Below are 288,358 nucleotides of genomic sequence, written 5' to 3'. Positions count from 1 at the left end.
ACTAGCTTTTTAATATATTTTTGTATGCAATTTGCTAAAATTTTGTTGAGAATTTTAGCGTCGATGTTCATTAAAGATATTGGTCTGAAATTTTCTTTCCTCGACGTGTCTCTGTCTGGTTTAGGTATCAGGGTGATATTGGCTTCATAGAATGAGTTTGGGAGGGTTCTCTCCTCTTCTATTTCATGGAATACTTTGAGGAGTATTGGAATGAGCTCTTCTTTAAAGGTTTTGTAGAAGTCAGCTGAGAATCCATCTGGTCCTGGACTTTTTCTTTGTTGGTAGGCTTTTGATGACCTCTTCTATTTCATTGCTTGAAATTGATTTATTTAAGTTGTGTATGTCCTCCTCGTTCACTTTAGGTAATTCATATGTCTCTAGAAACTTGTTGATGTCTTCAAGGTTTTCTATTTTGTTGGAGTATAGGTTTTCAAAATAGCTTCTAATTATGTTTTGTATTTCACTTGTGTCTGTTGTGTTATTTCCTTGTTCATTCCGAATTTTAGTATTTTGAGTTTTCTCCCTCTTTCTCTTTGTTAGTGTGACTAAGGGTTTATCAATTTTGTTTATTTTTTCAAATAACCAACTATTTATTTTGTTAATTTTTCTGATTTTTTTTTTTTTTTTGTTTCAATTTTGTTGATTTCGGCTCTGAGTTTAACTATTTCCTGTCTTCTACTACTTTTGGTGTTGGTCTGCTCTTCTTTTTCTAGGGCTTTGAGCTGTAGTGTTAAGTCATTTATTTGTTGATTTCTACTTCTTTTGTTGAATGCGCCCCATGAAATAAATCTTCCTCTAAGTACTGCTTTCATAGTGTCCCAGAGATTTTGATATGATATGTCTTTGTTCTCGTTTACTTCTAAGAATTTTTTTATTTCCCTCCTGATGTCTTCTGTTATCCATCATCATATAATAGTGTATTATTTAATCTCCAGGTATTGGAGAAGTTTGTTTTTTATTCTGTCATTTATTTCTACTTTCAATCCATTATGATCTGATAGAATACAAGGTAGTATCTCTATCTTCTTGTATTTGCTAACAGTAGCTTTGTGGCATAAAATATGGTCTATTTCAGAGAAGGATCCATGTGCTGCTGAGAAGAAAGTGTATTCGTTCTTTGTTGGATGGTATATTCTATATAAGTCGGTTAAGTCTAAATTGTTGATTGTGTTATGGAGATCTACGGTTTCTTTATTCAATTTTTGCTTGGACGATCTATCCAGCGGTGAGAGAGGTGTGTTAAAATCGCGTAGTATTATTGTGTTGTGGTCTATTTGATTTCTGGAATTGAGAAGGATTTGTTTGACGTACATGGATGAGCCATTGTTCGGGGCATAGATATTTATGATTGTTATGTCTTGCTGATTTATGCTTCCCTTAAGCAGTATGTAATGTCCTTCTTTATCCCTTCTGACTAGTTTTGGCTTGAAGTCCACATTATCTGAAATGAGGATGGATACTCCAGCTTTTTTGCTGTGTCCGTGTGCATGGTATGTTTTTTCCCATCCTTTCACCTTTAGTCTATGGGTATCTCTTTCTATGAGATGAGTCTCTTGTAGGCAGCATATTGTTGGACCTTTCTTTTTAATCGAATCTACCAGTCTATGTCTTTTGATTGATGAGTTCAGGCCATTAACATTCAGGGTTATTATTGTGATATGATTTGTATTCCCAGTCATTTGACTCATTTTTGTTTTTTGACATGATATGGTTTCCTCTTTATTTGGCTATTCCTTTAGGCTAGTTCCTCCCGTTGCTGATTTGCATCGTTGTTTTTCATCTCTTTCTCATGGAATATTTTGCTGAGAATGTTCTGTAATGCTGGCTTTCTTTTTGTAAATTCCTTTAGCTTTTGTTTATCATGGAAGGATCTTATTTCGTCGTCATATCTGAAAGTAAGTTTTGCTGGGTATAAGATTCTTGGTTGGCATCCATTTTCTTTCAGGGCTTGGTAAATGTTGTTCCAGGCCCTTCTAGCTTTTAGGGTCTGGATTGAAAAAATCTGCTGATATTCTTATTGGTTTCCCCCTGAATGTAATTTGATTCTTTTCTCTCATGGCCTTTAAAATTCTGTCTTTATTTTGCATGTTAGGTATTTTCATAATAATGTGCCTTGGTGTGGGTCTGTTGTAATTTTGTATATTTGGAGTCCTGTAAGCCTCTTGTACTTGGTTTTCCATTTCATTCTTCATATTTGGGAAATTTCTGATATTATTTCATTGAATAGATTGTTCATTCTTTTGGTTTGTTTCTCTAAGCCTTCCTCAATCCCAATAATTCTTAAATTTGGCCTTGAAAATATGGAATGCTTCACGAATTTGCGTGTCATCCTTGCGCAGGGGCCATGCAAATCTTCTCTGTATCGTTCCAATTTTAGTATATGTGCTGCCGAAGCGAGCACTCTCATTCTGCTTTGAACGTTGCACCACATTGCAAACGAATGCTTGCTCAGCGCACAAAGATGCCCGTACAATTTAACAAAAGCTCAAGATTATTTTCTTGTGTAAAGCGTCTCCCACTCAGTCAGAATTTTGTACTCATACCCCTGGGCTCTGCTGGGTCCTGACTCTGAAGTGAATGGGGGGTGGAAGGGTAGAGCAGAAGAAGGGGCATCGTGTTGCAAGGTGATTACTACAGGTGCAATCACCTCGAGTCTCTAAGCTTGACAGATTTATCTGGCAAACGGGAGAAGTTACATTAGCTAGAATGGAACGCTCAGTGGGGCTTGGGGTTCAGGAACTCAGAGTCTTCAAAATTCACTTAAATGTCCATATTCACAGTCTCCCACTGTTTCCTAACGAATGTTTTAGTTGCCACATAAAAGATTAAGTGAATATATGAATTTGAGTTCTCTTTCAGTGAACTGTTGCTTCTGATTCTTAGTTATATCTGCCCTGCAGGTGCAAGAGGTAAGGCATTCATTTAGGGCAGTGGTTCTCAAAGAGTTGTCCCTGGACCAGCAGAATTAACATCACCTTAAAATTGTTTGGAAATGTGTCTCTTCAGGTTCTACTGAAAACCTACTGAATCAGCAACTCTGAGGTCTGGAGACCCAGCCATTTGTACTTCAGCAAGCCCTTCAGGGGATTCTTATGCATTTCAGAGTCTGAGAATTATTATTTTTGGTTAATTAAGAAAGTTCTCTGGGCCTCTGTGCACTGAGCTAATAATTAAAAATGTGGAGCTTGCTATTTTCTTTTTTAAAAACTCTCCAATATGGTTAGAATTACCAACTCACTCTATATTTCCTTTATTTCCTATTTCCATTATAGGGGATATGCAGCAGCCAGCTGGTCTTCTAAAGCCTTCCATATGGTAGATACTTCAATTCAGGCAAGCAGAGGTCATTATCTGTTGCTAATGAGAGTATCACTGTGTTCAAACCCACTTAGGTGAGATAACCAATCCCAGAGGTCCCATTTTCTTGATCTCTATCACATGCAACCATTCTTAATACTAATTATCTAATTTACTAATTTAGAATTCTGCTGAGGAGAACAAATTTCACTTTAGTAAGCAATTAACTTATAATTAGAAGAGAAGGGTCTAGCTGTTGGGGGCATTAATTTAATATAAAATTTGGGAGTTGTTGGAAAAAGGATACAACATTACATATGCAAAATTAGGTATTAAATTCAAATTTATTGATGATAAAATAAATTATGACAAATTTCAAATTCTAAAAAGCTGACATGTACCCAAACATCATAAAATCTAGACAAGTAGCAGAGTATTTTTTATCAATCAAATGCTTGATGCATCTTTACAGTATTTCCCAACATTTTTGCCTTATACCCTCTTTGATCACCTTTGATAATGACTTTGTAATATCACTTTTTTGTGATTGACTGAAATTTCTTTATTATCGATAGTTTAGAAAATTTATTTCATCTTCATGACTTATTATTGAGAATGCCATAAAAAACTTTCAGAATTATTGCCTCAATTGGGAAAACCATGTCAACCTCCTTTTTAGAAAAGAAGTATGAGATTTGGAATAGTTTTCTATTTGTTAGCTCTGCTGCCGTCAAGGTTAAGGCTGTTCATCCACTACTCATTCTCCTGGTGCAATCTGATCTCCAGCTCTGTCCCAGGTCATGAAGCTGGCTGATTCCACACAGCGGGCACTTGGAGCAACTGCAAACACCAAATTGTTCATTAATCCAAACATATGTCCACTCATTTTTTCCTTAACTGTTTCCCCAAAATGCCTGAAGCTACTCCATCAACACTGGGAAAAAGTGAGGGTAAATGAGGGGAAGTTCTAGCAACTTTTGTGATTTTTATTATAATATATGACCAGGCATGAGTCTGTGCAATGAGGGTCTCTAATGTCTTAAGTTTGAGTAGCTTCATAGTAAACTCACCTCTAACTATGGAGTATTAAATGTCATCATTAGGAGGATGAAAATATAGACTCTCAATTGAACTTTCAAGAATGACTTCTGAAGCTACACTCCAGAATGGGCCTTGGAGGCCATCTCTCCCCTGAGCAGGAAGCTGTCACTCTCAGAGACCATTGCATCCTTAGGAAGCTCTGGCTCCTCTTGCCAGTTCCAGGCTCAGTGATTCACAATGATGAAATGGATACGCCATGCTTACCTCTCAGACCCTGCAGAATGAGTGGACTTTAGGACTTCTACCATCACTGAACAGAAAAATCTAGCGCCATGCTTATCAACAGCAACAGCAGAAATGGCAGCTGTGCAGTGGTTATCTTATGTGAAAACCTTTCATGATCGTCTTCGATTGACCACACATAAATCACATATGGATCTCTTACCATAAGGAAGTCAGATAAATATGATTTTTCAGTTTTTAGATGCTGATGTACAGAAGGCACATAAGATGTGTGAAATAGATACTGCTCATCAATTACTAAATGCAAAACAAGATGTAATAACAGCCAACATGATTGAATAGTTACAATGCTCTCATCCAAAAAAAAAAAAAAAAAAAAAAGAAATGAAAAACTCCTGTCAAAAAGGAGAAAACAAATAAACTGGGTAATTAAATAACTTTTTTTTTTTCATATAATGAAATACTCTTCTGTTAAAATTAATGAACCAGAGTTATCAATAGGAATATATCTGAGAAGCATAATGTTGCAGAAGCAAGTTGCTGAAAGATTCATAAGGAATGAGACTGTTCATGCAAGTTCAAAATAGGAAATCTATATTAAATAGATGTAGAGTAGAAGTAGAGAAATTGGGTTGGGAATAATAAACATCAAATTTAGGATGGTAGCACCTGAATTATATAAAAAAGTGTTTCCTGCAGTTCTTTGCATCCAAGTTGCAGGCTAGGAGTTCAATCCCAGGGGGCACCATTTCCATAGAATATATCGTGGGGTGGGGGAATCCTTCACTCTCTAGAAGAGCAGGGCCTTGTGTCTGCCGTTGTTCAACACGGCAACCCTGAGTGTACTCTTAATGCTCTATTTTTTAAGCTGGGTAGGATGAGCATGCTTAGTGTTCATTATAATGTGCGATAAATGATTCAGGTTCTAACGAAAAGTTAAAAAATATTGACTCCTGAGATGTTTACTAAACATTTTGAGGTCTTAGATATTTACTGGTATTACCTTTAGAACTCAGGATTTTAGTAGTTGAACAATAATTTTTAGTTCATTCTTTTTGTACCTTGATCTGAAATACAACGATAACAATTCCTAACATTTATTGAGTACTTACTATGTGCTGGGCACTGTTCTAAGTGCTTAATATTATACATCATTCATTTTAAACTTACAACAATTTTAGGAGGTAGATACTATTTTTGTCACCATTTTGTAGATGAGGAAATTGAGTAATGGAAGTAATAAAGAATATGTCCTAGGTAACACAATCAAGCAGATGATAGGACTGAATCCAGGGGTAGGTGACCCCAAAGCTTGTTTTAAATAAATGTTCTGTTTCTAAGACACATTCTTAAATCCTTGCAGCTAACGCTTCACTCAGATTCTGCAGTAGAGTTTTCTCTCCTTTCTTCCTCTTGCCTTCACCTTAAATGTTGACTACTTCAGGAGATGTAATTTCCATAGAAGAAAGTCATTCCAGAATATCAACTTGAAAATTAGTCAGTAGATGGAGAGAGGGAATTCTAATGTTATTCTGGAATTCGGTAAAATTTATACACACCCACACCCACACATATATTTACATTCTTTCTAAAATGAGAATTTCTAAGTATTAATTTCATATCATTTGCAGAGTCCAGTGAATGTAGCCTTTTAAAAATTCCAAATCTATTGCTCATCCTGTTTTGTGGTTTGTAGAACTGACGGGCAACTCCTGAAATTATTCCCCAAAGCAACATTAAGAAGCCCACCTCAAACATAACCATCTAGGCATTTGTCAGAGATAAAAAGAAAACTTCTGGCAAACAGCAAGTGCACTCATGGAAATATTATGTTTTCAAAAAACAAACAAATACAAACAGTGAGACCTTGTGTCTTGGGTCAAAGATTTGGGGTATTTTGTGCATCATTTTCGTGGGTGGAGGTCAAAGCCTGTCTGTGTTGATAGCTCATCATAGAGAGATTAAGACCAATTTCTGTGAATGCTGACAGAGAAGGAAAACTCACAGGGGCTCTTTATATTCAACCTTGGCCAAGCCGCAGCAGCCAGTGGGTCAGAGGTTGCTGTAGCAATGACCTGTATTGCATAATGCCTCCCATCTGTCTGCAGATGTGTGGGTTTGCTTAAAGGTTTTATCAGAAGTTTATTATAATTTCATGAAGCCCCAACCCATCTGTGCTTGCCAGCCTGTTTGCAATTTCTAAATACCTAATCCATTAGCTATTCAATATATGCAGATATGTATTGAGATATGTTCTCTGCCTAAGTCTCTGCTGTCATTTGGGTGATACTAACACATGCTGTATATGCGGCCATAAGGGATAGATTGGTAAAGTTGGCATTGCAAGTGTCCCGCTGCTGCTCATGATGGTGGTGGGGATGTTGGTGATGGTGATGATAATGGTGGTGATCATAGTGGTGGTGGTGGTGGTGATGGTGGTGGTGGTGATGATAATAGTGATGGTGGTCATGGTCATTGTGGTTTTGAAGATGACAATGGCGGTGGTAATGTCTCTCTGGATCAGCTAGGTGTCAAAGCTATAAATGAGAATTAGCATTCTGTGGTTTGCAACATTTACACGACTCTAGTTCATGCACAATTCGATCTGCAAGAACAGAAGACAGAGGAGAATAACAATAGCAACAAAGCCAAAACAGTTTACACGAATTCCATGCCATTTTTTTTAACTGTTCAAAGTGATCGAAGCATTTTTCTTTCTTTTGATAGCTCATCAATAGTGTGGCCTTGAGAGAATTAGATCTAAGAATTTTGTCACTTGAGCATCAATAATGATGGTACCTTTTTCAACCTGAGCTGTCACTATCACTTGTAATTTGGTGAGCCCAGTATGAAAGTGAAACCCTTTTTACCCTCCATGAGAAGAGCACCATGCCAATCGTGCTCACTTTGCAGCTCCTGGCATGGCGCAGAACATGTGTACGTCCTCAATACACATGGACTGAATAGATGGCTAATTAGGTATAGGTTTGTACTGGGTGTGTCTTCTCTAGCGAGTTCCCAGTTACTGAATGTTTGCGGACTGAACAGATTGTGAGTCTGCCGTCAACTTTGTTTCTCATGGTAGAATTTCAGTTTGCCATAATCATCATTTGTCATGAGAAATTCAATCTTGGAACCCCCCCTGAGAACTTCAGAAAATGTTCTATTGCATATTAGAGATCCCTTGCTGGATAAAAATGACTTTCTGAAGCTGAATTATTCAAATGGTTTGTTGGAAAGGTCTACTAAAGCTCAATGATTTTCATCCTTTGATTTAGGGGTAGGACTTAGAGGAGACTAATTTTATTTTTTTAATTTAAGCTGAGAAAAATTTTGGATTTTTCGTATCCATTTTTGGAAGCCCCCTGTCAATGGATGGAATTTCTCTTCTTTCTCAGTCTCGCAGGCAACAGATTCATTCAGATGCCATTTGTGAACCTAACACATTTTCAAGTTGTTTACTCTAGTACAAAATGTGTTTCACATATATGGGAAGGTCAAGGAATAATGTCCTCTCTTTTATATTTTAGTCGTGCAAAATTCATTGTGGTGTTATCATGTGGTTCATTATTTCATTTTTATTTCAAAGGAAAACAACATCGAAGACATCCTGAAATAGCATTCATTTGGCAGGTAGAACCCTGGTGTTCTGCTTCTGATTCCAGGCTTAGCTGTGCCAAGTTCAGATGGAAGCCAAATCCAGTCAGAAGAGGAGAAATGGTTTGCAGGTGTCATGGAATTCCAGTGTTTCATTGCATTGGGTGACCCTAGGAAGGAGAGTTTCCATGTATGAAGCCAATGTTGATTTGTCCAAAGAAAGCATCCTTGAGTCCCAGGCTGAAAAGAAGATATTTGGTGGTGTGAGAAGATGAGCCCAGTGGTTGGTAACCCAGCAGGAGGTTTTTTTTTTTTTTTTTCCCTGAGAAATTGTGATTATTTTCACATGTAAGGGAAAGGACAAATGAGGATCATGTCCAAACCTAAACTGAACTAAACTCACCAAACAGAAATGCATCTACCTACATCATTTTCAAAGAAATCCAATGGGGCTCTGACAGCTGTGAGTTATTTCCATTGACCTTATTTCACTGGGTGTTTCTCACACTTATTTGCTCTCTATTTTCATGTTTATAAAATGTGTTCCCAAGCCCTTTAGGATAAAAACAACAATAGTGCCCAGGACTCCAGCAAAAGATTCCCAGTGGGAGGGTCTGAGCCTTTTGTTCCGGAGGATCTGATAGAGTGCGAAACTGACACAGAAATGGGGGGACCATTCAGCTAAAATTAAAGTCTTTGTTCCTTCATTAGTTGAACTTGAACTTCACATTTCTGAAGTTCTGCTAGGTTACTTTTTGTAAAGTTCTGATTTAATCAAGGTGAACAGGGAAGCTCATTAAACTCTGTTCTCTTTCTCTCTCACTTTAGAAAAGAGATTGCAGAAAGTCCCATTTGGGGGGAGTAGTTAGCATTCTTGATTCTTGATGAAATTTGGGGGAAATTTATTTAGATCTTAAATATACAATATTCTTAATCATCGAAGAAGTTTTTCCCCCCTCTGTTGTTATTTTCTCTCATTTTAAAAACAGTTGGACAGAGGCTTCATTTTACCAGTTTTGTCAGTTTACTGACTTCCTCAGTCCTATTGGGAAAGGTGAAGGGTCAATAGCTAAACCTTTAATGTGATTAATGAGCTAATGTGATTACAGAAAATTTATTTTTATCACCTCTGGTTTGGGGGAACTACTGAAAATAGGAGGAAACGTTAGACTGTACATCTTACTATTGATCTAACTTTCATGGCAATCAGATTTGCCATATATTGTTTCTAATCTGAGCTATTTCTTGCTTTCTTCAGTTAGTAAAAAGATGAGAAAATTAAAATACAGCAGCACTCTGGGATTGAGGTTGTGCAGATAGGGGCTCAGGTATTTCAAAGTAATATACACATCCTTGATCATGAATTATTTTACATTTCCAAATTACAACAAGAACTTGTTGCCAAAAGTCAGTGAAACTTTTGTCACATTCTGGTTCAAGGATACTAACTATAAGATTGAGATTTTTCCTTCTCTTTGAGCTTAGAAATATCTCTTCTTCCGCTGTTTTACTCTTTCTGTCTCTGTTCTAATCATCAAAGTGTATGATCTCAAGTCCTTCTCTATTATGTTTCTAATTGAAGAATGGAAAAGGAAAGTAAAGAATAATTTGATCAACTGAAAAGGAGATTCTTTTCACATTTTTCGAGGTTTAACCGTATTCTTTGTGTGATACAGAACTTTGATACTTCATTCTGGATGTGCAAAGTCTTGCTACTCACAGCAGGAGGTAAGAAAGTTTCCATAGGATCCTCAGATTCTAAGCAAATTAGATGCCTAAGAGGCTGTAACTGTTTTAATACTCTGATCAGAGCAGATGTTTAAGGTAAGGACAATGAACGGGAGAAGGAGCTATGAACGTGTTTTGTGTTCAAGTAGCATCAAATTCAGTTTTTACAAAATTTCAAAAAAAATATGAACAATGACTTATTCCAAACCCAAACAAACAAGCAAAACAAATCCTTTGGAAAATGCTTGGGAGATACCCATGATGCGCAGAGCCCAGGGAAGTGTTCTCTATGGGAATGAAAAGATGAATAAATCATAAAGTCTGGTCTCAAAGAGATTGTGTTTTGTGGAGATATTAACTGATAGCAGCTGTAGCCAGAGGCAAATTCTTCCCCTTTTCTTTTTGGATTACTCTCCTGATTCTGCCCAAAGAGTCACAAATTCAGATACTACAAGGAGTGGGCAGGTAAATAGAATTGAAGACAATGAGAAGAATAGCTGATGAAAGGACTTGAAGCTGTCCCTTCTCAGCTCCAGTTGTTACTGAGGTGCAACACGAGTCCAGGGTTAAATTTCTACAAATGTTGTAAAAAGAAACTTGAATTTTATTTTTCTGGGTAAAATCTCCCCGTGTTTGAAAGTTGGCAGAATCAAGTGCCTTGGTGCACACCTGTATGTAATCCCGCGCTGAGGCAAGAGGATCACAGGTTCAAGGCCAGCCTTGGCAACCTGGCAAGAATCTCAGCAGCTTAGTGAGACTCTGTCTCCCCCAAAAATAAATGAGTAAAATAAAAAGGAGCGATGTAGTTCAATGGTAAAGTGCCCCTGAATTAAATCCCCAGTACCAAAGTAGAACAAAATATCCCTAAATGTTGGCAGATAGTATGGTTTTTAGAAACATTATACAGGCCCAACAAAACTCATTTGTTGGCTCAGCCAAAAATAGGCTACCACTTGTGACCTCTGCTTTCCTCCCTGCCCTCTGGTGGGCCTTACCCATTTCTAGGGGCCTTATACCTGTTACTTAAAAATCAGGTATTTGTGGTAGTTGATTCTCCTGTGCAGCTTTTGAAGGCATCTCTTGGCTTCTCCTCTGTTATCCTTCCTGTCCTCAGGCTATGTTGGTTCAAATAACATCCATCTGCATGGAGATCACCTGCAAAAGGCATAGATGGCAAGAAATGGAGACACATCTGCATCTGCAGCCCAAGCGGTAGAACATTGACTGACCTCAACTCCAGCTTTGCTATGAGACTTGGCCTGTGACGGTGCTATTGCAGCTTCACCTACTGAGGAAAGGTTGATAATCCTCTAAGTGTCCTTGGACCAAGGCATGCATTCCTAAGATGACCTCAATGTTTTCCTGGTTAGGACAAATTATATAACCCTCAATTTTTTCCTATATGTTGCCTCAAGTGAACTTCTCAGATTCCTTACAATTTATAGTCACGAATTCCATACATTCTGCTTTCCCCCACCTTTTCTGAACTCCAGGTCTGCTGCACTTATCTATAATTGGACATGTTCAAAAGAGGATTTCAAAAATCTTTTCTCAGAAGTTTCCTTGATATTCTCTTGTCAGTGAGTTTTATCGCCATCTTCATTTGTGCAATCAGTATCACCCTGGATGGTTTTCCTGTCTTTATACCTCATCAGCCTCTCCGTCCTAGCCATGGAACCTTCTAACAACTTCCCTTACGTCTGGCCATTGCCTGAGTTCAGCCTCCCATCACTTCCTGCCTGCACTGCTGCAAGCTGTTCAATTCTCTGTCACCAGGACGTCTTCTAAAATGCAATTCCTATTATGCTTTTTTCTTTGCTCAAAAACTTCCAGTGACAGATCCTTACAGTTTTAAAATGCAAATTTGAAGCATGATACATAAGCTCTTAACATCCTGACTTTGGTCTTCAGTTTTTCTCACACATCCTAACTATATGTCTTACTCCACATCAGACCATTTCTTTTCTGTAAAGAAACCAGGCAGTTTTACTTGTCCTTGTTGTACCTGCTGTCCCATTGCCAGACAAGGTCTTTCTGTCTTTGACGTTACTTCTCACACACGGGAAGAATAATTTATTCGAGAAAGGCACAAAGTTCCTCAGGAGATTGAAGTTTCCTTTCTGTGTTGCCATACTACCTGCCATATTCCTCTATTATTGGCTTTCAGCTGTTAATTTGTGCTTTTTTTATAAGTGCATCAATATCCTCCATAACTGTCCTGCATTGGTAGGAGACCAGTTATTTATTTATTTTTTTGGAATCTCATAAAAACTATGAATTCTACTTCCCTAGAGGGAAAACACTTGAGAATATGTCAAAGCTCATGTATAATTTCAGACAATGTAAGATCTTTTTAAAGCCCATCAATGGGTCCCAGATTAAAAGAATTTATATGACATGGGCAGATTATTTCCATTTTTTAAATTGTCTACTAGATATTATCAGTTATCACAATAATATTGTTTAATAAATCACCACAGAACTTAAGTTTTTTTAAAGCTTTCACTCACAATTCTATGAGTTGGCAATTTGGTCTGGGCTCGGTGGGATGGCCTTTCTGCTCTTGGCTTGACCCTGACATGCATCCAATGTCAGTCACATGAAGATTGGGTAGCCACTTCAGGGCATTGCTAGCAGTCACCCAGGAAACCCTAGCTCTCCTCTATGTGGTCTTTTTGCTGGCCTGGCCTTGTTCTTTTGGCTAGTCAGTACTCCAAGGAACATGGTGGAAGCCCGCAAGAACCTCCTAAAGTGTAGGCTTGAAACTGACCCACTATTACTGCTGCCACATTGTCCTGGCCAAAGAAAATCTCAAGAAAATCTCAAAGCCAGTTCATGGTCAAGAGATGATAAAATATACTCCATTCTCAGATGAGAGGAATTGTAAAACCATATTGCAAAATACAAGCACAGGAAACAGGGTTATTTTTGCAATCAGTCTACCACAGTAGTACATAGTATATCAAGTAATTGAATACAATTTATTAAAAGGAGGCCCCAAATTCAAAGAAAACTCAGACTACTAACATGAAAGAATTAAAGGTACTCTAGATAATGGGAATGATGTAGCTATTTTGTGACATAATTTTTTTTCTTTCTGAAGTGTTTTTCCATGAAGAAAGAGGGATCAGATCAAGAAAGTACTGTACTGTTGATTTATGTGAATACTTATTTATTTAAATATGTTTCATCATATTTCAAAACAGATTTGAGAAACCTTATTAATGAAAGCAGAGGTACATTAAATATTCTAAAGAAAAATCTACATATACAGTATTATTTCACTATCAAAATGTTTTTCTTGACTCCAGATAGACACATTGGATGCTTTTATGGGTGTGTCACTAATACAAAAGACAAGTGGCTACAAAGTTTTGCTATAAATAAAATGAAATAATCTCCTTACTCCATGGAAGAATTATTCCCAAATAATTTTGATGAATGAGGATTTGTCATTAATCCCTTTGACTTCATTATAAAGAAAAATCTTTTGCATAGCTAAACTTAGTCTTTCATGTTGAACTTTAGACTATTTGGCTTTTAACTCAACATTGAAAATTTTCTTCCTAATTGACTTCCAATAATTTTTAGAGCAATGGCTTATAAATTTTATATCTATATTAATATTTTTAACCTTACACTGTAGATGACAGAGCTACAAATATGAGACTAGTTCTCACAGTAGCTAAGCTATGGAACCGAGCTAGGTGCCCTTCAACAGATGAATGGATAAAGAAAATGTGGTACATATTCACAGTGAACTATTACTCAGTCATGAAGCAGAATGAAATTATGGTATTTGCTGGTAAATGGATGAAACTGGAGAATATCATGCTAAGTGAAATAAATAAATCCCCAAAAAACAAAGGCTGGGGCTGGGGATTTAGCTCAGCTGTAGAGCGCTTGCCTCGCACACACAAGGCCTTGGGTTCAATCCTCAGCACTGCAAAAAAAATAAAATAAAAAAATAATAATAAAAGGCTGAATATTTTCTCTGATATGTGAATGCTACACACACATGATGGGGTGGGGGTGGAGGGAGAAAGGGGAGGTTCACCAGATTGGACAGGGTGGAGTGGGGGGCAAGGAGGGGAGATGGGAATGGGAAAGATAATAGAATGAATCAAACATAACTTTTCTGTGTTCATATATGAATACACGACCAGTGTAACTCCACATCATGTACAACCACAAAAATGGGAAGTTATACTCCATGTATATGATGTATCAAAATACATTCTACTGCCATGTATAACTAAAAAGAACAAATTTAAAAAATAAAAATAAATGCTATGGTAGGCAGAGATGATAGCTATTCAAAGATCTGTTCCCAATTTCAATAGTAAGCAACTTTAAAATTTGGTAAGATTTTTGTTATATTTTTATTTTTTGATAGGTATTATTGATTTGTCTAAAAAGATTTTCTTCAAAATCTATTTTGCCTAGAAATTTTATTATTGGTAAGCATTATATTGTCTTAACTTTGGGGAATGGGCAGCTGTTCAAATAATCATATTCTCCTCCAATATGGTTATATGATGAATTATAAAAATAGAGTTTTCAACTTCCAGTAATGTTTACATTTCTGAACTATGCCCTTGGATAAATTATTGTTATTCTGTACTCACTGGATTGCTTACCAAAAACTCTTACTTTTTGTAATTATGCCCTTTTCAGTTTTATTCTCATGGTCTAGCATTCATAGTGTGTCTTAATAACACAATATGCTATTTGGATAATTTTTCCTTTTTTTCTGTTTTCTGAAATATATATGGATTGGGAATTATCTGTTCCTTAAAAGGTAAAGAAAGAGTTCTTGTGAAATAATGAATGTATGTTTTGAAAAAATATTCAGATTAATTGTTACAAAGTTTTTCGTTGTTGGATTACAATTTATTGGGAAAAACAAGAAAAAAATACACTGTAATGTCAGGTATAACTTAAAAGAACAAATTAAAAAGAAGAAGTTGACAGAACTTCACTCACTTGAGAGACTAAATGACTTCAGTGGTCCTGCTGATTTGATCACAGAAGTGTCCCCTAAAGAAGAACTAAGCTTCTAGGGTGCTGAGCCATTGAATACTTGCTCTGTCTGGTGCTGCAGCTCAGCCTACCTGAACTGGTATGGCGCCTATCACCCCCCAGTGCTGGTGAATGCTTGGCCTTCCTTCAGGAAGACTCACAATCTACATCTGCACCAAGTGAGGATACCTGGGGTCCTTCTTAACCAAGGTAAATCTTTCCTCCGGTATCAGTTGATTATTCTCAGGTGTTTCTATCCCAGTGCCAGAAAGCTGACAAATACAAAGAGGAAAAATGATCTGATTCTCAGTTCTTTGTCTGGCAACAAAAGTAAAAGCACCATGAATTGTAACTTCTATTTGTTTTCTGTTGTTCATGTGCCTTTATGTGGGATGTCCTGACGGGCCCTCTTTATTCTGTAGGGCCCTCAGTTGTTAATTTGCCACAAAGAGTTTTTATGTTGCTGCCGGTTTGTTTCTATTTAAAAAAAAAAAAAAAAAAGTCAAAGAGAGAATTACCTGGGTTCCAGGTCCACAGGGGCAACCTGATCCAGATCAGATCTGTCTCTCTTCCTATCACGGGGTTTAGGCTTTGCTTGTGAAAAAGTGTTTCTTCAGTTAACCCTACCCACTACCCTCCCACCCATAAGAATAAATCCCAAACACAAAGAGACCCACAATCGAGTTGATTCACTGCCACTGAACAGCTTCGTTCCATTTTCCTGGTCCCTACAACACCCGCCCACCTTCATCTTACACAAATTGATAGTAAGAAAATCTATAAGCATCCAAAGCAGACGACACTTCTTTTAAACTGAATTGGACAAGCTGGATCTCTCCCTGCTGGTTGACAGAATGAAAACCGATGAGAGGGTGAAACATGACTTCAAGTGTTTGCTTAAGGATGGGGAAGTTGGGCCCAACCCCTCTGAACTGCCAAATGTTACATGGAGCATCGTAAAATCAAATTCTCACATCTTGTTGTCCTCCCATTAGATCACATTAAACTCTGGCAGCCGGGCCAGCCCGCCTTGGTGGTTTTCTGATTTGTGGTTTGCACTTGGCTCTTCTCACAGGCTTTAAAAATGATTTTATTTTGTGAACAGTCAGTGATAGTCAGACTCTAGAGGACACTTGCCAGGACCAACATTTGCAGTAATAACATTTCACATTATCAAGCGTTTCCTGAAGGACTGCAAAGAATGAGAACAAAGAAGAGCTTTTCTGGAAGGGGCTGTTTTTCTTCAGATGCTGGTACCCTCCTTCATGGGGCAGGGAGCGGGGGGCGTGAATTTCACTTTTGAAGACCTGTTCACAAACATCCAGAGTTCTTTGCCTTTAAGGTGAAACCGGAGAACTAGAACCAACTTGGGTTTTCCTCCTTCCCTGGCTTGTGGAACATGTAACCGATTCTCCCTTTTTTCTTGTCCTGGGTGGTTTTTCTCATTATCTCCTTCCATCTTTGGGGGTGTGGGAGGTGGTGGAGGCAGGCTGGAGAGAGGTTGTATGGGGTTAAGGAAGGGAAAGTGGAGTTTAGGTAAGTCTGGCTAAGTATTCCAAATAAGAACTTTCTCAATGCTCTTGGTAGTGTTTTTCACCCCCAAATATTTCTTCATTGTGTGTAAAAGAAAATAAAAAAAAATTTAGAACAACATCAACAACTGCTCTTCTAGATAGTTTGATAATGATCGGGATGGTAAAAAATGGTGGTTATGATTCTGATTCATTAATGAAAAATAACAAATGAGCTTATGAAATTAAAAATGAATGACAGAGAAGTACAGATCACCTTGAAGTGTTTGCAGATGGAATTTTTATATTAATTTTTTGTTTATTTTAAAATTGTGATGCTATAACAAAATTTACCATTTTAACCATTTTTAAGTGTGCACTCCAGTGGTATTAAGCATATTCGCTGTGTTACAACCATCACTACTATCTATCTTCAGAACTTTTTAATCTTGCAAACTCAGTACCTATTCAATAAGTCCTCATTCCTCCCTGACCCCAGCCCATGGTTATTACCATTCTACTTCCTGTGTTTATTGATTTGATCACTCAGAATACCTCACAAGAATGGAATCATAGTGTATGTGTTCTTTGGTGACCAGCTTATTTCACTTAACATAACGTCTTCAAGTTTCATCCATACTGTACTGTGTCAGAACACACACACACACACACACACACACACACACACACACACACTCCACATTTTGTTTATTTGTCATCTGTGAATGGACACTTGGGTTTGCAGACTCAATTTTATCAAAGGAACATCGACAGGGGTTGAATGGCAATAACTGATGTTTGGAATTGAAGATCTTGAACAATTAATTAGGCAAATTCTCCCAGTTTAAAATTCTATGTGCTAAGTCAGGCTGATAAAATGGTATCCATCAATTTGTCAGCTAATGTTTACTGAATGTTATGTGCCCTCCTTTTCCCCTTAAAAAATTTGTGATAGTGTTTCATGACCACAAAGATACATCATTGCAAAAACAACATTAAGCAATATGGAAGAGTATGAAGAAGAATACAGAGGGCACTTTAAAACCATAGCCCTGTCAACACTGACTATTTGGGGTGCCCTCTACCAACAAATGGTGTCAATCTAAATGCTAATACTGTACATATGGGTGCAGGCAAGTGTCACTTGACGAGGATATATTCTGAGAAAAGCATTGTTAGCTGAATTTGTGATTGCATGAACATCATGGAGCACAACTAGACCTGGGTGTTCTAGGGGAATCACTAGATGTGGCCTTCCAAAGACATCAAGAGACATGGTAAACATGAGGTGCATGAGGCTGCTGCCTGAGTAACCAGCACACCGTTTTACAGTAGACATAAAAAAATGTATCAGTAGAAGGAACACACCCTAATAATAGCAGTATGGCAAATATGCAGACTTGGAGCAGCCATTTATTATCAAGTACTATGTACTGTACATGATTATGTGTGCTACACTTCTGTGTGACCTGCAGGGTAGTAGGTATGTTTACACCAGCATTGTCACAAACGAGTGAGTAATACTTTATTTCCCTACATAACTAGGGCATAGGGATTGTACCATTATAATCTAATGAGACCACTGTCATATTGATCTCTTATTGATATGAATGTTCTGTGGCATGTATTGCTATAGGTAGGGAGTTAAAATTTTATAGAATTGGGTACATCCACACACTTGCAAGCTGCTTTTCTTAATTAGTGATATACTAGGGATATAATATGATTTTGCTTTAGTAGCTTTAAAACATTTTATATAGTAGAGTCCTTCTTTCATATGAATTTCATAAAAATGAAATTTTCTAGTTAACATGGGCAGAGGAAGGACCAACAGTTAGTTGCAGAAATTTTTGAGACACTCTTTGAAAACGCTCCTCAGTCTGTTTTAGGTTGAATTGTACCCTTGAAAAAGATAGAGAAGCCCTAATCCCCAGCATCTGAGAATGTGACTTTATTTGTAAATAGGGTCTTTGCAGATGTTCAAGTTAAAATAAGGTCATTTGGGCAGGCTCTAATCCAACATCACTGGTGTTCTTACAGAAAGGGGACATTTGCCCATGGGTACAAATACACAAATAGGAGAAACACCAAGAAAAGATGTAGTCAGAGATTGGAGGTACATCAGCAAGCCAAGCGACTTCAAAGATTGCCAGCAGACACAAGAGGTCAGGAGGAGCCCAGAAAGAATCTCCCGATGGTCCTCAGATGGAACCATCTCTGCTTACTTGTATCAAGATTTGGAGCCTCCAGAACTGCTAGACAATACATTTCTGTTGTTCTAAGAAATATGTGGGTTTTTATGCTTTGTTTCAGCAGCTGTAAGCAACTAATACAGACTTCCAAAAACACAGTTTGAAAACCACTACTTTATATCATTATTTTAAAAGTCTGCAAATATTCCACTGTATGGAAGCGTGTAAGGTACTTATTCATTCCCTTGTTAATGTACACAAATAGTGTTTTGTGAAATTTTAAAGAATGATACTGTGAACATCCTTTTAGGTAATTCTTTGCTACCTTGTTGTTTCATTAAAATAACTTGCCTAGAGGAACTATTATACTAATTGATAGGAACATTTGGGATTTGGGTTATTTATTGCCAATGTACCCTTTAGAAAGCTCAGTCTTACACCCAGGTGTCCTGTCTAAGAGCATGTCAATTTCTCCACATCTTCACTAGATACCGCCCTTCTATCTTTTAAAAATACGAGTTCAATTTTTATCAAATGAAGACATGAAGGTATTTTAAGTAAGTGAGGTAGATTTGTAGCAATATAGACGAAACAAGTAGTCAACCTGTGTTCTCTACCCCTGCTACTCCCCAGTGAAAATCCCTTTCAATTCCTACAGCTGTTTCCCTGGTGTTTTTATTTTTAAATAATATGCTTATCCTATTATTTTGTATTTTTAAATTTTATATGTTACTTTTTTATTTCTATCATGCAAAAGGAAGAATGAGCACTCTTGTATGACTTTTCCACCTCATTTTCTCAAACAGGTTACATCAAAATTTTGGTTAAATCAATGTTCAGAGTTTACTTTTTGCATTTCTATGCCTATAAATAGTATTTGCAGCCAAGTCATGTTGTATGCCATAATTCAATTATTTTTCAGGGTTAATAGTTCACTTACTTTTTTTTCTTTTTCTTTTCTATGTCCTTATTACTAATTCATGTGAAAACTCTCAACTTAAAGTCTCCATCTCTTCTGGGTGCATTTTAACTGTCTCATCAGGCTTCCCCCCTCTCTCCCCCCCCCCCATGGAATTTTCCTTCCAGTATCTCTTCACCCTCCTACTCTTCTCTCTCTAAATCTGCTGCCCATCCATCACCTTGGATTCCCCTTTACCACACTCCTTTGCCACTTTTCTGTGTTGATTCTTCTGTCTTTCTGAAGACTGACGGATAGCTCTGCTTTGGTGGAGTATAGTTCCTCCACCAAAGGGATATAGGAGTGGCAATCTCCTCTTGGTTTGAACTTTAATGGGAACAGTTGAGATTCATTGGAAGCATCATGAAAATTTCTGATAGTATCTTCTGTCATCTTGGTCAAGAAAAGCTTTTCTTATCAAGAATATTTGTTAAATTTTAACAAGTGCCTTTTCATACAGGCTGAAATATGCATTGAGTTCTTTCTTTTCATATGCACGGATGTATTTTTCTCTCTTAAGCTCTTGGTGTAGTGAATTTCTCTAAAGGACAGACTGATACTAACCTACCCTAGCTTTTCTGTGCAAAGGACTACTAGTTCATGATGTAATTCTCTTCATGCACTACTGGATTAAATTCCCCAATATTTCTTGGAGGAGTTTTTGCCTCTATTTGTCTTTGGGGTTTTGTTTGTGGGAGGCTGTGTTTTTCCCTTTCTATTTTTATCTGGTTATGATTCAGTGTTTGCAGAATGAACCAAAAGCTTTCCATCTTTTTCTATGTTCTGTAGCAGTGTAAATAATACAGAAATGATCTGTTCTTTGTAGGTTTAATACAGTGTGCCATAAGATTGTCTGGGCATTATGCCCTTTAAGGGATTTTGATTTCCTTTTAATTTCTTTTATGGCTTTTGGTCTTTTCAGAGTTTCAGTTCCTTTTTTAGTCAATTTGGGTTACTCAGTTTTTTCCTACTAAATCATCATTTCAACTACTTTTCAAATTTGTTTGGTATAAACTTATATTTGATCTGTCTATAATTTAAATTTTTTCTTATCTTTTTTTCCTTGGTTCTTATGTTGGCTAAATCCTCTTTCTTTTATCTCCATCACATTTGATGAAGTCTGTTTATTTAATTGCTCTTTTTAAAAAGAATTGTTAACAAAGGACTAACGTTTTATTAATCATCTACTCATTTTCATTTTTTACTTTCATCTTTATTAATTTGTTTTTATTTAGGCTTATTAAAGTCTCTCTCTTTTTCTCTAGCTTCTTGAGTTGATACTTTATATATTTTCAGGGTTTTTTTTAAAAACTTCTCTGTCATAAATGCAGGTTTTGCTCTGTATTTTGCATCATTGGTAGATTCTTCTAGTAGATGACATGGTTTATGCCAATATCAATAAAATCTTCCTCTTAATTCTACTCATCTTTTAATTGGTTCTTCTGATATTAACACTCCAGCTTTCATATTCATATTATTTTTCTAATAGATCTTTCTATTTCTTTATGGTAAATTTTTCTGTGCCTTTTTTTCTTACAAATATTTCTTATAATTATCATCTAATTGATATAAATATCTAAATGATATAAATATCATCTATAATGATCATCTAATTTCTTATAATTATCATCTAATTCATCATGATGAATATTTCTGCAATCTGAGCACCACTATCTCTTAACGTGATTAATGATATGCTTGGATTTCTTGTTTAAATTATATTTACTCTGCATTTTTTCTCTCCTTTTTCTTTTTCTTCCTGATTTCTTGCCATTATCTTCAGCATTGGAGATGAAAGTGAGTACCAATCTACTTCTCTTTTTCTTTTGAGCAACTCTTTATTCTATTCTGGACATTTTTAGGATGTGTTTTTTATACTTGATATCCTGAAATTTTACCAGGATATGTTTAGGTGTTTTTTTTTATACTTTTAAACCTATGGATTAATTTCTTTGGGTAATTTCTTCTTTTAATTTTTAAACAACATAATCACCTCCATTCTGCTGCTTCTGGACTTATACCTATGTTAGAACTCCTTCATCAACCTTCATGTCTCTGTTTTTCTGCTGACATCTCTTTGTACTAGAATACGGTGTTTCTCAATCTTACAGCTACATTACCTGATATTCATATATATCCATTCTCCTATTCAGTCTATGTATTGAATTATTTAAATCAATAGTTATATCTTAAGTTTCCAATTATTTGTAACATGACTTCATACAATTTTTCATGCCATACCTGTTCTATTTTATGAATGCAGTAGCTTTATCTATATATGTAGGTATGTATGTGTGTGTGTGTGTGTGTGTGTGTGTGTATATATATATATATGTATGTATATATAATATATCTTGGATTTGAGCATATCGAGGAAAAAAAATATATAATGTTTTTGCTGCTTCCTTGAGGCAAACAGACCTTCATCAGTAGCATTTCTGCACCTTCCCTGGTGAGAGAACATCCACATTGCTCAGCCATGCATCACTTCCATTTCTGCCATTATGGTCAGTATATTTCTCTACCCACTGAAGAAACCTTAGGGTTAGTCAGAATATCAGTTAGCCTCTGGCTAACTAATATTCATGGAGCAGGTCTTCTTCTCCTAACTGGGTAGGTTTCTCCTCAATGGGTGTCTTCAATGGAAAACGAATCTTCTCACATTCTATGTCATTCTGAGGAGTCCATCAATAGGCCTTCCCCAGATTCTCTCAGAACCACTTCTCTAATCTTGTCCCTTTTTTGTTCATGACTATCTGGACAGACTTGCCCATGAACTGCTACTCACTTCTATCTCCCCTTTAAGGCAAAGTGGACAACCAGATACACTACGTAAAGTTTTGCCCAATCTTTCTGTTTGTCCTTCTACTAGTCTACTTCTAACGGGGGCTTCTTTCATATGTAGCAATTCAGTTTTCACTGGTTCTGGCATATCTATTAGCCTGGGTGACACTTTATTTTATTTTGGTCTTTTTCAGTCAAGTGGTTATAGGAGTTCCTCCTGAGGACACGTGTATTAGTTTGGAGAGGGACTGCTGTATAACAGAAGAATTTGATAAACGCTTATAATGCTCACTGACCAAAAAAGGTGTAGTGGCTGGGCGCCGTGGCTCATGCCTGTAATCTCAGGGGCTCGGAGGCTGAGGCAGGAGGATCGCAAGTTCTGAAGGGTCATAGCTCAGTGGTACAGCACTTGCCTAGCATGTTTGAGGCACTGGGTTTGATTCTCAGGACCATATATGAATAAATAAACAAAATAAGGGTCCACTGACAACTAAAAAGTATATATAGTTAAAAAAAAAAAAATCAGCCTCAGCAACAGCGAGGTGCTAAGCAACTCAGTGAGACTCTGCTTCTAAATCAAATATAAAATAAGGCTGGGGATGTGGCTCAGTGGTTGAATGTCCCTGAGTTCAATCCTCCCCATCCCCTGCCCCCCAAGAAAAAGGTGTTTGGGATTTTTCTATCTAGGTTTTTACGGGATGGCCCATATTTGCAACAGACTCTTTAAGAATCATTAAATGTGCTGAATCATAAGACCAGAGAAGCTTGACCTGCAACTTGGGAGTAGATGCAGAACCTTCTGGGTTCTACTCAAAACTGGCAGCTCTAAAATTTATTCAGTTTGGTAGATGCTTGCATTAACAGCCTCAATTAATGGGCTGTACTTATCCATCACCTTGACTTATAACTTTCTGACTTTGGGCTTGGCCATGAGACTTGCTGTAGTCCATTGGATAATACAGGACTCCAGAAGAGGTTCAAAATGATTCTTGTGTATTTCTGTTTCCTCCTCTGAATCCTGTATTAGGCTGCTGGAGAGAATGAAACCACATAGAAGAGAGTAGTTTTCCTGGTCGAGACTCTCCTGGAACAGCAAGACCCAGGTGATTAAAGATAAATAATAAATGGTTTTCATTTTAAGTCACTAAATTTGGGGGTCAGTTTGTTTTGCAGCGTTATTGAGTTGATAGATAACCGATAGTCTTGGTAATGGCACTAAACATCTTGCCTTTCCATCACTGTAGGGTGTTCATGATAGCATCTCTTATCATTTACTTTGGAGGTGATATTCCTACATGACCTCAGCTCAGAAATCTGGACTCCTGAAAGTTTCCTTGAGACGGTCTCCAAATTTTCAGTCTCACCCTTCTGTCTTCCAAACTCAATGAGAGTACATCTTCCTGGCAGAATCTAAATCAAATTAAAATCTTAACTTCAAGAGAGTCTTGCAAATGTCATATTTAGCTTCTCATATGTTGACATATGGAGGCCAGATACAGAATAGAAAGGGCTGTGAATTCACACCAAATACCAGTAAATAATAGTTAATATATTCATAACCTGCAGCTCAATAAAGCACTGCTAGACTAAATCTATCTTTCCAGCCTCTTTAAATATCCTCTTTCCTCAGCCAAACTGGATGACTGGTGAATCTCTGGCTGTTCCTTCTGTGTTAATCACACGCATTCACTTGAAATCCGTTGATCTGTCGGGGTTAACTCAAACACCCCATTAGAGATACCTCCAGAAAGGCAGGGCCTTTCCTCTTGGTCCTGTACTTTCAAAGAGGAAAGTTTATTGCGGGAAGCCATCCAATGGCGGTGTGTGGGAACTGAGTCACGTTGGAGTCATTAGGCAGAGAAGCCTGGTTTTGGGAACTCCCAGTTCGAATCCCCTGGTTCAAGAATGCCTGATTCATGTGGTGCCCTGTCCTAGCTCACTATTCAAGTTCCAGCACAGACTCCCAGAGATGGGTGTAGCCTGCCAAACGCCAATCAACCTGTTTACTCCAAGACCCCTGCCACAGGAACAAAACTCCTCCCACTGAAACTTAATCCCCGCCTTTGGTGTCCTCCCCCTTAAATAAAGATTTGGGACCATTTTCACTTGTTTAGTTCCAGTTCCTATCAGGACTGGAAGACCCATCAGGTGCTCCACTTTTTTTTTTTTTTTTCTATTTCTTTTTTTTTTTTATTGTAAACAAATGGGATACATGTTGTTTCTCTGTTTGTACATGGCGTAAAGGCATACCATTTGTGTAATCATCAATTTACATAGAGTAATGTTTGATTCATTCTGTTATTTTTTCCCTTCCCCCCACCCCTCCCACCCCTCTTTACCCTCTATACAGTCCTTCCTTCCTCCATACTTGCCCCCCTCCCTAACCCTAACTCTAACCCTAACACTAACCCTTCCCTCCCCCCCATTATGTGTCATCCTCCACTTATTAGCGATATCATTCGCCCTTTGGCTTTTTGAGATTGGCTTATCTCACTTAGCATGATATTCTCCAATTTCATCCATTTGCCTGCAAATGCCATAATTTTATCATTCTTTATGGCTGAGTAATATTCCATTGTATATATATACCACAGTTTCTTTATCCACTCATCAATTGAAGGGCATCTAGGTTGGTTCCACAGTCTGGCTATTGTGAATTGAGCAGCTATGAACATTGATGTGGCTGTGTCTCTGTAGTATGCTGATTTTAAGTCCTTTGGGTATAGGCCAAGGAGTGGGATAGCTGGGTCAAATGGCGGGTCCATTCCAAGTTTTCTAAGGAATCTCCACACTGCTTTCCAGAGTGGCTGCACTAATTTGCAGCCCCACCAGCAATGTATGAGTGTACCTTTCTCCCCACATCCTCGCCAACACCTGTTGTTGCTCATATTCTTGATAATCGCCATTCTAATTGGAGTGAGATGGAATCTTAGGGTGGTTTTGATTTGCATTTCTCTTATTACTAGAGATGTTGAACATTTTTCCATATGTTTATTGATTGCTTGTAGATCTTCTTCTGTGAAGTGTCTGTTCATTTCCTTAGCCCATTTGTCGATTGGATTATTTGTATTCTTGGTGTAGAGTTTTTTGAGTTCTTTATAGATTCTGGAGATTAGTGCTCTATCTGAAGTATGATTGGCAAAGATATTCTCCCACTCTGTAGGCTCTTTCTTCACATTACTGATAGTTTCCTTTGCTGAGAGAAAGCTTTCTAGTTTGAATCTATCCCAGTTATTGATTCTTGCTTTTATTTCTTGTGCTATGGGAGTCCTGTTGAGGAAGTCTGGTCCTAGGCCGACATGTTGAAGATCGGGACCTACTTTTTCTTCTATAATCTGCAAGGTCTCTGGTCTGATTCCAAGGTCCTTAATCCATTTTGAGTTTAGTTTCGTGCATGGTGAGAGATATGGGTTTAGTTTCATTCTGTTGCATATGGATTTCCAATTCTCCCAGCACCATTTGTTGAAGAGGCTATCTTTTCTCCATTGCATATTTTTGGCACCTTTGTCTAGTATGAGAAAATTGTATTTATTTGGGTTTGTGTCCGTGTCCTCTATTCTATACCATTGATCTACCTTTCTATTTTGGTACCAATACCATGCCATTTTTGTTACTATTGCTTTGTAGTAGAGTTGAAGATCTGGTATTGCAATACCCCCTGTTTCACTCTTCCTGCTAAGGATTGCTTTAGCTATTCTGGGTTTCTTATTCTTCCAGATGAATTTCATAATTGCTTGCTCTATTTCTGTAAGGTACATCATTGGGATTTTAATTGGAATTGCATTGAATTTGTATAGCACTTTAGGTAGTATGGCCATTTTGACAATATTAATTCTTCCTATCCAAGAACATGGAAGATCTTTCCATCTTCTAAGGTGTTCTTTAATTTCTTTCTTTAGTGTTGAATAGTTCTCATTGTAGAGGTCTTTCACCTCTTTTGTGAGATTGATTCCCAAGTATTTTATTTTTTTCGAGGCTATTGTGAATGGGGTAGTTTTCCTAATTTCTCTTTCTGAAGATTCATCACTTATGTATAAAAATGCATTGGATTTATGGGCATTGATCTTGTAACCTGCTACTTTACTGAATTCACTTTTGAGTTCTAAGAGTTTTCTGGTGGAATTTCCAGGTTCCTCTAAATATATAATCATGTCATCAGCGAACAGGGATACTTTGAGTTCTTCTTTCCCAATTCGTATCCCTTTAATTTCTTTGGTTTGTCTAATTGCTCTGGCCAGAGTCTCAAGAACGATGTTGAATAGAAGTGGTGAAAGAGGGCATCCCTGCCTTGTTCCAGTTTTTAGGGGGAATGCTTTCAGTTTTTCACCATTTAGAATGATATTAGCCATGGGCTTAGCATAAATGGCCTTTACAATGTTAAGGAATGTTCCCACTATCCCTATTTTTTCTAGTGTTTTGAGCATGAAGGGGTGCTGTATTTTATCAAATGCTTTTTCTGCATCTATTGAAATAATCATGTGATTCTTGACTTTAAGTCTATCAATGTGGTGAATTACGTTTATTGATTTCCTGATGTTGAACCAACCTTGCATTCCTGGGATGAAACCAACTTGATCATGGTACACTATCTTTTTAATATGTTTTTGTATGCGATTTGCTAAAATTTTGTTGAGAATTTTTGCATCGATGTTCATTAAGGATATTGGTCTGAAATTTTCTTTCCTTGATGAGTCTCTGTCTGGTTTAGGTATCAGGGTGATATTGGCTTCATAGAATGAGTTTTGGAGGGTTCCCTCCTCTTCTATTTTATGGAATACTTTGAGAAGTATTGGAATGAGCTCTTCTTTAAAGGTTTTGTAGAACTCGGCTGAGAACCCATCTGGTCCCGGACTTTTCTTTGTTGGTAGGCTTTTGATGACTTCTTCTATTTCAGTACTTGAAATTGGTCTATTTAAATTGTTTATGTCCGGAGGGTTTCAAGATGGCAGCCTAGAGGGTGGCTGCATTTCATGTTGCTCCAGGACTCAAGATTCAAAAGAGGAGATATTGAGACACTTGGGACCAACTCAAAGCAGCCGGGTGAGTCTCTCCCATTGGGGAGGTGTCCCGGATGGGACAGTGGTCCCGAAACGCAGGAAACTTTGTGAAGTGGAGCTGCTGGCGAGACGCCCCTCCCCCCGCTGGAGCAGTGAACTCGGACAACTAGGAACGCCGAAAAAGAGGCCGCTTGGCACAGCACTGGGACTCGGAGCAACCACTGGGGCTCCAGCGGCTGCCCAGGGGAGGAGTGGCGAGGAGAGCTGTGTGGACTCAGGACACCGGGGCCTGCCCTGAGGACGAGGAGGAGGAGCGTGGCCGCTTGGATTTGGAGTGACTGCACCAGAGCTACAGGCGGTTGCCAGAGGAGAAGCTCCGCGGCGAGCTGTTTGGACTCAGAACAACGCTTCTGAACCCCGGAGCCTGCCCTGAGGACGAGGAGGAGGAAGAGGAACGCGGCCGCTTAGATTCGGGATGACTACACCAGAGCTTCAGGCGGTTGCCAGAGGAGGGGCTGCGTGGCGAGCTGTTTGGACTCAGACCACTTCTGAACCCCGGGGCCTGCCCGGAGGAGTAGGAGGAGGAGGAGGAGCGCGGCGGGTTGTTTGGACTCGCAGTGACTGCATTAGCGCTCCAGGCGGCTGCTCAGAGGAGAAGGCGAGTGGTGAGTTGTTTGGACTTAAAGTGACAGTGCCTGAACACAGGGGGGCTGCCTGGAGGGGAAGCGTAGTGGGTCGCTTGGTCTTGAGTGGCCGCACCAGAGCTCTGGGCGGTTGCCCATAGGACCCGTGCAGCGGGTCACGTGGATTCGAAGCCACTCAGAGCGACCACTCCTGAACACTTGGGGGGTTATCTGGAGGAGGAGGAACGGGGAGGGTCACTTCGACTCAGAGTGATTGATTGCCCAGGGCTACGGGTGGTTGGTGGGAGGAGGAGGCACGCAGTGAGTTTCTTGGTATCCTAGTGACCGCACCGGAATACTGGGCGGCTGTCTGGAGGAAGAGGCGTGTGGCGGGTCTCTGGGACTCAGAGTGATTGTACGGGGCCCCAGGTGGCTGCTCAGAGGAGGGGACGCATAGCCAGGCGATTGGGGGCAGAGCAGGGTCCCAGGATCTAGGAGGCTTCTTGGTGGAAGAGCCGCACAGAGACAGGCTTAGGGCGGAGCGAAGGTTCCAGGCCTGCGGGCAGATTCTCTGAGGAGGGGCAGCCTAAGGAGATTCATCTGCGAAGGGTGAGGCTCCCAGGCCCAGGAGGTAGGGCTGGGCCCCTGAGTACTTTGCAGAGGAAGGCAGCCCAGCCCAGGCGGTAGCTGTAAATTGAGGGGAACCTCTAGGAGGGTACTGACCAGCGAGACCTCCCCACCGGGTGAGTCTTCCCTGCCGGGTGAGGTTTCCCCACAAGGACGGTAAAACTAGAGACTCAGGCCCAAACAGGCCTTGCCTCAGCCCGCAGCCTAGGTCCCCTTTGGATGACCATTGGTCAACAAGTGGAGGCACCTCTGCCCACTAGCAGGGAATATACCCCACCGGAAGGCTACCACTCCTAGAGAGGCAGCTAACTTGTGTTGCACCGCATTATCAACTTCCTCCAAGGCTTCAGCCTACTGAAGGCTAAGGGGGGATATATATAGAAATCTTCAGGGACATTGTAAGTCAATAGAGGAAATCTGCAATATCTCAGCGGTCCACTGATACCTGAACAATATGAGAAAACAAGGAAAGAAAATGCTGCAAACAAATCTAGATGTTACATCAATAAAACCCAATGACAGCATGGCAGAAGAAAGGACAGAAAAGGAGTTCAGAATGTACATAATTAAAATGATCAGAGAAGCAAACGATGAGATGAAAGAGCAAATGCAAGCATTGAATGATCACACCAATCGACAGTTAAAAGAGCAAATACAGGAAGCAAAAGATCATTTCAATAAAGACTTAGAGATATTGAAAAAAAACCAAACAGAAATCCTTGACATGAAGGAAACAATAAACCAAATTAAGAACTCCATAGAAAGCATATCCAATAGGATAGAACACCTGGAAGACAGAACCTCAGACATTGAAGACAAAATATTTAACCTTGAAAACAAAGTTGAACAAACAGAGAAGATGGTAAGAAATCATGAAAGAATCTACAAGAACTATGGGATATCATGAAAAGGCCAAATTTAAGAATTATTGGGATTGAGGAAGGCCTAGAGAAACAAGCCAAAGGAATGAACAATTTATTCAATGAAATAATATCAGAAAATTTCCCAAATCTGAAGAATGAAATGGAAAATCAAGTTCAAGAGGCTTATAGGACTCCAAATACACAAACTTACAACAGACCCACACCAAGGCACATTATAATGAAAATACCTAACATACAAAATAAAGACAGAATTTTAAAGGCTGTGAGAGAAAAGAACCAAATTACATTCAGGGGGAAACCAATACGGATATCAGCAGACTTTTCAATCCAGACCCTAAAAGCTAGAAGGGCCTGGAACAACATTTTTCAAGCCCTGAAAGAAAATGGATGCCAACCAAGAATCTTATACCCAGCAAAACTTCAAATTTGACGATGAAATAAAATCCTTCCATGATAAACAAAAGCTAAAAGAATTTACAAAAAGAAAGCCAGCATTACAGAACATTCTCAGCAAAATATTCCATGAGGAAGAGATGAAAAACAAAGCAGCAAATCAGCAAAGGGAGGAATTATCCTAAAGGAATTGTCAAATAAAGGAGGAAACAAGTTGTGTCAAACAAATAAATAAATAAAATTTAAAAAATGAACCAAATGACCGGGAAACCAAATCATATCTCTATAATAACTTTGAATGTTAATGGCCTGAATTCATCAATCAAAAGACATAGACTGGCAGATTGGATTAAAAAGAAAGATCCAACAATATGTTGCCTGCAAGAGACTCACCTCATAGAAAAAGATACCCATAGACTAAAGGTGAAAGGATGGGGAAAAACATACCATGCGCATGGACTCAGCAAAAAAGCTGGAGTATCCATCCTCATTTCCGATAATGTGGACTTCAAGCCAAAGTTAGTCAGAAGGGATAAAGAAGGTCATTTCATACTGCTTAAGGGAAGCATGAATCAGCAAGATATAACAATCATAAACATCTATGCCCCAAACAGTGGCTCATCCATGTATGTCAAACAAATCCTTCTCAATTTCAGAAACCAAATAGACCATAACACAATAATACTAGGTGATTTTAACACGCCTCTCTCACCACTGGACAGATCGTCCAGACAAAAATTGAACAAAGAAACCATAGATCTCAATAACACAATCAATAATTTAGACTTAACGGACATTTATAGAATATACCATCCAACCAAGAGCGAATACACTTTCTTCTCAGCAGCACATGGATCCTTCTCTAAAATAGACCATATATTATGCCACAAAGCTAATGTTAGCAAATACAAGAAGATAGAGACACTAGCATGTATTCTATCAGATCATAATGGATTGAAGTTAGAAATAAATGAAAGAGTAAAACACAGAAATTATTCCAACATCTGGAGATTAAACAATATGCTATTATATGATGAATGGATAACAGAAGATATTAGGAAGGAAATTAAAAAGTTCTTAGAGGTAAATGAGAACAAAGAAACATCATATCAAAATCTCTGGGACACTATGAAAGCAGTACGTAGAGGGAAATTTATTTCATGGAGCGCATTTAATAAAAGAAGTAAAACTCAACAAATAAACGACCTAACACTACAGCTCAAAGCCCTAGAAAAAGAAGAACAGAACAGCACCAAAAGTAGTAGAAGACAGGAAATAGTTAAACTCAGAGCTGAAATCAATGAAATTGAAACAAAAGAAACAATACAAAAAATTGACAAAATAAATAGTTGGTTCTTCGAAAAAATAAACAAAATTGATAAACCTTTAGCCACACTAACAAAGAGAAGACGAGAGAAAACCCAAATCACTAAAATTCAGAATGAACAAGGAAATATCACAACAGACAGGATTGAAATACAAAACATAATTAGAAGCTATTTTGAAAATCTATACTCCAACAAAATAGAAAATTTCGAAGACATCAACAGGTTTCTAGAGACATATGAATTGCCTAAACTGAACGAGGAGGACATACACAATTTAAATAGACCAATTTCAAGTACTGAAATAGAAGAAGTCATCAAAAGCCTACCAACAAAGAAAAGTCCAGGACCAGATGGGTTCTCAGCTGAGTTCTACAAAACCTTTAAAGAAGAGCTCATTCCAATACTTCTCAAAGTATTCCATAAAATAGAAGAGGAGGGAACCCTCCCAAACTCATTCTATGAAGCCAATATCACACTGATACCTAAACCAGACAGAGACTCATCAAGGAAAGAAAATTTCAGACCAATATCCTTAATGAACATCGACGCAAAAATTCTCAACAAAATTTTAGCAAATCGCATACAAAAACATATTAAAAAGATAGTGCACCATGATCAAGTGGGCTTCATCCCAGGTATGCAAGGGTGGTTCAACATCAGGAAATCAATGAACGTAATTCACCATATTAATAGACTTAAAGTCAAGAATCACATGATTATTTCAATAGATGCAGAAAAAGCATTTGATAAAATACAGCACCCCTTCATGGCAAAACACTAGAAAAAATAAAAAATAGGGATAGTGGGAACATTCCTTAACATTGTAAAGGCCATTTATGCTAAGCCCATGGCTAATATCATTCTAAATGGTGAAAAACTGAAAGCATTCCCCCTAAAAACTGGAACAAGGCAGGGATGCCCTCTTTCACCACTTCTATTCAACATCGTTCTTGAGACTCTGGCCAGAGCAATTAGACAAACCAAAGAAATGAAAGGGATACGAATCGGAAAAGAAGAACTCAAAGTATCCCTGTTCGCTGATGACATGATTATATATTTAGAGGAACCTGGAAATTCCACCAGAAAACTCTTAGAACTCAAAAGTGAATTCAGTAAAGTAGCAGGTTACAAGATCAATGCCCATAAATCCAATGCATTTTTATACATAAGTGATGAATCTTCAGAAAGAGAAATTAGGAAAACTACCCCATTCACTATAGCCTCGAAAAAAATAAAATACTTGGGAATCAATCTCACAAAAGAGGTGAAAGACCTCTACAATGAGAACTATACAACACTAAAGAAAGAAATTAAAGAACACCTTAGAAGATGGAAAGACTTTCCATGTTCTTGGATAGGAAGAATTAAATTGTCAAAATGGCCATACTACCTAAAGTGCTATAGAAATTCAATGCAATTCCAATTAAAATCCCAATGACGTACCTTACAGAAATAGAGCAAGCAATTATGAAATTCATCTGGAAGAATAAGAAACCCAGAATAGCTAAAGCAATCCTTAGCAGGAAGAGTGAAACAGGGGGTATTGCAATACCAGATCTTCAACTCTACTACAAAGCAATAGTAACAAAAATGGCATGGTATTGGTACCAAAATAGAAAGGTAGATCAATGGTATAGAATAGAGGACACGGACACAAACCCAAATAAATACAATTTTCTCATACTAGACAAAGGTGCCAAAAATATGCAATGGAGGAAAGATAGCCTCTTCAACAAATGGTGCTGGGAGAATTGGAAATCCATATGCAACAGAATGAAACTAAACCCATATCTCTCACCATGCACGAAACTAAACTCAAAATGGATTAAGGACCTTGGAATCAGATCAGAGACCCTGCAGATTATAGAAGAAAAAGTAGGTTCAAATCTTCACCTTGTTGGTCTAGGATCAGACTTCCTTAACAGGACTCCCATAGCACAAGAAATAAAAGCTAGAATCAACCACTGGGATAGATTCAAACTAAAAAGCTTTCTCTCAGCAAAGGAAACTATCAGCAATGCGAAGAAAGAGCCTACAGAATGGGAGAATATCTTTGCCAATCATACTTCAGATAGAGCACTAATCTCCAGAATCTATAAAGAACTCAAAAAACTTTACTCCAAGAATTCAAATAATCCAGTCGACAAATGGGCTAAGGAAATGAATAGACACTTCACAGAAGAAGATCTACAGGCAATCAACAAACATATGGAAAAATGTTCAACATCTCTGGTAATAAGAGAAATGCAAATCAAAACTACCCTAAGATTCCATCTCACCCCAATTAGAATGGCGATTATCCAGAATACGAGCAACAACAGGTGTTGGCGAGGATGTGGGGAGAAAGGTACACTCTTACATTGCTGGTGGGGCTGCAAATTAGTGCAGCCACTCTGGAAAGCAGTGTGGAGATTCTTTAGAAAACTCGGAATGGACCCTCCATTTGACCCAGCTATCCCACTCCTTGGCCTATACCCAAAGGACTTAAAATCAGCATACTACAGAGACACAGCCACATCAATGTTCATAACTGCTCAATTCACAATAGCCAGACTATGGAACCAACCTAGATGCCCTTCAATTGATGAGTGGATAAAGAAACTGTGGTATATATATACAATGGAATATTACTCAGCCATAAAGAATGATAAAATTATGGCATTTGCAGGCAAATGGATGAAATTGGAGAATATCATGCGAAGTGAGATAAGCCAATCTCAAAAAGCCAAAGGACGAATGATATCGCTAATAAGTGGAGGATGACACATAATGGGGGGGAGGGAAGGGTTAGTGTTAGGGTTAGAGTTAGGGTTAGAGAGGGGGGCAAGTATGGAGGAAGGAAGGACTGTATAGAGGGTAAAGAGGGGTGGGAGGGGTGGGGGGAAGGGAAAAAATAACAGAATGAATCAAACAACATTACTCTACGTAAATTTATGATTACACAAATGGTATGCCTTTGTGCCATGTACAAACAGAGAAACAACATGTATCCCATTTGTTTACAATAAAAAAAGAAAAGAAAAGAAAAAAAAATAAATTGTTTATGTCCTCCTCGTTCAGTTTAGGCAATTCATATGTCTCTAGAAACCTGTTGATGTCTTCGAAATTTTCTATTTTGTTGGAGTATAGATTTTCAAAATAGCTTCTAATTATGTTTTGTATTTCAATCCTATCTGTTGTGATATTTCTTTGTTCATTCCGAATTTTAGTGTTTTGGGTTTTCTCTCGTCTTCTCTTTGTTAGTGTGGCTAAAGGTTTATCAATTTTGTTTATTTTTTCGAAGAACCAACTATTTATTTTGTCAATTTTTTGTATTGTTTCTTTTGTTTCAATTTCATTGATTTCAGCTCTGAGTTTAACTATTTCCTGTCTTCTACTACTCTTGGTGCTGTTCTGTTCTTCTTTTTCTAGGGCTTTGAGCTGTAGTGTTAGGTCGTTTATTTGTTGAGTTTTACTTCTTTTATTAAATGCGCTCCATGAAATAAATTTCCCTCTACGTACTGCTTTCATAGTGTCCCAGAGATTTTGATATGATGTTTCTTTGTTCTCATTTACCTCTAAGAATTTTTTAATTTCCTTCCTAATATCTTCTGTTATCCATTCATCATATAATAGCATATTGTTTAATCTCCAGATGTTGGAATAATTTCTGTGTTTTACTCTTTCATTTATTTCTAACTTCAATCCATTATGATCTGATAGAATACATGCTAGTGTCTCTATCTTCTTGTATTTGCTAACATTAGCTTTGTGGCATAATATATGGTCTATTTTAGAGAAGGATCCATGTGCTGCTGAGAAGAAAGTGTATTCGCTCTTGGTTGGATGGTATATTCTATAAATGTCCGTTAAGTCTAAATTATTGATTGTGTTATTGAGATCTATGGTTTCTTTGTTCAATTTTTGTCTGGAAGATCTGTCCAGTGGTGAGAGAGGTGTGTTAAAATCACCTAGTATTATTGTGTTATGGTCTACTTGGTTTCCGAAATTGAGAAGGATTTGTTTGACATACATGGATGAGCCACTGTTTGGGGCATAGATGTTTATAATTGTTATATCTTGCTGATTCATGCTTCCCTTAAGCAGTATGAAATGACCTTCTGTATCCTTTCTGACTAACTTTGGCTTGAAGTCCACATTATCTGAAATGAGGATGGATACTCCAGCTTTTTTGCTGAGTCCATGTGCATGGTATGTTTTTCCCCATCCTTTCACCTTTAGTCTATGGGTATCTTTTTCTATGAGGTGAGTCTCTTGCAGGCAACATATTGTTGGATCTTTCTTTTTAATCCAATCTGCCAGTCTATGTCTTTTGATTGATGAATTCAGGCCATTAACATTCAAAGTTATTATAGAGATATGATTTGGTTTCCCGGTCATTTGGTTCATTTTTTAAATTTTATTTATTTATTTGTTTGACACAACTTGTTTCCTCCTTTATTTGACAATTCCTTTAGGATAATTCCTCCCTTTGCTGATTTGCTGCTTTGTTTTTCATCTCTTCCTCATGGAATATTTTGCTGAGAATGTTCTGTAATGCTGGCTTTCTTTTTGTAAATTCTTTTAGCTTTTGTTTATCATGGAAGGATTTTATTTCATCGTCAAATTTGAAGGTAAGTTTTGCTGGGTATAAGATTCTCGGTTGGCATCCATTTTCTTTCAGGGCTTGAAAAATGTTGTTCCAGGCCCTTCTAGCTTTTAGGGTCTGGATTGAAAAGTCTGCTGATATCCGTATTGGTTTCCCCCTGAATGTAATTTGGTTCTTTTCTCTCACAGCCTTTAAAATTCTGTCTTTATTTTGTATGTTAGGTATTTTCATTATAATGTGCCTTGGTGTGGGTCTGTTGTAAGTTTGTGTATTTGGAGTCCTATAAGCCTCTTGAACTTGATTTTCCATTTCATTCTTCAGATTTGGGAAATTTTCTGATATTATTTCATTGAATAAATTGTTCATTCCTTTGGCTTGTTTCTCTAGGCCTTCCTCAATCCCAATAATTCTTAAATTTGGCCTTTTCATGATATCCCATAGTTCTTGTAGATTCTTTCATGATTTCTTACCATCTTCTCTGTTTGTTCAACTTTGTTTTCAAGGTTAAATATTTTGTCTTCAATGTCTGAGGTTCTGTCTTCCAGGTGTTCTATCCTATTGGATATGCTTTCTATGGAGTTCTTAATTTGGTTTATTGTTTCCTTCATGTCAAGGATTTCTGTTTGGTTTTTTTTCAATATCTCTAAGTCTTTATTGAAATGATCTTTTGCTTCCTGTATTTGCTCTTTTAACTGTATTTGCTCTTTTAACTGTCAATGCTTACATTTGCTCTTTCATCTCATCATTCAGTGCGTGCATTTGGTCTTTCATCTCATTGTTTGCTTCTCTGATCATTTTAATTATGTACATTCTGAACTCCTTTTCTGTCATTTCTTCTGCCATGCTGTCACTGGGTTTTATTGATGTAACATCTAGATTTGTTTGCAGCATTTTCTTTCCTTGTTTTCTCATATTGTTCAGGTATCAGAGGACCGCTGAGATATTGCAGATTTCCTCTATTGACTTACAATGTCCCTGAAGATTTCTATATATATCCCCCCTTAGCCTTCAGTAGGCTGAAGCCTTGGAGGAAGTTGATAATGCGGTGCTCCACAAGGAAGCTGCCTCTCTAGGAGTGGTGGCCTTCAGGTGGGGTATAATCCCTGCTAGTGGGCAGAGGTGCCTCCACTTGTTGACCAATGGTCATCCAAATGGGACCTAGGCTGTGGGCTGAGGCAAGGCCTGTTTGGGCCTGAGTCTCTGGTTTTACCATCCTTGTGGGGAAACCTCACCCAGCAGGGAAGACTCACCCGGTGGGGAGGTTTCGCAGGTCAGTTCCCTCCTAAAGGTTCCCCTCAATTTACAGCTACCGCCTGGGCTGGGCTGCCTTCCTCTGCAAAGTTCCCAGGGGCCCGGCCCTACCTCCTGGGCCTGGGAGCCTCACCCTTTGCAGATGAATCTCCTTAGGCTGCCCCTCCTCAGAGAATCTGCCCGCAGGCCTGGAACCTTCGCTCCGACCTAAGCCTGTCTCTGTGCGGCTCTTCCACCAAGAAGCCTCCTAGATCCTGGGACCCTGCTCTGCAACTAATCGCCTGGCTATGCGTCCCCTCCTCTGAGCAGCCACCTGGGGCCCTGTACAATCGCTCTGAGTCCCAGAGACCCGCCACACGCCTCTTCCTCCAGACAGCCACCCAGTATTCCGGTGGGGTCACTAGGAGTCCAAGAAACTCACTGCGTGCCTCCACCTCCACCAACCACCCGTAGCCCTGGGCAATCAATCACTCTGAGTCGAAGTGACCCTCCCCATTCCTCCTCCTTCTCCAGATAACCCCCGGGGTGTTCAGGAGCGGTCGCTCTGAGTGGCTCTGAGTCCACGTGACCCGCAGCACGGGTCCTCTGGGCAACCGCCCGGAGCTCTGGTGCAGCCACTCAAGACCAAGCGTCCCACCACGCTTCTCCTCCAGGCAGCCCCCCTGTGTTCAGGCACTGTCACTTTAATTCCAAACAACTCACCACTTGCCTTCTCCTCTGAGCAGCCGCCTGGAGCGCTAATGCAGTCACTGCGAGTCCAAACGACCCGCCGCGCTCCTCCTCCTCCTCCTCCTACTCCTCCGGGCAGGCCCCGGGGTTCAGAAGTGGTCTGAGTCCAAACAGCTCGCCATGTAGCCCTTTCTCTGGCAACCGCCTGTAGCTCTGGTGTAGTCACCCCGAATCCAAGCGGCCGCGCTCCTCTTCCTCCTCCTCGTCCTCAGGGCAGGTCCCGGTGTTCAGAAGCGTCGTTCTGAGTCCAAACAGCTCGCCGGGCAGCTTCTCCTCTGGCAACCGCCTGTAGCTCTGGTGCAGTCACTCCGAATCCAAGTGGCCACGCTCCTCCTCCTCGTCCTCAGGGCAGGCCCCGGTGTCCTGAGTCCACACAGCTCTCCTCGCCACTCTTCCCGTGGGCAGCCGCCGGAGCCCCGGTGGTGGCTCCGAGTCCCAGCGCTGTGCCGAGCGGCCTCCTTTACGGCGCTCCCAGCTGTCCGAGTTCACTGCTCCAGCGGGGGGAGGGGCGTCTCGCCGGCAGTTCTACTTCACAAAGTTTCCTGCGTTCCGGGACCACCGTCCCATCCGGGATGCCTCCCCAGGGGGTGAGAGTCACCCGGCTGCTTTGAGTTGGTCCCAAGCGTCTCAATATCTCCTCTTTTGAATCCTGAGTCCTGGAGCAACATGAAATGCAGCCACCCTCTAGGCCGCCATCTTGAAACCTCCAGGTGCTCCACTTTTTAAATCTAACCTTTGACTTTGTTTATTTCTGATTATTTCAGACATTTTATTTTCCCAGGTGGCTCACACTTCCTGAGCTGGAACATGCTCTGTTGGGGTACTGGCTACCCCCTCATTTTATAATACACAGCTAGTGATTTGGGTAACCTCACAATCTACTGGGGTGAGATTCCACAGGGGAAGTGTGGGGAGAAGTAAGGAAATGTATTCCCTTAAAGCTCACGTTTAAGATTTTGCTTGAGGAGGTACTTGAACTAGGAGGTAAAACTAATAAAATATTTACAAATTTGCTTTATATCCTAGCCAGTTCTAGGTTATACACAGTAAAAAAGAAACTTTTTGGCTGTTGATTATCATGGGATATATTCTTTCTTCTCAATTTCTGCAGTGCCTGCAGCTTCCAGACACTTTATTCTCAAGTCCCATGACGTGGTGACTGGTAACATCCCTCCTCACTTCCCTTCCTCCTTCTGATAGAAGAGGTTCTTGACGGTTTTGACTCCAGCGGGGCCATCTTTAATTTAGTTAGCTGTTGACTTGACATTCATAGGGTTTTTTCCTTTGCAATATTCTATTAATAGGAAAAAAATGGGTGGAGTAGAGTCACTTGTGCCATATTCTATTCAGATGCTGGTTGTGCTTTGGGAAAAGAAGGAAGCCAAGAAGGAGAGGAAGAGGTGTAGCCTGTGGTCTTTGAATCCACCAGACTGTGGGTATATAAATTTCTCTACTCTGGGGGCCCAAGTGAGACTGATGTTTTGCAGACCCACAGAGGATGAGCTTCTCTCTACAAAAACATGGATATCGAGTGTTGTAGTCAGACATGAGAGATGACTGCCCTCTGTTGTTTCAAAATTAGGAAAATGGGAGACTCCAAAAGCTGGGTACCAGTGGAAAAACCAACCAATATAGCTGTCACTGAGGAAAGCAGTACAGTGAGATTCCGTTTTACCCCTCGCCAACCTCAATTCACCCATGTGCGGGCTACATATGTTTAGAATTAGCAAGTGATGCTTTATCCTTCATTTCCCAATCTCCCATCCTCCACTCTTTCAGTTGCTATTCAAAATGGAACTAAGCTTCCTGGCTTCTTGAAGGTCACCCGGCTCTCAGTACAGGTGCAGGGCAAGCAACTTCCTCCCAGCTTAGCTCTTCCGACTGACCACCTTGCTCATTAGGTCTGGAGCTGCTTTCTTTTCATAGCTCTCTGGAGGACTAACGAGCTTTTAAGAAACACCTGCAGCAACTTCAGATTCTACCCAGCAACCAAGGTTTTTAGCAAAGGTTTTAAAGAGGACCTTGTTGGGGGGCCAATTCCTTGCCCAGATAAATGGAACTGTGGCCATGAGACCAACTTAATCCAACGTCCACATTCACGCTCCTGTGTTCCACTGATATGCCCAAGCTCTAATGCCTTCATTTCCCCTTCATTTGCAACAGCAAAGCCTCCTTGACCAGAAAAATAAATGTGCAGTTGGCAAGAGCTGAACAGAGGTCTGCTTAAATGATTTTTAATTTATGTTAAAATGCTAAGAGCGGTTTTCCAGGTCCCCATTGAATACCTCACAAAATGAAGTTTTTCAAAACCTACGTTTATAAAAGGAACTAAAAGATTTAAAAACAGTCCCTTTAATTTTAGCTACTCCAACTGTATCTTTTATTCCTGCCCCACTAGGATCAAGCAGTGGGTTAGGAATTTCTATGTGGTTGGTCTTAGAACTCTGGTCTGAAAGTCAGAGACCTGTCTTCTTTTCCAGTCTCCAGAACAGAAAGTGGTATGACTTTGAGCTTACTATTCATTCCGGACCCCCCCCCCCCCCCCCCGCATTTCTCTTTTTACAAAACGGACGAGTTGGATGTAAAGTATGTGAAGAATCATGATAACTTATTAAAGAAAATTCTTAGCATTTCTGAGGATTTTTACATTTGTAACATGAATTATTTCTTTTGATTGGTAACTGCTTGGAAAGAAGCCACAAAATAATTGTGAACTCTCCAAAGTCTTGATTATTATGGCCTCATTTTTAAACCAGGTTAATTTTTATCTGCCACTTGAATATGCATCTAGGTTAAAATTTCAACAAATATGTATCGAACAGAGATAAAGCCGTGGAGATACACACCAGGTGGATGAGGATCTTACATACTAAAAATAGGTCACAAATGTACTCTTTGAAAGAAAAAGTGCAGGATGCACTCTCCCAGTAAGTAGAAATACTCTTTAAGATGACCATGCAGTGACATTACTGCATTACTTAGGATGACAGCAATGGACTGTTCTTCACTAAAGTAGTTCATCATTCAGTGCATTTTTAAGTTTTAAAATGTAGGTTCTTCAATTTGTCTCGCACTGTGTTAAGTTCCATGGAAAACACTAAAGGACACAAAAGGTCTTATTGTCATGGAATCTACAGTTTAGGGCACAAGATTTATATGTGTGTACACGTATGTGTGTGTATGTACAACACAAATGGTTTGTGTTAAATGAGGCATGCTTATTCCTTCACAGAAGTCAACACCAGAAGCACGCACACTCCTGAAAATGTAAGACTTTGGATAGGTGAGAGAGGAGGGGGCCTTCTCCGATGTGAAATCAGCAGGAAAGACAAAGAGAGGACCTTCTCAGCCTGATGTCCACCTCCCTATGGACATGTCCACTTAGATGGCTCAAATCTCAAATCAGTCTAAGTTTACCAGCCTCTCTCTGAAACTCTCTTTTTCTCTGGATTCCATAATTCAGTAGAATGCTGAATACTGGGGTCCTAACTGAATTATGGAACCCATAGAAAAAGAGAGTTGGGCTCTGAGACCTAATCTGCCTTTACCAGTTTCTTATTGTGTTGACCTTGAGGAAATTATGTAGCCTCTTTGTGCCTCAGTTTTCTTATCTATGAGATGGGGATGAGCAAAATACTTTTTTTTTTTTTTTAAGCCTTTGTCAGTGTGTTAGGAGTTACACGTAGAATTCTTAGAATCATTTCTGGTACATAGTAGGAGTCTAATAATTATTTGCCGTTATTGTTATTTAATGAGTGCCTTTGCTTGTGGTGCAGTCTCTTACAGAAGCTGGAACTGTCTCCTCTTTATGGTGCTGGTTCAGCAGTAAGTCTTACATGGACCAAGAAGCCAGTGGAACCTTCTAAAGCAATGCCAAAATCAAATTCTTCTTTATACTTGGCCTCTTCTCTGGGGTATTTCTCTCTCCTTTTTCTCTATTTTGTAAAATGTCAGGGAAGAGACATAAGAAGCTTTCCATGGAAATAATACCCGGAGGAGGACACGGCACTTAGTCATGGTGCTTTCTTGGGGTTTTGGCAATGTCGTAGGTGGGTGTGGGTCCACATGGCAAATATTCCAGTGGTTGGAGGGGACTCTGGACTTTGGGTTTTTACTGACTGGCTAACTCACCTCCAAGATCTGTAGTTCTTAACAAAAGGAAGCCCAGCCTTCCCAGGATGTGGTTTGGATTTCTGATTTGGTGGTTGTTTGAAAATTCTGTTGCATCTTTAAAGCTATGATAAAGTCATTACTATGCAAATTTTTCCTTTGAGTCTTTATGTCAGTAAAATACCACACAAGGGAGATGTCTGTTTTCATCTGGCTTTTATCTGGGATTTAACACACATGAGTCTCTGTTTAACTCTGAAACCATTAACACCACATCTTCCTCAGAAAAATCACAGAAATTGCGGTTAAACAAGTCTTCCTGGGACTTGATTTCATCTTTTCCCCCACTTTACTGCTTTCTCTTTCTGCTCCCCTTTTCTGTTCCTCTTTGGTGTGTGTGGGGACGGGCGGGGGTTTCCTTCTGGGGTGTTGAGGCTGGAGCCCATGGTGAATGCATGCTGGGAAGAGCCCATCTCCTGAGCTATGCCCCCGACCCTGTTGGGTTTGGCTTGTGCTTGGGGATGAATCATGCACGCCAGCTGTCCCATACTCACACCTCCCTGTCGCTCAGCTCCTGACCTACAGTACTTGATGCTGGCTTCCTCTCAATCTCTTTTCTGAGCAAAGGAAAAATAGCTAACCGCAAAATCTGCTGGGGTTTCCCATTGCTCACGTGTGTCTGGTCTCCTGAGTCGAAACGATCTGCTCAATGCACCCTAGGATCCAGCCACAAATGTTTTTGTCATTTCAAAACATAATTTTCACGTGTCTGTGCTTTCTATTTAACCTTTGTTGTATGAAATTCTACTTGTCTTTCGCAGCAGAGATCAATGTCACCTCCTTTGTGTTGCCATTCTGATGTCAGAATGAGATCATTCGTTCGGATCCCTTTACTCTGTGATATTCCCAATAGTCACAGATATAGATCACAATTCAAAATTCTAGGTGTGTAGACGATGTGATTTTTTTTTTTTTTTCCAGTCACTAATGTTTAGCTTTGTCAAACCAGATTTTCTTCCTTCTCTTCCAGGGGTTTCACCTAAGCTTAGACTGGTAGAGATGAAATTAATGATCCCAACACTTTACCTTTCTCTTGGCTGTGTAAATTTGGATAAGACAATTATGCCCTTTACTCTGAGCTCACCTGAGGGACCTGCCTTGGTCTGTGGGATATTAGCAGGTTTGATGTGATCAGAGGTTTGAAACATAAATATGGAGTTGGATTTGCTTACTCCTGGGGCTTCCCTGGTGTCATGAGAAGAGCAACCTGAGGTAGCTGACTAGTATCAAAAAAAGGGTAAGGGATAGGTACTGCAGAATTCACCCTTGATTTCCCCATCTGGGTCAGCTGATTCCCACCTGACCTACAGAAACATAAGCTAAATAAATTCTTATTATTGGAAGTCACTAAATTTTGGGATAGTTTTGTTTTTTTTGCAGTATTTTTCCAGCAAGAACTTACTGATGTATTTTGTAAACTGGGGACAGAGTAAAGGGATTTTCTCTAGGATCCAGTGCTCCTTTCTCTCAATTTTAAGGATTTTCTCATGCCTCCCTGGAGCATGGAAAACCCAGGCCATCTGAGGCAGGTCTGCTTAGTTACCCTGTGCTGTTTAGGCAACTCTGAAAGACCTGGTGTCTACATAAGAATTGAGGCATAGTTTTCTTTGATATTGAATCCCCTAACACATCTGGGGTTTTGTAATTTCCTCTCTCTCCCCCAAGACTCAGCCCAGGTTAGGTAGGGACACATGGTGAGGAATAGGAACCCTTCTCAAAGAAACAGCCTAAGTCTAGCTTATCGTGTCTCCATCTCTTTTCTGTCCCACGCCCTAAATCCTTTCTCTTTCCTGGGATAGGATAACAAATTCTGTCTCAGTATGCATTCTTTTGCACATATTTTTTATGATGTAAAGTTTGAGTCTCAAGTCCTTCAAAATTTTGACTTTGAAGTCTAGAATTTGACTTTTTTTGTTGTTGTTCAATCCATTATCTCCTGGTAAAATCTTATTGCCCGAACAGGGGCAGGTTATATAGTAAAAGAGAATACTGGAAGAAAACAAAGTGTATGTTAATACTAGAAACTGCCATGCTGGCACACAATTTGTTACCAATAAGCAGAATTGCTAATTGACCTCTTTTCTAAATTTGAGAATCTATTCTAACTACGTACGTGAGGACTCTCATCAGATGGCCTACAGAGATCTTGAGTTCAGCATGTCCCAAATGGAACACATTCTCTTGCCTTGACCTAATCATTAATCAGGTTCCTTATCTCAATAAGTGGAATCTTGGTCCACCCAGCTGATGGGAAGTGCTAGGGCTACTTCCTGTTCTAGATCCCTTTACTCCCTGCCATCTGTTTTTTAGGATCTTGAATGAACTATACCCCAGACTTTTGCTCAAATCCTTTTTCTTTAGATGGGCCTTCCCCATTTCCACCCCTTACAATCACACATACTTCTCCTTGGCTAATTCCTAGATGAATCTAAATAGTATGACATTTAGGATGCCTGTCTGACTTATCTGCCCTCATGACATTCTTGCATATCATCCTACTAGTTTCCAAAACTCTTATCAGATTTCCAATTCCTGACGTTTTCTTTAAGTAAACTTTAAATGGAAGTACATCACCCAAAAATGTGTGCAAATTGTAAATATGTAACTTGAAGAAGTTTTACAAAAGGAGTCATCATCATTCATCCAGATAAAGAAATAGAATGTTACCAGCAATGCAGAAGTCCCTCTGTCCCCTGTTCTGTAATGGCCCCCTCCAAAGTAACCACAATTGACTTCTAACACCACAGATTCATTTCATATTTTCTTGAGTTTCACATAAATAGAACCATACAGTATGCATTCTTGTGGTTCAATATTATGTTGGTGATATTCATGGTGTGTATGGTAATGATCTTTCTTTCACATTCCTTTGAACAAATGTACCACAATTCACTTATTCATTCTATTGTTGGTGATAGCTCGGTTACTTTGAGTTTCTGTCTGCTGAAAATTCCACAGCTATTATGAACATTTTTGTGTCCTTGTATCTGATTTTTTTTTTCCTGAAAGATTTGTGTATTTCTATTTGGTGTACACCTAGGAATGGATTTGCAGGATCATAGAAAGGGCATATACAAAGTTTTAGTAGATAAGATCAGTTTTCCAAAGAAACTCTCTTAATTTAAATTCCCATCACCAATGTTTGAAAATTTTGGTGGCTTGGCTTCAAAATAATCTTTGTTTATGGCGTGAAGTAGGCATAAAGATTCAATTTTTCAGCCAGGCATGGTGGTGCATGCCTGTAAACCTGGCTACTCAGGAAGTTGAGGATATAAGTATAGTTATATGGAAGTTAGCTTCCATAATTTAGCGAGATTGCTCTCAAAAAAGAAGGATGGGACTATAGATGTATTATGATGATAAAGTGTCCCTGGGTTCAATCCCCAGTACTGCAAAAAAAAAAAAATCATTTTTTTCATATATCTGATCGTTGCAGTATTGTATACAAACACTATCATCTTCTCTGCACAGAATTTCAGTAGCAACTTTTCTGTAAACCATTTGATTATATATGAAAGCATCTAGATATGATTTTCTTTTTTGTTCCCTAGGTCCATTATCATACTGCATTAGTTACTGAAGCTTTATAAGAAGTCTTGCAATATCATAATATTATTGCTCCAAGTTTTTTCTACTTTAAGGTTTTCTTTCTAGGTCCTTTAAATTTCCACATAAATGTTAGATTTATTTGTCAACTTCCAAATTAAAAAACAAATTCCCACTGGGATTTCCTTGAGTTTACAGATAAACTTGGGAAGAATTAAAATTTCAACTATCTTTAGCTCCTCTAACCCATTAATATATTGCCTCTCTTTAATTCTATAATATTTTGCAGTTTTCCATCATACATTTTTTTTTGTTAGATGCATTTCTAGTTATTTGCTTTTTATTAGACTGCATGTAATATCCTTAAAAATTTCATTTTTCATTTATTTTTAGGTCATAGAAATACAATTGACTTTTGTACATTCATCTCACTTCTAGTGACCCTTTAAATTGATTTTATTCATTCTAACTGTTTCATAGTATTTCAGGTTTTCCATGTGTATGACCACATTATTTGCAAATAAGGACATTTCTTCCACTTTTCCAATCCTTAGACCTTTGTTTCTGTCGCTTTGTCTTCCTGCTGCACTGACCAGAACTTATGGGACAGTGTTGGAAATATGTGACAACAGTGTACAATCTCATCCTGCTGATTGTCATCCCTCAGGAGATGGCACTACTGGCCTTTCTGAGTAGACGCCAGGGATGGTGCTACACAGCCCACATTGCACAGGTCACGTTCCCCCGGAGAAGAATTATCTGACTCTAAAGGACAAAGTGACCAAAGTTGGCAACCCCTGGCATGAAGGAAAGCAGACTGGTGTGGCATAGATCTCAGGGTATGGTTGTTAATATTGAGAGAACCGGGCCTGAATCATTAGGAAAACATTTGATCATGACCAACACACTCTAAAATATAATGAATTCTAGCAAATTTTTATGTCAAAATGGTTAATAATTAGTAACAATTTGGGACACAAAGCCATGTTTCAGTTGTCTAAAAAATTAATTTATGGAGAAGAGCTCATTTCCAAATAATGCCAAAATACATGAAGTATTACAGAAAGGCAAGACTTCTTTACAATTTTTATATCGTTCAAAAACAATTAAAAAAAACCACTTCTGGTTTACTGGTTAGATATTTGCACAAAAAGATTATGGAAAAAAGTTCTAAAACAAACTGTGGTTTGGACTCAGGGCCACAGTGAGCATTCTTCCTCCCTACGGGGACTTGACAAAGCAGCCCAACCTCAATAGCATCTGGCTATCAGCTGGGAGCTCATCCTGAAAGAGGTCTCCTGCAGACCAGTCACCCTTTCTGTCTTCAGAACCCGGGCACACTCAGCTGGGGCAAGGAAGAGCCAACTAAATTTGGTGGCATTGCAGCAACTTTCAGGAATTTTCCTGATTGGGGTGGGTGAGGGGATAGAGGGCGGCATGAAGCGGATTGCACAGAAATTCAGGAAAGAATAAAATGTGCTGGAAATAAAATGAATAAGCAACAACATCTGGAAATTGATTGAAAAAAGGCAACAAATGAAAGTACATCTGTGGAAGAGAAAATAGGACCCAGATTGCCATAGATCTGAAAGATTGGGAGCCCAGAGAAAGTTCTATTGACAAGAACAACAGCAACAACAACAGCAGACCCTGTGGCCTGTGACATGCATCAGGATGCAAATTTGACTTGACTTGATTTCTGGAAGACATTGCTATCTGTATTCCAGCAGGCTCTCTGAGCCATAAATTATGTGCAGGAAGGAAGCCCAGAGAACCCCAAATTCCAGTGATAAGAAGAGATGGCACTGGTCTATCAAAATACAAAAAAAAAAAAAAAAAAAAAAAAAACAGAGTTGGATGAATATGATCTCCAGAACTGACAGACCATTCGAGAGGCTGAAACAAGGAAATTTCATTGCCTCTTTAATCAACACCCTCATTTCTTCACATTCCACTATCTCATCAATGAAATACTTTCTTGAGTTCTGGGTCATGACATTGCTGAGCAGCTCAGATGACACTGGCTTGGGATACAGTCTATGAGAACATCGCTCTGTTTATTCATAATTTAACACTGAATAATAGCCACGTCGACACTGCTGGCCATGAATCATGTTAATCATCACACTCTCTAGTCATTTGGAGCCTGACAGGATTTTCTCTATCCATCTACAGGATGAAGTGAGACTCCCACTAACCACTGACCCCCAGTGTCCTCATTAAAGTCATGGAGGAATGAATGTTTAATGCAGTCTCGAGAGTATGTTTTAGCAAATCTGCAGGTGACAGGATGAAGACCACCAGAGCTGTTATTTCTTGTGGACACTCAAAATCAGATCGGCATGCCTTTCATTGTTAGGAATATTTGCCAAGAACCTGCTAGTGCTACTCATGAAAGTTATAGGTCTTTTCCTGTTAATGTTGGTTGGTTCTTCCTCATTTTCAGTATCTCCTCTTTTTAGTTTTGTTTTGGAGATGAGCCTCAGCTCACTCAGTAATGCCAAGTCTTGACATTTAAAGAAAGGACATTATCTTGTAGTACAAGAAAGGAGACTGATCTGTGGAAAGGAGGGTGGCAGGAAAGTCATTCAGGCATTAAACATTCAGTCTTTAAAAAGGACAAAAGTGACATAACACACAGACACCCACTGTTTGGGGTTGAATTGAGTCTCTTCTGAATTCATAAGTTGAAGTCGTAATCCTCACCCCTCAAAATATGATTGTATTTGTAGAGGTAACCTTTAAAGAGGTAGTTAGGTTAAAATGAGGTCGTTAGGGTGGGCTCTCAGCCAATCAGACTGTTGTTCCTTTAGAAGAGGCGATTAGGGTGCAGGGACACAGAGGGATGACCCCATGAGGACATGGGAAGTAGACTGACATCCACAAACCAAGGAGAGATAAGCCTCAAAAGAAACTATCCCTGCTGAGACCTTGATCTTGGACTTGCAGCTTACAGAGTTGTGAGTTAATAAATTGTTGTTGAAGCCGCCTAGTCTGTGGTACTCTGGATATAACTCGATACATTTCTCTGGATAAACAATTATTTTCTCCAGGTTTAAGTAGATTCTTAGACAAATACATTTTTTTAACACCAAATATGTCTCAGAAATTTACTATCTTAAATTTAGAAAACAAAGAGATAATATCCAAACAACCCCTACAACTTTTCTTTGGATGAAATGCACAGATAATGGTACAAATTCATCAGCCATGATACACATGTTCCCACAGAATCAGATCCTTAGACAGAGATGGGAATGTCCATAGATTACATGGGAAGAGATCTCCAGGAGGGAGAGAGGACAAGCAAAAGAGAAAAATTCAGTTTAAAAGCAGGCTACCATTGTGGACAACTGGGACTTAATCCCACTGGTCTCTTATTGGGATGATCCTCCCAGAGAGGGTGTAAAAGAGGCTTCAGGGTTGTTGCTCTGAAAGACAGAGGCAACTGGAGTACTTATCTAGCAAATCTCTTTGTCACTGATTGAAAACTATATGATTGAAAACCTTGCTGGTAGCCCTCTATCCTGCTCTCCAACCAGAGAGAGTCCTTGGGTTTTGTATTAGTTAGAGTTTCCTAGAGGAACAGAATCAACAGGAAGTATGATTATAAAAAGGTGATTTATTAGATTAGCTTACATGACTAGAAGCTGGATAGTCCACAATGGCCGTCTGCAGGCTAGAGAGATGGAAGAACCAGTAGCTGTTCAATCTAAGAGGCGGAAGTCCCAGAACAAGAAGGATCAACAGTACTACCCTAGTCTAAGACCAAGACTTCTGGAAACTATCTGGAGAATCACTGGCTGAGTCCGCTTTAGAAGAGTGAAAAAGCAATAGTCCGATATCCTCAGATAATTGAAGCAGCAATCGAGAACCCATTCGAGAAGAACTTGCATCTGCATCTGCTTCTTTGTTCTTCCAACTTTTATTCCATCCAAGCCACCATCCTATTGGGTGGTGCTGCCCATGTTTGGGGAGGGTCTCCACTTCAGTTCACTATCCCACATTCCAGTCATTCCTAGACATGCCCAGAAGCCTCTTAATCATTGACATCTCTTAATCCAATCAAATTGGCAATTTGCATTAACCATTATAGATTAGTAATCTCCACTGCTTGCTGTAAATGTCCATGCCTGTGTTGCACAGTGAAGGCCTAGGGGATACAGGAAGAGAACTGACTGCATGACTCAGGTTCTCTCTGTATGCTGGTGTCTTCTGGGGAAAAGTCTTCCCTTTTCCTTGGTTCATGTGATTCAGGTTGTATAGCTCCATCCTGTAGCCTTAGGAGTAGGACCATGATTTGTCCTGTTGAGTTGGTCGAGGTCAGATCGTTTCAACCCCAAAGGCACAATCTCAGGTTCACAAGTCCCAGACAGCCCTCCACAGGACCCTGGTCTGCAAGGAGGCCTTATCTTTATGCTGGGATTTCTAGTAGAAAGCCGAAGAAGACTGAAGTTTCCTGTTGTCATCTCAGGCCCCAGGTGAGGAGAATTGGCCAGAGGATGAAGTGGGCCTTACAGGAAAGCTGAGTAAGAGATGGCATATGGCATAAGAATGATGCCTTTCCATTTCCAGGATTCAAACTTAAGCTTGGACTTGTCAGTTACATGAGCCCATTCATTCTCTTTGCTCAAATTCTTTTATTGGAGTTTCTGTAATCAACAAAAATTAAAATATCTCTAAATTGTATATTACTTTCAACTTTCTCCCTGAGTTTTTAACAGTTTAGTATACCAATTATTTTTTATAGTAAGTTGTGATAAAATATACATAACATTAAATTTACCATTTTAACCATTTTTCAAGTGCACAGTACAGGACATCATGTACATTTACATTATTGTGCAATTGTCACCACCATCCATGTCCAGAGCTTTTCATCACCCCAGCAGAAACTCTGTTTATTAAGCAATAACTCCTCAATTCCCCCTTCCATCAACTCCTAATAACCACTGTTCTATTTTCTGACTCTATGAATTGAACTTTTCCAGGTATCTCATATAAGTAGAGCAACACGATCTTTATCCCTTTGTATATGACTCATTTCACTTAACAGTGTTTTCAATATCTACCCATATTGTAGTATGTATTAGAATTCCATTTCTTTTTAAGGCTGAGTAATATTCCATTGTATATGTAAGTATACCATATTTTGTTTATCCATTCATCTGTTGATAGACAGTTGGGTTGTTTCCAATCTTTTGACGATCATGCATAATGCCACTATGACCATCAATGTATAAGCATACTAATTCTTAATCTAGCAAGTAGAAATTTCAGGTCAGTTCTGAGGCTTCATCCAGTAGAAGGTGGCCCTGGGCTCTGTGGACAGGGATTGGCACCTATAACTTCAATCTTGGTGAAGAGCTTGCTTGCTCACCTTCCCTTATTCCTGCTCGCTGCTTCCTCCTACTTAAAGGGCACTGCATACATGGATCCTGGGTCAGGACTGCTGTGGTGATTCCTGCTACTGCCACATAGAAGCTGTTTGCTTAGTTGTTTAACAATCATAATGATCCCTGCTAACTATAATTAGGGTACCTACCAATGATAACTATGAATATGAGTCCACAACATGAGGACAAAGCATCTAGACAACTGTATGTGTTTTCACACCAAGTATTATACTTAGAGATAGCATGTCATTTTTGGTTCTTTGTTTGCAAGCATCGAACTTCACCTCTGAATAATAAAAACCAAACAAAATTATATTTATTTGAAAGCTGTCAGGATGCTCCCCAAACTAATGGGGAAACAAGGAAAAAAGGAATATCTGACCATTAGGGCCCTCCCCAGAAATGACGGAACTCCAAATATTTAATTTCTCCTGGGCTCATTCCATTCAAGATTTCACATTTCAGGAGAGTCCAGAGTCAGAGCTCAACCTAACCCCATCCATCCCTTGGTTGAGGGCAGGATGAATGGGACCGAGTGGGACGGGGGACAGGAAGGAGGAAGAGAATAGCACAAAGACAAAGGATGTCCCAGGACCCCTTTGACTTCTGGAGGCCAACCCAGAGCATCTGAATTCGCCATGGCAGTACGATGGCACGAGTCGGGGAGATGTAATCCCCCAAAAGAAGTCAAAGTGTTAGGAAGGGGCTTCTTGACTCACCACTTTCCTTTTTGTTTTACACATACCCTAAAATGGGAGAATGAAAACTCTCCCACTAGACCAAATGCTTCTCAAACATTATATTTATATGCATATGAATCATCTAGAGAGCTTATTAAGATGTAGATTCTAATTTGGTTAATCTAGAAGCCTGAGATTTTGCATTTCAACTCTGAGGTGAAAGACTGCTAACCTGTGACCCATACTGTGAGAACAAGGCATTGGAAACTGTGTGTGTCACCCACCAAAGGAACAAAGCAATTCAGACTTCGGGAATGGTGCCAGAAGATCTCAGAAATGGCTGTCTCCTAAATTAGCAAGTGGATTCCAACTCTGGACAGAGGACATGTGGAATGTGGCCTTTGAATCACCTCTTTAAGAGCCCCCTGCTCCCCTAGATGGAGAGAATCACAATCTCTGGGATTGGAGCCCCTGGGCGTCTCCTTTGATAGCAAAGCCTTAAAACTTCTTTTTTTCTTTTTCTCAAAAAAGAAAAAAAAAAAAAAAAGAAAGAAAGAAAGAAAAGGAAAAAAACCCTGTGTGCGTGGCAATGGTGTGATACTTCTAAGCATCTTTTAATTAATTAATTAATGCATTTGTTTATTTATTCATTTATTTATTTAGTACCAGAGATTGAACCCAGGGGTGTTTAACCATTGAGCCACATTCCCAGCCCATTTTTTTTTTTTTTTTGTATTTTAGTTAGAGACAGGGTCTCACTAACTTGCTTAGGGCCTTGCTAAGTTGCTGAGGCTGACTTGAACTTATAATCCTCCTGACTCGGCCTCCCAAGCCACTGGGGTTGTAGGCATGGATCACCACACCTGGCAGCATCTTTTTATTTTTTGATACTAAAGGTAATTTAATTTTAAAATTTCTTGTATTGAGATAAAGTTCACAAACTTCAAGTTCACCTGTTTAAAGCATACAATTTGGTAGGTTGTAGTATATTTACAAGGTTGGGTAAACATCATAATCTTTTAATTCCAGAAATTTTCATCACCCTGAAAAGAATCTCCATATCCATTAATGGTCATTCACCATTTACCTCTTTCCTTCTGTCACTAAACCACCATCTCTCTCCATGGGCTTCCCTACTGTGAATATATATATATATATATATATATATATATATATATATATATATATATATAATATTTTTAAATTGTCAGTGGACCTTTATTTAATTTATTTATATGTGGTGCTGAGAATTGAACCCAGTGCCTCACCCATGCTGGACAAGTGCTTTACCACTGAGCCACAACCCCAGCCCATGAATATTTTATATAAAAATTAAATAGCACAATATGTGGACTCTCATGTCTGACTTCTTTAACTTAGTGTTGTGGTTTGGATACTCAGTGTCCCCTGAAACTCCTGTGTTAATACAGGAATGTTAAGAGGTGAAATGATTAGATTATTAGAGCCTTAACTAACCAGGAGATTAATCCACTTAATGGATTAATAATTTGAAAGGACTGTTGTACTAGGTGGTAACTGTAAGCAGGTAGGGCATGACTGGAGGAGGGGGGTAACTGGGGACATGCCCTTGGGCCTATATCTCCTTCTCCAGGATTGTCCATTCACTCTTTTGTCTTCCTGAATGCCATGAGGTAGGTAACTTTTCTCCACATACCCATCCTCCATGATGTTCTTCCTCATTTCAGTCCCAGAACAATGGAGTTGGCCAACCATGAACTGAGACCTCTGAAGCTATGAATTCAAAATACTTTTCCTTCTCTAAGTTGCTCTTGTTAGGTATTTTAATCACAGTGATGAAAACTTAACATAGAAATTGGTAACAAGAAGTGAGGTTGTTGCTGTGACTAACCTGATCATGTGGTTTGGAAGATTTTAGAACTGATTCGTGGAAGGAGTTTGGAAAAGGTTTAAGACACAGGATGGAGAAGTTTTATTATGTTGTAAGTGGAGCTTAATGGGCAATTATGGTAGGAGCTCAGAAGACCAGAATGCTGATAGTAACATGGACAGTAAAGACTGTGCTAATGAGATTTCAGAGGGGAATGAGGACTGTTTGGAATCGAATTGAGGTCATTCATGTTACTTTCTAGCAAAGAACTTGTCTACATTTTCCCCATGTCCTGAGATGATGTGAGACTGAATTAAAAAGTTATGGACTAATTAATCTGATAGAGGAAATTTCAGCATAGCTTTCAGGCAGTGATGCATGAAACTGTGGGAAGGAAGCCAAAACTGGAATGGAAACTTCCAGGATTAAGAGATGCCAGTAATGTGAATTGTCTGCTGACGAAAATTGCTGGCCAATGACAGAGCCAGCCTCAGAGAGAGAAAGACTATGCTAGCTGCAACTGCAAGATCAAGACCTTTGGAATTCACATCTCACTGTCACGTGTTCCAGATGTTAGACATGCAGCTACAGAGCTTGCTTGCACATTTGGGTTTTGGTCATGTTTCAGTCCCATTTCTTCTTTCTATGCCCCATTCCTCCATTTTGGAATTTTGTGCCATTATGTATTGTATGTATGTAATCTTTTATTTTTATAGGTACTCACAACTGAGAGTTTATCTTGAGTCTCTGATGAAACTTTGGACTTGGACTTTTGGGCAATGCCGGAACTATTAAGAATATGGGGGTCTTTGGAGATGGAGTAAAAGCATTTTACATTGTGAGGTAGACATGAGTTTTTGAGGGCCAGGAGTGGAAATTTATGGTTTAGATATGAGGTATCTACAGAAAGCTCCTCTGTTGATGCAGGAGTGTTCAGAGGTGAAATGATTAGATTATGAGAGCTGTAACATAACCAGTGAATTAATCCATTAGAAAGATGACTACTTTGAAAGGACCAGTGCACTGGGTGGTAACTGTAGACAGATAGGGCATGACTGGAGGAAATGGGTCACTGGGGGCATGCCCTCGGGGATTATATGTTGTTCCCCTGGCTCATCCCTCTTACTTTGTCTGCTTCCAGATGTCATGAGGTAAGTTTTCCTCTACTGTACCCTTCTTTCATGACGTTCTGTCTTATCTTAGGCTCAGAGCAATGGAATCAGCTGACTGTAGACTAAACCTCTGAAACCATGAGCCAAAATAAAATTTTACTCCTCTTAGTTGTTTTGGTCAGGTACTTTGGTTATAGAAAGAAGGAAAGAAAGAAAGAGTAAGCTAACACACATAGAATAATGTTTTCAAGCTTCATTCATTCAGTGCAAGCCTAAGACTTCTTATCTTTTTGTTAATTTTAAAAAATTTGTTCTAATTAGTTGTACATGACATTAGAATGCATTTATACATTTCATATATCATACATAAATGGAGTATAGCTTCTCATTTTTCTGATTATACATATTGTAGGATCACATTGGTCATGCAGTCATATATGTACATGAGGTAAAATGTCTGTTTTACTCTACTGTCCTTCCTACCCCCATAACGCTTCCCCTCCCTTCACTCCCCTCTACCTAGTATAAAGTAAATCTATTCTTCCCTATCCCCTTCCCCACCTTCCTTATTGTGCATATCAGAGAAAATGTTTGGCCTTTGATTTGTTTGGTTTAGCTTATTTCACTTAGCAGAATATTTTTTAACTTGTCCATTTACTGGCAAATGCCATGATTTCATTTCTCTTTATGGCTCAAGTAGTATTCCATTGTGTATATATACTACAGTTTCTTTATCCATTCATCTGTTGAAGGGTACCTAGGTTGGTTCCATAGTTTAGCTATTGTGAATTGAGCTGCTATAAACATTGATGTGGCTGCATCACTGTAGTATGTTAATTTTAAGTCCTTTGGGTATAATCCAAGGAATGGGATAACTGGGTCAAATGGTGATTCCATTCCAAGTTTTCTGAGGCATCTCCATACTGCTTTCCATAATAGTTGCACCATTTTGCATTCCCATCAGCAATGTATGAGTGTACCTTTTTCCCCACATCTCTGCCCACATTTATTGCTGCTTGTATTCTTGATAATTGCCATTCTGATTGGAATGAGATGAAATCTTAGAGTAGTTTTGATTTGCTTTCTCTAGAAATTGCTAGAGATGTTAAACATTTTTTCATATATTTATTGACTGGTTGTATATCTTATTCTGTGAAGTGTTTGTTCAGTTCCTTAACCCATTTATTGATTGGGTTTTTTTGGTTTTTTGGTGTTAAGTTCTTTGAGTTCTTTATATACCCTAGAGATTAATACTTTATCTGAGGTGCATGTGGTTAAAATTTTCTCACAATCTGTAGGCACTCTCTTCACATTATTCATTGTTGTTTTTGCTGAAAAGAAGCTTTTTAGTTTGAATCTATCCCATTTATTGATTCTTGATTTAACTTCTTCTGATTTAGGGATCTTGTTAAGGAAGTCAGATCCTAGGCTGATATGATGAAAATTTGAGCTTACTTTATCATCTATTATGCACAGGGTCTCTGTTCTAGTGCCTAAGTCTTTGAGCCACTTTGAGTTGAATTTCATGCAGGGTGAGAGATAAAGGTTTGATTTCATTTTGTTACATGTGGCTTTCCATTTTCCCAGCACCATTTGTTGAACAGGTTCAAATGTTGAAACATTTGTTGAATGATTTTGGCATCTTTGTCTAGTATGAGGTAACTGTATTTATGTGGGTTTGTCTCCGTGTCTTCTATTCTGTATCACCGGTCTACATGTTTGTTTTGGTGCCAATACCATGCTGTTTTTATTACTATAGCTCTGTAGTATTGTTTAAGGTCTGGTATTGTGATGCCTCCTGCTTTACTTTTCTTGCTGAGGATTGCTTTGGCTATTCTGGGTCTCTTATTTTTCCAAATAAATTTCATGATTGTTTTTCTAGTTCTGTGAAGAATGTGATTGGGATTTTAATAGAAATTGCATTAAATTTGTATAATGCTTTTGGTAGTATGGACATTTTGACAATATTAATTCTGCCTAACAAGGAGTATGGGAGGTCTTTCCATCTTCTAAGGTCTTCTTCAATTTCTTTCTTTAGGGTTCTATGGTTTTCATCGTGGAGGTCTTTCACCTCTTTTGTTAAATTGATTCCCAAGTATTTTATTTTATTTTTTTGAGGCTACCATGAAGGAGGTAGTTTTCTTTACTTCTCTTTCAGTGAATTTATTACTGATGTGTAGGAATGCTTTCAGTGAATTTATTACTGATGTATAGGAATGCATTTGATTTATGGGTATTGATTTTATATCTTCCTACTTTGCTAAAAGTAGGAAGATTCATTTATTAGTTCCAGAAGTTTTCTGATGAAATCTTCTGGGTCTTTTGGATATGGAATAGTGTCATAGACAAATAGTGATAATGTGAATTCTTCTTTTCCTATTCGTATCCCTTTAATTTCTTTTGTCTGTCTAATTGCTCTGGCTAGAATTTCAAGGACTATGTTGAATACAAGTGGTGAAAACTTGTCTTGCTCCAGTTTTTAGAGGGAATCCTTTCAAATTTTTCTCCATTTAGAATTATGTTGGCCTTGGGTTTAGCATATATGGCTTTTATGATGTTGAGATATGTTCCTACTATCCCTAATGTTTTGACCATGAAAGGGTGCTGTATTTTGTCAAATGCTTTTTTTGCATCTATTGAGATGATCATATGATTCTTAACTTTACGTCTATTGATATCCTTGTGGATATAAAGTAGTATCTTATTGTAGTTTTAATTTGCATTCCTCCAATGACTAATGATTTGAACACCTTTAAATGTGTTTATTTGTCATGTATTTTCTTTGAAAAAACATCTATTCAAATCTTTTTCACTTTCTCGATAGTGCTCCTTTGGAGCATAAGACTTAATTTTGATAAAGATTATCATTTTTGAGGGTGAATGGGGTTGTTTATGCTTTTGAAGTCATGTCTAAGAAGTCATCGCCTAAGCCAAGGTTAGGGATCTGCCCTCCCCTTTTTTTCCCTAAGCATTTGTTTAAGTTATCCTTTTTTTCTTCATAGTCTAGATAAGGTTTATCAATTTTATTGAACATTTAGAAGAACCAACTTTGGTTTAGTTGATTTTCTCTACTATTTTTGTGATTAATTCATTCATTTATGCTCTTATCTTTATTACTTAGCTCCTTCTGCTTTCTTTGGGTTTAGCTTGCTTTTCTTTTTCTAGTTCTTGAAGGTAGGAGAATTAGGCTATTGATTTGAGATACTTTTCTTTCTTAATATAGACATTTACAGCTATAAATTTCTATCTACAAACTACTTTAATTTCATCACATATGTTTTAAAGTTTTAGTTTCGAATAGTATTATTTTGTGCTTTAGTTCCATTTGTCTCAAACATTTAAAAATTTTTCCTGTTATTTGTTCTTTGAATCAATTTTTTAAAGGATTGTTTTGCTTAATTTCTACATACTAGTGATTTTTTAAAATATCCTTCTGTTATTGATTTCTAATTTTATTCTGTTGTGGTTGGAGATCATATCTTATGTGACTTCGGTCCTTTTATAATGAGACTTGTTTTATGTACTAACATATGACTTAACCTGGAGAATGTTTCATATACACCTGAGAAAAATATGTATACTACTCTTGTTAGATGGAATGAACCATAGATTGTTGTCAGATGTAGTTGGCTTAGAAGTTAAGTTTTTGGTTTTATTGTTGAGCTTTTGTCTTGTTATTATTGAAAGTGTAGTAATGAATCCCCAATAATTATTGTTGAATTATCTGATTCTCCTCTTAATCCTGTCCATCATTGCTTCATGTACTTTGGTGCTCTCTGGTTAGGCGCATACGTTTTTAACCTTTACATCTTCCTGATGAAGCAATCCTTTTATTTTTATAAAATGTCCTTTGTCTCTACTGACGATTTTTATACTCTATTTTTGCCTGGTAGTAGTGTGGCCATCCTAAATCTCTTTCAGTTACAATTTAAATGATATATTCATTCCCTTCATTTTCAACCTAATTATGTCTTGAATCTTAAGTCTGCTTCTTGTAAATAGCATACTGTTAAATTTTTTAAAATGTATTCTTCCAATCTCTGTATTTTAATTGAGGTCTTTAATCCATTTATATTTAATGAAATCACTAATAATTTCTGTCTACCTCTTGATATATGTTTCTTATATGTCTTAAGCCTCTTTAGTTTTCCTCTTCTTCCTCCTGCTCTCTTTTGTGCCATATAAATGTTTTCTAAGGTACCATTTTAATTCCCTTGTCATTTATTTTATAACACATTTTTCAGTTATATTCTTAGTAGTTTCCTTGTTGAACCACTAAAGTGTAACAATCTAGTTTAGATTAATACCGATTTACTTCCAGTAGTACACAAAAACTTTACTCCTGCATAACTCTGTTTCCTCTCCTTTATACTATTTTCATACAAAGTGCATCATTATACATTATGTGCCTGTCAACATAGATTTAAAACTATTTACTTTATGCAGTTGTCTTTTAAATCAGACAGGAGAAAAAATTACAAGCAAGAAATCTGTTTATTATGTCTTTAATTTTTATGTGGGTTTGAGGTACTGTTTGTCTTTTAATTTCACCCCAAAGGACTCCCTTTATTATTTCTTATAGGGCAGGTCTCAAGTTCATTTATTTAATTCTCATTTATTTCCTTCAGAAGGGAGATCATGTAACCACAGGAGTAGTTATGAAACCATCAGAATGACCGATAAAATGATAAAACAATAATTATTCTTTGTTAAAAATGTATTTCACATTCTTTGGAAATACTGTAGTTCTTTTATTTTGAACCAGTTTTAAAGGTCCTATTGTTTTTACTTTCAGAAAATTATTTTTCTGTAAGAGTGATGGAAAAACCCTTCCTGAATGTAGCAATACTAATAATTAAGTTATGAAAAGCACTTTGGCCTTAAATTGTGAAATAAATTCTTTGTGAAATCAAATCTGGATCTGTAAACAATGGTGTTTGTTTTAAAAAAATGAACAAATAATGGAAAGTTTGGATAAAGGGAGAGCGCATAATTCTTGAATTTTGAGTGGTAAGATTGTCTTTCAAAACTTCTTTCAAAGTGTTTTATACATATTAATTTAAACCTCACATATGTTCATCTGTAGATCATTTATCCACAAGTGTCTGCTGATATAGATCATTTACCCCAGAGATAGGAGATGGAATTGAAGATGCAGCTAGTACAGCCTTGAATTATATTTTTCTACCAGAAGAAAATGCTAGTTCCTTTCGAATAGCTCTGGACATTTAGAAAGAGCCAGTAGGCACTTGTCTAGCAACATATGCACCTCCTGTGGACAAAGAAGACTCTAACATAGCCTTTGGCTCTCGACCAGCCTGTTTAGTGGCTCTAGAAGCATGTGCCTTCTCAGTGTGTGACAATGCCAGTCTATTTCTGACCTTATCCATCACAGACTCTTGGTTTCCCTAGCCAACTGGGCTGGGAGGCAGGTCTACCCCTTCAGGCCACTGAGGAACTGATCGCTGCCACACACATCTGTTAGTATCACCAGGACCAAGCATGCACTGTAGCTCTTACTCAAGAATAGAACTTCTCTCAAAGCCTTTTTGGGGAGTTCCTTCTTAGACTGATTCACCAGGAGGTTTTCTCAGAAACAGTGGCTATCTGTGAGGTCTGGCCACTAATGATCTCCCTCCTGGTCAAGCAGGATATTTTCCCTTAGCCGACTAAAGAAATCCCTTTTATAAAGAGTCCTCCTGCTGAGCCTTTGGAGGATTAAGTGCCTGGTTACGTCCCCTCTACAGGGAGAAACTGGTATGAATTTGGTGTATTTCTTAACTCTGAGGAATCCATTTTGAAAACTGTGGACGGAAGCAGATTAACAGAATGTTTACCCCAAGCTATTTGTGGATTCCACCCATAGTTACTAGGCTAGAACTCAAGTCTTTTCTGTCCTGAACGTGATGCATTTGAACAAGAAATAGTAAAATGACCCATTTCTATTAACCTTGACTCTGCATGTGAATTGTTTCTCTATTTTTCAGGGGAAGTCTTACTGGTGGCAATGTTTTCCTCAGTCTCTTCATCTGACAGGTAACCTGAGGTCGAGTTTATTTATTTCTTCCACTAGGTGGCAGGACTTTTAGGCAATGTTTCAAATGTGTCCCAGAAAGTCCTCTTGAAACAGCAGTTAGAATTGTCAACATTTGGTGCAGGTCAAGGAGTTGAATTTCTTACGCCTGAGTTTCTATGATTACCTCGTTCCACGTTTCTTTTTGGAATGTAGTTTATTTTTTCAGGCAGACAATGCATAAACAATGTGTTTTTGCTTTTGGCATTATGTCTCCATTGCAGAAATGACTTTTTAAATCACAGATCTTTAACTGAAGAGTATGTGGTTTCTTGCCTTCAGGAAGAAAGAGGAATGTCTTCTAGACTGTGGAGTGACGAAGGATAGAATCTTTTATTTCCATCTGAAAGGACAAGGGCGGAAGATTGGAACTTTAGTACTATTGTGAGAGAGAGGGAGTGTTTGAACCTGAACGGAATGAAAACACTTTAAAAGAAATAAAACAAATGATATGAAGATATGGCAGACACTGCAAATGTAGGAGAGAGTCAATTGAGTCTAAGAATTATTAGTATCTTGTGGATCATTGGTCCAGATTATGTTCTGCTAAATTTTCGTTACTAAATAATGGACTTTTTGGCTCATGATTCAATGTGAGTGGCATTTGGGGTGATCCTGGCTAATTGAAAGATTAGGCAAGATGCTTTTGAAACCATATCATCAAATGCAAGTGGAAAATATTTTCCCAGCTATCTGAAAATAAACCAATGAAAAATGAAAGGTCAAATTGCCATAAGCCCTTTGGGTTTTCGTTATGGGCAGTTGTGAATAGCATCACTCACTCTCAGATAAATGGAGCTAGAGTTACAGGAAATAATCCTTTGGAATTAAGTTGATGGGTGGTCTTTACTTTAATTTGTTACTCTGGCACTTGGGTACCAGTACTTAATATTCATGATTATATCCAAGAAGGAAAGCACTTGAAATTATAATCTCCTTTTGTGTTTGGAGAAGAATCTAGTTTCAGCCAAACTTTTCATTTAACCAACATGTTTCAACCTTCCTTAATGGAGAAGGGATTGAGTTCCAAGAACTACTAAATGTTTACCTTTGGTTCACTTGCTGTAGAATATGACAGGTTTGCAGATGTGTTTCCAGTATAGGACAAGGAACCTGTTTCTCTCAACATCAATCTCACAAAGGCCTGTGTGGTGCAGATACAGCTGTTGGAAAAGTTCAGGCAAAGAGACTTGGATATAATCTATTGTCTCCTCAGCCACTCCTGTCAATGTCTGGCTTTCAGAGACAGGTGCTGCTTTTATTTATAAACACCTCCTATGAAGACAGCCAAAGGAGCAAGGTATGCCTGTCAGGGTGAGTGATGGGTGTGGTAGGAATAAATGGGTGGATGGTGGGCGAGTTGAAATCTGAGCTGTTCTGATCCCTTGGAGCAGGACACCTGGAAACTCCTCGGGCCTCTTCCTGCAACTGGGTCTGCCAGATAGGGGAGGATGGAGAGGAGGAAATGAATTGTGTGTTTATGTGGACGGGGGATGGGATGAGGGGATGTTTGGGGAGTTAAATCCTAGCCAGGGAAGTCAGAATGTACCCCGTGCATGGATGTAAACAAAGCCATCAGGGCGTGGTTTTCTGAATTTCACTTTGATGGCCCTTGTGCTCTAACAGGCCTGCCTGGACCCAGAGGTTGCCCTGCCCTGTTTCTCCTTCCTACCTCCTTCGCCCCTTAAAGCATTCTGGGTTGAAGCCAGGTTTGGGCAGGGAAATATTAGTTGAATAGAATGACCAGCGAGAGTGACTTTTGAATCATAAGTTGTATCTTCTACGAAGGAGATCATACATGAGTTAACTAACTTAACGAACTAAAAATATTTTCTCTTATTTTGATTTTATGTTAGTACTCCTCGAATCTGATAGTTTGTGCTCGGCAGTTTAAATAAAGTGTTCTAATTACATAACCGTATGTACTTTGGAGAAAGGAAACTCAACTCTGATATTCTTAATAAGTTAACTCTTCTGTTGGTGGCCAAACACTGACTACAGACACTCACATGTTGTAGAGAAAGACTGGAATTAGACACATTTGGTTTAAATGTGTTCTAACATTTGTCACTTATGTGAGCTTGGACAAGTTATTAAACTGCAGTTTCTATCTCTGTAAAAAATGATATTATTATTTGTCCTTACTGTGATGATCAGGGGCGTCACTGACTATCCAACAGGGAATATCTAGCACCTTCCTTGCACAGGCCATGGTAGAATCTGTTTCAAAACAAGGATGCACCTGGAAGCAATGCTTCCAAAAGATTACTTACCTTCTTGGTCAATTCTTAGTCATTGTAGATGAAGTTTCTGGGACGTATTTGAGTTTTCTCCTGATTGCACTTTTTTGGGGAAGAAACCCAGGGTAGAGAAAACGGAAGCTAAAACAAAGCTTGCTGGGTGGAAAATCACTCAAACGCTGAGTGGCGTTTCCCTTGAACATCTCCCTAACGATACCCATCTCCTGAGTCATAAGCCTGTGCCTTTCTTCACCCATGTGACAGCCATTTTGAAAAATGGCTATTGGATAGAAATCAAATTTCAGAGATAAGAAAGTCAGAACATGAGAGCTGGAAAAGATTCTATTATTTAGAATATATTGGACGCCAAAAGAAGTTTGAAAGGTTAGGGATGACACAAAGTGAGTTCATGGCAGACCAAGTCAGCTTCTTGACTTTCTCTATTTCAGGAAGTGTATCATGATTAGTTTCTTCCTTTCCTTTTCTTTCCCCTCCTCTCCCCTACCCCTCTTCTTTCTCCTCTCATTTCTGCTCTTTGTTGACCAGAAAGATGACAGTCAATATTAGGAGGGCTTTTTTTTTTTTTTTTTTTTTTTTTTAACTTGTCCTCCAGTGATCTCCTACTGACTTGGAAGACAGGGATTAAAGGAAAAAATCCAAGAATGACCTTTCCAGTCTGGAATTTCTACACACACACACACACACACACACACACACACACACACACAGCGATTTCTTCCTGGGACAAAGACTGGAACACTGAATCTTGAGTTTACCCTTTTTTTTCCTACAAATTAATGATAAGTACATACTAACTGATTTGGGAGGTAATTAAAATAATTTGTGGGAGGTCATAGGATGTATTTCTTAACTGTATGAGGAAATATGGCTTATATGAATTGTTTTTATTATTGGAAAAACAAAACAAAACCGGAATCGTAGTGAGATTTCTCAGGCTTTACAACCATGAATTAAAAGTTCCTAAACCGTCTCTGCCCAAATCTTCTCTCTAACCTGTGCTCTGCATCTCGTTCCAAGCACAGACCTGGCTGCCAAGCCTACCGGATGGGACATCCGCAGCAAGGATTGGAAAAGAGAAATTCACCCTGAGTTTGAAGGTGTTATTTTTCCCATGGTTTGATTTGCCTGGCATTTTTTCCTTTTCCTTTGCAAGGAAAGGGAGAAATGAAGAGCATTAGTTGCTGACGAAGTCAAGAGGGCGCTGAGGTTGGTGGGGTTTATTACTTTTGGCAAATGCATGGTGTGATGTGGTTTTACTTCCTATTTGCAGAGCCTTTCTAGAAACCTGGGCTCTGTTCTCCAATGAGTCCTCCTTGTTGGCTAATATATATTAAAAAAGACAGAGTGAAGGTCCTGAAGAAGGAAAGAAATGTAAAAAAAAAAACAAAAAAAAAAACAAAAAAAACAAAAAAAAAAACCAGATTCTTGAAGAGAACAGGGGAGCCCAGGAGAAAGCAGTGGGACTGAACAGGATAGAGCAGAGGACAGTCACCAACAGGTAAAAAATAACTTTTCTGTCCAACACAGATGTCGCAGAATTTGCACGTGTAACCCTTATAGTCCAATGTACACAGCAATGGCAGTAGCGTCACTATTGCAATTGATGTGTGTGTGGTACTTCCCAGTTGTTTGCCAGCCTTATTTCATGTAAATAAAAAATGTATGGAACTTTCTGAGTATTCTCATTAATACCCCCCTGCGCTTGGGCTGCAGGAACTGAGCAGTATTGCTCAAGGACGAGACTATGGGTCTGGTATCTAGCATCTGGTTTTGAGTTTGGCTCAGTCATTAAAGTCCCCCAGGCCTCACTTTTTCACATCTGTAATAATTTGAAATTATATTAGATGATCTCTAAGAATCCTCCCCACTTGAATATCCTACTTCTAGGATCCATTTTCCTAGGTGGGGATGAATTTCTATCTTAAGGCATCATTTAAATGTTAAAAAGTGAATTCCGGTCTTTGAGGGTGTCTCTTATTTACAATCCACAGTTGGTTCAGAGGTTTGCACTTGGTGTATAAAACCATTATCTTTTCAAGCATGCAGCTAGCCAAAAATAAATAAATAAATAAAAATAAACAAAAACTTAAAAAAAATATATTGCTTTCATCTCCACCATTTCTATTTTGAAATGGAAAATTCTCCCTGAAAAGATTTGGATGAGGGTGTGTAGTGCATGTATTGTGTAACTACTCCACAGTGTTACTAGTCTAACACAAACAGGAATCACTTATCAGATGCTGTAAGCCAAGTCTTGAATGTGATGCTAAGCCAGGAATATCTTCTATCTGCACACATAAATGCTTGCTATTTTACTTAAAAAGAAGTTTCTGCATGTCCAGGAAAATGAAAAGGGAATGTGCACACAGGGGAGGACAAAGCAAGTGGATCAAGAAAAGATAGAGCAGAGGAATTAACAGCATGTAAAAAAATAGCCTTTCTATTTGGTGTGGACATTGCAGAATTTTCCTCTTTTTTTTTCATTGCAGAATTCGCATGTGTAATTCTTACAACCCGATGTACGTAGTACACTACTGCAAAGTCCAAGAAAATGCAGGGCGCTGTGTCTCAACCATGATCGGTGTGCGTGTGCGCACAAGCACGTGTGAATTAGGGAAGGCGGCGATGACTTCAAGAACCAGTGTATGTGAAGAGTTAAAAAAAAGAAGAAAATGATAGGTATTTTGTGTTTGCAGCTCGGGACTACGACTTGTGTACACGCTTTCTTTTGCACACTCCTTAAAGGGAGAACTTAAAACCAAGGAAGCAAACTTCAAGTAGCACAGGAGAGAGAGGGAAAAAAAAAAATCCAGTCCAGTGAGAATATTATGGTTAGCGGAATATCAGTTTCAGCTTTAGGTTCCTAGATATATTTTTCCTTAGTTTCAGGAGAGAGTTGTATGTTGTCATCAGGAATTACATCTTTTTAAAAAACTTTTTTTATTTGTTCTAATTAGTTATACATGACAGGAGAATGCATTTATACATTTTGATAAATCATACAAAAATGGAGTATAATTTCTAATTTTCCTGATTGTACATATTGTAGGATCACCAACAGGAACTATCTTTTTTTCCCATGCACACTCTGTACTTCTGTTCTGTTTTAGTAGCTTTTATTATTCATTCTATATATCTGGTTTCCTAAGTAAATTTTGAAAAAAGTCGTATTTTGGAGTAGTTTGAGAACTACTGAAAAGTTGCAAAGAGAGTAGGGAACTAAATAGTCCTCACCTGTTTTTACCAGGGTTCATGTTTACAATACCTTGGCACATATGTCACATCTAAAACACCGATATTGGTGTATTGCTACAAAGTTCTAGACGTTGTACTGTTTTCACATTTTTTTTTTTTTCCTATTCAGGTATTATTTATCTGTTCCAGAATCCTGTTCTGATTTGGATGTGAGGAATGCCTCCAAAGCTCCTGTGTTAATTTAGGGATGTTTGGAGGTAAAAGGATTCGATTAGATAGCTCTAACTTAATCAGTTCATCCTAGCTTGAATGGATCAGCTGGGTGGTAACTGTAGGCAGGTGGGGCGTGGCTGCAGGAGGTGGGTCACTGGGGGCATGCTCTAGAAGGGCTCATTTCCCTGTGGCCCCCTTCCCTTCTCTCTCTGCATCCTTGCCACTATGAACAGAGCAGAGCTCCTTCACCGTGCCCTTCTGCCATGACGCTCTACCTCGCCTTGGGTCCAGAACAATGAAATCAGCTGACCTCAGACTGAATCTCTACAACCATGAGCCAAGATAAACTTTTCCACCTCTAAGTTGTTCTCATCAGATATTTTGGTTGCAGCAATGAGAAGCTGATTGACTATTCAGGATCCCATATTGCATTAGCCCGTTGTTTTATGTTGGCGAACAGAAGGTTCTGGAGGAAGGCCCCTACACAAATGCCTTTAAGGAGCATCACCTTTTATCTGGATTTTCCTGTTGTTCTAGAGGAAGTGTTACAATGACCAGCTGGACTTTGATTTTCTAACAGAGTACTGATTGCACCAAAGACAGATTTGCCTTGGTAGTGCTATTGGCCAACCGCTAGCCATGAGCTTGGCAGGTGGTACAGCAGTCTCACTCACAGGTAGCAGGAGTCAGCCTGAAAGCTACAGCCCAGGCAGAGAAGAGATGCCACTGATCCATTCGTGCTTGCCTCACATGGATTTGATGGCTTTGGGTTAAGAAGTCTTGAGGCCTTTGTTCATAGTGAGACCAAGGCTAAGCTGTGTAAGGTGAGGGATTGTGTCTGTTTGGTCATTATTGTCTTTTCAGGTACACCTGGTGCCCACCACATAGCAAGTTCTCCAGAAATATTTGTTGAATGAACAAATGTGTGAAAAGATGAGAAGCTGCTGAACTGCAGGAAGACCAGCAGAGACAGGGAACACCATGGCTGGCAAAGGAAAGGCCTTTGGCCTTCTCCCTCCCCACCCAGGCAGCTTTGGCAGGGACAGGGAAGGGATTCTCTCCAGTGGGGCAGCTTGGACTTCTTCAGCTGTTCTTAGTTGGAAGCCTCACTCACTACATCACACCTGGCTATATTTCAAAGATTAATGAACAGCATCTTGTCAGGTTTAATATATTGCACTCGGGGAGTTTACTTTGACGATGTAATCATAAATTCCCCGAGCTGCGAATTACACCTTAAGGACTTAAATGAAGTTCTAGTGAGAACTAAAGAAACAGGAATCACTGTAAAATGTAAAAAGTGCCAGTTTTGAGAGAAAACTGTAAATTTTCTAGGACATTAGGTTTCAAAAGAAGGATTACACACAGACTAAACAAAGTAGAAGTCATAAAAATTTAAAGACACCACAAAACATAACAAAAATAAGATCCTTTTTAGTTATGACAGAATTCTAAAAGGAAACTTACACCAAATTATGCCACCCAAGCAGAGCCATTAATTAACCTAATGAGAAAATATGTTCCATTTCCATAGCCAAAGCATGTCAGGAAGCCTTTGACATTTTAAAATGGGAAAGAAGAAGAAAAAGGCAATTTCAGTACTCTAAACAGTTTTATTAAACTTTAACTTATCAGTTCAGGAACTCTGAGGTACTTTTGATAATAGCCTCAGTGACCCCCGCCCCCCCCCCCCCCCCCCCCCCCGCGCCCCGGGGAAATTTTTGCATTGTTGCATAAATAAAATGTGTGTTACAAAAGTGGTATTGGGGAAAAGAAGTTGGAGTCAAAGGAAACAAAAGGAAACTCAGGATGAGAATGTTAAGAAGAAGCTTCGTTACGGACCTCTGGATAGAACTTAAAAAGATGAACTTGGGCAGAGGCGAGAGAAATCAGTGGCCTCCCTCCACCCTGGCACTCCCAACCTACATTGGCTCAAAAAAAAAAAAAAAAAAAAAAAAAAAGGACTAAAAGCTGGGGATATTAAAAAAAAAAAAATTCTGAAACAAAACTGTGACAACCAAAATTCCGTCACTTGACCAGCGTATGTCAAGTCTTTCCTGTTTCGTAGTAACACTATTGGTTCCACGATTAATGTTGCTTATGCTATAATCTGTGTTGTTTCCTTTCTGTGTTGTTCTCGTATGTCCCTTTTCTCTGCCTGCTCTTAGCCTTGAACTTAACTGTGAGATCAGAGCGAGACCTGGGCAATCCATACATGCTTTCTTTTTTTTCTCCTGAGAAATGGAGATAATGCTATTTCCCATATATTTCCCAGAAGTTGTTTCAAGGATTAGTGAGGTCACGCAGGCAGAGTGCTTTGAGGTCTTCAGATGAAAAGGGTTATAGTGGTCTAACATGTTATTAGTCAGCGTTATTCAAACTGCTGCACAGTCTCCTACTAGCATAGTTATAATCGAGAAGGTATTAGTCAGGGGTTTATGTATTTCTCCCCAAGATTACTTTAAGCTGAAATTGCAAAGTGGTCCCAGTTGTGAAAGTTGAAACCAGAGTAGGTACGAAGGCTCTACGCCTGTTCACAGGCGTCCCAGGTGGTGTTATGTGGCCTGGACAGACTCCAGGTTCCACCTTCTCCTGTGACCTGTGGGCTAACCTGCCCTTTTGCACTTTCGGAGGTGATAGGCAGTTAACTTGGTCCTGGCAGCCCTGGAAATTTTGTTTCAACGTCTGAGGTCAGAGATGTTTTCTCAGCCTTCACTGGGAAGGGAGTCTAATTCTTACTAGCCTTATTGACCCTAAAATGTCAATCATTTTAGCAGGTTATCCATTTGACTTACTCCACTCCAGTAGAAGTAATTGACTCCTGAGTCTACCACTTCTCAGACTGAGACCACCCTGAGCTTCCAATGTACTTCCTTTCAGGGATAACCCCAAGGCCACTGCAAATGCTCAAAAATGTGCCTAGACTTCAAGAACTCCAGACCCCTTGGCCTGGTGTGTCTATACCCGTCATTAAAAACCCAGTTTTGGGATTTGGGACTTGCCTTAAGATTCTATCATTGAACAAGATGGTTTTTAAATGCAAACAAGTGCTAAGGATTTTTATGTAAAAGTTTTAACTTAATGATGGAGATGAAACATTTTGAAATAGATTTAAACTCTAAACTCTAGTTTTATGTTAGATACATCAGACATTCTGATTCTAGGGCTGTTGCTTATTAGATAGAAGTTTGGAGATGGTGGCTGAAATTCTTTAGTTCACTCAAGTGAGGATATCCTGATTATGCTGTAGTTATCAAACTTCACTCTTCATTAGTCAGAATCTCCTGAAGGGCCCATTAAATGACCACAACATTTTGATCCAGTAGGTCTGGAGTAGGGCTAGGAAAGCTGAAGTGGTTGGTCCTGGGACCATGGTTTAAGAATCACTTGTGCTAGGGACATGGGTTGCAAACTCTGTAGTTTAGGCTAGACTTTTGCTATACAAAGTATGGTATTGGACCAGGGCATTGCTGCAGCTGGAAGCTGTTAGGAATGCAGTCTCAGGCCTCACTCCAGAAGTACTGTATTTGAACCTGCATGTCACAGGATACCTGGTGATTAGAATGGACATTAAATTTGTGAAGCACCACTATAGAGACCTCTGCATATTTGTCATTATCCAACAGCCTGTGAGTTTTCTGGATTCTCAGGATGGAGGGCTCCTTGAGTTGTGTACCTATTAGTTCAAATACAGCTCTGACTGAATGTGGTCAAGGACCCCCTGAGAATCATCGTAGCACCACAAAGTCTGTGTTTTACTCACCTCTCAGTCATGTCTCATCAAAGAGTGAATTAAGACCTATAAAAATGGCCTGTGAACACAAGCAAATGGCTTAAGAAGACTGAGAAGCTTGCTTTCCCTCCAGGAACTGAAAGCACCATGAGTGACTCTGGTACTTCTAAAATCATAAGTGATGTGACTTTTTTTGAGCTAGAATTCCATGATCCAGATGGAGCCCATGGGTGTCCCCACTGTGCAATTCTATAAATTCTACACAGCTGAAATGTCAATACTGCTCTTGGCAGGGCTGGCTGCCGCTCTCAGTGTATAGAGGCAGGTGTTCAACATCAAATAACACTGCCTTGGACCTGAGCAACCCAGAGAAAAATGTAAATGAAACTTAAACAGTTATGATAAGAACCAGTCGACCACCCAGTCCACCTCTCCCAACTCACCCCTCCCCCATCCTCCCACCTCCCTTCTTTGCTCACAGAGTTGAAAGTCCTGGGAGTGTCTCTGGAGTTACAAATGCTGTTTTCCAAAAATAGGCCCCACATACCCAAGACACCAGGGCAGATTTATTGAAGGCCCTGAGAATTAGAGACTTCACCTAGAAGGATCCACCAAGACATAGAGTTAAGAACAGTGTTAGAATGATTGTAGTTCACTGAGTAGATTTTTCTACTAAGTCAAGCATTTGCTGTGTCTTCCCCAGTTTTGCATTGTTCTAGCAAGTCATTCATTCATCAAGTATGTGCTCATTGCCAGAATCTATAGGGAAATATGAATATGAAATTCCGTGGAGGAGAAATAAGTGTGAACATAAAAAAAAAAAGAATGTAACAAAAAACTAGAGTGCGAAGTTGAGGGATTTCAGAATGAGATGTCTGGGTGACCAAGGAAACCCTATACAGAACAGAAGTCCAGTCTCAGAGGCATAAGCACATGTCCAAGCAGAGTGGGTGGGAAGTGGTGACCAGGGTTGTAGCTGTCCTTTCTCCTGATTTTACTCCATTTCAGTTTCCAATGGATCTGGAAGTCTCTTATTTGGATGACTGTACACTAAGGGAGATGTGGATGGAAGACGGAGCCTTAGAACCACGCAGCTGGAGTAATGGGTGTGGCCTGGTGTGGGTCAGTGGCTTTAAACCACCCGAGGACTTACCAGCGCACTTAAAATGAACCCCAAACTCTTTATCAGTCCCACAAGACCTTGTGTAATTTTCTCAGGCCTGCATCTCCAATTTCATTCTTCCTTTTGCTTCCAGCACTTCAGCCTTTCTGGTATCTGTGACCATTGCCAATTTTCAACCTCAATCTGGGTCCTTTTCCCTCCCAGAATTGTGGAATCCATAACAAGACAGAGCACTGATTGAACAGCGAAGGAGAATTTTATTCTTGGCCCGAAATAGGAGAAATGGGAATCAGACTTGCTAATCAGCTTCTCAGTCCACTGGGGATCAGGAGATTATCGATACAGGTAAAAAAAAGAAAGAGAGGATTAGGCTAACAAAGGGGAGGAATGTTCATGACTTCTGGATATGGGTAGGGCTTTTATGGAAATTTAAGGGCCACCACAGTTTGCTCCGCTTATTCTTTCAGGTTCCTGTCGTGACAATTGTCAACTGTCAGAGTACTGGGGAGTGGTGGTTGTATTTAGCAAGCAAATGAGATTATAATGAAGTCAGAGGTTGTCTGCTGGCCCCTCTGGCCACCATCTTAGATTCGACCAGTTTCAGCTAGCCCACCTTAAGAGAAGCTTCTCGCCTACAAGCATTCTGTCCTCAAAGCTGAATAAGATTAAGGCAGGGGAGAAATTCAGCTAGGTCACCTAGGCAGGACAGGTTAGGGTGGGTAACATGACTAGTCTTTCTCTCCCTCCAGGACCTGATTTCACTCTGCCTGGATGGCACTTCTTCAAACTCCTTATATGCTTCTCCTGTGGTGGGTTTTCTGTGGCCTCCCTGTTTCAAGCAGGTCTCTCTCCCAGTAACCCTGACATCATCTCTTTCATTTCCTTCTTAGCTGTCCTGTTTATCAGTTACTATGGAAAAAAAAAAAATCACTCCAAAACCTAGAGGTTTAAAACAAAAGCAATCATTTGATTATATCTCACAGTTTCTTTGGGATGGAAATTGAGGAAAGGCTTGGTTAAGTGGCTTCTGCTCCAAGTCTCTCCTGTAGTCAGGGGGTGATTGGAGCTGGAAGACCTGAGGCTGGAGCTGCTGGGGCAGGCTGGACATCACTCTCGTGATCTCATGGTCTCTCCAGGTTGGCTAGTTTTAGCTTCATGGCCACGGGGTAGTCCAACTGCTTACAAGGTGGTTGAAGTCCTCAAGAACAAGTGTTCCTGTGGCAAGGTAGACATTGCATCATCTCTTATGATCTAGCCTTGAAAAACCACTCACCATCATTTGTACTTTTTATTGGTGCAGATTCACAGGTGAGGAAGGAGACTCCATGTCTTGATGGGGGATGACTCTAGGAGAAAGCTTGTGGGATAGGAGATTTTTTTGTAGCCAGCCGTGGCCTGTGCAATCTACCACGATGCCATTTATTACAGACTTTAATTATAGTACACTCTTAATTCCTGTAGGATGTCTCCTTCTTTAGAATGCAAGGACTGGAGCCTTGTCTGTCTTGGTTATTCCTCTATTACGAATTCCTATGTTACTCATCCAAAGTGGGTGTACAATCATCATTTAGTGGAATGTGGAAGGAATGCCCCAATACCAGGACAAATCTATGCTTCCACTCAATTCTCTCATAAAACTGAAACCCATCATTTTTGAAATTGACTTTCTCCCTCAACCCATCCATTTTCTACAAAAAGGGGCAGTAACTATGCAGCATAAAGCAAGTCTCTCCTGCCCCTTCTTCTTGTAGGTTGACATTTATCCAATGTTGTTTGGTTTTCATGTGGAAAAACACAAATATTCTGAGTTTCTTGCTCTGCTTCTTGGCCTTCTGGCCCCAGAAGCCTATGACCTTGACCCACTTCTTAGAGGTGCAGCCTCCTTTCCTGCACTCTTCTGCCCCATCTAGTAGTTTTAGCAGGACTCCAAGTTCTCTAATGCAGAGCAATGAGCTTGTCAAAGGAATTCTCTGCTGTAGACACCTAATTCACAATTAGTATGGTCTAGTCAGATAAAGAGACATTTGGTCACTGATTACAGTTCCATATAATTTTTCAGATCTGAGTAAGAAATGACTTTATGAACATTTTTTTTTTTTTTTTTTTTGCTCCCTTTAAGTTCTTTTCCTCAATCAGCTCAGCTGTCTGATACATTTGTCTCAAGTGTTTTGTTCAATTGCTTGGTAAGGAAATTTGGGACAAGTGGAACTGAGGATGAATAAATCCAGAAAAAGTTTTCCAAGGGATTTCATGAACTGCTCTTAGGGATGTGGTGCACAACACACTTTGATCATTTGTCTAAGGAGTAGTAATGACATATCTTTTTGCTGAGGCTGGCTTTGAAATTGTGATCATCCTGCCTCAGCCTCCTGAGCTACTGGGATTACAGGCACGTGCCACTGTGCCTGGCTGTAATGATGTATCTCTATATAGTGGTTTTCAGATAAGGATTCCTTATAAATATTAGCCCTGCTGTTTCTTTCCATAGGAAGTATAGAAGCAAATTGGGTCCTGACATAATCTGGGAGTATGAAATATTTATTGATCTTGGAAAAATACGTATTTCAGTTTGCTTCCTTGGTAACATTCACATGTATGTTTTCTTTAGGGAATTCTACTTCACAGAAAGCTAACTGAATACAAAGGTTTGGAGCAGTATGCCTATGTCATACTGTTATTGGCCCAGGCTGCTTGCCTACTGATAAACTCTTCTGAATCTGTTACATAATTTGTTGTGCTGATTCTACTTCTAGTGAAGTAACTCATCAGTAAAATAACCAAAAGAAGAGTAGTGATAAAGAACTGGATAAAGAGATGGATGTTAGGAACTTGTGATTCTAATGGTGATGATGGGAAGATGTTGCTTGGCTGGCCCAGAAGTTCAACAGGCCCGGATGTGAGATACAGCAATAACAGGGAGTACCAATGTCCAGAATGACAAATGATGCTGGGCTCATTTAATGGACTAAATGAAAATTTCACCTGGAATCTTAATAAGATAAGAGTAAGATCTCACCCTTCTCTCTTGTCACCCAGGCCCCAAACAGAGGCCTTACATAAATAACCAAAGTGGATTGGATGTAAGCCAAAAATTTGCTTTGCCTGCTAAGTACTTTTAGGCCCTAATAGTATTGTCTTTTCATATCTGGATATTGTTTCTCCTCTCAGAGTCTAAGCAATGTGAGGATGAAGACCTGACCTTATATACCTCTGTCTTCCTAGTAGGGCCTTAGCCTGGTCTTTAGGAGTCATTATGAGTTAATGGGTGGATTGCTGTAAGCATTCTTAACATGATGAAACCAGTGTTTTTTGGTCCCAGTATTGGGCTTTATTGTGTAAATGAAAAAAAGAGACAGCATATAGGAAGGAAATCTTCAAATTTCTCCTTCTCCCCCTTTCTTCTCCCTCCCTTCCTCCCTCCCTCCTTCCTTCTTTCTCTCCCTCCTTCCCCTCTTATTTTCTGCTTTGATCTTCTCTCAGTGTAGTTATTCATTTTGTTTTTGTTTTCCCCTAAACTCTGATGACAAAACTTCCTTTTCTCCTTTAAATTTGTAGTAACTATAACACAGTGATACAATGCTTTCTTTTTTGAAATCTAATATTGTGGGGGAGAATAATCAACTAGTTGGAGCACGTTACTATGATGTACTATGTCAAAACAAGTGGAAGAGAAATACTTTAAGACAACCTTCTAAGAAGCCAACAGAGATAAATCAAGTAATTTCTTATCATGAAACAAAGATGTATGGAAGTCAATCCTCACTTGCACCCATGGAGGTAGATGCTGAAAATAGGTTTACCAAATAAGTTCATGTCCAGAATAACAGCACAGTGCTTTGTGGGATAACACAGTAGAACCTCCCCATGTTTGCTGTGTCTGATAAATCAGCATGCCTTTGAAAAAGCCTGTGGACTTTGTTTTTGCCAAAGTTGGCAATATTGCCAGTCCAGCAAGATAAGAGCAAACTTACCAACCAAGTGCGACTGCATGATTGTGTATTGAATTTGTCATCAGAACTAAATGTTTGAAAACAAGATGAAAATATTTTTATTAACTTGGCAGTCTTGTGGGAGGTGACACAAATACCTACAAATTTGGAGTAATTAAGTCATTGTGACCTTAATTGGCTTTTTAATTTTTTAGTGGATAGACAAATTTAAATAAACTTCAAATTCCTCTTCCCCTTGTTCTCCTTACTGGAAACAATCATTATTATTTATTATGTGGGTTTGGTCAGTCAGACTTCTAAAAAATTGTATTTGTGTCCAGGGGGCACCGTCTTCAAAGCACTTTGATTCTATTATTTCATTTGTTGTTTGCAAAAATGTGTCTGTTATCCTTATATCCATTTTATCCAATATGGAATAAAGCACAGATAATAATTTTTTCCAAATTCAGGTCTTCTAATATCTCTTGAATATGAGACATTGGAAAGACCACTGACCAGGGACTGCTGAGACTCTGATTCAATTTCCTTGCTGGTCCAGGACCTTCATGCCACATCATTATCTAGTCCATATTACGGTGAGCCTTAAACCTTGACCAGAGAGTAACTTAAAAAGTCAGCATGAATTCATGGTTTAGCACATGACCTTGAATTACATTCCAAGGTCAAAGGCATGTAAGAATTGCCACACTGGCCTATCATTCTAGTTGTCTCTTGCTGAGGCCCTTTGCTTGGAAGAATGCATTGTTCTCTTTGAATTCATCCTTAACATTCAGGTGTATTTTAGCTTTAGTATCCATTTAGTGCTTTTCCTCTTACACATCTCTCTAGGAGAAAGAAGACAACGTTTCACTTCATTCTGTAATTCCTTATTCTAATGGGTTTGGTGGTTTCTTTAGAAAGAATTTGATAAATAAAATTGCCTAAAACGTTGCTACTCAAAGAGGAATCAGTGGTGTGTCTGTCTCAAGTATTTTGTTCAATTGCTTGGTAAGGAATTAAAGTCTGAGAAGCACTGACCAAAAATGAGTACTAAATAATAGAACTGGGAACTGGGAACATGGGTCATGCATAGTATCTGAGGTTGAGGAAACCATACCTCCTTTCAGAGATGTGGTGTTCTGGAGGTTTGGCTGGGGATGCCTGCTGTTCAAGGTTTTTGGCACTAGAGGGTAACATTGGGCTGCATAGCGAAGAGAGCGAGTCCTCTTTCCAGAAAACAAATGGGCATCTTAAAATGATCTACTATTACATTTTTGTTTGTTTTTTCATGTTAAATTTACTCTAGTTTCCAAATAATGACTGACATTTACTGAGCATAAACTATGTGCCAAATACTGCACCAGGTCCCTTTCATGAATCACCTTATTTTATACTTAGAGGTCCTATAATTGCCCTACTTTCAAGGTGAAGAAATTAGAGCTTAGGGAGGTCAGGAAATATGATATGGTCGCACAGCAGAGTTGAGCCCAGAGGTGATGGAACATGGATCAGACCACGTTTGTACGACCATGAGTGTGGGTTCTGACCCCCCATTTGGTATTACCTTCTCTAGATTTCTCTCAACAACCCTCCAGGGCAGGTATGTTGACATAATTGACTCTAGCAGCCAATCAAAAGAAAAGAACAAGTAGGTTAAAATTCTGTACATTTTTAATGCACTTTCTTTGGAAGGCAGGAGAACATGGTGATTATATGCAGTCTCCAGAGCTCTTCTGTCCTATTGAGGAGTCATTAGTCACATGAGGCTCTTGAGCACTGGGAATGTGGCTCCTGTGAGAGAAAAACTGAATGTTTTAAATGGCTTCATTTTAATTAACTTAGCTTTAAAAAGTGATAATTGATTCAGTGACGCAAAGCTTTTAATCCTATCTGGAGAACCTTGGGTATGTGATCCATTTTTACAATTGAATTTTATGTAAACTAGATATATATCAAATATTTTTATGGAAAATTCATGTCTGAATTGAGTGTGTTACAAATGTAGAATACTCACTGGTTTTCAAAGAAAGCATAAAAATGTAAAATATTTTATAATAGTTTTTATTATATTGATTGCATGCTGAAGTTACATATATGCATTGAATTATTTAAAACACATTATTAAAACTCATTTCCTCCATTTCTTTTTACTTTTTAAATGTTATTACTAGATGTTTTAAAATGATTTATGGTGCTCACATAATATTGCTATTGAACAATGCTTCTCCAGAGTCAAATTGTCTGGGTTAGAATCCACACTCTATATTTAGTAGCTATGCGAACTCTTTGTCCTTCCACTTCCTCATGGATAAAATGACATGAGTACCTACCTCTCATGGTTGTCGAGAAGGTTAAATGAGCTAATATATGCAAATTGCTCATTGAAAGGTAATTCTCCATGGGCCTTTGTGTTTCTTTTTTATCTTGTAAACAATAACACTGAAAATCTTTGTTTGGAACTAGTTTTCATGACTGCTTGTTTAGCAAATAAACTTGGAAGACAGAGATAGCTTCCCCCTGTACTGCAAAGGTCAGGCAGATTTATCTATTTTCCATCATTAAATATCTGGGTTCCCTATAAAAGTTACAGAAGTTTTTCTTCTTAAACTCAGTCCACTGCCTGGGCAGATATCATATGGCCCCTTCTGTGTCGCCTTGTGGGCACTGGGGCTCAGATATCTAATTATTGGTTATAGATGTTGCCATGAGTAATAAACTCTTCTTTGTCTCTGACCCTGGAGTCTCATGTCTTCTGCCAGCATCCATAAAATTGTGGTCGTGCAAACTTGTTAGGTTCTAAGTAGAGTGAAATCTCAGATCTGTCACGTTATTGACCGTTCTTAGAATAGGTGCCTGGCCCACAGTACCATTCAAGTGTTAGCTATTATTACTAGTCCTTACCACTTATTTCTGCTTAGTTTAGCTGTATCTTATCTCTTACCTTAATTTACTGTCACACGTCTATAGTGTCCAACTCCGTTTAGGAAAACATATTTTCTTTACTCTTTCTTTGGACCTCTGACATTTCCCTTGCCATTTTTGTTTAACCCCTATAGTTATTTCAGATTACATTTGGAGAAATTGTTAGAACAGACCTTATAGATCTGCATAATTAATTTTATTTTCTTTGTCTAAATAGTGTCTTATTGTTCCTTAATTTTTCTCTTCCAGGAAAATTTTGTAGGAAATTTTGTAGGCTCATGTCTCTGGTTCCTCTGTTTGTATTTTCTCTAGTTGAGGAGAGTTGGCATGTGACAAGCATAAGTCACCATTACTTTTGTTCATTAACAATCCTGTGTGTATAATACTATTTCTTCAATTGTATACACTCTGAGATGTGCATACACATGATCAGAGTGTATTTTCTGCAAATGCACAATGAATTTTTAACTACTCTATAAAACTATACATAGAGTTAAGAATTTTACTGGTTTCGGTCAAAGGTCAATATAAAAATTTTTAGGATAAAGAGTTTGTACAATAAACTATTTGCATTAGACTGGAGAAGAAAACTATAGGGAATATTAAACATTTATGTGTGAAATATAAGTAAGGAATTATCAAACACATCACCAAAAGATTATAACTGAACTTCATGAATTGCTTTTAGCTCTGTTTTTGAAGTAGCCAATACTGTATTTAACATACTAGCTCAGGGATCTAATTATTGGTTATGACTATTGCCATGAGCAATAATGATCTGTTCTTTGTCCTTGACCCAGAGTCTCATGTCTTCTGCCACCATCCATGAAATTTTAGCAGTGCAAACTTGTTAGTTTCTAAATGAAATCTCAGACCTGTTGTCACCTTCTTGACAGTTCTTAGAATAGGTACCTGTTATGCAGTACTATACAAGTGTTAGCTATTATGATTACATACTATTTTAATATGGGTGCTATGGTTTGAATGTGTCCCTCAAAAATTCATCTGTTGAAATCTTAGTCTCCAGATTCATGTTGATAGTATTTGGAGGTGAGGACTTTGGGAAGTAATTAGGAATGTATTAGAGGTCCTAAGGGCAGGTCCCCATGATGGCACTGGTGGCTTTACAAGAAGAGGAAGAGAAATCTGAGTTTGCACGCTTGTGATTTCTGGCCATGTGATGTCTCTGGCTTTGGGATGAGGCAGCAAGAAAGCCCTCACCAGTTACTAGCACCATGATGTTGTACACCCTTGCTTCCAGGACTGTGAGAAATAAATTTCTATTCATTAAAAATTACTCAAGTCTGTGGTATTCTGTTTTAGCAACATAAAATGGACTAAGAACAACTGGCAATTAATTTAATTTTAATTAATTAATTAAATTAATTAATTAAAATTTAATTAACATTACATATTCATTCCTTAGTCACACCAGGCTAGTGGCTATCCCATTGGACAGTATAGATATAGAAAATTTTCATCTCCACATAGGATTCTATTGGTCAGTCCTGCTTTAAAAAGCACATAAATGTTTGATAGCAAGAATTAAATTTGCTTCTCTGGCATTTTTTTACATCATTCCAGATAGGACTATTTCTTGGCATTAGAATAAAGTTATAAAAGTCTATATCTGAAAATTCAGTGCACACTGAAAAAAACAGAAACTGTCATTCATTTTTGATAGAAATGCAAGAGGGTGCAGTCACTGGGGAAGATAGTTTGGCAATTTTTTTACAAAACTAAATATAATGTTACTATATGATCCAGTAATTGAACTCCTTGGTATTTCAATTCAGAAGAGTTGAAAATGTTTCCACACAAAAACCTATTCTTGGGTGTTTATAGCAGCTTTATTCATAAATTTCAACACTTGGAAGCAACCAAGATATCCCTCAGTAGATGAATGAATAAATAAATTGTGGCACGTCCAGACAATGGAATATTATTCAGCACTAAAAAGAAATGAACTCTCAAGTCACAAAAGGCACAGAGAAAACTTAACCATTTATGTGAAAAAAAAAAAAAAAAAGCCAGTTTGAATCAGCTGTTTGCTGCATGATTCCAACTATATTGCCTTCTAAAAAGGGCAAAACCTTGGAGACAATAAAAAGATTGGTGGTTGTCAGATCTTGGGGAGAAGGAGGGATGAACAGACAGAGCACAGATTTTTATGGCAGGGGATTGTGGAACAAGGGTCTCTTATTCTCTCCTTTGCTTCCAGTCATGAGGTTAACAGTTTCTTTCATCACATGCTCCCACCCTGATGTGCTGCCTTACCACAGGTCCAAAAAGTAATGAGACTGGACAATCACAGACTGAAATCTCTGAAATTATAAACCCAAAGAAACATTTCCTATTTATAAGTTGATTATTTCAGATATTTCAATGCAGTAACAGAAAGATGACAAACTATAGGCCATATCATCATTATGTTTTTGGAGGCGGAAGGTCGTGTTGCCATTAAGTCATTGCTGGTATTATTATTCTGAAAATCATAATTACAATCTTGGACTTTGATAGGGGGAGTCTGAAGTTCCGCCCCAGACGTATTGAATCAGGATCTGTATTTTTAAAAAGTTCCCAAGTTACTGAAAGCACATTAAAGTTTGAGAAGCACTGCTTTAGACAATGAATATGAGACTTCTCCCAGGTCTATAGCCATTTTGGGGCCATGGTATTATGGAGGAGGCGGGTGGTGTGATTTCCTAGCCCTGCTTCATATTCACATGTTCAAGTTCAAACCTCAGTATCTGAGAATGTGACCTAATTGGGAGAAAGGGACTTAACAGAGGGACTCAAGTTAAAGCAAGGTAATTAGGTTGGACCCTAATCCAGCATGATTTATGTCCTTAGAAAAGGAGGAACATTGGGTATAGAGAAACAGAGAGAGAAGGTGATACTAAGAGAGGGAAAAGATGGCCTGGGACGATCTTCCCTTACTTCCCTCAAAAGGGACCAATCCTGCTGACATTAAGCCACCCAGCAAGAGGTACTGTGTTGGGGCAGCATGAGTGGAATGGAATGCATAGTTCCTCTTCTGTATTTTGAATTGAAGATGACATCAACCAGGCATTTATGCCCTTGTATGTGCCCAGAATATGCTATTAGCTGTTGGGTAGGGTGTCTACAGCAGTTCTCTAGGGAACAGTTTATGAAAGAAACAGTGACACGAAGGTCCCCGGAGAGAGTGGCAGGTTCCCGGTAACAGTGCACTCCCTCAACATGAAGGAAATGACGGATGCAGATCGGACGGTGTTTAGAAATTTAGGATGAGAGGTTTAGGTGACATGAAAGGACAGAATGAGCCATGCCAGGATGAAAGCTGAGGAAAGTGAATTAGAGGAAAATTTAGTAAGTGTCCTTTCCCCTCCCATACCCTGCCTCTGAGCTGCATCCTCGGTCCTTTACTTATTTTTAAATTTTTTTTTTTTTTTTTTTTTTTTTTTTTTTTTTTTTTTTTTTTTTTGCGATGCTGGGGATTTAACCTAGGACCTTATCCCCAGCCCCCTTTATTTCATCTTGAGACAGGGGTTTTGCTAAATTGCCCAAGGTGACCTTGAACTTGTGATCCTCCTGCCTTAGCCTTCCAAATATCTTTTATACTTATTTAACCACCAAAAATCAATGAAGTGGAGTAGTTAATGTGCATTTCTAGCTAAAATTTGTAATTTCAAATCTGCAATCCACATGGATCCTGGAATTAGCAGTATTTCACGTGACACCTATTAGATGGAAAAGGAGCCTCTTGTATTTTACGTAAGGAAGCTGATTGCCCCCACAGTGAGAGACATATGTACCCAAGACCAACTGTGTAATTAGTTGGCGACCTAGGCCCAGCATCCACATCTCTCAGCCTCAGCCCAGGGACCCTGCCAGTACACCTGGCATGTGTGGCTTTGGTAGCTGTAGGTCATAGAACAGAGTGTCTATGATAAGCTAAATTGCTTTACATGAAGCACATGGATTTTGCATCAAGGAGGTTTAATTATAAGGCTATAAATATGTCAAAGGGATCTGACAACATCTTATTAAATTACAAGAGTGAGCCCAAGTAGTTTCTGATGCTGGCATAATCCCAAGAAGAATGAGTTTTATAGTCAGAACCTACCCAGCCTTCTCTCTCCCTGCCTCACTCCTTTCTCCTTTTAACTTCTGTCTGTTTTAATCATAGAAAATATTGCATAGAAATAAAATATAAATCAAATCATGAAAATGCAGAAGAAATGTTTCATGTAAATAGTTTTCCTTCCTTTCATCCTCTCATTTCTTTGAAGGAATGGTGGATTTAGCCTCCAGAGAGGCCTCTTGGGAACTCCAAATAGGAAAAAAACAAAACAAAACAAAACAACAACAAAAAACCTGTTTTTTTTTGTTCTGATGAGATACTACCCATGGCTGGTATTTTAAATCGTATTTCCACTGGAAATGGTACATTAGCTTCAAAGTTTCTTTTAAAAAGCAAGTAAGTGTAAAGGAGCCCGTTCATAAAAATATCTATCCCGTTAGCTGTCAGACTCCTGCAGAAACTGGCAGCTGATAGTTACAACAGTACAAATGTGAGCTATGAAAATTCTCAGTGACAACCATGGAAACAATGACCTTTTCCACAAGTAGCTGCCTTGGAAATTAAGGGATCTGCATCAGGTTTGGAAGTAGAGTCCTTCCAACCTCATTTCACGTGTTCACGATGGATGTGGTGATGACTGTGGTCTCAGTGACGTGTTCTCCTACGGCAGACTCCCTCGTACCCCTTGTAAATTGATTAATTAACTGATTAATTTGTTCATGGTGCTGGGGACGGAACCCACAGCCGTGCGCATGCTAGGCAAGCATTCTACCAGTCTCACACTCCAGTCCCATCGGGTGCCATTTGAGTTCTGATACATCCTTTCTCCTCTGTGTCTAAGTCACTCTTATTAATATATGTAGGAATCAGGGCATAAAAAAGTGATGTGGAAAAACTTTAAATGTGTACAACACAGGGAATTTTTTAAAGCAGGGAACTGGTTACACTGGTCAATGCCAGAGTCAAGTGGTCAAACCTGGGTCAGGGAAGGAATCCAGAGAAATTAGCCACACCAAGAACCCACTTTCACGTCTAGACTGCATGAGTGTATTGTTATTTTCTTTTGTTACATAGGGACTGTTCTAGTCTGTCTGGGATTCAAAAAGTAGCTGACACACACAGGAATCAAAGAGGGTACTCTTGGGCTAAGCTAGGGGGATGATTCTATCAGCCAAGGGCAGGGTCTGAAGGAGAACTCTTGAGCTTTCTATGGGAATCAGTGGAAGGACGCATTCCATAGTGTCACCTTGCCTAACTTTGAACTTCTAGGAAGCAACCTGAGCTGTGGGACACACACTTTTAGTCTCTCAGGAATAATAACCTCTTACAGAGAAATAGCTTTTTCTTTTAATAAATCAATCAGATGCATGTATCCAGGAAGGCAGGGAGTTTAGATGAAAGCAGAAAATTTGAAAGTAGCTTGGGTATAAAATATTTAAAAATTGGTGTTTATAAAATGAGTATGAACATGTAGAAAATTTTTTTAAATTCTTAAATTAAAAAGAATTTTAAAATAGCACATATTCATCAAGTCATAAGATAAAGTTTAATACATTTGATCATGTTAAGACACAAAACACAGCCAATCTAATCAAATTTCAGGCATGCATTTACATAAATATATTAAATTAAGAAAAGAAATTATACACTTAAACATCCTTTTCACCTAAAAATCATTAAATCCACAGATCAACAATAAAACCAATTCTCTGCATTTACCACTTCAAGATACAATTGATCTATTTTAAAGATAACACAAATAACACTTGTTAGAATTTATATGCATTATACATATATTATATATTACATAGATAGTGTGTATACATATGTAGTGTTTGTACAGAGATAAATATATATACATGGATGTGTGCACACATACAGATACACACAGATGTTCTTTAGATCATCTGTACTGTTATGCTGTATTCTAATGTTCAGCTGAATTGAAGCTGGATGGACGTAAAATTGTCTTTTGCTTCCAACACGTTCATTGTACCCATTGGGCTCACAACCCCATCCATGTAAATGTCTTTGCCTGTTCTACAGCACATAATCACACCAGGCACTTCGATAAATATTTTTGAGTTAATAAATGTATGAATGACTGAATAGTAGAAGATCAATCAGAGAACTGCATGTTATGTAACTTGATTAAATAAATCAGATCAATTCAAACTCAGATGGATTATGTGAACCAATAACTTTGAATGTTACTTTTCAAAAGAACTTTTATAGAAATCCCAACTAGTTCATGTATTAACTCTGCTCCTTTAAACTTGGACCTTATTTTACTAATTGTTCTTGTAGTCTTGTGTCTCTTACTAACAGAAGTCCAAGCATGAATGGGTTCTGGAATCTTCTGTGAGTAAGGCTCACAGAATGGACAGGTTGCCCTAATTTTCAACAGACTTAAATAAAATGAACAACTAGAAAAATCAAAATACATTAGAAAGAATGAAATGGATAATCGGTCTTTAAAACCAGACAAAATTTATCACAGATTAAGTCAGAGAGGACACAGGGTTTGCCTTTCATATTCCTTCAGGCTTTTAAATTATAATAATTCAATATTTTAAAATTCTAATCAAATCTGTTTCTTCTAAATAAAAAGTCTACTGTGGCATGCCTAGGGAATCAAGTTCCATAAATTCCTAGAACATCAGCATCATTTATCTTGTTACTTTATGATTCCTGGTGAAATTCATGTCCAAATACAACCTGTAACTTTAATGAGATGTGAGAAATATTTGATATCTCATAAGTTTGTCAGTTTAACTTCTTGGTAATGGTATTATGAAAAGAACCCTATTGCACATGAAATCTTAACTTATTCCAGGAAGGTCATGCCTCTGATTTAGAATATGAAGTGAAGAAGCATTCAACGTACATTTTGGCATAGACCATATCAAACTGGATCATACCTCGTTCGTGTGAATGGAAGCTACCAACTAGTTTTTGATTTTGATTTTGTAGTATTGGGGATTAAACCCAGAGTTTTGCACATGCTAGGCTCTACCACTGAGTTACATCCCCAGTCCAGCCTGTTTTGTTATTTTTTTAGTGTAGAGGAAAGTATGCAAGGATTAGTTTCTAACTGTGAAAAAAAGCTTGCTGTATAATTTAGCCATTATGAGCTTCCCGTCACTGTCAATGTCCAGTCTTTCCTATAGTGTATATCCTACATGCTAAAATATGTGCGTGAGCTTACTTAAAAGGTTATAGTCAATGGAGATAACTCACCATACATGTGTGTTAATTTGCCTGTATATGTACACATATATTTTGGAATTAAGTATAAATAATCTATATTCTCCAAAAGATAAAAATAAAACTCCACATGGGAAATAATATTTGACTTTATGATGTACATAAGGGATAATCTAAGAGTTACTGTTGAATTGGTAGTATTTTTTTTTAGTGTCACTATTGTCTGGCTAGAAAAGGAACAACAGGTTTTAGACATAAGGCTTTAAGTTGATGCAAGAGATCCATTATTTTTTCATTTTTTCAACTGACTGGTACCTGACCTATTGAAATGGTAAGGGAAAGCAAGGTAAATGATGGGTGTCTCTTGGGCTCGTATTTAACAAAGAATTTAAGAAAACACTAATCTTGGAAGTGAGCAAATCTCTCCATAGCAGCTAGGGACACTGGCACTCTGACTGAGAAGGATATGACTGTACACAGTCCCTCACACTCTCAGGAATGCCTCTCACTCTCCTGAAAAGTTATCTGAAGGTAATTTACAGAAAGTCTTGAAAGGCAACAGTTGAGGAAGAAGGTCTGGAGGTGGTTGGCATTCAGGTTCAAGTCTCATGGCCATGTTTTCCATATCTAAATGTTTCTTTTTCTAGGCTCCCCACCTTCCTTGATATCATATTAATTATTGGAGGTGTGACAAAGGGACAGAAGGTAAGATAGCAACATAGATTTCAGATAGTCTAAGGAGGAACTTTGTAAGGAGGCTATTCTAGCTGCATTCCTAGTAATAGGCCCATCAATTTTCAGGACATGGCACTTTGGTCTGAGTTCTCTACAAAGTTCAAATATCATCCCAGGGGTGGAAAAAGAAGCTTCTGAAGTCTTCAGAGAGGAACCATTCTGATTTTTTTTTTTTTCTCGCAGATTTGGAATAATCTTTAAAGTAGACTCCTTAAAAGATGGCTATTGTTTGGGTAGGAAATAGCTACTCCTATTCGACTGTTAGCTCCAGCTATTGATTTTTTTTTTCCCCCTCTCTTTCCTGTGGCTACAACAGACAAGATGCACAGGGGCTACTGGACCAGTAGCCATGCTCTTCCTGATTTCTCTAAATGACTATAATAGATCAATCTAGTATGCTATTTGTCTACTATTCTTCATGGTACAGAACTTGAGCAAGGTGATACCCGAAGAGGGTATTTTTTAGGAAAATAAAGAAAAGATCATAATGAGCCAAATCCACAGCTACTGGCCCAGGACATGTTTATAATGGGCATATTGAGGACAGATTTATTTAGCCCAAACCAAAAGAAAATAGAGGAGAGGGAAATGGAAAGAAATTAAAAGAGAGAGAGAGAGAGGAAGAGAGGGAACAGTGGGGGAAGAAGGAGGGAGAGGGCAGGAAAAGACGGATATCTTCAGTAACTTTCTATACAGATGCTCAGAAACTAATTTGTTAATCTCTCAACTACAACTTCCTATGATATTCTTTATTTTTCCTCTTAAAAATTTAGACTTGGTTCCTCTTTGATGTGTTACACTTAAGAGACTTAACAGAAAGTTGAGACAAATAAAGGTTTAAATTAATGTGTACTTTGAAAGACCCTAAAGGTAGCATCCAACCAATAATCTTTACCTAGTAGATTTTGTATGGTTTATAATTCATAAATTAAAACAATATAAAAAACAAATGGATTGAAAATTTTTAGTAAATTATTCTGTAGTTATTTCCACATAAAGACAGAAGTGACTATTCTGAGAGGTGTATCAATAACATGCAGAGAATTGTTTTTAGCTGCGTATGTATGTTGTATGTTTCTTTGCTCTCTTTATGGGACAGATTCACTAATCTGAGAAAACTTCTGAGTATTTTTTGTGATAATATAAAAAATACTTTACAATAGCTATACTGAAATAAAATTCCAAGAAGAAAAGGTATTGATGGAAGTACATCTGTCATCACCTAAGTTTTCTTAAGTCTTTTCTCCTTTTCACTTTGGTGATCTGCTAATTCAGTTTTTGTCTTATTATCTTAACTAACTGTCAAGAAAAGAAGGTTCAGGTAGGGGTTGTGGCTCAGTGGTAGAGTGCTAGCCTGGCATGTGTGAGGCACTGGGTTCGATTCTCAGGACCACATATAAATAAATGACTAAAATAAAGGGCCATCAACATCTTAAAAAAAATTTAAACAAAGAAATCACTTAAAAAAAAAAAAAAAAAAAAAAAAAAGGAAGAAAGAAAAAGAAAACAAGGTTCCATGAACCAGGACAAGAGTTTGGCAGAGATGGTGGTAGAAAGGTTATTTCAAAATATTGAAAACCATTGTGGCATTATTTCACATTCAAATGACACCCAAAGCTTAGCTTAAAATGAACAAGGGCATACTAATATACATTTGTCTCTTTCTTTATTTCATCTTTATCTGACACATGGAGATTTTTCTTCCATTTTAGATCATATGCTTTATGAACTGAGTAGATTATGCCTTTTGTGTGATGAAACAATTACTTTTCCCAAACTCATTATTTTTAAGCAATACCTGCCTGCCTCTCATCATAACTCACTGAAGTCATGCATTTTAAAAATCTACTTAAAAAAAAAAAGGTCAAAGAAGTTTTTCGAATTGGTCACTTAATTTAAAATGTGTAGCCATCAATTAACCTTTGCTTGCTACTTTTCTCTTAAGAGCAGAAAGAAATGACTCCAATGACTTTTGTGTCTTTGCTTGGATTTAATATCCGTGGACCCTGCTATCTCCTTTTTAGAGGAATTTGGTCTTTTATTCTCTCACAATAGAAAAGGCAATGACACCTGGGGTACATATGTTTTTCCAAGTCATTTGAAACTCTTTCGCTTGGGAAACAGCTCTATAAAAAATTCTGGGTCTGGTTAATTTAATATAGATTATTTTAAATAGTAGAAGTAATGGCAATAGAACACCTTTTCTTTGGGGGAAGAGATGGAAAGATTAAAGATGTAAGAAGATATGTTTGATTTTTAAGATTTCACTGAATATATAGCAGTATCAGTATTGCTTTCACTCAAACTATGAATAAGAGAATGTGTAATAAAACTGCACAATTTGACAGATTTAGACAGCTGGCTCCCTCACAAGAAGTTCACATTTTGTTAATGTCACCCACGTTGAATAAGGGACGATTAGATGGTAAGGTCCATTTACAAAAATGGTTGTCAGGACATTTTTTTTTTTAATTGTAAAACTTTCTGTGATGGAATTCAGTAAAAGGGCTATGAAGAGAAAGCAATGGAGACAAAAGATTGCTATTAACCTACAGATGCAGGCTACTGCATGGTTCATTGCAAGATTTGTCACACTGTTGGGCCAATGAAGTGTTAGTGAGACTAGAAGGGACCACCCCTTTTCTGGGGTAAGAGGGCAATTTGGTCTCCATGCTCATTTAATCCTGAGACTTCTTTGAATAGACTGCCAATTGAATCTAAATTGTGCAAAATTATGCATGCACTTTTTAATGCAGGCTATTGTTCCTGAAGCACTGAACCAAGATTTCTCAACCCATTTCCATTTGGCATGAGGTCACTTGAAACTTAAGTAATCATATATGGAAGACAAGAGCAGTGTACTTAACCAATCTCTCTACATTGTAGTTTCTATATAAATGTTCACCATGCTTTAATTGCAAGTCTCTCACTTGAAACAATAGAGAAGTACTAGCTATGAAATTCAAAAAAAATTTAATTGAGGCTCATATTCCTAAAGGTAAGGAGCAGGTTTGGAAAGTCAGCCAAAGCTGCACAGTCTATACACTTCCACAATTTAGATTCCAGAGGAGTGGATGTTTATAGAAGGCCAGCTACTGTGGGTGTTGTGCTTATTATGAGTGGACGTGTTTTCAGTAGTGCAAAGAGGCCTTATGATTTTGTTAGAATCCAAACGTGAAGAGATGGCCCGGAAAACCATTAAGAAAACTGTAACCAGGCTTTCTGCAGTTTTGTTGGAACATGTCATTTCTTTTAAAACTCTGAACAGATTATTTACAGAAAATTTATTGATAGATTAGCCAGAGAGTATTTTCAATGAGTTCTGAAGGAGCATATACATGAAAATTCATATTTGGCAAGAATTATTATATTAAAAATTTGTACAAGTGACAGCTTACACAGCCCCCAGATTTGATATAATCGAGTGAGCTCTTTTCCAGTGAGGTTCGATTCAGTGTGGAATCTGTAACATTCTAAGCACATATACTCTGACAGTCTTGCTATGGTGAGAGACACTTTACAAATGTTTAATGCTGCAATTTTATAAGGATTGGCTGTTTTCTTGCTTTTTCATCCGTCGTTAATGATTACATGTTGGCAAAGGATACATTGCTAGATTAGATCCACAGCACATTAAAGACTGCTTTCTCATTCCCCTTCTCTCCAATTAAGTTGGTGAAAAATGTAACTTTAGTATTTTACAGGACAGGGTAAAGGTGTTTCATCTAGGTGATGTCTATATTATAAAATAAAATAAAAATATAAATATGTAACACAAACCCAGTGCCTATTATTAAATAAAATATACAATAAAAGCAGACCTTTTAGAAAGTTTGATTTTAAAATAGGCTATTATGATTTCATTATAAAACATTTGAAAACAATCTTGAGATTAAGCCAAAGTAATCAGATTGCTTTGCTAAGTAAAAAAGTAAGTGGGTATCATTCTGCAATCGGATACATTGATAAAAATGAAGATTACAATTTTATATTGAGTTGTTCATTTAGAAATTCATTGGGGAGTTTTGAAACATTCTTTCATCTTATAGTCTTTTAATATAAAAATATTGCCATTTTTATTAGATCCTTCAGATTGCACAGTGATGTTTCAAAACTCCATTAAAGTTGATTTTGGTAATTACAGACAGAAAATTCCTAGGAAGTCAATCTTTTCTGGTGACATAAAAATTCCATTATCAATTTCCAGTGGAATTTCTGTGTCAATGACTCCACACAAGGAAGTCTATATTTTTAAAACCCATGTGTTAAGCAATCACGTGGACAGGGTTGTGAGTGTGGGTGCATGCGTGGACAAACGTGCCAACATACACACAGAGGATCTGCACATTTCTGCAAATTATTTTTAAATTAATAAAAGAAAATGAAATCACAGGAAGTGTGTAGCAGGATAACAGTCTTTCTTTTTAATGACAGGATAAAAAATAAATGCCCATTGGAAAGGAATATTCAAAGAGTCCCAGAAACTATACAATGTAACTTGTTAGATCCAGTAAATAAGATGTCATGTCAATGATCTGATCAAGAATACCTGCCCTGGCCACTCTGCGGATGTTTCTGTCCACTTGTTCGCACTGAGGACCAAGATATCCTTTCTTACAGAGGCACTTGTTGGGTCTAACACAGACACCTCCGTGACGACACGCTGGCTCACATTTTGCTGGAAGAGGGAAAAGAAAAGAGTAATAACATCACTCACATTCTATAAGTCAGAAGCAGTGCTGAGCAGGAGGCCAACAAATATCTGATGAATAAGGGAAGGTGAGTAAAGAAGGAGGAATGATTTGAAAGATAAACATGTAAGTAGGAAGGAAGGTCTCTCAGATCCATAGTCCTTTGGGGGCCAGAACTCAGAGAATAATGGGAGACATTTCTAGAGAAGCAGAGATCCTGGGAAACAATTTCAGTCCTCCGCAGAATGGACTTCATTTAATACAAAGATTTCAGCCTTTTCAGATCTCTGCTCCAAAGAGGCTTGTCAGGAGGAGGCTGCTGGCTGGAGCATCTCAGATGTAACACAGAGATCAGCTCAGTTTTGGATTTGGGTTAGATGCAACCTGCACCATACGGCTCCCCCACACTCCTTCCCTCTGATGGCAGGTGGGCTCAGGGCAATGTTCTGCTCCTTGATCGCACCTGGAAGTCTATTCCTGGGGTGAGAGCGATTGGCCAAGCAAGGCTGTGCTATGCAATCTTTTTAGGGTTACTCTACAGCACAGCATTTCCTCATTAAAAAACTGTTAACCCTACAATATAGGTGACTTACTCCTAGAATGAGATTAAGACGTACATATGACATGTAAATTAATTGTCATTTACTGATAAGATAAATCTGGAGTGCAGCGGTTATAGACAGATTTGAATTCCTTGAATACTTGTCCCTATACTTTGAAGGGTCAGGATAATTTTCTCCTTTTTGAAAGCATTATTCAAGGTCCAGGGGTCTGTGGTTGACACATAGAAAAGAAAAGAAAAAGAAAAAAAAGAGACAATTTCTCTTTTAAATGTGTGAGAGATGAGTAAACCATGTGCATATATGAATAAAATTCCTGCTCAGGACAAAAATATCTTAAATAGAGCACTTAAAATATTTTGTGTGTGTTTTCCTTTTTTTTTTCAACTTGTTCTTTTTATTTCTTAAAATTTTTTTTATTTCTTTGTTTTAAATTTATTTATTTTTTATTTTTTACAGACTATTTTTTAAAAATTCATTTTTATTGTAAACAAATGGGATACATCTTGTTTCTCTGTACATGAAGTAGAGGCATACCATTTGTGTAATCATACATTTACCTAGGATAATAGTTTTTGATTCATTATAAAATTTTTTATTAGTGCATTTGATGATACAAAATAATGGGTTTAATTGTGGCATAAATATCATACTTTGGTCATATTCATCATCCCCAACTCCCTTACTTTTCTGTCTCCCTGCAACAACTTTCATGTCAGATCCTACATCAGAGGGACAAGATATAAAATTTGTCTTTTAGAGTCTGTCTGATTTCACTTGACCTTATCATCTCCATTTCCATCCATTTTCCTACAAATGATATGATTTCATTCTTCCTTACAGCTGAACAATACTCCATTGTGTTGAAAGATCCTGTTTTCTTTATTAGCCTTCAGTTTCGAGATTACAGACGTGAACCATCATGCCCAGCACGTCACTGGTATTTCGGTGGGATCGTACTGAATCCCATTTTAACGATATTAATTCTGCTGATCCATGGACATAGGAGGTGTTTCCATTTTCTAGTGTCTTCTTTAATTTCTTTCTTTAGTGTTCTGTAATTTTCATGGTATAAGTCCCCTTGGTTAGATTTATTCACAAGTATTTTATGTATTTTTTTATACTGTGGTGAAGGGGATGATTTCACTTTCAGCAGGTTTGTTGTCAGTGTATAGGAAAGTTTTGGATTTTCGTACATTGACTTCGTATGCTGCTACTTTGCTAAATTTATCAGCTCTAGAAGTCTTCTGGTGGAAGCTTAGGGTCTTCTAAGTGTAGGATCCTATCATCTACAATAGGAATAATTTGACTTCTTTTCCTATTTGTATCCCCTTTATTGCTTTCTCTTGCCTAATTGCTCTGGCTAAACTTTCAAGTATTACATATATTTAATAGGGGTGGTGAGTGAGAGTTAACTTCTTTGTCTCAGTCATGATTTTAGAGGAAATGATTTCAGGTTTTTCCCATTATATATGATGTTGGCTTTAAGTCTGCCATATATAGCCTTTATTGTGTTGAGGTAAGCTCTTCCATACCTTGTTTCTTCAGAGGTTTTATCATGAAAGCATGTCGAATTTTGTAGAAGACTTTTTTTCTGCTCTATTGGCATGATCATGTGAGTCTTATCTGTGATTCTGTGTGCTTATATGGTGTTATTATGTAAATTGATTTGCTTATATTGAATTATCCTTCCATCCCTGAAATGAAACCATGGTGTATGATCTTTTCAACGTGCTGTTGAATTCAGTTTGAAAATATCTTATAGAGAATTTTGCATCTATATTTATCAAGGATATTAATTGGTAATTTCCTTCTTTCCTCCCTTCCTTCTTTCCTTCCTTTCCTTTCTTTCTTCTTTCTTTCTTTTTGTTGTTGTTTTCTTATCTGGTTTTGGTATAAGAATGATATTGCCTTTATAGTATGAGTTTGGAAACATTCTTCTCCTTTCTATTTCATGGAATAATTTGAAGAACATTGGTGTTAGTTCTTTAAAGTTCCAGTAAAATTTAGCAATGAATTCATGTAGTCCTGGATATTTCTTTGTTGGGAGACATTTTATTACTGTGTTAGTCTCATTGCTTGTTATTGATCTACTTAGGTTTTCCATATACTCTTGGTTCAATTTTGGTAAATAATATATATCTAGAAATTTATCCATTTCTCCTAGATTTTCCAATTTATTGGAATATAAGTTTCCAAAATAGTTCATAAGGATCCTCTGAATTTCAGTGATATCTGTTGTAAATATCCCCATTTTCATCTCTAATTTTGTTAATTATGGTCTTTTCTCTCTCTCTTTTTAGTTAGTTTGACTAAGGGTTTATTGATCTTATTTAACTTTTCACAGAACCAATTCTTTGTTTCATTTATCCTTTGTAAATTATTTTGGTCTCTATTTCACTTATTTTAGCTCTGATTCTCTTTTTAATTTTTAAAATTTGTTCTTCTTAGTTATACATGATAGTTGAATGTATTTTGGACATATTATACATACATGGAGTATAACTTGATTTTATTATTACTTTCCTTCTATGATTTTGGGCTTGGTTTGTTCTTGATTTTCTAAAACCTTGAGAGACATCATTAGGTTATTTGAGATATTGTTTGATTTTTTAATGTAGGCATTCATAGCTATAAGCTTCCCTCAGAGCGTATCCCACAGATTCTGGTATATTGGTTTCCATCTTCATTTGAGTCTAGGAATTTTTATATTTCCACCCTGATATCTTCAAGGACCCACTGATCATTCAAAAGTGTATCATTCAATCTCCATATGTGTGTATAGTTTCTAAAGTTTCTTTTGCTATTGATTTTTAGTTTTATTCCATTATGTCCTGATAAGATACAAGTAATTGTTTCAGTGATTTTGTATTTGTTAAGACTTGCTTTATGGCATGAAATAGAACCTATTTTGGAGAAAGTTTCATGAGCTGATGAAAAGAATATGAATTCTTCTACTATGGATAGAATATTCAGTACATGTCTATAGATCCACTTGATCTATAGTGTAGTGTGCTTTAACTCTGATGTAACGTGATAGATTTTTTTTTTTTTGGCCTGAATGACCTATTGTGAAAGTGGGATATTGCAGACAACCACTATTATTGTATTGGGGCCTCTGTGTCCTTCTATGTTGAATAGTATTTGTTTTATAAAATTTGGGTACACTGATATTTGGTGCTTAGATATTTATAGTCATTATATTTTCTTGGTTGATTGTTCCTGTCAGCACAATGTAGTGACCTTCTTTGTCTCTTCTGACTAATTTTGGCTTGAGCCTACATTGCCTGGGTATGAGTGTAGCTACTCCTGCTTGTTTTCAAACTCCCTTTGCATGGAATTTGTTTTGTTTTTAAAATTTTTTAACTTTTCATCTGTGTATGTCTTTGCTGAAGAGGTATGTGTTTTGCAGGCAAAAACCAGTTGGGTCTTGTATTTACCAGTCTTTGTCTTTTAGTAGGAGAATTAAGGCAATTTATGTGCAGAGTTATTATTGGAAGTTGTACTAATTCCTGTCATTTTGTTATTTTTCTGTTTCACTATTTCCTGTATCTCATATGCTTATCTACTCTTTTAGTGAGATTTATTCTTCTAGTGCTCTTGTGGTTGAGTTATCTTCCCTCTTCTGTTTGCAGGATTCCTTAAATATCCTTTGCAATTCTGGGTTAGTGATCATAAATGACTTTAGTTTATGCTTATCTTGGAAGGTTTTTATTCTTCTTCATTCTGAAGGAAAGGTTTTCTGGATATAGTAATTTAGTCTGGCAATATTTTTCTTTCAAGGTTTAAAAACCCTGCTGTTGTTCTGGTGTGTTTGGTTTTAAAAATGACTTGGTGCTTCTCTCTTACAGCTTTTAATATTCTTTCTTTGTTCTGAATTTTTGGCTTTTTCACTGTAATATGTCATGGAGAGGTCCTTTTCTGGATAAGTCTATTTAGGGTTCTAAATACTTCCAGTACTTGAGTGTCCACCTCATTTCCAGAATTTGGGAAATTTTCTGATATTATTTTATGGAATAGGTTTTCTATGCCTTTAGCCGGTATGAAAGTTTTAAGTGAGTTTTTTTTAAACTTGTCCCAAAGATCTTGCATTTTTTGTTTATAGTTACTTACATTTTTCTTTACAACTGTTTGAATCTTCTAATTCATTCACCTTTTGTTCAAGCCCTGAAATTCTGTCTTCTGTTTAACCAAATATATTGGTTGTCCTTTCACTGAATTTTTTTATTTGGCTTATTAAGATTTCATTTCTAAGATTTATGTTTGGTTCTTTTTCAAATTTTTATCTCTTCATTGAATTTTTCATACATATCTTGTATTGTCTACATTAACTCAATCGGTACTTTTGTGTTATTTTGGAACTCATTGATCTTGTTTTATAATCATTCTAATTTTTTATCTGGCATTTCATCCTCTTCAATATCTTTGGAGTCAGTTGGTACTGAATTATTAACTTTAGGAGGTATTGTGTTGCCATGGTTTTTCATATTTCTTGTAATTCTGTGTTGAGATTTGTTCATCTGTCAGGTTGGATTTCTCTTCCACTTTTATGTGAGGTCTTTTTAGGTCACAGTCTCCTTTTGATAATGGGTCTTGGTATGATGGATTGCTATGAAGTGTTGAATATATTTTCAGATGGGTTTCAGAGTACAGTTTCTTTGATACTACTTTGGTGATAATTAGTACACTTTGACACAATATGTACTGTATTGGAGCTTGAGGATCCCTCTTTCTCTGTAAGTCTCACAAGAGTGGGATCCTTCTGTGGATCAGGCAATTGTGTTGTAGATAGTGGAAGACAAGGGCAGCACTCTCTGTGATTGCTCCTCTGTGGGTCCTTTCAACACTGTTTATGCAGAAAGGGCATGGAGCAATCTATGCTGAGGTCCCTCATAGCTGTGGTATCCACAGTCTTTGGGTTGTTTCTCATTGCTATTGCTGTAGGGGTAAATGTCCAGAAGTGGGTCTTCAGGACCCTCCATAGTGGTGCCCTCTTGGGGCCTGGTGGTCAGCTGGGGATTTGTGGCTTCCTTCTGAATAGATTATTTTTATAAAATAAGTTTGACTTATCTTACATTTTAAAACTATTTAAATAGTGGCAAAATTAAAGTTCTTCCCTGAAATAAAACCTCATATTGATTTAAAGAATGCCTATATTTATTTATATCACATATTACATTAATATTTATTAAGCAATGTGTAATGCCACAGCATTCAAAATAAACTTATTCACCCTTAGTTAAACATACTGTCACTAAAATGTACTCAATAAATGTCTGTAACTGATTACTTGAGATGACATAAGAAATTAGGCAAAATGTAAAGTAAAGATTATAACATAATGAATGCTATGTAAAATAAATAAACTTAATACTGTCAGGGATCAAAGGAAGCCAAAGGATGATATATTATTAGAAATCTGAATATTATTGTATTTGGACCCTGATTCTTGTTTTTTTGGTTGACTAACAAAAAAGAGCGCTTTTGTTAGTCAGTGGGTCAATAAAATGTAAGCACCCTTCTTAGCTAATGAAATTATTCAATTTCTATTGAGTTTTAATTATGAGAGTTCTTTCCTAGGTATGCAATCATAGTATTTATTAATTATATAATTTTACTTATGTTGCAAATTGCTTTGGCAACTTAAGCTTAAAACGTATACTATTTGTGGCTTTAAATATTGGCTATTTTGTTAGACAATATAAAAAATAGACAAGTTATGGTTATGTTTTTTTTTTTTTTTTTTGGTTGTTGTTTGTTTTGTGGCGCTGGGGATGGAACTCAGGGCCTTGTGCATGTGAGGCAAGCGCTCTAGTAACTGAGCTATATCTCCAACCCTTGGTTACACTTTTTTTTTTTTTTTTTTTTTTTTGGGAAACAAGTGTATCTTTAGAATGAACAAAAACATAGCATGTACGTACTAAGAATACCACTGAATATTATTTTGGGGCTTTACTTTTCATCAGCAAGAGACTTTTATAGCAGAGATCAAAATCTTTTCTAGGTAATAGATATATGCTGGCTGTCAAATATACATTTTTAACATATATAGATATATGTTCAATCTAAGTTTTTTAATTTATCCAATTTTCTTACTTCACACCAAGTAGAACTTAAAACTTTGCACAAAATTGAGGAAATCTTATATTAAAGGATAGAATAACCCTGAATAAATCTCTCTTGCCTTTTTCTGAGCAGCTGCACACCTAGTCATGGTTCCCAAGAGAGTGGCAAACAGAATTAAAAATCCCATAATATGCCCCCAGATAATTGCATTTCCCCTTTTCATTTAGTAACACTCACTGAAAAACCCTGTTTCGAGTGTGGTGTGGCAAGAAAGCGAGCAGAAAAGCCAGGGAGGGCATTTACGAGGTGTCTGGAAAATGCTAGCACACGGGTAGGGGCTTGGCAAACACCAAGCCACTGGCTCATGTGGAGCTCGGAACCCAGGGCTGAGCACATGTAGAGATGACCTGGCTGGGCCGTTTTCAGTTTTTTACTTTTTGAAGAGACTCAAGTCATTTAAAGTTCTCTCATGTTTGTCATGAATTTACCCATGCAAATGGTTTACATTAAGGAAAAGATCTCATTTATAAGTTCAGAAGCAAGTAGGCATTCATAGTACTGTATTCTCAACCCAAGATGGTTCTAGAAGAAGGAACTAATGCTGAGTTCTTGAGCACTGAAGGACAGTCCCATTCCCCCGGTCTTTCTCATGACAACAAAAATACTAACCGATTCTGCAAAAGTCCCCCTCCCAGCCTGGACTGCAGCAGCAGGTCCCTGTGGGGGTGCAGTAGCCGTTGCGACAGAGCCGGGAGCACTCTGAGGTCAGCGTCTGCGCAGGTTCTACCAAGGCTCTGCATTCCGCGGGCATTACAGGTCTGCAACAAAAGACAAGAGTTGACATTGTAGTTTGGTTGGAAATCAGTACTGGATTGAAATCTAGTGGTTTTGGAGTTTTACATAGCATGCAAGACCTTCTTTTAAGTGACTCAGTCAACCTGCAACTTGGAAGAATGGAAAAATTCATACAAGTGAGGAAACAGAATTCTGAACCAAAGTGAACATAGTAACCGTTTTAAGAAACTTTATCACAATCAATTCATTGATGAAAATGTAAATTTAATATAATGCCATTTTATATTTGGTAGTTAGAATTTTTAGCAATTGCAATTAAAAAATAAATGTATACTTATATTTTTAAACGTTTCCCCTACAGATCTACAAAAAAGTTCAGGAATAGTACCTGAGATATTATATTTAGGGAGAGTACAGTTTCTCTTGCTTTTGGCCGTTAGCAATATACAGGACTACAGGCATTCATCAAAATGAACACTTGTAGCCTAACTAGCTTGAGAATCAATTTTCATTTTCATTTTACATTCCTTTTGAGATAATTTTTCTTGAAAGGTTGTCATAATATTTATGTATGTGTGTATTTATTTCATTGGGTCAAATTTTCAACTCTGTATGCAAAGAGCTTCTGCAAATATAATGGAGATTTTTTATGTACATATGCACAGAAATAGAATTATTTTTATTTATTTTTATTTTAATATATTTTCTTTTCTTTTCTTTAGAGAGGAAACCAAGAGTTTCTGAAAGATTCTCATGGTTCCTCTGTTTTCGTAAAGTTCTCACTCAATCCGGGTCAGGCTGGCAACGTGGTCACAACTGCTCATTATCTAACCTTGGGGAAAACCATGTGACACTTTCAATGGTACTGGGGGCTGTAATGTGGTGGACAGGCTCTTTCAGTTGAGGATGTAAACAAATGTCATGACCATCAAGTTACTGCATTAGGATGGAAAAAGCGGCCCAGGGTCCTTAAAGGATATTTTGTATGTGTGTGTGTTGCTGGGATCAACCCAAGGTCTCCTGTTACATAGGCGAGTGCTTTAACACTGAGCTAGACCCTTAGCCCAACTGGGTTCCTTAAGAGCCAAACAGAGAAAATGATCACTAGAGAGCAGATCACCAAGAGGTAAATTACAGAGCTTCCTGAGATAAGCAAATCATTAAGCCTTGTAGACTGTTTTTCTTGAAATTGGATAGCTGTTATGTCCCTATGGCAACAGAGACAGTGATAATAATTTGGCACATGATCTCCGGCTTTTTCTACAATGATTTCAAAGCCATGTATATTAAAACCAAAACATAAAAGATGTGCAGAAACTTCTCCAGCTCCTCTTCCCCATTAAAGTTCTACTGTACGTGAAGTCATGTGGTTGCAACCCACAGAGCAACTCAGAAAACTCTCACGAATCTAGTCAGCCTCTTATTTAAATCTGGAAATGGTCAATGCATGTGAAAGGTCCTTAAGGCGTTCCATAAACTGAACATACTTTCATTCAGAAAGCATTAAATGTTTTCCATGTGTTTCCCAAGGAGTCCCTCTGGGAGTAAGGATGGACTGCGATAGGGTAGAGAGCATGTTAAACAGTTATACCAAGAAAAGTAAGGACACTGTCTTTCGTGCCTTCTTGCTTTTGTTAAGTACCTCCCTCACATCTGCTCTATTTCTTTCTCATGAATTTTTGTTTTGCTGTGAGATGATGGTTGGCCATTTGCGATGACCCACCATAAGACAGTTTTTTCAGAAGGATTCTTTGGATCCCGGGGCCCAAGATCATTTTAGGATGTGGCATTCAGTAAATGAGGATTGTTCTAATCTTACCAGTAACTGATAGTGTAGAACTCTGTGTGTCTAATTTCTGTTCCTTATCACTTGTTCACTTTCTTTATGACTCATTTAAGAAAAGATAAGACGGAAGTAGAGTTACTAACAAAGCTATCATAAGTTATGGGCGATGCAAGATTTTCAGGACACTGATTATTGTGCAAAGGGAAAATGAATGAGGGCATGATAAACGGGATCCAATGCTGAAGGACAGTTTTTTAGGGTGGAGTACATCATCCTTGTGTCCCTACTGATCCTTTAGTCACATGTTTTAGCTGTTTTCCACAAACATTCACATACATGGGAAACTCAGATTATGGAAGGAATTAATTTTTGCCTAAGATTTATTAAATGCCATCTGCACACGTAACTCTTTCATACTTGGACTTGTTTATTTTCACTTGTATAAGACTGAAAGGCTGTCAAGTATAAACATTTCAGTTCCCTCAAGTTTTAATGTCAATACCTGAGAAAGGTATCTTCTTTTTCTTTTATAAAATTGGTAACTAAACATTCCTCATTAGCATGTTAAATAAATCTTCCCCTCTTTTAAAACTGTATTATATTAGGGCTCCCTTAGCACGAAATTCACGTGAAAGATTGCCCATCTGTTAAAGAACTTTTTGTCTCTTAAGGAATGAGTTATTCTATCTCTTCTTTGCCTTCTCCATTGAAGAGAAAGTTCTTTGTAGGCAGAGTTATATACTCAATTGTCTTCAGGTCCCTCACTCTTCATGGGGATAAGACATCATAGGGCCTGGATCCTCATGGAGACCACGAGGGGAAGACAGGTAAACACAGAAGTACATGCAGTGTGATAACAGGTGCACATGAAGTCTCCCAGGAACACAGATAAGGGAGGAAGTAGTTTAGGATGGAGAGGAAAATGCCATTTATCTGCAGTTTCAATCTGTAAGTAGTGGAAGAAGATCAACTACTTTGGTGGTTGTATATAGAGAGATGACATTAGAGTTAGAAAAATACTGCATTGATGGTCAATAAATTTATTAAATTAAGTGGCATGTTTATAGGAGTGACTTTCCCAAATAAACTCTGTGAGAACAAATATTTTCTTTCTTTTCCTCATCTCCCAGGACCAAGAAGAATATGTAGTTCATGGAAAATGCTTAATAAAAATCTATTGAATGAATGAATAAAATTAATAAGAAAGTAAAATTTTAAAAGGGCATTTGTTTCTTTTATATGTTAGTAGATATTAGGAATACATAAATTATTTAGGAGAAGGATATCATTAAAATATAATTGCTAGACTTTTGTATCATAAACATAACACTAAAAACGTGCTATATTTCTAGCACCTAAATCAACTTAATTTTTATAAAATTCTTCTAAGGCATAGTTAAAATTTAAACAATGCATTTTTGTCTTAGCTATGATCCCTGTAAGTAAGCAAAAGGTCAAAAAAGTCAAGGTATGCTTGACCTTAAGATAGGATTGTTTTCTAGATGAGAATTAAAGTCAATGCATTTACATTCATTTTTTTAGTAACATATTTGGCAAAATCTGACAAAGACTGGTGACCCCCACCACTTCCCTCTACATGATGTTTGTTATGGTGACAATCTCCCTTCCACTAAGAATATGTCCCCTTTACGTGAAATGAGGAGACAAGAGAATGCAGCAGTAAAGGGGGATTTTGTTCTTACTGCCATATTGAAACAGACCATTTCAAATATACATAAATACTACATGTTCATACCTAGACAGGAGCCAAGCAAAAATCTCCAGTATGTATCTGTGATCGATTAACTCATTTTCATACTTATTTTTATTAGACTGGAAAATTGGGTGTTTGGTTTATGTTTAATAAGAATCATTTAAATAGTTGTCCTTTTAGGCAATTACTTTTTAAGCTTCGGACCCTTAGCTCTCCTGAACAGAGTCAGAAGTAGGTTTTCGAAATAGAAACTTAGCCAAGAGGATGTTTAGGTTTGCAGTAAGAAAATATTAAGCTTCATTGTTGACAGCTATCTCCACAGCCCTGGAATTTAATTTAAATCAGAAAAACATATTTCCTAATCTTCTCACATGATGGATAATGAAACACCGAGGGCCTGGTGCAGAAAACAGCTCAACATTCCTTAATATATACAGCATTGTTTCCAGAAATTGAAGACATTTTCTTAGAAACCTACTTTGGCTGGCTCTGTGTTGTGCTGCAAAGGTTTGGATACTTTCTTGAAATAAAGAGAGAAGTTGGGATGCATGAGTAATTTAAAACACACATGGTACGTGATGACTTTTGTGAACAGGAAAGGCCAACAGTGAATGTCTCTAGGTAGTGAGATGATGGGTAGTTTTAATTGAGTAACATTTAACTTAATGAATGAACAAATAAATCAAGAAATGTGAAATCCTCTGTAAATGTGTGTGGAAGTCCTAGGATCCATCCCATCCAAGCAGACCAACCCTTCGGAGTGAGCCTGCAGAAATCTATTTTGTCTTTTGCAAAAAGTAAAGGGGCTCATTCTGAAATGTTTGTTAGGCGTCCAGAGTTTAAATTCATTTTGTTGTAAAACAAGATCTATAGATTATGTGTAATACACATTTTTAAATGCTGACACATTGGAGGTTTCGGGAGAGGTAATAATTCTACAGCCTCTCTCTACAGTCTCCTTGGTGGAGGAGACTTGATATAAGAGATGACCTTTTTTTTTTGTACTGGGGCATTGCTATATCCCCAGCACCCTGCTCCCCCAAGCCCTTGCCTTTTGAGACAGAGTCTCACTAAGCTGTTTAGGGCCTCTGTAAGTTGTTGAGGCTGGCTTTGAACCTGCAGTCTTCCTGCCTCAGCCTCCTGAGTCACTGGGTACAAGCGTGAACTACTGTGCCCATCTTACTCTTTATCCATAGCCACATTGTGACACATGAAAAAGTGATTCCTACACCTGTAACATATAAAACTATTTTCCCCCCATGCTTTTTCCATTCTCATGAGCTAGGAAAAATTGGTATGTCTAAATCCTCATTATTCATATTATAGTCCCAGGTCAGCAGCATTAATGTGACCTGGGAGTTTCTGAGAAATGCAGAACCTCAGACCCTATCCCAGACCTAATTCAAATCGGTACTTGAACAAGTTTGTCAGGTGATTCATATGCATGTTCAGGTTTGAGAGGCACTATTCTAAATTAGGATCATTTTCAGCCAGAAGCAGTGAATGTGGCTAGTAATTAGCGTGTTCAGGAGTTTCCAAGTACAGAATGCTCTGAGCTCTTACAGTTGGGTGGAGTCTCTCCTCAGGACAGGGAGGCAGTCTTTCTATGACACAGCAGATTTTGTGGTGGAATGAATTCCTCATGTAAGCAGTTTTGATATACAATGATATCCCTTAACCACCATTATTTTTAAAACCATTACTCAGCACTTAACCTCAAAAGAGTAAGGAAGTGGAAAATGTCTCCTGTTGGGATAGATTTTACTGTTCCCCTGTATTCATGAGGCAGAGGAACAAGCACTGGATGCTAATAGCTGTGTCATTTTTTAAATGCTTATTTTAGTGACATTCTCCAAGGTTAATACCCACAGTAATTCTTTACCCTCATAACTGTCTTTAGTGTGGCTGCTCACTGAATTTTGTTCCTGGACATGTCAACATTTCTCTTTTCTGTGTCAGTTTACTCAAGAGGAAGATAATTCTAGATTCAGATGGATTGATAGTATATTTTGTGACTATATTTGGCCAGTTGGTAGTAGATTTTTAACTGAATTTGACATACAAATTCATTTGGGGTGTGAGAAATCTCATGCATTTATAATACAACCATATTCCAGGTAGAAGAGCAGAGGAAATGGAATCTATTTCTTGTAACCATGCAATATTGATCCAACTGGAATGTCATGCCTGGTAGATGGCAATACACTTTTCCTAACAGCATTTTTTTCTGTTTGAAGATACTAAGAAATCAAATGCCATTTCCTTGACATTAAATCATATGTTAGTATTGCAAAAATACTGTTCTATATATTTCCAAGTAAGCTTGACATTAGAATAAAGGGAAAGAATACTTAAATTCAAGAATAGCCTCTGAATTTTTGTGTAGGATATATCATATTAAACTTTTATCACTTGTACTAAATATTTCTGAAATTCTAAGTTAGGATGGAGAAGGTCAATGTTCTATCTTATTTCTAGGCAGGACTAGAGATTTTTCTGTTTTGAAACGTGCTGAAAAAGAATGGGGCTGAGCCTCAGCTGTCTTCTCTATTTTGTGGTTTTCTGAGGTTTAGGCCTCTTCCCTCACGCGGGGTTCACTCTCTCACTTCATATGATCACTAAGCCTGTTGACTGGTTTTAGCACCTGGGCACCTTGAACTGAGTTGGTGCTAAGTTCAAAGAACATAGAAGCAGGAGTGATTTGGTGAGTCCACACAGGTTTGGCTGCCTAGTGCTAAAAAGATTACCAGAAATTTCACAAATACCTGTTTAATTTTGTTCTATGGTTAAAGATGCAACCCTAAGAAAAGCAACTGAGGAAGTCACTTACATCTTTCAATAACTTTCATGTTAACTTTATTCACAGGACAGCAGTCTGGCTTGGTTCTTTCCAAATTTAAAAGATCAGGACATGTATGAGAGATCAAACAGCTTTCATGTCACAGACAGTACTGGAACTCTTTCCTGTCCCAATATTCTTCCCACTCAACTGACCTTCTTACTTTAGGAAAAGTTAACAAGGGACCCACATTTCAGGCCCTATTAATCTCACTATTCAACCACCATCACCATAATATGCACATATCTGAAAGGGAATGTGTATCTCTTACATCCAACATTAAATTTATCAGCTTAACTCATTGTCTATATTTCCATGGGAAAATCAGGATGTGAAATGGTAATAAGATTTCTTAAAAGAAAAACCTAGGAGAAATGATAAACAATGATAATATTATCTACTTCTAGATAAAAAGACAAGGTCTAGTTTATCAAATTCTCTTAGCCATTTGTTATACTATGTTTGCAATATCCTAACTTCAGACTGGTCAATTACAATTATTAGTAGTAAATATAAAATAATAGATGCTTCTATTGAATTTCAAAGCACACGTTCCTGAAAAATCTTGTATTTCACAGAATCACATTATGAGGCATTCTAGATTGCTTCTGTGTCTTCCCAAATTTATGTCAAGGGCTTAATTCCCAATGTGATAGGAGGTGGGCCTTTGGGAGGTAACCAGGTTTAGGTGACTTCCTGAGGATGAAGTCTCCCTGATGGAATTAGTGTCTTTGCATTAAAACAGTCACCAGAGAACTTCCCTCTCACTCTCTGTGGAATGATTCACTGAGAAGTCAAGTCTACAGCCAAGACGAGAGGCTTCCCAGAAATCTGACCAAGCTGGCACCTGATGAGAAATCAATGTCTGTCATTCAAGCCAGACAGATATTTTGTTCTAGCAGCCTAAGTTGGCTATCAGACAAGGGAAAATCCAGATCTGTGTGATGCTGTAACTAAAGCATTAACAAAAACAAAAGTTAGTACCTTGGGAGATAGTTTGGGTGACTCAGTGAGAAGCTCAACAGTAGTTGGAGGCTGCCTGGGGAGATTGGAAACAGGCAAAAACAAAGCCCAGCGTGGTGGCACAAACCCGTAATCTCAGCCACTCTGGAGGCTAAGGCAGGAGAATCACAAATTTGAGGCCAACCTGGACAACTTGGTAAAATCCTGCCCTCAAAATTTAAAAGTTTTATAAAGAGGCTGGGGATATAGTTCAGTAGTAGAGTGCTTACTTAGCATATCTGAGGTTTGGAGTCTAGTGCTCATGTAACACCACACACACACACACACACACACACACACAAAGAAACAGGCAAAACCAAGATGGTTTATGAAAGTGGAGCTTTGAACTTAGCAGGCAGTGCAACCCACAGACAGCCATGTCAGGCTGGGGATGTCTCTTTGGGGTGGGAAAACCAGTATAGTATTAGCACTTTATATATGATCACTCAGCTATGAAGGCTCTGCCTGGGCAATAGGTGGGCGAAGGATATGGTTCTTTCCTTAAAATTCTGGCTACATTTACTTGTAAGCTACCTAGTTTTCATGTTGTGCAGAAACATGAAAAGCTGTATACGATTGTTCACATATTCATGTGCATATTCATATCAGACAGACATCCACTAGTTTCATATATGAGCTCAAAAGTGTTAAAGAAAATCTCACTGTAGCAAAACAGCATTGGTTCAGAGGCCAAATCATAGTACCTCAGTACCTTCTGGATGATTAATTTGGCAATATATAATGTATAATGTTTGGGTGTAATTTTTTTTTGTTCCAAAGTGTTATTATCTCAGATAATACAATTTATGTTTTTGATAATATGTTCAATCTCACAGCAGTAAAATAAGTTTCTCAGGGGATGGGACCACATCCTCATTTATTTTCTCCCTCCATATCAGGTAACACTATCTTGAACACGAGAAGAAAACAAAAAATAACTGTAGACTCATAAAATCAGAAATCTTGGATTATATTTGTATTACTCTTATATGAGGAAAAAAACTGAAAAATTAGGATATAACCAAAAAAGTCAATGTCACTGCTTCCTAATTATTCTTTTAACTTATCCTTAACTTAAATGCTTAATTCATAAAACATAGTTTATGAAAATGTTATGGTCTTAAATTTAAAAAATGCCTGTATTTAGAAAAAATAGGCATTTTTAATGTTCATGAAAACATAATACCAGTGAGTTTGTCCTGAATTTATTCATTTTGAGTCAAATTAATTCAGGAGAGAGATAACAAAAAAGTAGCAAGTAGAATAAATAACTATCACTTTGATTACAACATAATTCAAAAACCTAAAGAATGCAGTCTTTTTCTTTTAGAAATTCCCTGAAAAATCAATTCTTAGGTCTTTCCCACTAATTGCAGAACAACAGATCTACTAGTGTTTATTCACTTATCATATGAAGGTAGAAATTTAAAGTATCACTAAATGCTTTAAAGGAAAATTAAAATTTGAAACAAGTTTCTGTCCTACAAAAGAGCCCCAAAACCTCAGTTTACATTTTCTCTCAAGACAACTGGAGTGGCAGATTCCAAAATTTTGATGCTACTCAATTACCAATGTTAAGAAAAAGAAGTCATTATTTTAAGCAAGAAATATTTTAACTTAGCCCAAATGATTTAGTAACAAAATAACACTAAGATGCAGTTTTTTTTTTCTTTGTAAGTTACGCTTTCCTGTAGATATGTCTTTTTACAAAATTTGCCTCTGTTTTCGACATATCTAGTGACCAGTAGATCTCCTTTCCCTGAGTTACTGCAATATGGTTTGTTGTGTCCTTTCAGTACAAGTAAGATATTCAGAAGGTCTAATGACGTCAGATTTGCAGCACTGTCCCCAAAGGGTGAATGGTGGGGTAGGGGTGGGCATGGGACTCGAAATAAATGCTTGTGAGAGTTTGACAATAAATGAGTCTCATTTTGAAGAAGATATTTTTCATTATTCATGTTCTCTATTTTATACATATTTCAACAAATGCCATTTCTAAGTGGCAATTTAATTGTTTTCATAGCAATCTGTGCAGTTACTAAAAGGGCTAATAGTCCAACATTCAAAACTGATTAAGTAAAAAGAGAATATAATTAGCATAAAGCAAAGTTCCTTTGAGAGGTGTGATCATGTCACATCTCCAGGAAATAGGGAATACATATCAGAAGACATATATATTCTCACCATTAAAAAAGTGGCAAGTACATGAGATGTGAATATGTTAATTAGTTTCATGTAATCATTTCACATTTATCAAAACATCATGCTGTATATCTATCCCTATACCCTTCTGAGGTTTCAGTTACCTGTGATCAACCGTGATCCAAAAATATTAAATGGAAAATTCCAGAAATAAGCTATTAATACATTTTAAATAGCTTTTTATTTCAGCATATTGTTACACTTTTTTTTTTTTTTTTTTTTTTTTGTGGTGCTGAAGATTGAACCCAGGGCCTTGTGCATGTAGGCAAGTCCTCTATCAACTGAGCTATATCCCCAGCCCAATATTGTCATAATTGTTTCACTTTATTATTATTGCTCTCAGTCTCTCACTGTGCCTGATTTATAAAATAAATTATCATAGGTATACATGCATTGGGGGAAAAAGAAGCATATATGTGTGTGTGTGTGTGTGTGTGTGTGTGTACACACACCTACATATATATAGAGGATTTGGTACTATCTGCAGTTTAAGGCATACACTGGAGATCTTAGAATATTCCCCAAGAATAAGGAGAGACATTGTACATTATAAACATATACAGTTCTTGTTAGTCATTATACTGCTACAAATCTGGGGAAAAATAAAGTTTAGATATATCTTAATGGCTGTGGGAAATCAGTGAAGGATTTAAAGTGGGGAACAAATGGAATTAGTTGTGCATTTTATAAATATAAATCTGTTAGCATTTTGAATACAGGCATATGACTACTAAAAAAAATTAGACATATAAGTATTTAAAAGTAACGTGGTAGCCAGACACAGTGGCAAACACCTGTAATCCCAGCAACTTGGGAGACTGAGACAGAGGGATCGCAAGTTTTAGGCCAACCATTGGTAACTTAGTGAGATGAGACCCTCAGCAACTTAGCGAGACCCTGTCTCAAAATTAAAATTAAAAAGACTGGGGATGTGGCTCAGGGGTATAAAGCTCCTGGGTTCAATCCCCAGTAGTCCAGTAGGATGGTTATATTGTTTTTTTTTTTTTCCATAGATTATTATATAATATCTTCTATTTTTTAAGGAAAACCAATACAGTAGAGGAGGTGGTTCAGTGGAAGAGAGAAGGGGAGGGGAAAAGAAAGTACTGGGGATTAAAATGAAGAAAACTGTTATATGCATTTATGAGTACATTAAAATGAATCCCACTATTATGTATACCTATGAAATACTAATAAATAAAAAGGATAAAATTGTTTTTTCTATTCATTTTGGAATAAGAAATGGCCCTATATAACATTTCACGTTGGCCCTATGTAACTATTGCCCGAGTGACCCCTGTAAGTACACACAAATATATAGATAAATACGTACATACACATACATATGCAATCTTGCAACAGTATGAATGAAATTCTAGTTATTCTAAGTCCATTACCATTTATGACATAGTACATTCATTCATTCTTTGGAAGTTTTGACTTTGATCTTGCCCAATTCTTTGGTACAATAACTTGGAAATTCCAGATGCTACGTGGCAGCTTAGGAAAGATTTGTCAGTTAGAAAGGTATTTTACCACATGTGAAAGGTAGTATATAAGGAATAAAATAGAAACAGGCAGATAAGTGTATATCCATGTTTGGTTACTGGAGATGCAGAATTAATAATAATAGCAAAAAATGTGGAAAATGTTTCCTTGTTCTTCAGACTCCAAATCCACCATGCTGAATGGATTTTTATAGGGCATATACTTGTTCATGACCTCTAGTGTTAAGAAATTCGGTCATGTTTGAAAACTAGTCCCTGGTGGAGCCTGTATCCCTGTTAATAGCTGAAAGGTCAATGGAGCTGCTAAACAGTTTGTATTACTGCCAGGGTGGCCCTGAAAGCACCACCTGCTGCAAGAGGACTTGGCAGCTGGGTCAACAGGCACTGTGGGAATTTATCAACTTAGGGGGCCACTTGCATAAAACGTGGGCTGATGAATTGGGACTAGACTGGCTTATTGGGCTAAAGCTGCTCTATTATGTATGACTTTCTTTATGACGATAGAGCTGCCTGCCAGCTCCCGAGTCACATGCAAAGGATAAACAGAACCCGTTTCCCCTTATGAGATGCTTGTTTTGGAGGGAAGCTCAGTCTTCAGCATCCAGCGTAAAAAAGGATAGGATGACGATATTAAGGAAGAAAAAACAAAGGGCACAAATGGCATCTTGGGAGCCAGGGGGAGGAGTAGGGAAGGAGACCTGAGGGGCAGTTTTGATATTAGTCATGGAGGAGTTTGGAAATACTGCATTTCTATAAAATGACCTCTGGAGTCTGGAATTCGCATTGTTAGTTGACTAACTCTTAAAGAAATGGTCTGTGCGATGTGGTTGGGCAACAGATAAGCAACGTGCTGAAATATGGTAACAGTGGGTACAAAGGAAATAAATCAACATAATAAACAAACACTTCGTCTTCCAGATTCCTGGAGAAATAAACCCTAGAAACATTTTAAAATTTAAAAGAAAAGTCATTTGGTTTAGGTTCATCTGAAAAAAATATGGAAGAACCATCTGTTCATAATTGACAGAAAAAATGTGTTCTGTAGAAATAAAGCTTGGAAGTTACAGAACTCTGTCAGAGTTCTTTAATTCCATCCTCCAGCACCATTTGATTAGTTGTGAAAAGATTTAGTAAAGACCAAGTATCAATGATGAGACTTGAACATTTGAAAATTAGGTATTAAATAAATGCTCATTAAACCTCCATGGACCTCTTTATCCCAATTTTGGAACTAAGAGAACCTCAAATGTTGAGAAATTACCTGAAAATAATTATGAAATGAATGGAAAGAGCACCCACAATACTAAAGATTTAATAGGTTTTATACACATTATTTATCTCTTTGGGTCCTTCTGTAGAAATGAGGCAGAAAGAGTGATCATCTGTACTTTTTGGATGTCAGTCGGGCACAGCATGGTGAAATAATGTGGGCAGATTCCATCTGAGGAAGATTCAGAGAGCAGACAACTGACTCTGTCCTACCAGGACACACTTGCTCCTGATTAGTGCAGCATGGCACTACTAAGTGAAGCTAGAAGCATTACCCAGAGCCTGTGCTCAGTGTATGGACATCTATTTGTCTCCCGGGTCAGGGCATGCTGAAGTCAGTACTTCACATGTTTCGGAACCCTGAGTTCTGGGTGAGCCAGCCAGGTGACTGGTATTGACTCAATCCTACCGCCAATCAGCCATGAGGGGCGAATGCTCCACCCACAAGCATATCCCGTAAGTGGGTTCAATGTCCTGACCTGAAGGCAAATTCATTCCCATGCTGTTTTCCTCTGGGTGATTTTTTTTTTTTCTTACATTATTTCTGAATGCTAGGTAAGCCTGAGGGAAATATGGTTGTATTCTTTTATTTTTGAATTTTCTTTTTCGTTTCATTACAAGTAATGACATTTGATTTTCATAGCAGGTTATCTCATTATCTTTTTCTGGGAAGGTGGCCCCAGTGTAATGACCTGAAGCTTATGTAAATGATTAGGTAATTCATAACCCTAGACCAAATTGTCCTTAACCGATTGAGTGGTAATTTTGGAAACGCATCTGCTTTTGCCGAAATGACTCGAGATATTGCATATGATTTCTAAATTACCTCATTTTGTGTGTGTGTGTGTATCTAGCAAAAACTGCAATAAATAAATAAATAAATAAAGAAAGAAAGAAAGAAAGAAGGATAAATCCTATAGTAAGAATGTAACTTCTAGAAATGAAAAAAAAAAAAATTATAATTTGGTATTTTCTTTTCCATGGCCACAAAGTCATTGATGTTTGAAAGTTATTATGAAAACATTATTCTAACAAGTCTGGGGTGTTCTCCACAAGAATACAATTAACTTAAGAGTTTAATTTGACTTAGATATTTGACATAACAAGGAATATCTGTAATTTTTTTAAAGTTGATGTTCCCTCTTCAACTTCTGCCTCCAAAGTTCTACAAAAACATTTTTGCTGTGACACTAACATCCTGAACACTACTATGCTAGTAATTAGCTCATACTTCTCAAATAATCCTATTCACATACTTAAGTGTCTGCTTATAAAGAACTTCAGCTCATCTAGGGAGAAATATAATAATAATAAACGTTGGCATTCAAATCAAAACAGCATGAGGCTCCCAACAAATGTTTATGAAAACATTAGTTTTCTTATAGACAGTTTGATTTTAAAATGTTTGCCTATGCCTGTGTTCAAGGACGATGTCTTAGGGACTCTGTCACTTCCCCCACCTCCTGAAAAGCAAACACAAATCCTAACCCTGGCCCCACACATGACATGACTCACCAGAAACAGGCACCATAATGAGAAGTCAGGCCTTCAGGATGTCACTCTGAGACCACCCTACTAGAGGGGGCCCTAAGATCATAAGCCAAGGTCCCTTACGGCAACCCTGGTAATTAGACCCTAATAATGGACTGAAGGTGTAAAATCCACCTCCACTCACCAACAGACTAAACAAACCAGATGAAGACAGATTTTTTTTCTGTGAGAAGGGAGACTTCATTACAATACGACCAGAAGGCTGGCAAAACCACATCGACTTTGACAACATAATGGAGCAAGAATGACTATTTTGAAACTAATGGCATTTGATTAGTGAGTGAAATCTCTACACCTCATCAAAAATCATTAGAAAGCTGCTATTCCATGCATTGACATTAGTTTTAATTTTATTCTTAATGTTGCCAACTTCAATAAGCAACTACATGTCTGATAGCTTTTTTCATTCATTTCTTTGCTTTTCTTAAAGAGGACACTGGTTTCACACTCAAGAAGCAAAAATACCTATTGTGTATGGATGGATAATTTTCCCATTGTGAAAGATGACAGGTACTGTCGAAAGGGAAGCAATGCTATCAGCACGTGACACATGATACTGTCCAGAGACCATTCAAAGTGGGGCTTATTCTTTCTTTTTCTTTCTCTCTCTCTCTCTCTCTCTTTTTGGTCCTGGAGATTTAACCTAGGAGCACTTTACCACTGAGCTACACTCTCAGCCCTTTTGTTTTTCATTTTGAGACAAGGTCTTACTAAGTTCCTGAGGTTGTCCTTGAACTTGTGATCCTCCTGTCTCAGCTTCCAGAACCTCTGGAATACAGGCATGCACCACTGTGTCTGGCTAAAATGGGTTATTCTTTTTGTTCTGCAGGAACCAATGTCAACCTATAGTTTCCCCAGGAAAGAAAATGCTTTATGGTATAAAAAAAGGGATGAGGATATCCGTTTCGTTCATCAGTGACTCTTTCAGGAAAACACATACAACTGACAATTTACAGATAGTAATTTAAAAATGGAATTACACCAATGCCTTTGGTTAACTTTTCAGATTATCAGAATTTATTCTCTTGAAAAAGTATTAAAATTCTAAAAAGCTAATGTAGAAGCAATCTGGAATGTGCGGCATGGTTTGGCTGAAGAGTAAGAACTACTAGTGTTCCACACTACCTAATGGTCCTAACAGGACACCCAGGTCTTGCTACATAGTGAGTTTTTTTCTAAACTTCTAACTACTATTTGACAGTATATAATTTTAGCAGCTTCTGGTACTTTGGGTCTCATGCATGAAACTAACAACTGATTAATTATGATTCAAGATGATAGGCAAGTTGTATAATTGAGATGGGTGGATAGGAAGGAGCAGGAGAGGATGAACATATTCTTTAAAGGATTAAAATAGTCAAACCTTCCCTTTGCTGAGGCAAATAACAATGCGCTTCTTCAGTTTTCATTTGCTTGGTCACAGCTGTCTTCATGAGAGCTGTGAGCTTTCAGATAGTTTCGAAATGAGGCTCAGATGTTGAACTGCCAAAATAACTTATCCTGATGACCTAACAAAAATCATACTAGCAGCTGCAACGTCTGCCAGTATGTTTCTCGTTTTCTCAAAAATAAGGGGTTTATTGCTTCCAACACCAGAGCCTAAGCCACCGCCTCACACGTCGGGTTCCTCCCCTGGCTTTTAACCTGGAACTCTGATTTCACAAATACAACACTGGGTGACCAGAGCATGAATGAACTCTTCAAGTTCTGAGAGGTCAAGTGCAGCCCCGGTAGATGGAGTAGAGGGTGCTCTCAGGATGCCCTTAGTGCAGCAGGATGGGTGATGTGTGCCTCCCAGCTGACCGCTACATAAAACTGCTCCACCACTCATTGGAATGAAGTGAAATAACTGGAAGAAGAATATTACCTGACTGAGAAGAATAAAAAGATATCTCACCTTTTTGGATCGACAATTTTGTAGAGTTTTCCGTTGTGAGTCTGGGTCATACTCTTACTGCTTGATAAAATGTAAACTTCACCTGTTGAAAAAAGAAAGAACAATAAGTTAATTTACAGCATTACATGTGTTGTTTTCTACCTGTGTGCATTCCTCTTCAGGAAGCTCCTTTGCCTGCAGATTATGACGGTGAGCCATTAGTCTTAGCTTCAGGATGCGTCCTGAACTCTGGATGCCAATCACTTCTTTTCACATACCATTATGGTTCCAACGCAAGTCCTTGCTCATCCTTTCTCAGAGCAAAAGTAAGTCCTGACAGTGGCCTGTTTAGACCCCGTCTGCTGCCCCTGGTCCACCCTTTCCCAGCCCTGCTGGCCTCTTGGTTTTAACATGTGAGGCAGGTTTGTCCCAGGTCTCTACTAGGGTCACCTCCCTTCCTTTGATTCTGTGCTTAAGTACACCATTTCTGACTGCAGAATTGAAAACTGTACTTCTTTAACTCCCAACTACCCCTCTCTGCAGCTAGATTTTTCTTCGAAGTGCTTATTACCATTGATGTACAGCATATATATTTTAAAAGATTATGAGGGTCCTTCTCATTTACCATCTGAATGTCATGTTGGTAGTTTTTATTTATTACTGCATCCCTTTAGAACAGAGTAGCTGCTCTATAAATATCTGTAGAATAAGTGTTGAATGAGTAAGTTTTATCTTGACTTATTGTTTTGCCCAAGATGGAAAGGTTTTGGTTACCAGGTTGTTACTATTAATTTGAGGCTGGATGGAATTGGGGTGCTCATTTTTAGTCTTTAACTTTAAAAAAGATATTAAAATAAATATTGAGAGAGGGAGAGAGAAGGAGTGAGGGAGACATAGATATCATAGGTTAATGTATAGAATGGGTCACATAAATAGAAAATTAGAAGCTGTATTTGTGATTCTGTGTTTACCAGGCTTTAAAATTTGCATTCTGTCCTCACTCATGAAATAGTGTTTGATGTATTCTGTATTTCTCTATTCCATTCTATTACCGTGCATATAACTACTTTCCTGTTTCTGAAAAGGATGTTACAAGGTTTACACTAAAAATTCAGACTCCACAGAGAAAATAAAAATGAAAAGGGGAAAAGTCATAAGGTCAAGTACTTTATAAGCTTACCTCACAACAAAGCCAATCTGACTTTTTGGTTGAAAAGTGTAACACACCCAAAACACCAGACTCTCAACACTATTTGCTTCAAAGGTGTGAAACCTTGCTCATTTTCTTACATGGCTCTTGAATTAAAGCTAGAGAGTTTCACATTAAAATGTATTTCATCAAAAATATATTTGTTTATTTATTTTGGTACTGGGGATTAAACCCAAGGGTTCTTTACCACTGAGCCACTGGTCCAGTCCTTTTTACTTTTTATTTTGAGACTAAATTGCTGAGACCAGCCTAGAACTTGAAATCCTTCTGCCGCAGCCTTGTGAGTCATTAGGATTATAGGTGTGCACACTCAGCTTATTTATTTTGATTACGAGGTATAAACAGGGTTGTGGAGTTACGATGGTGTAGGCTTTATTTTTTTGGTTCTGCTCCCAATACAATATAATCTTAAGTGTTCACAGACATTTGGGACATTTTAGCCAATAGCAATAATGCTAATGTGATTGATGTTGAGTTCTTGTCCACGAAAATCAAAATGATTTGGTCACAACATCCAAACACTCATTTCTAACTCTGCCACAATTTAATTATCCTTAAAAATCAAAGTTTGCCCATAAAATTTAAATTACATTACCGAAGATGTAAGCGAGAAAAAGTATCTTTTGGGTTGCTTGAGTAGGGTAGGAGAATGTCAGGGAAAAATTAGTTGTAAAATGCTTTTACTGCTGTGACAAGAACAGATGGACGTCTTTCCTTTGAATCATTACATTCCCATGGCTCTGAAATATTTTATGTGTTTCAGGAGTCCTGTCTGAGTTCCTTATTAATCTAAGTGAATGGCATGGAACTATTTCTGATGAAACTTTCCACTTAATATAAAAAGAAAATCAATCTGGACTTTTAGAGAAAAATGTTCTGATTGAAAGAAGAAACACACACTCTTTCAATGACTAGAAATTCATTTCTGAGGTTGAAGAAGCATAAAAGCTATGGTTTATTTGGATATTGTTCTTTAAAGGAAATTATAAAGGCTACCTTTATCCCTGTAATTTAAAATAGTTAGAGAGTAAAATTTTCACTGTTTGCTTGATGACATTCCAGTTTCAACTTCTTTCTGCTTTCTGGCTACAGTTTGCTAGGAATGCCAAAAAATGTTATCCCATGGACCATCAATAGATAATTTCTATTCTATTGGAAACAAGATCTACAAATCAAATTATCTTGCATGAATACCAAGCCCACATGTGAAAAAATTTTTTTGAGTTAAAATAAAAAAAAAATAAAGGGTGAAGGGAATTTCAGATTCCAGCAAGTTTTTTTTTTTTTTTTTTTTTTAATTTATTCCAAGAGACACAGGTAGATGGAAAGTTTTCAGATAGAGAATAAAAACAGATTATTCTGGTTTGTAATAAAAAATATCAGAAGATATTTAAAAATTCTTGCTTTGGAACTCAAAATTTTTTCTTGTTCCTACCTTCTATTTTCCTGTTCTATTACATTTATATTTTGAGAATGAAGAATTTTTCCTCAGGGAAAAGTTACTGGAAAAGAAGACATAATGGATCCTTCTTCCACCTCTCCAATGGATTTCATCCTCTGCTGTACATTACATGTCAACAGTGGAGGATGAAGGTGTCATTCCTTAGGGCAGAACAAAGTCTCTTGAGCAAGGAAGGAACTTATTTGAAGTAATTTATACAGTTACCTAATTCATCTTCTCCAAATCCCAAGATGTGACCGGAAAAGTAGCCTCGACAGGAACCACTGGTGCCAAGACAGAGTGGTTTCTCTTGCCATTGCTTGGTCACTGGACTTTGCTGGAGAGTTAAGAAATTTCTAAAGCAAAAACATACCAGAAACCTACAATGAAAACATGCTTCTGCTTAAAGATTACAATGATGCTTTAATTAAAATTTGCAGTAAATAATTGTTGTGTCATAGACCTGGTTTCTCAAGGGAAAAACGATAGAGCCCATTATGTGTGTGAGTACTGTGAAGTTCCCATATGCTGAAAAAGTACTTAAAGATACTACTTTGGAGGGGGCACTGAAAGTACCTGAGTATGAGAAAAGCCCTCCCCTTCACCCAGAGAATGATATTCCTCTCCAGGACTAGACTCCATGCTGTGCTATTGATCAGAGAGAGGGACAGGAAGAAGAGCGAGGGGTCAGTATAGCACCCAAGCATTTCAGCTCTGCCCTATGCCTGCATGCTGGAGACTTGGGGAACAAGATTCTTCGTGTGGATTTCATCAGTTTCTGAGAATTACCCATGATGTGACTTCAAAAATTTACACTAAAATTTGATTTTGTAATATTCCTACCCATAGAGACAGATAATGTTCTATTGCTCAAGGTCCTAAAAGTTTAGGGGGGGAAAAAAAAAAACCTAGTCTTCTAGGATAGTTTAAAATTTGTTTTCACAACTTATCTAAAACAATAGTTTCCAGATTATTTACTTAGTAAATTTATGTTGAGAATAAAGGGAAGAGCCTAAAGAAAAGTTCATCTGAAGACTTCACCTGCCCTCAAGACTGTTGAAAAACAACTCATATTACTATTTATGTGTGTCCCAAGTCTGACTCCCCAAGGGAAACAATCATTTGAATACTTTGTGGTGTTTTGACTAATTGACTGATGGATGGATATGTCATTTGGTATATCAAATTCTGGTACCAGGAAACGTACCCATTACGATCTCCAAACACATAGCTTCCATATAGTCTTTCAGACTGGCAGCCTCTGTAAACGAATCCACCAACCAAAGGACCATTACTGAATGGCTTGAATTCTAAAAGCGATGGTTCACTTTCTGGAAAGAAATATAGCGTTAGCTCAAAAGAAACATATTTCCATCAAGAAAAAGTCATGCAGGCTAAGTAATGGTTATTACAGTAACTTGATTCTGAAATAAATCACGTGGTGCAAGAGATGAATCCTTGCATTAGATATTAGTGAATATAATTAGCCTTTATTTAAATAACATTAAAATTTAAAAGATCTCTGTGTATAGCTTAATGAAATGAGAATACAGATGCTGTTATTGTTACAAACACTAGGATACATCAAGTTGATACAATTAGAATTTGGATATTTTGGAAATCATGGTTATTTACTTTAGAGTTCATATACTTAAAAATTTTTTTTTAAATAGCAAATGTTTGGGAGGAATACTTCTGCTTATATTTAGTAAATCGAATGAGACCTCTGTCAAATTATATAAAATCTTTAAAAGTTCACACTTAACTGAAAATAAAAGCATAGTACATAAAAGATCTTTAAAACCACATTTATTGTATATTTAAAAGCACTGTCACTTAGTCAACATCTTCACTTAAAATATTTTAACAGTTTCGTTTATAGAGTTATGTGGTTAACAAAACCCACTCAAGTGATTCCTTTTGAATTACGTGTGTACAGTCACGTATCTCAGTCTGGCCAAGCTTGCTGTTACTTACTTGAATATGTGTCTGGTAATTGCAAGGAAAAGTTCCAAAGCCAGTTGCAAATTAACCTGAAAATTGCTTCTTACGTCTTTAATATCAAATAAGTCACCATCAACAGGCAGTATGTGATGCTTTTGTGGAAAGTAATTTTAAAACCCTCTGCTTCTTCCATGCTATTATGGTGAATATGATGTTACAACGATTAGAAAAGGCAGGTTTTAAATACGTAGCACTCTGAGAGGCAGCGTAATTGACTAAGGCCGTGAACTCTACTGTCAGACTGTTTGGGTTCAAACCCACCCTTTCCCAGTCTGGGTTGTGGGATAATTAACCCATGCCTCAGTTTCCTCGTGTGGTAGTGATGGGGTCAATGACAGTGCCTGTCACACAGAATTGTTCAATAGATGAGATGAATAAGGTTTAGAAAGTGCTTACTACAGAACTGGCGTGCGGTCAGTTTTAAAACATGTTTTAAAATACAAAAATGTAGGGTTGTTTATACTGTAATTAGTTTTGGCTCAATTTCAATTAATGTAATTGTAGAATTTAATCTATGATATAGGCCCAATTCCATCGAGTGAGTGCTCATTAGATTTTTTTTCCCAAGCCACATTATTCTTTGGTTTGGCTTTTATAAGGTGCACACACATACACACAAAAATATAAAGAACTGAATGCCACATGGACTAACACAGCTGCTTCATTCCAGGTGCTAAATAAATATCAGTGTTGAATGAGTAAATAGAAGAAGAAATCATTTTTAATAATCTTAATCTCTGGTGTTTTCTGAACCATGCTGATGTTTAATATACAGCTTCCTTCGAAAAGAATCTATGCTAAAATACTGAAAAATACTAAGTGTTTTGGACTTCACAATTACCCAATTTTATATTTTTTATGTTCTCTCTAAATATCCTAGTAATCATGTTATTAAAAATAATGTTTAAACACCCACTCCCATGACTTGTTTTTACAAGTTGATTACTTTGTTTTCTCTAAAATAAACACCTTTTTAAAATTTACATTCTTATTTGAAGCACTTATAATTTTCCTAATTGCTGAGACTAGCACGTTGAGTATTGAGAAATTTCTTACCTTCAAGACATTTTTTTCTTGTGTATAAGATGTTAGGACAAGTTCTCCCTTATTACATTAAATAAGTTGATTTGCAGATGAGCAAAGTATAAGTCACTAACTTTTGAAACCATTACATTATTTGGACCTATGGGGGACTATTCAATTCTCGGGAAAGGCAATCAGCTATACAGAACCCTTAGGACTTTTAGAGTTCCAGGACCTTTAAAACACGAGTGATTGACCTCCTCACTACTATATAGGTCAGTGTGTTTAGGCCTTCACAAAAGCTCATTTTGCAGAATTCTCTTCTCTTCAATTAATATACTAAAACCACACTGGAATGAAGAAAAAAAAAAATCAACAAATTATGTTTAACTTACCATAATCTTTTCCCTTTATTATCTGTAGAATTCTGGCCGATGATCTGTTTTTTCCAATGGAATCTGAACAAAGTATTGTTAAATTGATGTTTATATCCATGGGATGTCGATCCACAGCGCATCTGCATAACAGAAGAGGTGGATACCCATTAATTCCTATCAGGGCGTCTTCCAAGCTCAGAATGGAGACTCCTGACATAGGAAGGAACCCTTTGTGGGCTGGCCAGGATCCTCTGACCAATTTAGTTTGGATTTTCTAGAAACCACTGACGGAAACATCCTGGTGTGTTTTATTTACTCTGCTGAAGCTGAATTACCTCTGGAGTGTATTTCTTGATTTCTTTCAGTATCTCCCTTCTTTATGAATGTGCCCACTGTCTTAAAACATTTGTTAGCCTGTTCTTGTAGAAGATCTCATGTATAATACATTGGCAAAGTATTATGAATAAAAACCAGTGTTATCATCCACTCACATCTACGCCACCAATTACATAGAGGTTAGAGTGTTAGTTTTGTGTAGTATTAATTCTGATGCTCTGCTCTAACAGAGGAAAGCGTCACTCCAATGCCGGAGCGAAATAAAGTTGGTCCCCACAAGCACAGAGGGCGTTTGTGTCTACTCTGTCTTCATGTTCTCCTCTGGGGTCCAGAGACCTCTGTGACTCCAGCCACTGACTTGAGCTTCCGGAGGGCAGATGTCACCTCCAGTTTCCTTAGCACTATAGTCCTGTTACCTAGTTCAAAGCTGGGAATGGAAGAGGGGCTCAATATTTGCTAAATGTTTAAGTCACTGAAGAAGTAAGTATAAAGACTCTGGAAGTGAGGAAGAATGAAGTTCAATAACCAGTTCTCCAAAATGTGGGTAACAGGCTTGTATTGCTTTTTAAGTTTCTCAAAAATTTGAGCCAGGTAATCTTTGTTTTGGGAGGGGGCTGTCCTGCCAGTCAGAGGATGTTTGGCAGTATCCCTGGCCTTTACCCACTAGATGCCAGTAATGTCAGTTTACTCTCATCCCTACCCTACCCAGTTGTTAAAACCAAAAATGTTTCCAGACCTTGCCAAGGTCCCCTGGAGGCAAAATCATTCCATTGAAAATCACTGTGTTGGGCCAACAAAATACATTAATTACTTACAAACAAAATCCTACCACTGGGACTATTAAATAAATTTAAAAATTAAAAAAAAAATGACTCTAGAGGTTGAGTCTTAAGAGACATGAGAGCTATGTAGCAATTATTTTAAGACAAAACAAAACAACAACTGGTTTGGCTCCACATGATCCCATTCATGATAAGGAAACTGTTCGCCTGACCTGCCAAAGATGGTTATTCTGTGGCAACAGTCCTTTTATTGTCCCCTTTAATTCAGTGATTCACAGAATACAATGCCTGGCAGGGATCCTGGCACAGACATGCTGCAACTTAAGGTGGAACCAAACCCACATGGCATGAGAAAATTTTCCTGTATTACCGTTCTTTTGAAGATGAAGAAACTATGCAAAGAGAGGTTTGACTCGTTTCCAACAAGAAACGGCAAATCTGGAAGAAGAGACCAGTTCTCCCAGAGGTGGAATTGCTGGGGCTGTGATCTCTGGCTCCAGCTGACACCAGGTCCACTGAGAACTGTCTGACCCTTTACATTTAGTTTCTTAGATAAAAGGGGGCCAGCCAGCGCAACTGCTCACTAGGATGCTATGAAGGGGATACATGTCATGATCCTTTTGTCCAAACCCACAGACGGCAGTGTCACGAGAGCTCCCTAGTGTACCCATGGGTGCTGGGTGATTTTGTTGTGCCAACTTCAGCTCGTCACTGGAACCAGTGTACCATTCTACGCAGGATGTGATCATGGCAGGGGCTATGTTTACGTGGAGACACAGGAAATACCGCTACCTTCTGCTCAATTTTGCTGAATAATTTATTAAAAAAGAGGGTTTTGGGGGTGCAGATGCTGGCTGCCTGATTACTGCTAAGAGGCATGAAGGAGATACTGTACATGGGGTACTTAGCTTAGCACCCCGCAGTCAGGTGCTTAATAACAGGTTTACTTTCAGCCAATAATTATTTTAGTTTTTTTTTTCAGCTTTATGAAACCTTTTTCAGCCTAAAATTCTCTTGGAGGGAGGCGGAACATAAACACCGACATTTCCTTCAGCCCTCTGCCGCCAGAGGAGGCACGGGCATCTTGCCACGCTCAGGGTCTGCAAGGCACCTCATCTGTGCCATTTTTTGCACCGACATTCAGGACCCCCAGGAAGATTGCAAGAGAGCTCCAGTGGGCTTGTGGTGACTCAGGCTGCTGGACTTCAAAGTGCTGCCTGGTGGTGGTATCTGTGAGTTCTGAGCCATAGGAATGGAATGTGACAGTTTCCTCCACATCCTGAACCCACCTTAAGTATTCCCTGTTGAACAGATTTTAAGATCTGCTGAGATGCCAAAAAGGAAATGAACTGTAGGCTTGGGCTTTGATGGAGGGGAGATGAAGGGCATGAGGGATTATGAAAATAAAAAATTTGAGAAATATTCACCTTGCACATAGTGAACACTCAATAAACATTAAACAGAAATAATAACTCAGCTAGTAAATGAATGAATGTGGCCAGATACCCCTTAGTAAGAATAATAGACTACAGACGGGGTGGGGCTTTCGTCACAGATTCTGTGTTATACTGAGGGTATTTTTAAGTGTACCTAAAATCTCTCACTCTCAGTTTTTCTTTCTTTCTGGTTCCTTATAGTACAGCAAGTAGCCAATGTGAGTTCCTTTAGTATTTGTAGTTTTTTTTTTCAAGTAAAAAAAAAAAAAAGAAAGTTAACATTTAGTTCATCTCCTCACAAATTAACACTGCTCATCCTATGTTAAGGGAAGTAATGGTAAGAACTCCCAAGAATAGTATTTTTTGCTTTGCCTATAGATTTTTTTTTAATCACAACAGCATCCTTATAATGCAGTTGTTATCACCTGCTTCTAATATGTGAGAGCTGTGGTTTGACTGTGTCCTGCAACGTTCATGTGCTGGACTCTGAATCCCCAACCAACCATGTTGAGTAGTGAGTCCTTTACGAGGTGAGTGGATAAATGGTGCTATTGTGGGAGTGAGTTAGTTATCCCAGGAGTGGGTTCCAATGAAAGGATGAGTTGGCCACCTCTGTCTCTGTCCCTTCCCCTATCCCTTCCCTCTCTTGTCCTCTCGTCTCTGCCATGGGATGACATAGCAGGAAGCCCTCGCCAGATGCTGAGGAGATGCTGGTACCATGCCCTTGGACTTCCCAGCCTCCCGAACAACGAACAAAATAACTTCTATTCTTTATAAATCACCTGATCTGTGGTATTCTGTTATAGCAGCACCAAAAGGACTAAGACAATAGGGAAAATAAAATTTGGGGATGGGGTTAAGGAAGCAAATCCAAAAGTTCATGATCTCTTAAAATTGTTCAGATGGAAGTCTACTAGTTCAACAGTGTTTATCTAATAATAATCCCCTGAAATTTGTATGAAGTTTCTCTATGAATTTGTCCTTTCCCTTGTCTAATCTGCTTTCTCAATCAGCATTAATAGAGGAGGGTTGAACACTTGCTCGGATGATGACCTGATAAGACCTCAGAGGCACAACATGGAGTGTCACCCTCAGCTCTCTGTGATGTGACACCCTCCATCTTTTCCTAGTTGTTAAATTCTAGCCCTGCTTTAAAGCAGCTGTGAAGACAGGTTTGTGTTCTCACCTGCCTGGATCATGGAGCCCGTGGGCAAACACTTCTGGGGGCTGGTTGGTGCTGTTGAAGTGCGGGTTGCTCCGCGGTATGGAATAAGGCACGCTGCACATGTCTGTGTCCACGTCCAGCCGTAGTACTGAGCCTGTGAAATCACTGAGAAAGCAGAAGATGGCATCAGTGCTTTCCGTTTGCCTAAACTAAGTGTAGTGACATTGCTCTATGAATAAAAGAATGATCCCCTCATTGAAGAAAACATTATTAAGGCTCCACGTTCCCTATGGTGGAAAATGAAATGACCGATAAGGCACTAAGACATAGCTAGAAGGTGACCAAGGATTGCATGGGGGTGCAGGGCTGCTGACCAGAGAGGGGTACCACTGGCTTCTCAGTGCTGGGTATTGTAGGGGCAGCCACCCCAGCTCAGAATATGCAATATTGCATCAGCATTATATTGAATTCCTCTGTGCTTTACAAATGCAGACACTGACAACTAAAGTTACACACTTAGGCAAGTGATGTGATTCAAAGATTTTTTTTTTTTTTTTTTTTTTTGTACCAGGGATTGAACCCAGGGGTGCTTAACTACTGAGCCACATCCCGAGCCCTTTTTTTTATACTTTAAGGATTCTTAATGCACCAGCTCAGACCCGTCATCCTGCCACTGAAAACATCTTAACACCAAGAGGCACCTGATTGCTGTGACTTTTACCTTAACCCATCCATTTCTTCCATATCGTCCAGCGTGATCATCCCATCTCCGAGGATGATGTACAGAAAGCCGTCTGGACCAAAGAGCAGTTGTCCTCCCAGATGCTTTCTGTGCAGCTCCGCAACTTCCAGAAACACTCTGGCTGTTCTCAAATCAACCTGATGGGGATTTTTCCTACATTGTAAGGAGGGAAAATACCATGATTGTTAAAAATGAAAAGAGAATCTCTGACTAAAATGTAAATAGTACACAAATAAGAATGCAAACATTTGGCACATACATAAGGAAACAGACACTTGAATGGTGCTAATAAAAATCATGGAAAATGACATTAATTTCTAAGTTTCAGAAACTGTGTTTAAGTTGAAAGATAACCAGGGAAAATGTTAGTTACCATTTTTTTCAGTTTCTTTTAAACACACACACACACACACACATAGGGTTTTAAGCAGGATGGAGATTTTGCTTTAATTACTACCACCTCTTGGGTAATTATTTGCAATTTATAAACAAAAAGCTTATGAAGAGATGAAGAGAAAACAAGATTACAAAATTTGTACGCTCTGAAGGATTTTTGTGATACCTGGACACTGTGTATTCCACAACTCTAAGAATGTGGTCATGAGGCCCGATAGCCCACCGTTCTTGGTTGGTGGTATAAGACACATACAGCTTTCCATTTTTCTTGTAATTGGGATGGAATGCAAGGCTTAGCAGTCCTCTTTCATCTCCTCCCTGCAGTCAAATGAAAAACACAAAGAATTGTGAAGTTAATTATGTCCTTTATTGTGTTTCAACTGGAACCCCAAAAGAGTCTCTTTCTTCTTCCTGGATAATCTTTGCCCAACCTCTTTTCTTTTCTTCCTTGCCTTACTGCACAAAAAAGGATTATAAAACATTTCACTGCGTGGAACTCTTTAAGGGTTAGAACAAGACAATTGTCTTGTGTGGTTATCTATGCACAAGAGTCTTATACCACTTTTGTCAAATGATTTGTGTATGTAATCTCAGGGAGCTAGGAAGACAAGTTTAAGTGCTGTGAAGAATTCTTTCCTGGGTTACTAGGTTGCTTGTAGTTCATGGAAGACAAATAAAAAGGTTCATAATCAACAGTCACTTCTAATCCAAGTCTCCCAAACCGAAAACACAGTGTGGGCTGCCAACTCCCACTGTCTTGGCAATATGTTTAGAAAACAGTTAAATTGCTTGTGTAATATGTAAACCCCTGTTTCACCCCGAGGCATCTATATCAGTTGTCACAACGATGGTGGTCTTTTCCTCATAGCTAGGTAACAGGCAGCCGCGGCCTCAGCCTATCTATATAGAAATGAGGTATTTTTTACATGCATCTCTTCATGCATAGGGGACTTTCTTTAAAGAAGGATGAGGAAGTGGGAGGAAAGATAAAGGCCAGGGCTGGGGTAGGGATGGGAGAAGCACTAGAAAGGAAAGCGGACACTAGGAAATAAAAGAAAAATTCCAAACAACTTTCTTTTGTTATTATATGAATGTCAAGGGTTGAATACATTAGGCATGCCAAATGCTAGGACAATTAAAACATTATTATCATATTCTTAAATAGAAAGGCATTTTATCTTTATTTTCTGCTAATTTAGCATGATGAAATTCAATACGGTCAAAGCGTTTGCTTTATCCCACAAGTAGTCCAGGAATTTCCATAGTGAAATCAAAGCATCTAAAATTATCTAGAGCAGAGGCTTAAATGTTGTCTTCTGGTAAACTGGTGAGCATTTTCTCTGCAGTCTGATGAGTTATCCACAATGGTAAGAAACATGTCACAGAAATTGAATTCTCCCTTGCCCATAATACATCACCTTACTTATTCCATTAAACATCATGAACTCCCCTATGGCAGAAAGCTGATGTACGATTGCAAGTCAAGCATCCCAACTTTGAGAGGGCATAAATAATAAAGTGGTTGGAAATATCCAAGAACTACCAAATCATTATTCAAGGGCCAACCAAGTCAAATGTTTTGACATGACAGCATGTTTACTTTTAACTTTAATCTCTAGGATAAGACTGATGATCTAAGGATGAGCCCTTGTGTTTTGGATTATCTTGTGATGGTGATTTTGATATGGAGGTTGCGAGTTTTTCTTTTTAAATCTTTGTTAATAAATATCTCCTGACTTACTTAGGAGACTTTGGAAGCTGGGATGGGTAACTGTGACTTGATGGAACAGAAGCCTGTCCATATTTAAACCTTCTTGACGGCTTGTATAAGGAGGCCCAGGGGTGGGATTTAGTTTGTGATTAATTCCTCTCCTGAATATATTTCTCTCTAAATCCTGAGTGCATGTTAAGTGCAGCACGACTGCCTCGCTAACATTATTGTGTTCATTATGAGAAGCTTTAGTTTCAAGTAGTTCTTTGTAGCTTTAATCAAATCATCAGAAAGATAGTTTAAACTGGATAGTGACATGGTTTGAAACGGTGCTGGTTGCTTTTCAGGAATTAGGAATGTAAAACCAATGCACTGCAGGAGAATAGACGGAAATGAGATTTTAAACACATCTATAAGTGATGTAGACAATTGTGCACTTTAAAGAGACAACCATGATTTGAATGAATTTGGGGGCATCACTGACATTGTAAAAGTGCCAAGTAGGGAAACGGAATAAGACACGTGAATGACAGGGAAATAAATCAAAAACGCAAGTTAGAAAATGTCAGTAATTCTGAATTTTTCAAGTGATAGGATTAACACTGGATTAATTATTATATATGATGTCATAGTTTCAGTCACCTTCCAGGTATAAATTAGTATTCTGATCGGTTCAGAAACTTGAACTACACTTCAGTCATTTCAAGGAAATACTCACTTTCATTACCATATTGATGAAAAAATATTATGTAAATATCCCAGAAAGTCTCTCAAAACCACCTTTTAAAAGTACATAAGAGGGGCTGGAGATGTAGCTCAGTGGCAGAGTGCTTGCCTTGCATGCATGAGGCACTAGGTTCAATCCTCAGCACCACATAAAGATAAATAAAAATGAAGACATCGTGTCCATCTACAACTAAAATATATATATATATATATATTTAAAAATATATATATAAGAGGGCTGCAAAATGTTTAGAGATTAGGAAGGTTGGATATTTTCCTGCTGTGCCAGGAGATTAAAGTATTTATAGGCTCAGCTTTCACTTGAATTAGCTTCAGAGTTGTCTATTTCGTTAAAATGTATTATTGACAAATCTTGATTTAACTCTTAAATGCAAACCTATCTTTGAGATCTGGATCATTTTTCAGGTCTATGTGGAGAAATATGTTGATTGGACATTGAGGGTTACTTTTCCTCAAGGTCAATTAGAGGCCACATCACTAGTGACACCCCAGACATTTCAAGCCCCCTGGACCTCCAAGGTTGCTCCAACTCAAGTCTCTAATAGGACATGGTCCCAGCTTAAGCCTGACCACTGGTCCCTGGAGCCAGGATCTCCAGGCTCCTGTTTCTTCCTTCCTAGTATCTTGATCCCCTCCCTGTGGCTAATTGTGTTCCCTGCTTTCTTTAGTTGGTGTGAGCCCCAAGCCCAAATCCTCCCTTCTCTTTGCTGTTTCCAAATCTAATAACAGCTTTAAAGGCTAAGCAGAAAGAATGATTCAAACCCTTATGCCAATGTCACGGACTCTTCTGACTCCTTCTCATCCTTTCCCCTCATGATGGGTGGCTTTAGGGCTCAGAGTTTATGGAATCAAAATCATGCATTCCATCCAGAAATGTCAAATTAACGAACTGATTCTGGGGAGCATCTGGGGACAATAAGCCTCTAATGATTAGTTGAGTCAATCTGGCTAAAAAGGGAGAAAAACACATTATTAAAAGAATGGCAAATGGAAGATTTGTGGTCTGGAGGCCACACCTTTCAAAATGAAACAAAACAAAACAAAACAAAAAACCCCAAACAATGATTTCTAACATTTATACTTCTGAGTTCTGTTAACTAATGCCCAAAATGGTGATCCTTACCTATGTGAAAAGTAGTGATTTGTTTTCAGAAATTCACATTGTACTTTGAACTTCCTTATCAACACAGAACATTTTGAGTACATGTTTTATTTCTAGGAATGTACAGACAACACTGCTAGAACTCAACTGGTAGTCAATTGGACAACAAGTAACTTACAAATGGTACTTTAAACTCATAACTGGAGACTGACCCAAGCATCGGAGGGCACCATGACCTTCCCTCCCTGTTGCTCAGCTTTCCAAATACTCCATAAACTCTGGACAGCTCACACCAAATCCAAATAATTGCTCAAAATCAGATTGTGGAACGATTTGGAAATCATGTCCTAAGGCACTTTGGAACCTTGAGATTGACGCATGTTTCAGAGTAAATCATAAACCCTCCTGAGGCACTCTTAGTAAGTAGCTAATTGTTGTTTTAGCTGACAACTAGCTCTCAGGGTCAACTTCCTGGGGTCCACAGCAACACCCAAAACAAAGAGTATTGATGACTTCAATATAAATACAAGACCAGAGTTACACCTGTAGTTTTGATCTGGTGAGCAGATCAAAGTTCTAATCAATCAAACTAAGAATATCACATCTCTTTGAATAACAGGATGTATCTATTTGAAAAAGAGAGGTAATCATAAAATGATTACAGCAGAGAACATTGTTTTTATTCTTTTTTGAGAGAAATTGTGGGACATTAGTCTTTTATTGTGATTTTTTTTTTTTTTAAACATTCCCTTCATAGTTTCAATACAGTTAAAGTTTATTCTTTTTGATTTCTGGTTTCTCGGACATATGCCTTGATCTCTTTCAGGGAAAGCTGACTTGTGTATTCAGGACTGGGTGGCACAGAATTGAAGCTGCAAACACCATCACTCATTTTTACATAGTTTCCCTTCGTGACCTTGGCAAATGACTTACTAGTTTCAAGTTCAGTCTTAATTGCACGGCAGTCTTCATTTCCTTTGCCATCTAGGGTAAGATATTTGCAGGTTCTAGGGATTAGAACCAGACATTACTTTGCCTATCATGTGGTTATTTCAATCTGTCTTTAAAAGAGGATCCTAAACCTTTATAACAAGCCTTCTTGGCCAAGACCTCATAGTCCATTAAATAGCCTATGGTATCAAGAAAGTAATAAAACATAAATAATGCATGCTATAATCAAGAAATTACTTATTACTGCCTTGTCAAAACGTGTTTTTAAACATTTATTCAACATGTACTTACTGAATACTTACTAGGTGTTAGACATTGCATGACACTAGGGATAAGACAACCAATTAGAATAAAGTTCTGTCCTCAAGCTTATACATGGAAGTAGATAACAAAACATAGTATTCAGGTGTTTTGTTTCCATCTTTATGATGCTGATTTTCTTTTAGAGATTGAACAATGCTACACTAATAAAAATGTGTCTGGTCCAAGAATAAATATTAAAGAAAACAGATACTCTGGGGAACTTTTGACCAAAGATGAATTTGTGCATTAGTACTTAAGTTTGCTTTACCATAAAGCTTAGTAAAGAAAAGAAAAAGGTTTGGTTACATGAAAGTTAAATTAGGTGAAGAGTTCAGTAGGGTTTCTACAAATAGTAGTAAGACCATCTTCTAATTTACCTTCTAGGCAGGGCATAAGTACACGGGTACACATAGTGATCTTTACTGAAACTGTTGGTCCCTTAATACTGAAGGAATTTCTAAGAATTAGCAAAGAACAAAATGTCTCTAAAGTATAAGCCTTTACTATAAGGCAGGTTTTAACAGTCTTAATGGCAATTCGCTTGCCTATGTCTTGCTGGTACACATCGGAAAGGGAAAAGCCAACTCGGACTCCAACATGGGTGCCTCCTGGTGCAAGCCTTTTGCTTTCTTTGAGCCTGGAATCTTTTGTTCTTCAGAAATGAGAAAACAGGTTTGTCTGAGGATACCAGATTGTGTTAGTATTTTTATTACTGCTTGCAAAAAAGTACCATAAGCTTTATGGCTTGAAACAACAGATTTGTTATCTTGGTTTGTTGGTTAGATGAGTTCAATGTGGGTCTCACAGGCTAAAATAAATGCTAGCAGAGTTGAGTTCTTTTCTAGAGGCTTCAGGGGATGACCCATTTTCTTTCCTTTTTCAGTTTATAGAAGCTACCTCTTTCCTTGGTTAATGTCTTCTTACCTTCATCTTCAAAGCCAGCAATGATACATTGAGCCTTTCTCATATCAAATCACTTTCACCTCCTCTGCCTCTCTTTCAAAAATTGTGATTACATTGAGTCCATCCAGATAATTTCCCCATGTGCTGTTTAGCAATCTTAATTCCATTGCAACGTTAATTCCCCTTTGCTATCTAAGATAAATATTTGCTGGTTCCAGGAATTAGGACAAGGACATCTTTTGGGGAGGGACATTATTCTGCATACCACATGGATATTTTAATCTATTTTTGAAAAAGGATCCTAAGCATTTATAACCTGAGCCATGGTGAAGATCATCTGCAAGTTCACCAGGAGTTAGAGAAACCTAAGTAATCTCTGTCATCCCAAATTCTTTATCTTAGTTGTCAGGATAGAAAGAATATCCAGTGCTCTTCAGAATCCACTAAAAGCACCCCCCAGAACTGAGGAGGAAGAGGTCATTTGATGAAAAGTGGGCAAGTGGACACTTGCATTCATGTATTCAATCAAGGTCAAAACTCACATGTTCATTGCAAGAGCATTAAAGACACAGGGAAGGTAATTAAATGGGGAAAACCATTTCTACGTCTTGATGGATAATCTCTCCATTTTAAGCTCATATTACTGTATTCTTTTCTTATTTATTTTCTGAAACACACTATAGGGTACTGATAATTATAATTTCTTAAAATTCCTAGGAAAGGTTAAGAAACATTGCTTTTCAATAGCTCAAAAAGTCTAACTTGGCCTTGGAAGAGTCAGTTTCTCAAGGACCCTGCTTTAACTTATGGGAAGGAATACATAATTTGGTTCTGCAGAATGATCTAAAATGTATTTCATGGCAGTCCTGGCACAAAGTCCCTAACACTCTTAGGGTTTCCTGATGAGGGAGATATAGAAAGGCCTAGGCAGCTGGGGCAAGTTGGTGAATGAGGAGGTTGGGGACAGGGCCAGAACAAAGGCATGGAGAGGGTCTTCTGGTGAGGTCAACTTCCTGCTTGACAAAAGCACTCATGGACACAAGGGGGACCCAGTCAGACAGACATTTCCATATTCTTGCTCCAATAGAAAAGCTAAAACAGAGGGGACACCAGTCAATAACAGTGAGGAACATGTGGGCAGGGGAGGAGATAAGGAAAGAAGAAATTCCAGAGGTGGTAATAAAAACTCTCCCACGGATCGATTCTCAACTCTGGGGCCCATTCTCTTCGGAGAAGTCTATCTCTGTATCTCTGTTGCTTTTACAATAAACCGACTTACTGCTTGCTATCTCTGTGTCCTGTTCTCCAATTCTTTGCTCAACAGAGATAACAAACCTAGCACCCCTAGCCAGTAATACTGAGTGACAGGAATATCTTCTTTTATTCTTCAAAGTCCCCTTTTAATGCATCTGAATTTATGCTAATGAGGTAACTATTGGTGAGCTCCTAGACAGGTTCATGGTGTGGGCTGGTAGCCAGAGGAATGATCCATGCATCAGAGAACTGAAACTCTCTCACCCTGGGGGAGGAGATGGAGGTTGGGTTCAAACACCAGTAATTTAATCAATCACATCTACCTAATGAAAATTCTAAAGCACCCTTAAACAAAGGGGCTGAGAGACGGTGGTGTACCCAGAGAGGGAACAGGAAATCCATGCAACACCCTCAGCCCAGCATCTTGCTGTGTGCATTTCTTCCATTTGCCTGTTCCAAGTTGCAATAAACCAATGATAGTAAGTAAAGTGCTTTCCTGTGCTCTATGAGTCATTCCAGTGAATTATAGAGCCTCAAGTGGGGGTGAAGGAACACCAAATTTATAGTCAGTTGGGCAGGATTGTGGGTAACATGAACACGCCATTTGTGGCTGGCCTTCAAAACAGGGATAGTCTTGAGGGACTGAACCCTTAATCTGGATGGTCTGGGCTAAGACCAGATAGTGTGAGATCAGAATTGAACTGCTGGTGTGGGAGAACACAAAACAAAGAAGCAAACAAACAAAAAACCAACTTATTTGCTTAGAAAACCCCAGAAAGAACCTGAGAGGTTCTGTGGACTCATCCTCCTTTCCAAGGAGAAGAACATGATGAGGTCTGCTGATACCAAAGAAGATAAAGTCAAAGGACACCTGGAATAATTTGATAGTCTTCTATTTATACAACTTGCTTTAGCACTGAACTACTTTTCTAAATTTAATTTTGGGAAACCCTAACATATTTTGTGCCAATTATGTCATTTACTCTCTTGACTTTTCTTACCTTCACTGTTGTCTGAGGATGAAACCAGTCATAACATACTGGAGACCTATCACTTCTAATTATTTTTCCTTTTACTTTAAAATTCCCTCCACTTTGCCAAATTTAGTTTTTTCTTTTGAGTACGTCTTTAACTTACTCCAGCTGAAAGACTAGTGAGACTCCACTTGCCTATTCTGCTTAATCATATTTACCCACTATTCCAGTTCTCCACGGAAGTGTGTACAGTTATCAAATGCTAATGGGACACAAGGTCATCCCATCACACTTGCCTGACAAAGATAATCTGTCCTGCTTCAAATGACGTTGTAGAGCTACTAGAAGACACCGGTGATTCGGAACTTTCAGAAGTGTCAAGTGGGGTATGTAGATTGTATATCATACCTTCTGAAGGTACCAAACACAAAGATAGACTAGAAAAGTACAAATGGAGACTAAAAGATATTCCACATGGAGACCCGCTACCTGAAAGTCGCAATTCCTTTCCTCAACAATTCTCTTCATGGCTCTCTTCAGCCCCAGAGAAAATAATTAGCCATACTACCCTTAAGTTACTGCTCACACAGATTGAAGATGTTAGAAGGGATTATTTTCTAGAAAATTCCAGCTTCACAGCTCCTTCTTATTTCATATACTAAAGTTCTTTTCACATCTCCAGCCTAAGGGAGCCTATATGTGTGTGTATACACACACACACACACACACACACACACACACACACACAACACTCAGTTATATACTTAAACTAATTATTGACACAGTATCTATCATCTGTACCTATGCACATGACCTATGTTAAATAAAATTTTTACTTGTCCAACAAAATTAAAGTTACTACATTAACCTTTCCCCCAGACCTTTCACCTATTTGAATTATGACATTTAGATTTTGGATTGACCTGTACTTTTTACTTGCCCAGGGAATAGTCACTTGCTATAGAACCTTTAATATTTGTGCTCGAGAATCCAACACAATGTCAGAGGAATGTTTTGAACACACGAGGGACCATTTGGCTCAACCGCATCACATGTTAATAATATCTGTAGTATGATGTGGTATTCTGAAGTCCAGTTCACCAAAACATCTTCTCTGAAGGTTCAAATGCTTCAATAAAATTAAACTGTGTGAACTATCTATTTGAAATAATAGAATAATAAAATTATAAGCCTACAAAAAGCATAAAACCAGTCTTAGCATTAAGCTCTTTTTTTGAAGAAGAAAAATTTGCAGAATGTTGGTGATGTTTAGGGAAAGCAAAGATTTTTATTTTGTGCCTTTAGGCTAAATGAAAACAAATTAACCAAGGTTTAACAAAAACTACAAGAATATTGATGGGAGTGGAAAATAAACAAAATGAGAATTTAAAAAAGTTTTATAACTTCCCCAAACTCTTCTCATACAACCTACAGGCTTAATACTTGCTGGACCCAGGTTTTAAAAAGTACATGTTTCTGGGCTGGGTGTGTAGCTCAGTGGTGGATCCTGTGCTTAGTATGTACAAGGCCCTGGTTTCTGATGCCAGAACCAAAATACTACTACTGTAATAATAATAGTAATAATAATAATAATAATAATAATAATAATCCATTTCTAAGCTGAACTGTGAAAGAGTGAAATATTAGGTAACTAATTTTTAGACACAACAAAATGAACTAGAACAATTCTCTACTAGACAATAAAGTTCTGGAAGTTGTCTTAACCTAGTACCTCACCTAAAGCAGAAGAATTGTCGTAAGAGTGGCATGTATTAAGCTCTTACTATGTGCTAGAGACTGTACTAAGAAATTTGCAAATGTTAGTTTAATCCTTTATTCAACTCTAGAGTTGAATACTATTTTATTATTATCCTTATTTTCTGGATAAGGAAATGGAGGCACAGAGGGATTAAGGATCTTCACGAAATGCATAACTGGAAGTGACAAAAAGGAATTGTCTGTGATTAGAGGACAAACACCATAAACCATTATGTTACACCAAATACTGCTCCACCAAATACTTGCAAAGGGAAGAAAGGAACCCATGAAGAATGGACACTATCCCCTGGCCAGCACTCATGGTAATGAACTGAGGAAATTCTGAACCAGTCTCAGGTTTCCAAAGTTCTACCGGAGAAAAAAAATGAAGCTTATATCTTAATACTTTAACTGATACCTGTTATTGCAACTAAAACGACTCAGTTATTTTAACTTACATGGGAGCTAATGAAGCATATAGATCAGTTACTTTAAGAAAAAGGTTAATTTAGGTTTTTAGGAAACATTGTGCTGGTCAATGGACTGAGAAAAAAGTGAGTCCTGATTTGTGTCAATGTCTGTGGTGTAAATACTCTCTCAAATGCCCATTTGAAACTGGTCAGTCGATGGCGTTGATGGCAGCATTCTGGAGAGATGTGCACCAAGGGGTCTCCCACACCCACGAATCCCCAGTAGGATATGGTGACTCTTTTAGACCTCAACTCTCCTTCCATTATTACCATGCTCTATCCTTATTTCTCCTGTTTTTCAAAATTATATTCTTTCTATGTTTCAAATCTTTTTTTTTGCAAGGGTTTAAAATAATTAAACAAATAATTCCAAATATGAAAGAAGAGGTATTTCTTATTGGATTTTTAGATAAAACATGCAGACAAAGTAGCCCACCCTCTTTCCACCTCCACCCAAATCAGGCCGAACACAAAGATCTTTTTATGGAACATGCCTGGTTATTTAACAGGGAGCAGATGCAAAGGAAAACTCTTTGGGAAATATCTCGGCTCCATCCCCCTAGCATAGATCAAATAGTTAAGGAAGATAATGAACCTAAGGTCACTTTCTGAGCTCCAAAGTGCTCCTTGAATTGAAGATTGAGCTATCATGCTGCTAAGAGAAGAACGGACCATCCTCACGTTCAATAGTCTCATAAAACAATAAGATGCTGAAGAAGGGAATGTGGTTTGGAGGTAAAGAATGTGAAGCCCTGCATTTTAATCTGACAAGAAATGCATTCACATTATGTAGAGGAAGTATTTTCTTGCTCCCTGCCATCCAAAGAACTTTTGGACTTCAGAAAATTGCAGGCATGGAAAGGCATAGTTCTACTTATATTTAGCAGGATGCTCACCACATACTTTTGATAAAGAGCTGTGTATGTCTTCTCAGGAGATTTAGGTGGTGTGTATTACCAGTAGTTTATTAATGATTTGCAAGATTTAAAGTAACCTAACATTTTTTTTTAGAGGGGGGTTACTGGGGATTGAACTCAGGGGCACTCCACCACTAAGCCACACTCCCAGCCCTATTTTATATTTTATTCAGAGACAGGGTCTCACTGAATTGCTTAGTGCTTTGCTTTTGCTGAGGTTGACTTTGAACTTGTGATCCTTCTGCCTCAGCCTTCTGACCTGCTGGAATTATTAAAGTAACTTAACTTCCTCCTTTTTTAAAAATACTTTTTAGTTGAATTTTTATTTAATTACTTTATTTATATGTTATTTATATGCAGTGCTGAGGATTGAACCCAGGGCCTCACACACGCCAGGTAAGTGCTCCACCACTGAGCCACAACTCCAGTGGCTAACTTCTTATTCCAAAGTTGAAATGCACATACTTGGTCATTGTAGGAATATAGTTTTTTTTTTTTTTTTTGAGCTTCAGTTAAAGCATAAACATTGTTAGTTTACTCTAAAGTTAAGCATAAAGCAATTTATTTAGTAAACAAAAGATAAAGAGTGGGAGAAACAAATCCACTCAATTATTATTATTAATAATATTGATGGTAAATCATATTATTTCCCTCACAACCAAAACAAATTCTACATAAAATGCTCTTCTAATATTTATGATAGAAAAATGTGCATTTTTGATAAGGGCAAGTAAAATTACTTTAAAGTAATGTTAGCTAATTTAATGCATTCCTGAAAATTTAAAGATGATACCAAATTTAGATTCAAATTTGGATATTCATTATACACCAAGAAAGAGTATAAGATTCTTCAGGGAGTCTGGGAGAGTATGTGCATCTGTTAAAGATAGTACCTATCCCCAAAGATGAGATGATGTTAGAGAATAAAGGAAACATTATTTAATATGATTGGAGCAATTCAATTGTCCTTTTATCTCTCAAGGATTCTTCTTCTTAGGACCATTCATCAAGTATAAGTAGTTTAAAAAACATTCATTTGAAAAATAATGGGTAAATCTTTTTAGGAAAGCGAATAATTACTTTGAGACAAGAAATGCAATTTATCAGGGCACAGTGGGGCTCACCTATAATCCCAGCGGCTCAGGAGGCTGAGACAGGAGGATCAGGAGTTCAAAGCCAGCCTCAGCAACAGTGAGGCACTAAGCAACTCAGTGAGACCCTATCTCTAAATAAAATACAAAACAGGGCTGGGGATGTGGCTCAGTGGTTGAGTGTCCCTGAGTTCAATCCCTGGTACCAAAAAAAAAAAAAAAAAAAAAAATGCAAGTTAGAAAACACATTAATTTCTTCAGACCCCCATTATAATTTATTTTATTTCATGGGTTAGAACTACATGTCTTCCTATTATCTTGCAACTTGGAAATGTCTTTCTTAGAATGACTTGGTCTATAATGAAGACAAAGAATTGTCCATACTTTATTAATAATGCTTTTAAACACAAAGACTGCAAAGTTAATTTTATGGGATTATTTGGAATATTAGATTTTTCATATTGAAACTAATGAAATAAAATGGGCTTTATTGATTTCATTTACCATTTTAACTTTTGCATGTGTGTGTGTGTGTGTGTGTGTGTGTGTGTGTGTGTGTGTGTGTGTATGTGTGTGGTGTTGGGGACTGAACCCAGAGCTTTGCACATGCTAGACAAGAGCTCTACCACTGAACCAGTGAACACTCCAGCTCATTTACCATATTGAAGTTAAAATTCCTGAGGCATAAGATCTGACGATTTTGTTTTAAACATTAAACTTGGGAATATAAAGTATGCTCCCTTTGTAGTTTTGTGTGATTTGCATCTTTGTAGTTTGGAAAAACATCCCCCCCCCCCCCAATTTGAAAATGGGTGATTCAGGGCCCTTTCAATAAAAGAAAAAATTAAAATATTAATGATGAATACTTAAATATAGTGAAGGGTACAAAATTGTTTTTAATGAATTTGACCTCTTGCTTTTGTGAAGTTTTTTTATGATGTGTGGCTAATATGGTGGTCATGCAGCTAAAAGCATTATCTTCACATCATTATATAGAAATATAACACTGGTATACTTGAGTTTCCTAGTCATGCTTCACTACTCTTGGCCATTATGTATTTCCTATTGTTACTCTAAATAAGAACTCAAATTGACTTATATGAGAGCAAACATTAAGCAATTAAGTAAGATTATTGCTTTGAAAAGGAACCTTGGGGGTGGGGAAAAAAACCAGCAGTTTAGACCACCAAGAAGCACTAATAAATTTAAGGAAATATGAGGTTTCCTTCATGTGACTTCTTTTGAAAAATTATGCAATAGATTGCTGGAACTTCAAGGTCACTTAAAATAATGATACTTTTAAAATTATTTCTGAGTAGAGTTTGAATTAACATGATTTATATGTCAATTAAACTTGCAATTTACCAAAGTAGCAAAATCAAATTTTTTGTCTTTGATATTTTCATTAAGCAACATTTTATAAAATGATCAAATACAGAATTCTAGCAATACAGCAATACTAAAGACTAAGAACTCTTCATTCATTTTTACATGAAGAAATCATTCTTATTACAAAATATCATTAATTACAAATTGATATTTAGAAAACAAACATTCATGTGCCTCTGTTATCTCAATTAAGCAACTCTGGTTAATTTTTGATAGTTTACGTATTTAGGCTAATTCTGAATATAAGCAATTATATATTTGCAAATAAATGTATCTTTAATAATAAATTATGTAATGATTTAAAATACAAAATTTTGCAGTTTCTTGTTTTCTATTATCAAGAAAAGTGTGATGCTATTCTATTAAAATGGAATAAGTATGGGAACAATATATTATAGGTAGCAGAAAGATCTGGATAAAGTCTGCTTAACGACAGGAAAATGATTATAAAATCAGATCAGGATTCATAAAGAAGGACTAAAAGGAAGTCTTGAATTTTTTAAGTTCAAAAAAGAAAAAATTTGAGGACTATGCATAACCTTCTCTAAGCCCATGAAGGTTGTATTTTAAGGACACTGTTCAGCCCTCACCTTTTCCATGGAAATTTTGCTAATTGGACAGTTTTTAATGGAAAGAGGCTCTGTTCCCTATAACTTTTGATATGATAGAGATTTTCCTTTAATTATCTAGAGATGATAAGATTTTAGACTAAAAGGCTGAACTTAGAGGAACCGATATTCAGTTTGCACAAGATCACGTTCTTTGTTAGCTGAGGAAAGAGCCAACAGTGGAAAACAGGCCAATGTTTTCTAGTATATTCATAATTACTTGTTGTGATTTGGGCAAAACTAATGGCAAATTAATGCTTCCCATTCTAATTTGCAGAGTCACCATGCAGAGACAATTGCATGGTTCTAAATCACAGGGCAATTGAAATGTTTATAGCCATTTCACTCTCCTGATTGTTAGCACCCACTCTCTTCAACACCTGCAAAGGCATGAACTTATCCTTGCTCACTGCACGGTGTTGCTCTCAAGTTCCACCCCTTCACTCAATCATCAGGGGCCAAATACAGCTGCCTCCAGGTCACTGTGCATCAAATTCCTGCTCATTCATAGCACGGTATTGAGGAACATGGACTTAGGGGCTGAGCCCACTAAATTTTGCTACTTGGCTTCCCTACTTGCTAGCTTTTGAGTTGGGGAAATTACTTACTGTCTCTGTGCCTCATTTTTTTTATCACTTTTCTACTTCATGGGTTGTTGTGAGGTGGTTCATGGGAAGACAGTGGAATGGCCCCAATACATTGTTGGTGCTCAATATGAGTCAGCTATCATTACCAGATGCCAGGGCTTGGGCTCTCTTGTTCTAGTTGGTGAAAGTGACTTTAGAGAAGTACAGCAAATTCATAAGAAGTATAAAAAATGCATAATTCGACTTCAGACAGGACTATAAAAGACAAGAAGAGGTATTATTGGAAAGGCTATTGGGCATATATAATTTAATCCAGGAGGGTCAAGGAAGGCCTCCATGAAGTTGTACACTCAAGTTGAGACTTTAAGGATAAGAAGGAGTTAGAAAGGGAAGACAGTTTTAGGGAGAGAAAGAACGGTGTCTCCTAAGGAGACACTTTCTAGATGCGGAGTGATTCTTTGGGAAAAGAGGAATGTAAGGGAAGATTAAAAAATGTCCACTTTACCACCTTGCTATTTGACTTTGGGGAAATAATTCAACACCTCTGACCTTCAGGGTTTTTTTTTGTTTTTGTTTTTGTTTTTTCTGTTGTAGAGGCTTATAACTTCTACTTCACAAGGTGCTTCTTAAGTGTGAAAAATATAGAAAGTAAAATTTAAAGTTACAAGTACTCTGTTGGCCCATAATTACTGTTCATCACTCAGCTCTTTTCTTCCCCATGGATAATTATCATAAGAATGATAATTCCATTATTCCTCCAGGGAAAACTGGTTTTTTTTTCCCCCCGTGTGATGGTTTCTGGTGGAAAACTGGAGCTGGATAAAATGTCTGTATTTTCCCTTATTCGATTACTTGTATGATCAAGTGATTTTAGGATGAGGGCCTTGGAAGGGACGTAGCTGAGAGCACTTAGTCTTCCCATATGTGACATTTGCAGTAAAGCTGCTTATTTTACTGGATGGCTGAAATTATTTGAACTAATTTAAAAAGGCATCTCTCTTCTTATATATGAAATCTAAGTTTGCACAGACTTACTTAATTATATAAGTGAACAAAGATACTTGTAGTTGTATTTATACAGTATGTAAATAAAAATAGACAAGTACTTAGCAAAAACTTACATAGGTAGTTCAAGAATCAACAAACGGTTAAACAAGCAAAATTCCAGAATCAACAATTAATCAGTCTAATTATAGACACAAACATCATTAATATAAACAAACTGCTTTGTTCCAATAATTCTTAAATACTGCAGACACAAAATAGAGTGTCTTTTCTGTCGCTCCCATAAGCCTAGATAGCAAGAATCAGGGACTCAGGAAGTGATAAATCACCTCACAAAATTAATATGATTGGCAGAAAACAACTTAAGGGATTTTCCCCTTACACTTCAAAGTGCAAGACTAAGCTGACTTGAATATTAGAAATCTATCTGGAGAACCACGTTTTCTCACAGAAAAAGTGATAAAGGAAGTTATTCTCTTTTATTAGAAAATTGACAATCTCTCCTTTGTTGTTATAAAAGGTAGACAATCACAGATGACTTGAGAGAATGTCTGGGGACCCTCAAGTATACAGTGAAACATTATTTTGAATAATACTATTCATCATGGCAGAACAGTATAGAAGCAGAAAAGTCGCCTTAGATAGAACTGCCCTTATTAACACTAGGGTGACTTTGGCATCTATTGCTGTGGAACTGGTTAAAACACAGATAAAACTAGGTTTTCTCTGAATCAAGTGATTTCTTATATAAATCTGAATGGAGATTTAAAAAAAAAAAAAATCACAGATGGGGTAAAGGGTGGGTCGCTTTTCTTCTTTGTGGTTTTTTTTTTTTTTGTTTGTTTGTTTCTACTGGGCCATGCCTAAGAAGACACTGTTCCACCCTTTATACAGATTTGTTTAAAAAAAAAAAAAAAAAGAAAGCAATCATTTTTCTTTACCTCCTTAACATAAGAACAAAACTTTGACCCTCATCCTTATAAAATAAACCCAAATAACGTTGCAGAAAACCTGTCTTACCAGTGTGGTCCTAGTCTCTTTCTTCCAACCTCCACTTCTGCCACCCAAGTCCTTGTCTTTCTAGCCCCAGTCAGTTTTGATGCTCCTCAGCTTTCACACTGTGACACCTTTGTGTTTGGTTATTCTCACTGCTTGAAGGACTGTTCCCTCTAGTTTCTTTGGAACTTAGGGATCTTTTAAGACCCCGCTCCAATTGTCCTGCAAGTCCTCCCTGACTCCAGAGATCAGCATGCCTTTCACTTTCCTTCTAGCACTTTCCATGTAGTGCTAGGATACTATTTGTGTTAACAGTAACTGTTAGTCTTCCCTTCTCCATAAAGATGGAATATTGAGTGGCAACCAAATTGTCTTATTCTTTAAACATAGACCAATGGCTTACACCTCTTGGCATTCAAATATTTATTGCATGTATGAATAAAAGGCTGTAAGATCTATAGCTCTATTTTATACATTATGTATATCTTTAATCCATGCTCTTTTCTTTTTTATTTTATCAAATAAATTATTAAAAGCACTTATCTAGGAAAGGGATTAGAGGAGGGCTGCAGTAAAAATAGAATGTTAAAGACTTTCCCTTGGTATTAGTAGAACAAACTAGCATATTCCTAAACTATGTAATACACAGTTATGAAATGCTTTGCTCTAATAGTATCTAGCAATGATCTCCAAAATATTAGTCTAGAATTATTTTTCAAGTTATAGGTGAATCCCAGCAGTAATTTTGACAGAAATTAAAGGTAATTATTTCCCATTCTGAGTTTTAAGAAATTTTGCACTTTGCCACCCATTATTATTATTATTTTTCCTTGATAAATGTAGAATAGTAGTCCTGGAATCACTTCCCATGATTAGTGTCACGAGAAAATATCAAGTCAAGTATTAAGGGATAAACTAGACAATTTGTTTTCTTTATAACTACTTGTTTAGAACTTCAGAGCAAAAACACTAATAAAAGTCAGTCATCATTATGTCATTCCCATAATTTCCTTAGAAATAAACTAGCAAGTACAAAAAATATTTATAATGTACGACATCATCTATGTGCCTTTCCACTGTTCAAACTTTGGATTATATTAGTGAAGTTTCCTGTTTGTTATAAGGAACACCTTCTGTGTGAAATAAAATATGTTAATAAAAACTCTCTGAAGTCAAATTATCTTTGTAAATCACCTTGTGCAGGTGTATTTTAATCCCTATAGATGGAGACAATGTAGGGTTGTCTAATCCAGCAATTTATGAAAAGCTTTAAAAAAGAAAATTTTTTTGCAACCCAAATTCTTGGAAAGGTATTTATCTGTCACTGAAATGGGCTCAGTGTCTAAAGCAAGTTCCAAATGATATCTGCCGATGGATATTCTGTGGGCCCTAGATGACATTTGTAATGCACCAACTTTGTTGAAGAAATGAGCACTTCAATGACAGAGTTAGGGTTTATGGTACTCTCACTTTATACACATAAAATGCCTATGGCCTTCGTGGAGACCCAATTTATAAGCAATTACAATTTAGGCAGAATTCAAGACACAGGAGAACTGAGAAGTTCTGTATATCTGACAATGAATCCTCAACCTTTCCATTCTGACATATAACCTCTTAGATGACACATTTCCTCGTTTTCTCTATCCCATGACTGTTTCATCTGGTATTTCACTAATGTCTACCAGTTTACAGTTTCTGTGGCATTTAACAAGCTCCCCAAGACACATGTCTTTTGGAGTATGAAATCAGCAAGGGAAAAGAACCAAAAGAGCTTAGGTTTCTTCAGACTTGTAGCCGTTTTGCATAAGTTCTAGTTTTTAGATTCCCAATTTACTTGGACAGAAACAGCCAAATTCCCATTCATCCAGGATGGGAAAAACCTTATCTCAGCACAGGTGAGCCTTTTCCCCAAGACTTGCATGAATTATGCATTTTACCTATTGGCTGCCTGGAACTTCAAAAAGAATGAATATCCAATTAATTCTACCAAAGGTCACCCTGTCAACCAGCACCAAGCTGGGGCCCTTCTAGCCAGCCACACTGACTTCCTTTGCAATTCATATTGCTGCTCAAGGCCACATGGAGCATAGTTTCTTTTTCTGCTTCAGCAATAACATGTTCCAGGATTGATCCATGCTGGGAACAGAGGCTGCCTGGCGCAGGACCAGGGTCTATGTCCTTTGTATTAGTTTAGTATATAATGTGCATAGAAGAATTGGAAATCAGTGCTGATTCTGGAGCAAAACTTTTTCAAATGTGTTCATAGACTGGATTTTGGATGGTCTGGGGATGAGCTGTATCAGATTACTAAAGTCAGACAGAAATGAATGCTCACATCCATCCAAGATGTTTGCACCATGGGAGCATCATGGCCCAATTTTAATCCTGGTTCTGCCAGTTAATATATATTACTGGGAGGACTGCTTTACTAAACATGTGTTTCCTTATTTATAAAACAGGGTTAATCATACTTAGATTATAGAACCATTACAAAGATTAAATAAAGTATACCTCCGGAAAACCCTGAAATGTAGTGGGGCTTCACCAAGGTGAGTCATTATCCCTATCAAGTTGAAGAGTGCAAGCTATCAAATTTAGCTTTGATAATGCTGAGATGGTCTGTAGGCCAACAGCAAAAAGATGTCAAAAAGTTACAGGCAGTTTTAACATCTACACAAATGACTCACGGCTTTGAGAGTAGGAGGGTGTGTTGCCATTGATTGTGTGAGGAACGAGGACACAAAAGTACCCACTTCATCCAGGGCAGCTCCCCACAAAAACCCAACTGGAAGCTGTTGGTTTCCCTTTCCACACAAGACTCACATCTAGTAAGCTTTCTTGCTTCCTATTTTATGAGATTGAGTTAACTTCCAGGAAGCTGGTAGAACTTGAGAAAGGATGCAGCATAAAACTTCATGTATTTATGTGTATTTTAACACAAGGTATGTGGAGGAATGGTTGTATAAAATATGGATTTGCCAAGCTCTACGTTCAGCTCTTGATATGTTGGGCCAGGACCATCTGTGGGTTCTTAACTTGACATTGGGTGGTGGTCATTCTCCTCTGCCCCAGTGCACTTTCTTCATATGAAAGCAATGCTTATTGCAATGTAGTTTCTGGATCCCGCACACAAAGAGAATAATAAGGATACCCTGGGAGTTAGTGCACGGATAGCTGATGCGCAGCAGATGAACATCAGCAGGATTACCTGCTATGTTATGAAATTATAACCAATGAACAGCAGACTGGTTGACCATGGCAATTATACAGTGACAAGTCTGTGGCATATTAACAAAAAATAAATCATCCTTGACCTGGAGACTTTATTTTAAGCCAATCTGTCATGGATTTAGCTCTGTCTGCCCAAGATAAAAAGTATAATACTTTGAATGGCAATGATTGGAACAAAATGTGGGTTAAACATCTTTCTTTTAGGTGCTTTTGCTTTCATGCATGTTCTCAAAACCTTTTTGTATCTGTAACTATTAAGCCGAAATTGAGGTCCTATCAGAAAGTTCTGGTCATTGCACTCCCTGTTTGCTAAGATTGCTGTGGTCTAATGCTGAGCTGGGTTTCCCCTTGTTCCACACAGTCAGCTATGTCTTTAGTAACTTTTTAATAGTCTTTATTGAACTATGACTTAATAGTCTAGGTTGTTACTAGAAAAAATTTTTAAAGTACAATTTAATTTGTATAATCAGAGAGCAAATGTCTGCTCAATAATTTCTTTTAGGAAGATTTTTAACTTTTATTTTTACTTTCAATATTTCCAATGTATCTTTAACCCTCCATTTCTCCCCCATCCTATTTCCAAGAGCATCTTTAACCCCAAGATGCCCTATTCTTTTAAGAGATAGTGACTCAGTAGTACTCAGGATCACATATAACAAGCTACTGTATTTGAACCAGTTTTTATTCTTGAACAACCTTTATGCCTTTCTGCTGATTTTTTTTTTTTTAACTTTTGCAATATTTCCCCAAAAACTGCTTCTCACTAATTTCCTGGCTCTTAAAAATTCCTCTTCTTTAAGTTTGGTGTCATAATAATACTTCTTAAAGCCTCCAGGGAGGATACTGAACTTAATTATATTACGGCCACTGTAATTTGGTGGGTAGGCCACACTTACTTCCTTAACCAATTCATATGCTACTCAAGGCGAATCCAAGAGTAACCTCTATGCTTCAGCAACAAGCCGTTCCAAGAAAGCAGTTGTTTATAGTATTGAGAAACTGCTCCTCCAAGCCACATCCCAGTGTAATGTTCAGTTGGCAAAAAAGAAGGTTGTATGTTGTTCAACAGGGAAATCTGCCTCATTCGACCACCCAAGAGGGCAGCAAAAATAAGTCACCTAGTAAAGGTGGTCTTTATACAAAGGTCAAACAGAACTTTACTGGAAACTTTGGGTGGACTGGAAAGTCCTGGCTTAATATAGTGAACTGCATAATTTAAAATGTACTCAAGTTTTACTGTATAAGTAAAGCTCATTCCAAGATCCATGCATGCCCCATGATGCTTTTAAAAAAAAAGTGATTAAAAAGGGAGAAAGATGAAACAAGATGATGTGTGCAAGATATCGCTTTCTAATCCTGACACAGTCCTAAATCAGCTCTTTCTTTTTCCTTTTCTTTTATCGGCAATTGTTTATAGAGACAGCAACCTGCTTCTTTCTTTCTCTCTCTTTCTTTCTTTCTCTCTCTCTCTCTCTCTCTCTCTCTCTCTCTCTCTCTCTCTCTCTTTCTTTTTTGCAGTGCTGGGGATTGAGCCCAGGGCCTTTTGCTTACGAGGCAAGCACTCTACCAACTGAGCTATATCCTAGCCCCAACCTGCTTTTCTTGATGATGGAGAGGAGCAGAAGATACTGTGGAAGTAGGAAAGTAGAACGAAAAGGCTCGGTCATTGTGCTCCTCCCACCAGGCATAAGATGCTCAGTTCAGGTTATCTGAAATCCTTCAATTTTTAAACCATTCTGGGTTTTGGTCATTTTATCACCACCTTCAAGGTCATTTTAATATCTATCTTATGATGAGGAGTTCTTCAATGATCAAATGTGGTACAGTTAGGGAAATATTATAATTTTTAAGTCTCTAAAAATTTGGTGATGATATGTCCTGATTTGTCTGAACGTGATTCTGGTCTAACTATTCAGAGACTCCCTGACACTCAAAAATGTCTCCATATGATGATAAATTAAACAAAACACTTCTTTTAATATACATAAGACTATTACTCTAATATATGCTAAACTATAAATATTAGAGCTTGGGCAGAGAAGGAAGATTCCTAAAATATACTTTTAGATAAAAATTTCAGGTTTGTATAGCAAATGGTGCCACATGCAGGCAAATGACATCAGCAGGGTCCCTCTTCTCCAGGAGCTCACAGTCTTCTTGGAGAGAAAGTGTTGGGGTGAGGTGGTTAGTGCTGTAGGGAAGGATGTGGCACATAAAGAGCAGCTCATGAGCCACCTTGGATCATACAGAAGGTCGCAGCTCCTATAAATAGTGCTGCATTGTTAATGTCAGAAAGTAGCAGCATATCCAAGGGGCCAAAATATGGGGCTGGTGTTTGAGCCCCATATTTTATCACTATATAATACATAATATATATCATATATAATATATAATATATCATATATAATGATTTCTCATTATCAACCCATATGTTGATAACGTCCAGGGGTGTCTGTGACTAGTGGAAATCCTACCCAAGTCATCTAGAGTTGAGATTTATGGCGTGCAATCAAAAGCACCTGTGTTACTTTCTTGTCACTAGTCTCATACATGGAACCTTAAAAATAATCTGTTACAATAATGTCTTAAAAATTTCAAAGTCCTAGGAAATATACCACCCCCCCCCCCCAAAAAAAAATAAAGATTTCTTTCAGATAGGACTAAAATGTGTATTTAAAGAAATACACTAACTTTTTCAGGATATCCCTAATTTTGTTAAAATATTCTTGTAGCAATGACATTCTAGTATCTTCAAAGATTAAAGGTAACATGATTTTTCAGAGAGGAGTGTAATGAGAATCATTTTTTGATCATCCAAATCCAGGGAAGGCAAAATTTTCTTAAAGGGCCAAAGAGTAAACATTTAAGGTTTTGTGGGCCATGTAATCTCTATGGAAACCACTCAGTTTTGCTGTTCAAGCAGAAAAGTTGCCACAGATAATACATAAACAAATGGTGTGTCTGTGTTACAATAAAACTTTATTTATAGAGACAAGCAGTGGGCCAGATTCAATCCATAGTTTATCAGTCCCTAATCTAGTCATTATCACATAGTATGTCTAATTATTCTTTACTTTGGCTTCTAAAATATATAATATCCACAAAAGTGGAAGCAGTTGGTATAATTTATTATGAGTCTTAAATTCAGTAATTGACTATAATCTTTAATTTCCAAGAACCAACCACTGTAACCACAATGATCTTCTCTTAATTCCTTAACAGTTCTAAAACAAAAAGAAAAGGCTATATGTAGCTCTGATTTTTCAAACCAGGATTCAAATTATTCTTTGCTTCTTATATAAAAATGAAGACTGAAGTAAGTATGTTAGCTCTGGTTTTTTATTCTCAGTGGGGACTGAGATTAAGGAAATATTTTTATGTTTATTCAATTTGATTCAAGTTCATTTATTTTGAAAAGAAAAGGAGAAATATTAGACTGCATCTTAATAAAGTTTCAAAATTATTGAACAAGAATATAAAATCCTATGACCTGACAATGGAGCTCCGTTCTAGAAATTACCACTTCAATGTGAGTCAAATTATAAAACCAGAAACTTTTTCAGTGCCTAAAGCCTCCCAGGTTGTACCTTTCTCTCTCTCTCCTTAATGTTTTTTCCCTTCTCTAAACCCAAAGATTCCATAGCTACCTCCCCATCAAAACCTATATTTGAGAACAGAACTGAAATTTATTCTCACTAAACCAAAAAAAAAAAAAAAAAAAAAAAAAGAGTAGGATAAGAGTCAGCTTGGAGAAACTTCTGCATTTTGGAGACTAAGCTAATAAAATGTTGGCTAATGATGTTTAAAATATGTATTCAATACCTATTTCCCTTTGTAAAAACAAGTTTAACTTTTTCTTAATGTCTTAATGTCATTCTTTTTAAAACATCATCTCATCTGTATTTTGTTTCAGAGATTTGTTTGCTTCAAAATAACTAATCATCAACAGCATGCCTCTCTTCCCCAGATCTTCAGTTAAGAAAATTCCACTTAATTGAAATATCATTGAGAAATGAATGCAAACGTCTCTCTTTCTCTCTCCTACATTTTAGAACAGTTTTAGATTTTTAAAGGAAACTTGAATGGAAGACAGCATTTCCAGTGTATCCTGGCCCCCAGCAATTCTCTTTTTTTTTTACTTTTGATATTTGGGGATGTTTTAAAAGGAAAAAAATCCAGTTCAGGATGAATGGGTTGGCAAAATGTGGTGGCACACAGAACTTCACTTTTTCTTTTTTCTTTTTTTTTTTTTTTTTCCCTAGGAAAAAAGCTTGTATTTCCTTTGGCTGAGAACACCTGAACAATCAACAGGTATTGCCATCTTGAAATGAACCTGCTGGTCAAGTTGTCTAGCTTTCGGAGTGTGTTAGGAAGCCCTGTACTCTGCTGCTTCCTACTCTTCTATCAGCTCCCAGTTCTCAGTAACTTAGGTCTCTTGAGTGCCTTCTGTATACCCTCTTCTGTAGTTCTAATCCACTGTTCACCCTCACTCAGAACCACAGATACTATGGGAAAACCATCAGCATAACCTCAAGTTTGTTAAATAACAAAGATTAATTTTACAAAAAAATTCAGTGCCAGTGTGGCTGGGTGTGGCCAGCCAACCCCAGAGAAATTATTTTGTCTCTCCAGGTTTTAGCTTCTTCCATTGTAGAATGCAAGAGCTAGGTTAAAAGAGTCTAAAGGGATCACTTCTATTTCTGAAAGTATAAAAGTATATATAAGTGTGTATATATAAGTGTGTATGTATGTACACATATATATATACTGATACATTTATAGTGATGACCTGAAAATTACAATATTGCATATTTTGTATCTACAAATAGTGTGATTATTTTCATGTTTTTCATGATACCTGCATGAAATTGGTAATCTTCGATCGACCAAATTACCTGTTAATCAAAATATTCAGTTAATGGAAAGTTCTCATTCCTAAAGATAAATGGGAATTTATGCATATTGGTATTTTGCAGGTCAATACTGGAAACTGGAGTCTCCTACGTTATAAGTAACAAGTAGCTGAGGAGACATTTGAACCTGCTTAGAAAATAATCCTGAGATACAAGTCCAGAAGTGCTTATTTCTTTAATACTATAAATCTCTACCTTAGTGTTTACAGTTAGTTTATCATAATCCATCAACATATAAAGATAGAATTTCTGGACTTTTTCCAGTTCCTCTGGCTCAATGAGAACATGTCCAGTAACAATTAGCTCAATGAATCCATCATCTTTGAATAAGTCAATAAAGCAATGAAGGGCAACCCAACAGTCATATTTCATGAAGCGCAGCTGTATCATCTTTGCAGATCTACAAACACAGGGAGAACTAAAATTGAGTAAGTTCCTCAACAGAGAACTATGAAAACTGGATTATTCTTCTGAGCTGAATTTTACAACTTTATCAACTTTTTGATCAAACAGAAAGTAGCTTTACCACCTTCTGGTAAAAATCGTGAGGTTGAGTTCTATATTGAGCATCCATGGGTGAAAACTTAGTTTTAAAGAAAAACATTATCCTATGATTTGACATGATCAAGGGGCAGAATCAAAGTATGGCAAGGGTCAAGGTGGTGAAGTAAAGCAGGTGGGTCAAGTTATCTCAACTTTCTCCAGGAGCAAATGAAACATTGCTCTTAAAGAGAATGGATTCGATAGACAATGGTATAATATATGTTAAAGAAAATAAGTAGATATTTTTAGTAAGGTATTGTAAGTACATAGATATGTTCTTAGGTAGAAAGGACTAAAGGGAAAGTCTGCCATTACATAAATAATAATACTCCTATTTTAAACACATAAGACATAAACTTTCCTTTTTCATTAAGAAAAAATGATTTTTTTTTATTTTTGAATGCTTCTTTTATGTAGTTAATATTAATTTCAAAAGCATGTTTAAATGTGACAAAGACTGTCAATGAGAAAACACATGAACTAATTTAAAGTTTTTTCGCTCTCTAATTGTTAGAGATAAAATAAAAACACACATTTTTGGATAGAGTCAGGATTCATGCTTTTCCAACTTTCCCTTTTTTTTTCCACTTTGGAATAAATAAGAGCAGACTTTAATATGCATATTAAATATCTAGCAAAAGCACACCAAGACTCATGGGAATATTCAGAAACATCTTACATATTTCAAAATGAAAGGAAATAATGACCATATTACACTTTAAGTAGTCTACAGCACATTAATCATAATATAACTAAAGGCAAATTAAAACATGTCATAGCTGTTTACCAAAGTTAATTAAATTGCACATAATGGAACTCAACAACACTAGATAGAAAATATGAACTTTAAAGCTGCAGGGTACAAAATATTCCAAGATTATATGTTACTATAATATAAAACTTTATTATCAGATGTTTCACATTCTCTATTGAGGCATTTTGGAGACAGTTCCCTACATATTTCTGTTACTCTTTTTCAGGTTTAGTTGCAAACTCTATAGTGATTCACTAATAAATATGATTAATGGATGGAAGTGACATAGAAATTTTATAAAAGCCTTTCAAAATAAGGAGAAGATCATGACTTGTTTTGATGTGCTCTGTACAGGTATCAGCTCCCCGTTTTTTTTTTTTTTTTTTTTTTTTTTTCTGAGGCTGAATCTAAATCTTTATTATCCACAGAATCTTTTTGTATATTTTTTCTTTGGTATTGATTACATTATTTCATGGTTAATACAATGAAATGTTAAGAAAAAAAAAAACCAAAACCTTTAAGAGTATAATTAGGGCTGGGGAGATAGCTCAGTCGGTAGAGTGTTTGCCTTGCGAGCACAAGGCCCTGGGTCAGCTCCCCGTTTTGGGGATGAAGCAACTGAAAAGTCAAGTGAGTCTTTTTCGATCCCATTGCTTCTGAAGATTCTGCAATGCTTTCTGATGCATATTTTACTGGTGCATCAAATGAGAGTATCACATGTCTTTAAAAAAGAAGACAGATAATAAAAAAACAAGTACAGTGTGAGCATTAAGAACTCTTCACCTGGTTAGGTAAAGCTTTCCTCTAGCATCCCCAGAGTATACCCTGCTAAGAGTGTGTACCAGAGTAGTGATAGTTTTTCTGCTTCTGCTTCCTCTCTTTCTCTTTGGATTTGAGTTTCTCATATCCTTGTTGCTTTTCCTGCTCGCTGAACTCTGACTTTCTTGTGGAGAACTACTGTCTACACTCCAGGTCCTGTGTTTTGGATTGAGTTCCCAAGATGGTTTTAAAGATAGTCTCTTTCAGGACACACCAAATGGAAGAAACTGTATCTCACGGCCCAGCCAACTGAATAGCAAGAATGACAATGTAGACATGGAACACAGCATGATGGTTAAAACCATGAAGATACTTGCATTTGCAACTTGACAAAACAAAAAACACAAACACCTAGTTGTACCTCAGCAGGTGTATTCTTGTGGATGCACAAATCCTTTCGGCAGGATTAAAACAAACAGACAAAGAAGGTTTGGCTATTAGTGCCTGGGTGCATCTCCTCTCTTATTCTAATCACTGTTTCCAAAGTTGTTTCAAGATTGTGATTTTGGTTGCCATTTTCTCAAGTAAAATCTTCCCAGTGTCATGGAAGTGCTGTACCTACCTTCTACTCTACTATTCTCTCTCCCAAATCAAAACAACTGAGTAGGGTGATTGTATTTAATAATTTGAAATAACATGATTGTCTACTCACAACATCAATATCACCAATTTCATATTTTCCCCATTAATTAAAGATTGCTCCCAGTCAGCTTTCACCATTGGGGCTCTCCTGGTGGCGTTTAAATTATATTTATACTTCCGTGTTGTTCACACTCTTTAGCCAGAACCTTTGGTTTACAGGAAAGAGTTTGCTGGTCTCTTTCATTCCCCACTGAAAAATGACTGAAGTTACATTAATTGTTTCTATGACTGTTTATTGTTGATCTTCTCCAAAAAGTTGATATCAAATACAAAGCTTAGTCTGCCTGGCTTTGCTTAGGTTACCATCTGAAACATAAACCAAAGAGATCATGGAAGCAGTCTACATTTAATCTATGCATTTATATATGTAGACGTTGTCTGTGCAAGGCAGGAGGATTGCAAGTTTGAGAACAGCCTCAGTAACTTGCAAGGCCCTAAGCAACTTAGCGAGACCCTATCTCAAAATAAAAAGGGTTGGGGATGTGGTTTAATGGTCAAGTACCCTTGGGATCGATCCCTGGTACCAAAAAAAAAAAAAAAAAGAAAACAATAACCAAAATCCAACAACAATAACAATAAAATTAAGTGTGTTCAATTTTGGGGGAAAGCTTATCTTTAGTAACATTTTATTTAGTCCAATAATTTATATTAATACATACATACTTTGGTAATCATATGATGTCCTTATAAACAATAAAACTGAGCCATGAAATACTTTCCTTTATGAAGGATTTGTAATACTGGCCCTACGTCAGCCAAAAGGAATGGGAAAAGAAGAAAAGTTAGATATTCAAGGGACCGGAACCCAGACATCTGATTCTATGCAAGCTATACCCTAACCATTAATGAGAAATTAACAATCCTTTATATTTTATATCCTGCAAAACATATTCCAATATTTTTCATTTAATTAATATATTTTTCATCTGAATTTCTGTGTTGTAAAAACCAGAATCTAAATTCCTATGTTTGCTATCCCCTGAAATACCATAAAATCTTTCCCATGATGGGGACAACAAAAGAACTGACAAGATTTGTTTCCACTAACTAGATATTTTGTGACCAAAAAAAAAAAAAAAGAATTCTAACGCGTTATCTTCATTCATCTCTAATGGTCCTCACACATTTTCAAGTGCCACAATAAATTCAAACTAGCAAAATTAAAGGAATTAAACTTTCTACAATGTTTTCTGAATGTCACCCAAGGCAGTCATAATTGAACTGTGATCTGTTTTGAACTCATTTCTATTTCAATTCATTAAACGTTTGGGATTGAAAATTAAATTGTAGAAATAAAATGCTTACTGGCATGCTTCAACTGGAAGCAAGACAACAAATGTATGGTTAGCGCTGTCCTCTGGGTACAGCAGAGGTCTCTTTTAATACGATAGCCCAAAATGCCACTAACTGCCTCCCAGAAATTTAGAATTAGCAATGCAAAGGTTACATAAAGTTAAAGGTCATCCCCTTCAGGCAAGAGGGGCCAGCTCCCTACCAAGCTTCTAGCAGACCTGCTTCCCTAGGGCACATCATAAAAGTAATTTACTGACAACTCACCTTACCAGGGGTCATTTGGGGCCTTGAGTTTTCTGGAATTCACTTTTAAGAAGCATGATTAAGTGGGAACAACTATTGGCCCTAAAGTATTTATGCTGAGAACAAATGTCTGTCAGAATTAAATTCTTTGTGTGTGGTGGTTTCAGACTTAAAAAGATGTGTCCTCTGATGAAAAGCACTTATATTCTCTTCAACAAATTAAATCTTGGAATGAATATTGGTTAATTGATTTATTAGGTTAAAAACAAAACAACTTTAGAAACCCCAAAAGACAACAACTGCCTAATAAAAAAAGAGAGAGAATACTTTTACTAAGTTAGTTATAACATTTTCAATCTTTTCTGTACCCATTTGTTCTTACATTGGGGAAAAATGCATTCACGTTATTTCAAAGGAAAATGAAGAGGCTGAACCACACCAAGTAAGTTAACTTTTTAAAAAAATGTGCAAGAAAAGCTATTTCCTGATTAAAACAAATCTGCTTTTAGGCTTTTTGGGGGGGGGAGGGTAATTTTGACATGGTTTAATAATTAGGTAGAGATGGCTTTTGCACATTTAAAAAACCTGTGAAAAGTTAAAATATGTGTGTGTTGGATAAAATTAAAACAGATTATTTGACACTGTGTGTGGGATACAACCCTAATCTATACAGTGCGTGGAAACGAGGCTGGTACTTTCAATTGCACAGCACACGTCTCAGTAATAACAGGGGATGAGGCATACAATTTCAAGGAACACCCACAATGAAAATTATTCTTTCCAAACAGAGAATTGTTTTGGAATAAGTTAGGTTAATTGGCACCATGGGATTTCTCTCAAGGAAACAGAGCACAGAAATCCTTACACGTGCAAGGAAAATGATCAAGAATTACCCTCTTTCCTGGTTCAATTTTTCACATCTAATTTACTCTTTCCACAACAAAATTAACTTCTGTGGATTCAGATGCAGGTAGAAGAAAGGAGCACTCTTTACCAGTTTAACAAACAGGCTTGAAAGGCTGATTTGTTAGAAGAGGTTATTTGCTCAAAAACCAACAACAGAGAAGAAATCCACTGAGAATATTTAGGAATATGCTACTTTTAAGAGTGAATTATGAGTACTTCATAAGGTCTTTATTTTTCATTTAAAAAGTTAGAAATCCCTTACATTTCCATATCCTCCTCATTTCCATATCCTCCTTATTTGGGGAGAATAATATATTTTTATATTCCATTAACATTTTAATCTTCTCCAAATTTGGAATGCCTGGATTTTGACCTTTTTATATGTTAAATCCAAGTATAATTATCCTTTTAAAAAGTAATCATGTGACCCCTCTCCCTCTTAATGTACATTTCCCCGGGAGTACACACGTGTGTATATCATTCATATCGTCTTTGGTTGTGGTTTCCATTTTCATGAATTAGCATTTACAACTGGCCGAAGTGAGCCCTCTCTGTTACCACAATTGATATTTTCCTGTAATTTACAACCTTTCACCAGAACCCATTAAATGTCCTATGTTGCTAACGTACTGAGTTTCAAAATTTGCCCTTTAAAAAACATGAGAAAGGAGGTATAAATTCAGGAAACACCATGTGTGAAAATGCTTATGCTTCATAGGGAGAATTTCTAAAAATTCCTCCAAATACTGATCCACTAAAAGTTGAAACTGATAAGAACTTTAGGTATCATTGACCTTCTTGTTTCACAGGGGAAACTCAGACTGGTAAGCGGCTGGCTCACGGGCACAGAACACCTGCATAGCAGAGCAGGGGTGTTCCACCTATATCCTGGCTGCACTCCTTGCCCTTTGGCATGACTGTTGTTGATCTTGTTTAGAGATCTTAATTCAGATCATATCACTCTTCTGTTCAAATGCCTCTGATGAGTCTTCATTTCACTCAGAGTAAAAGCCAAAGACTTCGCAGAATCTGTGAGGGTCTGCATGGTTTGATGCACAGACTTCCCGCCCCAGTCACACTTGGCTGCTCAACTCTGCAATCTCATCTCCTGCTTCTCTTCTCTTCCTCCACTCAGCTGCAGACTGTTCCCATCCCCTGCACATCAAGCACTGCTCCCCACAGGTCACTGTACATCTTCACTTGCAGATCCAGGCTGAGAAATCACGACACTGTCAACCCTGTACATACAAGGCATTGCCGTGCTGTGTGAACTGCAAGCTGAAGTCTCAGTACACGCTGTTACTGCAGCTTTGAAAAGCTTCACTGAAGAAATGATGACCACACAGAAATGTGAGTGCCCCTCTATGTCAATGTCACAAGGTGCCCAGGAGACTCTGAATTGAGCAATGCTGGCTGGGTTTCCAGATCATTACCTACGTAGGAAAACTTGTGCAACTGGCTGTTTTACATACGTTTAGAGCCAGGAAGTGTCTAAGTTATCACTGAGCCTAGTCCTCTAGTTATGTAGATTGTAGCAAATCCTAGGACTACTTTGTGGCAGCGGAGGAGAGCCACTGGGTGAGTCTACCACACACTGATGAGTTCTCACATTCCCAGCAGAGGTGGGATATTACAGGAATGTGGCCCCCTTGGGCTCAGACACTGACGACTGATGCTGGCACCAGAAGTTTTACTTAATAATTACTAATACTCACTAATAATTAATTCTTACCAAGGAGAGAAGCTCCTCAGCCGTGATATTTGTTTCAATCCAAACATTTTATATGTATTGTTCAACATTGACTCAAAGTCAAAAATCTTAAAACACCACCACCAACAAAACTCCCTGGACAAAGAGACAGCATCTGTAGGAATGATGCCTATTGCTGGGCAAATAAAACCTTTCCTTGGAAGGAGCCACATCCCAGCAAGTCACTGAAGCTTTAGATCAGCTTGAGGGTGACCTGCGTAGAAGCCTGGGGTGTAAATACACTACTAATGTCATGGGGTCATCTGATCTTCCAAATCCCTTGAGATGTAAACAGAAGCTTTCATGGTGACACAGGGAAAAACCACAGACGGGAAGAGAATGTGCTACATGGCTTTTTCAACCTCAGGTCACGGGTGCAAGTCACGTCTAGGGTAGTCGTTGATAACTTATGACAGATGTTTGGTGACCTGGCTGTGGGGGGAAGCTGGCTCAAGTTTGGTCTCACTTTTCCTGAACAGGTGTGCTCACATCCATCCAGGAAGATGTGGGCGCATGGGAGCTGCAGGGCCCCATCTTCCATAGGAAGTCTAAGAATTTAATGGGAATTAAGTGTGGCCACCTTTTTATCCTGTTAAGAGTAGCACTTGCCCATTTTTTCTCTCATCCTCAAGCATCTTTCATTCACACTGTGTACACAGTCTCCCCCCACCCCCAAGAAATTCTTCTGAGCTGTTCGAAACAGCTCTGGAGCAGATGTGCTTCCCAATCCAGAAATAGCCTGAGGACAGATGTCATCTTACTTAAGTTTGTGATCCATTTGGATCAAAGGTGCTTTAGGCTAAGAGGCTGGTTTAGAAACAGCTTATTAGAATTATAAAGAAACAGTGAATAATTTAGCTCTTCTTTTTTTTTAATTTATTTCTTTTTTTTTTAATTTTTTTTTAAATTTAGCTCTTCTTAAAGAGAAAGTCAGATGATTCAATAATTGCATATTTGAAAGGAACGCGCTTTTTTTTTCAAGAATTTTGTGGCCATATGTAAAACTCTAAGATCCTTTTTCAAAATGTTTTATTTTTGCATTAGTTTCAGCTTACTGGATTCAGTTCTCTGATCACATTAAATCACCTCAACTGCTAGCAATGATGGAATTAGTTGAGATGAAATTTATTGTTGTTCTTGCCTTACTACATATAGTAATAATAGTATAATTAGCCCTTCTTTATCTTGAATAAATTATTTTAATACATTTTCTGATTTAAAGTTTAGGCCTGAACAATATTTAAAATGAGTGAATGAATTAACTTGTAATTATATATGGCACTGTAAAATGGAAATTTGCTAGATAAAAGGATTTAAACTTTTCTCCCTTTTGATGAATTCCTGAGTGCCACCGTGCCCATAAACATTGTTACTTGGTATCACAAAGTCATGCAAGCCTAGAAAATTATATGATTTAGAAAAAACTTTTCTTGAGCTTTCCACAGGATAACACAATGCAAAATGATTAATAAACAGCATCTTATTTTTCAAAACTGAAAAATGCAAAGATGATTTTCATTTCTAGCCAATTATCCAATGTTTAAAAACACTTTAGATATGTCTCTAATTCTGACCACTTTAAAATTATGATAATTTAATTGGACATAACTTTCCTATGTTCATATATGAATACATAACCAGTGTAACACCACATCATGTACAACCACAAAAATGGGAGATTATACTCCATGTATGTATGATATGTCAAAATACATTCTACTGTTATGTGTAACTACCAAGAACCAATAAAGCATTTTTAAAGATAAATCATATGAGGAAAAAAATATTATGATAATTTGACATTACCAGTTTTAAAATAACTAAATGTCAATTGATGAATACTTTGACATTACCAACAAATACATTAAAATGTATTAAAGTGATTGATAACCTATTTTCATACATTTATTATATATACATATTTCATATCTTATAAAAACATTTTGTTTGTGGAACTGGGAATTGAATCCAGGGCCTCACATATGCTCTACCACTGAGCCATATCCTCAACCTCTATGAATGCATTTATGTATATATTTGTTATATAAATATAAGGATGAAGGAACATTAAAAGTCATAGGCTACAAAAGTAAACTCCCAAAGTTGGTCATAAAAAGATAGACACAAACCAACGGCCAAATACACTTAGAGATTTTGGAGGCTTTCTATGAAATATTGACTCTGGAATAAGAAAAGGGCCTTTTGCAGCCTGAGGACTGAAAGAGAGGTAGCTGAAGTATTTCACTTATACCTTCTAACACCTGATCTTCAGCCCATTTCACTGATAAGTTTACTGACATTTGCTCTTGCCGGTTTAACTTTAGAACTTTTGAAGTTCTTTCCTGACTTCATGGTATGTTTCACTGATCTCCTTTAAAAAATTAATTTGTTAAGTAATGTGCTCTCTGTAACATGACATTACATATTAATTTTATAATAACTTGACCCCACTGCTCCCCTTCCAACATCTGACATTCTAAATCTGTGCTTTAAGCAATAGTTGCTCGTGGGCAAAAAAATATGTGCCTTTTTAGTTTCCAGTCCCAGTATATTTCCTTTGCAAATCCTATAATTTATTAACTCTATGGCAGATTGACACAAACTGCGTTCCAAAATAAACACACAAGAAAGACCTACATTACTATAATATTCAGGCTGAGAAAAACTACCATGAAAGCAAGCAAATTCTCATGAAAGATTGCTGTGGTACTCGTGGGTCAGACACACTGTGCTGAATCATCATGAGGCATGTCTCTGAGAAGCTCCAGAACAGGGAGGGGCTTTGGCATCATGAGGTGGGCAGCAATAACGCATAGCTAATGTCAAAAGGTGACTTAAAAACGAAGGTGTTGTCTTTCTCTGGGGACACATTTAAATAAAAAATACACATCTAGTTTTATCTTTTGAAGGTAAAGAAGACTCCCCCATGTGGATCGATATAACTTGGTTTCTATGGGACTGCCATATAATTTTGGCACAAATGCTAACACAATGGGAAAACTTCTAGAGGTTATTATTCAAGTCCATCTTAAGAGGGGGCTGTTTTAAATACGAGGGAGCAGGGCTGGGCATCTTTCCTTTCCTCTGCCTACTTGCTGTATGATAGATGCTAACAGCTGCCGAGGCTTAGAAGCACTTCACATTTATGGGACATCATGCATACACACACATACATTGCTTTCTAATCTTCACTCAAATGATGAAGAACCTGAGCCTGAAGAGCATGAGCATGCTCGTAGCAACCATCCACTAGGCCATTTCTAGAACGTGCTCTGCAGTCTTTCCTCCTGGGCAGTGCTGTGCACCAAGGGCACATGAGCAGCATAGCGGTTGAGAAGATAGCATCAGACAAACCACATTTGAAACCGGCACACTCTCTGGTACCTGTAGCCGTGTTATCTTGGACAGTTTACTTACCTTCTGGGCCTCAGTCTGTTTATCTGTGAAGTGGGATATTAACACCTAGGCCACAGGGTTACTGTAAGCATTACAGAGGTCATCTATGTAATGACTTAGCAAAGTAAGTGCCTGAAAACTGGTGTTTCTCATTACTAAGAAAGAAAACGAGAGGTTCCCCGCTAACAAGGGAGCTTGCTTGTAGACTGCAGTATTGAACTCCACACACACACACACACACACACACACACACACACACACACACATTGTAATATCGGGAAAGAAAGAAAAGCTACCGGGTGTCTTTAAAAGGGAATGCTGTGTTACCCTAGGCCATTCAGAGACAGTTACTGTTTTCTTTTCAAGAGGTAATGTCGTCACTGGACAGCTAGGACAACTGACATCACCAGCAGGTCTTCTCTGGTCTCCTTCTAGTCAGGGGAAGTCTGTAGGAGATCGTGACATAGCATCAGGAGATATGCCTTTCCAAGACAGCAGAGACTTGTTCTAGGGTCCCAGTTTCCTGGTTTTTCATTTGTTTCATATGATCACCATAAGATTTCTTAGATTTATAGCCTCTATTTCCTTTGCCCTTCAACTCTTGAGTAAATACAAAGACATTAGCATAAGAGCTTTCCTCACCTCCACTGTGACTTATGAGATCTCACACTTGAGAATGTGGGCCTGTCTCGGGGCAGCGGGAGAGCATTGTGGGACCACGCCAGTTTAAAACAGGATGCACAGTGGAAAATAATCTCTAGATGAAACTAGCTGAAACTGGCACAGACCATGCACACACACACACACACACACACACACACACACACAAACACATAAATATTTTTAAAGTTTTATCAACAGAAAATTCCCAAATAAATGAAAGAATAGCAAGTAAAAACCGCAATGAAACAGAAAATTACACCAATATTATTACACATTACAGGTTGAGTATTCCTTATCTGAACTGCTCTGACCAGAAGTGTTTGGGATGTTGAGTTCTCTTTTGGATTTTGAAATATTTGCATATTCATGATTAGATATCGTGGGGATTGGACTCAAGACTAAACATGGAATTCACTTGTTTATATACACCTTATACACATAGCTTGAAACTAATTTTATGCAATGTTTTTAACAATTCTGTGCATGAAATCAAGTTTCACTGTGGAATTTTCCACTTGTGGCATCATATCAGTGATGAAAGAATTTTAATTTTTGAAGCATTTTGGATTTCAGATTTTCGGATTATGGATTTTATTTTATAATTAATAACTTTTTTCTGAAGGCATTTATAGTAGATTTAATATTAGATTAAATTTATATTTCAATTGAAAACACTTTTCAAAGTACAGAGCATTTCAATGCAAAGTATCAGTGAAGCACAATAAAATACAGATAGTTGGGTTCGAAGTCATGTCATTGCTACCTTTACATTAAAAATCCTGACTAGGATTCCAATTGTTCAGAAAAAAAATAGCAAGTGCTGACAAATGGACTACATCATATTAAAAAGCTTCTGCACAGCAAAGGAAACAAGAGCATGAAGAGAGAACCTACAGAATGGGAGAATATCTTTGCCAGACACTCTTCCAACAGAGAGTTAATATCCAGAATAAGAACTCAAAAACTTAACACCAACAAACCAAACAACCCAATCAACAAATGGGTAGATGAGCTGAATAGACATTTTGCAAAGGAAATATGAATGGCCAATAATATAAATAAAATATATAAAAGTGTTCAACAGAGGAATGAAAATTTAAACTACACTGAGATTTCACCTTACTCCACAGTCAGAATGTCCATCATCAAGAATACAAGGAAGAATAACTGCTGGAGAAGATGCAGGGCAAAAGGAACCCTCATACATTACTGATGGGAATGTAAATGAGTATATCCACTATGGAAATCAGTATGGGGTGCCTCAAAAAGCTAAAAATAGAACTGTCATGATCCAGCAATACCATTCCCGGTTACATCCTTGAGGGAATTAAAGTCAACATCTTATAGAGACAAATGCATACTCATGTTGATCCCAGTTCAATTTACAACAGTAAAGTTGTGGAATCAGTCTAAATACCTGTCCACAGATGAATAGATAAATAAATTGTGGTGTATATATACGCAAGGAAGTATTATTCAGTCATAAAGAAGAACAAAATCATGCCATTTGCAGGAAAATGGATGGAACTGGCAATCATAAGCTTAACAAAATAAACCAAACTCAGAAAGACAAGTCTTGTATATTTTCCTTCGTATGTAGACTCTAGGGATGGGGGTGGGTGACAATGTGAGAGCAACAAGGAGATATTAGAGAAGGGGAAGGGGATCAAGGGAATGATGGGGGGTAATGGATGGGTGGATCCATCTATGTTATTTGCATGTACAAATATGTCACCATGAAACTCTATATAATCAAAACGCACTAATTAAAAAAATCACTGCAGTCAAAAACTTTTCTTGCAGGTCCACATTTTGTTTACATTTTAACTGCAGGGTTTGGAATCAGAATTCTAAACTATAAAAAGAAAAGGTCCTTAAAATTTTTGTTTGGGGGAAGATAATTTCTACCACTTTTCAAATGGATTTATTTAATGTTCATTTCCACCACTTTCTTTCCAATCAGTTTTAATAACTTCTAAGCAGTAATTTGATATGTCAAAAATGTTTTAAATGACATGCAATGTACAAAAACTTTCTAGAATGGTGATTCTTGCATTGTAACGTTTTACAAATATAATTTTCTGCTTTCTTTCAACTAAACATATGCTTTCTTTCAAACTAAAGCATGTTTAAACGCAGAGTTCTAACAATTTTTCAGAGGAAGCATTTCATACATGGTCCAATCACTGGAATATGTATACATATATGCATGCTACATTTCCAATACTACTTTTGAAAAGTAAATTGCTTCTCACTTCTGCTTTGCTTCATTTCACTGAAGCGAAAATACAAGCAATATTTCATTGGCTGCCATAAGATTGCAAATCAGAGACAGAGAAAAATGTGAAAGGTTAGGACTCTGACAAAGTTCAAAAAAATAGAATATTCACCTCAATGGCCTGGTGAACACTCGGATCTCACTCAACTTTCAGTGCTCATAATTGTGCCTGTGATTTACGACCATGTGAAATCAGAGGCTGCCCAGGCAGGGCTGGCCCTGGCGGACCCTGCATCCTCCTCCACATGCTCCTGGAATGGCCAGGCACCAGGACCGCTGTCTCTCAAGAGCCTCACCTCAATGGGCTCAGTCACCCGGACAATCAGCAGCTTTCAGCCTTATGTCCTCTCCTCCCCTGGCAAAAGGACTGCTTCCAGCAGCATCTTTTGAAGTGAGGGTCCGACTAGATAGAGAGGGACAGAGGTCCAGTGACACTTGCTCCAATGATAGACAAGTCTTTCAGCTTTGTCTGCTGAGCTGCAAGCTGGGGGCTGCTGAGGGTGTGGCCCTCTCTATCCTCTGACTACCCAAGTGAACTAAGTGGCAGAGAGGTACACCTGCTAGTTCCCTGCAGGGGCCACCCTGTAGGTGACTGATACGGGCTTGTCCTTTCAGCACAGATGCAAAGCTAAGGCTGACGTACAAATCCTTGCTAGTCAGAGGCTCTTGGGTGAGATTACACTAGAGTACCTTCTTGGGTCTTGGTGATTCTCAATAAGGATTTACAGATAGGATAGCAAATTATGTGTTTTAGGTTAGGAATAATAACAATTTTGCAAACTAGATGAACACCAGGTCCCAAATTGGAAAAAATAAATCAAAAATCAGAAAAAAAATACTGAATAAAATAATTTCCTAATTAGAATTAGCTGTTGAGATTTGTAAATTTCATTTTTAAAACTTTTTATCAGGCACCTTCATGCTGGGACAAGTAATATGCATAGGCCGTGTAAATAACAAAAGGCACGGGGCAAGTGACAAATGGTGTCCAGCCATTTGTTCCCAATGGTCATGTCAGGAATAGGACCTGGGTATAGATGAGGCAGAGGAAATGTGTCTCATTGCTTTGAAGCTCACCTAAAGTTTAACTTAATCTAAGTCAGTCATTTTCAAATTGTCTACATAATGAGAGTACCTGGGAAAGGTTTATGCCTGGATCCCAACCCCAGGTATTCTCATTTAATTTGGGCATTGAAATTTGTGGAAACTCCCAAGTTATTATAATAAGCAGCCACTGGTATACCATTCCCCAGGACTTCAGAGAGAGGAAGCTGGTTCTGGTGTTTGCAGAAGTTCAGATTCAAACTTCAGATGCAAACTAAATTTAAAAATTTTAAATCATGAAGTATCATAGATTTTCCTCCTAGAGATAGAACAGCTTTTGTAAATTTTCCGCTTTGGGATTAAACCACGTCCACCACCACCACTACACACACATGCACACACACACACACACACACACAATCACACACACACACACAAATGAAGACTATAGTGTTCACTGACTAGTTTGATATGTGGGCCATTCTTAAGTGTCAGTATTAGCAATTAGTTTGCACAGGGCATTGCCATCAAAAATCTATCAAATCACTACATGTTTCTAAAACACATTTCTGACTTACTATTTAATCTCAATTTCACAATTTACTTCCTGTCAGCAAAAAGAAGTCAGATACAGTGGAATGAATCTGAAATAATTTTCATATGTACACACATAAATACACCACAGTGAATGCCACCATCCCGAACCTCCACCAGAATGGGGTCCTCATTAGAATACAATATATTCCATGCTTGCAAAATTACATCAAAATGAACACTACTGTCATGTGTAACTCAAAAGAATCAATAAAAAAAAGGAGTCAAGATATTTTAGCTTGACCTTTCCAGGTTTGCAGCTAACTTTTGCCATGTGAGCCACAGGCAGGTGAGGCCCCAGGAAACTACAGTCTCCTCTATTTTAGGTGGCACAATGTTGCTATTGAATAGAGCATCTTATTTTTTAACCCATGTAGGAAGAGTTGTCCAGGCTCCTTAGTGATCAGCTCTTTGCAGATGACCTCTCTCTTAAGCAATTTTAAGAACTGGGGCTGGAGAAGTTTAAGATGAACCAAATACAACTCCTTGCTACAAAAATGGTCTCCCTATACCATGTGACAGAAATCACTGTCCAGTTGTTTTGTGTGTGTGTGTGTGTGAGTGTGTGCGTGGTACTTGAGATTCAACCCCGGGGCACTCTACCACTGAGCTACATCCCCAACCACATCCCTATTTAAAACAATATTTTTGAGACAGGGTCTCCATAGGTTGCCCATGCTGGTCTCGAACTTGTGATCCTCGTGCCTCAGCCACCCGAGTTGCTGAGATGAAAGGTCTGTGCCACTGTACCCGGCACTGTCCTTTGTTAATCAACAGTTATCTGACAAGGCATTCCACACAGGGACATAGCCAATACTAGTGTTCAGAAACTCTTACAATTAGGAATTCCTCTTCAGCTCTGATTTAATTTACACCCACAGATCATTAATTAATGTCACTCTGGGGGGAATCCCCACTGCGGTTTGTAAATTTTTATTCCAAACATGCAGAGGTTAGGCTTAGTATGTATCATTGACTCTGTGATCTAAGTATTGCAATCAATAGTCTGGTCTATTAAACAGCTTAATGCACTCTCTTGGGATTTTAAAACTAAAAGAATAGAGAAGAGGTGACAAGTAAGATAATGTACAAAAATTCTTCGCATTATCCATGCAAAAAAAATTGTTAAAAAATACAAAATACTTCCATGAACACTTTAACTATTCATATATCAAAGAAGCCTGAAACATCACTGTGAAATAGCTAAGAAACTGTTTTCAATTCACAAGCCTCCAAGAGGCATAAAGGCAAAACCAATAATGGCATCAACCCCGATCAACTCATAAGTGTGCTGGCAGCTACCCCGTGACATGGCACATGTAACTCAGAGAGCAAGATAAAGGCCACATCAGCATAACCTGCTTTATCAGCATGTGGCTCGTTACTCACTATACACACTCAAATGTTCCCACCGCAGATTCTTACTTACTGACCTTACTTAACATATTCCACTTTAAAGTATGTCACATCAGTTGCTTTGAATATAGAATTTGAAGTTTATGTTAAGCTCCAGAAGGCCTGGAGCTCTTCTGGCAAAGGGGATGCTGAAGTCTCTAAGATTTCTTGTCAAGGTTTGGCCAAGTTCTGCAGAATTCCCAGAGGCCCCCAGTGCAAACACACTGCAGAGTCATGGCACTGTTTTGTCCTGAATTCTACAATTTTATTGCATGATGAAATGTCTCCATGTCAGAACAGACTATCTCCAGAGAATCTTTCATTCAGTATCCTAATGAATGGATATGAATGGAAACAGAGGAATTCCAAAGTAACCCTAATTTAAAAGGCAGTTCAGGTAGTTAAACTGAAGTGGAACTAAGAATGTTAGTTTAATTACTCCTTATAACAACATTTTCCAGGATTCTGAGCCCCTTTTACATTTATATTTTATCACAGATATCTTTTCAAGATGAACATTTTTATTCAAATAGCATTTGAAAACTATGTACTAGTCTCTCAAATACTGGAAAATATATTTTAAAGCAAATTGGCAATGTGTATTATGGTTTACATCTTTCAACTCAGTAATCATCTTTCTATAAATACATAGTAAGGGAGTCATTCATCAATCAGTTAAATAATATTTATGAGAGTGATAATGGTATTTACAATGGTGAAAAATTACTGGAGTCATTCTAAATGTCTCTAATTAGGAAGCACAGCAACTAAAAGGTTTAAAAATAAGGTTTGAGAAAAGTTTTCAATCTGGGAAAAGTCTCAAGACGTATTGTTAATGAAAAAAGTGGTTAAAAAGATACATACATACGCACATGTATATGCACAGGCATATATGTTTATACATGGGATTTCATTTTAATTTTATTTGAAAGTTGCTTAGGAAAAAAAAGGCAAAACAAAATCAAAAACCAGGAAAACAAGCAAGAAAACAAACAAACAAACAAAATCCCTAAAACCACATTCCTTATCTGTTTTCACATTTACTAACATGGACCTCAATTATATTTGTAGAAAGAAAATAAAATTCCTTTAATTTAGAACTAGAAGAAAGTCTATCAAAATGTTAATAGTCATTTTCTATGGAAACGTTGGAAGATGTTTTAAAAAATATTTCCCCCATTTTTTTTTTTTACACAGAGCACGTTCATTTCCATAGGAAGACAGGATAAACTGCTAGTGAGAAAGGCCCTTTCTGCATCTGTATCTTTGCCCATTAGAACCATCTGTACTGAGCTATCAGGATACATTTCAGAAGCAATTTACAAACCCTGACGTGCAAAACACTAATGCTTCATTTTGATTATCTGCTGTGAATTGCAATGAAAAGTTTTATTGAGTGAAAGGTGAAACCATTGAATTGAGAAGATTTTCCAAATGATCTCTTTTCCATAAAAGGCTTACTTCTCTATGCGGCATGCTTGGTGGTACCTTCACACCATGAGCTTGAGGTCAGGTTGTCCCAACTATGTGGTATTATTACCTGTGTTCTAGTTTACTCTTTTTTTTTTTTTTTTTTTTTTTTTTTTTTTTTTTTAAACGTGGTAGGTGCTGAATAGATTTTAGGAGTATATCATATATATCATATTTTTTCTGACTTGTTTCTTCTGGTTTTGGGGGTGGTATATTTGAATAGAGAACAACAAAAGCTAGAAGGACCTCATTTCTATATAAGTAGGGAAAAAAAATCTTCCTTTGGCGTTTTTGTTTGTTTTCTCAGTTAAGAAATGAAAAGTATAACCAGGGATCCCGAAAACCTACTGTTACTTTGTTTCATTCTAAAATCATCATGAGCTGTTAAACAGCATAATTTTAGAATAATTTAGAATGCCATAATTTGCTTTACAGCTTCCTACTAATATTGTACTGTGTTACTCATGTGAAACAAACCTGACCAAGTTTTATTCATACACCTAGATTATTTAACATCGGAATTCAAAGTAGAGAGGCAGAAAAAAAGGCATAATTGTGCTTATATATCATATAGATGACTAATTATATTGTGCTTATATATCATATAGATGACTAATTATAGATAAACATATTTGACTTACCTGTGAAAACACTGACCAAGGAAGTTATAGTATAAAAAGCATTTTTATGACACAGCCTTGAAAATAGATATGGTAAAAATAAAATAATTTGTAATTGTCAAAATAACCAAAAGATCTCCTTGTTTCAACTAGCAAAGGCTGATATATAATCCTAGTGTTATGTCCATTAGACAATATTGAAACAAACACTTTATAAAGCTAAAAGTAATTTTAAAAGTGAAAATCACAAAGAATGTCAAGATACTAATCTGATCGCATTCCTCAACCGTCAGCAAATAACACAAAACTGTAATGCCATTGTCCTATTCAGCCATCACAACTTTTTTTGCCTCCTTGTTCTCTCCTTCAAATTTCTTTCTTTTAGGACAAAGGATTACCTTCCATGAGGAAGATAGCACTAAAGTAAAATCAACATAGCCAGAGCAAAGAGAAGTAAATTGAAAAAGCCAACCTTTATTCCACTTTGAACAAGTTTGTGAATGTCCAAATAAGGCTCCTTGAATATTTCTCCTTCCGGGGTGAGAATCTTCACGTAACCTTCTTTTTCCAGAATGAAGAGACGGTGGGAGCCATCCCCACTGTGCAGGGCGCCCACAGGCTGCCGCAGCCCACTCACAACCTCCTGAACGCAGAAGCAGTTGTGTTTGTGCTTTCTAAAACAAATTACAGAGAACCAGTAAGCTTCTCTTGAGACGACATAGCTAAGGAATGCCCCCAGCCATCCTTTAACAAACTATTTGCCTTAGAAATCAATGCTTTGGAGAATCATGAAGTGCTGCTAACCCAAGACCCACAACATGATTCATTTAAATCTTTTCCACCGAAAACAATAAAGCAGATTCTGTCAGAGAGTCAGAATCCAAACACGTATGCATTTAAAATTTTCATAAGCTCATTGTCTCATCTTTCAGTGACAATATTTGAAATCAGGTTTTACTCTGAATGATGAAAACTTACAAGAAGGCCCTCAGAGAGAAAATCCTAAGATCTGTATGTTAAAGTTTGATTTGCTCATAATTGTGCTGAATATGTCCACAGCACTATAAGCTAACAATCATAAAATTCAAGTTTAAAACTATACCCATAAAATTCACATGAGTCACAGAGAAGCCAAGCTCATAACACAGGATTAATAGTCTAAGTATTAAAAGCATTTAAGCTATGATTTTAGAGAAGGAACTACCCAAAAGGAAAAAAAAAAAAAGCATCTGAAGATCTGGAGGCCATAGCTGCTGAACATAAGGAGTACAGTTGAGTCACTGTCAAAACTATAAGATTTAGGGCTGGGGTGTAGCTCAGTGGTAAAGCACTTGCCAAGCATGCACATGGCCCTGGGTTCCATCTCCAGCACCTCAAAGACAAAACCCAAAACAAACAATAAAAAAAAAAAAAAAAACTCAATATTTGTCACTTTTTATTTTTTAAAGATTATAAATAACATTTGTCTGTATGGACCTGCTGATCTCTTCAACTTTGTCATATTCTTCCATCTGGTCCAGATAGTTAGATGCTGGTCCCCTGACTTGTTTTCTCGGAAAATCTGGAAAGCACAATCCACCATCTTTTCTTGCATAGTAAAAGCAAAACTCATCTGCCGTTGTTTGAAGAAAACCTTAAAACAATGCAAAAAGATACATGAGAAACATTTAGTGTCATAGCAAAACCACCTCATCGGAAAGAGGTGACATTGGAAAAGATGCTTTTTGACACTATATCAATATTCTAAGGGGAAAAAAAAAACTAGATTAAAAAAACAGGAAAGGGGACAAAATCAAGGGCGGGGAGGTTGGGATTCCCATTTCTTCTTTAATCAAAATTTACAAATTTCATGACATATATGTAATCCAAACCCACTATTAATCTTTCATTTCCTTGATTCTTTTCATATTTCCTCACTAATCATATATTATAATCGGGAGCTCTTTCAAATAGTAGGTGTCTGTTTCTTGCACTTCACTTACAGGTGATAATGATGATTTTGCAATATAAAATTATATTTAAATTATCCCTCCTATCTTCTCAAGCGGGAAAACTGACACACCACTGAGCCAAAACAAAAATACAAAACAGCCTTACATAATATAATGCAAAAGATGTTTTTTCTTTTCTTATATATTAAGAATTTAATATCTATATTAAATATTAATATATTTAATTAATATATTAATATATTTAATTAAGAATTTAATACATAAGAATAAATATAGATATCTTAATAAAAGAAAAAGACTTTATGACCAAAAAGAAAATTTTACAATTTTATTTCATAAGGTGTTGGCTTTTTGTGCATATTAATAAAACTTTCATATTCTGGTTATGATGTTGTTACCAGATTATGATGTTGTTACCACAGTCAGCCGAGACCAGACTCTAGTTACCAGTGGTCCTAAATTGCTTCTTCGGGTCTCATACTTTATTATATTAATAGTTTTAAATTCTGTCTAACAAAGCAGATTTTGTGCTCCCTATTAGTTTTGTGATAAAGACATCAAGTAACATAGCTGAAATGTGGAAGTTCTATAACAAATTCAGGTTTAGCAATTGTTCAGTTTCTAAGAACAAGATTTTGGGGTCAGTTGAGTAAGGCTCACCAATGGAGCAGGAAAGACACTGTAAGCCTATTTTCTGTGAGCTTGATTAGGATGTCAGGATCCCAGTTGTTTAAAGTCTGATGCACATTTTGACCTAATTTTTGGATGAAATGTGCCCTTCAATACTGAGAGAGATTCTCTCAGATTGATTTCCTCCTAGGCTACTGGGAAGGGTCTTGCCTTTGGGCACGAGGCAACTAGAACAGATGTCCTTGAGAATGTGTGTGCCTGTGGCAGAGGGCACAGAAAACGAAGTTCTGGCCCAGTTAGAAGGATGCTCCATGGGTAGGGGAGGAGGTAAGCACCTGGAAGGTGATCCTTCTTTGAAAAAGATCAAGAATTAAAAACTGGGGATCTAAAATAAGGCTCTGGAGGCTGAGGCAGGAGGATCACAAATTCAAAGACAGCTTCATCCCTAAGAAACTTAGTGAGAACCTGTCTCAAAAACAAAACAACACAATAACAACAAAAACAGGCTGTGGATGTGGCTCAGTGATTAAGTGCTCCTGGGTTCCATCTTCAATCCCTGGTACAAACCAAAAACAAACAACAAAACTCAGGAAAGGAATGAAGGCGGCCATAACATTTATTCATCTTCAGCTATTCACTGTTTGGGAAAAAATTTTATTTTCTGCTCTCTTTCTTTAATGGCTAAGCACACAGATGAAAGCGGACTAATAGCGGCAAACAAGTCTCTTTTGAGTAAAAATGAGAAGGAAAACTGAATAGCTAAATTCAACTCTTTGCACTGTTTTTGGCAGGACCTTACTTTGGGGAGAGAGAGACACACACACACCTTTGAAGTATTTATTATCAGGCAGCAAGATCTCCATGTCAATATGCATGCAGGAAGCCTGTCAGGCTATGAATCTGTTCATAACTGAATTTGCCAGTGAAAAAATTTGTTTTAATGTGATGTTTACCTATAGGGTCATGACAAATTTTTAAATTTCAATTCAGAGGAAAATGCAAGTTTGTTTCAAAAAATGAAATCTGTATATTCTAGCATTACAAGCTGCAAACCGGTGCCATCTCTAGGGGAAGTTCATGGACAATTCTGGTGGCTCATTCCATTTTAGAAGGACTTCTTAGCTGGCAACAAATGTGAGGAAGTGAGAAATCCTTTTCAAATGGAATATCTTAAGATTAATAAGTGCACGTTTATGAACATTGTGGCCCCAGAAATACTATGCTATCATTGCAAATTAAAAAAAAAAATGTGTAGCTACACATTTCTCCTAGTTTTGGACAAAATCTAGGCAAACTGAATAAGTGTGAAGGAGGGAGCCAGCTCAGAAGACTTATATAAAATATGGCCAGTGTTCTTATAATCACAATCTATTGGTATCTAATATTTTAAAATTAATACTTTCCTTTAAATTACCTGATTTTGCTGTGGGCAACGAAGAAATAGACACATATGTTGTGAAAAGTCAAAAAGGACCTGGTTTCAGGGCATTGGTTAGCACATATTGCAAGGGAACATTTAATCCAGCCTCTGGTTTGGAAGAATACACTGATGTGCTTTTACTGAAGGTGCGTGCTTAGCACATCCTGGGTCATCTTTACGTGATTAGGTCTGCTAAGGATGGATGTTTAGTGAGTATTTGAGCAGCTTTTCAAATTTCTAATGATTATTGAGTATCCTGGACTGTGAGTCCAGTCCTGCCAAGCTACAGAGCACCCTGGAAAATACTGACATGTGCAACAAATACTCCCTGTGGGCAGTCTGGGCTCTTTTCTACACTCAAAGAAGCTCTTTTCCTTTTTGTATGTGTACTCATTGCAAAAAGAAAAAAAGGAGAAAAGAGCTCCTTATCCCCTGGCACTCACTCAGCGACGTTTTCGGGTAGAAGCAGTGAGTCTGGAGGTAACTATCCATTCCCTCCGGTTTGCCCTTGGGATAATAAGACCCATGTGGAAGCATCTGATGAAGTTGGGAGTGGCCGCGGGTTGGGAGAAACTCAATGGACTCAAACCCTTGACCTTGACCTGATTAGCAACAGGATTAAACTACTGAACTGACTGTGCGCAGGCCTTTGACATCACAGTGAGCCACTGCTGAGGAGATCAAGAGTGACAGGAATCACCACTCTACCAGGTGCAGCAAGAAGTAAGGCCCACTGGGTTCATTGGTACATTGCTCAGAGTGCACGATGCCATCTTTCAGTGAACAGCAAAGCACCTGTCTGCTCATGCAGGCAGGAAAAAAGACCTGAAGGGTTGGGCAAAGAGCTCCTGTGATTTTTGAATGTAATTTTGGCATTTCTAGAAATTTTGTGGCTTTACCTCCCTTGAGAAAATTCACAACTGGAGAACATTATGATTAATATAACTCTAGTGTATGACCATTTCTATTGCTTTGTCATTTCTTTTCCCATTTTGGGGAAGACAAGAAGACCATGACTATTTCTGAATTGGAATTTCTAGAAATGAGCTATCTTTCAGGTTATATGAATATTCTAAAATGGCCACACTTTTTTTTTTTTTAATTTGTTCTTTTTTTGCATGACAGTAGAGTGTATTCTGAAGCATTCTTGAAGCAGGAAGGTGAAGGGAAGGGTCAGATAATTGACATGTGTTTCCTAGTGTACTGGGCAATATGAAGAAAATGAAAATGCTTCTGAAGTTACTTCCTCTCTCTTGATACCTTTCAGCATTTTCTTTCATTTCGCGAGATCCGTTTCTTAGGGTACCTTCCTCTTCAAGTTTTTGATTTGTAAGAAGATAAAGTCATTGGTGAGGACTACTGAGACATATTGACCTGTATTTTATAAATAAGAATCCCAAAGTAGCTGTTTTCCACAATCATGGACTTCAGTGGAATACAAACCATATTATTCAATAATGGACTCAGGAAGGTGAAACAAATACAAGCTTACTCTCACAATCGTTTCTGAAAAATGAGTGTTCTGGAAGTCTACAGACACTTCTGTGCTGGCAGCAGGAGCTGAGGGGAGGATTTCCATCTTATTCATCACACTTTAGGAAACGGTAACCGACTTGCCAAGGGTTAGTCTGGCTAACAAATTGATCAACGTAAGTAACCCAAAGGGTGTGTCATTACAACTCTCTTTGGGGACAAATATTTTAAAAGATGATCAGCATGTGATGTGGGAAGGAGAAGCCCCTTCTGCCTGCTGCTGAAGTCTTCCAGAGTCTCTGGAAAGCACCCTTACGGCTCCATCCACCTCGAAAGTGGAGCTTTCATCTGGTTATCTTTCAAGGCTGCCTGGGTGGCCACCAAAAGCACTTGACATCTTGATGCACTTCAGCAGTTTTACATATATACAAACTTTGTAGAAAAATAAATTTGTCATTCGTCACCACATATGTTGATCTGGGGAGTGAGGTGCTTGCAGTTCTCAAATGCTAAAATAACTTTAAATATATAAAGACCCCCACAGACAAGTCCACAAATCTACCATGTTGTATTTATCTGGAACTAGATAAAGGTAAATGAAAATGCTAAGTGTTCATAACACTTTCAGCTTATGGTCTTGAAGGCAAACCTTTAAGATTTGGCAGTTTGCAGCCCAACCTTTATGGTTTCTAATCTGTTATCAGCCCTCTGCAGGCCATCCAGGCACATGTGACCTGTTCCATTTTGCTTTGGAGAATGTGATAAGGAGGAAGAAACAGCTGGTTTAAGGGAAGTCTTAGAAACATGACTGTAGTTTATAAAGACGATAATAATATTTTCTCATTGAATGGGTTTAGTTACACGTTGTGCTAAAGCCAAAGGGAGCAAGCAACCAGTGAAAATACTTCTTTAGGTTATTGAAAGAGATCTATTAAATACAAAAATCTTTATTTCCCAGGGCAGTTAGAATGTAAAAATGTATACAGCAGTTTTAAAAGTTCTCCAAGTGCATCCTACAGTTCTTAAGGCTTATCTTTTCCTTATCAATCATTTAGTTTTATAAACTGCTAACTTCAGTAGTTTTGTTTGTGTGTGATTTGGTCTAACTAAACAGAGTCTGTCTCATTAAACTCTTTTCTTCCTCTTTGTTGATCCCTCCAATTAAAGCAACAACAACTCAAGTTGACAAACTTTGGATGATTAACTTATTCAATACCCAGGAATCTCTATGTTTATTAGAATCTTGTGATAACTATGTGCTTTCTCATTGTACGAATTTGAATGAGGCTTGTGACTTCTCCTGAGACCCAGTTTCTCTCAGCTGTCCAATGGAGAGGAACCTACTTCATGGGGTTTTGGGGGAGCAAATTAGCCATTTTATGGAGCGAAAGTGCCTTATGAGATGTTTCTTGTTAGGGTTCCCAATCATATTTTATTTAAAGGAATATCTTAAGTTGGTAGACATTCTCCAATCATATATTGGCTTTGTATAAGAGGCTGGCTTTGGTACTTATGCTGGGAGATAAAGAAATTTGTATTGGGACTGGGGTATAGAGCATGTGCTTAGCATGTTTAATGTCCTGGGTTCCATCTCCAGGATCAAAAAAATAATAAGAAAGAAAAAGAAATATGTACTGCTAATCCAACACTTATACAGATTACCACCTGTATTATGAGTTTAATTAGAAATGTAAAATGTTTCAGCAACACCAGTAGACTTTAGAAATTACAACAGTAGAAATTACAATACCTTTTTTCATGGAAATAAAACTGAGAACTTTGGAAAGGTTCATTAAAAAGTAAAATAGATATTTTGAAAGACAAGAAGCAGTTTACAACTTAACAGGCATTTAAGAACAGGCATCTAATAAGGATAATTTGCAATGGTTCATTTAACTTTTTCTTGTCTTTTTACCTGGAATATGGCCTCGGCAAGTATAAAAGAATTCTTTGCAATAGTCTTTGCAGAGCAGGGGAAGTACTAGATCTCTTTCCAAGACTTCTCTCTCAGGTGAGTGAAACAGGCTCTGAGAATGTGGAGAGCAAAGTGCACATTTGATTTCCTCCAGTAACTTCCCACATTCTGTGTTGTTGGTAACAGAAAATATCTGAAAGCCATAAATCAGAAACAAACGATGTGAAGTTAGGTTTGGTCACGTTTTTTCTTGCAATTATTTAAGTAGATAAGCCTAATTCAGCCAGTGAAGTTTACTGAAAAGAGTTCCTGGGTCACAGTACAGGATGCCTTTATAAGGATATGAGCTCTCCCTGGGTGGGGTGGGGGAAACAGAAGTCAGGGATCATAAAAGGGATCATCAAAGTCTTGACTCTTTTTCAGGTGTGAAAAATTAGAAGACAATTACATTTAGACTGTTTAATGCTTTAGCACTTTATTATGCCTCAAAGTGTATACAGAATGATATTTAACTTAAAAAAATCCCAAATATCTTTAAGCAACTGCACACAAAGTCCAATTTTTCAAGATACGGCTTATTTGTATCTTAAGTAGAAACCTATGTTATCTTGAAATTTCTAATATGATATTATTACACATTTGCTTAAATAACATTTTAAAATATTTCTACTAATTTTCAATCTACGGACTACCTAGGTAAAGTTTTCTAAACTGCCTTTCATGTTCTATAAAAATACCCAAAGCTGAATCAAACAGTTTAAGACCTATTTTTATTATTCATTATATCTTAGCCAGGAAAAACTTTCTAACTAGCTCCTCAGGTATGCTATATGCATGAATAAACACAAGAGTTTAATGAAAGTGCTTTTGTATAACATGAATTTTAATGAAACAGGCATATTTTTATTATTAGTTTTACGATGATACGTCTTTTATTTCAATAAAACCGATTTTGGACTTATTGATTTATCGAGGTTAGTAATTAGTAGATAGAATAGGTCTCGGTGTTTCATGCTAACTTTAAAAAAACTGGTATCAGGAGCACCTTTAATAAATACTGAAGATAATATCAGCACAACATTTGAGACAAGAAATGCAGAGCTGTCTAAATCAAGCATTTGTTCATATTAATAACAATGTAAATGAATTTTATGTTTTTCCAATTCATTCAATTACATTTCTATTATTTCACTAGAACTATGCACTCAAATTAATGTTTCAAACTCTAGATCATTGTTTAAAGCAAATAGATCATTCATAAGTTGAGCTTCTAATTTGAGTAAATCATATGGCCTCTATATTTTAGGATTATGACATCATATCCAATATCATAAAGTATTGGATCTAGAGGAGCAAGGTAACAAAAGAAATCACAGAATACAAGCATGCTGACATTTAGGCATGCAGTATTTAAAAGTCCAATAGAAGTTACTCTATTTCAGGAAAAAAATATGATATGCTGTCACTATGTACAGTATTCAGAAAAGTTATTCTTAATTACAATGATATTCACATTTTTAATTTTATCAATTTACTTAAATGACAATTGCTTAAATGGTTAAAGTTTTCTAAAAGGAAACATACACCAGATACTTAGAATTTGCATTCCAAGAATGTTTTAAATGTCTTTTATTGTCCATACTCTAGCAGACTTTACCAGATCTATTCAATATTAATAGTGCTCAGCTTGGTCCTGCTTGTTTATCATCTAGCAGTGCACTAAGAACAAAACAACTAAAGATGCTAAAGCCACCTTTCTTACTGGCTGAAAAACTGGATTGTAATTACCCTTGGTTTTATGGAGACTATGCATGCTTCCATTTTTTATAGCTGAAACAAAATGATCCCCAAATACTCTCCCAGAGGCTATCCAGGAAGAGCTTGATTTTAGTGCCTAAAGAATTTTGTCTTTCCAATTTTTGGAATGTGTCCTGGCCACAAGATCCCTCTTCAAAAGTTGCAGAAATAGGATTCAATAAATTATCTGAAATTGAGTATAATATTATTCTTGTTAAAGTTTCATGCTGTTCCGGCCCAGCAGGATGGTAACATTTTGCTCTGTGTGAGGTCTGCAGTGTAAATACCTATTTGAAGATAGATAGAGCCATCATTCTGGCTTGGGTTTCAATGAACATTGCAAGTCTTACTGAAGTCAATTAAACCGACTGGGCCAAAGCCACCACTCTGGTTTAGACAGATGAGTGCTGGTGTGAGTAGGGTGATTTTTTTTTTCTTTTTCTTTTCTTTCTTTCTTTCTTTTTTTTTTTTTTGCCTATGTATCTGTGTTCATCCAGGTCCTTAACTTTCTGACAATGCCATTCATCTTAAGAAGAATTTTAAGCTAATTTCCTGTTTCAATTTTTTAAAGCCATATACAAAACCATCTAATTTATAGTGGTTTGAACTAAATATACTTTGGAAGAAATCATGTTAAAACATTGATACATTATTGCAGCATGCCCAGTAATGAGTGTGGCTGTGACTGACTAATTTGTAACATCTGGCAGGTTATCCTTTAATCTTTGGCCACATGAAAGTGAAATCCATATAAGAAAGGTAAGATAACTCCTGGAATACAGGGTCCAGTGTGGCCTACAACTAGAGATTATCAACAAACAGTAAAACGGTGACAGAGACCTTCTGTATTTCTCCTTATTTATCAAGCAACTAAACAAAGAGGGTAAAAAAGGCACCCACGTGGGTTCCAGGAAAGGACAAAAGGAGAAAATAATGACAGTATATTAAGATGTCGCCTTAAGATCACTTGGTACACAAAAAGTTATTTCTAAAAATCATATGCCTGCAAGGTTGTTCAGCTGTTCGGTATAACACTTGCGTCTCTGGACTATAGTGCTGGATTATGTCATTAAAGAGTTCAGTTTCAATTTTAGGCTAATATGTAAATAGATCATTGTACTAAGGCAGCTGTTAAAGGGACCCCAGGATGAGTTATTTGTTTAGTTGGATGTGTTCAACAATAGCCTTTGTCCCTGAAAGAGCCAGAGCAAACAAATGATTGTAAAAGGGCACACTTGAAAACAATTACTTTTCACCCATTCCTTGACAGCTTTGGCTGTGAAACCACCCAAGGTAGAGAGAACTTCTATGCCTCTGTGGCTACAAGTTAAGTTTTAGAAATGGGGGCATCTCAGTTGGTCGGGTTTAATTTGGCTAATGGAAATTAGATCCTTTTAGCATGTTGTATTTAGGAGTTGTGAAAATATTTCTGAGACAATATAACTTCCTAAATTTTGGCAGTACTTATTCGTATGGCAGTTTACAACCTCATTACAATACACGACATTATTACAGTGTACAAGGAATTAAAATATAAAAGCACAACACCATGCCTAAGGAAATGAACTCAATGCTAGTTCATTAAAGAAAATTTGTTAGTGTAGAAACAGATTTAATTGCAGAGCTGAGCATGTTCCATATTCCTACCTAGTTTCCTCCTATCTATTTGTCAAAGAAATTTCTTCCCTTAGGAAAAAAGCTACCACTGTAGCTTCTTGAAAAGATGCGGAAATCTTTCCTGGGGAAAAATTTTTTTTCTTTCATAAACAAAAAAGGGCCCTTTCGAATAGCTATCATCTCTCCTGTATACACATTATGAAATAAGACCCTAACATATATTATAATCCAGGAAGGCTTATGGGGGGAAAAGGGAAACACTGAAGTTTATTATAGGATAACATGTTTTGAAAACTATTAAAATTTGAGAACTAACATAGGTCAAGAATGCATATGCAGAGCTATATCAAATCTCTGTTTTGAACAATTTGAGTACTGTTGGTTTATAAACCACTTGCAGCGGGACCAGCAAAGACCAGTGAGCCCAATTTAATTCAGAGATATTTTCCAAATGAGTAGGGGTTTGTTGGAGATTGGGAACATGCAAGGAAGAAAGGAATGTGGATAGCTAACGTGGCAGATTGCTTCCTAAAGAATGATTTCTTTAAAAAAAATTATATAGCTTCTCTTAAGGGTTGTAATTCCTCTAGTCCCTCCTCCCCTCCCCTTCACCCCACTATATTTAGTTAAGAACAGCTTTCATTCCACTGTGTTCCCGGAAGAAGTCTGTATTGCAGGGGTCTCTACATCATCTGTATACTCATAGCACAGACTGCACACAGGGACACTTAATGGCAAATATTTCTAAACCTTTCTTTGAGTTTCTGGTTCTTTGGGGCTTCTGGTAAAACCTTTAAAATAATCTGAATGTAGCTGTTTTGCAACTTAATTCAATTATAACACTGGAGCTTAATGACATTGTTTCGAATAAAATGCTGGAATATCTGTTGCCTGAATCTCAGACTACTGATGCATATGGTAAGAATAAAGAGTGAGTTGCAGCTGAAAACCTGCAGCAAGACAGTTCTCACTCATCTGGGAATAGAGGGAGTTGGACAAATGCTCCCTCAAAAGGCATGAACATTTGGACAGAGCTGGGGACTGAAAGAGAATGATGTTCTCTAGTTTCACCCATTAGTGAACCAACTAACAAATACAATGGTGTTGTTGTTATTCTTTTGCCATAAGCAACAGGACTCTGTGTGTGGGCAGCAGTTTAGTGGGGAGGAGGATAAGTCGACCCCTTTTTGTCCTATTGATTTTTTCCTATTTGCATGACTTGAGCAAATTAAATGATGCAATATGGCTTTTTGTTACAAAACAAAGTGAGAGATACCACCCAGACACATATGTTGATTCGTAGGAGCTGTTTACATGAGAATAGAGTGAAATCTACCGTGAACTGAGCATAAAAATTAGATTCAGCCTGGGTTTTTTTTTTTTTTTTTTTTTAATGCCTGGGCCAGCAAGACTGAAGCCCAAGTTTTCCAAGAGTCTCTCAGACCTTGACAACTGCAGTGTTATAACAGAGGAATTCTTAATTAAACCTAAAATGGGGAAAGGGAGGGGGGTGCAAAGACACCTGATTGTTTATTTCACGTGCAGTGATTGTTAATGACGTGATCCAGCCGTCTGTCCTCGGAGTACAGTAGATAACACACATTACTGTATCCCATGGCAGAAAAGATGTGGCAAACTAAAAAATAAGCATGCCTTTGCACTCGACCGACACTATTTTCCTATTTGGTTACATTTATCAACATAAGGGATCGTAAATACCATCGCCCCTAAAACAAGTTCCTAGAGATCTTCCTAGACGACTCACCACTATGGCAACCCTGAATATATAAGGTTACAAAATGACGGAGAATCGTCTCAGTCTTATATGACAAACACGACCCAGCAAGATCTCTCGCTAGTTTTTCGGATTCTTAGCCGGAGGTATCAGGAGTTCCTTTCCGCTGGCTTAACTATTGTAATGCAAGACACCCCCCTCTGACGGGGCTGGGGATCATAAACCAACCATGCTTCAACATCCTTTACGATTCAGTCCTCCCTCTAACCGAGCACGTGGAGAAAACTGCACAAATCTTTTTCCCTAGAAAAATAAACCGGAAACCACAGCCACCTTAATTTACAGTTTCACCGCAGCCAATGCTCGATTCGATCCAACACACACTGTTAATCGCGATTCTTTTAAAATATTTACCCAGCCCGGGATGAGGGTACCACAGAGGCATCTCTTTTCTGAGACAGACAAGTTTGCACATCATCCCCACCGCGGGCTCTGGGGGCGGAAGAGCGATCTGCGCACCCAGAGGATCACACAAGGGAATCACGTTAGTGCTTTTAAAAAGTTACCCGCAGAACTCCCCAAACAAGCCTTGCACTTCTCACAGCTACCAGCGTCGCAAGAGCCACAGGGAACCCCACCCAGCCCTATGCCAAGTTCGCACCCGTGAGGCGGGTGAGTGCCTACCTTGTTCTCCAGGCGCCCCAGTCCCGGGCTGTCACTCCGCAAGCAGCAGGACAGCCGAGGGTAGAAGCCACCGCACACCATCTCTCCCCCACTCAGCAGCTCCAGCTGGGACATCATCCGCCTGTCTCTCCTTTTCAGGCGCTTTGGGGGGTTCCCATTGAGGCACCTTCTCCTCCTTGCTCCGCTCCCTTCGCTTCTCTCCCCAAACTTAGCATCTCCTTCAAAGAAGCCCAGAGCCACGGCCAGCAGTAGCAGCTTAAAGGAGAGCATCTTCAGCATCGTCTGCCGTGAGCGGCAGGGGCTGGGCGCGGGAGGGTGGGGGGGACCGCCACTGCCCAGCAGGGGCACTAGGGCGCAGCTCCAGGAGGAGGCTACGGGGCGGCGGGACACCGGAGAGGCTGAGGGAAGTGGCCGGGGCGAAAATACGTAGAGCGATGCAACTTTGCAAAAAAGAAAAGACGAGGCGATGGGTCCGGTGCCTCAGGGGAGCCGGAGGAGCGAGATAAAGTGGCGCAGATGACACCGTCTGCGGTTGTGCCAGTGTCAGTTGGGTTAGGGGCTTTCCGCTGCGGCTGGGAAGTGGGAGGAGAAGGAGTTGGAAAAGGAGGAGGAAGAAGAGAAGACGGTCACAGACGTTCACTTGTCGGTGTAACGGGAGTTGTTTAGGTGAGACAGTAGCAGGAACAGAAACGTCGGCGGCGGCGGCGGGGCAGGCGGAGGCAGGGCCAGCGCTGGGCTCTAGATGATGCTGAGGTCTCCTCTGCCGGCGGCTGCAGCTTCTCACACAGCCTCTCATGTTTCGCTCCCTCTTTTCTTCTTCTTTTTAACTAGCGCGCGGGGAGGTGCTGCCACCGCGCGCCCCTTGACGTCACCACTTCTCGCGCGCCCCCGCCCGGGGTGGGGGAGAGAGGAGGGGGCAGCCCCGGGGCGAGCGCGTCCCCGGGCCCGGCGGCCTCGGGCTGCGCCTGGGAGGGGCGGCGGGCCGCGGCGGACGGAGGGGGAGGGCGGCGGAGCCGGCGGAGCCAGCCTCGAGGGCGCGGGACCCAGCGCGCCCGCCTCGCCGCGGCGCCCGGGCCACCGCGCCCAGCCCGACCGGCCTGGGGCGAGGGCGCAACCCAGCGGCTGGCCCGCGGCCGCCCGCCGGCTCCTCGCCCGGGTCCGCAGCCCCTCCGCACCTCCCGGGCTGAGGCTCCCAGAGAAAGTGAGTAAGAGTGGCGCCCCTTCCAGGGCTCCCCACACCCGGCCCCCGGCCAGCCCCCGGTCCCGGGGGAGGATGAACTAAGCGGGCTGGAGCGGGCGGCGGGGAGCTTTTCGGCTCCTTCGCTCCCCGGCCCGCACCGGCATCCCCAGGTCCCCAGTGAGCCTGGAGGTCTCATTTAGAAGCGCCGCGGAACGCGCGCGGGGGTGGGGCTGGGGTCCCAGATGCTGCGGATTTCTGAGTAGGTTGAGATGAGTTTGGAGACTTTTGAAAAGGGCCACACATCCTCGCCGGAGGTCCTCAATCTACCGAGGTGGCACTGGCGCGCGAACGGGGTGTAGGCTCGGGTGGGGTGTCTGGGAGCAGGTTGAGCCTGAGTTTACCTCCCGGAGGGTTTGCCGCGGTTTGGGCAGCTCCGCTCCGGGCGCCCCTTTGGAGGACCCCCCACGTGTCCAGGAACTAAGCCTCCCGCCTCGCAGCAGATTCAGGCCCCGGAATTCAGGTTCCCCTGCTTAGGTGGGCAGAAAGAAGCTGGTCTGGTTGTGGAGTCAGCGTGCATTCTAAATAACACACACACACACACACACACACACACACACACACACACACACTCCCCGCCGCCCCCGGCGTGTAAATACAGATGTGTTAGTTCTGGAGGAAGAATTAGTTGCAGGTGTGTGGGGCGTCCAGAAGCGCTGCCCTCCATATCCCCATGTATACAAATAAATTAACCTCTCCCCCAACTAGACCACGTCCGTGTAAAGAAAGTGTTTATTTATTTATTTATTTATTTATTATTTTTTAAAGTACGTTGTCAAGAGCAGGGACTTGATGTTCACTGGATCCCTCCAAGTTGGCATCAGGACGGGTCTCTATCAGGTTGCACACAGAATGTGCTTTTTGCCAATTTGGGTGTTTAACGGGGGAGCTGATTTGCTGGTGGATAGGTTTTGATGAGGAGATAAGACAGTTTTCCCATTTTGGCAATGGAGGAACATTCACCATATTTGGTTTTGCTTCATTTCTCCGACATGGATATCCCCAAGCTCATGTAAAAGTTGGTGATAGTTGACATGGTTAGCTGATTACTTAAGTGGTGGCAGTGGCTAGGTTAACCTTCTGTCCCTTTCACTTTCTTGGCCCCCTGGTTTATTATTGGAGCCAAGTTTTTACCAAAAGAGCTGACCAATTACAATAATTGAAAAGAACCTCCTGGGACGTTTGGCCCAGTCCTCAGCTAAAAGTAAGGCCCTTACGACATTCTTAACATTTCTCCCAGGAGCCGTTGTATGTATCTGTATACATGTGACTGAAAATGCTACTTTGGATCCCACAGACTGTTTTATGACATTCTGCCTGTTTGGAGGACTTTTAATATAAAATAAATCAGCAATAAGGACTTTTAAGACTTTAAACTCTACTCTCTTATTTAGTAGATGTTAAGATGAATCCCATCAAAGTTAAATCACTTGCACAATTTCATCTAATTAGTTTGAAAACCAGGATCCAGGAACCTGACCTAAGGTACTTTCCACTGTTCAATGCTGTATTTCCAAATGTGAGATTTATGTTCTTTTTTCAAAATGAAGATCCTTCTAAAATCATATTTCAGGGTTCCAGCTCCTGATCTAAGAAATGAATTCATGTAAGTACTTTGGGAACAGGCGCTCCTTATGGTTTATACTTCAAGACTAAGAACACTTAAAGTATAGTAATATTGGTTTTTAAAAGTTAGGTATCCCTTAACCTATGGCCCCAAGTTTCAAGATACATAGCATTTATAAAAGATTACTGAAATGGAACATGCTTGTTCTTTCTTGACACATGGAACTAGAATTGATCCTGTCTACCGTTCGTCATGAAAGTCAAATAACCAGGGCACTTAGGAGATTGCTGAGCATATTCTTATGCCACTGATATAATTTCCAAATAGTAACCAAGCAGTGGCATGCAAGTGGGCTAACTTCTGATTTTTTTTTTTTCCCCCCAGAGAGAACACTACAAATCTCACCCACATCCAGATCAATGGTATAATTTCTTAGGAATCAAGAATCAAGACTGGGTTATTTTCTAAGGTTAACCTTGAAAGCCCACTTGGATGCTGCAACAAGAAAGGATAATCATCCATACACTTGGATATGAAAAATGATCTTCTATCAGGGAGCCCTCTTCAGCTAACCACCAGAAATAGTGAGAAGGAACCCCTTTCTGACCCAACTCATCCAGATGAACACATCAGCCCTTTGTAGAAGGAGTGGAGCTGCATGAGAATGGCCAGGTCTCTGTCTTCTGCTCACACATCATTAAGCAGCCTCCTCCAGAACAGCCTAGGTCCTGCCCTGTCCAGAGTGGTGCTCCCTCCCACCAGGCGTCGTGTACTGCGGTGTTTCTGGGACTTCCCAGAGGATGTGGCTCCTTTTTCTAATTTGCACCAAGGCACCTATATGGGCTAGTGCACAGCTCTGGCCATTCTATCTCTAAACCCCAGTCCTAACTGGGATTATATTGCTTATTTTGAATGAATTAGTGATTCTCAAATACAAATTAGGTTTATTGTAAAAGATGAGATATTTGATTTAAATTGAAAACAAACTTCATAGGTAAAGCTCAAAATATTATGTATGTATGTATGTATGTATCTGTGTAAGCTTATATAGTTGGACAGATATTTCTGTCATCAGAAGGTAGGACAACTTTAAAAAAAGAAGTTAGGTCAACTTAAATTGCTAAATGTGTAAGACAAAGCTATTTGGGGTTTTGGAATCAGTTTACTATATGGATTTCTGGTCTTTCACAGAAATATATATTATTTGATTCCATTTTTCCATTTCAACATATATATATTATTTGATTCCATTTTTCCATTTCAACATATATATATATATATATATATATATATATATATATATAGTGCCACTCACTATCCTCAGTTTTGGAAAATGATACAAATACTCGGCCTCCAGATAGTTAATAATCTAGCAAGGAAGACAAATGATAAGGTCACAAATAAATTTAGAGCTGCAAATTATGACAAGTGCTTTGAAAGAAATGCCAAGACGGAGAATAACAAAGCACATCTATCTCAGATTAAGTGACTGGAAAAAGCCTCTCTGGGGAAAAGACATTTCAACTGAACCCCAAGAGTGAGTCGGAGTTTGTGAACCTCACCCTGCCATTTAAAGTGTAGACACATTTGAATTGAGAACAGCACTTGGTACATTTAAGAGAAAGTGCAGAATAAAGTAGATAATTAAAAAAATATGTTGGAGACCAAATTTGTAGTTTTTAGTTTATAAACTCCAGGTAACATGAAGTCATAGCCACATATTAATCATTTGCTTTTGCAAGTACTCTTTCTTCTTTCTTAATTCGTCCTCCTCTAAATTTATCTCTTGGCATCCTGGCTTGACAGTGTCTTCTAGGACTAATGCTACTTTGAATGTTCCTTAAGCCATTGCTCCTTATTTAATAAGCACATGTACTCTGTTCTCATTTGTGTATTGTTGATAACTGTCAGGGATTTGTTCAGGTGTATGAGTTGAATGTCCATCAGATTGTAGGTGCCAAGAGGGCAGGAGTCCCACTTCCTTCTTGGGTCACCCCAGCCAATTCCAGTTCAGTCTATGGTATAATGACGACCCTCTTAATAAATGCTGCTGAGTAGCTGATCTTGTTCAATTTGACACTTTTTAAAGGCTTAAAATGGAAGAAATGTTCATGGTAGAGAAGCTTGATTGCTAAAAAGAAAGGAAGACACGGTTTAAAGTGTATTGCCTCTGAGGAAGTTCAGGAGACCTTGCTACAACGGCGTGATTCCACAGAGGAAGGGCAGCTGACAGAGCCAAAGAATAATTCCACATCTTTTAAAAATTGAGGATTGGCTAGAGTTCAAGTGCACTGACACAGTGACGGAGCTATTGGTTAGTCTGTCTTTCTGAAGTTGGCACCTGCTGTGTGCCAGACACTGCTCGGAGCACTGGGGGCACAACAGTGGACAAACCTCTCATGGGGCTTGTTCTCATGGGGTGACTGAGAACAAATAGCTATAGAATGTACCAGGTGGCAGTAAATGCATAGACCAAGGGAATCCTGAAGAAGAAGGATGCAGCAGTTGAGAGAAAAAGTTATTTCACAGACTCGGTCAGCAAAGATGTCTATTGAGTGAATAATTGGGCCTACATGATCAGCCAGCCATGTGTATGCAGGTATCTGTACGCACAGGAAACGGCAAGTCAAAGCCATGAAGCCAGCACTCTTGTATGTGCAAGAGTTAGCAAAGAGGCCTGTGGGACTGGAGGAGGACTGGTGACTGAGAAAATGACAAGAAGGAGGGTGGAGAAGTAACCAGGGCCCAGACTGTGTAGGATCTTGAGAGCTGTTATGGACTTCAATGCTTACTGAATAAGTAAGTCAGGGATCTTATCAGAAATAAACTCTTAACTACTTCCACAGAGCAAATTAAATATAAGGAATTGGTTAAATGGATGTCCAAGAACTGAAAAAGCTAAAAGGGAACAAAGCAAGAGTAATGCCTGAGGCTGCTGCATCCCCAGGGCTGGGGCAGCTGGGGAAGAGTTAGTGTTGACAGGACCCAGACACTTGTTGCAGCTCTGATCCCCTGAGATGGTGAAAAGACGTGGATTATAGGAGTGGCCCCCAACCCCCCCCCCCCCGTTTTTTCTTTTTTTAATTAATATAGGTGTTTTTTCCATTGTTCTGTTTTGGGCACATCCCACAGATTTTGAAATACTGTACTTTTATTTTCATTCAGTTAAAAATACTTTCTAGCTAGGTGCCACACCCTCCAGAATCTTTGGCCCATAGGTTATTGAGAACTGTGTTTTCTAGATATTTGGGGTTCTGTTGTTAATTTGAACTCAGTTCCATTTCAGTCAGAGAGTATGCTCCATTGCATTGCAATGCATTTAAAAATGCATTGAATTTTTAAATTTTGAGACATTTTTTATGGGAGGAAAAGTGCCGCATCTTGTGAAGCATTTTATGCACAAAAGAATGTATGTTCTGCCATTGTTGAGTGGAAGGTACTGAAGGGTCAGATCACTTTGGAGATGGTGTGGTTCAAGTCGTCCCTTTCCATATAGACTTTCTGCCTATTTGTTCTAGCAGTTATTGCAGAAGGGATACTGACAACTAATACATTATGGGTTTTCTGTTTCTTGTAGGTCTGCCAATTGTTGCTTAGTGTATTTCAAAGCTTTATCTTTAGGTGTGTAAATGTTTAGAGCTGTTATAGCTTCTTGTCGACTTGACCTTTTTGCCATTATGAAGTATTTACCCCTAGCAATATGTTTGTTCTGAAATCCTCTGCCTGCTACTAATATAACCACTCCTGCTATTTTGATTAGCACTAACATGGTGTGCCTTTTCCCATCCTTTTACTTTTATCCTATTTCTGTCTATATATTTAGAGTCTATTTATTATAAGCATCATATAACTGGGTTTTATTTGTTTTTGCCAAAGTAACATCTTATGACTTTCAGTTGAGGTGTGTAGACCTTTTACATTTGATGTAATAATGGAGAGAGTGGGTTTAAAATCTACCACCTAATGACTTGTTTTCTATTAGTCTTATCTATTCTCTTTTCTCTACTTTTGTATTAATTAAAATTTTTTATTATTTCTTTATGTTATTGACTTGTTAGTTCTAATTTTTAATGGTTATTTCAAGAGGTCAGTATCACATTGTATTATAGTTAATATCATATGACTTTATTATAAGAACTTAAAAGCAGTGTACAGTTGTCCTTTGGTATCTGTGGGAGACTGGCTCCAGGACCCCCTGCAATACCAAACTCTTATTTAAATTGGCATACTATTGCATATAACCTATGCAGCTCCTTCCCTGCACTTTAAACCACTTCTAGATTACTTGTAATAGCTGTAACGATGTAAATGCGATGTAACTAGTTATTATATTATTTAGGGAGTAATGAGAAGGGAAAAAAGTCTGCACATGTTTAGTGCAGATGCAATCTTTTTTCTTTTTTTTAAATTAATTTTAGATGTTGATAGACCTTTATTTTATTCATTTATTTATATGTGGTGCTGAGAATCAAAGCCAGTGCCTCACACATGCTAGGCTAGCACTCCACCACTGAGCCACAACCCCAGCCCAGCCATCTTTTTTCTAATATTACTAATATGCAGTTGATCTGCAGAGTCCACAGACACACAACACAGAAATTTAGAAGCCACGGGTCTGGAGGGCCAGTGGTGCCTTCACCTCTCTCTCTTACCCTTTGCACATATGAATTACATATATTACAAGCCCCAATGTGAATTGATATTTCCTTCTTTAGATAGATATTTACCTTTCAAAGAGACTTAAAGACAAGAATAAAAGTTTTTGTATTATCAATATGCTTGTTACTTTTGGTGCTTTCCATTTCTTAGGGTACAGCTAGATTTCTCTCTAGTGTGATTTTCCTCCTGCCTGAAGGACTTGTCTTAACAGTTCTTGTAGTAAAGGTTTGTGTGTGATGATCTTATTTTCGTTTTTTTGTACGTCTGAAAAGTCTTTACTTTTGAGAGACATTTTTACTGGGTGTAGAGTTTTAGGTTGACAGTTTTTTTTTTTTTAATCAATATAGGCAGTTTCTGACTTACCATGTTTTAACGGATGATTTTTCAATTTTCCAGTGGTGCAATCGTGATACACATAGAGACGGTACTGGGTTTTTAATTTTGATCTTTCCCCTAGGCTAGAATATGCCGAAGGATGCTCTCTCGTAATACGGGGCAGCAGAAGTGACCCATAGCTCCCAGTCACCCATGCGATCACAGGGAGAAGGAACCTCTCTCTACAGCGTACTGTGTTGCTAAACTGTGATGTTCAGTAGGTTAGATGCATTAAATGAATTTTCGATTTGTGATATTTCCAACTTGTAATGGGTTTATTGTGATATAAATCAAGGAGCATCTATATCTTAAATATCTTTAAGACAGCTCCACTGTCTTCTTAATTACCTTTTTCCAGTGAGAAATTACTCTCATTTTCTTCCTCTGTATATAATTCCTTTTTTCTCTGGCCGCTTTTCATATTTTTCCTTTATCAATTGGTTTCAGCCATTTAATCCTAATATACCTTCTCTGGTTCTCTCTGTGTGCTGTTTTAGATTATTTTTTTATGATTCCCAGTTCATTAGTTGTTAATTCTGTAATGTCTATACTGTTGTTTATTCTGTCCCAGGTTTGGGATTTTTCCCCCCCTTTCAAACATTGCATTTTTATCTCTAAAAGTTTGATTGGGTCTCTCTAAGACCTTGAAGTCTGTCCTTTACCTGATTGGTCTTTCCCCTACATTCTGGAACATTCTTGAACATACGGAGTGTATGGTTTGAATAACTATTTTAATGTCTTCATTCTTTAATTTTTCTACTCATTATGGTTCATATTTCCCTGCTTCTTTTTATGGCTGCTATTTTTTTGTATTGGATTCTGTTATGGACTAAGTGTGTGTGCACCCACAAAATTCACATGGTAAATCCTAGCCTCCAATGTGGTGGTGTTAGGAGGTGGGACCTTTCGAGGCCATCAGATCATGTAGCTGGAGCCCTCATGACATGATACCCCAGAGGGCTCTCCCATGCTTCATCTGCCACGTGAGGATACCTGGAGATGTTGACTATCTGCCATCTGTTAGAAGACCCTCACCAGGGCCCAACTGTGCTGGTACTCTGACCTGGGACTCTCCAGCCTCCAGAACTGTGAGAAATAGATGCTCATTGTTTAAACCACCTGGTCCATAGTCATTTGTTATAGTAGCCCAAATAAACTAAGACAGATTCCAAACATTGTAATTTCCCTTGTTGAATGCTTGACTCTGTTTTCCAATAAATATTTATTTTATTTTATTTTTGGTACTAGGGATTGAACTGAGGGGTACTTAACCACTAAGCCACACCCCAGCCCTTTTTATTTTTTATTTTGAGGCAGGGTCTCACTAAGTTACCTAGAGCCTCACTCAGTTGCTGAGGCTAGCTTTGAACTTGTGATCCTCCTGCCTCAGTTTCCTGAACCTCTGAGATTACAGGCATGTGCCATCGCACCTGTCTACAATAACTATTCTTGACCTTTACTGTGAAGTGCAGTTAAATTATTTTCTAACAGTCTGATCTTTCAAGTCTGTGGTTAAACTTTGCAAAACCAGGGCCACTTTTAACCCAAGGCTAATTTTCTCACCCTGGGTGCACTAATTTTTCTTAATTATGAGGAACTTTCTTAGACCTAGGAGAGATCCAAGGTCCTATTCCCTCCAAGTGGCTCTTTCCATTTTCTCAGACAATTTCCCCATATGCGTATTCTGTTAAATATTCAGCGGAAGACTTGAGGGGTTTCCTCTGTGGATCTCCTCAGCTCTTGCTCTGGGCAGCTGTCCCTTCTCCAGTTCTCTGCTTTTGAAGTCCAGTTTCCATGGCCTCTCTGGACTCCATGCTTTTCTCCTCAATTCAAGGTTGTTGCCTGGCTGTTTGGCTTCCCCTCCCTGGATTCCTGCTTCCTGCAGGAAATGTGCACAGTATGCGAGGACAGTGTTCACTCACCCTGTTTGCTTTCCCTTTCTCAGGGATCAGTGTCCTGTCTTATTTACTTGATGTGCAAGACCTAAAAGCTGAGCCCAGTTTTTCAGTTCCCATTGTTATATTACAGTATTAACTGGTTAGTTGATCGAGTTGGGGGCGATAGATCTGCTTCCTGTTACTCCATCTTGGCTAGAAGCAGAAGTCTTAAACGACATCACTTTTGTGGGTGTGGGAAAGTTTTTGACAACCAGTTTAATTTCTTTCACACATCTAGGATATAACAGTTCAGAGGGTAATTCATTTCTACTTATACTCTGCAGTCTGCATCCATGTCTTTCCTTAGGCCTATAGCTTCATATACTCAATATCTTCTCAAAAAAGTTGGTATGGATTTATTTCAGCCTTGTCCCATTGGTCCCCTCCATTAGGAGTGGAGATCACAACTTAGGTCCTCATCTCATATCGAAACCTTTTAACTCCACTCACCCCCTTTTGTTTCCAGAGCTGAGCTCTTGCCTCTACCCTGCTCTGCCATGCCTCTGGGGAGCTGTGACTGCCAGGATGTGAATTTTCCTGGTGCTCCAACATCAGCCGTTTCTTCTTTCCATTGTGCTAGACAACATGTTAAATTTATTTAGAAAATATAACAAAAAGCCTATTACGTTCTCCTAGAGGGAATAACTTGCTGCGGTGTGTTCAGACTCTAAGAAGGGGAAGTTCGAAGACAGTGTTGCGTCCTCTGCCATGGTCACTACGTGTCACACCCAGCATCCTTGCATCTGTTGCCTGTTGAGAGGCGAGGGCTCTCTGGGCTGCAGTCCCTGGGTGTTTATTCTGGACTGTCTTTTTGTGCTCTCCATCATTGGGCTCCGCTCTCCCAATCACTGTCCACCTTCTCGAAGGGCATCGAGGTTCATCCACTGATAAACTCTCTTGTTCTTCTCACTGCTCTCCTTGCCCCTCCTGTTTTAAATTGTTCTGTCTTATTCTAAAGGGATCCAGGAACAAGAGGAATAAATTCAGGTGCTCATTTTGTAATCTTCAAGTGGCATCAATGGTTAGTCCTGAAACTTTCTTTTTGTTCTTTGACACTTGACTAATTCCTTTCCTTGAAATTGTGTTATCTTCTCTCAATAACTTCATTCTCAGTTGGGTTTACTCTTATTTATCTGGATATGTCTCAATCTTCACTTCTCTGCAGAACATCCCCCTTCTTTTCTTTTTTCTTTCCTTTCCTTTCCTTTCCCCTTCCTCCCTCCCTCCCTCCCTCCCTCCCTCCTCCCTCCCTCCCTCCCTCCCTCCCTCCCTCCCTCCCTTCCTTCCTTCCTTCCTTCCTTCCTTCCTTCCTTCCTTCCTTCCTTCCTTCTTTCCTTCTTTCTTCTCTGACTTTCTCTCTTTGCTACTGAGAATTAAAGCCTGGGGCACTTTAACACTGAGCTAAATCCCCAGCCCTTTTTAGTTTTGGATATGGTCTCACTAAGTTTCTAAAACTGGCCTCAAACTCTGTGATCCTCCTGCCTGAGCCTCCCAAATAGCTGGGATAGTAGGTATGTACCATCACACCTGACTCTGCATTCCTTCACAGGTTTCCATACCCCAGATTTCTACCTTTGACTTCCTTCTCCTGTTGCTGTGGCTATTGGTCATTTCCACTTGATGACCAGCTAGTGTTCCAGCATACTCCAAACTGCACTTGTCTTCCCTTCTGAATCTGCTCCCCCACAGGGACCTTGTGTCTTGATGAGCAGTATTTCCCTATTTCTAACCATCAATCCAGAAATTCAGGAGCCATCTTCCTTTCCCTTTTCAGATACAATTGGCCATTATGTCCTGTTTATAATACCTCTTGAGCGAGGCTCGAAATTATTCATTTCTTTCCATCTTCTCATCTATTGCTTCTTTTATTTAACTATCAATAAATTTTTTATTACAGAAAATTTTAAACATAGTAAAATGTATGTGTTGTGCAGCTTAACCAATTACCGACTTTTGGCTAGTCTTGTCTAATTTATATTCTTCCCTTATTTCACACCTCCACTGTGTTATTCTTAAATAAGTTCCAGATGTTGTCATATCATTTCATGGGTAAAATCCTCAGTATGTATTTCTAAAAGACAGACTTAAAAAAAAAAAAAACAGGCTAATTACAAAATCTTTATCATCATCACAATAATTTCTGAATGATATATTCATATGTTCAGTAAGTTTACATTCCCTTGGTTGTCTTGCAAGTTTTTATTTTATAGTTGGTTGGTTCAAATCTGGAACTAAGCAAAATCCACATGCTGAATTTGATGAAGACATTCCTGGGTCTCCTTTAGTTCAGGGAGGTTCTCCTTTGCTTTTGGTTTCTCCCTTCTTTTTTTTTTTCCCTGAAGTAATCAGGTCTTTCGTCCTGATTATTTGATTGTGTCTTCTGTTGTCTCTAAACATGTTTTTCTATATTCACATTTTTGGTAAACTCATATTTAGACATAGAGGCTTGATTAAAATTTTTGCAAAAATGTTTCATAGGTGATTTCTGTTTCATCATATTGGGAAACATAAAATGTATGCCTTTTTGGTAATGATAAGTTATAGCAGCTTTATGTATTATTTTACTAGTCCAGTTTAAGAATTTCTATAGCCTTTCATACAGTGGTTTCAACAGCCATTGTTGATCATCATCTAGGCACATTATTGGGGGATTATCATTTCCTGCTAGCTTTACCACAAAAACTTCCTAAGGTCTCCTTGCCTGTAATTTTTTTCTTTAAGTCCATTCCATTATGTCCACTCCCACTAAATGCAGTTTTGTATACCACAAGTCACTTCATGTGACTCCCCTGCCTAAAATTCTTCAATGGATTTTTAGTCAATTCAGAATAAAATCGAAATTCTATAGTAAAGTCATATAAGAATCTTTATAATGTGGTCCCACAATTTATTCTTTGCTTTACCTATATAAGCACTTGAAAACTTTCAGGAATTTCTCTTGAAGTAGAGAAGTTACAAAATGTTGATTGAATGTTGGAACTCAGGGGTAAGTTGATCCACAGCTGATATACAGGCAGACTGCAGAATCATTTTTATAGCAATAACATCCAAGCCATTAAGAAGCAGAACATCTTGAGAGGTCTTTGACCACATCAACAATGGCAATGTGGCATGCTCAAGGCCAAGGCCAAGGCCAAGAGTATTGACTTCAGGGAAAGGAATTTGGGGGAGGGATAAGATAAGGAAGTGATGGTTTTTGGAGAAAAGCTAAGTTATATTTTATTTAATTACTTACTTATTTTTGTGATATTGGGAATTGAACCCAAGACCTCATGAGTGCTAGGTAAGTACTCTAGCACTGAGCTACAACCCCAGCCCAATTTTAAAATGCATCAATTACACATTTTCCAAAAGAAGTAATTGTTTGCTTAGGTTATGTTGTCTTCAAACTTCATTCCCATGACATTTTTCTCTTGAAGTTACTATGTAGAAATAAATATAGTTTAATTCATATAAAACATAATTATATAATTGATTTAGTTTCTTTTTCATTTTAATTCATTCATAATTCATTGCAACTGTTTTGACTATTGTATAATTCATTCATTACAAGAAAAAATTTTAAAGACTACCTATTTTGTCTTGATAATTTTACTATGCAAATTATATTTACTTACTTAATTCAATTGGAAAGAAAACATGTATTGCTAGAAATAAATTCCCTAGAACAGAAGTACCAAATAGCAGATGGTATTGACACACATTTCTGTACAGATAGTAGACCTTACTCGATGTCTATAATATATCCTTAATTGTGTCTGGATCGTGGTGTAATGTTTTCTCAGCAGTATCCACTGGACCTGGCCATAACTGTAGACACTGTGACCTGCCACTACCACGGTAGCCTCTTGTCTGTCCAGCCCCACATCTAATGTGTTTTTTGAGTCTTCCAGGCTCTACTGATGCCCCCACTGAACTGACTTTCAGACTGAACCTTGACTGGAGTCTGTGGGTGAGAGCAACTGAGTTCGGATGCAAGTTTCATGCAGAGTCCTTGTGATGGCTGAAGGTTGTTTTTCTTTGGAAATTGTGTTTTATCAATTCAAACAAATTGAAAAGAAACAGACTTATTTAATGGTAGTGACTTAAATTGTGAGTTAAGTACATGCAAGAATTTTCCTTTAGCAAATGTCAGTTTTCTATAATATCTGAATCAGTTGCAGTGCTGTAATTTGCTAGTGCTTTTTCTTTTGATGGAATTGAAAGACTGAGCTAATGGGACCGCAGGGTGTGCAGAATTGGTACTTAATTATGAAATAATGGAAAACAGTCTACATCATGAAATTACCTCATAAACAGAATGATCACAACTGAGATTTAGTAATTAATGATTACATCAATTAAATTAACTCATTGTATCTCAAACCCACACAAATGATGTGAGAAAGTATAATATCTTAACTACGTAAACAATAAAATACAGAAGACTTGATAAGTTCATGGAATTGAAGCCCACACAGCTATAGAATTAATTACTTTTGTATGCATTAGGTGTTTTGGAAGCTAAGCATTAATTTCCTGGCTTTGACTCATATCAAGACCACCCTGTAGGAAAGTTTAATTCCTCAATGAATATCTATTTACTGTTTAGCTAAATGTGTGGTAACTAACCCACCAGAACAAAATATGTAAATAAACATTTACTTATGATTGAATGAAAACATGCTTTATTTCTAGATGTTTTTAATTCAAGAGTAATAAACATATTGACTTGTTTATTTAAAATAGATTACCTTAATCAGGATACAGAATTAATCCTCAAAGATACTGAACTATGGGCAACTTGGGCAATTTGACGATCTGGCAAAACATTTCTTTAAAAATATGAAAGATAAGTACAATACAAATCCAACCTAATGATCAAACCTAAATATATGATCACTTACACATTGTCAAATGAGCATTTAAAGTATCACTTAGAAATAATTGTCCTGGAGAAAATTCCAGATTGCAAAAATCTTTATTGTATAGTTTAAAATGTGGGTTTGTAATAGCATTTGGCTATTTGGTATGGAAGGGAACTGATACATTTTTGAGTGTTCTGACAGACTAAAACAAAAACTTAGCATTGAAAGTTTTGGACCAGAGAAACCTTTAAACTTAAGGTAACAATATATCTGATTTAATAGCTAAAAATAGTGTGGTTGCTGATCACAAATTCTGCCTTACTCTAAAATTTGTGAATTGTATATATTCTTTTATTTCCCAAATATATGGTTTACTTATAAAGAAAACTGAAGAAATTCTTCAGTTTTTTTTTTTTTTTTGAAATAAGTCTAAATTTTATGTCCTGCCCAAAGGCATGAAGTTCTGCAAACATTTTAATTTATTAATGGTTGCAAACACCTGGGAATTTTGTAGACATTACAGATATTTTTATATGCATAAATTCAGAATAAATGTTGGCTATAAGAGAAGGCTTTCTAACTTTAAAATCTGTTTGTATTTCATAAGACCATAAGTTCCATGAGATTCAACCTTTTGGTGTTCGGGTTAGTTTACCTCACATAAAGTGTGATTTTTCTTTTTAAAATGTGGAAAAAAATATATTCTCAAACATCAACTAGTTCTTGAAACATACTTTGCATAGTTTTAAGTGTAAATTGACCCAAATATCAGAATTTTGCATCTTTTAAAACAGACTATTTTTCCTCCTTGTTAAAAGGATAAAGAATTGCAGTGTGGGTTTTCCTTGTGAACATAAATCCAAAACATGTTGAGTGAGGCTTATTTTTCCATGAAAAACAATTCTATCCTCATCACTGTAGGTACACTGGTTTTTGCTTTTAAGAGATAACTTAAGATGATTGATAAGCACCTGCAGAAGAATAGTCCTTTGTTTTATTCTAAAAAAGTGAGCGACTACATGAGAGGAACCGAATAGCCAACACTCCATCTGGAGGTACAACATCATCCTGAAATAAAGATTTCATTCACAGTTAGGGGGAAAAAAAAAAAAAAACTTTTAAAACGTGATGATCTTGTAAAGTGTGAATGTCAATTTACTATCTCCTCAGAGGGGAAAGGAGGTCATGTTTCTGAAATTCAGTGTTCCCTTCTGCAAGTTTGTGATCTTTTTTAATTGGGGTTTTTCCTCTCCGTCTCTTCTGGATGTAGTGAATTTCTCACTTTCTATTACGTTACTCTGCCTGCAGAGTTAGATGGCTTCTTTTGTTGCTGTTTTCAGGTTCTGAAATCTTTCTCTCTTTGCTCTCTTGTGTGACATTTCCCTCCAGTCTTTGAATCTATTGGATGGATTGTTTTTGTGAAGAAGTTTCTCCAATGAAAATCCAGCAGAAAGAGCCATATTTGAGCCTTTACCTTATGCTAGGTGTGGTGATGAGTGTTTTGTATCTATTTATCTAATTTATCATAGCAACCCTTCAATGAGATGAATATATTTTATGTATAGGAAACAAAAATTCAGCTGGGTGTGGTGGTACACACCCGTAATCCTAGCAGCTCAGGAGGCTGAGGCAGGAGGATCATAAGTTCCTCCAGCCTCAGCAACTTAGTGAGACCCTAAACAACTTAGCAAGACCCTGTGTCTAAATAAAATATAAAAAGTGCTGGGGATGTGGCTCAGTGGTTAAGTGGATTGCATCCCCAGTACAAAAAAAAAAAAAAAAAAAAAAAAAAAAGAAACACAAACTTGGTGAAATAAAGAAAACCTGCCATGGTCATGTAGCTAGTAAGTCACAGAGCTGTGTGTAAACACAGAAATGTCCAAAGACCATGCTCAGTCCATTCACGTGGTGCCCATTCATGTGGTGCTACCAAAGGAACTGGCTGTGATTTCTGTTTTTTCCTAAACACAGATACCTATTTTTATGTGCATTTTTGGATTATTAATCTAATACCACTTCTTTCTGTATATGCATTGTTCACAGTTCTCAGTACCTATTTTTATCACAAGTCTTCAGAGTCTGAAGTTCACTGTATATACAACTCTTGGTCATGTGGAAGTGACAGCGTGGTACCATGCTCTAAGCTGTTCCCCTCATTTCTACGGACTTCTTCCTTTGCTTCACCTTATCTACTTACCATTGAGATAAACCTCATGCTTTCTCATGACCTCTGGTCTGACATTTTTCTGATGATATTCTCTGCATTAGTTATATATGCTTTGTAACAGTATCATAAAAAATCTAGCAGAACTTTAAAACAAAACACATCCATAATCTCTCAGTTTGTATGAGTTAGGAGTGAAGGCTTGGCTTCCGGGTCTCTGAATGCTGCTGTAAAGGTATCGGGCAGGGTGTCAGTCTCCTCTACCATTAGATTGGGAAAGCAGCCCCTTCTAGGCTTGTGTGATTTTTGGCAGTGTTTGGTTTCTTGCAGGCTGTAGGACTGGAAGCCTCTGTTTCTAGTTGGCTGCTTTCCAGAGAGCTCTTCAGTAGGCTCAGCTCACGACATGGCAGCTTGCTTCTTCAAAACCAACAAAGCAGAGAGTCTTCGCTCAAGATGGCCTTTGCAGTCTAGCATAATGTAATCCTGTACAACCCATCACCTTTGCTGTATTCAGTGGACAAGTCACAAATCCTCCCCACACTCCAGGAAAAGGATCCCACATGAGTGTCAGGAGGTGGGCATCATGGGCCACCCGAAGGTCTGTCTACCACATCCTCCTGCGTTTCAAGACCATCTGCTTAACTCTTCCTGCCATGCCTGCTTCTCTGCCTTATTTGTCTGTCCAGGGTTGATCTTTCTTCTTTCTCCCAGTTTATCAGTCTCCTGTTTCTACACTTCTCGTTATCTTCCTTAGATTGGATTCCTTGTCCCTCTGAATAATATTCGAGTACTAGTCTTTCTCTCCCTTTCACACCCCAACATCTTGAAAAGTTGTGTACACTGACTATTGCATTTACCTCCTTTCCCCTGGGCTCTCAACCCTCTCCCGTCTGCCTTCTGACTCTGATTCTCCACTGAAAGGTTCCTCCTCACCTCACCAATGGCTACCATATCTAGTTATGACAGCGCCATAATATTTTTCAGTGCTCATCTTAATGAACCACTGAGCAACATTTAATAAAGCTGACCATTCTCTTCTTGAAATATTCTTTCCCTTTTTATTTTCATATCAAGACATACTCCAGGTTTCCATTCTTCCAGCTGCTCCTTTGCTAGGTTCTCCTCTATTAAACCACTAAGTATTGTGATGCCCATGAATTCTGTCCTGGGTCCTCCATTCTCATTTACATTGTGCCCTCTCTAGTCCACCTCATCCAGTCCTGTGTGGCTTTCATTTCATGTAGGTAGATCAGATGTCTCAGGGAGCTCCAGCATCACATAGTTGCATTTTTGATACCTCTCCTTTGATATTTCTTGAGCATTTCAAATTCAATTTATTCAAATCTAAATTACATAGGCTTCTACTATAGACTTCTACTTTCAATGTTCTATATCTCAGTATACAGCACTATCATTTGGTACCTTGCTCACCCCAGAAACCTCTGAGCAATCTTTGATCATTCTTTTTCCTCTTTCCATATTTCTAGTCAGTCATCAAATGAACTTCTTTCCATCTCTTGACTGACTAATCTCTCTCCTCTTTATGGTCACTGATATCATCTTAGTGTAAGTCACCTCATTTACACTTCTCCCTCGCCTGTACTCCTGCACCAGCCGCCAAATGTTTCAGGGTACACACTTGCCCCTTGCCAATCCATCCTCTGCATTGTAACTAGAACATTCTTTTAGAAATGCAAACCTGATCAGTCGGTTCCTTGCTTTAAAGGCTTCAGATAGTTTTCATTGTCCTTATGAGACATCACATTCCTTAGCACAGACAAAATGGAAGGGAAGATCAATAAGTGTAGACCCGTGTCTTGTATATTGCTTGTATATTGCTGCCTCTCCAATGCCTGCTTAGCATAGTACCTGGTATGTAAATTTTGAATGAAATAATTATAAGATTCCATACATTCTGTGCTCTGTATCAGTTAACTTTTACTATGTAAAGAAACCATCTCAAAATTTAGCAGCTTAAGATATCAGTTTATTTGCTCATAATTCAGTAGGTCAGCCAGACATTTCTCATCCAGGCTTTTAGTGGATGTCTGAGGTTGTCTGTTTGCTGTGCTGGGGCTGGGTGCTCTTAAGGCAGCCTCGCTCATATTATCACTAGAGTCCTAAGCCAAAGGCCTGACTCTGGGGGTCGCAGCAGACCTTAGTCAGCCACTAGCCAAGACACTCCAATCAACAGAAAGAGATGAGTGGTCGTGAGCAGGAAAGGAATTTATTTTCAGTGTAGCCACAGCATGAAGGAGTGAGGGAGGGGGTATCCCAAGCCCCAACTTCAGGGTATTAACAATGGCTGTAGGATTTCATAGGGGGAAAAACTAGGGCAGGGGGCAAAAAGTATGCAGAGTCAAGCAGTCTTGGTCAAACTGTGGTCTGGTTGATCATTATCTCAGGTCTGGTTCTACGGGGTCCTGCTGGCGCCACAGAAATCATTATTGCTTGGGGGACAATTCTGTTGCTGTCATGAGATGATTGCTCCCCCTTTGGGGGGCAGCCTCTGTTCCCATCATGAGGTAATTGCCTGCAGGGCTTGCTGTTCCTGGAACTTGAGATAAGCTGGGGAGGAGAAATAACTCAAAGAACAGGTCTGAGAAACAAAATAGAGTCAGTTAAGACAAGGACTGGATCTTCCTTCCGGGGAAGCAAATGACAATTTCAGAGGAGCCAAGTTAGAATATGTCTGCCAAACCTGCTGGTTAGTGTACCCGGCCTTCAACTGGGACGGCACCATTGTGCTCCACATGGTCTCTCATCCTCCAGTACACTAGCCCAGGCTCATTCACAAGCAGTGGTCTTAGGGTCCACAAGAGCCAAAGGAGAGGAAAATCCCAGGTGTAAGTACTTTTCAAGGTTTTGCTAACATGGTATCTGGTATTTTCCTATTGGTCAACACAAATCACATTGGAGTGTGCACGCCTGGAGTGAGTTCTCAGAGGCAAGAACAAATGGGGGGTCCTCACTCCAGTGATCTCCTGTACTGCCTCTGCAGCACCATCCTGACAAATCTGCCCTTTTCTCTGCTCCAAAGGAATATAAAATTCCTTTGACATTGTTCAGCTTCTCCCCACATCATTCCAGGTAGCAGAAGGTGAGAAAAGGAAAGGCAAGACCCCACGCTTTCCCTCTTGAGTACAATTCAGAAGTTCCACGTTTCTCTGCAATATTGGCAGACAACTGCCATTAGGTTTTAATTCAAGGACAATTTCCTCTAGGGAGTCTCTTCTGAAACCCCAAGTCACGATTAATTCTCTCTCGTGGGATTTCCCAGTATTATACATTTTCCATAGAACACATTATTCTTGGTTGTTGTTGGTTCAATCGCAATTATTTTTCTTATTCACATCATTATTTTCTCAGGACCTAGCATAGGGTCTGGCACACCAGAAGCAATTAGTGCACATTGGTTGTCTACAGTACGCGCTGTAGGCATTTAGGACATATTGGTTCTCTAACTGTGACCAGGGCCAAACCAATTTCATGTTGGTCCAAGAGGAAGGAAGTCTGATTGCTTTTATAATTTTATTGTCTACAATAAGTTCTTGAATTTTAAATTAAAAGAAAATAACATTAAAATGTGAACCAAGAGTCAAGATGTGGTTAAATGCAAGTAAGAAGCTGTTTAAAATAAATGCTACTCCATCCCAATTAACTGTAATTAAAAGCAATTCTTTTACATGTGATTTAATGGGGCTGAATAGAATGGTTTCAACAGCATAGTTAGCAGACAAAGCAAAACAAAAACACTATCAAGCAATTTTCATCAGAAAATAAGAAATAGAGATAACCTCTGAATTGCAGAATTAATCTGAGTAATCCACTTCCCAGATCAGTGGAGAACAATTTCATAACAGATCTTATTACCCAGGGAAAGTAAAAGCAAATCACTAATATTTCAGACCTTCTCAACAAATTAATGACTGTTAACACTCATTCAGTGGTAAACATTTTCACTATTTTAAAATGCTTTCTGAAGTATTCTATTTTTTAAAAATTTACCCTTATTTGAGGAACCTAAAGCTTTACAGATCCATGTATATTCATTCCTTTTTGATATTACTCATAAAGTAATAAAGTAATAACAATGTGAAACTTTAAAAAAATGCATAAATTGTCATTGCTTCCTTTGTTCGTATTTGTCTGGTATCAAGGTGATGCTAACCTCATAAAATGTGTTTGGAAATATCCTCCCTAGCTTTATCTTTTAGAAGAGTTTAAGAAGTATTGGGGACAATTCTTTGATTGTTTGGTGGAATTCAGCCACAAAGCCATCTGGTACTGGGCTTTTTTTGTTGGAAGATTTTAAAATTACATTTTCAAATTCTTTATTTGTTATTGGTCTGTTCAAGCTTTCTATTTCTCCCAATTCTATTTTAATAGGTCATGTTTCTCTAGAAATGTATCCGTTTCGTCCTGGTTATCCAGTTTGTGGGCATATAATTGTTTGTAATACTCTCTTAAGATCTTTTTAATTTCTGAGGCATCTGTTGTAATGTCTCTACTTTTATTTCTCTACTTTTATTTAATTGAGTCTTCTCTCTTTTCTCAGTCTAGCTATGGGTTTGTTAATTTTGTTTACTTTTTCAAAGAACCAATTTTGATTTTATTGATTTTTTTTTTTCTGTTGTCTTTGATTTTTTTATGTTCTGATTCTTATTAGTTCTTTCCTTCTGCTAATTTTGGGTTTAGTTTCCTCTTCTTTTTCTAGCTCCACGAGGCTTAATGTTAGGCTATTTATCTGGATCCTTTTTCTTTTTTAATGTAGGCCTTTATTGCTATAAGTTTTTTTCTTAGAATTTCTTTTACCACTTTACATAGGTTTGGGTATGTTGTGTTTCCACTATCACTTGTCTCAAGATACTTAAAAATTTTCCTTTTGATTTCTTCTTTGACACACTGGTTCTTCTAGAGCATGTTTAATTTCCACATATTAATATTTCCAATGAGCATTGATGCAACAGCAAATTAAATTCAATGCCACATCAGAAAGATCATACATCATAATCGTGGGATCTATCTCTGGCATGGAAGGCTGGCATTTAGTATGTAAATAACTCAATGTGATATATCACAGTAACAAAATGAAAGATAAAAATCAAATGCTCATCTCAACTGATGCAAAAAAAAACTTTAGAATAGTTCAGCATCATTTCTTGATTAAAAAGGAAACTATTAACAATTTAGATATAGAAGGAAAGTTCCTTAATGTAATAAAGGCCATTTAATTTTTAAATAATCTATAGCTAAGTTTATAATTAATGGGGAGCAACCCCATTAAAATTCAGTACAAGGTAGGAATGCCCACTCTCACCATTTCTATTCAATGTAGTAAACAAAGCAATGTAGTAAGAGCAATTAGATAAGAAAAATAAATAGAAGGTGCCAAAATAGAAGACAAGTGGAATTCTCTCTAGTTGCAGATGACATGATATTATATATACAAAACCCTGAAGATTTCACACAAAAAACCTGTTAAACCATTAAGTGAATTCAATAAAATTGCAGAATACAAAATCAATGTATAAAGATCAGTAGCATTTCTATACATATTTGTTTTTAAAAAATCATAGGAATAACCAAGGATATGAAAGATCTATCCACTGTAAACTATAAAACACGGATGAAAGAAAGTGAAGAAGACCCAAATGGAAAGATAACCCATGCTCATGGATTAGAATTAACATTGTTAACATGCCCATAACACCCAAAGCAATACACAGATTCAACACAAAATCACAACAGCTTCCTTCATGTAAAATAGAAAAATCAATTGTAAAATTTGTATAGCCATAATAATTCTAAGAAAGAAAAACAAAGTTGGAGGGTTCATACTTCCTGATTTAAAATTATATTGCACAGCTACAGTAATAAAAATAGGATGATACTGGCAAAATACAAAACAAAAGCAACAACCAAAACCCCAATGGAGCAAAAACAAACCAAATACATAGACCAGTGGAACAGAATAACCACGAAATGCATTTGAACAGGTATGTTCAACTGATTTTTTACAAAGGCACTGAGAGGACACGATGAGGAAAAGTTAGTTTCATCAATAGAGGTACTGGGAAAACTGGATTTCCACATGCAGAAGAATGAAATTGGACTCTTATCTTTTTTTAAATATATATTTTGTTGTCAATGGACCTTTATTTTACTTATTTATATGCAGCACTGAGAATTGAACCCATGCCTCATACATGCTAGGCAAGCGCTTTACCACTGAGCCACAACTCCAACCCTGAAACCTTATCTTATACCTATATAAAAACCTACTTGAAATGGATAAAAGAGACCTAAATGCACTGACCTTGGCAATGATTTTTTTTTACTGTCATACCAGAAAACTCAAGCTACAAAACCAGAAATGAATAAATGAGTCTATTTCAAACTAAAAAATCTCCTCACAGACAAGGAACTGATCAACCAAATGAAAAGGAAATCTATGGACTGGAGAGAAGTATTTGTAAACCATATATCTGGTGAGATATTTACAAAGAACTCTTGCTTCTCAATAGCAGAAGAGCAAATAATATGATTTAAAAAATGGACAAAGGATCTGAGCAGCTGTTTCTCCAAAGAAGACATAAAAATGACAAACGGGTATATAAGAAGATGCTCAACATCACTAATTTTCAGGGAAATGCAAAGTAAAACCCTATGTCACCTCACACTCATAAGGATAGCAATAGCTATTATCAAAAAATAGCAGCTGGTCTCGGTGGCGCACGCCTGTAATCCCAGCAGTTCCGGAGGCTGAGGCAGGAGGACGGAGAGTTCAAAGCCAGCCTCAGCAAAAGCAAGGCACTGAGAAACTCAGTGAGACCCTGTCTCTAAATAAAATACAAAATAGAACTGGGGATGTGGCTCAGTGGTCAAATCCGAGTTCAATCCCTGGTATCCCCCAAAACAAAACAACAACAGCAAACAAAACAAAACAAAACAAAATAAAAGTGATAGCAGACAGTGCTCTCAGTGTGGAGCTATGAGAATCCTGGTATACTTTTGGTGGGAATGTTGATTGTTGCAGCCATCATGGGAAACAGTACAGAGGCTTTTGAAGAAATTAAAAATAGAGCGACCATATGACCCAGCAACCCCTTTTCTAGATATATGTACCCAAAGAGGTCATTCACTCTCATAAAGATATGTGCATTACTATGTTTATTACATATAGTGTCATTTACAATAGTCAAGATAAGGACATAATAGAGTGCCCAGGGATAAATGCATATGTGCCATGTGTCTAAACCTATATCCTACAAGACATTTCTGCTATCAATGGTAAAGTAGCTCAGAGAAGCACAAGGCTCCTAACAGGGAGCTTGGGTATGTCTTTTGTTTTATTTTTCTTTAGCAACTAGGAGATTGTTTCTGAAATCTATGACACTATGAATTGAAAACATCGCCCCATAAGAATCTTGGAACTTTCAACTAAAGCAAAGAAGCAATTTCTAGGTATTCTGTCTTTTTAATTTTGATTAATACCCTCATAAGGAAATGGGCCACCATGAATATATCTCTTATATTCTTTTCATTATTTGTATATGATATTTTATTTATATGCAGGTAGTAATATCTATTTAAATAAAAATCTGAGGAAGTAAGGCAAACTTGAAATTTGTGCATTATGAAAGATGCTGTTGGTTGTCAGTACTTTCTCTACTGATAATCACTTTGTATTTTCTATTTAGGTAGATGTTAATGTCCATGTAAATTAAAAAATAAATAAATAAAATGGAGATGAGTTGCCCCTAAAGCATACAGTAAAATGAAATCCAGCAGCCAGTGTCTAGTCAAGAACTACATAGCAAAAGTTTTCCTTCTGCTTCATTAGTGAATTAATATTCATAGGCACAATCAGATTTACATGTCTAGTCCTGTATGACAATGATACTACAACGTGTTTTAAAGGGTCAAACATAGAATCACAAATTCAGAGAAAAATAGTTCATTGATCCAATGTTCCTTATGGAGTTGGGGGAAAACTATGAAAACCAGAAGAATCTAATTTTTAACTTTCAGTCATTAGTGTATGGCAGGTAAAATCAGGTCTTCCATTGTTTGTGAACCAACAGAGTCAATGTGAAAAGGAAAGTCATTAGGGAATTTTTAAAAAATTACAATGCAAACACATAGAACAGTCTTTAATGAATAATTATTTTGGAGGAGGAGGAAGAAGAGAAGGAAAGTCTTCTCCAGGTGTCAAGTGAAAAAGATGACATAACTGAATGTGAGAAATAAGTGTGACGAGTCTTTTTTTGAATTAAGTTTTGTGCAGTTGAGGTTTACAGCAGGATGTCATGTACTAAAATGGTTCCTATAGGGAAGTAGATCAACATATCTCTTTCTCACAGTTACTTTTTGTGTGATAAAAGTGACTAAAATCTACTTAAAAAAAATGCCGAGTATTATTAACTTTAGTCCTCATATTATACATTAGATTTCAAACTTTTCTGCTATTTTTTTTTTTTTTTCAAATCCTTTGTGTTATGGAAACCTTTGGCATGCATTTTCTCTAAATGAAGTCCCCCATAATTGAAACCCATGGGCATTTTAAGGAAAATTTAATAAACAAATGCTTTCTTGGCCAAAAAAATTTCTGTGCTATGCAAACAATGAAAAGAACAGTGAAAGAAGATACAGATGGCCTGTTGGGCCAGGTCCTAATTCCCCTCCCTGGAAAGCTTGTCCACACACACAGCTCACTGGAAATCAGTGAGGGGAAATTAATGTACCACCCAGAGCAGAGAAAATGGAAATGTGCTGGATTAATATTTTGGGTCATAAAAGTCATTCAAAGAAAATTCTTTCAATAGGGTGCCAACCAGAGTTTGGTTATATAATCCTTCTAAAAACCTTTTTTTTTTCCTTCTGAAAGGAAATTTTGGTTTTTCTCAGAAAGATTAATGGTACTGCTTAACCCCACCCCCCCAAGAACACAATGTGAATAAGTTTACTTAACTTATAAATCTTAATTTTCTTTGATTATAAAAGAAATACATTCTCAGTGTAGAAAATGAAGAAAACATAAAAAAAAAAAAAGGGACAAAAAATCACAATAATCCCCCTCTACTCTCCACCCTGAGATAAAGCCCAATAACATTTTGGTGTGCTTAAAAATTTCCCACTACTTTGAAGCCAATGAAGTGGGTAGCTCTTTTTATTAAAAATTTATTCAAGTGTATTTTATCTGAATTATGGATATGGATAACTCTTAAATAGCATGGTCAATTTTTTAAAACATACCTCCACACCTGTAAAGTGAAGTGGATATTGTGCTCTTGAAAATCTTAAAAAACTGGACACTTCTGTGTTGCTGCAACCTTGGCAGATGTATTTCAGACTGTTTCTTGGACTTGCTCTCAGAACTGATTTATGAACCAAAAGACAAAATTATCTTGTAATTTATAACCTAAATGGCTTAAAAACTCTCCTCCGGTCCTTCCTCCACTCCCCTCCCCCTCCTCCCCCTCTTCCTTCTCTGCCCCTCCCCCCTCCACCACATCCTCCTTCCTCTGCTCTTTCCTTTCTTGTGTTGATTGTTTTGTTTTTCAGGTCATCTTTATCTAGAAAAGCAAAACAGAGGGACTTGTAGATCAGTTGTGGAAATTTGTCTCTGAGTAAATTCTTAAGGTTTCTTTAAATGTATTTAATATAAGTTCAACCTCAAATATTTCTGCTGATGTGAAGTGATGTCTAGTATAAATATTCCAAAACTGTCCATTAACCATTGACTCCAAACTACGCCATACATCTGGTCCTGTTCCATCTGCTGAAGAGCAAGCAATTCAGCAGTTAGGACACTCATTTAAAACTTAGTTTTGAGTGATCTAATGATGGAGACAAACCTCTCTCTTGACCCTCAGCCTTTTCTCCTTCCGTTAGTCATTTCAAGTTCAGAAGTCACAAGACTTCTTGAAAAGACTGAGGATGCTGGGAAGTGCATCCTCGTACCCCATGTAACTGTGCCTGTGGCTAAGAAAGACTGCACGTGTGGGGGTGAATTGTAGAATGTCTGTCTCTATAAGCCTAATAAGCACTAGTGACCAAAGAATGTGTTGGTGGGGAGTAGGGCGTGGAGTTGCAAGGTCCAGGGTCTCCTATTAATTGTGGAGATGGAATTGGAGATACAAAAGACGTAAGACTGTTTTGAAAAAAGAAGCCATAGGTAAATCCAGCAATTGACACTGTGACTGTTGCTATCCTGAAAGCCACCCATTCAGGCTCTTTTCTTACTGCTTTGGTTACATTTAGGTAGATTGTTTCTTTCCTTTGTTGTATTAAGACAGGGCCTCGCTAAGTTGCTGAGGTTGGGTTTGAACTCGAAATTCTCTACCTCAGCCTCCCAAACTGCTGGGATTACAGGTGTGCATCATGGAGCCTGGCAGTAGCTTTTATTTCATATCAAGAATTTTCTGCTAATTTTCTTGAAGAATATTAATCAAAAGCCTTGTCTTCAGGAAAAATTCAGTTGTTCCATGTTATCCCTCTTCTGTGTTCAGTTGGGAATGGTGTTTGCCCTGTAGGACTGTTTAGTCCCATCTGATCTTGTGGTCTTGGTAAGCCATGCCTGTGGAGCATGCTATAATAATGTCATAAGTGTTTTTCTTCTGGAATATTCATTGGAAATTATGATGCCACAAGCCACCACTTTGTGGTGGGTACATTCTGTACCAGTTCTCAGGGGTCTCCATTCTTATTGTAGAAATGGATCAAGTCACCAAGGTCCAGAGGAAGAAAAGGTCCTTCTCTTGCACACCCAAAGCCAGGGTTCTGGGTTTTTGTCTGGGGACCCATTTGTTCCATAGTTGCCTGACTCTGGCAGTGCCCATATCCATCAAGGGAGATCACACCAACTCATGGCCTCATCTGGTGTCCTTTATCGTACCTTTATCCAAACAGCACAATAACCCAATGACCTTGTAAGATGTAAAATGTCAGGGAGGCTGCCTCACTACTGGAATTGTGAGGAAGTCACACTTGAACTTGAGACATTGGGCCTTCACACATGAAATGTAACAGTACCAGTCTCACAGATTTATTGTCTGGACTAAACGAGATTATGCCAGCCAGGAGTCTGTAACTGTGACGTCACACACGAATCTAAATATCTCTCATCCCTTCAATAAATTCTTTCCTTACTTGGAACATGGTTGTCCACTGGTTTTCTCTGTTCATCTTTGAACAGTAAATTTTTTCCTTATTTTCCATCGTGAACTAACCAAGATTTTATTTTTTTAAATTTTCTTTATGCCTGTGGTTTCTCTTTAAACTGCTTAGCCAATTCCTTGAAGATAATTTGTCACTCTGCGTCACACAGAGTAAGCACTTGGTATATAGTTGTCCGTTCGTTTCCTCTGTACAAGTTTGTCATTGCTGTCAGGAAAGGTTCTGCTCTTCTGATTTATATCCACTGCGTCTTTAACGGCAGTGGCATCTGCAGAAATGATCATCAGCTGCAGTAGCTTTTCTTTCTCTCTTGACTGTATGACTCAATCCTATGCTGTCATCATCCCATTAAGTGACCATTCTGCGTGACGCAAAGGGAAGGATGGAAGTGAGTCTCGCCCAAGACGACATGAAAATAAAGATAATATAATAAATTAAGACTTCTGCTAAAACTACAAAGTAAAAGCCGTGATTCTGAGAAAGACAGATGTGCAGTTTTCCACAGCTTATTCCAGTTATCCCAACAGCCTTGCCACTAATTTTTTATTCCTTCCAGAAGCTGTTTTCTGAATGAAAAGGTAGAGGTGCTGGAATGGTGGTGGTGAGTGAGGATCATGGGGCATGTCACGATAATGTCACTACGATGTGTCTGTCTTCTGGAATATCCTTTGGAAATCATGATGCCATCAGCCAAGAATCTGCTAGTAATGCAAGAATGTCATGTGTGGGGTAGCTCATCTTGTTTAAATTAGCAACACCCCAACAAAACTAAGTTACTTGATGAATAAAATTTGTGCCAAGCACGAGTATTTCTGGTTAATTTACACTTAACTCATTCAAAAGATGCATCATTAAATTTTTTTTTATTAAATGAACCAAGAATTATCTATCCATTTAAACTTGGAAATAATTTTAACACTCATGTACTTTACCAAGGCACAGCCTTAATTGCTTTCTTTTCCACAGGGTTCTTTACTATGCAAAGGGAAAATTCAATCTTGCAGTCACAAGTCACATTCTAGAGAGGCCATTTGATTTAATTTCTTGTAATTTTGCTCCCTTGAACTTTTTAATATTTCATCCATACAATACCAACCTCTTCTGCTCTCCCTTTGATGCTTTCTAAGGGTAAAGGTAGGTTTGTTTGTTTGTTTGTTTTTGCCCCTAAAGTATTGGCATGAGTTTGTGAGTCCCTCTTTTGTGCAGACCACCTTTTCCACCATGGCTGCGGTTCTCACATTGTACTGCAGTTTTTTTGTTCGTTTTGTACCCTTTCCCTCCACGAAGGAGGAGGGTGGTGAACATATCTTGTTGCATATTTTCAGTGGCTAGAGTAGTCCCTGCTACTTTTCATTGGAAGCTGCTTTTGCAAGTTAGAGGATAGGGGAATAATGCTGACCTTCTTCAGTGTTGAAATGGAGGCAAGTGACCCTGGACATGATTAAGACCCTGCTATAATTGGGGCAGGCTGATGAGAATGGTGAAATAGAGATGTGTTTGGAATCTTGTCCCAAACCTGTCCTTTTCCTCAGAAAGGTCAGAAATCATGGACAGTCCTTGGCAAGACTGAATCCCAAGTTTATGCATTGAATAAGAAGAAGTAACAAATGGTTACTTTTCATTAAGGGTAAGTACAAATAATCAAATCTTAGGAATTAGCATTGGGATGGTTTACATTTTTTATTTTTTTCCTCCTCGTGTGGAATAAAAATAAAGTGACTGATGAGATCTCTAAGTCTGCAGATAACACAAAATTCTTTATACAAAAAATGCCAAACTGGAACAAAGTAAATTTCAGGCCTATGAGTTTTAGTGTGATGGTATATTTGGGGGAAAAATATCTTTCTTAATTTTAAGTCTCTGGCCTCTCAGTTACAGCTCAGGAGAGAGACCTAGAACTGTTTTGTCCTGAGCCGAATTGGCAATCTTCTAAAGGGGGCATTTGAATTTGCTAATGTTTTTATGTTAACGGCTAATGGTGAGTTTTCTTTGCTGAGCATCTTACATACATAATCCCATTTAAACGAATTTGTGAATCAGGTACAACTGTCCCTACGTTTCATTCAGAAAGGTTAATAAACTCATTTCAGTTCCCACCAGCCTGTGTGTTGGAGGGTACAAAAAGCCAAATGAATAGTCATTCAGCAAATTCAAATGCCCGTGATCCAGTAGACATAACCTAGATACTTGGCATATATCGATGAGCAAAATGAAGGTCCCTGCCCTTAAGTTACTCACATTTTTATAAGAGAATAAGGAAAACAAATAATGGATCTGTTAAGATTACTAAATTATGTGGCATATTGGAAAAGAATAAGTACTATGGAAAGACCGAAAGCATAACAAGAAAAATAAGTGTGCAGGGGCAGAGAACATGAGCGATGATTCTTAAATAGGATGGCCAGCGTAGGTCTCAATAAGTAAGCTGCACAAGAGCAAAGATGCGAAGAAGCGCAGGTTTTCCCATAGGTATCTGCAGGGGACGGCAGTTCAGAGGTAAGTGGCAAGAACGTGCTGGTGTGTCCAAAGAACACCAAACATGTTCCTGGACTGGGCTGGAATGCAGTCAGAGCTGGGGGCTGATGGGGGCAAATCATGAGCTTGCAGAAGCCTTTGCAAGACTTTTCAGGTATTCTTTGAGTGACATGGAGAGGTAACCTCAGAACCTGCAGCCATGCTTTCTGCCTCAACCCTCATTTTCTTATGTTCTGGTGATGTAAACCAGGGAGAGAACCGGCTTGGAGGGAGAACTGTGTCACAGAACAAAGACCCTCCCTCCCATCTTTATCCAGCCCTACAGTGGATATTTCTGCTTTAGGAATGTTTTTCTCCCACAATTTCAATTATTAGAAGCTTATTTGGGTTTAAAAAAATCATCTCGATATACAACAAATGCCTCAGGACTATCCTTTTTTTTGTGTATGTTTTTGAGAATCGTTTCACTTATCTAATGAGATTAGTTTCTTTCCAATACCTTAACACCCAGTTGAGAAATACTTTGCGTTTGTTCATTTTGTTCTCATTCTTCATTGACAATGACTGTTTTAAGACTCACATGGCAGGTTACTGTATCTGAAGGACAGTATTCTGTTAGTTTTCTGGAAATGAGAGTATGTGTAATCATGTGAACACTGAATATTCCTAAATAATCCACTGCTCAACAATCAACCTTAAAAATGTATATAAGCAATTCTGTTTTATAGTTGCTGTCAATGTTGAGGTTATAATAAGTTCATAAGGGCAATATAAGGTTCTTTGTAGCAGATTAAAGGTAGCTGCTTAATACCTAGTTCTTGAAATTGCCTGTGGAAATTTGAATACTTCTTTCTCTAGAGATAATTGGATCATAATTTCTCCATAGACCTCCTTTGTTTCTGCAAGTTCTTGTGAGCAAAGGCAGTGATTATCTTGATTTTAAAGTATCTTGTTAAGGATGTTTGTAGAGTGAACAGTCTTGGAAGATACAGTATCTTCCTTTGCAGCACTGTCTAGTAAAGAGAATATATCCTTCTGGGGCAAAAGTCAGGCAAGCTTACTGCCCATTATAAGAGAGTTGGGCTCCCTGCTTTCCTATAACACCACCTTCTCCCTGTGCCAGTGTCAATTTACTCTGTGGGAACTGGGGGCTGGGGAATCATAAAAAAGACTGACATTCCAATCATTGCTATTGGTGTGAGTAACAAACTGTCCTTTGTCTCTGATCTAAGAAAGTCTTGTCTCTGCCTGCAACTACAGCAGGCTACCTTGTTAGCTGGTAAGTAGATTAAAATCACAGACCCTTCATACGTCTTGATATCTATTTTCCATGAAAACAGCAACAACATCAACAATATAATCTCATTTTATTTCAAAAGTAGCTCGGACGTGCTTCATTTCTTGTATTCTTAAAAGAAGGTAGAGATTTCTATCAGATAAGGTAGACGGTTTGTGGTGAGGCTGAGTTCTCCTTCATACAAGATGTAATAATTGCTATTCTTGGGTGTTAAGTGGAGAAATTAACTTAATTAAAGTAAAAAATTATTTGTACATCTATCTAGAAAAAGATGTGTCTAGGAAGGGTACCAGGATAGCTCCTGGGAGAAGCAAGGGTTGAAGGAGTAGACATTCATGTCCAGCATGCCAAAATTTTGTGTCTCCCTTCTGCTGGACTCTGGTGCTTTCTGTGATGGTACCATGTGCTCTTCCTCTCTGTGGCATGAGGAACATTTTTGGTGGCAACCTCCGATCAGCAGTCTGAGAAAAACAGAATTTGTTTGCCCATATTGATCTTGAGATAATTTATAACACACATTCTTGTGGCCAGGGCAGGCCATTAGAGATAAGTGAAATGCAGGAGCTGAGGGTCACTGAAGGAGGAGGTGCTGAGCAGACAAAATCTACTTATGCCCACCACAATAGTGTCACTATGAATTAGAGACAATTGAGCTTTACCTGGAAATGTCTATGTACAACCAAATCACTCTATATACTAGCAATTGCAAGTCACCTGAGATCTATAACACATAGCATTAATATAGTAATTTACTATGCAAAAGTTTGTATTTTCTCTCTCAAAGTCTAGTTATATAACAGCTTCTTAAGTCTAGGGACTAGTTTTTTAACAGCCTCCAAAGGCAACAGATCTATATCACTATGCCTATTTTATTTTATGGATAATTTATCTGAGTTACAAAGTATTTAGTGACCTGAAGAAAGACCACACAGCAAGTCAGAGAAAGGTAAGGGATGAGTAGCCATTATTTCTGATTTCTGATTATCTATTTGTCCAATTAAGTCAAATGATTGTGAATTTGGAATGTTGAGGCTTAAGAACAGTATCACTAGCTCTTTTTTCCTAAGATAATCATTTAGTAGTAGTAGTAATAATAATGTTACTATATGATATATATGATCATATTACTATATGATAGTAATATATGGTGATCATAATAAAAGAGAACAATAAAAGACTTTTCAGCAAGAAAACAACTAGAAAATCCATCTAATTACATGAAAGTAATGATTGGTAAACTTCTGAATTCTGCCCCTATATTTACAATTTTTGTCCTTATCATTCTGTGATGTATTTTTATTAATGTGTGCCTGTGGTAGCTCAAGTAGCACCCATGTGATTTTTAGCACAGGTGTGAGAATTGGCATGTAAGACCACTTAGATTGCCTGTAGCATGTTTTAAATTTTCCACTGTATATTTAATTGACTTGACTTCCAATCTGGCTTTGTACAAATGTTTAAATCTCAATGACTATGTATGTTATAGTTGAAAAAAAATTTTGTGCTGTATCTTGAAAATATGGGGACAGAGAGAGGAATTTGGTGATGTCTTGGAACCAGTGCTTACTGACTCATGAGAACCAATTATTTGCAGAATAATGGACCTCAGATAGGTTGACATTCTAATTCCTAGAGCCTGTGAATATGCTGCTTTATGTGGGAAAAGGGATATTGCAGATGTTAAGGACCTTGAAATGCAGAAGTCATGTTGGATTCAGCAGCTGGGTCCCATCTAATAACAGGACTCTCTTAAAAGTGGAGAACATTTTCTGCTGAGTCAGAGAGGGATGTGATAATAAAGCAAGCTCAGATAGAGGTGATGCGAAAAAAGTTTGACCTGCCATTGCTGGCCAAGAATATGAAAGAGGGGGGCTATGTGCCAAGAAATGTGGGTGACTTTTAAAAGATAGAGTGGATTTTCCCCTAGAGATTCTAGACATGATTGAACACTTGCTACCATCTTGATTTTAACCTGTTGACCTACCAACCCATAGAAATTGGAGGGTCATAAACTTGTGTTGTGTTAAAATACTATGTGTTCATATTTTTCACATACTGAGAACTGAACCCAGGACCTTGCACATGCAAGGCAAGTGCTCTACCACTGAGTGATATCCCCAGTCCCTGTATAGTAACAGAAAATGAGTACATTCAGTAGCAGCATACTGGTTTCTTAAAATTGGTCATGTGTACACAACTACATGGCTGCATTTGGCAAATACTATAAAACATGGATTCATTTTGTCAGAAAGCCAGTTGTTCAACATTTCTCAGCACAATACTGGAAATAATTGTTCTTCATTAAGGTTACCCAAGCAAAATAAATTGAGTTGAAAAAATATGCAGTGAACTCAATCACATTAGGAAACCAACCTGTAATTTTGGGGAAAAATTACTGTTAATTATTGTAGCAATTCATAATAGTAGTCAGGGTGGCTTTTTGTAGGTTGGGGGAGGGAAGTGGTAGAGGAGGTGGTGACAGGTCAGAAAATGGATACTAAAATCCTGCTTCATTTTACATCTGTTAACACAGCTTAAATGATTAAAACTCATTCTTATGAGCTCTTTAATAGCTTATAGACAATTAGGAGCAAAATATTCTTGGAAAAGCCAACATAACGTGGGACTGACCATTAAATGGATTTCCCAGAAAAATACTCTGGTTCTGTTCTAAGTTTGATGTTTTAAAATATTTTTACCAAGTGGTTTTCTACCCTTTACATAACCACCTTCACTGAGTGGAAATCAAATTTGTTTTAGAACTATGGACAGCTGTCAATGCCAGATAGTTTTGTGTTATACTGAACTATAAACCACTTCACTTTATTCAACAATATTCCCAAATACAGTCTTCCAAGGTGTATTCAATCCACATCCAATCCTTAGTCCCAGAATGTCATAAAATGATAACTTCTCCTATTCAATGCATTGTGCTTTAATTAATGAAGACCCAGTTTCAATGAACTTTTCTTGAAATATTTCATCATACTATCAATTTACCATAAGGCAGCTACCAAACAGTGTTAGAGTTTGTGGACTCTGGGGCCATGATGCCTGAGCCCAGATTCTAGTTTCCTACTTACTATGAATGTGAACTTGAGCAACTTACTCATCTCCTCATGCCTCTATTTCATTTTTTCCCCTAGTAAGTGATGATATCAATAGTACCTCTCTAATGAGGTGGGTCGGAGGGTTACATAAGCTGTGGTAGGGGAGAAAATGTATTATCTTTTCCTCACTCATGCCAAGGTTCACAGCTGACACCCCTATGACAAGAGACAGATTATCAAAAGAAAACATAACAAATATATTCAACCAAGTTTTATATGACGTGAGAACCTTTGGAAATGAAGAACTAAAGAGCCAGGGAAAACTGCATTTTTATGTTGTGGTTCCATGAAGAACGTACAGTTGTGTTGAAGTATGATTTGACAGAAAGGTATGATCTAAAGGTAATGAACTGTAAGGAGAACCCAGCAAATTCCGTGTGTTTAGATTCTTCTAGGCCTATGAGTTTAGGGCATGATCACTCTGAAATAAGGCCACTTAACACATAGAAAATTGGGGGAATGTCAGAATGACCTTCTTGCTTCTGAGGCCCTCCCAACTTCCTTCATTTCAAAGTGCTTTGGGGTAGTGTTCTCTGAGCCCCAGCACTAATATCTGTAAAATATTTAAAGCAGCACCACCTGCCACATAATAATTATTAAATAAATGCTAACCATTATGGAACAGTCAACTAAAAATGCTAAGTATTTTCTAAATGTGCACTTATTCTCATTTCTACCAAATGTAAACTCATGAAGTTTGATTCTTAGACTTTATAGTCTAACCTAGTATGTATCCCAGGCAATATTTATCTTAATTGATTTAGTCCAAGTTTAAACCCATAAAAATGAGCTACTGAGCATTTGGATCCTCAATGTTCTTTCCACATATGATAAATCATCTGCTGATGTCTCCAGTTTGGTGAAATTGGATTAGATGTGCATAATCTTTTAAAGCCTAAGTTGGAGGTTTTTTTTTTTTTTCCAAAATTATAGTTACAGAGTTTTTATTTTGTTTTGATTTTAATCTCTCCATCTTTTCTGACATCATCATAAAGAAATATATGCATTACAACTGGGATCCTGATTTGTTGAGTTTTGGTGAATTTAAGCTTCAGTTTTGATGGTATAGACACAGAAATGTAGTAGCAAAGTGAGTTAAATATTTGTGCTATAGTTTCATTGGTTGGTCATAAAAGAAAATATTTCAATTCAGACTCACTACCCTGCTTTAAGAGAGGTAGATCCTATAAAATGAAAGCCTTCCACCCCCATGTTTTTCTTCAGTGTGGAGAAGGGCTGGATATGCAAAGATGACTGGGTCTGGCTTTGAAAGAAGAGCTGGTGGGGTGGGGGGACTGGATTTCATTGTTTAAGAAAGTGAGAGTAATTGAAAGTAGGTCCCATCAGGAGGAAGGACCTAACTGCAGAGATGGAAGGTATTGAAAGAGGCTGGGGCTTAGAGTGGGAAAAGGTGACAGGGAGTCTGAAGGACCTTGAAGAACAGAATGGCTGACAGCAAAAGCATAAATCAAAATAGCAGCGAGAAGGTATCGATGGTAATGGGGATGTATTGGTTCCCACAGGATAATGAAGTGGAAGGGTGTACCAGACATACAGTGCTTTGGTTTAGACAAGTGTCACTAAAGGTCCATGTGTTACAGGCTTGGTCCCCAGCCTGTGGCATTATTGGGAGATGGTGGAACCTTTAAGAAGTGGGGTGCAGTGGAGATCTTAGGTTGCTGGGGGCTCATCCTTGATGGAGATTGTGGGACACTGGTGTCCTCCTCTCTCTTTGTTTCTTGACTACCATGATGTAAGCAGTTGCCTTTGCCACACAATCTTGACTTGACAACGGCCCAAAAGCACCATGGCCAACTGAACATAGACAGAAACCTCCAAAACTGTGAACCAGAATAAAGCCTTCTTCCTTATAAGTTGATTCTCTCAAGCATTTTGTTATAGTAATGAAAAACTAATAGATACATACACATAAGTACACATACACAATATGTATACATGTATGCTTAAGGACATGTGTTCTAAAATATCCAACTGATGAGCATGCCTTTGTCCACCTTGTGACATTTTAGTAAGATATATAGTACAGGGACTCAAATTTTAGTCATATGATTTCCTGATCACTTGGGAAAAGAGAAGAAACTAACTAAATTTTCCTACCTGATTTTTTTTTTGTATGTAAAAATATTTATAGTGAACTAGGAAAAGATAAGTGCACAAGATAAGAAATCAAGTGACTTAAAATCCAGGGACTCTGTCACAGTCTTAAGTGACCTAACATAATTTCACAATCAATATATGCTAAATGTTCATCTGATGCCAGACAGTATTCTGAGCTTTCTGAACATAATGATGAGCAAAGGAAATCTTATCTCTTAAAGAACTTACATTTTGGTAGGAGATAATCAGCAATGACATGATTAATAATATGCTTAAGAGATGATAGAATCTTAGAAAAGAGGAAAAACGGAGGCGGGGTAAAGCGTGACTGAGAGTGGTTTGGTGGCAGTGTGACATAAAGGGGTCTGAACTGGCTTCATTGAGAAGAAAACATTTATGCAATAACTTGAAGGAGGTGAGGGAATCAGTCCAGTAGATAGAAGTGGAGGACCACCCACAGCAACCAAGGTAAGACTGTTACTGGCTTGTTAAAGTGTGAAAGAAGGAGGCTATATCCTCTCTGAATTCCAGCAGTGCTTTCAAACTGGCTTGGGACCCTGGGGGTTCCTTGGAGGTACCTCAGGATCATTGCTGTGGGTGATCATAATGCCAGTGGAGAGGGCTGTCCTGTCCCCAGCCTCTGAGAAACTCCAAGAAGCTTTGTTTTTATGCATTTCACGTATTTGACTTCTGCATGTGACAGGGTTTAAAGAGAGACTGTCAATGCTAAAAAGCAAAAGAAAAGCTTGCAGTTTGTAAACCACCAGGCTAGATGTTTCCTGAAGTCCCACCCAGAAGCAGCTTTCTGGTTTTCTTTAGGGAAAGGGCCTGATTCTGAGTACAGTGGGAGTAAGCGCATGCCGTAGCAACTCGGTGGTATTATCTCACTCCGTTATCAGTGACTCAGCTGGGTCCTGAAATACAACAGAGACTTGTCCAGGGAAAGTCTACTCCAAAGGCATACGCAGCCTAACTTCACATCAATCACTGGCTGCATCAAAGGATAAACTTTCCATGATATTTTCAAGGGGATCAAAATATTTGGATGAGAAGTTCTGGGAAAAGTTTTACGAGGGTAATGCTACTTGAGAAATATTTTAAAATGCTGCTTATGGCAACATTTTAAATATTTTGTGTGAGAAGATGTTTTTCAAAGACATTAATTTTACTGAAGTCTAATGGACATTCTGTGTGTGTAACCACTATTATAATTGAGATATAGAATACTGGGGCTGGGGTTGTGGCTCAGTGGTAGAGCACTTGCCTAGCATGTGTGAGGCACTGGGTTCGATCCTCAGCACTGCATATAAATTAATGAATAAAACACCAATTAGAATGGCTATTATTAAGAATACAGTAGGTGTTGGAGTGAATGTAGGGAGAAAGGTACACTCATCCATTGCTGGTGGAGTTGCAAATTGGTACAGTCACTCTGGAAAGCAGTATGGAGTTTCCTCAGGGACTCACCTTTTGACCCAGTTATCCCACTCCTCAGTTTATATCCAGTATAACTACAGTAATGCAGCCACATCAATGTTTATAGCAGCTCAATTCACAATAGTTACATTGTAGAACCAACCTAGATGCCCTTCAGCAGATGAATGGATAAACAAACTGTGGTATGTATACACAATGGAATATTATTTAGCCATAAAGAAGAATAGAATTATGGCATTTGCAAATAAATGGATGGAATTGGAGAATATCATGCTAAGCGAAATAAGCCAATCCCCAAAAAACACAGGCTGAATGTTTTCCTGGATGAGTAAATGATGATACATAATGGGGTCTGGGGGGTGGAGGGTAAGAGAAGAATGGAGGAACTTTAGATTACATAGAGGGAAATAGGAGGTGGGAGCGGGCGGGGGTATGAAAGATGGTGATGGCAAACAATAACATGCCCATTTCTCACTCCAGACAAAGAGAGTTTGCTTTCTTCCATTGCAACTTTTGTCACTCTTAGAGTTTTATATATATAAGTAAAATCATATAGTTTCCACTCTTTTGTGTCTGTCTCTGATCAGTTAGTGCAGTGCTGTTGGGGGTCTTCTGTGTTGTTGTGTTTATCACTGGTTCATTATTGCCAATCAGTATTTAATTGGATGTATACATCGGACTTCATTCGTTTACCTGTGGATGCACATGTGGGTTGACTGATGTTGGGGCTGCTACGAACAGACCTGCTAGAACCATCAAGCCCGAGTCTTCGTGTGGACAGATATTTTTCTTCTCTTGGGAACAGAACTCGGTGTGTGTGGTTGGGTCATATGATAAGTGCATGTGGAACTTTTTAGGAAACATTTCCACATGGTTATGCATCTCGTAGTCCCACCAGCTGTGAGCGCTCAGTTGGTCTTGGTGCCTGGCAAGACTCTTGCTTTGTCTCTTTAGCCACTTCAGTGGATACATGGTGTTATCACCTTGTGGTTTTAACTTGCATTTCTCTGATTCCTGCAGTTGAGATAAATTTTTGAGATTATTTCTGTCTTTATGATTATGATTTTGATTCATTTGCACCGCCCCTTTGCTCATCACTGATGCGTGTGTTTACTTTTGCTATCTGGTGTAGATAAGCCGGTTTCTCCAGGTCAACTTTTTAATGTCTCAATTTACTTTTATTTATGTTTCCTGACAAGTTACCTCCCATTTTTTTGAATCCCAAAGGTTATATTATATGTACTACAATCAATGTGTATTTCACTCAATGTCCAGCTAATCTCCAAGGCAAAATAAATAATTTTTTAAGTGTTTAAATGATTTGTCATTGATATAAAAATACTATCATGAAGATGCACAAACTCTTCTGACATGTGAAAAATTATTTGCATAAGTTAAATGTTTTAAATATTTCTACTTTAAATATTGTAACTCATTTTGAGTGTTACCTTTCAGTTTAGAGGGCTCATTGAAGAAATAAGAAAAAGTTGGGCGTGATGGCGCATCCCAGCGACCGCGGAGGCTGAGGCAGGAGGATCTCGCGTTCAAAGCGAGCCTCAGCAATTTAGCGAGGCCCTCAGCAACTCAGCAAGACCCTGTCTCAAAATAAAATATGAAAAAGGGCTGGGGATGTGAGTCCATGGTTAAGTGCTCCTGAGTTCAATCCCCAGTAGATATATGAAAAGGGATTATAGGTGCTTAAACATATGCTGTTTGGATAAATTATGTATTTCCTTCCTAGAAAGGTCTTTGACATAATCATAGTTGTACGTTTCTGATATTATTGGATGATATGACTTCAAATTGTTTCTCTTTGCCAGATATTTAGAGGATATATGGGCTAAAAAGCTGTGTTATAATTTATTAGAAATAGTTCTTTAGACTTTTCTCTGCTTGTAAGATATAAAACATTTATTCATTAGCTCAACGAGTGATCATTATGTTCTGCATTTTTATGATATTGTAAAATTATTTTGTCATCTGCATTGCATATATTTTAAAAGAATCTTAAAGACTATAGCTTAAACTTGGGGCATTAAGAATCTATTACCCACATTTTTCCTGATTTTTTAATTGTAACAGGGTCAGTGACCATTAAGCAGGGCAAGAAACTGGCCAGGAAATAATCCCTGTTTATTTTGGCAATCGCACACCAAGTAAGAGAAACTCCACAAAAATCTATCTTCTTAAGTATTTTGATTTCAAATCCATTGTGTCTCACAAGCAAGTCAACTGCAAAAAAATATCAAAAATTCTCACCTGGTGTGTTTCATATTTCATCTGGAGTTTTGTATAATACCAGAAAGAAAATGGTATTTGCCTGGAGCTATACATGTGCATGTGGCATAGTACATATTCTTTGAATTTGTCTAGAGTAGGCTGAGAACTGGGAGTATATGTGTGGCCCAGTCATGTCCTGACATCATCCAAATCTCTGCTTGATGGCATGCCATCCCATGAATTCACCAGAACCACTTTATGAAACAACATAGCACATAGCAACTCACCCTAAAAATAATAATACCATAAAGCTTACAGCCTGGCACATCAGTTCAGAGAAGGGGATGACGGCCATTAAATCTCTTCTGGTTACTACCATGTCATTGGGATTTTTTTTTTTTTTTTTTTTTTTTTTTTTCAAGCTGACTCTATTTTTTAAGGAATTAGTCTGAAGGACAAATCTTTGACTTCTGTTTCATCATTAATCTTAATTTTTCAGAATTTATTATATATGTCTTTTTTTGTTTTTTTGCAAAACTTGCATGTATTTTGAGACCTGGAAAGGCAATTAGGGTTTCCTAAACCTAGTCTAGTCATTACATTCCTCTAGAATGAGGAATTCTGGATTTTTTTCTCCTTCCTCTGTCCAAGAGAAATTGCACCATTAACAATTTATTTTTGATGTAATATGAAGTGCCTGGCTTAAAAGAGAAAAATCTCATTTTTCTGCCCTGTTGGAAGCACATGCCATTATTTCCTTTATACATCATGTACATGCTGTCATATGAAAATAATTTAAAGCTCTTTTCATTAAATGTCACTGAATAATGACATATACTTAAAGAAACTTTTTATTGAAGTAGAACATGCATGTGGAAATCTCAAGGGGATAGCTTAATGAATCTCAAAATGTGAACACATCTGTGTAATTACCACTCTGACCAAGAAATAAAATATCGGCATACCAGAAACACTTCTTGTGCCATCTCCCAATTATTATTTCTCTATCCTTCCAAAAGGTAATCACCATCCTACTTTCTAACATCATAAATCAATTTTACTTGTTGAACTTTACACATAAGATTTCAGGCAGTAATTATTTTTCGGTGTTGGGCTATTTTTCTCACTATTATGTTTCTCAGATTCTCCCACGTTACTTCTTACAGAAGTAGTTGACTTATTTCTGCTCTTATATAGTATTTCATTATAGTCATGTGCTGCATGATACAGTTTTGGTCAATGATGGACCTTATATATGACAGTGGTCCCAGAAGATTATAATGGAATTGAAAAATTCCTATTGCCAGTAACATCATAGCCTTGAATGTCATGGTGCAGGTGTTACTCACATGTTTGTGGTGATGCTGGCCTAGACAAATCAGCTGTACTGCCAGTCATATAGGAGAGTACACATACAATAATGTACTGTACATAATGCTTAGCAATAATAATAAACAATTATGTCCTTGTCTTATGTATTTACCATCCCATATATTTTTCATGATTTTAGAGTGCACTTCTTCGAGTCATAAAAAAGTTTTCCATCACACAGTAAGCACTCCTACATCTCATGCAGCTTTGTGCATCTCTTGCTTTACCACATCTTTTGATTGCATCAAGAGGCCATGTTAAGTGATTGTCCTCAGCTTACCTAGGTTTGTGTCAGTACACATAGTGTACTGATGATGATCACACAGTAATGAAATTGACTGGTGATAATTTTCAGAATTATCTCCATCATTAAGGGATGCATGACTATATGAACTTATTATTTATTGATTGATTCTATTGATTTATGTTCTTTGCAGCTTTAGCTATTCTAAGTCATACTTTATGAATATTCTTGCGTATGTCTATATATACATAAATATACATGAATATACATAAATATATGTAAATATACCTATAGTTTTTTTTGCACTTCCACTGGGTATGTATCTAACATACATAGAACTCCTGTATTATAAAGTACAGGTAGGTTCATTTTTGTAAATACTGTTAAATAGTTTTCTAAAGTGATTATGCTGATCGACACACTCAGTGTATAAGAATGTAAGTTGCTCTTCATCTTCACTAACTTTTGGATTTGTTCTGAGGCTTTGATTTACTACCTTTGACTAATGACGTTGAGCACCTATTCATAGTGATTTTCTAATTCTTTGGATATTGTTGTGACATTTTCTGCTGAAGAACTCTTTCCAGTTTTTCTCTTGAATTATTTATGTCTTTCAAACTGATTTGGAGTTCTTTATATATTCTAGAACTGGGCCATGTGTGTGTTGTAAACTTCTCTTCCAACTATATGGGCTATCTTTTCATGCTTTTAATGATGTCTTTTAAAATTAATGTTATTAATTATCACAGAAATGCAAGTCAAAACCACACACCTGTTAGGATGGCCAGCATCAAAACAACCAAAGACAAGAAGTATTGATGAGACTACAGGGAAATTGAGACCCTTGTGCACAGTTGGTGGGAATGAGAAATGGTGCAGCTGTAATGGAAAACAGCATGAAAGTTTCTTGAAAAAATAACAACAGTATAAATATATTTATATATTTAAAACAGCACAGAAAAAAATATACAAACAGAGCTACTATATTATTCAACTGTACCACTTCTGGGTATTCATTCAAAAGAACTAAGACCCAGGATTTTAAAAAGATACTAATAATTAATATTCATTGTAGCACTACTTATAATAGCCAAAATGTGGAAACAACCTAAATGCCCATTGAATAATGAATGGATAAAGAAAATGTGAAATATCCACACAATAGAATATTATTCAGCCTTAAAAAGAAGGTCAATTCATCATACGTGCCAACATGGATGAACCTTGAGGGTAGTATCTTAATGATGGCTTTTGATGAATAATTTAATTTCTGTGATACTGATATATCAGTATTTTCCTTTTTGATTAGAATGTTACTGAATGAGAATTTAGGATCAGATTGATGGAGCTTTGGAACACCATGTTAAAGAGTCAAAGAAGTATGTAGGAAGAACATATTCCCCCCCACTTGAGTGATTTTATCAGGGATATTTTAAACATTATACTAACAGTGACTATATAAAGTATTGAAAAACTGAAGAGGAAACCGTAATCTTAGATATCAGTTAGAAATTCTTCAAGTAGACAGCAGAGAGCAATAAGACCCCTAAGGTACACGGACTAAGGAAAATAGAAGGAAGTGTAGGAAATATTTCAAAGGATCAATGGAAACTACTCAATTATATCAGTTGTAGACTCCAGAACATGTAGTTATCCTGATCCTACCATGTCTCTCACCTGCTACATCCAGTTACTCATTATGTCCTGTCAATTCTGTATGCTAGGTAGCTTTAGGATCCAGCCACTTCTTCCCACCCTGCTGCTGGCTCTCACTGTTTTCAGCCGGGGCTACTGCAATAACATCCACACTGTTCTCCACCTCTCCCTTCAAGCCCTCCTCAATACTAGCAACAGAGCTTATCTTTCTGAACTATGAATTGAATTATCCCATTGATCTATTTAAATGTCTTCATGAGTTCTTCATCATTAAAAAATGAAGTTCATATTCTTCTATGAATCAAAAGTAGTTTGATTAGTACTTTGTAGTTTCTCAAGGCAGTCTTTTGTGCTCATGATCCATCCCTACATTATTTGCTAGATTTTCTAGTCAATCCAGAGATTTGAAGTCTCTCGTGGACCTTATGCATTTTCATCTCACCAGACTTGACTAAGTCTGTTCACGTTAAAGTCTTTTAAAAAATCTCTTCAAATAATCTGAAGCATTCCGGGATATACCTAATGACAACAATGTTTCTTTTTTGGACATTTTCTATACTGGTCAATGAAAATGGTAATAGTTTTGCCCTGGAAGCAGCATGAACTGAAAGTTTGGTGGCGCCATTCACAAAAATATGGAACTTGGGAAAATCTGCTTTGACTTAAGTGATGTTGGGTTTAAGATTCTGAAAGGAAATCTAGTCAGAGCTGTTCAACTGGTAGTTGGAAAGAGGTGAGATGCTGAGTGTGAGGATTATTATTATTTTCATTTGAGGATTATTATTATTTTCATTATTATCATTTCATTTGAAACTATAGGAATGTATGAGTTTATCAAAGGCAGAATATGAGAGATGAGATTAAAAGACATATATTCACTTCTTATTTAAATAGAACACATATATATTTGTAATCTTCAATAAAAATAATTTTAAATATCTTTAAATAATTATTTTTTCTGATTTATTATCAGAAAAGCTTAGTACATAAGCTTCCCATAGAACATTGGAAAATTTATACAAATTTATAATCTCAACATTCAGATATAACTATTTGTGACATATTTATTCCCAGTTTCTTTTACTAAGCCAATAGGTTTTTATTGCAAAGTCAGGATCATTGTACTCCAAAAGTCTGGGCTGGGTCCTGATTTTTATTTTGAATAGAGGTATAGAGGCCCAAGTGATTAATATCTCGGTGTATTGTCTGCTATAAACACTGACCTGTGCATAGATGCTTTCTCTCCCTCCCTCCGTTCCTTCCTCCCTCCCTTCCTTCTTTCCTTTCTTCATTTCATCCTTCTATCCATGCATTTATCTTTCTATTCATCTATCATCTTCTGTCCATCCATCCATCTATCCCTCCTCCCATCCATTATCCACTATTCATCCAATCTATCATCTTCCTATTCCCTTCTGAACCCAGACAACTATTCTACATAATTGGCATATAGAATTTTCTTTGTATATGCTCCTTGAAAAATATGGAATTTGTGTATATATGTGCATTTTACTTCTTCTGAAATAATTATAGGTTTACAAGTTGCAAAAAAATGTACATGGATGTTCCTAGAATACTCAGATCACTAAAATAATGTGATTTTATAATCACAGCACATTGTATATGTCAGAAAACTAGGCATTGGCAAATCTGTAATGGTTTAGATTTGAGGTGTCCCCCAAAAGCTCGTGTGTAAGACAGTGCAAGAATTTTCAGACGTTAAATGCCTAGTTATGAGAAGTGTAACTTAATCAATGGATTAATCCAAACTGAGCAGTAACTCAGTAACTGGGGGTATCTTTGGGTTTTATATTTTGTCTGTGGTGAGCAGAGCTCACTCTGTCTCTGTTTCCTGGATATCAGGGTCCTGAGCTGCTTTCCTCTACCATGCTTCTCTACCATGATGTTCTGTCTCACCTACGACCTAGAGCTATGGAGTCAGCTAGACGTCTATGGACTGCGACCTCTGAAATCATCAGCTAAAATAAACTTTTCCTCCTCTAATTGTTCTTGTCAGGTCTTTTGCTCACAGCGATGAAAAAGCCGATGATAAAGAACATATTCTGGGTCTAGGAGTTTCACAGTGACTGTGAAACTAGTCTACCTGTGTGCTCACAGTTCTACATAATTTTAGCTTCTTGTAGCCACCAGTACATTTGAGACACTGAATTACTCCATCACCGTCACCACAGGACTCTCACTTGCTCCCCCTTTTATAACCACCTACCTGATCACCCCTGATCCCTGATCACCACTAAATTTTCTCTATCTCTATAATTTTATTTTCAGAGGGTTACATAAATACATTCATAGAGTATGTAACCTTTGGAAATTGGATTGTTTTTCACTCATTCTAATTCCCTTGAGATTCATTCATGCATATATTTTTTTCCTTTTTATTACCGAGGAGTAATTCATTAGATGTATCACAAATATTTGTATTTTTAACTTATATACATGATATTTTGCTACGGACAGTGTGATATTACGTATTCCTTTTTCAATAGTGCATTTTTAAGACCCATTTGTGTTTCTGTGCATTTCTGATCTTTCATTTCTAACCTCCTCACAGTATTTCTTAATGTAGGCTTTTCACATTTGATAGATTGACACCCTCAAAAATGGATACCTAGAGTGTCTCCAACACTTTATCCTCACAAGTAACACTGAAGTAAATATTATTGCTCATTTAACTTATGGTTATATGTAAAAATGTCTGGAATACTCATATCTAAGCATGAATTTCTAAGTTATAGTGATGTGTATATTAATTTGACTAAGTCCTGACACTTTTGTACAGTAGCCCACAAGGATTCCTGTATTTCCACATCTCTAACATCACTGGCTATTATGATGTTTTCTGGTTTCGCCAGTATTATAGACATAAGGTGATAACTCATTGTCATTTTTTTTTAACTTCTGTGATTTATTAATTATTTAACCACTTCTTCATATGAATGCCTTTTGACTTATCTCTTAGAATTTTCTTTTTCTCCCCTCCCTCCTTTTAAATTGTGGTCTGTCTTCTTCAGTGCTATTTTTTGTTTTGTAAGACTTCTTAACATTATACATATGTGTATATGAGGTTACATACACACACACGCGCGCACACACACACACACACACACGCACATATATGATTTATATATGATTTTTTTTGGTACTGAGGATTAAACCCAGGAGTACTTTACCACGTTCCCGGCCCCTTTTATTTTTCATTTTGAAACAGGGTCTTGTTCAGTTGCTTAGGATCTCGCTAAGTTGCTGAGGTTGGCTTTGAACTTGAAATCCTCCTGCCTTAGCCTCTCCAGTTGCTGAGATTACAGGCATGTGTCACTATGCCTGCCCCTTATTCTAGATATTAACCGCTTGTGAATTTTAGAAATTTCAAATAATTTTTCCTAAGCCCTCATCTGTTTACTAACTTCTGCAGTGGTGTTCTTCATTTAAATGAAATCCTTAATATTGATGTAATCAAAATCATTATTGTTTTCTTCTTTGTGCAAAAAGAAACACTTCCTTACCACTAGCTACAGACTCCTTTTCCTTAGTGGGTGGTTACTCGTCCTTCCGGTTGCTTGGACTCCAAACTCTTCTCATCCTGCACTCAATCTTCTCTCACATTCCTTATCAAATTTTCAGGAAATTTCTGCTTTAGTTTCAAAACATATTGAGAGTCTGTCCCAATTCTCCTACCATCCAGGCCACTGTCCCATGATCTCTCGTTTGGGTTATTGCAACGACTCTTTTGCAACACCAGAGCCTGAAGAGTCCTGTAAAAGTACAAACCAGGTGACATCCTTCTGCTGAAAACTCTCCAATGACTTCTCAGGTTAAGTCCCAAGCTAACTCAACTCTTGCCATGCTAATAGGCTTCTGGTCCTAGACCGACCTGGGTGCATCTTCCCCTGGGGTCTTGCACTGACTACTTCCTCTTCCTGAAAAGCTTTTCCCCAGGGCACTTGTGTGGCCAGCTCCCACATCACCTTCAAGCCTCTGTTCCAACAGCATTTTCTACTGAGTCCAACCCTGAGCACCCATTTTAAAATCGTGACTTCACCCTGTGCTTCCTACCCCACCCTCCTCTCCGCTTTCCCTTACCTATTATTATTTGTTATGTGAGTTGTCGCTATCTGTCTCTGCAAGGGCTTTAGATCCTCAAAGGCAGGAAACTTGGTCTGTTTTGCAAACTGATGTGTGCTTGGCACCTAGAATAGTGTTTGGCACAGAGCGTGCTCACTAAATATGTAAGTGATGGATTAAAAACATGCAAATTCAATGTCTAAATATATTAAGCATGTTCTCTACTTGAAAACGCTTTTAAAAATAACTCGTGTTCATATAAATTAAAAAAAATTTTCAAAACTATTTTACTATTTAGACCCCAACTTGCATACACATCAGTAAATAATTCTCAATCCACAAATTTTTACTCTTCAGTTTTCTTGACTATCTCTCTGAAGTTGGAATACAGTCATTTTTGCTCATTGCAATAAATTCTAAAAGCAAATATACCATAAAGACTTATATACTTGAAAACAAAAGAAATACTAAGTAATTTCAATTGGATCTGTTATATTTAATAAAGACTATGTAGTAAAAATGATTTATACTTTCTAATTTCAGTTAAATAGAGATAATGACTTAAATGTTAATTTTGTGGATTTGATATGTAAGTACATTTCCAGGTAAAATTCTCAATTTACCATTTTTCCTGTCTTGAATAATCACCACAATTAGAATCCTAAAGTAAAGATATATTTATCACTTGCCATAAACAATAAACTCAAAATGGAAAGTAATTAAAAATTTTAAATGCATAAGCAAAATACTTTCCCCATAAGCTTGAAAAGAAAACAATATCTTCTATTTTCATATAATTGTCTAAATGTTTTCAGTCTTTGGTTCTGAACAATTCTAGATTGTTGAAAAACCTTTTGTTGTTGTCAAAACATATTCTACAAATATAAAAGAAAAAACCGTGTAATAATATATATATATATTAACTATAAAATGTAACATTTCACCTTTAGATCTGGGGAGTTCAATTTAACTTTTCTCTCTATAGTGAGACATTTTTTCCCAAAACTATTCCCCAAATTACATTTTCTCCAAGGATTTGTGGTACTGTCTTCATTGCATATTAAGCTCCCATTGATATATGATTCTGTTTCTGGACCCTTAATTCTATATGACTATTTTTTTCTTTTTTAATATTTTTTTAGTTGTGGATGACACAATACCTTTCATTTTTTTGTGGTGCTGAGAATCCAACCCAGTACCTCACACATGGTAGGCAAGTGCTCTACCACTGAACTACAACCCCAGCCCTTACACCTCTGTTTTTTGTGCTTACATTATTGTATTATTTTAATTATGGCTTTGTGGTATGCTTTTATTTTGATAGAGGAACTTATCCTCTTGTTAATTTTCTACTGAAGTTTATTTGGACATTTATGAATCTTTTCCCTTCATATAAATTTATTGATTTTTCTTAGAAAAGTGAGCTTTAGTTTGGAACTATATTTATAGATAAGTAGGCTGGTGTGTTGCAGGGAGGGGAGAAACTATTTGTAGAACTTTTTCTAACTTCATCTACGAGCTTGGAATGCTTTCTCTATTATATTTGATCTTCCTTTACATCCTTTGATCTAGTTCTAATATTTTCTCCGTATAGGTATTACTAATTCTGTGTGAGTTGCTGAATACCTTAAAATGTTGCTGTGAGTACTTTTTAAAGATATTTTTTAATAATTACTTGTTAGAAATAATTACTTGTTGCGTAGGGGAGTGCTGATTATTATTCTAAGTTGCAGATTGAGCTTAGACCCAACGGCACTGCTCAACTCTACGAGTCTTACACACCGGTGGTCACATCGTCTGGAAAGAGCCATGGTGACATGACCCCATTCCCATGCTTCAGCTCTTACCTCCTGGGCTTTACTTAACAGCAGTGAGGGTGGGCTTGTGTCATGACCTTAGCATCTAAACTTTCTCCATAACAGGCTATGTTGGCTCTAGGGAATGTTTATCAAGTTATGGAAGTTCTGCCTTGTGGCTAATTTTGTAACATGAAAGAAAAAAACAAAAACAACAACAGAAAAAACTCCCACCAAACCCTAAGCAGTGTTGAAATGCACCAAAGCACAGTGCCCTCACGCTGACACTGTCTGCTTTATTCCAGCGGGGAGGCAGAGGGGAGGGAGAGGAAGCTTGTCAAGAACCAGGAGCTTCCAAAGCTGTCCTGTTCTTTTCATGGGGCATATTGTTCAATACTTTTCATGCAAAGGTTTTTTTATTTTTGTTTTTGTTTTTTTGTGCCAGGGATTAAACCCAGGCTGTTTAATCACTGAACCACATCCCCAGCCCCTTTTTGTATTTTATGTAGAGACAGGGTCTCATTGAGTTGCTAAGGTCCTCACTAAGTTGCTGAGGCTGGTTTTGAACTTGTGACCCTCCTGCCTCAGCCTCCCAAGCCGCTGGGATTATAGGTGTGCACCACCACGCCTGGCCAAAGGGATGATTTTTAACAATTGTGCAAAGTGTCACAAGTTAGAATATGCAACCATCTCCTGTGTTTTATAATCCTTAACATTTTTGTGTAATGAAAAGTATATTGGTGACATCAGAGTACAAATGTGCCTCAAAAATCTTACCTTTGTTATATTGAAAAACGTACAAATAGTAAGTTCCTAATTATTACTATCAAAATTACTTTAAAACTAGAAATTTTATGTATTTTAGGAGTATACTATTTACCTATTTTTAAGGGCTATTCAGATGAACGGTGAGAACTAGTCCTTCTTGAGGCTTCAATGTGAATACTAACAGCTGTCTAATTTTGAATAGTTAATTCAGTGAAGAAAAGAACATCCATGAAGATCATGTGTCTACATTAATTTTCAAAATCAATTAAAAAGTATTTCGGGAGGCTGTGAAAGCTAAAACAAGCCAGATCTAGGCAGATAGAGGATTAAAAAAAAAAAAAAAAAAAAAAAAAAAAGACATTTTGTGGTTGAAATGATGAATATTCTGAAAAATAACTTTATTTTTTGAAAAAATTTGAATGTGGATATAACTACACATTCTCTGAGTTTTTCACAAGCTTCATATTTTTGCTCTCTCGCCTGAAAAGAAAAGCCAGACAATTATAATCAAGAAAGGTCACAGGCAGGTTCACTGAAGATGTCGGGTACAGTATAACTGCAAAGTCCACCATTTTCATGCTGCTCTGCAATTTTCTGGTACTGGTGCCTGTGAATCTCTGACAGGATAACCTTTTTGCTTCCTCTTATTCACATGCGATGTTTACTCAACTGCCACTTCTCAACCCAGGAGGAACATCTGGGGATGTGTGTACATGTCTGTGAAAAATTACCTTCAAAAGTACCTCAGGAATACTGCCTTTTTTAAGAAAGACAACTTTATAATTATAAGATGCATCTTCTTATAATTAATGGCCATTCCATTTTATAGAATAGTGGAAGACGAAAGAGACTAATAAACTCACAAAGCTTAGGCTAATTTTAAGCTTAGCATCAGTCTGGCCATTTTCTCTTACTCTCAAACATTCTGTTTTGGGGCAATGATATGGCAAGTGGGAATGGGGTGAGTTTGGAGAGTTTGGATTTTAAGTTAACTGAAGCTGGAAAATTGAAAAGCAAGTCCAGATCCCTTTTAGGAATAGATCAGTTTATTAAGCCACAAATGAAGAACCGAGGACTCTGTCCCTTTCAAGTACTGAGGGTCAGGAGATAATTTCCTCTTAGATCTACAGGAAGTGGCGTGGAGGTGTATACATTTGAAATACATTTCAAGGTCATTCTTTCCTTCCCCACCCCAAATTTGGGAGCCATATTTCCAGTCCATGTCAACACCCAGACCCTTATTTCAAGGTCATTCCTTCCTTCCCCACTCCAAATTTGGGAGCCATATTTCCAGTCCATGTCAACACCCAGACCCTACATTTCTACTTTCTCCTCCTACCACTAGGGGGTGATGGGGAGTAGAGAGCAGAGAGATAGCAAGATGGCGGAAAGGCCATCATTGCAGACTTCCTGGCACCCGGTGCTGATGTCAGTTCAGTGCTGAGCTCTGGCTACCACAAAGTTGAAGTCACTTCACTTCTCTGAGCCTCATTTTTATCTCTTGCCAAGTGATGACTGTGTGGCCTCTATGGTCCCTGCTAGTTGAGGGGTTTGGTGACTGACTTCTCCCTCCCCAGTTGTCTGACCATTGTGTGGGTTTGACTCTGCTCTTTCTTTCCACACACTCTCAGGTCTTGAGTGGCCAGTGCTTCCTTCCAAAGCATATCATTTCTGCACAGATCCCAGTTGGTGGCAGAGACACCCTTAAAGTATGGCCTGCTCTGAAGTTAGTTTGAGGGATTTTTAAAACATCCTAAGATTTTCTTTCGGAGGTGGGGAAGACACACTACCAGGCTTCCACCCTTGTATTTTCTCTTTTAACTGAGTGATTTAGGGAACACATCCCACTTCTTTGAGTCTTAATCTTCCCATCCATAAAACAGAATGTTCATTCTCCTTGTTCACGCAAAGGTGTGATTAATGCTTATAAACCTTGAGGTTTTGATGAGAGACACTACAGAAGCATAACATATAATTATACATAATTACAGAGTGCCTGTGTATAAAATGCACTCGAAACAACAATATCTTTACCTGAAGACAGAGAAAGAAAAGTGTGGAGATGGATGGAGAAGAGGTGACTAAGGAAGGAGAACTAATTTGAAATTCTTCAACAACGATTTATTTAAAGGAGAAATTTAAAGGAGAAATTATTTGACAATAAGCAAAACAGAGTGGAATAGGGCAAGAGGAGAGCACTTTTAAAAATTTAAGTGGAAGAAAAAAAGAGAAGCATAACAGACAAGTTGTTCAGAATTTATTAGGAATTTATAATAGCTATTATGGCTATTATAAACAATAATGCAAATAATGGCTAAAATTAGCTATGAGTAGTCCTAACACAGCTCTCAGCATGTGCTGCAGGTAGACTTCTAAGATGGTCCCATGACCTCTACCTCTGGTGGTGCTCCTGTGATCACGTTATTTCACATGGCAAAGGGATTCTAGAGTTGTGATTACAGTTACTAATCAGTACATACTACAATAGAGAAGTTGACCTCATCGTGTGAGTTCTTGAAAAGCAAGGAGTTTTCTTGGCTGATAATAGAAGAGGAAACCATGATGGTATTCTCCGTCTGGCCTGGAAGGAAGCAATTATATTGTGAGCTGCTTCTGCAGGTTACTTGGGAAGGGCCTGAGATTAACCTACAAGGGGTGGAAGTCCAGAGCAAGGACAGGCAAACTTCAGTCCTACAACCACAAGGAACTACATTCTGCCAACAACAAATATGAACTTCTAAGTGCTTTTTCTCCCAAACACAGCAGGTCAACTACTGGGATTCCACCTTGTGGTACCCTGAACAGGGAACTCAGTCATGCCACCTGGGACTCTGACTTGCAGAACTGAATTGATGACAGGGTATCTCAAGCTACTAAGCTTATCTTAACTTGCTAGTTAGCAGTAGAAAACCAAGATAGTATGTTAATACAAAATAGAAATTACTGCTTTATAACATTGTTCAAGCAGCTAAAACACTTTCATCGATTGGCTTCTGGGAGTTAAAATTTAGAAGTCACAATAGTGGAATTTTGGGTTCCAAAGAAAACCAGGAAAAATGAAATTTTACTCTGTTATCTTATTTAATGTGGATTTAACATGTAAAACAAGAATAGCATTGCTGTATGGGTACCGGTAACATTTTTAGTTATGTTTGTAAATTAAGCCATGTTTTTTGGGGGGTATTGTTACACAGGGCTTTGGGGACCAACTATTTTGAAAGAGGAGGAGATATTTTTTGCATATTGTATAATCTCTACCAACTTATTTTTGTCAATCTCAATTTTTCATACTTGGGTTTCTTTATGGCAAGCTCCTCTTCTAAGAAGAGTTTTATTGAAATATAGCAAAGTAGACTTTTTAAAATTATATCTTCTCTGCAGGTTTTATGCCATTTTCAATAGAGCACTTGCCACACAATGAAGGGACCAAGAAAAGGAAATCATAGGCAGATATGGAAAGGTGGGAAAATACAACTAATTAGTGCATTTCTTTTTCTGCAGTTTCTAGCACCAGCCTTTTCTGTTTTCCATACCAAGGTTCTGGTCAAGGACAGTTTATTTTTTGTTTTTGTTGTTCTTTTTAGTTATACATGACAGGAGAATGTATTTTGACATATCATACATACATGAAGCATAACTTTCCATTCTTGTGGTTGTGCATGAGGTGGATTGCACTGGTCCTGTATTCATATATGAATACAGGAAAGTCATGTCTGATTCATTCCACTGTCTTTTCTATTCCCATTCCTCTTCCCTTCCCTTCATTCCCCTTTGTCTAATCCAATGAATTTCTATTCTCCCCACTCCCCCTTTATCCCCCTTATTGTGTGTTAGCATCTGCATATTAGAGAGAATATTTGGCCTTTGGCTTTAGGGGTTGACTTATTTCACTTAGCATGATAGTCTCCAGCTCCAATCGTTTACCAGCAAATGCCATAATTTCATCCTTCTGTAAGGCTCAGTAATATTCCATTGTGTATATATATGCCGCATTTTCTTTATCCATTCATCTGTTGAAGGGCACCTAGTTGGTTCTATAGCTTAGCTTATGCTGATTTTAATTCCTTTGGGTATATGCCCAGGATTGGGATAACTGGGTCAAATGGTGGTTCCATTCCAAGTTTTCTGAGGAATCTCCATACTGCTTTCTAGAGTCATTGTACCAATTTGCAGTTCCACCAGCAATGTATGAGTGTGCCCTTTCCCCCTACATTCTCACCAACATTTATTGTTACTTGTATTCTGGTCAAGGACAGTTTCAAGAAGTTAGTAGCAATGTCCAGTCCTTCCTTCTTCCAAGCTAACCAGCAACTCTGCTGGACGTACTTTCTAATGTGTGTGATGCTCCCAAGACTTCAAAGCTCTGAGTCATCTTCTCTCCCTCCCGTCCCCAATCCCTCATATCCTTTAGTTGCCAAAGTCCTACAAAATTTGTCTTTTTTTCCCCCTGAGCCTGCTGCCATTAACTTAATTCAAGTCCTTGTTAGGGTTTGCCAGATTTTCAGCATTGCCTCTTAGGTCATTCGGCTGTCTGGTTCCCCACCACCATTGCTTCTACAAATCACTTACAGGACATTCCTTCCAAAACACTGTATGGTTCTAGTCTTGCCTTTTTTCACTCAAAGATTTTTAATATCTTCTTTGGCTCACAGGATGAAGTCTAAACTCCTTACTTGGGTATCAAATATCACCACAATATGAACCAAATTATTTTGTAGCCTATTTTCCAGTGCTTTCTCCATGTGTACTCTATTCTTTAACTGAGTTCAATTCTTGTGTTCCTTGAAGTGTGAATTTTGGAATCAAGTAAGGTAGCAAAAAATTCCTAATTCCACAAGTTACTGGATATATGAACTTGGACAGTCTCTCCTAAATCTCCATTAGCTTCAGTTTCATCATGTGTAATATGGAGATAATACCATCTCTCGTGGAGAATCACTGAGAGAATGAATAGGATGATATATGTAAATTTCTGGGCGTAAGACCTGACATGCTGAATAAAGGATACTTTTTACTCTTATTTTTCACCTTCTCTTCTCCTTTTCCACTTTTTTCTGTATCTTCTATGTCCATATTCTTATTCTTATGCGTGGTATGTTTTCTGCCTCTTTGCTTTTGGTTTGTGATTCTTTCTTGATTGGAATGCCAGTTCTGCCTATTCGACTGCACACTGCCATCCATTGTGGTGATAGTCCCAAGTCCCTCCTGCTGCAAGGATGGCAGTCTAATCCAATTCTGTTGACTCCTTTGTTTGCAGAGACTGACTTGGGAAACAGCATGTGGCTCAATTCTAGACAATGATTTGTGAAATAAATCTGCTGTTAAAGGCCTTACCTTTTCAATGAAGGAAACTGTCCCTCATCATCCTTTGGATTTGACTGTATCTGAATGTAGTGCTTGAACTAGTATTACCCAAAAGTGCCTCCAAGAATGGAAGAGAAAATGGAGAGAGAACTTGACAGACGTTCTTGCCATGCTGAGCCTAGACCTTATTCTATCTCTGGCCTTCTTATCATGTGATATAAAAATCTTTCTTTTCTGAAGCCTGTCTGAGCTGTGGCTTTCTTCTTGCAATAGAAGGATACTAAAATTTTTACTATCTTTCAAGCCTGAGTTAAAATGCTATTTTCTTTTTCCTTTCTTTTTTTATTTTCTCTCTCTCTCTCTCTCTCTCTCTCTCTCTCTCTCTTTTTTTTTTTGAATCGGGGATTGAACTCAGGGGCACTTAACCACTGAGCCACATCCCCAGCCCTTTTTTATATTTTATTTAGAGACAGGATCTCCCTGAGTTGCTTAGGACCTTGCTAAGTTGCTGAGGCTGGCTTTGAACTCGCAAATCCTCCTGCCTCAGCCTTCCGAGCAGCTGTGATTACAAGCATGCTATTTACTTGATGAAATTGTCCCCCCGTTCCTCCAGCAGATGTGAGCGTGTTTTCTGTCCCTGTCCTCCCATGGATCATCAGAGGCTGCCATGAAGGGTGGTCATGTGTGCAGGTCCCTTTGGCTCACCGGAGAGGCATTCCACTGAAGGCAGTGCCTGCTTCTGAATCCCCTTAAGAGCGTCCCATGGTGTCTTGCTCAAGAACACGTCTTCCAATAGGCCATTTGTGATTTGTCAGGCTTCTGTATGTTGACTTTTTATAGTTTGGATACAATTCAGTTATTCCTGTAAAGGGACAAAGGTCCACATAGATAGATATGTAGGTTCCCTTTCAAAGTTTCTGTATAAGAATATTTAAAAAAGATCAACACTTTAGAGGGGAACCCCTGATACATTTTAATTGGAAGCTCTCTGGTAACAGAGAACTAAGAGGTTAAGATTGAAAAGAAGCTATTCATGGTGGTGCCTGCCTGTAATCCCAGCAGCTCAGGAGGCTGAGGCAGGAGGACTGAGTTCAAAGCCAGCCTCAGCAACTCAGTGAGAACCTGTCTCCAAATCAAAAAATTTTAAAAAGGACTGGGGATGTGACTTAGTGGTTAAGCACTCCTGGGTTCAATCCCCAATACAAAAAAAAAAAAAGTGAAGAGAAGTAAAATCTAGGAAGTCTGTTTCATGCAACCTACCAGCAGTGCTAAGGGACATTGTGAGCAGGTCCTTGGAGAACTCATGTTTTCCATGTGTACCGATGACCTGACTTGTGATATGGGTGAACACGTCTCCTTTCAATAGTATGTTTGCCCATAAACTTATGATTTCTTCCATTTGCAACATCTCCTTTTTTTAAAAAAACATATTTTTTAGATGTTTGATAGACCTTTATTTTATTCATTTATTTATACATGGTGCTGAGAATTGAACCCAGTGCCTCACACATGCCAGGCAAGCGCTCTACCACTGAGCCACAACCCTAGCCCCTGAGACGTCTCCTTATCATTTCAGTTTCAGACTCCAAATACCAGTCATCTTGAAGATGTTCACAATCAGAAACAAAATATGTAAACAGTCTGAATTCATTGCCACACAGTACTCATTCTTTAATATAAGCCTCTGAAAACTTTTTAAATGCTTATGCTATTATTTGGAATTGAAGGCTACATCATGGTCTTCCTTGGGGTAAGAACTAAAAATCCTTGCCTCTGTCATTACCTTGGAGTATTAGGAACGGTCCTGGAATTTGCCTCCAGGATTTAAAATAATGGAACTGGTAGAGTCTCATCTTCTACAGTTGGTTTCAATGTGTCTGTGTCTGAAATAGGGGATATTTGACCCACGTTAACTTAGCCGTCTGATATTCTGATACATATATATATATATATATATATATATATATATATATTTGTTATATCATAAGGTTTCAGGAAAAGGCTTGAAGGAATTAGACTCTCCAGAAACCTAGAAATGGAACATGGGGGAGGAAGGGACAAGAGGCTCTGGGTGGCTCTAGGGAGGCTCTACGGGGGCGGTTCACTTACACACACTCTCTGATGTCAGGTTTGGCACATGCACCTAAGCTTTGAAGGAGCATGCAGCATCTTCCCAGTGCTGGGCAGACTGGGTGGTTTATAGCGCCTTGGCCCAAAGGAGCCCATCAGGCCGGGAGAGAGACGGGTGTGGGCCTGAGTCGGGGGCGCGGGCACATCTGTACCCGGGCAGAGTTAGTTATGACTGCACTCAGCAGCTGCTCTGCTCTTTGGTAAACACTTCTTATTGCCCCGATGGCAAGGTTCCCAGAGTGAGACCTTTCTTTCCTCTGTGTCTGCTGGTGGAGAGGCGCTGCTGGTGAGGAATGAATGGCTCCCAGCCGGGTGGACAAAGGGGTGACGTTGGAGACCTCCCTGTGTCAGCTTGCCTAACTCCCTCTGTGGTCTTTATGAAGCCCTGGATCTTCTGTCATTCCTTGGTCTCCCGGGGTTTAACGCTTGAAGAACTAGCAATCTCATTTTTCTTTTTTTTTTTTTTTTTGGTTCACTCAATTGTTTTCATCACTTTAACAAATTTTTTTTTTTGAGCATCTACTTGGTCTGTACTGAGGACATACAGCAGCAGGGGACCAGAAAAATTTGGTCTCTATAGCTCATTGAGTTTATGATCAAAAGTAGGGGACTGGAAATGACAGAATTCAGTACTGCTGGAGTGTCTCCTCTAGTCTCCAGGGTTCTTTTCCCGGACTCTTACATGGCAGGCGTCACGCTTTTCATATCTCAACTGCAACCTGGCCTCCCAGGCCAGACCTCCCCGGATCACCCAATCTCAAGACACCCCACCTCCAAGCCCTTCTCTGTGCTATCACGCTCACCCACGATCCCCAAATCCAAACATCTCTGAACACTAAAAGTTTTCTCCCTCATAATTTTGGTGCAGACTAATTGGTACCAAATGGCATGAGGCTATAACCTTTATTTATTCAATTTATTATGAATATTTATGTATTTTACTGCAGACACATTCATGCATTTGACCATGAGAGGCTACCTCAGACCCTGGGCTCTAACAAACAGTATGAACACTGTAGTACTTTTCTAAAATTCAAAAATCCTGAATTTGGAAATACTTGCAGTCCTAATGGTTTTGGAGTAAGGACAGTGAACCTGTCCTGCCTCATTTTCTCCTGTTTACTTCCCAATCAAGAAGGACAGCAGCCTCCTTGTGCCTCTTGTTCAGTCTATCTGGAATCCAACACAGAAACCAGCGCCTAATAAGCAGTTGTTAAGCGAATCAGTGAATGCTTTCGCATGTCAAGAAACTTGTGTTCTGGTGTCAGTTTGACTTGGGGGAGGATGGAGGGGATGCCAGAGAAGTTTCCTTGAAAGAAATGATATCAAATCTAAGATTTACTGTCCTTCCTACCCCCAGGCCCCCTCCCCTCCCTTAACTCCCTTCTACTTAATCCAAAGCACCTCTTTTCTTCCCTAGCACCCCACCTCCCGCCTCATTCTGAATGAGCATCTGCGTATCAGAGAGAACATTCAGCCTTTGGGTTTTTGGGATTGGATTATTTTGCTTAGCATGATAGTGTCCAGCTCCATCCATTCACCAGCAAATGTCATGATTTCATTCTTTTTTAAGGCTAATATTCCATTGTGTATATATGCCACATTTTCTATATCCATTCATCTGTTACTCTACTGTCATGTATAACTAATTAGAACAAAAAGCCCATATAGATTGTTATTGCTCTATAAAAAAAAAATCTAAGATTCAAATAATTCCCCAAGTAAAGTCAAGAAGGATGGAAAGGAGAAGAGAAACAACACAAGCCAAGGAGGGTCTTAAGTTTAAAGGAGGGAATGAAACTCAGGGAAGATGAAGCCAAGAATTTCAGGGAAGGGGGTTTGAAAGGGATGAGATCTGGCACTAAGTGAAGGATTTAAAAAACCATGTTAAAGGATTGGGATATTCTTCCTTGGGCAAAATATACCTTCATAAAAATAGCAACTCATTTAGTCTTGCCAATAACCTGCAAAGCAGGTACTGTTATTCTGCTTTACGGTTAAGAAGTTTGAGAGTCCTGGAAGGTTGAGGGATCTGCCTAGCATGGTACTCTGGTTCTGGCCTCCACGCATCCTTTTACAAAGACGGTGAAAAATCTTTATGGGAAGCAGAACACCTGTTATGATGAAAAGTCACCACCATCACCAAGAAATAAGGCCTCCTGAGTATCCAGGCTCGCTGTAGCACTAAGCTAATGATACCAGAGTCATGGGTTTGGTCTCTGAGTGTGCTAATTAGATTTGGGCTGTTCCCTAACTGAGCCGGACCTCTATCTCCACCAAAAGTCTTAAAAGTCCAATGCCTTAGTCGCACAGCAGATGACGGGTATGACTAAGCAGAACACAGGACAAGTGTCTCTGCCTAAAACAAAGCAGCCCCACAAAGCCCAGACTATTTGGGCTGCAGGATTTACATGCATAGAGGACTGCTTGTCATTAGCTATCCACCCAAGTGTTGTGGAAGGTATGGGGCACTTGTTGGCTATGCACAGAGGTAGTAGATAACTAGGAAGTAGATAAGATGTGAACACTGTTAAAAGGGTTTGAATTTCATATCTAGACCTCTGCATTTCTTCATCTTCTTTAACAGAATCCACTGGCCTTCACTCTGCGTCATAAGCTTCAAAAATCCATCCTGAAGAGCTGCATGTTGTTCTAAACCAACCTCATGTATGCGTGAAAATGTGTTATTCCAAAATGCAGAGGGTTAAATCATATATACTGATTAGAGTTGCTCTTTTTGTTAGCAACTTAAACGTTTCAAATCAGCTTCTGTGAGTAGCGGTAACATCTTTCATGGACTACCAGCTCCAGCAGATGCCTGACTTGACCTTCTTAAGTGACGGAGTCAGTTGGATCATTCTCAGCCAAATGCGTGCACACACACTGACAATGGCTCACCTCTGTACTGTGTTCTAAGGTATTCGTTACGGATTTCGGAGTTCTTCCTTGTTTCTCTTTGCTGACTCTGGGAGCACTTCCTTCAGGGAAAATGAAAGGATATATGTTGACTTTTCCTACAGGTCTTAGAAGTTTTATCAAGAAAGTTCTAGCCAACACGCAGCTGCACTCTGGTGTGATGGATACAGCATTGGTTTTGGGAGTCAGAAGACCTAGACCTGATTGCCAAGTCTATTCCTCCATATGAGCTCTTGGAAATGTAGCTGATCCGTCTGAATCTCAGTTTTCCCACTTGCAAAATGAAAACAAATCGAACTCATAAGCATGGTGTGAGTATTAATTGAGCTCATACATGTGAAAGGTACATTGAAAGAATTAAAAAAAGTGCCTGCTATGAATATTACTAATTTATACTGCAAATAGGGAAACTTTAGAGATTTTGTAGTTCAGTTGTGTTGGGATAGTTTAAGTGTGGAAATTGACAAAGTGGGCTGTTTATAATGAGTTTCACTCTCATTTGTAGTGTTTTATGACAGCTCTGTTGTAAGAAGCACAGTTGAATTAATGAGGAATTTGAGCAAGTGCTAAAAAGCGTCCTAGGAAAAACCCTTAGAGCAATACTATGTTTAACATTAGTATGTCAGGTAAAATGTCTGAGATATTTTTGTGATATTTTCTAGAAAGTTCTTCTCAGTCAGACTGTCAGTCTGATGTACTGGGGCAGGTTGTGACACTGATTCACGGTTGGCCACAGGAGTCAGTCTGACCCATCCATTCGGCATGTGGCCCTGACAGAGCTAGGGAGATTTGGAGGCATACTGAATTATCCTGGGCTTTCGATTTACCCTGTTAAACATATCGGTAGTCCAGATTTTTAAAAAATGTAAATGGATAGAGGAGTTATTAAAAAAAAAAAGAATACTGACAGCTATGGTACCTTAAATTTTAAATACTGTTATGGAAGTTTGGACAGCTCAGATAATGTAAGTTTGTCATAAAGGGAGATTGTTTTGTAGGGAAGCTGGTGGCGTATATTGAGCAAAATCTCTATGCATATGCTGGGTGCAGAGGCACATGCCTGTAATCCTAGCCACTTGGGAGACTGAGGCAGGAGGATCACAAATCAAAGCCAAACTCAGTCACGTAGGCCCTAAGTAACTTAGTGAGACCATGCTTCAAAACAAAAAATAGAAAGGATTGGGGATGTGGTTCAGTGGTTAATGCTGAGGTCAGTCCTCAGTACGTAAATAAACAAATAAATCTGTACTCATAATTCTGCTTTGAGAGTTTCTTGTCTGAGACCTTAGTCTCAGAGCTTATTTATACATCTGTAAAATGGGGATAGTAAGTGGTGCCTTCATGCTATTACTATTGCATGGTTTGAGTGTGGAAATTGAAAAGTGGGCTCTTGAATGATTTCTCCAGTCATTGGGAAAGTTTTATGAAAACTGCGTGGTAAGAAGTACAATGAATGAATGAGGAATTCCAACAGATACTAAAAGGTGTCTTAGGAATCAGACCTTAGTACAGCACAGTGTGAAGGAGTACTCATGAACTACAACCCAGTGCCTCAGTGAGCACCCCATAATGTCTATCATATTCATCAGTTCTTTAACAATGTGTAAAAAATGGTCTTTCACTCTATTTCTGCAACATCCTTTCCCCAAAGAAGACAGTTAATCAGCCAGAAGCAAAATCCCATGCTATCGTTTTGACTCCAGGTCTATTCCTCTCCTAAAGGAAGAGCAGAGAAAAAACTTCCAGGTGCAATTGCTGCAGAACTGGGCCACAGCCTTGGGAAAGCCCAGGGGTGAGCAGAGGTTAGGGCTTACAAGCTTGAGGCCTTGCAAGTGCTTGAACTCAAAGTGAATTGAAAAAGGAACACACACACACAAAACAGCAGCCTGACATTCCATATTCTGTATCTTCTTGTGGGGTAGTGCTTTCAGGAAAGAACTCCTAAGTGCAAAAAGGAAATATTAAAGGAAAGGAGTTTTACCAAACCTATGAGCATATAGAAGAAATTATTTGCTAAAGAAATGACACTCTTTATATTCTGCAGAAATGGGGTAGCGGTCAGAGATGAGGTAGAAGTTGCAAATAAACAGGTAGGATTTGCTGGGATAGTACTCCAAGGCCGATGTGAGCCTTGCATAGGAACCTGCTTGCCACCTGCAGCTAGAAGCAATAGCAACAAAACCTTCCCATCACAATCAACCCATTTACTGCCCAGAGGTCCCTGCCAGAGACAGCGGCAATGTTGACAGAGTGGGGAGACGTCTCAGTGGGGCCTGTAAAGGGAAGACATTCAAAAGGACTTCAGGGCAGGAGGACAGTAAAACACTTATGTTCAGAGGTGGCTCAACTACAGTTCTAGGCTCTGTTCCCTGGGGAGGCCTGGTGCCTCCCGAAATCTGGCCTGCAGCAGAGACCACAGGCTGAGCTGTTGTGGAGAGCACAGCTCCGCGCGCCTGTGCTTGGCTCTGGACGCAGAGCATAGTTTATGGATGGGCAGAAGGTGAGCCCAGCTTTGTGCCTCCTGGCTCTGCTTTACAATGCCCAGTGGTCCAAAAGCGACACACGCTCCCTCTAGAGATGAATGGTGTGAAACTGGGAAGGCAGACACAACTGGCCCCGCCCCCTCGATGTCAAATACTCAATTGAAAAACAATCTCATAAAGAGAGCTTTATTGTATAATAACACCAAGAGAAGGGTGGGCGCCTCTGGGGATTGAGTATGCACAGACACTATTTTGACAGTAAGCAGTGCTGTTATTAAGCCCTGAGAGGGTAAACAGCTTTCCTCTTAGCACAGTTCATTGCGCTGATCAAAGTAGCAGTGCAGAGGTAGACAAGGAAGAGCTGGCATTAGGGTCTTTAGGAACTCCAGCCAGGCCGGAAGTCACTTCTGACATGGACAAAATGGTCAAGTGACATTAACAACCTTGGCTTTGAAATTGTGGGGCCTCCCACGGGAGCTGGTGTGCAGACTGCAGGCCCAGGGGGTTGGGGAGTCTGCTGAGCAGCAGGGAGAAAGAGCTGGTGGGCAGATGGGGAGGTGCAAAGAGGAGACGGTTCTCTTTCTTTCCTTCTGGCCCCTCCGCCATTTAGACTGTCCCCTACCTGTTAGGTATGTGCGGTCCTGGGGCCTGAAGAGGCAGAGGCAAGGAGCCACAGGAAGGCGTCAGGAAGGTCAGGGGGAGGAAGGTTCATAAGTGTAATGGAGGGCCCTTAGAAATCTTTTCAAATGCAGAGATGTAGTAATATTCAAGGGTCTGGGATGTTTTTCTTCCTCTCTTCACTCCACTTCAGGCTTGGATACCCTTGCTCTGTGTTGCAACCTCAAGTCTTGTGACAGCTTTGGGAGTGAATGATTGATAACATTGAATCTTACCCAAGTATTGGCCACAGCAGAGCACAGGGAGCCACTGACATCAGTGGCTGCCGGTGGAGGTCTTCCTTCCTTCCTTCCTTCCCTCCCTCCCTCCCTCCCTCCTTCCCTCCTTCCTTCCTTCCTTCCTTCCTTCCCTCCCTCCCTCCCTCCCTCCCTCCTTCCTTCCTTCCCTCCCTCCCTCCTTCCTTCCTTCCCTCCTTCCTTTCCTCCCTGTCTCTCTTTCTTTCCTGGGAATCAAACCCAGCATCTCACATTTTACCCAGGCTACACCCCTATATCTTCTTCTCAAAAGGACAATTTACCAGTCTCTTTCCTGCCCCCACCCCACTCCTATGCCTCCCTGCCCCTTTTGTTGGTATTGGTGTTCTATTTAAATTTACTTTAACCCCCACCCCAAGGTGAATGTCATTTATTTTCAAAATCCTCACAAAAGAGATGAAACACTCAAACTTTTGGACCACAGAGCAGCACCTGGGTGGCAGGGATCTCACCTGAGTTAACCTCCTAGGCCACCTTCTCTCCTTTGCCGCCTGTCTCTGTGGCCTCACTTAACCATGAAAATCAAGGTATCATTTAACACGTGGTTCTGAGAACACTGGGCCAAATACTCGGCTCCTTGGCGTGTGCTGCGCTCCGGGGCAACAGGCTTTTTCTTCACCTCACCGTCATGGCTGCTGAAGAAAGGAATACAGAGCACTTGAATTTCAGGGCACTGGGGAACTGAAGACCGTTGAGCAAATATTAGTTCATGCATGGTGATCCTCTCCTTTGTGTACACTTTGAACTAAAACAACAGCCTCTTAGTGGAGTGGTTGAAGTTAAAGTGTTCTGACACACATTAAAAAAAAAAAAAAAAAAAAAAAAGCATTTTAAACAGCAGCCTGCTTCTGCGCTATAGACAAAGTCTCCCCCAGTCTCAGAAGGCTCTCAAGGTGTCTGCCTCTTGCACTGGTACAAAATTAAACAGACTATGATCAGTTATTCAGAGACGTTGGAATTCTCAAGGTGATAAAAGACAAGGAAATGTGCCCCCTTTGACGTCTGCCAGGGAGTTAATACATGAACGATGAAATACTGGACCTCGACAGGCTAAGTTCATTATTTTTTCTGCTGCTGAAATTTTGTTTGGATAACTGAAGAAGATGAAGTGGAAAAAGGAGACATTCATGTCTCGTATGGAAGGAAAGACCTGGTTGCGTCTGATATTGGAGAACACATTTTTCTGGGACTATTCATTCTAATGAAAATATTACCTTTGTGTCTCTGCCAATGGGAGCGTTCTCATTTGTGATTCAGGATTATTTGTCCTGTTGTGGTTGTTTGATTCTCTTTTAAAATTCTTCCCTTTCCCTTTACTACTTGCTTGGCTTTCCAACTCCAGCTAACCTACAGGCTAAATCATTTTCTAGAAGATGAAGCTCAGCCTTGGCCCCTGACTTCATGGAAGCTGCTCTTTGTTCCAAGTCTTCCCATTTGGAAACAGATATGGGTATTTCTAACGTGGAATTAGGCAGCAGATTAACAAGGTCTCTTGTTTAAATGCAGCCCTTACTCAGTGCCTTTTTGTTATACATCAAGCTGAGGCATGAAAATGAAATGCGTTACACAGAAAGGACACTTCGATCCCGAGCTGATCACTGGGCCTGCCTCAGGGTCTGACAGTTGGACCACTGGGTTCTCTTGGTAGCAGGTCCAAATTGCCCAGCTCCATGACACTCAAAGCATCTCTGGAACACTCTGGGATCAAACTAGATCCCTGGGCTTCCACTTACGCCCAGTTTGAGGCTTTGTTTTGATCTTGATCTTCTCTTTTCCTAAAGATCTACTCCAGGTGCTTTGAAATGCACGAGAGAAAGTGCAAAGCCCAGAGGAGTTCAGTTTTTCAAAAGAAATTGGATGTTAGCATGCAAAAAAGGGAGAAAGAGACTCTGAGGGAACAGGTAAACAAAAGGAAAAGAGAGCAAGACAAGTAAAGAAATAAAAACTTAAATTTTTTCATTAAGGAGAAAAAAGAAAATCTACAGTATAACAGTCATATAGTAATGAAACCTCCTAGAGTTCAGTAGCCTGATGCATGAGAGGTACGTGACAATGAGCTTCAAGCCTCCAGCAGGCATCTCAGAATGGGATTTGCCCTACCTAAAGATCGGAGCTATGACTTCCAGGATCATCCAAGATGGCCGCTCTGGCTTCCAAATGTGTTGGCAAATGGGGAACTGCAGCTCAGGGTGTGGCCGTGGTCAGCTGGAGGTCCTGGAGGCAGGATGCAGTTGGTCAGGCAGGGGTCCTGGAGGTCAGATGTGTTTGGTGTGGTTGTGGGATCCTGGAGGCTGGGTGCAATCAGTCGGTCTGGGATTCCCATGATAGGGTGCAGTCAGTTGGTCTGGGGGTCCTAGAGGCAGGGAGCAATCAGTCGATGTGAGGGCCCCAGAGGCAGGGAGTGATCAGTCGGGCTGAGGGATCCTGGAGACGGGGCTCAGTCAGTCCAGCCAGGGGTCCTATGGGGCCTGGCTGTTGTCTCAAAATGTCTGCAGCCACGTGTAATCAAACCTGCAGGTACTGTGACAGAGAACTTCCAGGTGACAGCAGGCAGCTGGTGCTCCACTGGCGGTCGGCGATCAGTTTACTGACTGTTGTCAGACGATCGGGGAAGTGAACCTTGAGCGTTGGGTGATGGATAGGTGTAAGGCAGGAGATGGACAGGCGAGAGGCAGGCAAATGGCGGATGATAGACGCCTGACAGTGAGCAATCTGCTCTCAAAAAAGGCATCTATATGCTGGCCGACTGCAGGTGATCACAGCAGACAAATGGGTAAACACCAGGGGATTGATAAGCAGCAAAAACTGCCTTACGGAGAAACAGATATCCTCTGCTTGAAACCAGCATTACAGAGCGACAAGGAAGGTAGCCTCCCTCTAGTCCGCCATCTTGGATCTGCCCCTCCCCAGTTTTTTAGACATTGCATAGAATGTTCTTACCTACTCAGGTAGGTTCCTATGACTTTAGGAGTTCCATTCCCTGTGGTAGTTGCAAATCAGAATGAATTTCTGGGAAATTTTCTGACCTAAAATTGCATCCTTCAGCATTCCTCCAAATTCTGAGTCTCAGCACACCTGGGTATACAGAAAACAAGTATTTATTTGGTCATCTGCATTTGACTGTGGGCCCACATCCAAAGGTGTTAGGTACTTTCCAGTTATTCTACCTACTCTAGAATCTCTTTCTTTTTTTTTTTGGTACTGGGAATTGAACCCAGGGATGTTTAACCACTGAGTCACCTCCCCAGCCCTTTTTAATATTTTGTTTAGAGCCAGGGTCTTGCTGTGTCACTTAGGGCCTTACTAAGTTGCTGAGGCTGGCTTTGAACTTTCGACCCTCCTGCCTTAGCCTCCCGAGCAGCTGGGTGCTCTAGAATCTTAACTTGAGGGAGTGTTGATTCCAAAAGCTGGAGGAGATTCATATGGAGAAAAAAAGTGTGGATCATCAAAGTTTCTTTCCCTGAAAATCCCAGACCACTCACTCTTTACTCTGCCCAAAGTGGATTAGGAGCTTCAACCTGTTATTAATAGGAATTAGACATCCCAACCTTGCAGTCAAATCAGTCACATGTTTACAAGTTCCTGCTACTTCTATTCCCTGTGGATTATAATCTGTAGGTCTGCCCAATTCAGAGTCATGACATCAGAAGCTGACATCTGAAGTCAGAACTGGCGTCAGCAGTGACAAACTTGTTTCTTTTGTTCTAATAGAATGTTATGACTGTTTGCTGTACCGTGACGTTTCTGTAACAGGTTGTTTTGAATTTCTGTATTCAATAGAATTTTATAGTCCCAAGGGATATTTCCAAAGTTATAGAGGATTTGAAAAATGGCATAATATTTTGTTGTAAGCAGAATAATTTATGTTGAGATTCATGTTGCTATTCCTTTGATGGGGAGTCTGAAAACTCAGGGGCAACAGGTGGATGAGTCAGGTCTTTCTAAATGAGCACTTACTGGTGTGATGGAACTGCTTACAATATCTCAAATGGTCTTTTCTAAAGATATTTATGAAGTAGTAACATACTGGAAAGAATAAAAGTATCTATAAAAAAATCTTCATTTTTATTGGGGATCGGATATGGCTTATGCTCATTAAATTACTTTGAGCTGATTGACAAGGGGTGATAGAGCCAATGCAGCATTCAGCAATTATGTGTTTCTCTAATCTGATACCAATTAAAATTTTCCCAGCCACTAAGGAATCAAGTTAAATTTCCCTCAGACAGGACCATATTTGGAAGTAAAGAAATCCTGTATCTGAAATCATCCTTGGATATGTATCTTTGTCTTTCTGAGTCTCAGCTATTTCTCATAGATAAAAATACCTGACTCACAGACTTGTGAGAAAAAAATAGAGTGTAACATGTAGGCAGATACCACTGGCACTTCTCAGGATGCCACACAGGACAGAAATTGTTTTTATTATTTTTATTGTCATTATTATTATTACTTGTATGGTCTGCCCAAGCATTCCATCTCAGCTTCTTTTTCTAGATTTTCTTCTCATGGACTCTCCTTTCCTAGGTTCTGCCTCCTAAGCAGCCCATCTGTAATGCTTCCATGTTGGAAATCTCTATCCTTATTGGATTCCTTCCAGGTTTTTGGACCTTTGCTTACCTGAAGATTTCCTAGGGTCTCTAGAATCTTCTTAGATGCCAGCTGTCCAGGGGGAAGTTCTCAATGAGGACCGAGAAATTCAGGATTGTAGAAGCTCTGAATTAGTAAAATATAACAAAACAAAAACAAAAAATGTACTGGATATTTGGATATTTGTTGGTTGTTTGCTTGGTACCTACTTCCCCCTACCCTTTGTCTTCCTGAAAGGTGTGAGTGAAGAATCCATTTGCAAATAATTGGTGACTCCAGCTCAGAAATGTTTCTCAAGGTTGGCCTCACCTGCTGGGGTCCTTTTTCTCCCTGGGTGCTTTGAAGGGAAACCAGGGCCTTGTGCATGCTTAACACTTGTTCTATGGCGGACCTATAATCCCAGCCTCTCTACCTGCTGGTGTCTTAGTGTAGTGCATCTAGACTATTCAGCCTCTGAATCACTATCCACATAGCTAGGGTGCTTCTAGGGCAGCAATCTCCATCGATCTGATTGGAATAAATTGCAAAGTTTGCTTAAAATGTGAGACAGATGGGCTGTGTCTGAATGTGTGTCCTCAGGTTTGGGCAGCCCTCTGGTGACCATGAGGGTGGATGGGCTGAGAAAGGAGCTGGCACTAACAGTGGAGATGGGGAGAACCGGGCCTTCATGGTATCACTGACATGGAGCCCAATGCCACTCTAAGGCCTCCCCAGCCCGGACTTTCACACAAAGTCAGAAAAGACCTTCTCTGTGTTATTTTGAGTGAGCTGTTTCCGTCCTTGCAGCACAAACAGTCCTAGCTAACACAGAAGATTACGCATCTCCTGCCTCCCAGAGAGGCCAGAGGACAGGAACCAGAGGCCCTGGACCAGGCAGCCACTTGATGACTAACTGGAAGATAGAACCCAGGTCTCTGCACTCCTCTTCCAAACCTCTATGTTAAATCATACTTTATCATAGGCATTTTGAATATTGGTATTTTCACTTCTAATCAGAAAAGAATTAAAAATTTCTTAGCAATTCATGCCTTTTCTACTTGTTATTAAATATGACTATATCTGCAATTATATAAATTTACATAGATGAACCTGGAGAAGGTGATATGCAAATTTATGCAACACAGTGTTGGAACTGGGCATCCAAGAACTGCTTTTTAGTTTAACTGGGACTATAACTTTAGAATGTACGGAACTTTTTTTTTTTTTTTTTTCCTCTCTGAAAATTGCTAAGACCAAATTGTAGGAAAATGGACTAGTTCATAATTCTGGGCAGACAGTATCTGACTCTATAAAACCTGATAGGAAACTTACATTAACAACCATGCCAGTAGCCATGAGATTAAGATAAAAGACTTATCATTGAGAGTTGATATAAAGTGCTTTAGATAATTGGCAGTGCAGTCCACTTTAATCAAAATGGTGATAGCCACCAAAAGCCATGTTATCAAAGGAATATGAGTCTCACACATGGGTAATACATGTTCCACTGCAAAATACAACATAGCATTTCAAATGGTACATCCCGCTTCTAAGATGTTCAACAATGTAACTGCATGCTGGCCCGTTATCCTCTGAAGAGGCATGGATAGCAAGTCATGCCTAGCATGGTAAGCTCTGCAAAGTGTCTCACAGTCTAAATAAACTCCCTGCAGTAGATTGGGAGCCACTATGAGGCAAAGTTTATCGTTTTGGATTCCTTGTGAAGAATCAGTAAGAACATTCTGTTTACTTCTGCAAAGAAGTGTTTCTGACGGGCCGGTGGAGCAGGCGGTGGTTGAGTCCCAACTGCTTAATACTGGGAGGCTGAGAACAGCCTTCCCTTGCTTCTACTTTCTTTCTAGGCAGCTTTTCTTTCCTGCTCCTCAGCTCTCAGTGAACAACAGCTGCACACACATCACTGAACCTGACACTTGGAAAACAGACAAGTAGCCTTTTCTATTACTGCCATAAATGCCACTCGGTGAACCAGCCACTAGGTCATGCTCATGTGCAATGCAATCTGCTTCCTCCCTGCTGGGCCCAGCCTCACCTTCATAATGACTTGAGCGAGAGCTGTCCCTGGGGCAGCCTGTTCTTCTACACTTAGGCTTTTGGCAGCTAGTTAACGTAAAACTATTATTTTCCAAGTAAACTCATTATATAAACATGAAAATTTCCAACTTGGAAAACTGTCTTAGCTAGCATCCTATTCGATCCATGGAACTTACTTCTCTATAATTTGTACGAGAATATGGAATTATGGAAAATATCCTGATGTTCTTACTTGCAAAATGCTTCTAAATAACACATTTTGCCACCCAAAATCCTGGAAAGACAATGTGGATTTTTATAGTTCCTCTTTCCAGGAACTATAAAAGGCATGTTGAAAAAACAAACAAAACAAAACAAAAAAACAATTCCCAAAGTCATGAAGGTAAAGCTTAGGAAGCTATGGCAATATAAGTCAAGTAGAAAATACTACACCAACTCTAAAATTATTCTGTTAGTCACTAGGAATGTAGAAATAAATGCACAAGGGATATCCGCAGATTTTGCACTTAAAAAGTGGGCTGCCTCTTACCATTCTCTAATTATGAGCTAGTACTGTTTTCTTCAAGTGTTCAGAGATCCATGGGTATGTACATGGGTTAAATTTAGACAGAAGGACATGGGTCAGATGTGTGGTTTTTCATGGTTACTAAGCCAGTGCAAGAAAAGGATTCTCGTTTTAAAGTCTGCTTGTCCTTCATAAATTCAGCTTTAAAAAGCCAGGAATGCCCACTCCAAGCGTTCCTTTCTGCACTTGGAAAACCGTTCGGAACTTCACATTTAGTGCCTACTGATGCCATGCTTGGCACAGAGCAATAAATATCTCGTGGCCAGATGAATAAATGAATGAATGACTCCCGTTGGAATAGGTTGTCCTTCATTCTGCTCCGCCTCCCGAGGAAGGGAATCCCCCTGGTCCTGTTCTGTACACTTGGCCTCGGGTTTTCCTCTGAAATGTGAACACTGTCCCCTAAGTTTAATATATAGTAGCAACGTCCTCGTTGCTCAGCACGAAGAGCCTAACACGGAGGAGAGTGTGTTGGGAGTCCGGGAGGCCTGTGTCGCAGTCCCGCTGTGCTCTCAGCAGCTGGGTGATCTCAAGCTCCGAGGCTCATTTCCTCATCGGTAACAGGAGGGCGACAATCTGCTAGGCTGGGCGAGAGAACTGAAGGGGATCACATATGCGAAGAATTTAGCATCCTGCCTGGCTCACAGTAAACACGTAGTACATTTATTATTATTTTGGTTTTGCACCTGTGGGAAAGAGTCCTTTTCCCTAAAGTTTATTTTCCTAAGCCTCTCACCCCTGAGATTGTCCTGGTTTCCTTTCTCTGTAGAGGGGCGGTGACTGTCAGTACACTACACAATACCCCAGGGGCTGTCCACTGTTATTTTGAATGACATTTTCACAACGTCTGCTATTTATTGCTCCTTTTGACCATAGCAATATATTAGGATCTTATATTCAGGCAGCAGCAAACAGTGATCTCTAGATTTCTTTCTTAGTTACAATTAATCACTCAGAGTCCTTCATTTTTATAGGTATTATTTGGATGTTTCTTTCATAAATACAATCCTTCCTGTGTGTCTAGTCTATAATTCACCTGACTAGGCGAAGGTATCATCATTTCAGGAAACTTCTTTTTATTAAAAATTTTTTTTCATACATGTATATAGGGTAATAATGTCTGTCTCAATCTACCATCTTTCCCATCCCCACGCACCTCATGCCACCCCTCACTCCCCTCTGTAGGTTCCTTCATTCTTCCCTACCCTCCCATGCCCACTATGAATCAGTATCCACTTATCAGAGAAAACATTCAGCCTTTGCTTTTTTGGGATTGGTTTATTTCACTTAGCATGATATTCTTCAGTTCCATCCATTTACCTGCAAATGCCATAATTTCATTCTTCTTTAAGGCTGAGTAATATTCCATTGTGTATATATATATACACCCCATTTTTTAATCCATTCATCTGCTGAAAGGCATCTAGGTTGGTTCCATGGTTTTGCTATCTTGAATTGAGCTGCTATAAACATTGATGTGGCTATATCACTGTAGTATGCTGATTTTCAGTTCAGTAACCACTTCAGTTTTCTATTTCAAATCTTCCTTCTTTCTGAACATATTGAATGGTGTTTTCAATACTGAAGATTTTATGAGAATATCAGTCACAATTGGCACTAGCCCCAGTCCCAGGAACAGCCTTGATGAGCACAGCTCCTTTGAGCTCCACTTCTTATCTTTGGTTCCTGTTGCTGTGATTAGCTAAGTGTTCCTCAAAGGCCCATGCATTACAGGCCTGGTTTCCAGAGAGCGGTGCTATGGGAAGTGATGGAACCTTTAAGAGGTAGCGCCTCATAGGAGATTTCCTGGTCACTGGGGTTGTGTCCTTGAAGGTGATATTAGGACCATGTCCTTTTCTTTCTCTTTTTCTTCCGGCCATGAGATGAGGGCTTCCTCTGACACATATTCCCACCATGATGTGCCGTCTCAACACAGGCCTAAAAACAGTAGTCAAAGGACCAAGGATTGAAACTTCCCAAACTGTGATACACAATAAACCTTTCTTCTTTTCAACTGGATTACCTCATGTATTTTGTTACAGTAATAGGAAGCTAACACATTCATCATGGTGATTAATGTTGGCTGTTTTTTTCCTTTTAGTACATTTGTATATGATAAGAATATTGACTGTCATCATATTTGTTGCAAAATTTTTTAGTTCTGCTTGGTTTTAATTTTGCTTATACATTTCTGACAAAGAAGTTCTATGTTTTTATCTAGTTTATACTACAGTATTTTTCATTTTTATTATTTCTTTTGTGACTGTTTAAACTTAGAAATTCTATTGGTATTGAGTTCTGATAAAAATTCATTAACATATTCATCTAGATATTAATGATTGTCATTTTTAAGAAATACATCACTTTAAATTGATCTCTCTGTGTCATATGTAATAGCTAAGAATATGACAAAAATAGGTAACCAATTATCTTAAAACTATTGATGGAATAATTATTTCTTCCTCCACAGATTTGATTTGTAGAGCCAAGCTTATCATATGCTTTATAAAATATTCTAGCCTCTGGTGGTAGGTCATTTTAAAAATATAGGTGCAGTTACTGATTCCTGCACCACAACTCTGTTATTGTTATTATTAGGCTATAAGATATTTAAATATAAGTGCCCTCTTGCACCAGGACATTGTGTCAGCTCCATGCATCTTTAGCCTGAAACCAGAACCTGGCCACTAGGGTCCTACTACTTTGCCACGTCTACTTTAACTGCCTTATTTCAGACACTATCATCTCCTGCTGGGATTGTAGTAATGACCTTCTTGTTCCTCCAGCTTTCACGTTCCACCCCAAAGTATATTCTCCATGCTACAATCACGGCATGTATCCCAGATGTAGGTTAGATGGTCTCAGAGGGAGACACTGTAGTACCTTCCTTTCTAAGCCAGAGTCCTTGCCCCTGAAGCCCAAGAGACTGGGTCTTATATGCTTGTTCCAGTGCGTGCTCAGTTCCAGGTGCATACTTATACCTCAGGGTCCTTCCACGTTCTGTTTCCTCTGTCTTGAACCAGCTTTCCTCATTAGCTGCATGGTTTACTCCTCAGCTACCCATAGAACTCCAGAATCCTTCTCTGCCCTGATTGAGGAATGACCAACCATCCAGGTCTTCCTTCCCTTCCCATTCTGCTCACTCTGTGTTGGCTTTCTTCATAGTACATATCACCATCCATCTACACACACACACACACACACACATATGTATATATGTATACATATACATATATATATATATACACATATATATATTTACATACATATTTTGGGGTCATTTTTTAAGAAATCAATCACATTAAATTTATTATTTATATGGCATATGTAATAGCCAAGAATATGACAAAAATAAGTAACCATTTATCTTAAAACTATTGATGGATATTCCCAGAATCTAGAATAGGGCTTATCATATAGTTTGTGTTCAATAAATATTTACTGAATGAATAGGTTTTAGAATTTTAGACTCTTTTTTCTTTTTGATAATAGAGAGGAATGCACCCTTTCACCTCCCCACCCTCCCAGGCACACAGGATTTTTTCTTTTTAGCAGCCTTTCTACTTCATGAGACAAATAAGTCTTTTCCTATACAATGTATGTGTTCAGCAAATTTTGACCAAACACCTCCATGTCCTAGGTAGTGTTCTAGATGTTGTAGAATCAGCGCTGAATATTGAGACAGATTTTTAGTACATGGAATTTTCTACAATTTCAAATTTAAAAAAATACATCTATTTCTGTCTTCTTTCTTATATTAAATTTGCTGTTCATATTACTTTATTCCTCAATTGTTTTAGACAATAAGAACTAGAAAACAACACAACTTATAGATCTAAAGATTACTCCTAAAATAGCATTATTTTAAACTTTTCTAGTATTTTATATGCAACTTTTTCAATTTATTTCTTGTCTTTATTTATAATATAAACATTTATAACAATGGCCTTATCACCACACAGTTTTGATCACAGTTGATAAATTTTGCTCTTATTTTAATAATATCTTAATTGTCCTACAATTCTATTCATAATTAGGCCCAATATTTATTAGGACTCTCCAGCAGCATGGCTGGAGTATAGTGAGTGAAAGACAGAGAAGTATGCATATTAATTCAGAAGTATTAGTTACATTATTCCAATATTTCATGAAATATATATTTTGAAAACTTGGATGTCAAAGGCTGGGAGGGATCTGCTAAAGTCAGGATAAGGTGAAGTTAATGGGCAGAACCTGCAGGACTTCTTAGAACCTGAAGACTCCGTATTTCACCATGAGAGCAATGGGAAGCTGTTAGAGAATCTTGCAGACTGTGGCTTGTTTAATGGTTGCTGCAGGAACAGTGGATTAAAGGGGTTTGAGACAGAAGTAGAGAGGTCAGTTGGGATGTTATGGGAGCAACCAGAGGAGGGAGAGTGTTAGGCACTTGAGCTAGACTTGCAATAGTGCAAATGAGCAAACAATGAACAGGAGATACTTTGAAAGTGGAGTTCAGACTGTTGGGTTAAATATGGATTATGTGGGGAGGATAATTTTAAAATAATTCCTGGTTTTTTGACATTAGCAGTGGGTGAAAGGTGAGGCCATTTATAGTAATGATGAGGGCTGGGAAAATACATTTTTTAGGGGTCAAAAAGAATGAATTTTTTTTTTAAATTTATTTTTATTGTAAACAAATGGGATACATGTTGTTTCAGTTTGTACATGGAGTAACAGCATACCATTTGCATATTCATATATTTACATAGAGTAATGATGTTTGATTCATTCCGTTATTTTTTTCCTTCCCCCACACTCATCCCACCTTTTTGCTCTATACAGTCCCTCCTTCCTCCATTCTTGTCCCCCTCCCACCCCCCATTAAGTGTCATCATCCGCTTATCAGTGAGATCATTCCTCTTTTGGATTTTTGAGATTGGCTTATCTCACCATGATATTCTCCAATTTCATCCATTTGCCTGCAAATGCCATAATTTTATTATTCTTTATAGCTGAGTAATATTCCATTGTATTTATATACTACAGTTTCTTTATCCATTCCTCAATTGAAGGACATCTAGGTTGGTTCCATAATCTGGCTATTGTGAATTGAGCTGCTATGAACATTGATGTGGCTGTATCTCTGTAGTGTGCTGATTTTAAGTCCTTTGGGTATAGGCCGAGGAGTGGGATAGCTGGGTCAAATGGCAGATCCATTCCAAGTTTTCTAAGGAATCTCCACACTGCTTTCCAGAGTGGCTGCACTAATTTGCAGTCCCACCAGCAATGTATGAGTGTACCCTTTTCCCCCACATCCTCGCCAACACCTATTGTTGCTTGTATTCTTGAAAATCACCATTCTAATTGGGGTGAGATGGAATCTTAGTGTAGTTTTGATTTGCATTTCTCTTATTACTAAAGATGGTGAACATTTTTTCATATATCTGTTGATTGCTTGTACATCTTCTTCTGTGAAGTATCTGTTCATTTCCTTAGCCCATTTGTTGATTGGATTATTTGTATTCTTGGTGTAGAGTTTTTTGAATTCTTTATACATTCTGGAAATTAGTGCTCTATCTGAAGCATGAGTGGCAAAGATTTTCTCCCACTCTGTAGGCTCTCTCTTCTCACAGCTGATAGTTTCCGTGGTTGAGAGAAAGCTATTTAGTTTGAATCTATCCCAGTTATTGATTCTAGCTTTTATTTCTTGTGCTATGGGAGTCCTGTTAAGGAAGTCTGATCCTAAGCCAACAAGGTGAAGATTTGGACCTACGTTTTCTTTTATAAGATGCAGGGTCTCTGGTCTAATTTCAAGGTCCTTGATCCATTTTGAGTTGAGTTTTGTGCAGGGTGAGAGATAGGGGTTTATTTTCATTCTGTTGCATATGGATTTCCAGTTTTCCCAGCACCATTTGTTGAAGAGGCTATCTTTTCTCCATTGCATATTTTTGGCACCTTTGTCTAGTATTAGAAAATTGTATTTATTTGGGTTTGTGTCCGTGTCCTCTATTCTGTACCATTGATCTACCTGTCTATTTTGGTGCCAATACCATGCTGTTTTTGTTACTATTGCTTTGTAGTATAGTTGAAGTTCTGGTATTGCGATACCCCCTGCTTCACTCTTTCTACTGAGGATTGCTTTAGCTATTCTGGGTTTCTTATTCTCCCAGATGAATTTCATGATTGCTTGCTCTATTTCTGTAAGGTACATCATTGGGATTTTAACTGGAATTGCATTGAATCTGTAGCACTTTTGGTAGTATGGTCATTTTGACAATATTAATTCTGCCTATCCAAGAACATGGGAGATCTTTCCATCTTCTAAGGTCTTCCTTAATTTCTTTCTTCAGTGTTTTGTAGTTTTCATTGTAGAGATCTTTTACCTCTTTGGTTAGATTGATACCCAAGTATTTTTTTTTTTTTTTTTGAGGCTATTGCAAATGGAGTTGTTTTCCTCATTTCCCTTTCAGCTGTTTCATTGCTTGCATATAAAAATGCTTTAGATTTATGCGTGTTGATTTTATAACCTGCTATTTTGCTGAATTCATTGATGAGGTCTAGAAGTTTTCTGGAGGAGGTTTTTGGATCCTCTAAATATAGAATCATGTCATCCACAAGTAGTGACAGCTTAAGTTCCTCTTTTCCTATTCGTATTCCTTTAATTTCTTTAGTCTGCCTAATTGCTCTGGCTAGAGTTTCGAGGACAATGTTGAATAGAAGTGGTGAAAGAGGACATCCCTGTCTTGTTCCCATTTTTAAAGGGAATGGTTTCCGTTTTTCTCCATTAAGAATGATGTTGGCCATGGGCTTAGCATAAATAGCCTTTACAATGTTCAGGTATGTTCCTACTATCCCTATTTTTTCTGGTGTTTTGAGCATGAAGGGGTGTTGTATTTTGTCAAATGCTTTTTCTGTGTCAATTGAAATAACCATATGATTCTTATCCTTAAGTCTATTGATATGATGGGTTACGTTTATTGATTTACGAATGTTGAACTATCCTTGCATTCCAGGAATGAACCCCACTTGATCGTGGTGCACGATTTTCTTAATATGTTTTTTGGATACGGTTTGCCAATATTTTGTTAAGGATCTTTGCATCTATATTCATCAAGGATATTGGTGTAAAATTTTCTTTCCTTGATGTGTCTTTTCCTGGTTTGGGTATGAGGGTGATATTAGCTTCATAGAATGAGTTCAGTGTGGTGCCCTCCTTTTCTATTTCCTGGAATACTTTGAGAAGTATTGGAATGAGTTCTTCTTTGAAGGTCTTGCAGAACTCAGCTGAGAATCCGTCTGGTCCTGGGCTTTTCTTGGATGGTAGATTTTTAATGGCTTCTTCTATTTCATTGCTTGATATTGATCTGTTTAAATCATGTATGTTCTCCTGGTTCAGTTTGGGAGGAGCATATGTCTCTAGAAATTTGTCAATGTCTTTGGTATTTTCTATTTTGTTGGAATACAGATTTTCAAAGTAGCTTCTCATTATGCTCTATATCTCAGTGGTGTCTTTTGTGATATTTCCTTTTGCATCATGTGTTTTAGTAATTTGAGTCTTCTCTCTCCTTCTCTTTGTTAGTGTGACTAAGGGTTTGTCTATTTTGTTTACTTTCTCAAAGAACCAACTTTTTGTTATGTCAATTTTTTGAATAGTTTCTTTTGTTTCTATTTCATTGATTTCAGCTCTGATTTTAATTATTTCCTGTCTTCTACTACTTTTGCTGTTGTTCTGTTCTTCTTTTTCTAGGGCTTTGAGCTGTAATGTTAGGTCATTTAATTGTTGACTTTTTATTCTTTTCTGGAATGCGCTCCATGAAATGAATTTTCCTCTTAGTACCGCTTTCATAGTGTCCCAGAGATTTTGATATGTTGTATCATCATTCTCATTGACCTCTAAGAATTTTTTAATCTCCTGCCTGATGTTTTTTGTTATCCATGTTTCATTCAATAGCATATTATTTAGTCTCCAAGTGTTGGAGTAATTTCCTTTTTTTACTTTGTCATTGATTTCTACTCTCAGTCCATTATGCTCTGATAGAACAAAAGGCAGTATCTCAATTTTTTTGCATTTCCTAAGGGTTGCTTTGTGGCATAACATATGATCTATTTTCAAGAAGGTTCCATGTGCTGCTGACAAGAAAGTGTATCTGCTCGTTGATGGATGGAATATTCTATATATGTCCATTAAGTCTAGGTTATTGATTGTGTTATTGAGTTCTACGGTTTCTTTGGTTGGATTTTGTTTGGAAGATCTATCTAGTGGTGACAGTGGTGCGTTAAAGTCACCCAGAATTATTGTGTTGTGGTCTATGTGATTCCTGAAATTGAGAAGGATTTGTTTGATGTACAGGGATGCAACATTGTTTGGGATATAAATATTTACTATTGTTATGTCTTCCTGATTTATGGTTCCCTTAAGCAGTGTGAAATGTCCTTCTTTATCCCTTCTGACTAACTTTGGCTTGAAGTCCACTTTATCTGATATAAGGATGGAAACCCCCGCTTTTTTACTGAGTCCATGTGCGTGGTAGGTTTTTTCTCATCCTTTCACCTTTAGTCTGTGGATGTATTTTTCTATGAGATGCATCTCTTGCAGGCAGCATATTGTTGGGTCTTCTTTTTTATCCATTCTGCCAGTCTATGTCTTTTGATTGATGAGTTTAGGCCATTAACGTTCAGGGTTATTATTGAGAAATGATTTGTATTCCCAGTCATTTGGCTTATTTTTGGTTTTTAAGTTGGCTTGGTTTCTCCTTTGAGTGCTTTTTCTCTAAGGTAGTTCCTCCCTTTGCTGACCTCCATTGTTATTTTTCATTTCCTCCTCATGGAATATTTTGTTGAGAACATTCTGTAGTGCAGGCTTTCTATTTGTAAATTCTTTTAACTTTTGTTTATCATGGAAGGATTTGATTTCATCTTCAAATCTGAAGGTTAGTTTTGCTGGGTATAGGATTCTTGGTTGGCAACCATGTTCTTTCAGAGCTTGAAATATGTTGGTCCAGACCCTTCTAGCTTTTAGAGTCTGGGTTGAGAAGTCTGCTGCTATCCGTATTGGTCTCCCCCTATATGTAATCTGATGCTTTTCTCTCATGGCCTTCAAAATCCTATCTTTATTTTGAATGTTAGGCATTTTCATTATAATGTGCCTTGGTGTGGACCTGTTGTGATTTTGTGCATTTGGTGTTCTGTAAGCCTCTTGTATTTGATTTTCCATTTTGTTCTTCAGGTTTGGGAAATTTTCTGATATTATTTAATTGAATAGATTGTTCATTCCTTTGGTTTGTATCTCTGTGCCTTCCTCAATCCCAATAATTCTTAAATTTGGTCTTTTCATGATGTCCCATAGTTCTTGGAGGTTCTGTTCATGATTTCTTACCATCTTCTCTGTTTGGGCAACTTTATTTTCAAGATTAAATATTTTGTCTTCATTGTCTGAGGTTCTGTCTTCCAAGTGGTCTAGTCTTTTGGTGATGCTTCCAATTGAGTTTTTTATTTGGTTTATTGTCTCCTTCATTTCAAGGATTTCCATTTGGTTTTTTTTTTGAGAATCTCTATCTCTTTGTTGAAATGATCTTTTGCTTCCTGCAGGTGCTCTTTCAGCTTATTGGTATTATCATTCATTGCCTGCATTTGCTCTCTTATCTCATCCTTTGCTTCACAAATCTTCTTAATCATGTATAATCTGAAGTCCTTTTCTGACATTTCTTCTAACATACTGTCATTGGATTCTATTACTATAGAATCTAGATTTGTTTGGATCATTTTCTTCCCTTGTTTTTTCATGTTGTTCATGTATCTTCTCCTCTAGTGCTGCAGATCTGGGGTATTGCAGATTTCCCCCTATAGGCTTATAGTGGCCCTATAGGTTTCCAATACCCTTTCTTTAAGGGGAGATCAACATTAGCAGTGCCCAAATCAGACACTATGCAATCCTAGACCAAATAGCCCCTATGGGGACAATAACAAAATTGCCATAATAAACAAAATGAGATAAAATGTTATCTTCGGTAAAACAAACAGGTTTACAATAATGTCTGCAGTTTCTAATGGAGGACAAAGAGGATGCATAGGGATGAAGAATATGGCTGTTAGTGGGATAATAAAAGAATATACAGAAGTTGTAGAAAATAGAAAGGGTAAGAGTGTAATCAAAAGAAATCGGATGTTAGCATGTAAATAAGGGAGAAAGTGACTCTGAGGGTACAGGTAAACAGAAGGAAAATAAAGTAAGAAACGTAAAGAAATAAAAACTTAAATATTTTTTTTTTAAAAAAGGAGAAAAAAGAAAATCTACTGTATAACAGTCATATACTAATGAAACCTCCCAGTGTTCAGTAGCCTGATGCATGAGAGGTACCTGACAATGAGCTTCAAGCCTCCAGCAGGCGTCTCAGGGTGGGATTTGCCCCACCCGAAGTTCGGAGCTCTGGCTTCCAGGATTATCCAAGATGGCTGCTCTGGCTTTCAAATGTGTTGGCAAATGGGGAGCTGCAGCTCAGGGGTGGACTTGGTCAACTGGAGGTCCTGCAGGCAGGATGCAGTTGGTCTGGCAGGGGTCCTAGAGGTCGGGTGTGTTTGGTGTGGTTGTGGGATCCTGAAGGCTGGGTGCAATCAGTTGGTCTGGGTTCCCGGTGATAGGGCGCAGTCAGTTGGTCTGGGGGTCCTGGCGGTAGGGAGCAGTCAGTTGATGTGAGGGCCCCAGAGGCAAGGAGTGATCAGTCAGGCTGAGGGATCCTGGAGACGGGACTCAGTCAGTCCGGCCAGGGGTCCTATGGGGCCTGGCTGTTGTCTCAAAATGTCTGCAGCCACGTGTAATCAAACCTGCAGGTACTGTAACAGGGAACTTCCAGGTAACAGCAGGCAGCTGGTGCTCCACTGACGGTCTGCGGTCAGTCTGCTGGCAGCTGTTGGACAATCGGGAGGTGAACCTCGAGTGTTGGGTGATGGATAGGGTTAAGGCAGGAGATGGACAGGCGAGAGGCAGGCAAATGGCGGATGATAGACACCTGACAGTGAGCAATCTGCTCTCAAAAAAGGGGTCGATATGCTGGCAGATTGCAGGTGATCACAGTAGACAAATGGGGTAAAGAGCAGGGGATCGAAAAGGAGCAAAAACTGCCTCACGGAGAAATAGATATCCTCTGCTTGAATCCGGCATTTCAGAGCGACAAGGAACTCAGCCTCCCTCTAGTCCGCCATCTTGGATCTTCCAAAAGAATGAAATTTTAACCACACATATTTGAGCTATGTCTATCACATCCAAGGGATTCTACTACCCAGTTCTCCTAACATTCAAGTTAAAAAAAAAATTCTTGAATTTGTAAAGTCATCCTACTATACTGAAATACTTCAAATTTCTCTGTAACCCAATTTTCTAATTGGAAATAGCCCCTGAACAGATGAATGAATAAAGAAACTGTGGTAAATATCCACAATAGAATATTATTCAGCCATAAAGAAGAATAAAATTATGGCACTCGCAGGTAAATGGATGGAATTGGAGAACATCATGCTAAGTGAAATAAGTCAATCCCAAAACACCAAAGGCCAAATCCAAATGTTTTCCCTGATAAGTGAATGATGATATATAATAGGAGTAGGGGGTGGGGGGTAAGAGAAGAATGGAGGAACTTTAGATTACATAGAGGGAAATGGGGGGGAGGGGGCAGGGGTATGGAAGATGGGGGAATGAGACAGACATTATTATCCTATGTGCAAGTATGATCACACGACTGGTGTGAATCTACATTGTGTACAACCATAAAAATGAAAAGTTATACCCCATTTGTGTACAATGACTCAAAATGCAGTGTGTAAAAATAAAAAAAAATCGATTAAAAAAATAATGTGGGTTCTCAGACTAAAGGCTAAAGTCACTTGAGCATTGTGACCTTAGACATCTTACTAAGCACTTTGGGCCTCAGGGCCATCATTCCAAAAATTGAAATAAAAGAAAATGAAGATTAAAAAAAAAAAGAAAATAAGGATAATAATATTACTAATCTCATAGATTGGATTGTTGAAATTAATGAGTTAGCCCAGTAAACGAGTGTCCAGCATGTGATAACAATCATTGTAAGTTATCGTTATTTGTATTACCTTATATTTTTGATTTTTGAAATTCGCTTGGGAAATTTACACTCGATTTTTTGACCTATTTATGATTATCAGGCGGCTCTGTTGAAAAGACTTCAGCGTGTTCTACTAACACACTTTCATAGAAAACTCTCCAACTGTTAGGTTTTGATTTTAGAAATAAATCTTGTCTCCACCGCTGTGGTGTGATTTTTTTTTTTTTTTTTTCTGCAGAGCATGTGATTGGTCAAATTATTTTAGGCATTGTGGGATCTGTCATTCCACTGCCTCTTTGGACTGGGACTCGCTTAGCTGGGGAATCACGCTTCTCCTTCACAAACTTTTTCATGAAAAACCATGTGCAAGAAAAAAAAAAGCGAGGAGGGTGGAGTAAAAAAGACAGGGAAAAACAGCAGAATAGAGGGAAATTGAGGGGGAGGAAGGAGGAATGGACGGGGAAGGGAGGAAATGCAGAATGAATCTGACAAAATTGTGCCATTCGCATGTACAAACATACTGCAGTGATTCCCACCTTTATGTATGTATAAAAAGCACCAATTAAAATATGTAAATGAGGAAGTAGACCATTGAAGTAGAAGGGGAATGGGAGGAGGGAGAGGAGGAGAAGCAGGGACCCTGGGGACTGGAATGGAGCAAATTAAATTCCATGCATGTGTGATTTTGTCAAAATGAACCTTACTATTACTACAACTGCAAGGTGCTAACAGCCAAAAACAACGCAAAAACCCCACAAAACAAACACAACACTGTGCAACACAACAGAAAAGCGGTGCAAATGTGGTTGTACTGACTCGTGGCCTTTCCTGTAAAAGAAAGCCAACCTAATTTCAGCCCCCGTAACTAACCTGCATTTTCCACATAGATCTTTAATAGGATATTTTTTTTCTTTATTCTTGTGCTCCAATACTTTGTCAGCATATATGGCTCCTCTTTCATTCATTCCGTTTCCATCCACATAAGGAGCTTTGAAGGGCAATGAAGCAGGGGAAAAGGGCCAGATTCCTGAACCCCGAGACTGCTCTTCCACATGCCAAGCTGCTGGCACCCACAAATCCATCCACGCTCCATTATGTATTGCCATGGGCTTCTCTCCAGCTCTGTCCACCCCAGGAAGCAATGTGTGATTGCCAGGATCTCCTTAAAGTATTTCACCTTTATTTTCTAGGATATACAGCCTGAAAATGAACATAAAAAAATGCAGAGTTGAGGGTGTAGTACTTTGCCTGCCTCAAATGACATCATCTGTCCCAGAGAAGGAAAATATTCCCTTTTATAACTTGGTGAAGGGCCCTGGGTTACTGGACATTCTCTTCTCCTGGGGAATAAGGCTGCTTTGCTTCATCAGCAGAGGCAAGCTGAGTTTGTTTGTTTGTTTGTTTTAGATTGACTCCGTTTATGAAAATTCTCCCCAGCTTTAACAGTAGATTATTGCCCTTCGTTTTCCTTTTGAATGTCTTTGTAGGTACCGAATGAGAGCCTTAGCCACTTCCTTGATATATCATTTTATAAAATTGAGAAATCCCATTGATTTCAAATTCTATTTTTGTGCTCCTATATGGCCTCACGGCAGAAAAACTTTTGTCAGAATCTGTATGCCATTTTAGGTCTCTATAATTTTTTTAGACTAAACATGTTTTCTGTATCTCTTAGGCCTCAAACTGCAATTTACATTATCTGAATTGTTTGTCTACTGAGATTGCATTTTCTAGACAGTGTTCAACTCTTTCCTAGCCCCTGGATAAATGGGCTTATATACAAAACCTTCTATTTATAAAATCTCTCCTTGGGATAACAGAGAGTTTTTGCAATTCATTGACTTCTTCTAGTTTTGGATGCCTCGCTTTGGAAGTTCTAGATTACAAAGATGAAGTTGCCCTAAAGAAATGTTGAACTTACAGTGAAGTACAAGGTGTGCATATTCCACACTAATTCATATTTTTACTTTAGTTGCGTTGAAAAGAAATTTGTTCTCATGTGTCCTTACAAATTCGATGTCAGAGAAGTCTTTTATGTTATCAGATTTTCGCCATCATGTTTTTGGGTGCCACTGTCTTAGTATCTTTGGGGTGCTGTGCCCAAATACCTTAGACTGTTATTCTGGTTTGAATGTGAGGAGTCCCTCAGAAGCTACTGTGTAGATGCGGGAATGCTCAGAGGTGAACTGATTTGCTTATGAGGGCTCTACCCTAATATGTCCATCCTGGTTTTAATGACCTGACTGGTTTACTCCTGTAGGTAGGTGGGGTATGGTTGGAGGAGGTGTGTGCCTTGGAAAGTCGCATCTTCCCTGAGTTCCCTCCCCATCCCCTGCTTTGGGGCTGCCAGGAGCAGAAAGATGCTCCTCCACCACACCTGCCTGCCATGATGTTCTGCCGTACCTTGAACCCTGAGCAATGGAGTTGGCCGACCAAGGACTGAACTCTGCAAACATAAGCCAAAATAAGCTATCGCAACTTCCTCTAAGTTGGTCTTGTTAGGTATTTTGGTCACTACAATGAAGTTGACTAATACAACTAGATAATTTACAAACAACAGGAATTTATTTCTCATAATTTTGGAAGGTGGGAAGTGCAAGGTCAGGGTGCTGGCAGATACAGTGTCTGCTCCATGGTGCATGGTAGATGGCACCTTCTCGTGGGATCCTCACGCGGCAGAGCAGGCAAAGCCCCCTCAGGCCCCTCTGATAAGGTGCTGATGCCATTCCTGATAAGGTGCTAATGCCATTCCTGAGAACCTCACTCTTGTGATCTCACTTTCTAAAATGTCTCACCTCTCAGTAGAATTGCACTGGTTAGTAGGTCTCAATACAAGAGCTTTTTTTTTTTCAGGAAAAAGGACATTCAGATCACAGCATCTGACCATTGTGCACCTCATCTTTACACCCGTTCTGAGTGTATGAAAAGGAACAAAGGTAATTCTTTCTATTAACCAATGACCTTCTAACTAGGCACATCCGGTGTACTCAAGTTTTGTGCCATTTTTTTTTAACTCAGTTTCCCTTTAACAACAAGTGAATTAAAAAAAAAAAAAAAAAAGTGGTGGAGAGGAACGGGAACCCAGAACTGAGGGTCTAAAAGGAAGAAGGAAGACTCAGCGAGGAATTCCTTCATCCTCTGAGCACAGACTCCTCCCTGCCCACCACCACACCTCATGGTCCTGTCTTATTAGAGACACGTGAACTGTTATTTAGAAAGTATATACATGGCCAAGAAATTTGCTTCTTCTCAAAACTCTGTACAGAAGGATTTTTATTTATTCACTTCAATCTAAAAAGTAAATAGTTTTATGACAGAGCTAACTGTCTATATACATTCTTTCTTTCTTTCTTTCAACAAACACTTGCCACTCATCTCTAAGTCTTGGGTACATCTTAGGTCCCAGAAGTTTAAAGGTGGTTGAAGTACCATGGCAGAACTTGAGGGTTCAATATTTTTTAATTGAAGACAAAGATGTAAGAGATCAGTACAATAACCTATGCAATAAAATTGCATGAGAAATATAATTGAATGATATTGAGTATCATGGGGCCAAAGGTAAGATGATCAATAAAAAAGAGAAGGGTCAGAAGGTAGTTTTTAAACGTTGTAGGAGAATCTGTGCCTCATGAGTACCTTTTCAGATGATGCTATTCTTTTGAATGGGTGCGTGCTGTAGTTTAATGATTCCATACTTAGAAAAAAATTGCCTGAGTGCTTTTCATACTGACTATTGGCGGAGATGCTCAATTGTATTGATTGCTTCACGCTTTCTCCCTCAGCATGGTGTTAGCTCTGGGGCAACACTCCGCATAGCTGGGATTCTTAAAAAGTTGGGTTATGAAGTTAATCCATATTTTTCTATAAATATCCCAAACATAAAAGACCTGACTATTTTGAAAAAGAAACTAGAAAGAGTGTGATCATTAGTGCAGTTAGGGGGACAAGGATACAGAGTGCAGAGAATATAATTCCTTTTCCTTACTTTTCCTGTGAAAAGAAAATTCAACATTATGAGCAGTCCTGGGAAATAGGGTATTTTTTTTTCCGGATTTTTAAAATTAGTTAAAATAAAAATAACCTTTTAACCTTGATGACAATTTCCTCTGAAAAATAACACCCTGGGACACCTTTGCATTTTTGTCCGACTGGAAAATAACATAATTTCATTCCCTCTACCCCATGGGTTGCTAAAGTAGAAGCAGAAATTACTCTGTGGCCACCACCATGGAGAGAAAATGGCTCTTCTCACATTGCATAACGCAAGCTTCCATCAATCCCACTCTCTGGCCCTTGTTTAAGTATAGCTCAGGAGCCTGTGCTAGGTGGAGTTGTTGCTAAATGGGATGACTATTTTCCACCGAGTGCTTGTGGGACACCCAAGTAGGCCACCAGGGTGTTGGGGAGAACCAGAAAAACAAAGGTATGAGGCCTCTCCTCCCACTCCACCCTCCAATTGCAGGGTTATCAAACCAGAGCCCTGAACCGGCTAGTGGCTGAAGGATTTGGGGTTTGGATGAGAGAAGAACAGAAGGGTGGGAAGCAGCATTACAGAAAACTGATCCGATTCAATGCCCAGAGCAAATTCGAGGCATTTCAGAAGATCCTCTTTTTTTTTTTTTTTTTTTTTTTTTTTTTAATACTCTTTTGCTTTCCATGAAAAATTCATAAAACAAAACCTAGGAATTTCTCACAGTGTACGCAGGGGGATGGGTGTTCCCACTTCAGAGCCAGAGAAGTAATGTGGAAGATTGTTTCTCTGAACATGAATGCAGAATATGCTTAGATGGTTAGGAAATCTTTGGAGTGAGAGCCATCTTTTCAAATGCGGTACATACACAGCAAACTTCCCTGTGTGTTCAGGGCTGGTTCTCAGAAGTTCAACCTGAAGACTGAAGAGAAGGTATCAAAGGGCAGGTTGAATATTTTGCTCATGTGTAAGCCTGGAAAATGCCCTTGCAGTTCAGAAAAAATCTCAGTTCAGCTTAACAAATGTGTGTGGCTGCAGAATTCCCTTGAAGGAATTCCTTGAGCATTTCTTGGGCATGCACGGGGTTGTTGAGTGACAGTCCCCTGCTTAGGTTCATGCAGTGTGTATTCTCTCCCGGTGGCCACTCTCTCTCCCCTACCTTGCATCCCCTAGGGAGACTAGGTGCTCCTTACAAACACACCTGAAGGGATGCACAGCATGATGCAGTCATTGCATGGGAATGGATGGTAGGTACATGGATGGGAAATCAAAAAGTCTCCAGAGGGGACATTTCTGAAACCTCCCGATGGGCCCAAATCCCTTACACTCATTGTCACGATTCCCTCTAAGCAAGTGAGCACAGGCAGCTTAGCAGAGGTTAGGCTGAAGATAACCAAGACACCATTGGTGGGAGCAAGAAGTTATGAAACACTTTTGGCTTTTAACTTGACATTCTGATTCCTCTGATTCTTAAGTTAAGGGTCACTCTGTGTTTCTGTAATCCCTTTTGTGCTTCTCTGCCCAACCACTTTTCACCCATTCAACTTCCTGTTCCTCTCTTACATCCAGTTCTTTGTATGACTTGGCACCTCTTCCTACCTTCACATGTCCGGAACACATTCTGAGCAAATATTTTATTGAATTTCCTAAAAATACACAGGAAGAATGAAAATATGGCCTTGTAAATAAAGGCAGCAGAGTGCTTATGTTTACTAGAAAATATGCATAAATATGCTGGTGCAGGATTCTCTGACTCTGTCCCCACCGTGATTCCTGCCAGTGCTAAAACTGCCATTAAAACAGAAATAAGCTCATGGCAATTTCCACTGGACATTCTGAACACAATTTCCATAGCAATATGTTTTTGAAGTTCAAAACAGTCTGTACTGTCACAGTGTGATGGCTGTGTTGCCCAAATATTCCTCATGATGAAAAAAATCACATGACGAAATAGGAAAGGCATGGTTAGAAGCTAGAGTGATAAAGTGAATTTTTTTTTTTAGCAGTGACGTAATTACTTGAGTGAATGCTTAAAAATAATCTCTACAGGTTCTTAGATGTAACACCCAAATTGACCAATTCATCATTTGAGTATAGCTCATTTTTCATCACTATCAACACTATCCTTCACCCTGCATCTCTTTACATTTTATTATTATGGCCACTCCCATCACTCTCAGTAGGACAAACCAAGCAAAAAGTTACTAGCCAAAGTATCTGTATCCTTAGGTGCTATGGTCTCAATATTTTTGTACCTCTAAAATTCCCTAAGCTGAAATGTAACTTTCCAGGGAAAAATATTGGGGTGAGGCCTTTAGGAGGTAACTACATCACGAGAGGATTAGTGTCCTTATAAAAGAGTCTTGGGGAGTCTTTTGGCCCTTCTACCATGTGAGGGCATTAGAAGTCACTGACTTTGAAACAGAATCTGGGTCCTGTTGACACCACAGCCACATCCATATCTACATCCACTGACACCGCCATGATTCAGTGCCCAGCCCCCAGAGCTGTGAGCAATAAAGTTCTGTTGTTTATAAATTCTTCAGCCTCACATATTTTGTTATAGTAGCCCCAACAGACTAAGGCATTAGGATAATAGTTTTCTTCTTGCTCAGGTGCTAATTTCTATTTACAACTGTGTTATTACTTAACAGCAATTTGGTAAAAGCAAATCACGCTTATAACTTCATTATATTTAATTGGTTTTATGGAAAGTTGTACTGTATTTGTAGTGCAAGTTATTAGTTAAAATTAAATATAAATTCATTTGGGACCAAAATAAGCAGTCTTTTTGAGGTTGAAATATTATCTAACTGTTGACATTCACTGAGACTCTTTTATTCTTTTGCATGCTCTAACTATTGAGACAGGAGCCAAAAACGGTCTTTTCTAAAGAATGCTCCATCCTTCTCTGAGAACATTTATTTTTGTTTTGTTTTATTTTTTCTATTCTTCCTAATGGGATTTTTGTATTTGCCTATCTGTAATTGTTTATAGCTACACATTAAAAAATAAGGGAACTTAATGACGATGCCTCAAATTAGGATGATCAGGATCTACTTTTTAAGACTATTTCCAAGCAAATCTGCAGTGCTGTGAAGACGCTCCAGAGACTTAATGAGGGTGAACCAGGTATTACTAAAGAGCTTTTGCAAAGAAGGAACTCTGAGTTAAAGGAAAGCAAGCAAAATTCCTCCCCCGCCCCTCCTGACTTAAGAGATCAGTTAACTTGCCAAGTGAAAACTCCAAGTCCCAAGAAATGCCCCAAACACAGAAAAATAAGCACATCGATGAATGCCTCCCCTTTTGCTGGTTGGTCTGAGGCCGACGGACAGTACCAGGTGGCAGCCCTCAGGAGCTGCCTGCTCCAGATGCCCTACCTGACAGCCAAACGCTGGCAGGAATTAACCAGAAACATGTGCTTCCTGTGGAGGGCAACGGTCGGCAGGTGGGATGGGCAGACTTGGAGACTGAGCCCAGCCTCCTGTGTGGTCATCGGCCGCCTCCCTAGTGGGCACTGAGGGCCCGGAACAAGACATTTTCTCAGAGCCGTGCTGGAAGCCGTTCAAGTGCAATTACGCTGTATGTCGCTGCGGAATGGATAACTTAGAGGTTCCACACAAATTGAATTTTGAGGCCAGCCTGAAATTACATTAGATTTGGGGGCTTTGACAAAAGCCTGTCTGAATCCCCCGGCAGTCCCTTAGGGTCATCTTTCTTTAATCATTCACTAATGTTTTTCTGGTTAGGTCACTGATTAATGGATGATGTAAATTTCTGGCCCCCCCTCCCTTTAGGACTGTGCGGTACATAACATTTTATTAATTTGTCCTTTTTGGCTGCCACTGAGACAGCAAATGTGAAACTGATTTTTGAACCTCAAAAAAATTGACATTTCTAATTCTGCTGTGTATTATAAATCTCAAATGCAAAAAGCAATGAATCTCAAATGCAATAAGCATATTAGAATGTGATAATAGCCAAGGTGCAAAAATTCTTTGCTGTTGTCTGTAAGTACACTCTCAAGAAACAGAGAGAAAACGTGGGAATTCAACACTTGCAGCTCATGAGAAAAATAGGAATTTGTCCCTCAGGGCAGGAAGCACAAATGCCGACACTCACATCCATAGCATCCTGAGTCTCTGATAATTGCTTCATTTTTCTCGATATCCTATTAAAACAATAAATCGTGAGTCTCAGAAAATTGTTTAAGGTATAACAAAGTCCCAACATTCCCTGCATCCTTACTCCATCTCTGCAAATGTTAGCAGTCATACAAGTACATTACCAGCACATTTATAATATATCTTTGATGAATTATAGAGTCAGCCAGGCCACCTACAAAAGCCTTTTTTTTTTTTTTTTTTTTAATCTTTCAATCACAGAACCTATCAGAAAAACTTAGTAAGAAAAATACAGTTCACGACTTCTTCTCTTTCTTCTGACCAAAAAAGCTTGGTTAATAATACCCCAAAGGCAGGAAAAGGTGATGAATGTTTTGGGTAAAATTTGGGGGGAGAACTCAGAAGATGATTGACATATAAGCCATTGGACAAACTACTGCTTCAGCAACCTTGGTGTCTGAGTGTGTTTCTGCAAACTATAAAGAAAGAATGTTTCTCAGTTTTATTTTGTGTTAATTCAAGAAACATTTATTGGAAGTCTCCTACATGCCATGCTCGGTGTTGGAGATACAGTGATAAATAAGATGCAGTTCCTGGCCTTAATTAGATTATGGTTGAGTCCAGAGACAGAGATCTAAACAAGGGATTTCAATGTGGTCCATTAGTTTAGTTTTCTCTGCTTTTAAATTTCATGTGAATGGAATAATTATGCGTTCTTTTATATAAAGTTGATTTCTCAGTATTATATTGGTGAGATTCATTCACGCTGTTTAACCGTGGTTTATTCTTTCTTTATGATATATTACATACTATTATGGAAGTATACCTCATTTTATTTACTCATTCTTCTATGATGGAATTTGAGTTGTTTCCTGTTTGGGCCATTATAAATACCATCTCTACGAACATTCCTATGTGTGTCTTGGTGAACGTGTGTGTTCATCCCTATTAGTTATATGTCTAGGAATGGAATTTCTGGAGCATAAGGAATGCATATGCTCAGCTCTCTCACTCTCTCTTAGATTCTTCTAGCCAGCCAGTTTTCCAGAGTGTCTTTAGCAGTGTGTGTGCCCACGGTCTGTGTGTGTGAGCTCCACTTGACCCTCACCCTTACTAACACTTGGCATTTCCTGTCTTCTCCACTTCAGCAATTCTCTTAGGTATGTATTCATCTCTCATTGTAGTTTTATTTATGCAATAAATATGAAGTCCAAGATATGTTTCTATGGACAACTTAATTATAGAGGCCTAGATGGGATATTTTAGAAAGAAAAATACTCAATGAATTAATCTGTAATTCTGTGGGCATTGAGTACTATGGTGTTGCTATAAAACACTCATAACTTTGTAGATCTCCCAAATTCATGCCTTCTCCATCATCTCTCCATTTCATTCTGCCTTTATCTCTTTATTGGCTTTCCCATACATTGGGAGTAAGATTAAAAAGGATAGTAATAACTAATGATTACTGTGGGCTACCATTTGTCAGGCACTATTCCCAAGCACTTTATGGAGATGTGCCTTTTAATCCTCACAATAATCCCATGAGTTAGATGGTGTGACATACTCCATTTTACAGATCAGAAGAATGAGGCACAGAGAGGTTGAATAACTCATCCAGGTTCCACAGGAAGTCATGAAGCCTGAATTTGAATGTAGGCGAACAGATTCTAAATGCAAATTTTTAAACTTCATGCTACCCTGGGCCAGTGGAGCTTGAAACTTGCCCCTTTTCCATGAGAAACAACTTAGAGAAGCATAGCTTCCTGATAGATATCCTCATCTGGGGAAAAAAAAGGAAAACTCCACCAGTTATAGGGTATTTGTCCAATACATGTCCAAGCTAGAGTTAGATACTATGATTACTGCAATGGATGCTAATAAGTTAAATATGATTCTACCCTTGAACAGAACCTTTGAATTTCCAAGTTTCTTTGTCATTGTTATCTCATTTGATCTGCATAAGAATTAACTGACAGAGAGTTTAAGACCAAGAACTTCAGTGAGTCACTGAGGTCAAATGGTATGTTAGTGTCCAAAGTAGGACCTGAGCCCTAACACAGGCTCTCGGATTTCCTGGTCAGGATTGGACTCTAATGCACATAGAAGAATTTGAGTGCATGGTCAAAAGTGAAAAAGGTAAATTTTTATATAAAATTCAGGCTAAAATTCCCCCAGTTTCTATACATGGAATCATCTCTTAACTCTGTCAAACTCATCTACTTTAAATCTACGATTTAAATTTGCATTTGCTGTAGCATATTTTATGTGGTTTTCCTCCCAAATATCTGGTCTACTTTGGGGAAGGAGTAGGCATTTTTTCAAAAATAATGTTGATATCTAAAACTCTTCATAAAAAACAAATTTAGTGCATAAACTTAAATATATTTAAAAGTTTGACCATACTAATAACCAAAACCCAAATAAAATAGTACAGTCCTATTGTTCTGGGGGGTTCATGAAAGTATACTCTTTTAATTACCCCAGAAATTGAAAAAAGAATCTGTTTTTAGTGACTTTTATGCAGTCTGGTGGACAACACTGTGATTTTCCTAACACCCAGTAAAGAAAACAAGCCTAATTTCCATGTGCCACCATGCTGATAAATGTTGACTCTAAAAAGCACATGAAGTATTTCAGTGCCACCCAGCATGTAAACACCTATGTCATATGTTACTTCCAAACTGGCCTCTGTAATGTTGACAGAGAAGGCAGGGCCAACATTAAAATGTGAATCTCGCTGGCTCTACCGCAATGATATTCTGTTTCCCTGCAAGGATTGCTCTGAAATCAGGAAAACAAATCTTCCCATAGTTTCCCTCCATTTTCCAAATCGCTGGTATACTTATGTGTGATTCTGATCCGTGTTCTTTGTCTCAACTTCACACATGCATACACGGAATCCCAGGAATCACCCACTTCTTTTCCAGATTTGAGACTCTCTTATGCATTCATGGGTCATGAAGTCAATAGGGAAGTATAACCAGTGTTTTTTTTTTTTTTTTTTTTAAAGTAATATGGCATAGACTACATTAAAAGAAAATATAACATGTCTCATTGGTCCATGAAATTTGTTTGGGTTGGACATGTTTGCCAGTGATGTGTGCTGAGTCCTGATGTGAAATACTATTTCTTGCTGTGATTGAATCTGTGCCGGTTTTTTTACCCATTTCCCTGCGTCTCCAAATCCACCTCTCCAGCAACTTTGGGTGGTCGAAGCTGAGGCAGTGTGGCTGTGGAAGGCAGAGAGAAGGAGGAAATGAAAAATAGATCAACAGGATGTCTTCGCTGGGATGAGGGAGCCCGTAGTGAGGAGGCAACCACCAGGCAGAGGGCGTTTGGGAAATGTGTGGAGAAGAGGAATGTGAGCTGGTGAAGTGCCCCACTCTCCATCTCTCCGAAAGACTGTACGTCAGTAAAACTACCTTCCGGTGTGAGCAGGTGTGCATGCTGGTGCCTGTGTGTGTGTGTGTTGCTTTCCTTCTTGGAGACATCATTGGCAATGGTCTAAGACTGATGTAGGAGAAAAGGTTCAGGAGAGCCCAGGCACAGCCAGTGACATGACATTTTCTGAATGTTTATTTATTTATTTTTTTGAGAAAATAAAGTTTTTGAAGTCCATAGCTATGACTATCAAAACATTAGATACCAAAGATTTAATTATAATCGACAACACCTATTAAATTTAATAAGTAAAGAATATATTGCAAAAATAGCATATTGCAACTGTTGCTTGGTGAAGTTCCTCTCTTTAACTCTCTCTGAGGTTTCACTTTTCAGACTCGTTCACCCTGTGGTCCTAAACTTTGAAATGTATACTCAATTATGACTTTTTCTGTGGTTTTATACTTACATGTAGACTGACATTCATATGGTTGATTTATAAGTGTATTATAAATTATTAAATGTATATGTGTATGTTTTAGTCAGTATTTTCACTGCTGTGACCAAAAGTCCTGACAAGAACAATTTTAGAGGAGGAAAAGTTTATTTGAGTCTCATGGTTCAGTGGTGTCAGTCCATCGACGGCCAACTCCATTGCTCTGGGCCCAAAGTATGGCAGAACATTATGGCAGAAGAGTGTGGTGGAGGCAAGTGGCTCAGGACACGGCCACTAGGAAATAGAGAGTTTTCCTTGCCACAACAGAATATAAACCCCAAAGGCACACCCCCAGTGACCCACCTCCTCCAGCCTTACCCCACCTGCCTTCAATTACCACCCAGTGAATCCCTGTCCGTTGATTAATGCACTGATTAGGTCAATGGTCTCATAAGCCAATCATTTTATCTCTAAACTTCCTTGCATCATCTTACATGTGAGCTTTTGGGGGATACCTCATAGCTAAACCATAACAGTATACTTTATATAGCTATTAAACTATGAAGAATATTATAAAACTACATGTATAAAACAACATACAACTACATACAATTATATGTAATTATATGAAACTATCTACAGATAACCTAGCTTTAATGCTCATGGAGAATGTGCACCTTTTTCTTCATGGAGCTTTGTCACTTATTTCTCAAATCTGAGAAAATTTGAAATATTCTTTTAAAAAAATCAGTAAACTGTGCAGCCATTTAAAGTCACCAGTAATCCATGCCCAGATAACCAGTATTAAAATTCAGGTATTTTTCTTCTAATTTTTTTTCCTGGGTGAGAATGAATAGAAGTTTTTGGTGGCCTTGCCATGTCCCCTTTTCTATATGACTCTCCCGGTCACTGTGACTGGCTATAATTTACCTCACCTCTGGTCGTGAGGGTCCGAAGTCAGGTGGCAAGAGGAACCGTGCAGTCTGGGGTTTGGTTCAGGACTGGGAATGAGAAATAAGACAAAATCAGGATCCCGGACTGGTTGCTGTTCAGATTGCTCACTCTCACCAATCTTGAATAGGGTTACCTGCAGCCCTGGAAGATCTCTAGGGTAGGACCTAGCCAAGGGCACTGAAGTGGGGCAGAGAGAGAGAGGGTGTGAGAAACTGGATCCTGGCACAGACTTTGCACCCTGGACCAAGCCTTGTCTGAAGCCAATTCTATCCCTGAAGTTTTCAATTACAATATCAACATCCCCTATTCTGCTCAAGACAGATTGAGCTAATACCTCCTGATAAGGGGTTTGTGTAGGTGAGCAGAGACTAATATAACAAAACTGCCATTATACTGAATACAAAGATTATGTTCTGCTTTGGCTTTCTCTTTCAAATAATATTAGATCTTGAATAGATTCTGGTACGATTAAATAACCCTCAAAACATGATTTTTAGGGTGTATATAATATTGCACAGAATCGATATGCTATTTTTTATTATTATAGTTCCTACTGTGGAACATTTAGGCAGTCTCAAGACTTGAGAAATGTTTGGGTCTCTTTCTTCAAGCTCTGCTTACAATTTTGTATTATTCACTTGTCTCAAATAGCCTTCTATGGGTTTCTTTCTCCTTTTATGAGTTCAGTGCTTTTTTATAGGCCTCAGATAAATCTATCATGTTGTATCCATCAAGTAATCCCCCTCGTTTGCTTAAAAGTGCCACTTTCTTCAAGAAGCCTGATCTTAAAAACTGTGCTCAAAACCATCCATTACAGTAGGACTGACAGACAATCGTTCTTTGCCAAGTCATCCAAAGAAAACAATTTTTTATTTAAAAGTGAACCAATCTGGTGAGAACAGTCTTCCTGTGTTTCCCTAAGTGTTAACACACAGTCAGTATTCCATTACTATAATCCAACATCAAGCCTGTGATGACTGATGATTTCTAAGTTGACGAATCTCACCATTGATTCATTTCTTGAGGTGCTTTGATGATTGTGGAGGCGGTTAATGGAAAGTAATGAAGGCCCATCCCATCCATTCATTCTCTGCATCGAGCAGACATAGAAGACTCCAGAAGCCAACTCAGAGCACTGGAATGTTGCAAATTAATGTTGTTTCCTGTGCGACCAGGAGTCTGCAATGAAAAATTTGCAGCATTGAATGGGGCAACTTGCTTTGTTTTGGTGGGCAGCTCTTCAGCACTTACCAGAGAGGAAGGTGATCATCCAGGCTACATTTTCTTACTTTTTGCCTTAGAAATCAGCTGCAGAGGAAGAAAACTAATAATATCCTCAGTCTCCATGAAACCCTTTTCATGTCTTCACCAGGTTTTAAATTTTCATATAAACTGTGGAGAATCCTTTTAGCATTTCAATTATTCATCACTTTCTAATCTCACTGGTTTCTGATCAGTTAAATGGAGATAACATACTTCACAGAATGTTGTGGAAATTCAAGGCCACAATGTGTGTGTAAATGTTTGGAATGAACAAAATACTAAAATTCTATAGTAGAAGTCTATAATGGTTCTAAAGCTTTTTAAAATTTTTCTTTATTAAGGCAAAATGATCTAAAATAGACAAATTCATAAAATGGAATAAGAACTATTTTCACTTCATCAAACAATTAAATTAAGGTTAATTATATATGTAATAAGCTGCCAATATGCTTCCATATAAAACATAGTTCCATCTTATTATAACTTTTATCCAAATCTAAACTAAATGAAATGCCTCTGCATTATCCACACTCTCAATTTGTTAAACTGGTGAAATGATCCCCTTTGTACAGATTTTTTTTTTTTTTTTTTGGTGGTGGCAATATGATCACTCACTTTTATTAATACCTTTAACAAAACATTATTTATGGAATTTTCAACTTGTTTTGTTCACAATTGTTGAACATTCATCCCCTGTATTTCCAAAGAGAATTACTTTCTTATATAATATACTCTGCAAACTGCCTACAACTAGTTTACGTACTCTTCTACCGCTTGGTCTATATTTGATTCTGTTTGTACTTAGAGGTAAATCCAATGAAGGCAAGGCCCTAACCAATTTGTTTCTTGTAATATTCCAGAACAATGCCTGGCATACAGTAGAAACCCTCAGTAAAATATTTTAAAGATGGAGCGAATGAATACACAATTGTAATCATGGCAAGCATATCAAGGGGTATATCACAGTTTTAATTTTTTATTGCTGCTGTAACAAATTATCACAAACTTAATGGGTTTAAAATAAGCATCTTTAATCCCAGCAGCTCAGGAGGCCGAGGTAGGAGGATCAGGAGTTCAAAGCCAGCCTCAGCAAAAGCAAGGCGCTAAGCAACTCAGTGAGACCCTGTCTCTAAATAAAATACAAAGTTAAGGCTGGGGATGTGGCTCAGTGATTGAGTACCCCTGAGTTCAAGCCCCAGTACCCCAAAAACAAACAAACAAAAAATATATTTATTACCTTTAAGTTCTTTAGATCGGAAGTCCAAAAAAGTTCTCACTGGGCTAGGTGTCAGCTGACTGCATTCACTTCTGAGGTCCTGGGAAGATTCTGTTTCCTTGCTCAGTCAAGTTGTTGGCAGAGTTTCCTTCCCTGTGGTTTCAGTACCAAAGTCCCTGTTTTCTCCTGGCTGTCAGTGGATGTGAGTTCTCAGCTTCTAGAAGCCTGACTATTTGAACTCATGGTCCCTTCCTCTACCTCCAGCCAGTAACAGCCCTTGAGTCCCTCTCCTGCTTGGAATTCACCTGCAAAAGTTTAATATCCTTAGAGTGAAAGTGAGTCTTCTGTTCATGGCGTATGATTGCAGCCTATTCTTTTAACATAGGCTGATGTATTTAATCTGCTGTCTAGATTGCTTAATCCACTGAATCCAGTTCACAGGTTGTTCATACAGTGAGCCTTCGTTTACCCATCTCCTCTTTATTCCTGCATGTCTCTTTTCTTCTCTACTTATTTAAAATTGTAAAACAGTTTCATCATCTCATTCTTTGCTTCTCTATTGGCCTTCCAGTTATAAATTTTTAAAATTATTTTTGGTGGTTATCCTAAATATTAAGGTATACATTCTTAAACTATGTAGTAGACTTTAAATTGGTTACCTTAGCACTCCCTGAATAAACAAAAAACATTCCCACACTTGGACTTCATTTACTCCTTTCTCTTCCTGTGGGTAATTGTTGTTATGTGTTTTATTCTTATCATATGTTAGAGCTTGTCCATGACTTTATTATTACTTTGATTTTAAGCTCTCATTATATATTTTTAATGATACCAATACACTTTTTCCAAGTGTTCTTTATTCCTTTCTGAGGTTCTGTGATTTCAACCGATCTCATTTTCTTTCAGTTTGAAAAATTTCTTTAGTAATTCTTCCAGTGAAAGTCTGCTAGTAATGTCTTCTCCACACTTTTGTTTGCCTTAAAATATACATATATCACCTTTATCTTCGAAGAATATTTTTGCTGGGTATAGAATTCTAGATTGACCGTTTTCTTTGTTTTTAATTTTCATCAGCTTCAAGATTTCATTCTCTTTTCTTCTCTTTTTTGTTGAAAAGTCAGTCATTGTTGTTATTTTTTCCTTTAAAGTTTCAATTTTCCCCTCTGGCTCTTATAACATTTTCTTTTTGTTGTTGATTTTCAATAGTTTGATCATGATTAACTAGGTGTGGTTTTCTTTATATTTATACTGATTGGGGTTTGCTAAGCCTCTTGATTCTGGGAAATGATGTTTTTCACCAGTTTTGGAATATCCTTGTATTTTATCTTTTCTGTTCAATTTCCTTTTTCTCCATTTTGCTCCTTTCTGGGATTTCAATGATAGCCAATTCAACATTGTCACTGGATAGTATATTTCTTTTTATACTCAGCTCTTTTTTTTTTTTTTTTTTCCGTACTGGGAATTGAACCCAGGTCCTTGTGCTTGCGAGGCAAACACTCTACCAACTGAGCTATATCCCCAGCCTACTCAGCTATTTTGTTTTGTTATTGTTTGTTTGTTTTCCCTATTTTTTTTTCTTTTTGTGTTTCATTTGGGATATTTTCTATATCTGTTTTAATTTGTTGCAGGTCAGTCTGCTGTTATTTAAGGGGTTCTTGTTTTCAGATAAATTTTGTAGTACTAGAATGTTAGCCTTTGGAAAAAACCCAGTTTGCTATTGAAATTCTCCAGTTTTTCAGTTATTTTTCTACTCCTTTCCTTTCTTTAATTTCTTTGGAATATTAGAACTGGTTATTTCAAAGCTCTTATGTATTAACTCCCATATCTGAATCATCTAAGATCTATTACTGTTTTATTTTTTGATTACCAGCCATACTTTGACTTTCCACAAATATATTAATTTTCATTGGAAGTCACAGATTGAGTAAAGTATCTTTAGATGCTCCAGATGGTATCTTCTGCCAGTGAGAGTTCTACATTAGGCAGATAAACCTTCATTAAGGTGATTTGGGACTGGGTTGTAGGTATATATGTCTCAGTTTGAATCAGTTCACCTCTGTTTTTCAGGCATATTCTTCCAAGTATTTTCATTGAAAGCTTTTTATTGAAAGTCTTCATCACCTTAGCTTTGAAAGACTGTGGGAAATTCAGTCAACCCTTCAGAGGTTTGGGACTCTGGTCTCTGGTCTCCAGCTTCCCACTGCTTCCAACTTTGGCCAATGTCTAGAGGAGGAGTCCGGCCATCTGTTGGAGGCAGGTCCCATCTTCAAGTGGGACTTTGTCTCTGAAATACCATACTACTACAGATTTCAGTTTGTTATAAAAGCTTCCTAGTCTCCGAATTCAGCAAACATACTGTGGGAAGAACTAACCATGTGTTTAGGATTCCTGAAGTTTCCAATTGTCCCGCCAACCCGACATGACCACTAAAAGCTTTGCTGATTTCTCATTCTCCCCGTGAAGTCCCTCTGTGAGGGCCAAGCCCAGTCATCAGCCCACGTCCAGACCTGGCGAATCTCCCACAGAAGAAAATGGTCAGTCACAGACTGTTCATCTTAGAAGGGCTGTTGCTTCTATGGTTTAATTCCCCTTGGTTTCTTGACTTTCCAAAGTCTTTTAAAATAATGTTTTTGCAATATACCTGTTTTTAAAATGTTATTATAGCAAAATACAGTGATCCTGGTCGCCTAGTTCCTGCTTAGAAACATAAGTAATGAGGTTGACAGGAAAGAGAATTTCTCAAAAGTTGCTTTGAGAATGAAATGCTGTAATATATGTAAATTCTGTGGTATAAAATTTATTGATACATTCAATTTACACTAGCTAATATAATGATTAGTTTGTTGTTTAAAACTTTCCATCTATTGGTCCCTTACTTTTGTTTTGAGTTGTAGGCACACTTTTCTCCTTATGAGAACATCTAAATTCTGCTTCTATCTCGTTTTTAAGGGTCAGAGTAATTTGTAACTTTGCTTAAGTTTTGCATAATTCAGAAATGTCTTGCTCCCTTAAGTGTTCCTTTTTCTTTCTCTCTTTGCATCTTACACAGGGGTAGGACCCCATCTCCATGTATTCCCCACACCACATGGTGGATCATGCGTCACAGTAGTTGTGGAGATGTTGCTGCCTGGCAATCCTCAGCAGAGGATTTGGTGGGTCTGGCACTCTTTGTTTCTCAGAGATAAAAGTCCTTCAAAAACCCTAAAACAGCTACAACACTGGACACAGTCTGAGGGAACAGAAGTAGGGTCAAGCTCATTTTATGAGACACGGTAAAATCTAGAATTCAAGAGAACAGAACCTGATGCCAGTACTCATAGTATTAAAATATTCTTGGCATAATAACCACACTAATCTTTTGTTTCTGTGACTGCTTTGTGAGGTCATCAAAGGTTTTTGATTGGTCTGATACCTTTAACAACCCCCTTTTCCCCAACCATGATAAGCAAAAAACCAAATCAGAAGATCAATGGGTCTTACTACTCTTGCTCTGGCTTGGTCTGGTTGTAACATTTTGTCACATTTGCACGTGCACTTTAAATCCAAACGAGGATTTGCCTTCTATCATCTTTATCATTGGACATGACATAAAACTCTCACAGCGTTTTACTCTCCTTACATAGACAGGATTGAATATAACCTTCTTGCTCCATAGCATATCATATCATTTATGAGCATTTATCTATTGTACTGCACTTGCAATGTACTTTATAGTCACTAATGAAACAGATCTGCTAAATGATCACCTTACAGCATATAAACAGAGACACCAAGAGATTAAGAGACATGCCTGAAGGTGTACAGCAAGCCAGAACAGAGAAACAAGGCAGAACTCTGAGTTCTTGATGTGTGGGGACTAAATATGCATGATACTAAATATTTCATGTTAAAATTCTGAAACAAAAGGAATTTCTTACTAATGCAATGCTAGAAATGACAGAAAGTTGAGAGATGGAATGTCTGGAAAGTATGGAAGTTAAGCTAGATATGTGTGTGTGTGTGTGTGTGTGTGTGTGTGTGTGTGTGTGTAGGGATGACATCAGTAGAACTGAAATTAAGGTGGGCAACAACACTTTTTTTCTGTCTACATTTAGGGTACAACAAGACTCCAATTGTACATTTATACTTGAATTTTAAATTTGACTCTAGGGCAAAAACAATGTGCAAGGTTTTCATTAAAATATGACTTTGAGAGGTTTTGTTGATTTTTTTCAAATGTGCATTCAGTTTCTCCTGACTTTTGTAACATTATCTCTTCAGTAGGTCATGGTAGCCTGGCCAGGAAGGAGAATGGGAGGTGGCGTTTGAAGTCCGGTGAGGAGTAAATGTCTCCAGTTCCAGTTCTCCAGTTTTGATTTGTCCCAGCAAAAGCCTGTTATTACTTTGGGTAAGCTTTCAAGAGAAAACCAGAAAACTCATTCACTCCTTAACAACGATGCCAGGCCTGGTGTTGGGTCCTAGAGAAACAAATCTCGAGCAAATCATGGTCAAAAACAAATAAAATAATGTTCAAAGCATTTACAACAATTCGTGTTGTGTAAGCACGTTAGCTCCTGGGCCTGTAATCAGTGGCTTCCTAACTCGCTGCATGTGCCATCCCCACGGTGGCCTCAATGTGGCAAGGAATCCTGTGATTAACTGGTATGGAAAAGGCAGCGACAGAAGCCAATCTAATTTTAAACCCTTTAAATGGCAGCAAGACACTGAAGCACAACAAATAACAACCAATCAGAGGTTTTTTTCATTAACCACTCTTGCTGGGAGGAAATGGTAACTCTTAAGAAAGAATAGAAACCCTTTTGGGCCTAAAGTAGTTATTCTGCTGTAGATCCCAGGCCTGCAAAGCCGGAGGGATGACCACACAGGAGGAGGAAGAGCAATTCAAAACCGGGCTCCTCTGTGCAAGCGGATCATGCTCAGAGTAACAAGTATTTTCTTTGCTTTATTCCATGGGTGCTCTTGAGCCAAAGAGCAGAAGGCAATGGGTAAGCGAACAGTCGGGGTGGGAGGAAAGGCAGTTGTCCAAGATGGTGCCAATGAGTGATCTGGGGGAATTTAAGAAAGGGGAATATTACGGCCGGTTTTTCCAACTCAGTCCCTAAATCAAGTTTGCTGAGACATCATTGGCAGTTTTGTGCTTACATCCAAAAGGATCTGAAAAGCAACTACAAAAGAAGCCAGTTGCCCCATTTCCTTTCTTTTTAAGTAACAATAGCTTTCTATCTTTTGATGTGCTGATTTCAGAAAAAAATTCCCTCTTATAACTCATGTTTTGTTGCTAGTAGCAATCGATTGCACAAAAGACCAAATTCATTAACACACATGCACACCACACACACAAACACTGCTGTTTTGAAACATTTGATCATTTTTATGTTAATTTTTATATTAGGAAGAGTTTTACCTACTTCTCAACTCCATTGAATTTTTCAAAAATGGTTTCTTTTATGTCTTGCAATCAATTCTAAGGAAAAGTAGTTCAGAGAATTGACAGAATACAACTGAGCTCAATTCTTTTTTTCTTTCTTTCCTGTTTTTTTTTTTTCTGTTTGTTTTTTGCTATCAAATGCTATTTAGACCTTGCCCTGAATTAGCACAAGTCCAGAGGTTCACACTAAAAATTTACAACTTTCCAGCTTCCTTATTCCTTTTAGAATAGAGCTTCCCTCTGCTAAGCAAACAAACAAAACAAATAAAAAAGCCCCAAAACGAAAAACTATATACTAGCCAAATAAAACCAGCAGTAGCCCTTGTCCTGTTAATCTTCTGGAGTTGGCAATGCTCTTGGTCTTAGCACAGAGCAATTAAACACTTTCTTTCCCATTATAGGGGAGGGAGGTGGAACTAAGCCCCGCATTTGGTTCCCTCGTCCAGGAGTGTCTTAAAGAAAATCACCTGTGTTGAAATCAGCTGGCTACAGCCTCTTAACTCATTTCACCCCCTCTGGACCTGTTCCCTTACTCTCTGCCCTGCTAAGATCTACGGAGTATTCAACATTCTCCATTTTCCTCTTAACTTTTCAGCGCTGTCTGGCCAACCCCCTTCTCCATCAGGCACCTGGGTAAAGGGATCCCTGACCTTTGCTTAAAGCTGCAGTCAGTTATCACTACCATGTTTGGACTTTCTCGCTGATGGATGGTGTGACATCCATACATCAGAATGTACTGCAGATGTGAACTTCTCGCAGTATGATGACATTTTTGGACATTATAGAGGTTCATGATGTGTTAAGTAGAAAAGTGGGTTACAAAAGTGGTTTGATTGGATTTTTATAACTGTCTACGAATAAAAAGGCCTGAAGGCAGATATAACCCTATACTTATGGAATATCTTTGGGAAAGAGGTTCTATTTTGCCCTTGATCACTATTTTTCAAAAGTTTTTAAATTTACACATGTAAGTGTGTAATATAATAAAATCGATTTTTGATTATTTCTAAATATACTGAAACATTTACCAAGAAAGTATAGGCTACAAAATCACACAGTATCAATACAACAATGTATTCCAAATGAAGAATTATAACATCATACCACCGGCTCTATGAACATTACCCCTAACCTTCAGGATAGTTCTACAAAGTAGATATTACTCTTACTATTTTTCCCATTTTACAGAAAACTGAGACCCATAAAGTCTATAAAACTTGTTCAAATAACAGCTAGAAAGTTGTGAAATTGAATCAAGATGGTCAGTTGGTGAAAATACCTCATCATACTTAAAATGAGGAAACACCAATGAACTTTTGGGTCTAGTGAGAAGGTCTGGCTGTGAATGACCAGTGAGGTTTATTGATATAGTAAAACTTTTCTACAGGACAGTGTCTCTTCCCTCCCCCAAATCTCCTGGATGAGAAAGATAACGGCATGAACAATTTAAAACATGAAGCAGATAAAAGTGCATCATTTTGTTTACTCACACTTCCCTATACATTATTTAGGCACTGGATATGTGCATGAGAACCAAAAGGATTTTAAATACATTTCTATTTTGGTATTTAATGTTGCTGTGTTAATTTTAGGGGATAAGCATAGGAGGAAGAAGAACCTAGAGAGAGGATAATGTATGGGATAAAGAAGGGGAAAAAAAGGAAAACATAAGAGAAGTAAGAAGAAAGAAGATTCATGAAAAGCAAAAGTGATCCAGTCTATTTCCTAGGCCCATCTTTTGAACTGAACCAATTTATAAACCAGAAATCTTAAAGTAATTAGGGAAAGAAGACTTGGAAATGATTATGGAAGAAGGAATCACAGACATAGAATAAGTAAACAACTTGATATAAGGAAACTTACAAAACAGTGATGTGCTGGCAAATGTTTAACAACAGGCTTTCAGGAAGGAAAAAAAAAAAAAAAAAAAAAAAAAAAACCCAAAACCAACATTTGTTAACTTGCCAATGCCTATAGAGTAAATTCTATCACTATCAACCTTTATGAAAGGGGAATTGGGAAGGCGAACATATTGTTGGTCCTTGTTAATCAGTCCTGGCTGGTTGAAGCTTCTTTCTACCTTATTATGTTATTGAAAAATGAATCAATAGCATAATAATACATTTTAAATTCATACTGTGGGATTAGAATTTATCATCACTGGAGATAGATATTAGACTTAAAATTTACCTTCGCATATCTTACCTTTTCTTCATAGAACATGTAGAACAACAATTTAAACAAGACTGTTGCATGCAGATATCTACAAACATTTATGAAAACAGTGTATTTTTAGAGTAACAGCAAAAGTCTTGAGCAAGTTGGAAGCTTTTTCTTTTGCAGTGCTGGGGATTGAACCCAGGGCCTCATGTTTGCAAGGCAAGCACTCTACCAACTGAGCTATATCCCCAGACCTGGAAGCATTATTTTTGATATCCAACTCCTATACACTACCATTTTCTTTTTTCTTGCGGGTCTCACTCCATGATCTATGTCTGAGGTTGTACTGTAAAGGAATTGCAGACAAGGAAATCAGCAATGAAGTGAACTCGTTGGCAACTATGTTCACACTTGCTGACTCTTGCATAGTAAGTGATCAATTAATGATGGTGTCTCCTAAAACGTACACACACACACACAAGTACACACACACCTTCTTCTGCCCACTTGGCTTATGTCTCCTTACAACAGGTCTGTTGGGATTATGACCCAAACTGGGC

General features: G+C 38.2%; 1 protein-coding gene and 1 long non-coding RNA gene across 7 annotated transcripts; one reads left to right on the top strand and one right to left on the bottom strand.

Moving 5' to 3' along the window:
- Window positions 1–72,084: 72,084 nt before the first annotated feature.
- HHIP (hedgehog interacting protein) lies at window positions 72,085–182,095 on the bottom strand. Of its 5 annotated transcripts, none has more exons than XM_079154150.1 (14): window positions 181,321–182,095; window positions 175,488–175,680; window positions 169,574–169,730; window positions 168,570–168,771; window positions 124,941–125,092; window positions 124,358–124,531; window positions 123,658–123,801; window positions 119,936–120,057; window positions 117,721–117,844; window positions 116,739–116,869; window positions 113,884–113,965; window positions 97,990–98,138; window positions 90,553–90,681; window positions 72,085–72,359 (listed from the first exon to the last, which is right to left on the bottom strand). In XM_079154150.1, the coding sequence occupies exons 1-14, from the start codon at window positions 181,597–181,599 to the stop codon at window positions 72,298–72,300; spliced, it is 2,100 nt and encodes a 699-aa protein (XP_079010276.1). In that variant the 5' UTR covers window positions 181,600–182,095; the 3' UTR covers window positions 72,085–72,297. The 5 variants fall into 5 exon arrangements, with proteins under 5 accessions (XP_079010276.1, XP_079010277.1, XP_079010278.1 ...); XM_079154151.1 differs by lacking the exon at window positions 72,085–72,359 and adding an exon at window positions 76,740–76,864; XM_079154152.1 differs by lacking the exon at window positions 72,085–72,359 and adding an exon at window positions 83,589–89,739 and having other exon boundaries at window positions 181,321–182,094.
- Window positions 182,096–185,451: 3,356 nt separating this feature from the next.
- Window positions 185,452–198,200, top strand: LOC306669482. 2 transcript variants are annotated; one of them, XR_013766131.1, is made up of 4 exons: window positions 185,452–186,923; window positions 194,989–195,104; window positions 196,864–196,997; window positions 197,332–198,200. It is a non-coding gene; the product is annotated as an uncharacterized lncRNA (long non-coding RNA). The 2 variants fall into 2 exon arrangements; XR_013766132.1 differs by having other exon boundaries at window positions 194,981–195,104.
- Window positions 198,201–288,358: the final 90,158 nt, after the last annotated feature.

Source organism: Sciurus vulgaris (assembly GCF_902686455.1).
Source record: "Sciurus vulgaris genome assembly, chromosome: 9".
Lineage (NCBI taxonomy): Eukaryota > Metazoa > Chordata > Mammalia > Rodentia > Sciuridae > Sciurus > Sciurus vulgaris.
The sequence above is the reverse complement of the archived record's forward strand: the minus strand, read 5'-3'. Positions and strand labels throughout refer to the sequence as shown.

Excerpts from the sequence above, each read along its gene's own strand:
- HHIP (XM_079154149.1), bottom strand. The coding sequence starts at position 181,599 with ATGCTGAAGATGCTCTCCTTTAAGCTGCTACTGCTGGCCGTGGCTCTG. Across the intron at positions 168,772-169,573 it reads AAAGTTGAAGAGATCAGCAG|AAAGCACAAACACAACTGCT; the intron begins GTCCATACAGAC and ends AATTTGTTTTAG. Across the intron at positions 90,682-97,989 it reads GGGGGACTTTTGCAGAATCG|CAAAATGTGAGCCAGCGTGT; the intron begins GTTAGTATTTTT and ends TCCCTCTTCCAG.